This window comes from Ochlerotatus camptorhynchus, unplaced genomic scaffold (genome assembly GCF_037179485.1).
Source record: "Ochlerotatus camptorhynchus isolate MF236.1 unplaced genomic scaffold, CSIRO-AGI_Acam_v1.1 ptg000022l, whole genome shotgun sequence".
In the NCBI taxonomy this organism is placed as follows: domain Eukaryota; kingdom Metazoa; phylum Arthropoda; class Insecta; order Diptera; family Culicidae; genus Ochlerotatus; species Ochlerotatus camptorhynchus.
This window is the reverse complement of record NW_027040514.1, coordinates 615547-819257: the sequence shown is the minus strand read 5'-3', so window position 1 is coordinate 819257 and position 203711 is coordinate 615547. Positions and strand designations below refer to the sequence as shown.

Here is a 203711-nt window from a genome sequence, read left to right as displayed (position 1 = left end):
ACCCTTTGAAAGGCTTCTCTCGAGGTTGTCCTGACCGTGGAAATATTGAATTCCTCATTTTCCCTTTCCTTCCTTCAGCCACAGCCCGATTTCAATTTCCAAACACTCAACCGCAGCCGCACTGAAATGCAGTTAACATTTTGTGTGTGTAATGCGTACGAAATCAGCGCTGAACGTCGTCAACAAAACGGTTTTGCCATGCCCCTGCTAGTATACCTAACGGTGCTCTGCTGTTGTTACATTGCAGTATACCTAGTAAGAGCTATTAGTAAACTAGTAGTAGGTACGTCACTGGAACCAACTGGGCTGAATACCACCACTACCACCACCAATGCGCGATATGATACTTGAAATCGGCAGCAATTCTCTTTCTTCTGCAGCAAAACGATGAGTGTGTTTGATGCACCAAAAAACCAGCAGCAGACCATCGCTAGCAGTCGTCCGTTTGTCGCTCTGCGACGAAGGCTCGGTGCCAAAAGCCATTATGGCCTTCTGCGGAGTTGTTGTGTGTGGCCTGGCCTGGGCTGGCGTGTGCCGTGCTGGCTGACTGGATCTGCTCCTGCTCCTGCACACATTGCCATACACACGCGGCACGGGGCTCTTTATTCTCTTTCTCTGCACATACATAATAGCGAATGGCTACATACAATGGAATTGCCTTTGCGAAAGGGCGCATTCTGATTAGCCACGAGGCTAGGCTGTTGGCCGCCTTGGATGACGACGAATTTGTCGTCGTCTCTGGGGCGGGTTTGCAGATTTTTTTCGCCACTGAATCCGCTTTTACGTTCTTCCTACTGGAGCTTATGTGTGTTCTCAACATTTGAACTCTTGCAAACTTGTTTGTTGAGAATTATTGCCTAGGGTACGATTGCATGAATTTGCAATTTGTCTTACCCCGAATAGCCCTATCTGCCACATAATAATTTGGCAGATACTATGTCCATGAATGTTGAGAAAATATCGAACCCGCAAAAAAAACGCCAATCATGGGAAGATGTCATAATCATCTCGTCACTTTCGCTTCTTTTGCATTTCATGATACCTAATCGATGATTTCGGCATTTGTCGAAATGGTTTCAGATTGTGGTTGAGTGGATCAGATTTTTCCTCTTCATCTTAGTCATTGCCAGAGCTGGCAAATATCTTGGCCATCATGTGAGATTGATAAAACAAGTCCTACCACTATCACGAATCACGAACTTCGAAACTATGACATGGAATTAAGTGGTTTAATGAGAAGCTCTCATGAGAATAGTTCTGATATTTTTAAGGCAAGAATACTACCAACAGATCTATACCAGGGTGTCGTTTCAATAAAATAAATCAAATTCAATGATTTCCCTGACTTTCCAGTTGTTAAAAAAATGCAGATCACATTTTATCTGAATTCACAAGTTTTGAAGCGCCAGAAAATCAGTTCAAGCAGTAACTACTAACCGGTGCTACTATAATTTATTCGCCATGAAAACAGTTCCATATCTGACCATTTTATAGCATCAGATGTATATATTTTGAGCATTAAAACTTTCACTGGCAGTGCAGCAATCTCCCTTTCATACCTGCGCTATTTTTTACTTTGGGAAAATTTCGATTAGAGCTATTTACCCTGAATCTGGGTAGATTCTACTTATCACAGCCAAACTAATTTACCCAGATTTTGATTTGACCTTTTCTTATAAAATGAAGCACCCTAATCAGTATCTAATTACTTTTTTTATTTTGTACTAGCTGAGTGTGCGCAGCCTTGCTCGGGATTCAATATTAGCTTAAGTTTATGCGCCGATTAAAAAAAGCATGCTATATTTTTCTGTTTCATTTGTATGGGTGCCCACACCGAGGGGGGAGGGGCCTTGAACCATCATAAGAACCTTTCCCGGCGCCAAAAACCCCTGCATACAAATTTTCACGCCGATCGGTTCCGTAGTTTCCGAGCCTATAAGGGTTAGACAGACAGACATACATACATTCATTTTTAACTATATATATATAGATAGATTGCCTGTCGTTGGATACAACTAGATACAAATGAAACCTTCAAGATTGTTTAGTGTTTGTCATCTAGTTTCAGATCCACGTGGTTCAATCTGCCACCGTCTGCCGCCCTTCGAGTAGATTGCGCTCAAAAAAAAAGGTTATTTTTGGATCAAAAATCGATATAATTTTGAAATAAAGACTGTACTCGAAAAAATTGAGACACACAAAACTGGTCGTGAAAAATTAATTGTATGTCGGATTTTCTTCAAACTTTCAGGGAATAAAGTACAACATTATGGTTTGGTTTCTATTGCATTACTATATTAGATCTCCGCTCCATAACCGAATGCCAGCACTTTTCCCTTGATACCACTAATAAGGTTTTGGGCAATGGTAGGGGTCGAACAGTGTTTCTTCAAAGCTAGCTCGTTTTCCAACACCTTAGGTGTTTTACGAAGTATGGCGGTGAGTTCGGTGGCTTGCCGTCTTTTGGTACAAAAACAACATTGTTGTCCCCTGCGCTTTGGTCAGAGAGCGTATAGGGCGTCGTTGTGCCAATTTGGTCGTGGCACATTTCGAGTATGAGAGAGTGATTGCAGTTCGATCAAAAGTGACTGAGAAAAATGCATGCACTTTCGCGGATTACCCGGAGTTGCGATAGTGAAGGTATGATCACAGACAAGCAGACATAACATGCTTAAGGTGTTCATCGAAATTGCTTTTAACGGTCCATTTAAATGTTTCTTAGTTGATAGTACCAACAATCAATACGAAACTAACGATTTTAAATTGGCTCACTACTTGACTAGCCTATTGGTCCCAAGCAAACGATTAACGTACCCCATTCTAGTCGAAATTCTACTGCTTCACAATGTTTGTTTTGATTAGCTATGAAAGTTTGACAGATAAAATGAGGGGTTAGTGGATTTTCTGAGCACGTTATTTCGGGACCTTCTAGTCTTAGAGTTACCTCTATGGTTTTACGTTGCCACATCACGGTTGGCCGTTGCCGAGGAGGTAAAGAAACAGAAGGCGGACAAATTCGCGAAAAAGTTCTAGGTTTGGCAGCCCATCTGTGGGTGCAGCAAAATGAACCAACCGTACATCACAACGGGTACCATCAACGGGCAAATCTACCGGGACGAGTGCCTCCTACTTTCATAGCGAATCAAAACAAACATTGCGTAGTACTACAATTTCGACTAGAATGGGCTACGTTAATCGTTTGCTTGGGACCAATAGGCTAGTCAAGTAGTGAGCCAATTTAAAATCGTTAGTTTCGTATTGATTGTTGGTAAAACTCCTGCCTCAGCAATTGCTTTGTATCCGTCTTGATGTAAGTCTCGTCGTCCATCACGACGCACTTCGGTTTCGTCAGCCACTCCCGATACAGCTTCCTGGTGCGGATTTTCGCCACCGTGTTTCGTTTGTCGTTCCGGTTCGGTGCCTTCAGGACTTTATAGACGTGGGTGCCGGCACGTTTAATCGTTTTTTGGACAAACCAGATGGAAACATACGCTTTCTTCGCCACATCACGAATCGAAAGATTCGACCGACGCTTGAACAGACTCAACACCTTCCTGGCCTTGACCGGGTCAGCTGTTTAACGCAATAGGATTTTCCACGACGGCGCACAAGAGTTTTTTGGCGGATCTGCTCTTTCTCCGCACGCTATTGATGAATCTACGTTACGGTCGGCCAGCAGATGGAAATGATGTGAAAAAGATAATGACGTTTTACTAGCTGTCAAATCGTATGGAATATTTTTTAGTACATCATCACTTTTGTGGTTTTGGATTTCAAACCTACACGCAAACCAAAAATCTATTACAATGAATGTTAGTTCCGTTTCCTATCATCCTCTGTTCATGAACATCGCAACGAATGTTAGAAATTGACCATGCAGGCGATGTAATGGTTTTTTGTCTTTTTTTATTTCGTGTTCCATCTACCCTTTTGACTATACCAGTAAGCTTGTAGAACGACGCACATTGTAGAACATTGTAGAACGACGCACACACTTATCTCGAATCTCTCCAGCAGAAAAAACATACGAAGTCGAGTTTGCTTTTAGGCTAAGCATATTCAGAAGCATGGAGAGAGCAGTGGAGAAAGCACAGGTCTGATAGTCGCAACGTCCGTGGTTCGTGTCCTGTCGGCAACCTCTTTCTATTTTTTTCGACATAATTAATTTCACTCACTAATACACTCCACATTTTTCGGTCTCCAATTTTCTTACATCGGACCGCAGCTAGGTATATCGCATTCTCAGTTCATGCGGTCTCCACTTACATCCTCTGATGATGAATCCCACTTAATTGTAAGCGAATATTACATCCACCGGTTGGGTGTAGGTATCGCATGCACTGGTGCAGTTTCACGTAGATTCATCAATTCTGAATCTACCCTTGCTTCTAAATGTATGTACCTTAGATCAGTGGCGTCACGTAACCTCACTTTTTACCTGTTCAACAACTTTGAAAACGTTATTTAGGGTCTTGTTTACGCTCAAATCAGTTTCAAAGGGCGTAGGTTCTTCTAGTTTCACTGATTCGTATGCATTGGACTAATATTGTGTTGTTTGTGTACGTTTTGAGAGTTGTTGAACAGGTAGATTGAGGTTAGGACGACGCCACTGTCTTAGATAAAGAGTAACAAATTGTTGAAATATTGATAAAAATCTAACATCCCTTCCTAACCGTCACTGACAGCATTGTCACTGGCAATTGTTTGCTCAAATGAGTGACCAAAGCAGAATTTTGAATATCGCCGTGTATTGTCAAGATTTTGCAGCACTGCAGTCCTGTTACAGTGACATCGTTTGAACGCAGCTTCTGCTAGATCAAAACTATAAAAAAGTTATCTACATGTTCTGCATGCAACACCTTTTACTCTCGTTTCTCTTATCCTTCACCAACGTTTCTATCACTCGAAATAATTCCCAACAACACCAACATTCCATTATTTATTGATACATTCAAAAACACCACATAAGAAATGTTTATAAAATCTGATGAGAAACACAAACAATCCTGGTTATTGACGAGGAGGCGACACATCTAAATCTCAATTCTAGATGCTAAACAAATCTCACACTCGCGAATCAATCTTCGAAACATCTTCTTTCATTTATCGCATCTACTTGCATCGCGCATAATATTTTTGCAGGAAATCTTCAGAATCGTCATCAATCTTCCTTCTATTTGCTCAGCGTGTGCGCAGCAAAGCACAACAAAACACAATTTTCCCTGCATCATAGATAGAGTCGCCCCCCTCGGTTATCGAGACGACGAGCATGAGGATACAACATGTTTTCTTCGCAGAGGAACTGCCGGAGAACTGCCAATGTGGTCAATGATCCGTTTGAAGTTTAATGAATGCCTATTCATGAAAAACCATGAAGAATGAGCTGTCGCACGGCATGTTTTGGTGTAAAAATGCAATTGTCCTCTGCTCCAGGTTCCCCCGGGGGCATACCGGAGGTCCCAAAGAGCGGCCAATGTGGTCACTAATCCATTTAAAGTCTATCAAAAGCCTATTCATGAAAAAAGCTTGCAGAAAAAGCTGTCGCACGGCATGTATTGGTGTAAAAACGCAATTGACCCCTGCTACATGATCCCTCGGGGGTATCCCGTGATTCCAAGAGCGGCCAATGTGGTCAATGATTCATTTGAAGTTTATGGAAAGCCTATTCATGAAAAACCATGAAGAATGAGCTGTCGTATGGCATGTTTTGGTGTAAAAATGCAATTGTCCCCTGCTCCAGGTTCCCCCGGGGGCATACTGGATGTTTCGAGTGTGGCCAATGTGGTCAATGATGCATTCAAAGTTTATCGAAAGTCTATTGGCGAGAAACCATGAAGAATGAGCTGTCGCACGGCCTATTTTGAGTGATTAAATGATCTGCCCGCATTCAGAACCCTCCACCAGAACCGATTCCAGGGAAATGGCCATATATCGGTTGATTATAGGCCAATTTTAGTTCTTGCCATATGATTCGCTTAAGAAATGGTTCTTCTTTTGTTGTATTTACTAAAAATATATATATATATATTTAACCAGCATCATACATAAAATTTCACCAAAAATTTAGCAAGTTAGACAAGCCCTCCGGAAACCCGGAATATCTCCGGTATCCGGTGACCAGGATTATTTTCGTGGCTACACCGTAGAACAATATTAGTTTTCCAGTCAAATGCTCTTGGAAGATTCAAAATCGGATCATATTACATTGAAGAAGTTACAACACTCCAAAGTTGACCAAAAATTTGCCTATCCTAGTAATCGCGCACGATAGGACCCTACTGCGTTGTGATCAGTATAAGATTAAATTAAAAGACGACCATATATTCTACCGACCAGCCGATGGCGAACCAGCCAATGGCTGAAAGCCTTGTAAATAAAGGAAAAAAAAAAAAAAAAAAAAAAAAAATACCGACCAGCCGGTGGTGGTTTCGAGAACGATTGAATATATTTCACACACGATACAATAAACGTACAAACACAATACGGTATAGCAGGCATTACAATGTTAACAATAGTACGAATGGGGAAGTGGCGCGTTGCCCAAACACCTAGTTATTTTGAGTAACCCCTGTATGTTAAGAATCAACTTAAAGCTATGCCGGTGGTGTAGTGGTAGGCGTGATTACCTCTCATCCCAGCAGGCCTGGGTTCAATCCTAGTCGGCGCCGCCGGGATGTTCTGAGGCATAACCAGTGCTGTAAATTTTCATATCATTCGATTGAAGATGAACCACTACAACCATTCAATCAATTCTGTGTAAACGAATTCTCACATGACCATAATTTGAAGAGCCCCTTTCTCATTCGAAGCTCATTGTCACTGTCAATTGAGTCACTCAGTATCATTTGATATACGACAGTGGAGTATGGAAGAAATCCAGGAAAATGGTCCCGAACAGACAAGTCGACCCGATGTCGGATCAATGTAAGGCTAATTTAAGGTCGATGTCGACCCAATGTCGTGTTAATGTCGGGTCAATTTTGGGTTTATGTCGGGTCAATGTCGGGTCAACATCGGGTTGGGGTTTGATAGAAGTCAGGTTGGTGTCGGCTTGGCTTAGCTTTTTCGCAGGAATGTCGACCAGAGCTCCGTTTGTGTGTAGGTTACACTCAATCGAATGATATATAGCGTTTCTCAAATGAGAATGATCCATGCCTTCGTCAAATGACTAAGCAACTGATATCACCCATTCGGAGGAGGTCCCCTTTGATAGCGAATAGCTACTTTTCTCATTTTCATCAAAAATGTTCAAATGATTTTGAGAATTTACAGCACTGGGCATAACATCTCTGATCACGCCTTCCTTCGGATGGGAAGTAAAGCCGTTGGTCCCCGGTTCATGAGTTGATGGGTCGATAGGTAGGGTTCAGGTGTGGGAGCTGCCTCCCTGGCGTCGGAAGCATTGGTGCTCAGAACGGAAAACAAGATCGACGGAAAACAAATCAAGGAAAAAAAAAATCAACTTAGACCTCATTTGTTTTCGGCAGATTTCAATTGACTCGCATAAGTGATGAATAATTAGGTATAGGGTATACGTCCCTAACCTCAATTAATTTACCTGCAAACGATATTCTACTGCTAAATGGTATGCTTGGATATACTTATCATGTCGTTTGCTATCAGGAACCACGAAAAGTTGAAAAACTTAATTTTTTAAGACGAAACCTCTCCAGGGACATGGATTGGGTCTATTCATGGATGCAACTTCGTCCCATCCTGTTTGATCCTCAAAAGAACGCTCTTGGTAACGTTTTCTTATGTATTTTTTTAGTCACTATCACTGCTAACTTAATGCTCTTCATTCTACAAAACATTTCACAGAGAAAATTTTACGAAAACTACATTAAATCACTCAAATTTAAACATTAAAAATTTCGCTTATCGTCATGCGATCGCAGAATATCGAAATCAAAACATTGTGATGTTCATTATACAGGTTTGGCAGGCAAAATCTCACTTACTGTTCGTTCCTTATCATTCAAATGCAAACCACATTGTTGACGTCACTCTTATTGCTTGCGTAAGAGCTAATTTAAGAAAGAGATTTTCTGTCAAACCAATTATCATTGATTCAAATCAAAATGGAAGCAAACGAATCATCTCAAGATCACACTTGCAGTAAACCGTCAACTTGATTTATTTTTTCAAAGGGCCTAGTACAAATTTATTTTTTTTTATCGAAACACACTTATCAATTCTTAACTGAAATTTCGTGGGAAACCCCTTAAAAACAACATTTCATTAAAATGTTATAAATAAGGTGATTCATTAGACGTTCCGCAGTTGACCGCCCAACAAACAATTAAAAGTCAGAAATAAGCGTACACATTGAATAAATGCTGTATAACAGTGTACAATGCTGAATAAAACACGATGTCGAATTATGTGCTAAAAAAAGCTCATTGAGATCGATAGATGCGCCTCTATTCCGCCGTTTGCTCTGATATGATAAATATCCTTATTAAAAGCTTTATTAACGTTGACTGTCTTCCTTATTCAGAACCAGAAGTTTGATCTAATAACAAACTGAATAAGTGTAGTTTGCACATACATTGTCGCTTTAATTCGACTGTTTTCAATAGATTGAATAAAATGTTTTATTAAACGTCTTATAAATGTTTCCTAGCTCCTTTATAAGATTTCATTGCATTGCTTTACAATATTGCTTTATAAAGGTGAATACACTCAGCAAAATAGCTCTTATACCACCCAACAAACAATTCAGAGTCACAAATAAGCATATATATATTGAATAAATGCTGTTTAATAGTGTACAATGCTGAATAAAAAGAGTTGTCGAATTATGTGCTGAAAAAGCTCATTGAGATCGATAGATGCACATTTATTCCCCTGTTTGCTCTGATCTAATTAATTTACTTATTAAAAACTGTAAAACTTGTAAATGTCTTCTATGAATAAGTGTAATTTGAACATACATTTACACTTTAATTCGACTGTTTTTAATTGATTTGATAACATCCTTTATTAGACGTCTAATAAATGTTCTCCAGCTCCTTTACTAGATTTCATTGCATTACTTTACAATATTGCTGAATAAAGGTGAATACAGTCAGCATAATAGCTCTTATACTACTATATGCGTCCATGTTGTAATCACATGATTTGTAAATGCTTTATAAACGACGTATTAAAGGGTGATACGGTCAAAATTTGGTCTAGGGAAAACGCGTGTAAATCGGTGAAATCGTTTATTTAAAAAATCAAATTAAATTTCTTTTTCAAGTTCAATTAGTATAAAAATCAGGAAAAATATTCAGTTAGGCGTCCGCTTTTCCAAATCCGAATTGCCGGGCCTTACGTTTGACCCCTGCCATCAGATTTTGTACAGCCACCTTGTCCACCTTCTTCGCCGCAAAAAGCCAGTTTGCCTTGAACTGCTGCTCGCCCTTAGCAGTTTTTTTGGTCTTCTTTAGGTTCCGCTTGACAATAGCCCAGTATTTCTCAATTGGGCGGAGCTCTGGCGTGTTGGGAGGGTTCTTGTCCTTGGGAACCACCTGCACGTTGTTGGCGACGTACCACTCCATGGCCTTTTTACCGTAATGGCAAGATGCCAAATCCGGCCAAAACAGTACGGAACAACCGTGTTTCTTCAGGAAAGGCAGCAGACGTTTATTCAAACACTCTTTCACGTAAATTTCTTGGTCGACAGTCCAGGAAGCTATGAAAATGCTGCTTTTCAAGCCACAGGTACAGATGGCTTGCCAAACCAGATATTTCTTTGCGAACTTTGACAGTTTCATGTGCTTGAAAACATCTGCTACCTTTCCCCTTCCTTTTGCCGTATAAAACTCCTGTCCCGGAAGCTGCTTGTAGTCGGCTTTGACGTAGGTTTCGTCGTCCATTACCACGCAGTCAAACTTCGTCAGCATCGTCGTGTACAGCCTCCGGGATCGCGCTTTGGCCGTCGTATTTTGTTTATCATCGCGATTTGGAGTCACTACCTTCTTGTAAGTCGATAGTCCAGCTCGTTTTTTGGCTCGATGCACGGTTGTAGACGATACACCCAGCTTATTTGCGGCATCTCGGAGAGAGAGGTTAAGCTGGGTTTAGACAAGGCAAGTCAAATGATCAATTCAGTTGAATTCAATTGGCTTGAAAAGTTGAGCCTGGTTCAACTTTTTTCAATTCAAGTGAGTTGATCAAGTCAGTTGAATGGTATGGTTTACACGTTCAATTCGCGTTCAAGTCAGTTGAATTCAACAGACTTGATCAATTGACTTGCTTTATCTAAACCCAGCTTTAGGGTTTCGCTTGAAACTACCGGCAACTCTCTTTGTCGTCTCAGCGGCTTCCGGTTTTCGATTTCCCCCCGATCCAGACTGTCGACAAACGTTCCCCAAACACTTTAATTACATTTGTAACGGTTGATTTGGCAACTTTTAGCGATTTTGCCAACTTTGCGTGCGAGTAGCTCGGATTTTCGCGATGCGCGAGCAAAATTTTGATACGCTGCTCTTCTTGCTTGGACGGCATTTTGACAACTGAAGAGTGAATTCCAAAATCAAAATAGGAGCAACATTCTACACACACACACCTTCAAAATGAGGGGTGTTCAGGTTTTTTAAATGCAAAATTGAAAGAAATACGTCAAGTTGATATTGACCAAATTTTGACCGTATCACCCTTTAGATTCATTATTCGACAACACTGATTCAGTCTTACAACAAGGCGAAATCAGTAGAGTAGTGGTTATCGTTTCTGCTTTCCAATTAGAATGTCGTGAGTTCAATCCCAAGCTCAACCCTTTTTTTTTATTTGTGTAGAACATAATTTATTTAAATAGTAATCATCGATCACATGACTCACGATAATGAATGCATTGATCTAGTTTAAAATATAACCGAGCATCCTTTCTTTCGACTTGGAGATGTGAAGAGGCAACATTGGTCTAATTTAAAACAACGATGAATGAATTAATCATTCCCACAGGGCCTTGAAGGAGCTAGAGTTGCGATCGGGAGTGCTGATAGGTATTTACTTTCAGGCAAGTTTTTATTGATTATTGAGTTGCCCATATGATGAATTCTAGGATAGCTCAAATGACAAGGCAAGCGGCTGGTGATCGGAAGGTACATGGTTCGAATCCCATACAACGACATGTATAAGTATATAATAAGTTTTCAAATATCTGTGTGGTGCGAGCCACGTCAGAAATAATGAAATACAATACACTTAAGAAACACACACACCCTTCTCTGTCTCGGGTTTATTTTCCCACAGTTGAATAATCGTTTAATAAATGTATAATAATGTCTAATTAAACGTTACTTCACTTGAGAATTAAGCGTATACAGAGCATCACTGTTTTAAGGAAGCAGTGATATCTAATAAACGCTGAATAATCAAAAACTTTATCGTTTAAACTCTGTTACAACTCATATCAGTCGAATAAAAGCTTCTCGACATACCTTATACAACACCAGTAGTTTAATGTTGTGGTTGAAGAAATTCTCCAGATTTGTGTGAACAAAGCCTGAACAGAAGTTATTATTAAAAATAGAACAAGTACTATTAAGCATGCAGTTGAATAAAATGGCCAACAAGTCGTTTCTTCAATAGACGATTGTTTGTTGGGCTTACAGCTAATAATCATGATCAAATGTGAAATGTCAAAAGTTCTCCGTAAATAAAAATATCAGCTAACTGCAGCTGTCTCATGGAATGCTTCATTGGGTTTTAGTGGAATACTCATGATATATTTCCAGTGGAAGTGACACTGATGAGGACTGCATGTTTTAGTCAAAAAACGCATTTGTCTTCATCTGTCAGAATCCTACACGCAGAGAAATCTATCGACGAAACAAAAATATTTTAGGTGAATTTAAACGTAAGCACAGTTTGTTCTGGACCCACAAAAATAAACTAGATTTAATTCAAACGTATTCCATGTCTAAAGTCTAAATTAAAAATAAGGTTACGCTTATTTTAAAAATATTCCTGTTGAATATAAACGGGAATATTTTTGTTCGGTTTGACACCTATGCGAACAAAAATAAATGTGTTTATTTAAAAAATGCTTTGTTATAATGCGCACTGCTTCCGACACTGTATAACGTACGCAATAGATAAAATTTGATTTTTTTTTTCCTTCGGTTTGTTTTTTCCATCGATCTTGTTTTCCGTGCTGAGCACCAATGCTACCGACGTGCCAGGAAGGCAGCTCCCACACCTGGACCCTACCTATCGACCCATCAACTCATGAACCGGGGACCAACGGCTTTACTTCCCATCAGAAGGAAGGCGTGATCAGAGATGTTATGCCTCAGAACATCCCGGCGGCGCCGACTGGGTTTGAACCCAGGCCTGCTGGGGTGAGAGGTAATCACGCTTACCACTACACCACCGGCGCCGTTAAAATTTGATTTTAGCTAGTGGGATTTTCCTGCTTTCAATTCTAATGACAATATTAACTGTTCAGTTTTGATAGGTCTTTTTCGAAAAGAAATCGAACAAAATAATCAAAGGTTAGTGATTAGATTTTTGATTTGACGCCCTTAACAAAAACTCAAAATATTTTCAATTCAGATCTTTACCAATACTAACACAATGCTGTCAAACAAATTTCATGGGTCATAGCTAGGAACATAGAAAAGAAATGTGTCCCTAAAGTTGGGTCCATGATTTACTTGTGAAAACGTTGTTAAACAATTAAAGTAACTGTGAGTTTTACGTCTAGTGTGTATTATCAGGTGAGTCCATTCAATAAATGCCATAATCAGGCCATTTGATGATCGTCAGTGCAACCTTCCCATCTTAACCTGAGAAGTCATGGCGGCTAAAAACTCTGAACAGAGTGATATTCTCAACCAATTTTATTACTTACAAGAGCTGAAAATGTACTGAAGTGTTCTGATATAAATTGATTTGTTTGTGGTACACATTTATCAATCATCAGTTATCAAAATTTTCCTTATTTTTTGTGTACTATTCCTTGATTAATTATTGATTTGCGTGATAGGCCTAATGTAAGAACTAGACCCACATTACATCCCGTAACCGTAACACATAAATATACATTTAAATACATATACAAAAGGGAAGGGAGGGTCCAACAGGGCATCCGATTAAAGCGATTTGGATAGGGAGAGTGGGATTGCCAACTTCTTGTCGCTAACATTTCGTGGATAAAGGGCGGGATTCTTCACACTCATGGGGCATCCTTCAGGACGAGGGCTTGTTCCATAGCGAATAATATGAGTTTGCTTGCTGGAATAAGATTCTTCTTCTGTTTCCGGTTGGTTTCACGTGAGCGTTTCTGCTGACGGGTTCAGCCCTCAGTTGTTGGCCCTTCATAGAGCGCCAAGCTGAATATGATTTGTCAGTGGGACTTGATAAAGTCGTCCTGATTGGATTGCCCATTGCTATGTGCAGGTGCCTTGCTACATGAGTGGTAGTATAATCTTCATATTATACTGATAAAAATAATCCAGTTATCACAGCGATCATTCACTTCCGGTAGTAGTTTGACATAAGCTAAAAAAATTTAAATTTCTCAAAACTTCAAGAATTTGAAATCCAACTAATTCCAAACACAAGTCCCTCATGCAAGGTTCCCAACTTTCTATTACAGAACTTTGGTGAGTTTTCAGTCTATTCGTAGCTAAATCGATTTTGTTTTTGGAAGAGAGTTCAAAACGAACTTTTGCCCCACCGGTCCAATTACCCACCATAGTTGCTTCCACTCACTTGCTATAAAACAATTTTTTTTTCGGAATTATGAAATCATCAGATGATATAATGATATGTAGTACAACATATACAGTACAGAGTACACGTAAGCAGGCTTGCTTCCACTCACTTGCTATAAAAAAATGATTTTCGGAATTTCAGAATCATTAGATGTTATAATGATATTTTGTACTAGCTAGATTCAAGAAGAGGTTGATAAGCAAATGTTTGACACTTAAAACCTGTCAAGTTTGGTTTCAGATAGCCACAATCAGCAATTTTGCGACTCGCGAGCGCTCACTCTGAGTGAACGCTCACGAATCATAAAATCGCTGATTGTGACACTCTGAAAGCGAAATAAACAGGTTTCATGTGTCAAACACATACTTTGCAACGTCTTCTTTTAACTTACAAGCACAAACTATCATCATAACATCTAACGACTTTATAATTCCGAAAAACATTTTTTATAGCAAGTGAGTGGAAGCAACCCTGCTCGTAAGTAACAAAAAGGTGTAAAGTATGTGTTTGACTCATAAAACCTGTCAATTTCGCTTTCAGGGCGTCACAATCAGTGTTCTTATGATTCGCGAGCGTTCACGAATCGTTAAATCGCTGATTGTGACGCACTGAAAGCAATATTGACAGGTTTTATGTGCCAAACACATACTACACGACCTCTTATTGTAACTTACTAGTTTTTTTTTTATCTTTATTAAAGAGATTTACAGCCTTCGGCTAGTTTGTCTCTAACTTACTAGTACTAATTATCATTAAAACATCTAATGTTTTCATAATTCGGAAAAACATTTTTTTATAGCAAGTGAGTGGAAGTACACTACCGATGATAAGTTTAAGGACACCGCAAAAAAACATGCCAATATGTTTTATTCAATTTTCGATCTCCAAAGGTTATTTGAATGGTATGAATGGTATAGCATAAGGGAAGGTTCATTAATTATGTCAGTCAAATTTGGTCCATTTTCAACCCCCCCCCCCTCCCCCCTTTGTCACATTTTTTATATGGACCTTAATTGTTTTTTGTAAGGCTCGTCACAGTTTCCAAAACCCTCCTCCCCTTTAAATGTGTGACATAATTAATGGACAATCCCTAAGTATTCTACTACTACTTTTATTTCAAAATTTGGCCAACCCAATTCTGCGAAAATCAGTCACGATTCTTCAGAGTAAATTTTGAAAAAAATTGTAACTTTAGGTGAACTTTTAGCACACAAAATTTGAAAATTATATTGTTCAATTTGCCTACGGGGAAAGTTACATTCAATACCTTTCAAATGATCTAAAAAGAACGAAAATTGGACGTAACATGACAGAGATATGAACATAACACCACAGACAAACAGACGTAACTCTTTGATAAACTTGTTATCGAAAACATAGTATCTCAAAACATATAACCTCAGTAACGACATCTCTCTGGCTTCTCGCGGAAAACAAGCTTGCTCGCTAACTCGTAAACAATATTGCATAAAAGTTCTATAGAATGTATAGAAACGTCAAAGTGATCTGATGCCAGCGCTGTGGCGAGTAGTTCGCGGAACTGATAATATTCAAATCAACCGTTAAATGCATGAACGAAGATACACAATGAAGAGTTACGTCTGTTTGTCTGTGATAACACATTTGTCATGTTTTTTTAGGGGTGTCCTTAAACTTATGCTCGGGAGTGTAACCCTGCTACCCACTCACCCTGTAGTGTTCAAAATTCGGATTTCTGCAAGAATAAAAACATTTGAAATTGCGGACTTCAAAATTATGGAATATAATTTGATAATATAATGAGATTTTGGAGAATACATCATTTTTCACATTCTGAATTAAATAAAAAAAAATACGTAGCTTCTCAGCGATATTTATTTCTGAAATCAATCATGCTTTATCAAATTTTGCTGTTTATATAAAACAGAAAAAAAATATGATGGGCACCCGGGAAAAATCGAATCAATTTGAATTGCTTCATGTTACCAGGCTTTAGCGATCGTTAGTCATAATTATTTGTTGTGATGAAAGGAGCTCGGTGGCTTAGCAGCGACTGATTTGGCTTACTGAGCATAATATTGTGGATCATTTTTTGGATCATTACTATATTTTTTTAGTGCACAAACTTGATTTTTTGTGGTTCAATTTCAAAGTTTATGGTTCATTGTTGAACATTCAATGGATCATTCACAATATTTTTATGGGTAATTAGTACAATTTCAATGTTGAACTTTCATTTCATTCACACGTTTTTAAGGATTTTCACCGGAGTTTAATGGATCACTTGGGTGTTTTTTTTTTATGGGGCGTTTATCATTTTTTTAAGGATCATTTATTAATTTATACATGCAAAACCATCCCGAAACACACTATAATTCTTCGAAAGCACCACCAATTTTTGTGATATTTTGGGTTAAGTCTGGCCCTAAAAGACCTTTCAAACAAGTACAATCGGTTTTATTTTGAACAGGCGGCGAAAACTTCAACATGAACTTTAATAAAAAGAAGTCAATATTATTCTATTCTTTTATTCGTCACAGAACATACTTTGAAGCTCAACCAACCAAAATCAAAAAATGTGAACAAATCTAGTTTGTCATCTTACTTTTGAGCTCTATTGTATATTTATGTGAAGTCTATACTGAAATATTGCAGCATGGATTTACAACTTTGCCCTCAAGGTTTTTGAGCTTACCCTATTTACATGCTGGAGTTTTCTTTAAAATGACCTGAAAATGACAGCTTCATCGAGTTGCATCAAATTAACGAGAGTTCCTGATGAGATAATGACATTTGTATCCCTAAGAACGCGCTATAGTCTTATCTCACAAAATTAACTCCTGCATTGAACGATAACGTTCAAACGACCATCGACTTTAAAGCCATAGGTTGACCAAAACCTCACCCCGAAAGCGGAAAACTGGGTCAGAAAAATTTACATCCCCGGAATATAAAGTTCTCTCCCGCTAGCTGGTACCTGCGCTCGTACGGGTTAAAAAGTTCATCGCTTTATTGCACTTCCTGCCACTGACAATTTGACCCCGGGGTGCAGTTTACTTTCCAATCTGCAGCCACGTGACTTGCGTGATGAGGACCCACCCGTGTTAACGGCAACAGCAATCCATCGCGTCATCAGCATCGCCACCTTGTATACCTAGAAATCTGTTTTGGAAAGTGTGGGAAAAATAACTCATATTTATTTACGAAGGATTTTTTTTCTACCCTCTAACGTCAAAACCAGAAAGTCACAAGATCCATCAAACACCGAAACGGCGTTTTTTTTTTAAATGGAAAGCTATTCTAAAAATTTACGTTTTCCGCTGATTTCAACCTGTTCTTTGTTTTCATGCATGTCCCCTTTGTTTACATCTCTCGAGTGCGATTTACGTGTTTTTGTTTTCCCTTCGCTCGGTAGGTGCTCGAATCGGCCTCATCTGCAGCCCCCAGATGATGACGATAGTCGCGCATCTTCGTAGCAGTCCGCAAAGGGGGTTACCCTGGAATTTCTGCCCGTATCGAGGTTATCGAGTCATCATCAGCATCATCGTCGCAGTTGGCCATGATGATTTTTGCATGAATTTTGCTTCCTATGATGGTTGCTGCGATCATCCCGGTCCGAGAGTGGTATTGGTGCTTTCCTTCGTCGTTTTTCGCAAACCCCGGTCATGTCGTAGTGCGACGAAATCGACCTGTTGCGGAGTTTCCTTCGCACATGTTCCCCACGCCTTGCGGACCACGACGGCAACGACTGCTGCTGCAGTTCCACCAGTTTTTTTTCCCCTGAAGATAGGGAGCAACGCGGGTACAATAATTGAAACCGTACTTTATTGACTAATTGGCGATTGTTGAATAATCGTTATCACCACCGCTGCTGCCAGCTCGAGCACTTATTGACGTCCGCCTATCACTGATCAGGTGTTCAAACACCTTCTAAAGTGGGTCTTCCCGCGGCGAATTGCCAGAAGGGTGGTGGAAAAAGCCGCACCATCGAGTGCACCAAAGGAAAATAAAAACGCTAATCAAATAAGAGATAGCATCTCCTTCGGAACCAAGTATTGTTTACTACTGATGAAGGTTGCTCAATAGCTGCTGCTTGACTCAGAATCGCCCGAGCAAACCGGCGAACCGCGCAACACATGTACACTGCCAAGTAAAGTAACTACTTTACCATCCAACTTCCTCACCCCACGCCCATCCATGGCCGCAAGGCCCCAAGCACCGACCTTCCCAGAAGTTACCTCGCCCGGTTAACTGTATTGGTGTCGATTTTTCGCATTGCAGGTGCGTATCAGCCAATGAGAAACCGGGATTCGGTCCCACCACTACAGTCCCCAAGCCGGGATCCGGCTGTCCGTACACGGCCAAATCCCCTCGAACAGACGCACACTGACAAGCCTGCTGAGACCGACCCAACTAAGACACCAAGTTAGTAGTAAGCAGCAGCCCCCCTTCGACGACGACGACGGCACATGGCATGCTGTGTTAAACTAGTGCCGATGTTTTCTGCTGACGGACGACGAAGCCGACTACGACGACTACTGGCGACGAGTCATGCGGTGGCCCCAAAATGATGCTCCGAAATGATGATGTGTCCGCTTCTGACATCCAGGCAAGGCATGCCGCGATTTAGAGAGTTGAAAGCGCATAATGTTCGAACGGTTGGTGGTGTGGTGTTGGTTGGGGAGCATGCACCACCAATACCAACCTGCCGAAGAGGCATTTGGGGAGAGCTGGCTGGATCCAAATTTCGAGAGTGAGAGACAGTGCTAAATACAAAACGGAGGAGAGCTGTCATGAAGACGACGACGACGGCGATGGATTCGAACGAAGCGAACGGTGGTAACCCCAAACCGGCAACAATGTAATTATTTACATTATTATTCTCGTATTCGCACAACGAACACGGTCGGTGGTCGGTGTACGGTTAGGTATTTTGTCCCCCATGTTTTCTCCTAGCTGTGGAGTATAGAAGAAGCTAGCGAGCGTCTGCTTGCTTGCTTGAGGTTTCCTCGGGAATGCGACGACAATGATTGCCAGGTGGGGGAGGCACGGGGGGGGGGTGGTTTTGTAGCAGCAAAAAAAAAATAAGATGAAGAAGCAGCAGGAGAATAATATAGTATTGTGATATTCATTTTTAGATATTATGGGCGTTGAAGCGATCATGCGGATAGTGTTTGGTAACAAGAGAGTCTTAGTAGAGCGCTCTTCTGGCTATACAACGTCTTGCCGTTGAATATGTGCACGGCTGTACTGTACATCGATGTCTTGGCGGAATGTTTTCACTTTGTACCTAGCGATTTGCTTGATCCGAGGATGTTGATTACTTATTGGGTGATGTTTGAAGATTAATTAGTCGATAACGTGCATGGTGGCAGTTGTTTGTTTAATTCGCTTATTCAATATGCATCTAAATATAGCTGCTGAAATGGTACTATACCTTGCCGGAGATTAACAGAAGACAAACTATTATGTAACCCTTGGCTTAGAATAATGATGACTCCGAAATTCAATCAATTCTTCCCAATGTCCTGTGAAGGTAATCCAACAGCCTTTGTTATGTTACTTATCTTTCAAATGCTGAAAAATTGCGTGTACAAGGTCTGTGAACGTCCAGAGCAGGGGAGACAAATGTCCGACTACAACTGCTATAACAATTATCTACAAACTTTGACTCTGACCTAAAATTGTTATAGGATATTGTTTGATTATTTTCTCTAAATTAGGGTTTATACACTTAGATGTTTTGCCGGGATGGGCACCACCGAGCAGCTCGAAATTTTATTTTGCTGGTTCTCAGTGAAATTTTTTCCGAGATCCAGCTAACAAACAGGGATTTTGCCGAGACCTCAGCTAACCAACATAAGATTGTTGGATCTCGGCAAGTTTTTAACTGAGATCTAGCAAAATAAAATGCGGGGCTGCTCGGTAGCTCCCATGTTGGCAAACAAATCTAACTGTGTAGATCTTATTGTGCAGGGCTGGTAGCAGGTCACTTTTTAGTGACTTGGTCACTTTTTTCTAGTCAGTCACTAAAAAGTCACTTTTTTCATCAAAAGGTCACTAAAGTCACTATTCCTTAAAAATTTAGTCACTAAAGTCACTTTTTACTACCAATGTTGAGAGTAAAAAATATACTTTAAAAACTTACCTCAAATCACAGATTTATTTGTTAAAAAATGTGTGTTAGAAAGATTAATTAAAAATCCGTGTGAATTCTGACGGACAAGAAAAGTTACGAACAGACGGAAATGTTAACTGTAAAATGGATGTTGACGAATGCACTAATATTTTGATTTGTTTGATCTCGAATTGGTTTTAGAACTATCACAAATTGTCAGAGGTTCCTTCTATGTCTAGAGGCTATTTTTCTTCGAGATCTTGCATGTTTTCCAAGCCTTAAATGTCAAACAATAGTCTAGGAAAGTGTTCAAGCTCTCGACATTTTTTCAAAGGTCAGAAATTTTAATAATCTCTGAAACTCGGTAGCTTTAGCAATTGTCCAAACACCGAGAAAAAATCATGTCACAGAATCAGGAGTTCCTTTTTAAGTCCATTAAATTGTATTGCATTTTTTTTCGTACTAATAATCCGGTACTACGAAAACAAATTTCCAGGTCTAGGTTTTAGAAAAACAAAATATGTCCATGATAATAACATATTATTTTATATGAAGCATTTACATGGTTCAAGGACTGTTAACTTACATTATATATGTAAAAAAATATATATAAAATAATGTCAGGCATTGCAATTTTCTCAATTTGGTTGTCTTGGAGATTTCGAATTTTTAAGCCAAAAAAAAATGGTCCAAAACCAAGAGGTAGGTCACTCCGCACACCAATATTGGGTCATCTTTTTTGTCAGTGTGTCACAGGTGTGCCGATTGTGCCGGTCATAGAGCAAGCTGTGATTGTTTGTAAAATACCCATCCCGGCAACCCGGTATTTCTGTCACCTTGAATTTTTTTTTGGTTTGAAATCGCAGGGATAAATCGGATTGAGGATGACGCGGGAAGTGGCGGGTGTGTGAAATTATGTTGTTTTGTGTTCATAGGATAATAAAAGTCCTGTGTTTTAGGGTTTTATAATGCCCTCAAAGGCAGATCAGAAACCTAGCCTTTCGTGATGTAAAAAGCAACGGTCTATTAGCGGCCGGAAAGATTAGGAACCGGTGGGGAACATAATTCAAGATCGACTATAGATGATGATGAATAGACTTCTGTAGTTTGTTTGGTGTGAGTTGCAGCATTATTCGAATTAAGGGTATAAATGGGGTCTGCCTAACTGCCTCTGTCTCTTGAGCCCACCCTAGAACCTTCATTTCGTATTTAGATCTATAAGTTAACTGCTGGTCTGAGTTCCTCTGGTATATTCAATTAGAGGATGTTACTGAATATGGGGGCCTCCCTTAGCTCAGTCGGTAAAGGCGCAGCTACAAAGCAAGACCATGCTGGAGGTAGATGGATTCAATTCCCGGTCCGGTCTAGGAATTTTTTGGGTTGGAAAATTTCTCGACTTCCCTGGGCATAGAAGTATGATTGGACTTGCCACACAATTATACCAATGCAAAAATGGTACAGGCATCGAAAGCTCTCAATTAATAACTGTGGAAGTGCATAGAACACTAAGTTGAGAGCACGCAATAAGCTAATTTGCGATATGCAATAAGCTTGAAATGTAAAGAATATGAAGAAGAAGAAGACGTTACTGAATATACAGTCAAACAGCACGTAATGACAGTTGTCCAGCAGTGCTCCCATTTTATTTAAAATGTACCAATAGCTACGAAATTGTGCCGAAGATGTGCCGATGGATGTGCCCAAGTTGTGCCGAATTTAATTTCGGCACAATGTGTTGAGTGACTTACCCCTTGTCCAAAACCCTAAAATGCATCCCTAAATCCCTAATTTTTTACCAACGAGATTTTTAGTCCTAGACGCATTCAAATTTTGTTTTATGTCCGTGATCTTTCAATCTGGGATAATTTTCTTCGTACCATACTAATGAGATGTTTTTTTTTAAACTTCGATCTAGAAAAATTGCCAAGTCTAGGTCCCACAGTTATGAATTTGTTTCTATGTGTTACAGAAGATTCTCTTCTTGGAAGGAATAGAGACGACCAGTGCGCTATAGCGGATACAAAGAGGGGAACGATTTTTTTTTAAATAAATACTACTTGCTTCTTCTTTATCCTAGATATTTGAAATTGACTGTCCTAAAATTGTCAAAATCTGTCTAAATCTTGTCTGTGCCTCAATTTTGCGATCTAATCATCAATGTGTAATTTGGATCTAATATCAACTTAGTAGATAGTTTGTATGAAAAAAATAGCTTATTCAATTTTTTACTAACTTTTTGATGACAATGGGATCCTTAAACTGTTAGTTTTATTTTTTATAAACATGAAAAATGCGCATGATGGGTTTGTGAGTTTATAAAATTTAAAACCAACGAAAGATTGAAACCATATTTTTCCGATCAATAAATGTCACTATTTGTCACTTTTTTATCGTTTAAAAGTCACTATTTGGTCACTATTTTTGTCATTTTAGTCACTAAAGTCACTACTATTAAATCACATACTCACTACCAGCCCTGTATTGTGGGCCTATTAAGTACAATCAGTACTTCACTGACTGACTGACTGACTGACTGACTGACTGACTGACTGACTGACTGACTGACTGACTGACTGACTGACTGACTGACTGACTGACTGACTGACTGACTGACTGACTGACTGACTGACTGACTGACTGACTGACTGACTGACTGACTGACTGACTGACTGACTGACTGACTGACTGACTGACTGACTGACTGACTGACTGACTGACTGACTGACTGACTGACTGACTGACTGACTGACTGACTGACTGACTGACTGACTGACTGACTGACTGACTGACTGACTGACTGACTGACTGACTGACTGACTGACTGACTGACTGACTGACTGACTGACTGACTGACTGACTGACTGACTGACTGACTGACTGACCCTTATAGACTCGGAAACTTTTTTATGCAAAAATTATTGGGGCAGGGAAAGGTTCTTATGATGGTTTGAGACCCCTACCCTCTCTGTAAAGGGGGGCTCCCATACAAATGAATCAGAAATTTCTGCATAACTCGAGAACTAATTAAGCAAATGGAACCAAATTTGGCATGTGGAGGTCAAAGGGGGTAGCCCCTTAAATAAGGGAGGGGGGGGGGGCTACGTACAATATAACATGCTTTTTTATTGGCACATAAACTCAAGCTAATATTGAATCCTGAGCAAGGCCGGGCACACTCAGCTAGTGTAAAATAAAAAAGTATCCTAAAAGTAGTATACCTTGAAAAAGCGATCAAAAGAGCTACAGCCGAAAAATAGAATGCTTCATATGTCAATGAAAATGACATGCTAGCAAATTTGTTTATGGAAATGATGAGTTCTACAGAACATTTCAATAGCAAAAATCGTCAGTCAAAAATGTTATAATTTCAAAGTGGCATACCAAAGTGTATAGTCTATGGACGACCCCTTAATCAGAAACGTCTTCTTTCATGAGAATTAGCATGAGCATGAGCCAGATCAGTTGTAATTACAGAGAGAACCAATAGACGTTGCTTGGGACTAGCAATCATCCTCAATGTGTAAATACTGGTGATCTAGGCAGTACCAGCGACAGCCACGTCCGAATGCTGATCAAGAAAGGAATGGGTAAGAATATGTTGACGTAATACTCGCTTTAATGAAAGCCGAAAACACCTCTGCACTTTCACGAGAAATAACTGAGATGTTGGATAAAAGGGTTGGGATAATGATTCAATAGCGCGAAGGAGCTTGGGTTTGAACTCACGGTCTTCTGCTCAGTAAGCAAAATTGATCACCACTAGGCCACCGAGCTCCTTATATCACAAAATAATTACGATCAAGTTTCCATTCAATTTGTTGTATTCAGGGTTGCTTCCACTCACTTGCTATAAAAACATATTTTTCGGAATTATGCAATCATTAGATGATATAATGATATGCTGTGCTTGTAAGTAATGATAAAAGGGTTTAAAGTATGTGATTGACTCATAAAACCTGTCAATTTTGCTTTCAGAGCGTCACAATAAGCGATCTTATGATTCGTGAGCGTTCACTCAGAGTGAGCACTCACGAGTCGTAAAATTGCTGATTGTGACGCGCTGAAAGCAATATTGACAGATTTTATGTGTCAAACACATACTTCACGTCCTCATCTTGTAACTTACAAGTACTAATTATCACTATACCATCTCATGATTTCATAATTCTGAAAAATATTTTTTTATAGCAAGTGAGTGGAAGTAACCCTGGTTGTATTACCTAGTATCGATCCCGGCGGCAACCTCACAAAACAATTATGACCATGTTCCTGTTCAACTTGCTGTTACTAGATTTTGATCTTGTAGGAGACCTCACCGACGACGATAAAAAGTACTCTTGAGAAGGATTTGTTATAGATTTCTGATCAACACGTCTTTCCTAAAACTTGGATATTATTTTAATACGCTTCATCTCATATTATTAATAAATCAGATTTACCCTAAAGCTTTACAACGTGAAGTAGCCTGAGATTGAACCCATAATTTTCTGCTCACTACGCAAAATCAGTCGCCACTAGGCCACCGAGCTCCATATATCACAAAACAGCTGCGATCAAGTTCCTGTTCAACTAGCTGTTACTAGATCTCAGTACCGGCGGTAACCTCACCGACGACGCCAACAACTGCTCTTAAGAAGGATTTGATATGGACTTTCGATCAACACGTCTTAAAACGAAGATTTTTTTTTCCTCTGTTTGGGACCTAATACCACTGCGACCAGTAATTTGATCTATTGTAGTATATCCCGTGTCCTTAGTTTAGTGTATGTCATATTACTCCATTAAATAAATTGTTCGTCACATAGTCACTGACAGACTTGATCCTCAAAAAAACCTTCGTCAAAATCTCATTCATTTTTTCGTCAATGACAAAGATTCACCTGGTAACAAAAAGTGTAATTTAGTACATTCTGTGTCACATTATTGTTATCCAAGTAGCTCAGGACGTAGATACTTATTCACTAAAATGGATCCATGTTATTGTTTTGCTCAAGTCTTTTAATTTCGTTACAAATTTAGCTAATAAATAAATCTGCACATGTTCGTCACTGACAACATTGTCATTGACAATTGACATGGTTTGCCTTGACTATGACTGCTGGCTCCAATGAGTGACCAAAGCAGAATTGTCAATATCACCGTGTACTGTCGAGATTTTGCAGCACTGATTGTCACTATCAACAAGGCATAAAAACTAAGATGTGTTCCTTGGATTACTGAAAAATCCTGTTCCCCTAGTTTGAAGTAGTCAGGACTAGGAATCGGTGCTAGATCTTACATCCGGTAACGTACCACGAAAAAGTGATCTGCCCACGTTACGGGGCACGAAGATATTCTATTCAGTAAGCAAGAGCGGCAACCATAAAGCTAGCCAAGCTCCTCAATTAATTTTTAGACGTTATTTGGTAAAGATTGAATACAATTTAAACAAATAAATGGAAACGATCTCATCCGAATGTCCTCATCAGATGCGCCTTCTTTCCAATAAAAACTTCTCTGAAGACCAAATTCATTAAGTTTCATTGATCTTTTATTTTTCCGGATATTCACCCTGCTATACCACTGTGATTGGACTGGAGTAAAATTTGAATGGAAAAAATGGATTCGTTTGGAGTTCTTCTTTTGATTTTAAGAAGGAAAATAGTGTACATCCCAAGTAACCAAAAAGTTACATATGAAGATATTTGGAACATGACATAAATTTTGGAGTACACAAATGAAGATATTTGTGGAGTTCCGACTGTGCCTCCAATCGAGAATCACCCAGGACACGGACACGAAGCTGCTGCACGCCTTGTCTCTGCAATGGTCTACGATGGAAAAAGGACAAGTGCCGTACTTGCTTTTTGATGTCTTGCTCCGCCGCGTGAGGATGAATGTGTTCATCCATCTGACACATCACCGAGGAGTTCGACCATGTATATTACGAATGGTAATACATTAATTCATTCATACACCACACAATATTGACTTCAGATTTTAAGCAGCTTCTGCTGGTAATGATGAACAGGGGCGTAGCCAGGATTCAAAATAGAGGGGACAAAATCTCGAATGAAGTGATCATACATATTTCAAAGGAAGGGAAGTCTGTTGTGAAAAATCATTACCAGAATCTTGAAAAAAAAAATCAGCAGATTTGCAGTTTTAAATGTTTACTGAATTCAAAACACGGAAATTGTTTTAAATCTCAAATCTATTTCTAGTCCTTGTGCTAGGTTTCCTATTTCTAGTCCTTGTGCTAGAGTTTCGAAAATTGTTCCAGTTCATAATTTTTAAATAAATTCAAAGTTCCTGATTCCTAAAATTCTAAGAGAATTAATCTCAGATATTTGATTTATTTTAATATAGCTATACATAAAAAAAATCCAGCCTGTCGAAAATTTCTGTTTATCATCCACTTTCAGGATATTAAATTAAGATCTTTAATTTTTAAGTCAATTAAAAATTAAACTATTGGAAGTCTTAGAATCTACTTTTTTCCAAGTTAGAATCTCTATATTCTTTTGTGTCTAGAATCTTGAAAATGTATCTATGTCTGACTTATCTTGGATCGCTTCACAGAACTTCTTTAAAATCATCTTAAAAATCCAACTTGGGACGCCAACTCTCTATGGTAAATAAAACTGACATAATTTACTTCAAAACTCTCTAGAAATTTTCTACAGGTAACTCTAGAAATTCACTCTGCAATTCACTTTGAATTTCTAATAATTCTAGCAGAATTACCTTGCAATTCTCCTTAGAATGCTTCTGATTCTTTTGAATTATCCTCTATCTCTTCCTCATTTTCTAAGTATTCCTCCAAAACATCAATGGTAATATTCCTTAAATTACATTTGAATTCTGCTCAGGAATTCTTCAAAACATTCGTCATGGAATCGAGTTTGAATTTCCTTGAAATTCTCGGACTTTTTTCCCCACTCATTGGGACATCCTCCTGTTGGATGGCCTGTTTTTTGACCGGTTGTATGACCCTGTTGTTGGAAGGAGATTCTCATTTATCCCGTGAATGCACGTGGGCGATGTTGCCCACTAATTCACCCACACCGTTTCTGGCCCTACATACAATGGCAGGTTAAGTACAATTATAGGTTATTCAGGAGGATAGTTCATAGTCTACCGACAGTTGTAATGCTGCAGTGAGTGGTAGTTCCATATCAGCATCATCATCATCATATAATATCTTGAAATTCTTATAGGAATTGCATTGAAATACTCAATGGAATTCCTTTCAAGCTGTCCCAAGAATGCCTTTGGAAAATGGCTCGGAACTCCGGACTTCCATTCAATTTTCCTCATGATTCTCCTGAAATACTAGTCAGAACTCCCTTGGAATTCACTTCACAATTCTTTTAAGATTTCTCCTTAAAGCTCCTTGAAGCTCTCGTATCAACTTCTACTCCATATTTCTTGGCATTATAATTAAGTAGTCTTTTGAATTGTTTAAAAAAAAATCTTCTCACCATGGAATTCGGCATATAATTAAAGTGAAGCTCTCCTCGTTCGAATTCTCCTCAGTACTTCCTAGGAATTATTCCCGTGACTGCCTTGATATTTTCCTGAGCATTTATCAAGAATCGAAAGTGTTCAAAATTACCATGGAAGCATTCCAAAAATTTCGCTATAAGTTCTGCTCTCAACTACTTTGAATTCTTCTCAAAACAATCATGGAAATCCAGTCCAAATTCTCTTAAAATACTCCTCAGAATTGCTTTGGAATTATCCTTAGAAATCCCTTTATTACTACTAAAGAAGAGTGAAATTATTATCCGAACTAATAACTCTGCAAAAACATTCCATGCTGCATCTGACGTTCGGAGCGAATCTTCTTCTATCAAACCGTGTTACGAAAATAGGACGAAATGTGTTTACATAGCCGTGGTTATCAAAAGAGAATGTCGATGAAGAGGACAAAAAGACACTTCACACCATTAGGTGAATTACTCACGAAGAGTATGGTAGACCATTTTACAAGACGTTTCTGATCATCTTTTTTACAATTCATAAATGAATTTTGCCTGGAGGCACCGAACCACTCCGATAAGCAATATCACTAAATACCAATGGACAGTTACCCATTTCAAAGAAACATGATTTTACTCATTATGTGGGTAATATTAGATTGGCCATTATTAGGCATTCCGTTTTTAACCACCACATAGCAAACAGTACACGTTTTCCCCCAAATCCTGCTGGTATCTGAGCAGGGCCCCGAGGAGGGGAACGTTCATTAGCAAAATTTGAATATTTATCACCGTTTCATTTTCTCACCCCGATAGTGGGCATTTGAACATTTGATGTCGCGGGAAGAAATTGTTTTGCTGGGGAAGTCTCCATCTCCTCCCCTTTTTGCCATTTTGTTTGGTTATTGTAGTGGATTGAATTTCGCTTGCTCCCCTTTCGCTATTTGAAAATGCAAATTTCAAATTAACACCAATAACCATCCGGACTTTTGAACTACATAGGTAAATTTAACAAAAATTAACCCTTCCGGGGATGAAACTTTTCAACCGCTGGAAGGGGGAAAACTCATCTTGGAAAATTCAAAGTAACTTAAAATGGGTGAATATCAGTAGAAGCTGAGATACACGCGCTCCTACTTATTGCCAATTACATATTAGACAGACGGGTTAAGAGAACACTGTCGTCGCTGCGGTATTGGCATTTTTTGGCGACAACGATTATATGTGTGTCTCTGTGCTCTGTCGCCAACCGAATGGAAGATTGTGTAGTAGATAGAAATGGAAAAAAAAACCTTCTTATGACGAGCAAGCTTGAGGGTGACTTTGACTTTCATTATTAATATTCGCCATACAAGTTCAAAGGTTTTGACATTCCCTTATATCTCCATCCATAACACTCTAGAAATGCTCTACAGCACAGTAATTATCTCCGAAAATCTCTTAAAATTAAATCTAAAATCTTGTTCCATTTTAACAATGCTCGCAGAACTAAATTCCTTGGAATGCACCTCAGAATTCTGTTCGAAATTTACTTTAAATTCTGCTCTCAGGAATACTTTAAAATATTCCTCACGATTTCCTCTCCTTTGAGTTCCCTTGAAATACTCGTGAGAATTTCCATGGAACTCTGCTAAGAATGTCTTAGGAATTCTCCTTCGAATTTCTTCGCCGATTGATTTTTGATACCCTTGGTATCCTCCTTGGAAACTCCTTGAAAATCTTCTCTGAATTTCTATTAAGTGACCCTCAAAATTCCTATGGAATTATTCTCAGACTTTCCTTTGAAACATGAGAATTCCTTACATTTTATGCTCCTAATTCTCTTAGAGATCAACTATGGAATTCCAAATAAAATTCCCTTGAAGCTCTTCTCACAGTACCCCTTGTAAAATCCTCTAAATTACATTGGAGCTCTTCCCAGAGCTTCCTTGAAATTATCCACAAAATTGCTTAGTGCTTCTTTAATCAAGTATACCTACTCCTAAAAATTCCCATGCTAACATGATTTGGATTCCTTCTAAATTTATTTGGAATTATCATCGGAATTTTCTTTAAGCTTACCACAAACATTTCTTACGAATCAGCTTCCGAAATTTGTTCTCAGTACTACCTTAAAACTGTGTCCATAATTCCTTGGCAATTCTTCTCAGAATTATCCATAGAATTTCGTTTGACCTCGCATCAAAATTGATTAAGATTTCTCAACTAAATTCTCTTGAAATTTCTACAAATTTTCCAAAGCACGACAGCTGAAAAAAAATGATTTCTTAAAATCCTTTGGCATCACTTCAGGATATTACTCAGATCTCATTGGAATTCTCCTCAAAGTGCCCTCAGAATCATTCCAACAATTTCATTTAAATTATCATCAAAATTGCTTAGGAATTCTCATCTGAATCGAGTTTTCTTGATAGTTCTACAAACTGCCTGGTATTTTATAAAGCAAGATCCTTGAGTTTTTTTTTTCAAGTCTGTGAAATTTCTTAATTTGGCTAAGTTTGACATCCTGAATACATATCTCCGATGAAGAATTTTGAAAATTTGAATTTTACTTTTCAACGTCCAAGATTTTTAAAATATGAGCATTTCCAGGCCAAATAGCAAAAAAATAATAATTCCAGACTCGACCTTCTCCGATTTGGATGAAACTTTTGTTTGTTATGATTATCATTAACATGCTGAAATTCGACCATTTTGAATCTCGCAAAAATCTTCTAGATTTTTCAACTAATCAAAACTCAAAACCGTCACTCCCAATCGAAATGGCGCGTAGAATAGAGGACAAAAATCATGACTACTATGTCATACTGCAGAATACAGTGTGGGATAACGGCGCCGGTAGTGTAGTGGTAAGCGTGATTACCTCTCACCTCAGCAGGCCTGGGTTCAATCCCAGTCGGCGCCGCCGGGATGTTCTGAGGCATAACATCTCTGATCACGCCTTCCTTCGGATGGGAAGTAAAGCCGTTGGTCCCCGGTTCATGAGTTGATGGGTCGATAGGTAGGGTCCAGGTGTGGGAGCTGCCTTCCTGGCACGTCGGTAGCATTGGTGCTCAGCACGGAAAACAAGATCGACGGAAAAAACAAACCAAAGGGAAAAAAAAAAAAAAAAAGAATACAGTGTTGCCCACAATACAGTTGCTTAATCTTGCCATAAGATTGTCAATCTCTTAAACAATTAATAACTATTTAATTTGACGTTTGGCTGAAAAACAGTTTTGTGCAAAGTTGTAACTGATAAAAATTCCCATAAGAATAGCAATAGAATTGGTAAACAGTACAATATGTAAAAAGGCTAAAAGACAATAAACAAAAAGTTTTGTTTTCCCATAGTAATTTCCATATAAATGGTTTGTGCCAAGTCAGTTTCTTATCAAATGAGTTTAAACTTTCGGAGGCTAATTAGGACCCGATTTGAAACCGTTTGAACACTGTGGAGCGAAAATTTAAAATGTTGCATCAGTCTAATGGCCACCTTTTGGGAATATTTAGCATTCGGAAGTCACAAGTCTGGTCCTCCTGAAGTCCAGAACATCCGTAAAAATGATCAATTCATGAAGCTGATCCGCAGTCTTTTCGAAACCACTCATAGACATCTTACATATTAGAATTAATTCGGAGTTGTGACCGGAATATGACCCTGGGTACCACGATATGGTCCACCAGAAGATCCGGAACATCGGTAAAAGTGGTGAATTCATGAAACTGATCCTAGAGCTGGGTTTTTTTTCGAAACCGCTCATAGACGCCTTATCAGAATGAATTCGGAGTTGTGACCGGAATTTGGACTCTGGAGACTACGGGACAGCGTTGCCAGATATCTTGATACCGATATACATATAAGGTTTCTCAGAATACCGATTTTTGAGTTTTAATACCGATTTATACCGTTTTTTTTTATTTATAATCAAAATGATTACTGTCTGCCCGCACTGAATTGTCAAAGGAAACTTTTATGATAGACTTTTATATTCTTGAAAATTAAAATTTTTGAGCCTGCTCTAAACAAATTTCATCTTCAAAAATGTCTTATGCTTGATACTCTTTCGACTAAGACTTCCATTTCCTCGAGTTTTTGGTAACCAAGGAGCCGAGAAACAGCTGATGGTTCATCCCAATAATTTCTGGAAATCGAGAAATACTGTTATTCGGTGGAAAAATAGGTCCATACAAACGTAAATTTTTGAACTTCCTGGAATTTCTTTAATCTTTCGTTTGAAGTTTCTTCCAACTTTCCCTAGGAATTTCCGTCCACCTTACCCTGCCCTGTAAGTTATTTTCCGATTCCTTCCGGAAAGCTATTTCGACTTCCCTTGGAAGCTTCTTCTGGCTTCGCTCGAAAGGTTTTTCCGTCCTCTCTTGTCAGTTTTTTTTTTCAACTACCCCGGAAGTTCAGAAATGCTTCCAGAGCTTCTATGGCGGTTCCATTAGTTTCAGGAAAACTTTAGGAACTTTTCAGAAGTTCTAAAACTGCAGAATAGTTCGGACAGTTTCGTTAACTTCTGTTCAAATTCGAGAACTCGGGAATCTCAGGAAAGTCCAGAGAACTTCAATGAACTTAAGGAAACTGAAATATTTTGGAAACTTCACAAGCTTAAAAGAACTTCAAAGAAATTTAATGGTTTTCAGGATAGCTCCATTTGTTTCAGGAGAATTGAGATAACTTTAGGGAAGCTCTAAGAACATCATGACATATAAATTCAAGGAAATTTCTGAATCTTTAAATGAGTTCCGAGAAACTCAGGGAATTTCCGAAAACTTCAGTTAAGTTAAGAGGTTCATGAAAATGTTGGAAACGTAAGGGAAGTTACATGAACATTAGAAAATTGTGAGAACATTTTAAGGGAAGCTCAGTGTTTTTATTGGCAGTTTCGAGAACTTTAAAAAAAATTAAGAAATCGGGAAGATCAGAGAACTTTAATGTTGGTGCTCATTAATTAAAAAAAAAAATGAAAGCGCTAAAGAAGATCCAGGGACTTTTAAAGAAGATAAGAGATTTTCTGGTAGTTCCATAATAATCAGGGAAGTTCCGATTACTTCGCGGATGATCAGAGAACTTCAAAACAGCCCCATTAACTTTAGGAAAATTGCAAGAACTTTCAAGGAGTTTCGAGGAATTATGGTCTATTCCGAAGTGCAATTTAAGTTATGATCCGAAAACCTCAGAGACATTGTTGGATTTTCAGGGATGTTTTGTCAATCTCAGGAAAAATGCTGGATCAATAGAGCATGTTAGGAACTTCAGGGAAGATTGTGCTAACATCCACCAGAAATCTATTTCGTCCAGATATTTTCTTCCCATCTTCTCCTTGAAGTATCTTTTGACTGTTCCGTAAGCCCTCTGGCGTCCGGCTTTTTCCAGAAGTTTCTTCCAATCTACCTTAGGAAGTTTCTTCCGTCTTCTCCAGGAAGTTCAATTAAAGTTTTACCGGATGTATCTATCGAGTTCTCCCAGAAGTTTCTTTCGTATTCCTCTGGAAGATACTCCATAAGTCACTCTCCGTAGGATTTTTTTCCGACTTATTGGAAGGTTTTTCTTAGCTTCTCCTAACTTCCCCTGGAAATGACACTTCCGGGATTGGCTTGCGATTTCCAAACCTGGTTGACTGCTGGATTTTTTTTCGAAAGCTTCTACAAAAATTTGCCAGAAGTTTCTCGACATCTTTTAGAACTTCATTCAAACTTCCTCCACGACATCTTCTTTATTTTTCCTCTGGAAGTTTTGTCTATACCATTAAGAGACTAATTCAAATTCGACTAACATGGAAAGTACAACTTTCGATTTCAGTCCAAAAGTTTGAAAAAATTTAAAATTAATTGAAATAGTGAATACCTATAAATCCCGATTTTTAAATCATTTGATACCGATAATCATGAAAACAATCTGGCAACGCTGCTACGGGATGCTCATGAAATTGATCCTAGAGCTCCGTGGTTTTTTTCGAAACCACTCATAGACGTCTTATCAGAATGAATTTGGAGTTGTGACCCGAATATGCACCCAGGGTACCACGTAATGGTCCACCGGAAGATCCGAAACATCCGTAAAATTACTAAATTCATGAAATTGATCCTAGAGCCCCGTGGATTTTTGGAAACCACTCATAGACGTCTTATCAGAATGAATTCGGAGCTGTGACCGGAATATGAATCAAGAACATCCACGAATTTCTTGTCAAAATACACACGCTAAAAAAGAGGTTCCCGTTTTTTTTTTAACTCTTTATTTGTTTCAAATTCAAAATAAATTACATTTTATTTTAACCTAGGTGCTCCAGTTACTACAGTAACTTACCAGCCTTAATTGTGATGATATATAACTAAGTGTTTTTACATTATTCCTGTCTTGGAAATTCAGTATTTTAAACAGGTTTTTTTAAACCTGCATGTTAGTATAACAATTGATATCTTAAAACTAAATCTTATCTAAGTATAAAGGGAATTAATCGTTGCAATTGAGGATTGCAACGATTTTTGCCTGAAATTATTAATTATTTTGTTGGACATTTGTTCTAAAGTCTCAACATTCGATATTCTATGTACCTCAGTAGTACTGTACCAGGGAGGCAACTTCAAAATCATCTTCAGAACTTTGTTCTGAATCCTTTGAAGTGCTTTTTTCCTGGTAGTGCAACAACTAGACCATATTGGCACAGCGTAAAGCATGGCCGGTCTAAAAACTTGTTTAAATATTAGAAGTTTATTCGTGAGGCAAAGTTTGGACTTCCTGTTTATAAGAGGATACAAACATTTTATATATTTGTTACATTTGGCTTGAATGCCCTCAATGTGATCTTTAAAAGTTAATTTTTGGTCAAGTATTAATCCAAGATATTTCACTTGGTTTGACCAGGAAATTGGAACTCCGTTCATAGTTACTATGTGACTACTACTAGGTTTCAAAAACGAAGCTCTAGGCTTATGTGGAAATATTATAAGTTGAGTTCTGGAAGCGTTGGGAGAAATCTTCCATTTTTGTAAATAAGAAGAGACAATATCTAAACTTTTCTGCAGTCTGCTGCAAATAACACGAAGACTTCTTCCTTTAGCGGAAATGCCTGTGTCATCAGCGAACAAAGATTTGTGGCAACCCTGAGGCAAATCAGGGAGGTCCGAAGTGAAAATGTTATACAATATAGGCCCAAGAATGCTACCCTGAGGAACTCCTGCTCTAACAGGTAGTCGATTAGATTTGGAATTTTGATAATTTACTTGCAGAGTTCTGTCAGTTAAATAATTTTGAACTAATTTCATAATATAAAGTGGAAAATTAAACTTTTTCAATTTAGCAATCAAACCTTCATGCCAAACACTGTTGAATGCTTTTTCTATGTCTAGAAGAGCAACTCAGCTGAGTGGCCTTCAGATTTTTTTGAACGAATTAAATTGGTAACTCTTAAGAGTTGATGAGTAGTTGAATGCCCATGGCGAAATCCAAACTGCTCATCTGCAAAAATTGAGTTCGTATTGATGTGAAGCATCTTTCTATTTAAAATTATCTTTTCAAAAAGTTTACTTATTGAAGAAAGCAAACTTATTGGACGGTAGCTAGAAGCTTCAGCTGGATTATTATCCGGCTTCAAAATTGGAACAACTTTTGCATTTTTCCATTTATCAGGAAAGTATGCCAAATGGAAACATCTGTTAAATAATTTTACCAAGAAAGACAAGGTACTCTCTGGGAGTTTTTTGATGAGGATATAGAAAATTCCATCATCACCTGGAGCTTTCATATTTTGAAACTTTTTAGTTATAGACCTTACTTCGTCCAAATCAGTCCCCCAGGAATCATCAAAAAATATTTTCCCGAGAGAAAATATTCAGATAATCCCGAGCAACCTGATTCTCAATAGGACTAGTAAGACCCAAACTGAAATAATGGGAACTCTCGAATTGCTTAGCAAGTTTCTGAGATTTTTCCAAATTTGTGATCAAAATTTTACCACCTTCTTTAAGCGCTGGAATAGGCTTTTGAGGTTTTTTCAAAATTTTTTGTGAGTTTCCAAAAGGGTTTGGAACTCGGGTCTAATTTAGAAACATTATATTCAAAAGTTTTGTTCCTCAGGGCAGAGAATCGTTTTTTAATTTGTTTTTGTAAATCCCGCCAGATAACTTTAATGGCAGGATCACGTGTTCTTTGATATTGTCTCCTACGGACATTTTTAAGACGGATCAAGAGCTGAAGATCGTCGTCTATTATAATTGAATCGAATTTAACCTCGTATTTTGGTACTGAGGCAGCTCTTGCTTCAACTATAGAAGTAGTCAGAGATTCAAGAGCATAATTAATTTCATCTTTGGTTTGCAAAGGAATGTTTGGATCGAAGTTATATTCCATAAATGTTCGATACTGCTCCCAATCAGCTCTATGGTAATTGAAAGTAGAGCTGTTGGGATTACAAATTATTTCTTGGGATATTTCAAATGTTACTGGAAGGTGATCAGAACCGAAGTCAGCATGGGTAACCAATTGGCTACAAAGTTGACATGAATCAGTTAAGACCAAATCAATAGTTGAGGGATTTCTTGCAGAAGAAAAGCATGTTGGGCTGTTTGGATATTGAATAGTGTAATAACCTGCAGAACAATCATCAAACAGAATATTACCATTGGAATTGCTTTGAGCATTATTCCATGAGCGGTGTTTTGCATTAAAAACACCAATAATGAAGAATTTAGACCTATGACGGGTAAGTTGCTGGAGGTCACCCTTGAGAAAATTCTTTTGTTGGCCTACGCATTGGAATGGCAAATAGGCAGCTATAAACGTAAGTTGTCCAAATTTTGTTTCAACAGAAACTCCCAAAGTTTCAAAAACTTGGTTTCAAATGAAGAAAGAATTTTATGTTTGATTCGTCTATGAACAATGATGGCAACGCCACCACAGGGTCCATCAAGACGATCATTTCTATAAATCAAGTAATTTGCGTCCTTCTTAACCTTATGGTCAGGTTTAAGGAACGTTTCAGTTATAACGGCAATGTGCACGTTATGAACTCTCAAAAAGTTAAATAGCTCGCCTTCATTATCTTTAAGAGATCGAGCATTCCAATTAACAATATTTAATGCTTTAAAATCCATTACTGAATTTTAAAGTCATGACAATATTATTAGCAAATTTTACTCCAGTTTGAATAGCATCAAACATGGAGTTAGATTTAAGCATATCAGAAATCATGTCAATTAATGAATTCTGTAAAAATTCCATTTTAGGGGCAGTAATGCTTCCTAAGTCAAAATTGTCAAAATTTCCGTTAGAACGTTGGTTAGTATTTTGATTTCTACCCGCTGCAATAGCAGCATAGGTAGCTCCATTAACTCGCTGAACATTGTTAGCAGCGAGGGGAGTAGGTACAGATGAAACATTTGAAGCAGGGGTGATATTTGTACCTACGGGTACGAATGTAGAATTTGTTCCTCGCTGACCGTTGTTAACAGCAGAGGAATTTGTACCTGGTCGGAAACGTGAAGCGTTTCCTTCCTGACGGTTAGAACGAGATTGTAGGATCGCTTTGCGAATCTTACATTCCCAAAAATTGGATTTGTGGTTTTCACCACAATTTGAACATTTAAATTTCTTAGGATCTTCCTTCACAGGACAGTCGACCTTTGCGTGAGAGGAATCACCACAATTCATGCATTTAGCTGGCATGTAGCAATTTTTAGTTCCGTGACCCCATCCCTGGCACTTACGGCACTGAGTGAGGTTTTGGAAATTTCCTCCAGTCTTCCTGAAGTGTTCCCACTTCACTCGGACATGGAGCATAAGGCTAGCTTTTTCTAAGGCCTTAAGGTTGTTTAGTTCACTAGGCTTGAAGTGAACTAAATAAAAATCATTAGAAATCCCGTTGCGCGAATCGCCAGGACGGGATTTCATTTTCATTTTGATTACTTGGAGTGGCACAACTCCAAGTAATTTTGCCAGTTCATCTTTGATCTGATCCAGGGATTCACCACTGGGCAGTCCTTTCATGACAATCTTGAACACACGTTCAGTTTTGGTGTCGTAAGTAAAAAAAGCAAATAGATCCGCACGGCAAGAGAGCACGATGCGGACTGACCCCCCGTTTTTTCTTGTTTTCTTGCTCAACAAAGTGCATATTATGGCTTATATTTGTAACGTATAAATGAGTAAATGTATACCTGAAATAGTTACTTCGACAGAGATCATGCATAAGGGCGTAAACGCGATGATCGATTCTCTTCGTCGATTTTCTCTTTTGTTAAGAGGGGAAGTACAATTAGAATTTTATTTTCGAAAACTTTTTTGTTGGCTTAATTTACTCTATATGTATCTGGGAATGAGCCTTTAAAAGCATAAAGCCGTCCGGAACTTATTTAAAAAGTTATACGCAATTCAGTGAGTGCATGTCAAATGGCTGAACATGTCTAAGTTGAACTTTAAATGCTTCTACTGAAAAGTAGTGTTTTCAAAATCGCCGTGCAATGTACAAGTCAGAGTTTTCATTCAAATTGATTCCGGTTTTCTGTTTTATGTTCATAATTAAATTCTCCACAACATGAATAGAAAGATTTTTTAGATTTGTTTGTTATAACATGTTTTTGTTATAAACAAAGTCGAAAAAATAGGGTTTTTTAATAAAAAAAATTTTCAACTTCAAATGTTTTTGTGAAAAAAACATTATTTTTAGATACGAATTAATTCATGTTGTGCGCTGTACCTTCAAATTTAATGCTCTGTTTTTTTTTGTTTCAGACGTGATCATGGACGTAGGGACTGCACGGCGCGAAGTGCTGCTTTAAAAAATTGACTTCACATTATTTATAATAATTGGGCTAAATTGCAAAATTTTAAAAAAATGTCACTTATAATTAATCTTCATTAAATCCTTAATAACATACATAAAGAATCGCTAACATTCATTTATTTCCCTACTCGCAATCCACTCTTAAAGATAGGCCTCATTTTAGGCCTTCTAATTGTACTTCCCCCCTTAATAACTCTCAAGATTTAACATTTCTCAGTGCGTTTGCTGTTGCTTTTGATAGCCAATACAGCTTGTTACAACTCTGCATTGAAAAAATTCTAGAAAATTGTTTCGCTTAGCTGTAGCAATGCAAAGAGAAAACCGATGAAGACAATCGGTCATCGCGTATACGCCCTTATGCATGCTCACTGTCGACTTATTTGAGGGATAAAACTTAGCCATTTGAAGGAATAAAAATTTAAACCAAAACGCTAAAATTCTAAATCACTCCAAAAAATACACGTACTCAATGGATGGGTAAAGGGTTTTACCAACAATCAATACGAAACTAACGATTTTAAATTGGCTCACCACTTGACTAGCCTATTGGTCCCAAGCAAACGATAAACGTACCCCATTCGAGTCGAAATTCTAGTACTACGCAATTTTTGTTTTGATTCGCTATGAAAGTTTGACAGATAAAATGAGGGGTTATTGGTTTTTCCTATGTTTCGAGGGGTGAATCGATTAGCTTGGGACCGAAGAGAGTAACAGAGCTGAGCCAAAAAGTTGAGCACGTTATTTCGGGACCTTCTAGTCTTAGAGTTACCTCTATGGTTTTACGGCACAAATGAGCAACTGTTTTTCACAAACACAAAGATATTCGTGTGCCCATTGGATTTTTAAAACTTCGTGAAAAAGGTGGACTGGTTTCAGTGAGACTTACTCCTATCCAATTTCCCAAGCGTTGAAAGACGTGAGCGCAAATAATAAACAATAATCTGATCGCTCAAATTTCGAATCTAGTCTGCTTCATTTTATAATACTTTTTTTTAAAGTTTGATATGCTGAATTATGAATTTCTTTGTTTTGACTAATGAATTATGTTTCATAGGTCAAACTTATGATTTCTATAATAAATCCTTTTGGCGAGAAATCGTAAGTAATTCTTATGGAATTCATAACTTTATTTGCCTCAGTGTGCAATATGTCAGTCCATTGGTTCACTGACTGCACAATGTCACAAGCAGTTTCTACGAGGAATAATTCAGTGCCAACATTTCAAAGGGGCGTAATTGCATTTGTAAACAATGGCTTTAGTTGTCGATTTCTCGCGAATGAAAGCTCACTCATGAAAATGAATGACACCAGCACGCGGAGGAATGTTTCCTGTATCAGCTAGCATTTTTAATTTGGAGGGGTGGGTTTTCATTTGCGAGAAATCGACGTATAAAGCCATTGTTTACAAAAGCAATTACGCCCCTTTGAAATGTTGGCACTGAATTGTTGTTTTTTAGGTTAAAATTTAAGTTAAGTTATTTTAATAACCATTGATTTTAGGTTCATATGTAGTGTCTTTGAGAAAGTTTATCAATTTGTGAGCGAAATAAGGGTGATCCCAACGGTTAAGGCCCAAAAGCAATGAAAGCGGAAACTGAACGGCAGCAGCAGCCAAAAAGACCGATCTGAATAAGCCCAACTTTTGGATAGAAAACTAGCATAGAGGTAACTCTAAGACCAGAAGGTCCCGAATCAACGCTCAACTTTTTGGCTCAGCTCTGGTACTCTTTGCAATCCCAAGCTAATCGATGCACCCCTCGAAACATAGAAAAATCCACGAACCCCTCATTTTATCTGTCAATTTTTCATAGCGAATCAAAACAAACATAGTGTAGTACTGGAATTTTGACTAGAATGGGGTACGTTATTCAATTTGCTTGGGACCAATAGGCTAGTCAAGAAGTGAGCCAATTTAAAATCGTTAGTTGCCACCGGTTCGATCCAAATAGTGTAAGTTGTGTCAATTGTCAAGTATTCCACTGCCGTTCTACTACCGCTCAAATTACGTTAAATAATACGAGATAAATTGGCTCAATGTTCCACAAACTTTCAACTATTTAAAAAAAATGTTTATTTAACTTTCTAAACCTTGCACAGTGGGCCAGGAATTTAATCTAAAGGCCTGTATAGAGATCGAAGCGAAGCGAAAATCTCATACAAAATACTAAATTTTTCACCAGCGTGAAAAACGCAATTTGCAAATTTTTCACTTCGCTTTGAACTGTAAACAGATACTATCCAGCGAAATCTAATCGCATCTTTTTCGCTTACTTTTATTTTTTTCGCGCATGCAGCGCTCGCGAAAAGAGCAGCAGTTCAGCGAAAATTTGACGTTTCGGGAGAGCTTATCTGTCGGATTTTCACTTCACCGGAGGTGTAAACTGATCGATTTCGTTTCACATGAACTGTAAGCTGGAAAATGTTCCACACTCATTTTTTCACAATCTTTTTCGCTAGCGAAATTTCTTGATTTTTCGCGTGCTTCAAATTTCGTTTTGCTTCGATCTGTATACTAGGCTTAACAGGAAAAAAAAAATAATAAAGCTCTGGGATTGCATCCAATTAAGTTGACGTTTTCAGCAAAGTTTTTTGACTTAGTGAGGACTATGGATTGGTGGATAAAATTAGATCAACTATTTGCCACAAAGATGGCACAGCAATACCATTTTATTTTCGCACGCTAGAGGTTTTTTATTTCGGGAAAATTTGGAGAACGTAAAGTTTTATGAAAAGTTGCTTAAGACATAAAAGCTGTACATCTTCAAACAACAGAGATATACCAACCGGTGGAAACTAACGATTTTAAATTGGCTCACTACTTGACTAGCCTATTGGTCCCAAGCAAATCGATTGACGCACCCCATTTTAGTCGAAATTCTAGTACTACACTATGTTTGTTTTGATTCGCTATGAAAGTTTGGCAGATAAAATGAGGGGTTCGTGGATTTTCCTATGTTTCGAGGGGTGCATCGATTAGCTTGGAACCGAAGATAGTACCAGAGCTGAGCCAAAAAGTTGTGCACGTTTCTTCGGGACCTTCTGGTATTAGAGTTACCTCTATGGATATACGATGTTTTGTAAAATTCGTTTGAAATTAACGTTTTGGTCCAGTCAATCGTTTCCTACTTTTATTTTTAGAGAACTGGAAAATATATATCACGTGAAATTTGAAAAAAGTAGGTACATGATTTTCTGAATGATTTTTCTCAAAAAAGTATAAGAGAACGTAAAATTATATAAGTTATTCAAAATGAACATCCCACTATCATTCCTCAAAATATCTCAGCGGTATATTGAGATATACATATTTGCGATATTTGGGTTTGAGTGGAACAAAACGTTTCAAACCTGGAACACTTATTACTTTTGAAAAGGGCGTAGCTTTTACGAAATTTTGGCCCGATACAAATATTATTATTTCCATTTATGTCTGACGAGCCTTATTTCAGAATGAAACTTCACGCGCCAGTAAAATCCAAAAAACTCCATCCCAAAATTCTTCTCGACCGTAATGTACTCAAACATGAAGCTCAACCATAGTTGCCTAATATTTGAAATTCGTGTTATCAATCTACATTGCGAATTAAAGCTGCCATCCGGCCCGATGAGCATGACGTGCTTTAAATTTCATTCCCATTCACCATGGACCCTGGATGGATAGATGCATGCCGGTCGGTCGGTGATGAATGGAAACCGAGTCAGACGAGAGACAGGGGAATTGATTCATAGAGGAGGACCCGTCGAGAGTTCACATCATCAGCCTTCGTGTGATCACATCTTCCACACCGTCCGTCCGTCCGTCATCCGCATCCGCATCCCCTACAATACAATACAATACAGCAGCAGAAGCAGTGGCGACAAAGCCTTCAACTCAGAACAATCAACCGCACCCAACTTTGAGTGAGAATATATCGCTAAATACACTTACTCACTCGCTCGTGGCTTGTTTGCCAGCTTGCTATGGCAGTGTTGTTGGGTGGTTGGAAGCGACATCACCATGACACGATGTTGGATCGAAAAGAGGGGTCGGCGGGATGATCACAGATGGGGAGCGGTAAAATTTGCATCCATAAAAATGCTACTTGCAAACGAATGCGAGAACGACGACGATGATGATGACGACTATGAGAGAAGCGCACTGAGAACTACTTCTAGGCCTCCACACCGGAGGAGAGCTTCTCGGATTACGTCCACGATATAAGTAGGCCGATCATGGTGTTCGTAGCCTGGTCTACTATGATGATGATGCCCGCAGTCAGTTTAGAAGTATCAGATGGAGCCGCACCGCCATGTTTGATACTCAAATTCGCTCTCCCCAACCAATGATCTAAAGGTGGAACAGGAGGAAGAAGATGGACGGCATTCGAGCAGTATTGCTTTTCCAAACAGGAAGAGACTCCACCAACTAGGTGCAGGATTCGGTTCGGAGCGATAGATACGGATAGAAACATGGAACGGGAAAAGTTTTGTGTGCATTGCGACATTTCTGCGCAGTAATAGCGGTACGCACACCCGAGCACGCACACCACTAACGGATGTATGCTTGGCGCTCCCGCTCCGTGGAGTTGTGCCGGGAGAGCTTTTCTCTTCTAGAGCTCATGCTTGAATGGATGGTGGTGACCGAGGGCACAGTGGGATATTTGAGATCGTGGGGATCAGATTATTCCGGTGGGTATGCTAGTTGAATTGTAATTATTTTCTTTCTTTTTTTTTGCTGTGAGGCGGATGCGATGTAATCTGTTGCGTGTTAGTCCTTTCAGTGGGAGACTGTGCTGGATTTATAAATTAGAATATTGAGATTTATAAATACGAAAATGAAGTTAGAAAACATTTTAGTGCATCAACATTTCAAGCGTAACTATTCAAATCGGTGTTTGTTTGCGTGGGTGAGTTAGCAGTTAAGACAAATCGTCGATTGAAGTAATTGTTTACAAAAGCAGATACGTCGATTTGAATAATTACACTTGAATTTAATCAACTAGATATGTACACACTTAGAAATTATTACCGACTTCGGTAATGTTTAACCGAACTTTCAACAATAGCGGTGCCGGTGGTGTAGTGGTAAGCGTGATTGCATCTCATACCAGCAGGCCTGGGTTCAATCCCAGTCGGCGCCGCCGGGATGTTCTGAGGCATAACATCTCTGATCACACCTTCCTTCGGAAGGGAAGTAAAGCCGTTGGTCCCCGGTTTATGGGTTGATGGGTCGATAGATAGGGTCCAGGTGTGGGAGCTGCCTTCCTGGCGTCGGTAGCATTGGTGCTCAGCACGGAAAACAAATCAAGGAAAAAAAAAACTTTCAACAGATGAACGTTTGGTAAAACTTTGACCCTCATTTCAATAGCTGTTTCACTTAATGTTAATAAAAAAAACAGTCTCAGTCTTGTTGAAATAATCGAGTCTCGCCATTATGGTGAAGTTTTCCTTGTTTTGACGCTTAAAAATAAGTTCAATTGCATTTGTATCGAACAGATTACTGTTGAAATTTCGGTTAAAAATATCGAAGACGGTACTGATTTCTAAGAGTGTATGTAGGTAGAACGAAAGAACGCCTGACGCTTTGTATCAGAATCATCAACTGTTTCGAAACGTATCAAGTGTTGTAACAACCGACAGAGTAGCTAAAAACTTAATTATTTAATGGCATTTTACATTTTAGTATCAATTTGGCTTCCCCTGTTATAATTCATTATACTGAAATTGCCATGTTAACCGTGGAGTTTGCGATTTCCATTCCATAGGAATGGAGATTTATTGTGCGTGTCAAAAATATTCTAACACATAAATTTCATAAATAGACAGCTCAAGTTCTTCATTAACAGCTGTTTTAGAAATACGTAAGTAGACTGATAACACCCACACGATTAGACGAATATGTTACCTTTTATCAGACAGTGTGCACTTTTGAGTAGTCCACACTAAGCTTAAATCAACAATATTTCCTTTGGTGAAAATATTGTACCAACATTTCGCTAATACACACACCTAGAAATTCCTAACTTTACACGTGACAGAATCCATCATTGACATAAAGAAAGAGACGTAAACAAACATGTCATGTAAAATTAAGTGCTCTGACGCAGAGCTTAAAATTATTGACTGCCTAGGCTGAGTGTGAAAGCACTGCACTAAAGAGCCTGAATTTATAAAGAGACGACATCTTATCCATTTGACAGGTCTTCTGCTCGATTGGAATGACTTCTCCTATAACTTTGACAGGCAATCGATTGTTCCAATTTACAAATTTAGGCTCTTTACACTGCACTATTCAATCCATTGCTCTGTGCAGACCGTTTGTACCAAATTATAAAGGACGAGGCAATGAAAGAGCCAACAAAACATTCAGTCACTCACGAGCAGGCGACGCACGCCGCTTGTCTTCGCTAACACAGCATGTAATTGAGTCATTTTTCCATAGAAAATGTACGCTCAGTCATTCAAAACAAATAATATTGGGTACCATCACGGCAGAATAAACGTGTTGACTGAGCTACTTACTGAGTGCTCGGCTGTCAGTGACTCGTTTACCTCTGAATCATTCAGACTCTCACGAGGCAGTGAATGATGAGGCAGATGGCAGTTCATATTCATATAAAAATGACTCACTGAACCTGACTGTTTTGCGCACTGGCTGAGACTGAAAAGCTCGATACTCGACGAAAAGTACGTTTGATTGAGCTGAATTTCGCGTCTATTATGAGTAGGGAATCAAAAAAATGCTATCTTCCGATGCTTACCGACGATAAAAATACTATTTAACGGAATCATGATCAGTGTACAGTAAGATCATGGATTATCATTTGTGTTTCGGAAAAAAAATGTTGGTTTCGGAAAAAAAAATGTCAAATACCCTACAATATAGGTATTTCTGGAACTGGAATAATGTGTAGATGTTGAAAATCGATGTCAACCGCCATTTTAGAATCCAATATGGCGGTCTTTGGTTTTAAATAGAACTGAAAAATACACTAGTCAACATGGCGGCCGACATCAATTTTAGACACCTACACGTAATCCCGGTTTCAAAAATGCCCACATTGTAGGGAAAAGTTGTTTCTAAAATCAATAGCCGCCATCTTGGATTCCCAAATAGCGACAGATATTAATTTTCTGCATCTGCATGCTATCCCTGTTCCGAAAATACCCAAATTGCAGGGTAATCTTGCATTTCCAAATGGTGGCGGACATCAATTTTCGACAGTTTTTCTTAAATTGATGGCCACCATCTTGGATTTCATAATGGCGGCAAACATCGATTTTCAATCTCTATACGTCATCCTCATTCCGAAAATTCACATATTATAGGTAATGTGATTAGCCTTGCCTTAAATAGGGAATTTTCAGTGACGAGAGCTGATGATGATGATCTGAGATTATCGTTATTTCATATGATCAAGATCTGTTACACAAATGATAATCGCATTATCGTTTCCATAACTGTCCATTGTGATTTATGGATTTGTACTAATCATGCGTGTAACCAAAATGAGAATGCCATTATCTTTATCTGAATCGTTCATTTTGATTCCCTGGAGGCAATTTTATGTCAAAATTGACGCTCGTATATGTCAGGTTCAGAGCACCTAAATTTACATTAATTTTTCTAAGTGTGTAAGTCTGGAATCGAGAAATAGTCCGATTTACCAAATTAATTTTCTTTAATTCTGGAATCTCGAAGCATTGCACATGTCTTGTCAAATACGAGCCACGCCAACTGTCGAATCGATTTTGTTTTTCCCTCTCCGACTTCCATGAAACTTCGCATAATTAAAGCGTAACTATTCAAATTGACTTATCTGCTTTTGTGATCAATTACTTAAATCGACGATTTGTCTTAACTGCTAACTCACTTAACTCGTAGAGAAACAAGATTTGGAAATAAATTTAAAGCTACTAAATTGAGGAATTTTGAACTGAAATGTTGTATTTTAACGCAATAGATATTGCTCTCATGAAATACAGTTGCTCAGTATCTAATATATCCACGATATCTTGTTATTAATAACAAATATCACGTGATGATGATGAAGATGACTACCACTTATTGTAGCAAGGCGCCTGCACATAGCAATGGACTGTTCCTACTACATGACTCAATCAAGATTTGATTTCTTATCATACTCATCATACTCCTGTATGAAGGGCCAAAAACGGTGGGACAGACCCGTAAGCAGAGTCACTTAGGCCGATGACATAGTTACGCGGAGCGTCGAGCAACGCGTGTTGTTCGCGTTTGCTGAATATCAATAAAGCGTCGAGTGATGCGTGATGCTATGACATACTCAACGCGTTTTTGAAAGCGCAGCTCGCATTGTTGTCAGTCAAAATAGCTGGTCTTCACGCTAATTCTAAACTACCCAATTTTCAGTAAAGTAGATTGAGTAGAGATGTTAAATGTTTAATGTTAGATCTTAAATGCTATGTGTATGTCAAATGCTAAATGCTGAATATAAAATGATACATGTTAAATGTAAATTGTTAATTGTTACATGTTACATGTTCATTTGTCATCTTGTTAGTACCGTAAAACGGGGTATCTTTGATAATGCGGGTAACTTTGATAGTATAATGAAAAGATTAAATTTACTCGCTGCCCTTTTTCCAAATTTGAAACAATGGTTCCATATTATAGCTTAGGGTTTTTCCGTTGATACCGTATATAGTTTTTATATAGTATGTACTACATATGTTATAAACATATTAAAAAACAATTTTCATGTTTTAGTCTGTTTGAAAAAGTACTGAAAAGTACTTATGAAATGTATTTCCGATATAGCCATCACAAATTCAATGTTGTATTCTTATTGCTTATGATGTTTTCTGATTATATACTCATTCAAAGTTTCATATTTAAAGAAATAAATTGTTTGTGTTTCACCCATTTTCTTCTCTACATTCATCGAGCATTATCAAAGTAACCCGCAATCAAAAAACTGAAGTTCGGTCACAAAACTAAAAACAAATAGTGCAAATGCTTTAATTTCCGTTTAAAAATATAAAATTACCCCGTTTTACGGTACCAACTTTTAGCACTCAATTTTGAGTAGACCTAGTTTCGATCTACTCAAATTCCGTCAAAACTAGGGCTTCTCAAAATTGAGTGCTAAAAATTGGTACTAACAAGATGACAAATGAACATGTAACATGTAACAATTAACAATTTACATTTAACATTTGACATACACATTCAGCATTTAATATCTAAAATTAAACATTTAACACCTGCAATTAACATTTAACATGCACATTTAACATTTAACAAATAACATCTAACATTTTTACAATTACCATCTAACATTTAGCATTTAACATTTAACATTTAACATTCATCATTTCACATTCAACATTTAACATTTTGCATTTAAAATTATCTTTTTTAATATTTAACACTTAACATTTTTAAGCATTTAAAGGGTTACATGTAAAATGTAACAATTAACATTTTGCATTTAACATTTAACATTGACAATTTACATTTAACATCTAACATATTACATTTAGCATTTAACCTTTAGCATTTAGCATTCAAAATTAAGCATTTAACAATGAACAAATAATATTTAAAATTTTATATTTTACATTTAGCAATTAACATTTAACATTAAACAATAAACATTTAACGTGTTACATTTAACATTTAAAATATACCATGTAACATTTAACATTTAACATGTAACATTCTGGACTTAGCATTCATCATTTAGCAATTAACATTAAGCATTTTTAATTTTACATTTGAAATTTAGAATTTATTATGTAGCATTTAACATCACTAATAATCAAATACCCGGATGGGTAAACTATCCCACAATTTATTTTTATTAGGAATAGAACAATTAACATTTAACGATTACCATTTAACATTTAATATTTAACATTTAACATCTAACATTTAACATTTAACATTTAACATTTAACATTAAACATTTAAAATTTCTTATTAACAGTTTGTTTAACATTTAACATGTAACATATAACAAAATAAAAATGCCGGCTATATTTAAAACGTCTGATTTACCTATGCTATTTATAACGTAATTATTCAATTTCATTTTATAGAATACGACCAAACTCCCAACAAACAATTCACAGTCACAAATAAGCATACACATTGAATAAATGCTGTATAACAGTGTACAATGCTGAATAAAACAGGATGTCGAATTATGTTCTGAAAAAAGCTCATTGAGATCGATAGATGTGCCTTTATTCCGCCACTTGCTCTGATATGATTAGTTTACTTATTAAAAGCTTTATAAACGTTGACTGCCTTCCTGATTCAGAACCAGAAGTTTAATCTAATAACAAACCGAATAAGTGTAATTTGCACATACATTGTCGCTTTAATTCGACTGTTTTCAATTGCTTTAATAAAATGCTTTATTAGACGTCTTATAAATGTTTTCTAGCTCCATTATTAGATTTCATTGCATCGCTTTACAATATTGCTGTATAAAGGTGAATACAGTCAGCAATATAGCTCTTATACAACTATGCGTCCATGTTTCAATTGAATGCTTTGTAAATGCTTCATAAACGACATATTAGATTCATTATTCCAGAACACTGTCCAACAAACAATTCAGAGTCACAAATAAGCATATAGATTGAATAAATGCTTTATAACAGTTTACAATGCTGAATAAAACGGGTTGTCAAATTATGTGCTCAGAAAACCTCACTGAGATCAGCCTTTATTCCACTGATTGCTCTGATTTGATTAATATACTTATTAAAATCTATACAAACGATGACTGTCTTCCTGATTCAACACCAGATGTTTGATCTAATAACATACTGAATAAGTGTAATTTGCGCATGCAGTGACGATTTAATTCAACTGTTTTAAATTGATTTAATAACATGCTTTATTATACGTCTAATAATTGTTTTCCAGCTCCATTATTAGATTTTATTGCATTGCTTTACAATATAGCTGTATAAAGGTGAATACAGTCAGCAGAGTAGCTCTTATACCACTATGCGTCTATGTTTTAATTTCATGCTTTGTAAATGCTTTACAAACGGTGTATTCATTCATTATTGCACAACACTGCTTCAGGCTAACAACAAAATTAAATTGATAGCATAGTGGTTACCGTTTCCGCTTTCCAAGTACAAGGTCGCGAGTTCAATCCCAGCCTCGACCCTTTTTTTATTTATTTTCTACGCCTAATTTATTTAAATCGTAATCATAGATCGTATCACTCACGACATCCAATTCATAGATCTATCGAAAAGAATAACATCCTTTTCATCGAAATTAGAAATATGGAGAGGTAACGTTGGTCTCATGTTAAACAACTGTGAAGGAATTAATCATTCTCAGTCTCACATCTCCTTGAATTAGCTAGAGTTACGGCTGGGAGTGCTGATAGGTTTTCAGATTCAAGCTTTTATTACTTATTTGGCTCAGATGGCAAGGCACGCGGCTGGTGATCGGAAGGTCATGGTTCGAATCCCATCTAACGAAATGTTGTGTATGTATGTAATAAATTTTCTAGGATCTATGTGTGTGTGTGTGTAGGTGCGTGCTTCGACAAAAATAATGACAACAACAATCACTAACGAGAACAACCATGCTCTGTCCCATTCTTATTTTCGGATTAATTATTTCGTAGTTGAATAATCGTTTAGTAGTAAATGTGATAGTGTCTAATTAAACATTATTTCACATGAGAATCAAGCGCTTATATTTACACCTTTATACCATCGCTGTTTAAGGAAGTAATGATGTATAGTTAAACGCTGAATAATCAAAAATTTGATCGAATAAGCTCTGTTACTACTTTTGTAAGTCGAATAAAAGCTTCTCGACATACCTTATTTCAACACCAAATATTTCGATGTTGTGGTTGAATAAATTCTCAAAATTTGTGTGAACAAAGCCTGAAGTTATTATTAAAAATAGTACAAGTATTATTAAGCATGAAGTGGAATAAAATCGTCAAGAAGTCGTTTCTTCAATAGGCAATTGTTTGTTGGGTAGTCGATCACCATTTAATTTCAATGGCACTACAACAGTCTTTTGCGTGCACGCGCGTGAAAACGCTTCAAGGAGTGCTTTGACGCTATTGCTGACGCCTCGCAACGCGTTTACTATGACAGGTGTAAGCGTTTAACCAAGCATTTTGCATGGACGCTCATCAAAGCAGTTCAGACGCACACGCACACGCGCACGCTTCGCTAAACGCGTTACTATGCCATCGGCCTTACGCGAAACCCGCGGGAGTGATAGAGTATCGCCTTTATACAACCAGAAACCAAATCAAGCCATCGTGTGGCAGAAGGTCCCAATAGATGGGGAGAAGGGCCCTATCCACGAAATGTTAGCAACAGGATTAATTACAAATATCACGTGCGCCTAAAACTGGAGCCAGTTCCAAAACTGGCTCACCTACCTTAATACAAAAAAGTGTATTCATTCCATTACATAAATACAACATTAATATTTTCCCCTTCCTGATAGTGATGTTGGTTTGCGTAGATGAGCATCGGTTCGGGTGAAAAGTGCATTACAAGTTTTGTTTACAAAAGCTGATAGACCCTTTCCAAGTGTTGGTTCCTTACTTTCATTGCCAATCAAAGTATGAACTTCGATTTTAACATTTAAAAAAATCTACGCATTTTTTTTTAAAGAAGTCAATATAATAATATAATAAAATCAATAGGGGAAATGGATGTAATGTCGACCTAAATGCCCCTAATTGGGCCCGTACACAAATTCAGCAATCGACTAAATTTTAAATAGCGACCAAAACTATTCATTAGTACCGTCCCAATGACGTGTTCATCTAGATAAAATCGATAAATACTGCTATTTATCAATTTTATCTAGATGAACGCGTCTTTGGGGCCAATCATAGATCCAAATGGCTCTAATTTCCCCTATTACATTATAAAACGATTTAATATAATATGCAGAAATGGAATTACTCATAGTAGTTCCACTTCTCAAATCATATAAAAGTTGATGTATACAATCAGCATAAACGTTATGCACATATCGCAAAATTATTATTCATACCATCGCGTAAATAAGCTAAATCATATTATTCACCAATGACCCAATTACCACGAAGACGCTCATCAAGCCCACTATGCGTCAACCGGAGAGCGATCGAACAGCATAAACTGCCGTAGCAACATCACTGTGAAGAGGCCTCGCTTTCTCACCAGCACACTCCTTCCTTCTCTCACTTGCTCTCTCGTACCACCTCCCCACAGCCCACCCCACACACCTAACAACATTAATTTTCGGCCACGACACTATGAACCAACCACCCAAGCCCAGCATAAAATACTCTGGAAAGCTCTCACAGCTCAGCTCCCATCCGCCGCACTGCTGCTGATGATGGCCGCGAACGCGTTGCACAAAAATCCATGCTCCAGCCGAGTCGAGCCAACTGCGTGTGTTGGTGGGTGCGGAGAGAAAAGTCCGTTATCCGACCGAATGCACGCACACACGCTCACCCGAACGCACACCAGCGAAGCACCTCGACCGCGTACGGACACGGTTCGCAGAAGGCGATAGAGAAGCTCAAGTTCGTGGCTCGTCTCATCGCTGGCCAGAAGGCAGTTGAATTTGAACCGTCGTGGAATACAGACTTGTAAAGTCAAACCTTCCTTGCCGTGTCGCTGAAGAGTGTCAGTCTATCTGATTGAGAAAAAAAAAGCAGCCATTAGTCACAGTTGTTTCAATCATCAGTGGTGTGAGGTGGTCCCGGATCAGTGTGCTCTCTGTCTATCTGTGCGGCTCCTCCGGCTCGGTGTGTAAATCGTAGCAAAGAAAACGGATTGAATCCCCTCGCGGAACCCATAGAAGAAGATTGTTGAAAAAAAAAAATCGCGTTTCGGAACAAACGGCACAGCGCGGGTCGCCAAAAAGCAAGTGATTTTTGCTAGCGGGTGTGAATTTCGGTTCTGTGTGATCCGTTGAGAAGCGGCGAAAGCAGCAGCAGATCTTGATTCGCACAAGTTCCGGAAGCAGCGGAAGCTTGGTGACACATTTTTCTCTCGTTACCGGAAAGGTTACAAACTAGTTAAAACACAAAAATGGTAAGCATTATCCACGGAACAAGAGGAAGGCGGTCGGATTCTCGGATTTGGCAAAGTTCGCACACGGTGTGGATGGTTCCGGAATTTCGCTGACGGGGCGAGCACGGGAATCTTTTCGGTGAAAATCGACCTTTTCTGGTTCCTCTCACTGCCTCGCTGTGGTGTGCATAGAGACGAAGACGTCGACGACGATGATGATGATGATGATGATGGCCGACATGGATGTGTAATCTCCGTCCTCGATGAAACGCACACATCGATGAAGGAGGGATCCGTTCGTTGGACCGTGCCGCGCCGCGGAGCTTTCCGGGGAGAAGCTGGAAGAATTCGCTGTTGTTCCTTTGGGGCAAAATCGATGCCTGGCAATGAGCGTTTTGTTTTTATAAATAGCCCCTGCATGGCTTTAAACGTTTTTTGGAACCACCGATCCCGTGATGGCGGTGACGAATACCATTTGTCCCGCGTTCCGTCATATTTTACAGTCGGTCAGAGTCTGGCATTTGTTTTCGTCACCTGTGGGGGTTTTTCGCGTTCTCTCGCGTAACGTGAACTAATCCTCTCGCAGCTACAGGAATCGACGGAAAGCTTGAAACACGGTTGCACTGTGTCCGTGCCGCTTGTACCGCTTGTGATCACACTCATACAATGCCAGGGCCACGACGACGACGGTGACCCAGCGGGACACGATTACAGATTTTGCCGCATTGCGGGATTTTTTCCTCTACGACCATTGTGTCCCGCACACACCATCTTTTTATTGCTCGACAATTGCCTCAAAATGGGTCTTTCCCAATTTATACCACGATCGCCCAGAAGGGAAACCTTCATCCCGCGGGAATGTGTCGCTTTACGTTTTACGGTGCTTCCAGGCGAGTGGATCGATGAAATCATCGGATTCAGCGGAGCTCTCTTTCCGAAACCGCGGTGATGACGAGCGAAGCTCTCGGAACCTACAAAAATCGATACCTGGCACCCCGCTCCGGTTCGATTGCGGGGGGGGGGGGGGAGAACGTCGGTTACCCCCAGGCTTTTAGCCAACAATTGGCCCGAGAAATCGCACCCAACTTGTGGTTGTGTAAATTTACCCAATGATCTCGATGGTTGTACGTTTTTTTTTTGCTGTTCGCAAACATGCCCTAAAGCGCGATTAACCAACTGTTTCTTTTTTTTACTTTTCGGTACCCGTTTCGCTGAGTTTGAAGCTCTTGTTGCACGAGACAAAACTCGGTTGAATTTAATGGGGGAAATTTCCCGCTATCTTCAACATACTGATGTGTGAAGTAGGTACCTACGATATCGGAACGAAGAAATTGATTTTTGAAGGGTCCTTCCGGCGATGGGGCCAGAGTGCTTGAAGGTGTTTAGTGTTCAGCACAAGTTTATGCTTGAAGTCTAAAAATCCAGAGAAAAAACATTTGACCGTTCAAAGAAAATTGAATCTAAACTTTGACCGTTCAAGATTAAATGTGGATCAAATTTGGTAGATTTTTTCAAGAAATTTAATTTTAATGGAAGTGATTAAAAAGTTTTTCTAAAGAAACGAGAACATAAGCTCATTCAATACAATGTGAAAAACTTGCCGAGATTCAGCTAAATTTATGTTTGTTAGCTGAGATCTCGGCAAAATCCCCGTTTGTTAGCTGGATCTCGGCAAGTTTGTCACTGAGATACAGCAAAATAAAATGCCGAGCTGCTCGGTGGAGAATATCTCGTCAAAAAATCTAAGTGTGTAGGCTCAAACATCTTGAAACACTATGCGGAGCCGAAATCTCAATATAGCTATGCACTGTTATTTTTAATTAGCAATTTGTTGATTGATCTCTGAGGTAAAAAATATTTACTTACTCTGCATCATTTGAAGTTGAACGAAATGCATTTTTTTTAAATATCGAATTCATGGTGGGCCACTCAACCGCCTTATTTGGGAATTGATATGAACCGGAAATTTGATTGCTATCTTAAAATATGATTGTATTTTTTATTTACTTTGCTCAAATTGTGTATACACAATTATTTGTATTTTTCAGAGGGGAAACACTTAACAACTTAATTTTACTTAGTTACGAATTGAAAATCCTTCAAGTGTTTTCGGAGCCTCAAACATTTTCAAAGTCCTGAGGTTATGATACCGCTCATATTTATAATGGTATTCGACTCGTGTCAAGCGAGTCAGACTTGCCACTTTGAAGAGTTTTCCAAGATCGGGATATCAAATCTTTTTTCATAAGTATAAAACCTTTAAAACTGTTCAGAGTTTTAAGAGTTGTACCACAGCGTGACCTGAATCTTGAATGTCTGTGCCCGGGACCTTAGAATATTGGCAATGTTTGAATTAACTAGATAATAGATTTCTGAAAGATAATTCTTCACAGGACATTCTGAGAATTTTCTCAAAAATTTGGAAATCGTTAGCGTCTGCAATGCAAATTAACAATTATCGACGGTTATCGATTAACAAACCCTACATCGCCTCCAGGAAACTCTAAACATTTACTATACACTTACCTTAGTATTTTCCATAATTCTCACGAGAATTCGTTTAAAATTTTCTCCATTTACGCTGTAAATATTCTTAAAAATCCACATGGAGTTGATCTTGGAAATTTATACAAATTAATCATGACATTTTCATCAGGATTTTTAGGGCTTAGCATTTCCAAAGCATCCAACCAACATTCATTTGAAATTCTCCTTGAGATTGTTCTCCAAATATGTAAATGATTCTTCTAAGATTTACTTTAGCAATTCAATTATGAATTATCTTAAAAACTACGTATTTTGATCTCACAACTACACTGCCGGTAATCGCAAGTCAGTCCCATCTGCATTTTTATAAATTTTGAGTTAGCATCATTATTCAGTTTATCTTTCTATTATTGAAAAAAGGTGGTTTGTTCATGAAAACATGAAAAACAATACCAAGTCAAATTGTTCCACAGCGAAAAGTAATCGCAAGTCAGTCCCATTGGTAAAAAATATGTTAGAAATGTTAGACAACACATTGCAGCATGAGATTTGTCTCAAGACAGATTTTGTCCACTTCCCCTAGGGTATCTGGAACATATTCGGATGTGGCCAATATAGTTCTTACGATACTCAGTTTGACCGCCAATGGATATGGCTTTGAATTCTCATGCGATCTGATGTATCGCTTGATGAATTTTCATTTAAAAAGGATTTACCTCTTCCCCGGGGATACCCGATACATGTCCGGATGTGGCCAAACATGGTGCTGGTCACTCATCATGACTCTTATTGATCTTATTTTTGAATTCTCATCTGAACTGATTTATCGCATGGTGGGTTTGGTACGGCTATGAAAAGCTCTGGTCTGATGAAGACCCATACTCACCGGAATATGTTCCGGCCATTGCTCTGAGACCAGCGGAACAAATCCAGAAACATTCAATAACGTTCTATGGCTTGCGATTATTTTTCTCATTGACCTTAAATGTAATCGCAAGTCGATCCCACTCAGATTTTGGCCATAAAATAAAAATTTCACGATGTTTTTCCAATATTTTTGGCAGTGGCGTCGCGTAACCTCACTTTTTACCTGTGCACCAACTTTCAAAAACAGATTTAATGCCGTATTCATACTCGAATCGGTCGAAAAACACACTTAACCTTCTAGTTAACTCGATAGCTATCCATTGCAGGCAATATTTTGATAATTGTTTGTGTTTTGAGAGTTGGTGCACAGGTAGATTGAGGTTAAGGCGATGCCACTGATTTTTGGGTAAAAATAGATGCATTCCATCACATTGTACATTTATTTTTAAATTTATCTCTCCACAATAAGTGTCAATTCAGAAAACTTGTAAACTCTTTGAACGCCTTTTTCTCATTTCCAGTTTTTTACAGATGGGACCGACTTGCGATTATGGGCAGTGCAGACCGCATATCTAGGGGTTTTATTTGTATTTTTTTTATCGTATAACAATTAACCGATAATTTAAATCCAGTGGCCACCCTGTGAGTTATACAGTTTTTTAAGCTGACAGATTATAACAATTTTTAACATATGGTAAAGACTTATTTAAGCTTTAAATAGTGTTTGGCAGCACTGGTGATCAGTAATGCCAGGTCTACGAATTTATCCGTACAGTTGTGGATTTTCCAAATTTCTAGGATTTTTTTAAGCGCAGTTCGAATCCTATGGATTTTTTGTGAATGACGGTTTTTGGAAAGCAAAAAATTAATATAGCAATGATTACGGCAGTGGAATCAAATTTTAGTATCTACAGATCCTATTCCATGAAAAACTGCCAACACTAGTGAAAATCATTTGCATGCCGCTTTACATGGCAAGGTGATGGAATGCAAATGTTGTTACTGTTGATAAACGCTTGAGCTTTTAAACATTCGAATTCAGGGACAACATTTCAAAAGCAGTGCGATTCTGAACCCCGAATGAGACTCTGCCTTCGATTGAATGCTGCTTGTTCTTTTCACATTCGGGCAATGGAATTTCCTTAAAGCTTTCCTTAAGATTAGCTTTTTAAATTCTCCTTCAATTTGTTTTTAGAATAATCCTAAGAAATCCTTTGATATTTGTTTTTCGGAATTCCCTTGAATTTCTTGTCTGAAGTTTCCTCAGTAAATTAAAAATCTCTTGAAATTCCTGCTCAGAATTTAATCTACTTAAAATTTTCCTCTGATTCACCTAGGAATTCATTTCACAGGGTGGCCAGCAAACCGAAAATATCCTGGAATTTGAAAAATAACCGGGAAAAATAAATAAACCATACCATAGGAACAAATGTTTACACGAGAATTTCAGAATAAATCATTAAAATTGAGTGATCCTTTACCAAATGAATGTCTTGTTCTATTTGCTGCATAATTTTCTTCAGTTTCCCGTCTTCTTGTTTTCAGAATGTAATCACTCAGCAATATTGCAAATTGATTTTCGTCGTTTCAATTTCAGATGTAAAGTGCATGGTCCTTGAAAGAAAATATTGACTTTGGAAACAAATATTTGTCAAAACCGAAACTGAATTATTCTTTTCCTGGGTTTCAATTTTTCGTTGTTCAAAATTCTCATGATATAAATTCCAGAATTAACTTAGAATTCTGCTCTAAATTATCATGGAATTCTTCGGAAATTAACCAGAAAACACTCCGCGTAATAATTACCGTTGAATTCTGTTTGGAATTTCCTTGAAACCAACTTCTAAAAATTTCATTGGAATCGTTCTTAGAATTCCCTTGAACCTATTCGGAGATTTTGATTCCTTTGGAAATCTTTTCAAAAATTTCGTTTAACTCTATTCAAAACAGCAGAAATATTTCGAAATTTTATTTATAAACCATTTGGAGTAGTTTAAAGAATTTGTTTCTAATTTTCAGCTAATTATTGCTCTGTTTCTTGTTGAATCATAATTTTCTTGGAATTATTCTCAAAATTCATCTGTCATTTTGCTCACGATTCCCATAGAAGTCTCCTCGGAATTCCGAGGAATTTTCCTTAAAATTTTGTTTTTCATATCTCCTTTTGAAATCTTCTAAAATTACCTTCAATTTAATTTAGAACTTGCATTCTTCTCCACAGAAATCGCTCCAAATTCATCTAAGAATTTCTAAGGACTTCATGTCAGAATAATTCCGGAGTGATTTGAGATTTGGTCGTAATTGTATTTGTAAACAAACAGATCAATCGTCGATTTCTCGGGAATAAAAGCTCAATCTTCTAACTATACCAAATGATAGAGGAATCATACCTGTACCTCATAGTGTTATTAGTTTTCGAAATCGAACTTTCATTCGCAAGATATCGGCGATTGACGTGTTTGTTTACAAATATAATTACGCCTTAATCTCAAATCACTCCGGAATTTTGGAATTCTGCTCAGAACTTCCCCATTCGGAAACTGTGTGGGAATCCTTCTCAATGTTTGTTTGAAATCAACACTTTGAATTCCTTTAAATTATACTAAAAATTCCAGGGTTTGTCCGCAAGATTCTATCGATTGTTCTGTAATTTGTTAAAACCCTTAAAATGCTTCCAAGTCTCAGAGCGTGACAATTATGACTCCACGAGTCATAAGTATGATTTTTTTTTTAAAGCTGTGATCTTGAATTTTTTCAAAATCTCACATTTTAATTATGTTTTCTCCAAACCCTGCATAACAAAGATTGCTGTCACTTTTTTTTATCCTTTCAGTAAACTCCTTTCAGCACGTTTTTTTAAAATACGTTCAATTTCGTTTTTTGTTGAAAATTAATAATCGGGAAATTTTTTGAGGTTTGAACCGGGAATTTCAAAATGAAATTTCAGAACTTCGTTTTTTCTCCACAGAAATCCCTTAAAATTCATCTCAGGATTTCTTTCTCTAAATTATCTTGGAATGTCAATCCCAGAGCTCCCGGGCGAATGCTTCACTTTTTTTTGAGAAATCCTCAGCATTTCTTTTAAATCTTCCCCCAAAATTCCATGGTTATTATCGGTAGAGTTCTATAGTAAAAATCCTAAAAATTTAGAATCCTGAAAATTCTTCTGAGTCCCAAAACCTTTATTTTTTTTAGGGCAAAATCTGGAACATGTGAAATATTTCAAAATCTCACATTTTGAAATTTTCTTTCCAAGTCGCAGATGTCTGTTATTGTTTTCTCTAAACCTATGATCACGAAAATACCGAAAAATGTCATGGACTCTACACGAGGCCTGCCCAATATTTCCAAACTAGCTTTTTTAAATGGCTGTATCTCTGAAATCGTTTCATCGTTTGTTTATTTCTCATTCATTCTGGGCTATAATTCATAATGATGAATAAAATTGGACTAGAATGATATCATTGCTGAGATCCAGAGTCCATGTCCGGCCAGCATGTTGGGCAGCGCTGCTCTATACAAATGTCAAAGCCTCACAATTTTGGAAATGTTCTGAAGTTCCAAAATATTCTCCAAGCGCGCATGTTGAATCTATTGAACCCTTTAACGCAAATCATTCAAAATGATGATGCAAATAATTCAATCGTACATCATTTGCTGATCTGAGCTGGTGCACGAGGTGAAAACATAACCATCGCTATCACAGCCGGTACAGACATAAGTAAAGGGTGCAAAACAGAAGGAGCCAATGCCTTGGTATACGAGGGAAGTTTCCCCTCTATCAACGGAAGTCGTCCGACGAGTTCCTGTGAGGGGTAAGTTTATTGCCATTGATACCCACACCCAACTCTTGATTCGCCTGAGAAATGTTCGTAGACGCCAGTTCCAAAGAATCGGAGATCTAGCGAGGAAACATGAAATGGTCGATCTGAACAAGGAGATTGCTTCCAGAATGGTCTCACTCCGGAACGAAAGTTTCGGGCGGCTCGTCCAGAATCTGGACTTCTTGCTTCTTCTTCTTCTTCGCATTTCAAGCTTATTGCATATCGTTTATTAGCTTATTCCGTGCTCTCAACTTAGTGTTCCACAGTTATTAATTGAGAGCTTTCGATGCCTGTACCATTTTTGCATTGGTATAATTGTGTGGCAAGTCCAATCATACTTCTATGCCCAGGGAAGTCGAGAAATTTTCCAACCCGAAAAATTCCTAGACCGGACCGGGAATTGAACCCATCCACCTCCAGCATGGCCTTGCTGCGCCTTTACCGACTGAGCTTAGCTCCATCATCCAAAGTCCGTTCGAAGTTCAGGTTGAGCAATGCGTACTCAACCTTGATTCCTCCCCTTGTGCTATCCCTCCGGAGGATAGAATCACAGTGGAACAGATTTGCTCAGCGCTGAAATGCACAAAAAACATAAAGGTTCGACGGAATATTCAACCGAGTGTTGAAAAATCTCAACATGAAGGTTCACTCTCTGCTGGTTGCTATCTTCCACAGATGCTTGAAACGGCACTACGTTCCAAATATCTGGAAGACAACGAAAATCATACCTATCCACAAACCCAGGAAGGACCCAACGCTAGCTTCAAGCTACAGACCGATCAGCCTCCTTTCAGCGCTGAGCAAATTGTTAGAGAAACTTATTCTCAATCGTCTGCTTAAGTTTGTCGAGGAACACAACATTATCCTACCGGAGCAGTTCAGATTCAGGAAGGGGCTAGTACGGGTGATGAATAACATCCGAAGTAACAAGGCTGTATCCAAGTCCACAGCCATGACATTGTTAGACGTTGAGAAAGCGTTTGACAATGGGCTTGTATACAAGCTTTGTAACTTCAACTTTCATTTGCATCTTGTTAAAATCACCCGTAACTACCTTCAGCAAAGGTCGTTCAGGGTATCGTTGAATGGCTGCCTTTCAAAAACGTTCTCCATCCCAGCAGGTGTTCCGCAAGGAACTCTGTTGAGACCTTTGCTTTACAGCATCTACACTTCTGACATTCCTCCCCTCGCAGATGATACCGCAATAACAAACAAGCTCCAACGATGCCTTGACGCCTTTGCTGACTGCATCTTGTACTGTAATCATGGATGACGCAAGGGTTGAGTGATCTGTCGAAGTAACCTATGTCGGGATGTTGTTCGATGAAAAGCTCCTCTTCCGTTCGCATGTGGAGAAAATCGTAGTCATAGTCGCCTTGGATAGGTGTCTGTATCCGCTGATTTGCTGCAGATCCCGCCTCTCAAGGGTGAACAAACTGGCTGTTTACAAACAAATCATAACACCTGCGATCCTCTACGCAGCTCCGGAGTGGGAATCATGTGCATAGGCTCACAGGAACAAAATCCAGGTCGCTCAGAACAGAGTTCTGTGGATGCTACTTGATCGTCCTTTCGACACTTGCATAACAAATTTACACGAAGAGGCAGGCATTCCCAAAATAGAATCCAGAATTAACGAAATTTAGACTAAATTTGCACAAAACTGTAATATATCAGAACATGCTTTGATAAGCAATTCGTGTATAGTAGATTTGGTGTATATAGTAGTTGTAGGTTAGTTGTAGTTGTAAATAGTAGTCTCCTTTTTTCAAATTTAAAACAAACCAATCCCACCAAAGTGGTAATTCTTAAAACAGGTCTAATAGGACTAGGAACTGTAATTAATAATAATTGAAATTTCAAAAGAACTAAAGTTGAAAAGACTCATCTGTGTCACTTGATAAGTAATACATGTAAACCACACAAATACAAGAAATAAAGGTCATTTAAAGTCAAGGAACCAATGCCTTGATATAAGAAGGAAGTTTCCCCTCTATCAATGGAAGATTTTTGAATCCATGATAGAATGGCTTTTGATGGCTATTTATGATAGAATTAAACCCCGAGGTAAGACGTGTTCCGCAGAGCTCCGGCGCTGGGTGATTCCTGGGAGTTAATAATAGATTCTCACAAAATCAACCATAAGACCATAAGAAGATTTTCTTATGGTTGAATTTGTTATCAGATATGACTAGAATTCGATAGCTTATTGTTAAAGGGCTCAAGCGAATCAGTTTTCATTCTTTGATAGGAGGATGTTTTGATTCAGCGTACACAGTAAAAAATATTTTGTACTATCGCATCGAAATAGATGCACTTCACCCATGTCCAGAAAGTCACGTAATTGTACATCATTGAGCAGGTTACGTAATCATTTTCAATTGAAAATCATGGTTCGATAACCTTTATTCATTACATGAGCTTTGATGTCTGTGCTAGGGAAGTTTATTTTCATGACCGACGTATCCCCTCCTATATCTAAAGTGACACGTTTGGAATTTACGTTACGTGACACGTTAGTCAATTTAGGTACTTGAAATCGGAGTAGCTCGGTAGTTTCTGTTTACTGAGTAGAAGGTCGGGAGTTCAATCCCAGACCCGTTCCTTTCCTTGCCATTTTTCACTATGCCTTATCCCCATTGTTATTAAAAATAAACCTCCAAACTCCTGTGACACTAATGAGAGGTCGTAGAGTTCTCTGCATCTCTCTTATGTAAGTGTCTAACTACCAATCCCCATTCCGTCTCGCACGCTGAGCCGATCAAGTCGCATCGGTCTCGTTGTACGACACTAGTTTTTGAGTTTTTGAGTTTTTCCCCACGCGAGGGTTTTTTCTCGCCAAAGTTAGTTGGCATAGTGTTAAGACAACTAGTGCGCGAGTGAGGAAGCCGTTAATCATACGCCGAGCGCTTTGATTACGGTCCAGCTTTAACATCAACATCTGTAAAATCATCACCACTATCGGCCCATTGATAGCAACAACGAAAGCACGTTAAATTGCCTACCGAGGCGAAAGAGGCATACCAGCTGCAAGGCTATCGACCCAACAGCCGTTGGGGAATACAATAGCATCGCACCAGTCATCTGCCGCCTCAGTGCAATAGGTATACCGTGTCGCTTTGTTTTCACCAGTATCGCATCTCCCCGCATGGTCCAGTATTAGATTAGGCTGGGTCATAATTAGGGTGATCCAAAATCTTGTAAATAGTATATATCTATAATTATTTTTTTTCTTGATTTTTTTTTCTCGTACTATTTTTAAGTAGAGTATAGTTAGGGTGATCCAATTTTTTTTTTTTTTTCAGTATATATATATATTTTTTTTTCTATTTTTTTTTCTTGGTTTTTTTTTTGTTGTTTCTTTCATATTACTCTTTAGTAGAGTAAAACTATATCAATTTTTTTTTTTGTTTATTTTTGCATTTTTGTTTTTCTATTTTTGATATTATTTGAAATTACTGTAATTATTTGTAAAATATTTACCAAAAACACCATTGCGGCGATATTTCACCGCAATGGATGAAAATGATAAAGGCGGGGGATGGTCGCTTTCCATCTCAGACGACGAAACTCTTGATTCCACCTCACACGAAAGTCTCGAGGAAGTTGTGGAAATGGAAACCCTTGACGTTCCAGTTGACTCGCTCTCCAGCAAAAATACTGGAGCATATCCCAAGAAAAGATATCGCCCACAACCCTCTCCTCCACCATCTCCTCCTCGTCCACCTGCACCCCCCACACCATTGCCCCCGAAAACCTCTGCGCTCCCCCGCCTAAAGGCTTACCCAGAAGCCTCGAAAGGCCCATGGGTTGTTTTTTTCCGGCCCAAACAAAAACCTTTGAACATTCCGAGGATCTCTAAGGATCTAACAACACATTTTTCGGCCGTTACCGATATTTTCAAGGTAACACCAATAAAACTGCGCGTTACCGTTGATGACCGGAAGCAGGCTAACCAAATTGTTGCGTGCGAGCTTTTTTCATTGGAATACCGAGTCTACATACCCAGTAGTGAGGTAGAAATTGAAGGAGTGGTCACCGAAGCGAGTTTGACTAGTGATGATTTCTTGGATCCCGATTCCTTCGGAATCTTTAAAAACCGTGCCCTGCCGAAGGTGAAGATATTGGACTGCCTTCAAATGCAGTCAGTATCCGTAGTAGGCTCCAAAAAAACGTATTCCTTGTCAAACTCGTTTCGTGTGACCTTTTCGGGTTCAGCGTTACCTCACTACGTCGCTATTGGCAAGGTTCGGCTGCCTGTACGTCTGTTTGTACCTCGGGTAATGAACTGCTCGAAATGTAAACAACTTGGTCATACATCGGACTACTGCTCGAACAAACCACGCTGCGATCAGTGTGGCGAGCAACATCAAGAGGGCCCTTGCGGTGCTCCTCCAAAATGCGTGTACTGCAAGGAAAGCCTGCATACCCTGACTGACTGCCCGAGGTACAAACAGCAGGGAGAAAAACTTAAGCGGTCTCTGCAAGCTCGCTCCAAGAGAACACTAGCAGAACTCTTGAAGAATACCGCTTCATCTTCCCAGACCACACCAAAAAACAGTAACACGTTTTCCATTTTGCCAGTTGATGCTCTAGACTCTGACTCAGAGGGCAGTGAGGGTAGTCCGTTTGTCTTTAAAGGCAATACGAGAAAACGAGCAAAAAAACACACCACCGAAAAGCCCCATTCCACCGGGTTTTCAACCTTGTAATTATGACAAGAACTTTCCGTCACTTCCAGGATCATCTAAAACCCCAGATGTCCCAGTTTTTCGGCCAGAAAAGCAGCTGAATAATCAGCAAGAACATGCCCCCATGTTCACGTTTTCTGGTATTGTGGATAGCTTCTTCAGTATATTCAATGTCTCTGACTCAACGAGGAGCATTATTAATTTAGTGCTGCCAATGGTGAAAAATCTTTTGAAGCAACTAGCTTCTAGGTGGTCCTTCCTTGCATCGATCATATCCTTTGATGGATAATTCTCCGAATGAGGTCGGGGATATGATCTCTGTTCTTCAGTGGAACTGTAGAAGTCTTATGCCAAAACTTGACACATTTAAATTTTTAGTTAACAACTCACTTTCTGATGCATTTGCCCTTTGTGAAACATGGCTCTCTTCAGACAACGATCTTGCTTTCCACGATTTCAACATTATACGCCTTGACCGCGCAGATTCGTATGGAGGGGTGCTTCTGGGGATCAACAAGCTCCATTCCTTCTATAGAATCGATCTGCCTTCAGTGACAGGCATTGAAGCAGTTGCATGTCAGGTTAATATTCGAGGTAAATGCCTCAGTATTGCCTCAGTATATCTTCCACCGAAAACCGCGATCTCTCGTCAAAGTTTCGCGGATATCTGCACGGCTATGCCGGAGCCACGGTTGATCTTGGGAGATTTTAACTCTCACGGTACAGGCTGGGGGGAACTGTACGACGACAACCGCTCAACCTTGATATACGACATGTGCGACTTCTTCAAAATGACAATTCTGAACACCGGGGAAGCAACACGAGTAGCCAAACCTCCAGCAAAAATAAGCAGATTAGACCTCTCACTTTGTTCGAGTTCACTATCGTTGGATTGCTCGTGGAAAGTAATTCAAGATCCCTACGGTAGTGACCATTTGCCAATCAAAATTTCTATTACCAATGGTTCATCTTCTACTCGCTCGGTCGACATCGCGTACGATCCGCGATGCTTTCAACTGAAATTCAACTGGCCTATGCGCAAAAACAGCAAATGGGTTCAGTTTTCTTGGACATTAAGGGGGCTTTTGATTCTGTTTGTATCGATGTCCTTTCGGATAAACTCCACGATAGTGGGCTTTCACCAATTATGAACAACTATTTGAGCAACTTGTTGTCTGAGAAATATATGAGCTTTTCTCATGGAAACTCGACAACTTCACGAATTAGTTACATGGGTCTCCCCCAGGGCTCATGTTTAAGCCCCCTTCTTTATAATTTTTATGTAAAAGACATTGATGGTTGTCTTGATGAAAATTGCTCGCTTAGGCAGCTTGCAGATGACGGGGTTGTGTCCGTTATAGGGCCAAGTGCACCGGACCTGCAAGGACCATTGCAAGATACCTTAGACAATTTGTCTACTTGGGCAATGAAGCTGGGTATCGAATTCTCTCCGGAGAAAACTGAGTTGGTTGTTTTTTCTAGGAAGCATCATCCTGCACAGTTACAGCTTCAACTAAAGGGTAGAACAATCACTCAAAGTATATCTTTCAAGTATTTAGGTGTCTGGTTCGATTCCAAAAGCACGTGGGGAAAACATATTGCGTATGTGAAACAAAAATGCCAACAAAGAATCAATTTTCTTCGTACAATTACCGGAACTTGGTGGGGAGCACACCCGGAAGATCTGATCAGGTTGTATCGAACAACCATCTTGTCGGTTCTAGAGTACGGTAGCTTCTGTTTTCAATCCGCGGCGAAAACACATATCCTGAAGCTGCAACGGGTTCAATACCGTTGCCTCCGAATCGCGCTTGGCTGTATGCACTCGACGCATACGATGAGCCTCGAAGTACTCGCGGGTGTTCTCCCACTGACAGATCGTTTCGCGGAACTGTCCTTCCGGTTTCTTATCCGTTGTGAAGTAATGAACCCATTGGTAATAGAAAATTTTGAGAAGCTGCTCGACAGAAATCCTCAAACAAGATTCATGAGTCTCTATTACGAGTACATGACGCTGGAGATTGGCCCTTCTTCATTCAATTCCTCTCGTGTTTGCCTCCAAGACTTTTATAGTTCCTCTGTAAATTTTGATCTGACCATGTTGCAAGAAATCCGTGGAGCAAGAAATCCGTGGAATCCACTGGATTTGGAGTATTCAACGAATTTCATAGCGCCTCATATCAACTGCAAAAACCCTGTTCCGTATACGTTGCGGAACTAGCAGCCATATTTTACGCAGTAGAGCAAATTGCCTCACTACCATCTGATCACTATTTTATTTTTACTGATAGCCTTAGCTCGTTGGAGGCTATTCGATCAATGAGGCCGATGAAGCACTCCTCGTATTTCCTGACCGAAATCCGAGCTAAATTGAGTACTTTATCTAACTGCTCCTATACTATCACCTTAGTTTGGGTCCCATCTCATTGCTCAATTCCGGGTAATGAGAAAGCGGACTCGCTAGCTAAGGTGGGCGCTATGGAAGGCGATATTTTTGATCGACAAATCGCCTTTGCGGAATTTTTTTCAATTACCCGTCAGCACGTCCTCACCAACTGGCAACAAAAATGGAATGAGAGTGATCTGGGAAGATGGTTACATTCTATTCTCCCACAGGTGTCGAACAAGCCATGGTTCAAAGGATTGGACATGAGCCGTGACTTTATACGTGTCATGTCAAGGCTCATGTCCAATCACTACTCGTTAGACTCGCATTTCTTCCGAATCGGGCTCGCAGGCAGCAATTTGTGCGCTTGTGGTAGTGGCTATCACGATATCGACTACGTACTTTGGTCATGCACCCTACATTGTGTTGCTAGATCCGAGTTATCCGCATCCCTCAGGGCCCGAGGAAAACAACCTATGCGGCCCGTTAGAGACATCTTGGCGAGCCGAGATCTCGATTATTTTAATTTAATTTATGTGTTTTTAAAACGGATCGATCTGAGGATTTAGTAGTTAGTGTCATCTTGTGTTCTCTCAAGTTGCTAGGTCTCCATCGGTGTACCCCCATGTTTGTCTTTTTCTCCAGTATGTCGCTTAGTTCTAGATCAAGAGCACATTGCTCTAAAAAACCTTGTGTTCTCAATCCCTACCCTGCCACCCGTTTGTTACAATTTGTTACCCCTAACCTCGAGAAAGCCGCGAGTAATCGGCCCCCGCTTTACTAACGTTAGTTTTAAGTAATTTTGTACCCAAACGATGAATATCGGCTCCGCAAAGCTACGGCAAATGAGCCTGGAAAAATAAACGCATTATAAAAAAAAAAAAAAAAAACTACCAATCCAGCCCATCCCCAGCAGATGCAAGGACGTGGCGAAGACAGTTCTCGATTGTTAGAGATAGTGCTACTTCCATCCAAGAGGCCGAGATCAATCAAGAATATCTTATGAGTAGTAGACACAAGAAATGAATGTGATTTGCGATGATTTTCAATGCTGCTTTAACATGCCTTTTTGAATGTCCAATGTTTGATACTTGCAGCTGCACTTTCTGCTATTTTTCATCAGAAATTATCAATACTTAAGAAATAACTGAGCAGCATTTAAAACAAGACCTTTCGTCGATTGATCAGCCGATATATCCTTAACCAATCATTATGGTTCAGTACAGAACGGAGATTCTGGAACGACTCATGAATCACGATTCTATTGCCGTTCAAAACTACAGTCACTGCACTGTCAGTTAAGGATTGAAGCTTGAGTTAAGCTTTATAGCTTGCTGCGAGTTATGTATATTGTGCAACAAAAGTTACTCAGAGTTACTCAAAATTAACTCGAAAAGCATCCGAGAGCAAGAGCTGACTTGTCTCTGCTTGGAACTATTCTCATAATTACCCTGGAATTCTTTTGAAACTCTTCTAAACATTTCCTTTCAATCCTGCTTAGAATTTCTTTGGAACTATCCTGAATTCACAGTTGAAAATGCTAATTTCAAATAACAGACTAAAGTGGTAGATGATGAGATGAAAGTATAGAAATGATAGTTAGAGTAGATGGAGTACGGCAGTGTGAAAATTGTATATAGAGAGTAGAAAGCGAGCAAGGACAACTTTGAGGAGATACAAATCGGGTTGATCATCACTCTTTACCAAACTCCCCCGTTGGAGAGGGATTGTGAGGGGTGCTGAAGAAATTATATGGTTATCTGTGAGCGTTGATTTTTGATAGCTGTAGGGCCGGGGTCATAATATGACTCACATATTATGTGAGTTCCATTATGTGAAAAACTGGTCTAGCTCATAATCTAAATAATTCGACTAGCGTAGATGAACCAGCGTCTGGCTGAAAATCTCCTTAAGAAAAATAACCTAATCCAACCTGAAAACAACCCTGCCAATGAAAACCTCATGCAAGCAGCAACCCAAGATGAAGTTCTAGCTGTCATTATTAAAGGAAACGGTGGTTTCATCACTCAAGGAAGCTGAATCTGATTCAAAACGTAATTCTAGTATATGGTTTCAAACACACCACTCACGCAAGGATTTGCCACAAAAGCAAATACGGAGGTGGCCAAACCTAGCAAAGAAAAGCTTTTGCAAATGTAATTCTTTCAAAATCTAGAGGATGGCTAAATCTACACTGTCCAGCGAAAAAAACGAAAGCACTTCTCCTTAATCGGATGATAACCCTGGCGCATCAACTTCCATTCTTGAGCAGCCTCCGGTGAATCCAAACATTCCAATATCAGCGATGTTCAACCATATAACTCTACTGAAAACAGAATTGCCTCACTTACCGGCTCAATTGGTCAACACACCATCGTCCCAAGAATTTTATTTTCACATTTTGACCCTGAAACCGGATCCCCTGAATTTGTATCGGCTGATCAATGCGACTGGAAAACACCCTTCAAACATCACATCAAAATTCCAGCATCTCCACGCAGTGATCAAACTGGTTTGTGGTAAAGCTCAACATGATAAGGCATAGAGCGTTGCTAACGCCTATTGTGGAACATGTCCGGGAGAGCTAGAAAGCACGATACCTAAGCTGTTTCGTTGTCAAACGCGTTAGAGACATCTGGAGATTCCAACGAAGACAACTATTAAACCACGAGTCCAGACTAGCCAGATTAGAACCAGAAGAGTTTGTTTATCCTAACTTCAGAGACACCAGTCAAACAGCTAAAAACTATTGCTAAATGATAAGGCCATGTCTTTAGCTGTCAAATCGTAACCATTCCATCTAAGAAATCGGACAACGAGAAATCATCTCGGAAGAAGGTTGTCTTACTCGCATGCTTGCTAAATGCTTAGTAGCTAAAATGTGCCTTAATCCAAGTCGTTCAGCAAGAATTGCACCTCCTGTTATTAGCTCAAGTTTGATGACTGTGTTAGAGAAGTAGGTGACGACGCCCGACATAGGCTTGTATGACTAAGATTAAAGTTTAACAGTCTCGGTTGAAAACTAGCTTCGATTGATATGACAATCATTCGCTTTATGGCTATCAATTGCATCGGTTCCATTGGTTTGATTGAAGAGCCGATTCCATCCAACGAACCAATTACGGTGCGATCATCATTACCGCGATAAGATAGCATTTTCGAACTATCGTCCGAAATTAAAGTGCAATTCGCTGTTGGTAATTTTCGATCGATCTTCCTTCCCTCGCGCGGCACATCACATAGATAAGAGACACACACACACACCCGTCAAAGCTCTACTTCCCTTCCGCCCAAGTGTCATCATCACAATCGCCGAAAACGGAAAAGCGAACGACCTATCGTAGCAAATTATTCGCTGGTCTAGTCTTGAGCAAAAATAATCATGTTTTTCCCCCGAATATTCTTCGCCCAAGCAGCCAAAGCCAAAGCAGCTGCTTACTTCGCAACCGCGAGTCACCGTTTCTCGCATGGTGGTGACTCAAAAAGAAGCTCCTCCAAATTGTAATCGCCCGCGTGTGTGAGTGTATACGCGGGCGCGCAATGGTATTGGTGCAATACCGCGTGAAATTTTCGCGCAACGATCCGCATTCGCTCTCTGTTTTCTCGCGAGAGCTCACTCATTGATGGTGGTGTGCTCATTGACCAAAAAAAGCACCAGCGCGCAATGATTCGAGCAACGGTACTGAGACTATCGAGCTGCTCGAATTTGAGGACACACTACCACATGGGTAAGCGGATGGGTGTGTGTTCGTGTACCGTTGCGGTTGCGATGGTTCATCATGCTGGTGGGGGTGGTGGTATTGGTGAATCGATTAAACATGACTTACCTTTCGTGTGCGCGCCGAGCCCTCGTTGCTTCCCACCGGTTCCACACCACCACCACGAAACGCCCACCTCCTCCAATCCACCTAGTCAACCCATTTATGGAACGCTCGGTGTGTGGAATGATAATTTCTACTTATATGGGAAAATAGCTTGCCAGAAGACTGACTGGTGGAACGCTGTAAACGTGTTCGTTACTTCGGTTGTATCTGATTTCTTTTCGCTGTCATTTTTCGCGATGACAACTCTCTGTTCTGTCAGTACCTTAGATGCATCGAATTTCTCCCACACGCGGTCTACGTTCCATCCGGCTATAGGAATAAGGAAGCCATTCTCGTGGGTTGCCGGTGTTTCTTCCTACATTTTTGACGTTTTCGCTCCTGCATCGGGTGAGAAAATTGGATTACAGAACGCTGTCATCGATGGATTCTACGGCTGCAAATAGCTAACTGCTCGTCAAGTTGTTTTGCAATAATCCAATTACTTTGGGTTACCGCAATGTTTCGTGTTTTACCTGAAACCCCTGCCACACTATTGGCCACCTGGGACGACTGACGTAAAGCCCTAACGAGCTGTCTGTGTGTTTTGGAGGCATATGTCGATCGATTGATGACCGGGTTGGGTTGATCCTGTTGCTGTAAACTCACCTTTTTTATAAGCATAACATACGAATTCTGTGCAATTTTGCAGGTCAAGTGCGATGTCATCGAAAATCTCAGAAACGACAGCTTCTTTTCCAATTGGACTTCCAACCCGGTTTGATGCAGAAGCTAATCAGAGATTTCTGTGACATTCTCACATGACTTTCAAGCCGAGCGAGAAACCAGGTGAAAGGAGATCGACCATAAAATTGATAATAGTTGGATTCGCTGCTACGAACGGAGAAGTTAACAACCCAGCCTATCTCAAGTGGTAATTACATCGAGAAGAACCATGCCGAGAAGGTTGTGTAAGTCTACGCTAATACGAATCAAAAAAGGAAGATATGAGCTTATGAAAACGTAGGGTATTAAACGTACAATGACGAAACAACGACCAGATGAACAAATGTAGCGAGTAACGTAACTATTTTCGATTGCCCCATTTGGACAGGAAGTTTACAATCGTATTTGGAAACTTTTGATGTTGATGTCTGTTTTAGGGAAACTTGCACCTAAAACTCCAACATGGTACAATAGGCAAATAAATAATCTCAAAAATAGAAAACAAAAGGCTCATAAAGCCTATAAAAAAGAACAAGATAATAGTAACCTCTCAATTTATTTGAACATATGTGATCATTTGAACTGTGAAATAAAAAACGCATACGAACGGTATAAAACTCAGGTTGAAGACAACATTAAATCAGACCCAAAATCATTTTTTTTTTACTTTGTTAGAGACAAACAGAAGTCAAATAATTATCCTTCGAAAATTTTCCTAGACAACAAAACAGGAAAAACGACTAGCGAGATCAGTAACTTATTTGCTGAGTTTTTTCAGGATATTTACACAAGTCATGATGACCAAGACCGGGATTACCAGTATTTCCAGCCAATGAGAGATATTGTAGTTAATAAACGAAATCTTACATTCTCTAAATACATTGGATGCATCCAAGGGTGCAGGACCAGATGGATTGCCACCAGTATTCTTGAAATCAGTATCGCAGGAGATAGTAAAGCCATTGTTCTGGCTGTTCAACTCTTCTCTCGAATCCGGTTTTCTACCGTCAATTTGGAAGGAATCATATTTGATTCCAATTTTCAAAATCAGACGCACAAAATTACCGTGGAGTTGCTATATTGTCCTGCATTCCTAAACTCTTTGAATCTTTAATAAATCATAAATATAAATAATTACAAGTTAAACATTTAATTACAGGCAAACAGCATGGTTTTGTTAAAGGGCGTTCAATTACTAATAATCTGTTGAATGTTGTAACATTTTCTATTAACGCAATGGATAAGGGACATTATGTTGAGGCATTATATACTGACTTCAGTAAAGCGTTTGATAGAGTTGATATCCCTCTTTCGCTATTCAAATTATCTAAGTTAGGTTTTAGTCAACATTTATTAAAGTGGATTCAGTCATACTTGACCGGTAGGACACAAAGAGTTAGATTTGAAGGAGATTTGTCGTCAGTAGTCAATGTAACATCTGGTGTGCCACAAGGTTCCCATCTTGGACCATTACTGTTTATTCTATTTGTTAATGATGTAGAGCACATATTGAATATTCTGATCAATAGACGACATGAGACTTTTCCTGGCAATTCGTGAAACGTCTGATCTTGTAGTATTTCAACAAGAAATTGATATCTTTTACACTTGGTGCTCAAAATGTTTATTAAAGCTTAATGTGAAGAAATGTAATTCCATTTCATTTACAAAAAAGAAAATTATTAGACAAGAACATGTAACAATAGGACAAAACAGAGTTGAAAGTTAGAGATTTAGGTGTTATACTAGATTCAAAATTAAGCTTTGTTGAACATTATAATAACATTATCTACAAGGCAAGCAACATGCTAGGGTCTATTAAAAGGTTTAGCTTTCATTTCAATGATCCATACACAATCAAAACATTATATGTTGCTTATGTTAGGCCCCTTCTTGAGTACTGTAGTATAGTCTGGGCTCCATATCAAGATACTCATATAAACCGCATTGAATCAGTTCACAAACAGTTTCTATTATTTGCTCTAAGAAAGTTAGGCTGGACGAGTTCCATCTTATGAGCCTCGATGTATGTTGATCAATTTGGATGCACTTGAAAAGCGAAGGCAGTTTGCAATGATAGCTTTTATAAACGATCTTGTAGCACAAAGAGTGAATGCCACAGAGATTTTAGAAAATCTAAATTTTTATGCTCCCACTCGTTCCTTAAGAAACAGAAATATGTTTTATATTCACAACCAAAGAACAAACTATGCCGGGAACGCGCCTTTAAATAGAATGATGTCTTGTTATAATAAACATTATGAAACAATTTATTTGACAATGAACAAAAATGCTCTTAAAAAACGTTTCTTTTTGAGGTTAGTCAGAGATTGAAAATTAAAATAGATGTTAGGTGTTTTTGTAAATTAACCTAGTCTACATTTGATTGACGACGAATCAATATAAAAATAAAAAAGCGACATGATCTTGAGCGTCAGTTTAGGTGAAGTTGATGTCTTTGTTAGGGAAATCATCGCGTGGCTGCCATACTCCCGTACAGCTTGGGTCTCGCTTCGATAATTTTTCGAACTCGTTTCGGTTCAATCTTACAAAATGTGCGCATTTTAAGATCCATCTGAGTGTATCAATTTAAATGCCACAGTTCGAGTAGCATTTTTATGCAAATTAAATTGACTGAAAAGACCGAAGAAATTTAGGAAAAGGATGTTTTCCGAGGAATATTGAACTCAGTTCGGAGTCACTAAGATGTCATTTTAAGGTTCAATTTACTTTGATGCTTTTTGGAAAATTTTAAAAGCAGTTTTTTCCGACGCATTATTTCAGATTGCAAAAAGCTCGCACTATTCGATTCCTTTTGATATTTTACACAAAATGACGCAAGCTTTTTGCAATCTGCGTTGCAATGCGTTGAAAAAACTGCTTTTGTTATTTAAAAAAATGCATCAAAGTAAATTGAACCTTAAAGTAGTACGCAAGCAAACCAAGGTCGTTGTTAACCTCTTTTCAGATGCAATTTTGTTTTTTTTTCCTTTGACCTGGGTGATGTCAACTAACCACTTCATTCGAGCAGTTAAAATGACGTTTACTACCACTTGAACTTTGAAATATTTTGAGATTTGAAAGTCACACCAAAACTGCTTGACAAAGTGGTCAATTGGATTACCATTCAAATTACGTTAATAGATTGTATTTTAATTCAAGAGTTCCATGAATTGCTTTATGAATGGAGCATTATTTGGTTATTTTGATGGATTTTGTATGTGGAATAATGTTTTGCGATTACTTTCTTCTTCTACTTCTTCGCTTTTGAAGCTTATTGCTTATAGCATATTAGCTTATTGGGCTAGATGCACTTCCACAGTTATTATTTGAGAGCTTTCGATGCCTGTCAATTTTTGCATTAGTATAATTGTGTGGCAAGTACAATCATACTATATGCCCAGGGAAGTCGAGAAATTTTCCAACCCAAAAAAATCCTAGACTGGACCGGGAATCGAACCCAGAGATTAATTTTTCGGACTAGAATAAAGATTGAAAAATGTAACCTGCCAAATCGTTTTGAATCTGTTGATCTGGAACCATATGATCCAAGTAACAAACATGCTCGCTAATACAAAGCTTTTTGGTCGTACTTCAGCTCTATACATCCAAAAAGCCATGTTAGTGGATTAAATGTACTTCCATCCTAACGAACCTTGAATCAATGAAATGTTTAAAACAGTGCTTATTTAATCACAAAAAGGTTTATCCAGCTTTTTATCAATTTTGGGTAAACGTTTTAGTCACAATCTAAAAATTCCACCAGATTTTGATGCACGTGATAAACAAATCAGCTGACTTTGTTTCTGTCGCCTACTTAAAATCAATTCTAGTAAATACTAGAGTGTGAATCAGAATCAAAAATATTTTAAACAACCAATAACAACAGTGAAAACGACAACCGATGCCAAATACACACTCTCGCCAACGGTTGGTGATAAGATAAGATGCCTTTGAACCTACGTCAGCAGTCCTCATGCTCATAGACACACGCGATGGTCACACTTATTTGCACCGTTTTTTTTTTTTGTCCCTTGTATACGACACACCGTTCGCCTTGGTATTGACTGGCTAGACATAAGGAAACGGAAAGTTTTCTCCTTTTTGTTTTCTTTATTCGACTCCAAAAGTTGATCTCTATGATCCATATCAATTTGTCAAATTCGAGTGTTTTGTTATCGATGATATGGATGTCGCTCTGGCTCTATCTACACTCAGTAGTGCAGCGAGCTACGATTCATTGGTACTACCCAGATTATCGCAAGGTGATAAACGGTGACTTTTCGTTGAAACTCGTGTTCTAAGAAGCTGCGGTAGCGATCGTTGCTAATGACTCAAGATAATTGTTCAGCATTTTTACACGTCGATGATTGATTGCGAACACTTGTGTGTACGTGAGTGGAATGTCCACGAGATGGTGTTTAGTTCGATAAGATACAACTGGATATCGGGGGCCTCGGATAGCCTAGCCGGTAAAGGCACGGTATTACTAGGCGAGGTCGATTTCTGGTCCGAGATTTTTCTCGACTTCCCTGGGCATATACAAATTTATGCGTTGTTTGGCATATAAAGCTCTCAATTAATAACTGCGAAAGTGCATCTAGAACACCAAGTTGAGAGCTAAAGAAGCCTAGAAAAAGAAGAGAACTGTGTGGAGACGGGTTGTTTTACATCCTGTAATTGACGCACATTTTTTCCAATAATCGTTTGATTGTTATTGTAATACTGGAACTGTTCAATATGCTGTATTGATTACAACACAGTGGGACGTTGAGTGCCATTTTGTGTTTCCCTTGGTTACATTTCTAGCATTATGTTACCAGCTTCAGAATCAGAATGCTGGATAATGCACACTTCAAATGCAATTTCCTAAAAAAAAATAGCCAAATCTACGGAAGTAGTTTAAAAACAATGGTTTCGAACGTCAATTTGTTAAAACTGCTAGATAGGCAACGCAACCTTACACCACCAACAATCAGAAAGGTGACATTTTACACTTTCCTGGTGGTGGTGTTAGATGGGCGTTGGCGAACCATCATTTTCGACAAATTGACGCTTGAAGCCACTGTTTACAAAAGTACTTACGTTGCTTTGATTAGTTGCCCCAGAATTGCTAGTTTCTCAAAATTTAAACAGAATTCTCGGACTGATAAATTGATGAAAGTTGCAAACTTCTGATGAAACTTGATCAATCCTTATCATATGTACTGATTGCTCTGAATGTTCAAACACTCAAGCGTTCATCACTGTCTGATCTGGTATTCGATATGTTTGGACGGATGTATGTATCCTAAAAGAAGCTTGTATGCACCTGGTAATCCTATGTAAGACTAAAGGCAGGATGTCAAATATTGTTTTGAATGACATATTCAATGCGATTCTTACCAGCCACCATAAGCTTGAAGATGCCGAAAATGACCTTAAACCCGCCATAAGATCCATATGTATATTCATTTGAAAATTAATCATTAACTACACCAATTTAACTTGAACTGCAGCCAACCGAAGATTGAACGATTTTCATTTAATTTTGTATAAAAAAAATGAGCGAAATCTGTGAGAATTCCTAAATGATATAAACTAAATTTGGTCAGAAGAAAAAACCATTTCCGCCAATTGATGAATCGACCATGAAACCAAATATCAAAAAAATAATCTTACGAAGGTTTTGTACGAAAGGGTTGACCCTGGTAAAAGAAACTTGTTCTCATAGGACTAGAAAATATCTATAGAGGACTCGCAGCTTTAAACGTCACAGTAAGATAATCTCGTTTAATTTATTTATTTTTTTATTCTGTGTTGAACGAATTGGCCTTTTGGCCCAATTGCAGGGCTGGTAGCGAGTCACTTTTTAGTGACTTGGTCACTTTTTTCAAGTCAGTCACTAAAAAGTCTAAGACCAAGTCACTAAAGTCACTTTTTCTTGTAATAAGTCACTATTTTCAAAAATTTTAGCGTCAATTTATTTCAAGATTGATTATTCTTTGCATTGTCTACTCATTTTTCTGGATAAAATTACCTGAGTTTTCCAAGTAAGTAAGTATTCAATGTCTTGAAGTTTCGAAAAACTCAGTGAATTTCCGAAAACTTCAGCAAAGCTCCGAGAGAATTCCTGCAAATTTTATGATCATCCGGAAAACGTGAGAATATGTTATGGGTATATCATGGTGATTTCAAGAACTTAAAAAATTCGGAAAATTTAGCTAAGTTGATTAGAGAACATCCACGAAGTTCCATTAATAAAAAAAAAGCGAGAACTTTTAGCAAGCAGCGATATCTTCAAGAAATTCAAGACAACTAAATTTAGATATTTTTAGATAGTTTAATGATATTCATCGAAGTTCCGAGTACTTCGAGGACGATCAGATAGCTTCAGAATAATCCCACTAACTTAAGCAAATTTGCAGCGACTTACAAGGAGTTCCGTGGAATTATAGGGTATTCCAAGAATTCTATGATTGATCCTAAAACGTCAGAAGCGTCAGGGAACTATAAATATATATCAGAAAATTTGCTGGATTATAGAACAAATTTAGAGAACTTCAGGTAAGCATAAATACGTTCAGGGAAATGCGAGTGTTAATAATGGTTATAATAATTAAGGAACATTTTCGAAACTTCAAGAAAAATTAATTAATTTCAGTAAAGCTGCGGGTTCTTCAAACATACTGATAAATGCAGGGCAGTCTAGAGAACTTTAAAGAAATTCAGTAATTGTTTAGGCACCAGGAAGGTCTAGACTATTGAAGAAGTTTTAAATTAGTGTCGATAATTTAAGGGAAGTTTTATGAACTTCAGAAAAATCTTGAGAACTTCACTGAAAATCATAGAACTATATTAATTATTTCTTTCTAACTCCATGAAAATTGCAAGAACAGTTCCATAAATTTAGAAAAACTTCGGAAACTTCACAGAAGGACAGTGGTCTTCATAAACAAAAAAAATATATATTTTTTCTTACTGAAGATTAATCTACTGTGAATCTTTACAGTTCAAAGTGTGAATGAACATAACGAGAAAAATTAAATGGTTGTATTTTAAAATTCATTATTTTCTTTAAAACATCCTTGGTAAGAAATTTTTTAAATTCTTCGAGACTTCCAGGTATTTTAAGGAAATAAAAATTTCCTGAGGATTCCCGGTTTTTCAGATTTTTGAAGTTAGTAGACGCAGTGACTAATACCGTGGGGGGTTTGGTTATAAACTTTCTATTGAATCTTTCGCTTTGAAGCTTCATATCGTACATTTATTTGATGCACCTTCTCTTAGGTCACTTTTTAGTCACTATTTTTACAGCTATAAGTCACTATTTGGTCACTTAATTATTCAACATGGTCACTAGAATCACTATTTCTGACAGCAGTGATCGCTACAAGCCCTGTAATTGTGAAAAGCGAGAGATTGATCACAGATCTTATTTTAATAATCTGAAATTCTATTCTATTGATCAAATTTTGTTCGCGACCTCACACAAAACAAAAATTACTGACCATCAAAATCCTTCAAGATTTGGGGATTAAAGGATGTTCCACATCAAATTGCATCACGGAAAAAACGCTGTAGAAAATTACCCATTGGATACTTTCTCTTGAAAATTTGGGTAGAAGTAGTTTAGAGTGTATTTTTATGTGTATCCTATGACTTACCTTCCCTACTAACATAATTCCTAAATTCCCGAGACATTTATTAGGGGTCGTAGAGTTCTCTGCATCTCTCTTAAGTAAATGTTGGACTAACATACCTTTCCTATCCCTACCAGTTGTAAGGACGTGGCCAGGACAATCCTTAACTGTTGGAGCGGGATATGTCTTTATCTGGGAGATAGTAATTATTTCCTACTTACTATCTGTCCAGTTATAGACAGAATTGCTCTTAATAGTTTTGAATTCGTACCACCTACGATATTGTGCAACTTGTTCGATGCTAATGCTAAGTAGTTTAGAGTATATTTTTATCGCTGCCAGTTTTTCGAAAGTTGGAAAAAAGTGGCGTCACCCGGAAAGCAACGTCGCGAATTGATTTTGCGCAAGCACCTGGAAAATCCTCAACTCTCTCATCGGGACATCGGAAAACAACTCGGAATCGTGCAGTCAACGGTGAGTCGTGTGATTAAACGCTACTAAGAAACTCTGAGCATCGAACGGAAGGAGAAATGCGGTCAGAATGGATGTTTTATTAGTGATCAGGATCGAACGCGTTTAAGCGGAATACCAATGCTTCGGTCAGCGATGGGGCCAAAAAGTTGAATCTGTCCAAATATTTCGTTCAGAGAGCCAAGGACCGAGAGGGACTGCATACGTACAAAGTGCAGAGGGCATCAAATCGTGACGAACGGATCATGGATGTTAAGTGATGGACTTATGGATGTTAAGTGATGGACTTATGTCAAGGCGGACTTCCGACGGCTACTGTTCTTCACCGCCCAGCACGAGTTTGATGTTCCGGAGGCAAGGTTGCAAATACTCATTTCAGCTAAAATAATGTTTTTCGCAATAATAAAACCAAAAGATGGTATGATGGCATGTTTTGCTTGTAAGTTACAAGAAGAGGTTACAAAGTATGCGTTTGAAACATAAAACCTGTAAATTTTGCTTTCTATGAGTCACAATCAGCGATTTTCTGATCGCTGAGTGAGTGAGTGAGTGAGTTTGTGAAAAATCGCTGATTGTGACTCTCATTAAGTGAAATAAACAGGTTTAATATGTCAAACACATTCTTTGCAACCTCTTCTTGTATCCTACCAATTCAAAATATGATCATGGCAGCTAATTATTTCATAATTTAAAAAAACATTGTTTTAGCTAAAATGAGTATTTGCAACCTTGTCCGGAGGAAGTAAGGAAGCAGAAACTTTTTAAAGTTTGCCAACAAATACATGATTTGGCAAGCGATCTGCTCATGTGGCAAACGGAGTGCGCCGTTCGTGACTACCGGGATGGTAAACGGAGAGATCAGCCCCAAGAAGTTTCTACAGAAGTGTCTGCTTTCTCTGTTGAAGCAACACGAGGGTCCTACGATCTTCTGGGCGGATCTAGCCACTATTCAAATGTTGTCCTGGAATGGTACGAAGCCTTCTTTCGTACGCAAAGACATGAAACCCCCCAACGCACTGGGCTATTACGAAGCAGGCACTACGGAAGCATCCCAAATCTGAAGAAGACATGAAGAAACAGTGGGTTTCCGTACAGAAAAAGCTGCAGCCAGATGTTGTACAGAACGTAATGAGTGAAGTTAAGCGTAAGGTGCGAGCGTACGGTTATGGTATTGAAGTTGAGTGGAATATATATGCCAAAGGTTTACTAATGGGTTACATTTTATAATCTAAAAGTTTAAAAAGAATCGGTCAACTAGGTAATTTTCTACAGCGTTTTTTTCCGTGATGCAATTCGATGTGGGACAGCCTTTACTTAAACTTATTTGGATAGACATAAATTTTGATGAAATTATCAAGAATCTTCGACTAAGAGTCTAAAGATGTTGGTTTTTATGAAAATAAGATTTTCAGATTTTTCAAGAGATTCTAGATATTCATGTTTTCAGATTTGAAAACAAAGCTCAATGTTGGGTGGGGCCTTGAAGAATGTTTCAGTATTCAGGATCTGGTTAATAAATTTTCAAGATTATTTCTTTTAAATTCTAGTGATAATTTCTTAATAATTCTGTGGAGGATTTTTAGAGAGAAAATAAGAAAGATCAAATCTGAGACCTCAAATAAATAGCAATGTTCCAGAGGTTCAACAATGTGTCAAGTCCAAGATTGTGATAATTTTCCTTAATGATCTCAGTGAGAATCCTAAGTAATGTCTAAAATTGTTCTCAAAATGCCTTTATATGGATCTCTTGAAATTTTCTTGAAACCCTCCATAGAATTTCCATGGAAATTTCTTCGGAAATATGCTCAAATTTTTTGGAATTCCCTTTAAAATACTATTAATTTTCTTATATATTTTTTCAACTATATGTAGTATTATACTCCAATGGAATTATTATCGATATTCCCTTGGAGTTCTTGATTGATTGATTGCTTGATTCACATTTAATAGAATTTCAGACGTAAGTGATTTTCGACGGTAGTATCAGGATTGTAACCATATTATCATTAAGTTTGTCTTAGACTTAATCCAGATTTAAATATCCTTTGTATTCCCTCAGAACGCTCCTTGAAATTACTCCAAGTCGGACTGCCTTTGAATCGCAGTCCACCATTTCTGTCCTGAAGCGTGTAGATTTTGTGTTTTGGACAGAGCTTGACCTTTAATGAAAATAAGTCGCCACAGTGCATTCGCTCCGGTAGAAAGACGGTTTCCGATCAATTCCCATTCGTTTGGAGTTAGTATCTTGTTAGAATTTCAAGCTCTTACGTCTACTAGCTCGTTCCAATCTTTTGCAATAACCTGAACTCGTCCTGGGGTTTGAGTTTTCCGGGCATTCAAGAGCGACAATTGGTCCTCTGTCGAAGGTAGGCTTAAGCCATTTGTTTAGAAACCAATCTACGGAACGCCCTAGTAGACCGATTTTGGCTAGCCGACTTTTTCTTCTTTCCTTTATTTAACGTCGGTCTCTGTTCCGCAATCTGGTGCCAATCACCGACGGACATCGATTGCCATCCATTGACGGCAATCGAATGTGCAGGAAGGCAGCTTCCACACCTGCGTAGGATATCGCACCCATTCAACATACATGGGCCGGGACCAACGGCTTTACTTCCCTTCCGAAGGAAGACGTGACCAGAGATTTTTATGCCTCAGAAAAATCCCACCGACCTCGGCTGGGATTGAACCCAGACCCATCGGGGTGTTAGAAAGCAGTCACGCTTACCGCTACACCACCGGCGCCTAGTCGACTTTTGGCGGCTATATTTCGCCTGGAATTCTTCTCATAGTCCTTACAATTTTCTTTAAAAACTTTTCAACATTACCTGGAACTTCTAGTCAAATTCAGTTGGAGTTTGCCTCAGATTTTTTTAAAAGAATTATCCCTATAATTCCTGTAAAATTATGTTCAAAATTTATTTGGCATTCTCATAAACATTCTTTAGACATTTCTTGAAAGAATCAGAATTCTAAAATTTTGCCAGAGAGTCATGATTTTTTTTTTAAATCTTCAAAATAACGTTATATTTAAAATTAAAAAACCGGGAATTTAATTTCATACATCCAGTGGCCATTCTGTAGAAAGTGCTGGGCAATATCCAATTGGAATCTTTAATATTCAGAGGAATAGTTAAATAATTCAGAGTAATTCTTTATGGGACATTGGAATTCAGAAAATATTTTCAAGGTAATTAATTCCATGGGAATCAAATTCTGGGGAGAGTCCCAAAGGAATTCAGAGAAGAGTTCCAACTAAATGCTAAAGAGAACTTTATGAATTTTCTGGAAGTTTTCCAAGTAGGGTTTTTTGAAGACAAATTTCAAGAGAATCTCAATATTGAGAGATGGTTAAGTAAGGTAATTCTGAAGAGTATACCAAGGGACTTCTTTAGAATTTTAAAAGAGAATTTTAAGAAAGATAACTGAGCAAACTTGTGACAAATATTGAGTGCATATTTAATTTGAGGAAGTTACACTAATGTAATACCAGAAGGTCCCGAAGAAACGTGGTCAAACGTGGTCTCTTCGGTCCCAAGCAAATCGATGCACCCCTCGAAACGTAGGAAAATCCCCGAACCCCTCATTTTATCTGTCAAACTTTCACAGCGAATCAAAACAAACATAGTGTAGTACTAGAATGGGGTACGTTAATCGTTTGCTTGGGACCAATAGGCTAGTCAAGTAGTGAGCCAATTTTAAATCGTTAGTTGTCAACCGGTGCTAATACTGCCTATAATTGCATATCACTTCCATATGGAAAAAGTAGGCATTGAGAAGACGGCGGTGGTAATTACGAAGTGAAATTCCCATGTTAATATTTTAAAAATCATAGTAAATTCACTAATACAGTGAACTCTCTACAACTCGATATTGACCATCGAGTTACAGAATAACAATCCCATACAAAATCGCTATCACAGTACACACTTAGAAATAACTAATTTTACACGTGACGGAATCCATCTTTGACATAAAGGATCAGACGTAAACAAATATTTCATGTAAAATTAAATGCTTCAAGACTGAAAAGACCGTTACTCGACGAAAAGTACGTTTGATTGAGTTGAATTTTGCGTCTGCTATGACTCTATTTTATGTCAAAATTGACGCTCGTATATGTCAGTCTCAGAGCACCTAAATTTACATGATTTTTTCTAAGTGTGTAGCCATGAAATTGATTTTTACTATGCTTCAATAACTCGATATCGAGTTGTGAAGAGTTTACTGTATTTTGACGTAGAATTACGTCATTCGGCAAAATATTGGGGGTGCAATTTAAAATATCCAAAATCGACCACGTTACGAAAAGTGGTCAGGTTTTGACCACTTATATCTCTGTCAATAGCGGATCGATGTTAATTCTTAACAAGCCAATCGATTATAAATTTTTCTACGAATCTGCTTAAATGAACACCTAATAAATTTTCAATAGGTCACTAATGAAAATTACACAAATGTCCAACACAGATTTCAAAATCGAATTTCATCCGGTCTTGCCGAACGGTGCTTACGCAATCACCGTGTGTGGTGGTGTCCGGTCGGTCATCATCAGCAGCAGCAGCAGCAGTAGTAGTGCTTTCGGCGCGTGGCGTTGAACATTGTTCTCCAGTACACAACGAAAGGCTTCCGGTAAGCAGAGAGCGTCCATTCACCGAAGAAGGAGGAAGAAGCCGCACCGCTACTGATCGGATTCAGTAGCTCTTCGTGAGTCGCTGTAAGACATCTATGCCAAGCGCGTCACCTTCGTTCCAAACAACATACAGCTGCCAGCCTCATCCGTGTTGAACACCCTGATAGCTCAGCATTACTCAACCATCACAACAAAACGGTCCTTTTCACATTTGTCAAGGTCATCGAACGGATGTCAGTTCCCATAAGTTTAAATCTAACCACAACTTAATCCACATGGGACTGATATGCAATTATAGGCAGTACACCTCAAAACATTAGATAGCAAAATTTATTAAATACTTGAGATTTCTGTATCTTTCTAACATGCTGCATTTGAAACTTTCTACAATAAGAACATCGTAAAATCAATGTTTTGCATTGGGTTCTAACTTTTTTGAATAAAAGTAGTTGAATATTAAAAACCGGGATTCTCAAAATGCAAATTGAGTAGCCCGTAGTAGAAACGAAAAAAATAGCTTGGCCTTAGAATCACCAAGATGACATAGAATCAACAATATGGCCCAACGTTAAAAAGGCCGGAAAATGGCGTAGAACCTCCAAAATATCCAAGAATTCCCGCGTCATTTTTCAAATAGACAAATCTTAACTTAGCTGCATTCATAGTTTGGGCCAATTAGTCTACATAGCCTGTTAAAAGAAAGTATTATTAAGCGTATTGGACGATAAGAACAGCTGAACATGTTTGTGGAGCCGAGTTATTAACGAAAGAGAGAGTCGACGAAGAGAATCGATCAATGTAGATTGGTCTATTTTAAAAGTGACGCGAGAATTGACAAAACAGCTTCATATAAAACGCCAAAGATGGCCTTAAAAACATCAAACTGAAAATAGCCTTGGAAACACGAAAATGGTCTAGAACTCTTTGAAAAACGAATGGTGACTTCTAACATCTGCCGACGAAAAACAACATCTCGAGGGAACAGTTTGGTTTTCGACAAGGTCCGTCGACTATTCACCAACTGACTGAAATAACTAATATGGAGGTGGTACGAAGTCTCTGTTTGCAGATGACATATCCATCGGAGCTCTTGCTGTCTCGTGTCATCATTATTCCACATTCCCCATTATCCAGACTTGTTCATAATCTGCTAAACGGCTCAGTGGTGGAATGGTCCTAAAGAGGTGGTCTACCTCGGATTGACAACAAGCGGATCTTCAGAGAGCACATCTACAAAACTGACACCTTGATAAGATCACTATATCCGCTTATCAACAGGACGTCCTAACACCTTTCAAAAACTGTCTATGCAGGACCGGGTGCAAACCGGTGCAAAATGTTCCGCTATTTTCCACACCTGCAAGCCGTTGCTTTGGTTGATGCACAGTTTTGAGCAAGCCGCCGAGATTGATGCCGATGCTCTGCCGGTCGGAAACCCATCCCAAGATGCATTAATTGGTGATCAACCTCCCCTCTGGAGTGCGATTTAGCAGCAGCCCCTTGTGCACCTGGCCGCCGATGGTCAAATCCGTTAGCCCATCATACCAAGTAACGCGTTGCAGCACCTTGGTTGACGCGGGGCCCAGCTAATGTAGCGGAAGGTATGCGAGAGAGTGTGGTTTGGGAAACCGACCGAAACCGGCTGGCTCTGGCAAGCCAATGTGACTTCATTCACTTTTGCGGTATCGTCGCGTCTTCTTTTGCCCAAGAGACAAGCAGACAGAGCCCCTACGACGACGATGATGCGAAGGAAGCCGGATGATGGGAAACTCTTGTCGATGATGATGATGATGCTGACGACGCACCTACCCTCTGCGAGAAGGAACCTGATGATATGATGACGATGCTTGCGAGTGGCCAAACTAGACGGCACCAGGCCCGGCGCGCGACAGTCGCGCGGGTGCACGAGATTGATCTATTCAAAACATGCTCAAGCTGGGTCGAGGAAGGCGAGACAGAGACAAACCGATTGGACACGGTTCGTTCCGCGGCGGTGGTGGGGGTGGGGTGGTTGACAGCTGGGAGGAAAAACATGTGGAAAAATAGCTGAAATATTTTCGGCTTTCTTGGCAGGTAGGTTGCTCTTTCAGCGGTTCGAGACTGTGATATGATCTAGTGTTGCCGCGGTCGAGGTTGGAATTTCCATGCTCCGGTGAACATCAATCACTTTTTTCTTCTACCAATGCTCACCCGTGGCTAGCGAGATTAGGATGTTTAAGAATCTCATACTCATGAGCAATGGAATCCGGCACTAGCGTCGAAGTGCACTTATAGTCATGCTATTTGATGGGTTTTCCCGCTCATGACTCATCATCTGACAGAAGTTGTGCTTCGTAATAACGCGCCCTAATGACTACTTGGAAAATTCTACCCTTGTGTACACCTGCAACAGCACACAGCAATCATACTCAAGTAGGTACCATGCATAACAATAGGCACTTCTTTGGAATGAATGTCGGAAGGTATTATGTCTCTCCTCGTCCTTGCGGCGTGTGAGGAACCTAACTCGTGCAAGGATATTATAATGCGTACCATAAGCGGCACGTACATCGGACTGCAGCAATCAACAATGCAGTAGCAGAACCTACAAGGCGATAACAAGCTCCCCCCATCCTTCTTGGTTCATGTTCCCATGTCCATACCGAGAGGAAAAACAACTTCCCACGCATTTTCTCTAATGACTGCAGCATTTCTCGGCGTCTCCATCAACATCGTCTGATGGCTGTGTTCTCTTATTCATGATAGATCATGCGCGTGCGGACCAAGCTCTTCAAAGGAGTTTTCCTCATTCTTACGCAATCTCCACGGGAAAATGCATACAACACCAACTGACTACTGGTGGCCATAAGTTCATTACTCTCTTGCTGCTGCGGTGGGGTTCAAACTGCAATGCTTCGCAACCAAGTCAAGTCAGTCAGGGTGCGAACACAGAAGGTGACCCAAAAATAAAACACAAATCTCGACTGTTTTTATTTGTCGCTCATAAACAGTCCACACACACACACACACACTAGAGGCCAAAGAGAGTGCAAACGGTGCATGATGAAGGTAAGCCGCTCGCCTCGGTCGGCACATGATGTGGTGTTGTTTTTCTGTCGAGGTGCGTTTGAATCACTGAGGTGAAGAGTCGAGTCGTCAGCTCGGTTTTGCTGGATCGGGCCGGTTGGTCGGTGGAGTAGAGAAAGCATAAACAAGGAAGAGCTATGTGCTAAACGAACGCTGGTGCGAAAGTCACAATAATTGTCTAAAAATGGATGAGGTGTTTTTTAGAAAACAAGTGTGAAGCAGCAGCAACACATGAGATATTGAGCGCATATGGGATTTATCTGACACTGGTCGGTTGAAATCGGTTTCGAGGGGAAGAAAAAGCTCGTTACGGGTTGATACGGCACGATCATCATATTTGCTAAGCATGAATAGATTTAGCTGTGTACATTGATAACAAGACTCTTAATCCTATCACAATTTAGAAATGACTACAAGACATCAATGGTGATTACTTGAAATAGTATATTACCAACTCATGTTTTACTAATGAGTAGCTGATTCGCCTTTATGCCTTATACACCTATGATAGGTATTTATAATAATTCTTCTTTTGATTTGGAGAAATTAATTTTTCGATGACAATTGCTCCGAAAAGTTTTGGAATGCAAGAAATAATGGCTATTCAGATTTCCGTACAGATTTAAAGATAGACACTAGGAATGAGCTTTTCCATTTTTTGGGAAGTTTCCGAATTCTAGAACAATGGAGTGCTAGACTTTTAATAAATACTGGGGTAATTACGTCAGGCCCAGGACTTTTTAAGAAGGGGAAATTTACTTTCCAGGAGACGTCGGAAGAAATTTCCGGCAAATGTTTGAATTATCTTCTGAAGGATGCGGAAAAAACTTCCAAAGAAAGAATAAAGCAGTTCTTCTGGAGGAAGTTTGAAGAAAGTTCTGAAAAAAGTCGTGAAACATTCAGGGATCTACGAATAGCACATCCAGAGAGGAAGCCAGAAAAGGTTCACAAATCGGTAGCAAATTCCAAGAGTAGCCATTTCCAATGGGAAGCCAGAAGAAGCTAGGAAAAAACTCACGGAGAATGGCTTTTGGAGAAACTTCCAGAAATAAGCTTCTGGGAGAATTCGATAGATACATCCGATAGTAGTATAATGGAACTTCGTGGAGACGCTGGAAGATACTTCGTAAGGAAGAAATTTCTGGAGAAAATTGGAAGCCAAAGGGCTTACGGAACAGTCGAAAGAAACTTCAAGGAGAAGTTAGCATATTATTCCCAGAAGTTTCTCAAATGTTCGCATAATTCAGCAACTTTCCTGATACCGTGGACCCCCGCTAATCTCAACGCTATTTCATTCATATTAACGGGGTTCATTTTTTATTTAAACTAGTAGTAACCCTATGAGCATTAGTAAAGCGTGTTTCTGGTAAGCCCTATTTGCTGTTTTGCTTTGATTCTGCGTTCCGTTTCACAATGTTGTTCACTTTACTCCACTCCTTGAGCTAAATCAAGCGTAACTGTTCAAATCGACGTATCTGATTTTGTAAACAATCATTTCAATCGACGATTTTTGGGAACTGCTAGCTCACTCACAGAAACTAGCAACACCAGCTAGTAGGGGAAAGATTCCCCTACCTGATGATGGCATTTCGGCCATTTTTTGTATGCACGGTGTACAGATAAGCGGGGTTCAAATTAAAAAGTGTTCAGATTAAAAACAGTCAGATTACTAGGGGTCAATGATATTCTTATATAGGAAGGGTCTCAGATATATTTTACGCAAGCATGAATAAGGCATATACAGACCATTCCGAGATTCGAGGAACAATCTTACAAATTATAGGTGCAACTTTTATTTTTTACGGATGTACAAGTTATGAATAATTTAGTTTTTTTTCTACTCAAACTTACTATAAACTTTACGAAATCTAAACTTGATAATTCGTCATGATTTGTGAGCGATGTTGATTTCAAATTTATTATCTTATTTATTCTTTTCCTAAACCGAATGGACTACTAACCAATTCCAGATCAAACATTTACAATTATTTAAAAATTGTTAAATCTGACGTTAGATTAATTTATGTGATTCTAACGCCATGCTCAAATTAGGCAGACCATTTTTATACATTGCTCTTGTATGATAAAAACACCTCTCTAGTCTAAACAAGTAATAACTTTAATCCAATTTTCATAGATTATTTGAACGTGTATTAGTGTTGTATTATTTAACATTTCGAAGGAATATCAATGAAATATAGATACATATATCACATTAAAAATTTCATGGAATTCTCCTTAAACTTACCAGGAAATTCTCCTGGAGCTTTTATCATAGTTACCATTGAATTCTCGTTGGAGTTCCGTTGGCACCCTCCTAATGATTTCTTTGCAATCCTGCCTAAACACTCTAATTAGAATTTATTTGGAATCCTTCTTAAAATTCCTTTGCAACCATTTTAAAAATAAGATTCATCACATGAAATTCATATCAAAAAAATATTTGAACTCAATTTTCTTCTCATCAACCCTTTGGAATTCAAAGATGAATTTCAAAATAGAATTCCTTTGTAAACAACGATTCAATCGTCAATTTGTCGAAACTCTAAGCTCTCGCCCACACAAACGATCATCACTATAGGGTGTCCCAGAAAGTATACGCACACTTTCAACTCGCCGCCATTTCTACCCCGATGAAGTTTATCAGCTGTTCATCGATGTGTGTTGTTGTTTACTAATTGCTCAACATGTTTGTGTGCTCAAAGTGCATTTTTTTTTAATAAATCATGGTCATCAAATGGTGCACTATTCCCAATCTATCAGTAAGGAAGTTGGCGAAAATGAAGGGAGTAAGTATCGGAGCAGTCCGAACCGCCATCCGGAAGTTCGGTAGGGTTTTCACCGGGACCGGTGGACCGAAAATTAAACCGGAAGATCACCCAAGCTTTCGTCAATAAGAGTAGTGCCTCTGTTCAAGATTTGGCTAAAAAACTGAGAACATCGAAGAGTAACGTCCAACGTGCCACGGCAAGAAACGGAATGAAGACGCTCAAGAAGCAGAAGAAGCCGAAACGGAGTCAAAATGTACTACTCAAAAGGCACGGTAGCTTGGTACAAACCAAAAAATGTGCAATACGTGCCAAAAGAGATGAATCCTCCGGATTGTCCGGAGGTCCGGTCAATCGAAACTGTTTGGGTCCTTTCCAAGGGATATCTACGGAAACACTTAAAGGCAGCGAATTCAATCGACTAAAAAGACTGGACAAAAGTGGCCAGCATTATCGCCAAGGAATCTGTGCTGAAGCTCATGGGCAGCGTCAGATCAAAAGTTCGCTCCTTGGCATACTATTAAAGCAATTGCGGAATATTTTCATCCAATTTAAGCAGAGATGAACTAGCCGATGGCTGAAAGTCTCTTTAATAAAGACAGATAAGATAAGATAACATCCAATTGAAAGAGAATACTATAGAGAACATATATATGAAATAAAAATCTGAGTTCATTATTATAACATTGTTTTATTTCAATAATAAACTTTCTGGGACGTCCTATATCATGTTGGGAAAATATGTCCCTACCTCAGACATTCCATGGAATTTTATTCTACTTCTCTCTTCTTCCATGGAATTCTTTTCTTTTCGTAAGAATTAATTTAAATTTTTCTAATTTTTCATAGTACAGGGTACTAAACATTAAGTCTGAGATTTAAAATAAAATAACCATTTCCCAGAGTCTAACATGTTGAATATTTTTGTTAATTTTAGAACGTTGGCTACTTTTCACTAACAGAATCCGGAACATGTCTCTATTTCTGGGAATACACGCATGAGATCACAAATTTCTTAAAGTTCTTCGAGTCCGATAATCTTGAACAGTTTTTTAAGACCTAGATCTTGTTTTATTTTCATAATCATAAAGTCTCTGAATCTTGAGAATTTTATATCTTATCTTATATTTCTGTGTACGGAATCTGCTCCTATTTCTTAAATTTATTTATTTTTTCTTTTGAATTTGTCTTTGGAAATGTCTTAAGAATTTCCTTAAAATTACGTTTACTTTCAGTATTACTCTCATTAGTCTTATAATACTTTCCGGTTTTCCTTAGAAATTTGCTCCACAACAGTCCCGGAATTCAGTGTTGAACACATGAGGCATTCCCTCCAAAATTCTCTCGAAATTAACTCTACATTTGCCTTGATATTCGTAATAATTCTCGCGATAATTTTCTTAATTTCTCAATAATGTTCTTCAAAATTCGCTTGGAATATTCCTTTTGGGATGCCAGCAATAATTTAAAACAGTTTTCTCCAAACATTTCCTTGGATTTCACCTCAAAATTCCTCGAGAATTACATCTGCATTTCCTTGATTTTTTTTCTCAAAATGCTCTTGAGAATTATCTTGAAACTCTCCTTTCAGTTCCCTTGAAAGATTTCATCAGAAATTCCTGGAACACTACTCAGAAAAACTTGCTCAAAATTTCCTGCCAAACCCTCCCGGCAACTCGTTAGAAATCCCTCCAAATTCTTACAGGGTGTCGACAACCTGGAAAATCAAGGAATATCAGGGAATTCCTGTTTGGATCTGGAAAATCAGGGAATTTCATTCAAACTCAGGGAAATATTTCTTAGTCACAGAATCATATTAAAAAGTATAACTGCCTTCACTAGTTTCGAACAACTTAATTACTCCGTTTGAGGATGGTTTTTCATTAAACATTTTAAATAGAGTTGCAAATATGTGGTTGCTCAATGCTTGATGTTGCATTTTTGCAAGTTAAGCAAAATTTATTCAAATAAAAGGATATTTCGGTGATCTTGGGTTTAATGTAAATTCAGCTCCCATTCGATGTTGGCACATTCCTGCCTGAAGGTTGATAACAATCCATTTCCGTAGAGTTAGACGTTGTTAGTTGTTGTAAACAACAAAACCACCAAATGGGTATGTGCATCTCTTAATAGATGTTACACCTAATTGTGCTTGACAAAATTTATCCTTCGAGTAGTTTTGGTGCGTCTGTTCGATCCAGCTGTGTCCAACAAAAATCAATTCTTTGATCGGCTTTGAGTACTTGCAAGAATAGTAAAATTTCAGTATTCTAGGTCTTCATTGTAAACCTGGTTAGCTCGGAAAATCAGCTTCTCAGTGATGTTTCAACATTGCGATGTTGCTGCTATTGCAATTAAGATGAAATCAACTTAAATAATGTTGAAGGTGAAAGCTCTGTTTTTTACGATTTTCCACCGGAGGAATACAGCCACGAATTCGCGTTTGGTTAAGTATATTATCCGGGATAATTTTCTTGCTAAGCTGGGACTCAAAATGTGCTCAAGGGAGAAACAATATAATGGGATTAAAGACAAATGTTTCATATGTAAGATGCACAACTGGGTGAATTTCTGCTTCTAGCGTTAAGCTCGAAAACTGTCAAAAGGATCTTCTAAGTGTGAGAAAATTGCCATGCCCAGGACTTCTTCTCGTATCATGGAGCAAATCGAGGTAAGATTGTAAGAAAAGGAACATGAATTTGCTGAAAACATTAAGCGATTAAGCGAGCGTTTTAGTATATTTCTATCGAGATGGTTGCAGTTTCCTTCACACATCAGTTATATGTATTAACATCCCGGTTACTGCTTGAACTGGCTTACCTGGTGCTAACCACGTTTAAAACTTGTGAATTTTGACAAATGCGGTGCCGTGCCGTTTTCGTAAGTAAGTAAGACGTTGTATTCAAGACACGACCGTAGGTTTGACGTAGGATATTCGGCGACTGTGTTACGGAAACCAATTTCTTCCATCACGGAAACGCCTCGTTTTCTGATGACAAATTTACGCTTTTTCGTGCACAAAACGCACGTACCTTAATTCGAAGTGTTTCTGGTTAATTGACAAAGTCATGTGGTATTCGGTCATTGCGAGAATTTGTATGTACCACTTCAATGCTGTTACGCATTTGACCACAAACGTTTGGCTGCTGGGTACATTATCAGAGAGCTTTGAGGCTGACGTGGCTGGCACCAAGGCGAGCGAACGTTCAACTAAAATTAACTCTTAGGCAACAAGAATTTATGGTGGTTCTGAAAAGAACCGTTTTTTCGTGATGGTTGAGTAATGTTGAACTATTAGGGCGAGCTGTATGTTGTTTGGAACGAGGGTGACGCACTTGGCATAGATGGTCCACAGCGGCTCACGACGAGCAACTGAATCCGATCAGTAGCTGTGCGGCTTCTTCCTCCTTCTTCGGGAATCGAGGGCTCTTGTGGGCAGCCTTGATAGCTAGCTGCATGCGTGGAGCATTTCGTTGTATACTGGAGAAACATTTACAACGCCACGCGCCGAAAGCACTGCTACTGATGATGATGACGACCGACCGGACACCACCAGTCACGGTAATCGAGACCGGATGGGATTCGATTTTGAAATCTGTGTTAGGGAATGCACTTTTTGCAGGCAATCGGTGATAATTTTGATCACCATTGCAACAGTTTGACATTTGTGTAATTTTCAATGATGACCTATTGATAATTGAAAATGTGTTCATTTTAGCAGATTCGTAGAAAAATTTCCAGTCGATTGGTTTGCTTAGAATTAAAGTCCACCTGCTATTGACAGTGTTTTTTTTATAATTACTTTATTTGTACAGGCTCAATTGACAGTGTTATAAGTGGTTAAAACCTGACCGCTTTTCGTAACGTGGTCGATTTTGATTTATTGAAATTGCGCCCCAATATGTTGCCGAAAGATGTAATCCTACGTCAATAACCACAAATCACTAGTTCATAAATGAGGAAAGTAATAGTTGATGAGGTCATGTTGCCGAAAACGGGTAGGAACTGTAAAAAATATTCGAAAATCAGGCAGTTTGGTTTTCATCACTTGTCTTATGAATTCTCTGAGAAATTCTTTTAAAACTTGCTTGAAATTCTGCTTCCCCGTGGAACTACTATCCATATTTGCTTGCAGCGCTACTCAGAATTTTTCTTTGATTTATTGATTGATCAACATTTAAGAGATTTGAGCCGTTTCAGGATTCATATCATCATCATTAATTTTGTAGTAAGGTTAATTCTGATTGAATCCTTCTCTGAATTGCCTTAGAATGCTCCATGAAATTTCTTCTGATTTCCTTGAGAGCTCCATGGAATTCTACTCACAATCCCCGTAGTATTCACTTAAGAACTAGCTTACGATTTACCTTTAGATTTCCTTAAAATTTTCTGAAATACTTATCAAAATTACCAGAAATTGATAGTCAGATTCCATTCTCTTCCGAATTTCTTTCCTATGATTCCTCAACAATTTTTGTCAATTTATTTTGCATTATTATCATAAGTGTCAGAGTTCTAAAATGTTAAAGTCCTGGAGGTTTGATTTTTTTTCAATCTGTGTTCTTTTAAAACATTGTATTTAAGTCAGAAATCTCGCTAAGTTCAAAAATGTAAAATAAACTGGTTTAACCATAACATTTCGGTTATTTGCACATGTAATATGCATAACATTTCTTGGTCCGACACTTCAAATGTAGATCTTATTATTTTTTTAAAAGAATTTCTATGTTCAATCTATTAATTCAGTCTAGTGCACTTCGAATAATTTGCATGTAACTTAAATAAATTTCAAAATTCTGAAACTTTTTAAAACATTTTAAATTTATTTAAACTTGAAGTAATTATCTAAATTATGAAACATAATTTTAGAATTTATTGCGATCGTGGAACCTAATAAATTTTCATAATTCTCGTGTAACTTTTTAAAAGGACCATATCTGATATCTAATATCCGCCATTTTGAGAAAATCGAAGTTGAAGCTGAATAGATTACGATTTTAACTCTCTTAAGTTGTTAGCTGCCCATCGGTGTACCCCCATGTTTGTCTTGTTCATCAGAGTGTCGCCTAGTTCGAGATCAAGAGCACATTGCTCTCCAAACCTTGTGTTCACAATCCCTACCCTGCCATCCATTTGTTACAATTTGTTACCCCTAACCTAGGGGCACGCAATAACCTTTAACTCCAACGCAGGCAACGGCTGTAATTAAATTAATTCCAGTAGCCACTGCTTTAATTACATAAATTACACAAAGTAGAACATTAACTACTTTTTAATACCATTAATTACAGTCGAAATTTCGTAATTAAAGTACGTTAATTACATTTTCAATACTTTTAATTACATTAAGTACGGATAGTAAAATTTAATTACCGTCAGTACTACTTCAACACGCATTAATTATGTAATTACTTTTGATTGCATTTTAACTTCAACGCACCGGTTCTTTGTATTTCGTGCCCCTCGCCCCTAACCTCGAGATAGCCGCGAGTAATCGGCCCCCGCTTTACTAACGTTAGTTTTAAGTAATTTTGTTATCTAAACAATGAATATCGGCTCCGCAAAGCTACAGCAAATGAGCCTGTTGCATTGGACGATTTTTCTCAATGACATAATCAATGAGTGTTACATTGGACATTTTGTTCTACATGATACTAGATTCCCTTTCACAGATTTCAGAATAGAGTACCTAACCTTAGAGTGGTTTTCCATGCCCCGCCTTTAGAAAATGAGCAATAATCATGTCCGAAATGTAAAAATCACGTACCCATCATATAAAACTGTACATTGGACAATTTTTGACCTATGATTATCTTAATCAATAGAGTATAGATTAACTTGATTTGTTACTTAGGACCTTTTGAAAAGTGACGCGAGTAAAATGCCCTAACTTTTCTTTCAGTGACATAAATTGTTGAAATCTCAAGTAACATTTGAAATGGGCCTATGTGCAAAACGTAAACAAATCGGGTTTTGATATCATTATTTAGCACCGCTTGATAGATATTAATCGTGTAGGAAAGTTCCGCATAATCGAGAAAAATCATTAAAAATATCTCGATTTTCCAAACGGCCGATCAAAGAAATTTATCAATTCATTAATAGGCCCGCATGCTAAAACGGCCAATCATTCATTTATTTCATTTCATTGATAGGTCTAGTGACGTAGAAGGGCCGATGATTGAAAATTTTACTGCTTGAGGCAGGGCCAATGATTTGTTTTGAATTTATTTGACGTTGCGAAAAGGCTTAGCAAAGGGCGTACAATTTCTGATGACAAGCACAACGGCTTAACAAAAAGGGCTATCCATTGAAAGATTCACAAAAAGACTTATTAATTTATGAAATTAAATTGTTATCGATTTTCATATATTTTTGAAAGGTTTTCACATATTTTGGATGTTGTTTACTGAGATACAGTTACTATTGTTATTGTGAACAATATTAATGCCTAAAATAGGGGAATTTACGTATTATCGGCAACCTAAGCAGCGACCTTCTTTCTATAGCCTTTTTCTCTATGGAACGCACACATATGCAGTATTGGTTTGTTTACAATCTTTTGCTGCCAGCTGCTCTAACAATTTCACTCGAAAGAATTGTCAAAAACTGTTTTCAAACGCTTTTACAAAGCTCTAATCTTCTCTAGTGAGAGCGAGTTTTGTCGGCAACCAGTTTTTCTTCGGCAACCGTTCCATTTGAACTGCATGTAAATCTGCTGTTCTATTATCAGCACCTCGAAATCAGCTACAATTTGTAGTGCGTGTGTTTCATTTCAAGAAAACCTTGCTAGATTGCTTTTTCTCAGTGGTAAAAATATAGTCAAATTGAAGCTGAAAGCATAAAGAATCGTTTGCATGCATTCAGCGAAGTGTTTTCGTAAGAAAATCCAGTGAAAATAGTGTTTCAATTTGGGTTGCCGAAAATAGTCTGGCATGCCGAAGCCGTCATTTCCCCTACTTCAATTTTCTTTAACACTCCGAATACGATGCCTCCGAAAAACGTGTAACGGCAAGTTTGTAATGTCATAACTTAGCCATTTCTTAATGAATTTCAAAAATTGTGGTACCTTTAGAATTCCGTGGGTTTGTAAATGATTTTGATTGCAAAAAGATTGAAAATAGAGTCGTCTACTTTTTTAAAACCGAAAAGAGTTGTTACACGTTTTTTTGAAAAGTGTATTTGTAGGGTTTTGCAAGTGGCACAAGATCTGTAATTTAGATTAATGGGCACAAATGTTCACAATTAGCCAGAAAACAGTCATGGTTCCTATATACGGATCCTGGAGACAACGGAACGGTCCTCAAAAAATCCGGAACATCCGTAAAAGTGGTCAATCCATGAACCTGATCCTAGAGCTCTGCGGTTTTTTTTTTTAAACATTAGGAACCGTGATATAAAAAAATATTTGGGGTCGTGACATAAACATGTACCTGGATGGCCATGGGACCGTCCTCCGGAAGATCCGGAACATCCGTAAAAGTGGACAATCCATGAAAATGAGCCTAGAGCTCCGTGTTTTTTTAACATTAGGATCTGTGATATAAGAATGAATTTGGGACATGGACCCAGATGGCCATCGGACCGTCCTCCGGAAGATCCGAAAAATCCGTAAAAGTGGTCAATGTATGGAACTGATCCTAGAGCTCCACGGTTTTTGCGAAAACACTTGGAACTGTCATATATAAATTAATTTGCGGTCGCAAGATCTAGAACATCTTTAAAAATGGTCAATCAATGAAACTACGCTCCCCTTGGCTAGTTTTTAACCTGGACGTTGGTGGGTGGGCCTAATCTTATGCTTCATAGTGGAGCGTTGGAGACGGTTGGTTTAGGTCCGGCATCGTTGGCTCATGCCGTGACAGAATAGCGTCATGAGCATTGCCATGAGGATTACTGAGCTTCCCCTCTCTGATGAACCATTGCATGAGAGAACCAAAGTTCTAGCCTGAAGTGATAGTATCACACTTGTTACTCCTTTGTTTGAAAGCCGCGTTGTAGTACGCTTACGTATAGACACTGACGTTGGGTGCGATACTGGCGGGTTTTTCCGCAAATCACTCTTATTTTGAAGATGCTAATTTCAAATAACAGACTGTAGTGGTAATTTTTATACGATAGATGGAGTAGATGAAAGCATAGAGTTGATAGTTTCGTTAGAGTACGGCAGTGTGAAGATTGCATTTAGATATTAGAATAGCGAGCTAGGACAACTTTTAAGGAAGGTACAAAGCGGTTTTTTTTTATCTCTCTTTACCAAACTCCCCCTTTGGAGAGGGATGGTGAGGGGTGTCCCCCTCCCGCCACCACTGACCAGATCACTTTTACGGATTTTCCGTATCTTCATATGGCCATTAAGGTCCATGTTTTTGTCACGACCACAAATATCACAGTTCCTAATGTTTTTATAAAAAAAACTGCGGAGCTATATGATCAGTTCATTGATTGACCTCTTTTACGGATGTTCTGGACTTACCAGAGGATGGCCCCATGGCCATTTGGGTCCATGTTTATGTCATGACTCATCTGAGTCCTTGATTATGTCACGATCCCAAATTCATTCTTATATCACAGTTCCTAACGTTTTCAAGAAAACCACGGAGCTCTAGGATCGGTTTCGTGAATTTTCCACTTTCACGGATGTTTCGGATCTTCCAGCGGACGGTCTCATGGCCATCAAGGTTCATGTTTATGCCACGATCCCAAATTCATTCTATCATCACATTCTTAGTGTTTGTAAAAAACTGCGGAGCTCTAGGATCAGGATCGTGGATTTACTACTTTCACGGATGTTCCGGATCTTCTGCTGGATGGTCCGATGGTCATCTGGGTCCATGGCCCAAATTCATTCTTATATCACAGATCCTAATGTTAAAAAAACACGGAGCTCTAGGATCAGTTTCATGGATTGTCCACTTTTACGGATGTTCCGGATCTTCCGGAGGACGGTCCCATAGCCATCCAGGTACATGTTTATGTTACGACCCCAAATATTTTTTTATATCACAGTTCCTAATGTTTTCAAAAAAAAAAAACCGCAGGGCTCTAGGATTCGGTTCATGGATTGTCCACTTTTACGGATGTTCCGGATTTTTTGAGGACCGTTCCGTTGTCTCCAGGATCCATATATAGGAACCATGACTGTTTTCTGACTAATTGTGAATATTTGTGCCCATTAATCTAAATTACAGATCTTGCGCCACTTGCAAAACCCTACAAATACACTTTTCAAAAAAACGTGTAACAACTCTTTTCGGTTTTTAAAAAAGTAGACGACTCTATTTTCAATCTTTTTGCAATCAAAATCATCTACAAGCCCTAGGAATTCTAAAGGTACCACAATTTTTGAAATTCATTAAGAAATGGCTAAGCTATGACATTGCAAACTTGCCGTTACACGTTTTTCGGAGGCTTCGTGGTCGGCGTAAAGTTTTTTACCCACCGTATTCGGAGTGTTAATATGAATTGAATAGTGACGGAAAAATTTTAAATTCTGGCTTGTTTACGTTTTGGACATAGGCTCATTTCAAATGTTACTCTAGAAATCAATCATGTCGGAAGAAGAACTAAAACATGCAGATTTGTTTGTTATTTTTTATGTGTCAATTTTAGATCGTCGGCTTATTAAGGCGATTACGATTAAACGCGAATTAATCTGAAAACTTTTGGGACCCAGAGCGGCATCCAATTTTTTCGAGATGTTGGCATACAATATGCTTGAAACAAGAACATGAAGTTTCAAATGGAGCAGGAAGCACTGCAGCATTCTACGGATTAGTCGACTGCTTTAGAACCTGAAATGCTTCCTAACTGATCCTCTTCGTACCCTGTCACATAGTCGTACACCATCAACTGCGGACAGACTGAGTGCTCAATCACTTCCTTTGACGGATTCAAACGACTGAACATACCTACTTAAATGGTCCTCGCTACGCCTCCGCTCAAATGCCCCCTTTTTTTCCATCAAGAAGAAAACAAAAGTACGAAAACAGACAAACTCTTCCACCTACCATGCGGCGCAAAAGGGAACAAGTGAAACCAGTTTCGGTGCCAAGCGCCGGTTGAACAGGCTCTCCGGCGTGAAAGTAATTGCCGCCGCCGTGCCACCACATGGTCAAGCATCGCGAAAAATGGGAGGAAATTACATGTCTGCTCGATCTATTGAAGAAAAAAAAAACGCAAATCCGGAATACAAACAAGTTTCGATGCAATTTATCGCCGTTTTCCTCCCGCCTTCAGTTCGGCCGGCCGGTGGCGGTGCTAAATTGGAAAATTACCTCTCTCGATTTCCGAAATTAGTGACCCCCCAAACTCCTCACTTTTTTGTGTGGGGGGGGGGGGCTTATTGGCAATGGTCGTCGCGAATGATCACATTTGATGTCTCAATCTCAGCTGGTCCAAATTGGATCATTGACGCGCTGTCGGACGGGAAGGGGGGGCGGCAGGTTGGACGGACGCGCGGCAAGCAAACGGAAATTTTGATTGATGACGGAGGAGCAGGAAAGCGCTCGGCCGTTCTGTGTTCTACAAGCAAAATAAAAACGGGATAAATTTGCATTGAAGCACGTTTGTTGGAGAAGATGGCAGAGTAAACCATCTGTTAATATTTTGGCAGCGGGATTTCATTTTTTTATTTTTCCTCTGGGCCAGGGTGGGAAATTGGCTTACCCCGCAGGGGGAGCAAAAATTTTGATTTTTGCGCGAATCGCATCAATCACAATTCGGTTCGGGTGCTTTCTTGTTGGCTTCAAATCCTATGAAGATTGATTTACGGTGCGAAGGCGGAGGGGGAAACGTGCAAATGATTATCTTTACGCTTATTAGGATAGCATCTGGGTTCCAGGGCGAAAAGCTGAGAGCTGGCAGGTGTACGATGATGATAAGTTATGAGGAAACGTTTTTTTTTTCGTTGCTTGATTGATTGGGTACTGGAATGTTTCGGATTCTTTGAGAAATTCAAGTGGAAGGCTATTTGTCATCTTGTTTCAGGAAAATCGACTTTCATGCTCCAGTCCATATATGCCATCGGTAACCACAATCACCGTGCCGTGCGAACCAACTCCGAGAAACCGCCAATCCACCTCAATAATCGACACACATGACTAACAATTTTATTTCCATCTCCAGGCCGATCAACTTACAGAGGAACAGATCGCCGAGTTCAAAGAAGCGTTCTCGCTGTTCGACAAAGACGGTGACGGCACAATCACAACCAAGGAACTGGGAACCGTGATGCGATCGTTAGGCCAGAACCCCACAGAAGCAGAACTGCAAGACATGATAAACGAAGTCGACGCGGACGGTAAGTACCTACCGACCTACCTACAGAAGCCTTATCTTCCTGTCGTGCAAGAAAGTGCAAATCGATTGGGTTGAGGTTTGCGACGGACGGCCAAATCAGTTGCGCAAATATGTATATAGAAATACTTACATCCGAATGTGGAGGTATGTACGTGAAAGCAGCGACGTAAAACGAAGGGGTTTGTTTACACCGACCTCGAACCGGTGATGTGCACCCGGACAAAAACTCTGGCCGTGATTCGTGAGAAACGGAACAGTTGGCTGTATAGTTTTTGTGTGCGAGATTGTTGGCATTGATTTATCGATGCCATTCACTAATTGAAGTTAACGTTTTTTTTTTTGTGTGGCGTTAAAATGTAGTGCAGGAAATGTTTTAATATTTTATGACGTCCTCTAATGCATCTAGGGATGAGGGTCGCTGTCATCGACTAACGGCCAACAAGATTAACGATAATGCCTCGATGGTTGACAATCGTCGAGATAGAGACGAAAAGTGTTGACAAACTGTCATTATCTTCCCCCCCCCCTCTCGATCTATGTCGGTAATTTTACCCACTTGTAAAGACTACTATTAAAGAGACGGACGTGCTCCTCCGTGGGAAGGCTTGTGTACTCGGCTCTACATAGTTTTCCACTCCGAGGGACCTGTCGACCTGGATGGAATGGAAAATGTAGGTCAGCGCAGGGCGTCGGCGCTGTGCCTGTTTGTTTTCACTGGGAGCTACTGGGAACGTCATTCGTGGTAAATTGAAATGGTTCGGCTATTCCTGGTTAGATTCATCAATGTGTGAAGGAAACTAAAAATTGAAGTTCAAAAATTGTGATTCAAGTATTGAAATTTTTTGACTCAAACTGACACTATTATACTTTAGTTCCGTCTAAATTTACACGTTAATTCATGGATCTAATGCGCAACATCACAGTTCACTAAATTCTGTTTTTACGCGATTTTGATTTTCTCCGATTTTGCTCTCATGCAGGATAGGTACAGCATTTTCAATACCACTTGATTTTTCTGATATGATTGCATATTCGTAATCTGCATTTCAAATGCATTGCATATCAAAAATTTCATCAAATTTGGAGCACTGCAACTATTTTAAATAAGTGTGATAACATTAGCAAAAAATACAAGGGACAGCCCTATGGAGTTGTATGCAATGGAGACGTAGGACTTCGTGGTCTTATATAATAAATCTTATTTGTTAATTGCAGCAGGAGCTTGTGTTTTATGTAGGAATAGAAATTTGAGCGTGGTTCTCTCTGCTTGCACTATTTAGTATGACGCGCTTGACATAGATGGCCCACAGCAACTCACGAAGAGCTACTGATCCCGATCAATAACGGTGCGGCTTCAGCCTCCTTCTATGGATGCTCATATGGGCTGTAGCTCGCTGCTTGCAGGGAGCCTTTCGTTGTATACTGGAGAACACCACCACTCACCACGCGGTGATTGAATAAACACCTTTTGGTGAGACCAGATGGAATTCAATTTTGAAATCTGTGTTAGGGAAATTGCTTTTCGCAGGATATCGGTGATAATTTTAACTATCAATGCAAAAGTTGCACATTCGTGCAATTTTCAATAGTTACATTTTGAAAAAATGATAAAATCTTAAAGTTATCAGATGCGTAGAAATATATCTGATCGATTGGTGATAAAATTATTGAAATTGGTCCAGGGGCAGCTGAGTTATTAACGTTTAAAATCTATCATAATTTTGTTACATGTTCAATTTTCTGTTTTAACAAAGTGTACTCCCATATAGAAATCACAGACGTAGTCCTACGTCAAAATCATCATCATAGCGCCCCTCGGTGGTACTCTTTGTGTGGGAGTGAGCCTTCAATTTGTTAGTTTTCTGTCAAAAAGTGAAGTGATTATTTTGCTTCAAAATTATCAAAATTTTAAAATTCAAAATTATCTCGATTTAAAAATCGATATGGAAGTCTATGGGATCGGAAAAAATATCTTAGTGCTCATAAAACAAAGATGATTTATAGTAATCCATATATTTAAAAAAATTAACCTTCCTAATGTATCAGGGGGCCTCCCTTAGCTCAGTCGGTAAAGGCGCAGCTACAAAGCAATACCATGCTGGAGGTGGCTGGGTTCAATTCCCGGTCCGGTCTAGGAATTTTTCGGGTTGGAAAATTTCTCGACTTCCCTGGGCATAGAAGTATGATTGGACTTGCCACACAATTATACCAATGCAAAAATGGTACAGGCATCGAAAGCTCTCAATTAATAACTGTGGAAGTGCATCTAGAACACTAAATTGAGAGCACGCAATAAGCTAATATGCGATATGCAATAAGCTTTAAATGCGAAGAAGAAGAAGAATGTATCAGGAAAAAAAGACACCAATGCACTAGGAAGAACCCGATTGAGGAGATCCACATGATCCTCCCTTGTACATAAATTCGTATATGCCGTAAGCGGACCAAAATTTCCAACCTTGGCCATTTTGATGATTACATACCTGATGATCAAGGGGAGGCGAACAATCCACAGGCTGAAAGTCTCTTTAATAAATAAAACTAACTAACTAATGATCAAGGCAAGTTGTTATTCAAGGCAGATTGTTGATCATGACAAGATGTCGATCATGACAAGATGTCGATCATGGAAAGGTGTTGATCATGGCAAGTTGTTGATCAAGGCAGATTATAATTTAGAAACGTCGTTGGGTTAGGCGAAATTTGATCAACGCAAATAGTTGATCATGGGAAAACGTTTACCGAAGTCTCTTGTTGATCAATGCAGATCAATGACCAAGATAGCGTTGATCAAATCCGATTGTTAAATAATAACAATTGTTGATCAAGTATAGATTTTGGACATTATAAATTGACAGTTCTCCAACTGATTGTTGCTCATAAAGACAGGCAGTGCTGGCAGTTCTAATACTGCACTGCAAATGTTGCATGCAAGTTTTGTAGATGAAATGTTTCCAACACAGTAGGTTAAATAGACAATGTAAAGGAATAAAAATTAGTTAGTAAAGTTCCAACAGCCAAGAAATAAAGATCGTTTTTCCAATTAAATAAAGTTTTGGTGATCTTCAAGTGCCTACTCCGCCGATTTTGCTGTTCCGTTTTTTTTTTGTGTCTAGTGTCCGTATGTGATCCCGAATACCCCGCCGGAAAACCACGATCCTGCCCTAACATAGATATTTGATCAAAACTGAATGTAATCTAGTAAAATCGTTAATCAAGACTAAATTTGATCGAGTAATATTGTTGATCGAGGAAAACGGTTAATCAAGAACATGTTTTGATCATGGTACATAGTTTATGATCAAAGCTGTTGATCATGCCAAATTATTGATCAAGGTAGACTGCTATTTAAGGCGAGGGTGCGACACATCTAAATCTCGATTTTAAATGGTCGAAAAATCTCACACTAGCGAATCAATCTATGAAAAATCTTTTTTCATCTCTCGCATCTAAACCCATCTACTCGCATCGCTTTCCACCTTTTTGCAGGAAATCTTCAAAATCATAATCAATCGTGTATCTATCTATTAAGCGCGAGTACATCTCACAACAGCAAAGCAATAAATTTCCTGCATCTTAGATAGAGTCGATTTAAGGGGATTATTACCCGGAAAAAATAAGCCTTGATTTTTTTTAAATATTGGAAAAAGATATCGAAAATCAAATCAATTATATCATTATGGTACAACATTGGAATAAAGAAACCGCAAAAACTGACAAATAGAATTTTTTTTAGGATCCGTTTTTTTTTATGATAAGATATAATCAATATTTTTACACGTAAATTGTTTCAGAAAACTAAGGAGAAAACTTATTTTCTTGGATTTTTTAAGCTTCCCCTTAAAGGGTAGCTTACCGGCCCGAAAATAAAAAAATATTTTCGGTACATTTTTATTTCTTTAAAAATATTGGGAAAAATATCAAAAATCAAAGAAAATCAGTTTGTTCCTTAGATTTTTGTCAAAAATTACATGTAAATTTTTTTTTCTATCTCATCCAGGGCTGGCAAATGTCATTTTCAATGAAAGATCTCATGCGATATTTACAGAGATACTTCTGTCACTATCATTGGATGAGAAAACGATGATAGAGATTTTCGTCAAAATCTCATCGAATTTTTTGGCATGACAGAACGTGACAGTGTTGTAATCATCGCAATTACTAGCTCATTTAATGTTATTATAGTTACTTGTACCGAGCAAATCTTAATAATGTATTCACTCTACCGATTACATACGGTTGTTAGCTTAAATTCATCTAAATCAGTTAGAAATGCTGACGTCAAAACCACATAAGAATTATTCTCATGAGTGCTTGATCATTGAAAAATGAGAAGAAAACTAATGATATGTAGTTTCGTCTTGTGATAGTGAGAGGGCCTGTTTTCTCATCGTCACATGACGGCCGTGATATTGACCAGCTCTGATCTCATCATGAAAAAAAAATTGGACTCTCAGCAAAACCGAAAAGTCGATGTTTTGTGGTTTTTTGAGTCCAATTTTATGCCATAATGACTTATAAAAAATGTTTTTGAACGTGAATTTTCTTTGAAAAATTAAAAAATATGTGATTTTCTTAAAATTTTTATATCTTTTTCCAATATTTTTAGAAAAATCAAAACGTAATTATTTTTTCGGAGCGGTGAGCTTCCCCTTAAATAATACGTTAAGGTAACATTTTATGATCGTAAATTGTTAATCAAAGGTAACCATTGAAGAAAGTCAATTGTTGATTAAGAAAAATTGTTGATCAATATAGATAGTTGATCACAAGGCAAGTTGTTCATCATGGCAAATAGTTGAATAAGGACAAATGATGATCAACGAAAATTGTTCATCAAAGCAAGTTATTTATCAGAGCAAATTGTTGATCTAGGCAGACTTTCGATTATGCCAGATTGTTGATCAAGACAAATTGATGATGGAAACGATAGATCATAAATAAACCTTGATGAAGGAACATTTTCGAACGATTTTCATACTTGATCAAGGCGAGAATTTGAAATCACCGGGAAAAGCCCGTGAATTTCGATGACAAATCGGCAAAAAATAAGATTCTGAACCATAAAACAATTTCACGACCCTTGAACTGGACAAGATTTTCAGAATACATTCGAAGAGATGAACTAGCCTATGGCTAAAGATCTCTCAAATAAAGAATTAAAAAAAAAATACATTCACTTTGATGAATTGAATATTAGGAGAATTTTAAGAAGATGTTAGAATTAATTCTGGAGGCAACAACAATGTATTTCAGAGAAAAAAACAATAGAATTTTTGGAAGTACTCTAAGACTATAACCATAGACAAACAGACATAACTCTCGCAAATAGTTCATCGAACAAGCATTTAACGGACAATATAAAAGTATCGTAGTTGGTAGTACCGCCACCTGTGGCGCGCATAGGCAATTTCCTTGCGTTTGACGTTTACACACTACCGCCATCTGTTCAGCGAAGTGCCCACCACAGTGTACTCAACAGATGGCGGTAATGTTTTAGCGACTTTACAGTGAGAAATATTCAATGTGTTATGTCTGTTTGTCTGTGCTATAATTTCGAGTCATTTGTGTGGGTTCAGAGTAGAATCTTTAGCTTGTTCTTTTGGACCATCAATGACGATTGTGAAGAGGATTCCAGGTTAATTTTTAATTAATATTAAAAAAAGTTCTGTATAGGATTTTAAAAGAGTTGTGATGTTAATTCCAACGAAATTCTGAGGGTATTGAATTTATAGAAAATTTAAAGACAATTTCAAGTGAATGCTAAGGAGAGTTACGTAGAAATATCGTGATAAATCAAAAGGGGATCGAATTTTGAGGGACAATTCCAAAGGAATTCTCAGAAGACTTTTATGAGAATTCCGAGAATAAGTCCAAGGGCAAATCGAGAAGAATGTCTAGATAATTCTAAGGATAATTCCAACGGAATTTTTAGAAGAACTTAGAGAATAGCTTCAAGATATGGTGAATTGCATAGAAATTCTATGGAGCATTCAGGCAAGTTTTAATTAGAACTATGGAAGAAAGTTTCAGTGATTTCTTTCGCAGCGAATGAATTGCTCGAATTTTTTGGAGTGTTCTGGAATCAAGGGACTTTCAGAGAGAATCTTAAATGATTTTATTTAGCAATTCTGAAAAGAACTATGTTAAGGGAAATGATTCTAAAGGAAATTTGGGAACATTTAATAAAAATCCTATGTGTTTTCAAGACAAATCTTGAAGACTTCGAACACAGAAACAAACGATTGTTTTTGGAAATTGTGGTAATCTCCCGGTTATGCGATACAGTATTACACATTTAAATTAAGCATATAACATACTTTCTTAACCGAATGTGATTGAGTCGAAGAGATCACTTGGTTAAATGGGTTATAATTTAGACAGCAGAGCTATTCGTGCCTCAAAGCAATCGAGAAAATTCCCAAAATTCCGGGAAAAAAGCCGGAGAGTGCAAATTGGCATTTGCTGGTCACCGTATCGAACCAGAATTGTTGATCAATGCAAGGTTGAAACATGATCAAAGGAAATGGTTGATCAAAGCGGATCACAAGACACGGCAGGTTATTGACCAAAACAGCGAAGATTACGATAATTTTTGAATCAAAGTAAATTGTTTATCAAAACCGATTGTTGATCAAAGAGAATTGTTAATAACGAATAATATAAGAGTAATAAGAAGCTATTGATCAAACTGATTTGTTGATCTCGGGACACTGTTGATCAAGGAAAATTGTGGATCAACGCAGACTATCGATCGCGACAGATTGTTGATCAAAGCAAATTGTTGATCAAGATAAATATAAATTTACTATCAAGGTAAGAATGTTCATCAACGATAATTGTGGATCAATGCAAAATTATTGCTTGTAGCCAATTTTTGATCAAGGCAAATGGATAGCTGAGATCGTTCCCCTAGGCAGGTTTTAGGTCATGGTAGGATGTCGTTCAAGATACTTCTTTAATCTAGGCAAATTGTTGATCAAACCAGTTTGTTGAATCCAAGTTGATCCAAGGATAATTCTTGATCAAAGCAGACTGTTGTTCAATGAGAACAGTTGATCACGTCAGACTGACCAGGATAATAAGTGAATCAACATTGTTGATCAAAGATCATTTTTGAACGAGGAATGTTGATCAAAGCAGATGGTGGCCAAGGCAGAATAATAATCAAGAAAAATTGTTGATCAATGCAAGATTGTGAATCAAGGCACATCTGTCACAAAAAGTTGCAGCAACTTGATTGTGAATTAAATGGGTCGCATAGAAGTAACCTCAACCGGTCTGGCACAAGTGATTTTTTACAACGGCAAATTGTGTATCAAGGCTAAGGAAGATATTTGACCAAGGAAATATTCCAAGTTATTTTCTTAATCAACTCAATTGTTGATCAAGGCAGATTGTTGACTAAGACCAATTGTTGATCTTGGCGAACTGTTTACCGGTGCTGATTATTGATCATGGCATATTGTTGTTCAACACAATATGTAAATCAATCGGTATTGTTGATTTGAATTGAGGGGGTTAGAAGGAAAGGGGTGTCAGTGTAAGTGATCGATTCTCTTCATCGACTTTTCTTTTAATCAGTGCTGCAAAATTTCGACAATACACGGTGATACTCAAAATTCTGCTTTGGTCACTCGTTTGAGCTAACAGTCATCGTCAAGGCAAACCATGTCAATTGTCAGTAGCATTTTTTTCAGTGACGAACATGTGCTGATTTGTTTATTAGCTACATTTGAAATAAAATTAAATGGCTTGAGCAAAACAATTACATGGAGCCATTAAAGTGAATAAGCATCTACGTCCTGAACCGCTTGGATAACAATAATGTGTCTCAGAATGCAAGAAATTACACTTTCTGTTACCAGGTGAATCTTTGTTATTGAAGAAAAAATGAATGAGATTTTGACCAAGATTTTTTTGAGGATCAAGTCTATCATTGACTATATGAAAAACAATTTTGTCAATATCGCGCAAAAGTCTGTCAATGACAATGACCAATCTCAGCACTGCTTTTAATAGCAACAGCTTTATAAACAGATTTTGCGCTATTTCTGCCACATAGTTTGATAAAGGAGATTATCATCTAGCATCCAGAATGGCACACGAATCAAGGAATGTGTTTGCAGCTGATAGAGAAAGTCGATGAAGAGAATCGATCAAAGTCACTTACACCCCTTAAGAGATGAACTAGCCTATGGCTAAAAATTACTCAAATAAAGGATAAAAAAAAAACTTACACCCCTTTCCTTCTAACCCCCTCAATTGATTGACATATTTTTGAACGGGGCAGACTGTTGATTATAAGGAGAATGTTGATCAAAGTAGATGGTTATCAAGCCAGTAAGCAAGGTAAATGTTGTGATCAAAGTAAGATTTTTTTAAATTTATTTGAAAGGCTCAATCGTGTTAGCTTTACGTAGCCGATTATTCATTGTTTTGTAGCACAAATTACTGAATTCTAGTAGGAGTATCGCCCAGGATGTCACAATATCAGCTTCAATCGACAAAATCGATGTGACGAAGATACTGTTAGCTTTCTTTTTCTGTTGAAGTCGAAACAAACAAATTGTCAATCTCTTGTCTTTCTCTCCCGTCGCTTCATCGGTCTTTCATTGAAGTTTCGGTGAAGCGAACGAGTGAAATAGTGCTTGAATTTGATAGTTTCGTCTTTCATGAAACACATCAACAAAGGTTTCATGACGTATAGGACGGAAAATGAAAATATATATTTAAAGCATTTCTCACGTGAAAACACTTGAAGATCACAGGTAATACGTTTAACTTATGTTCCATCCACATATTTATCTTAAATAAAGTAACGAAAACGGGACATAACGCATGACAAACAAATTGAAAAAGCGATGAAAGAGGGTCGGTGAAAGGGATTGAAAGCCATAATGAGGTTTCGTTTCAACTCGATAATCACCGTTACTTTCAATGAATGTGATGAGCAAAGGACCAAAGAGAAAATCCACAGCCAGTCTTTCGTTCTACGCGTGCTTCTTTTTCATTTTCGTTTCGTGCTGATAGTCTAGCAAGGTGTTATAGAAATGATACATTGGACACGTTGTATGAAAAAAAAAAAAAACAAAACTCGTGTTCTTTTTAGAGCTTCGAAAATGTATAGCTATGGTTGGGCCAAATACATCAAAGTAAGATTGATTATCAATGCAACGGTAAAGCAAGCTTGTTGACCAACACCAAATGTTCATGAAGGTAGATTGTTCAGCAAATAGATGTTTTCTTCATTCTTTTATTTAACGTCGGTCTCTGTTCCGCAATCTAGTGCCAATCACCGACGGACATCGATTGCCATCCATTGACGGCAATGGAATGTGCAAGGAAGGCAGCTTCCACACCTGCCTAGGATATCGCATTCATCCAACACACATGGGTCGGGACCAAAATAGATGTTTTCAACGACGAAAAATGCTGATCAATGGGTTTATCAGGACAATGTGATGATCACGTCCGATTATTCATGACAGATTGCTCAACAAGTAAAAATTGTTTATGAGTGATTGATTAAATCAGATGGTTGTGATTGTGGTGTGATTCAGTAATTTAAATGATCATTTGCTTTCGAATCTGAATAAGTGTTTTGACCATTGAGTTTGGGGTTTGCTCAGGTTGATGACTTTTTAAGCTCAATACCTAAAGAACATTTCTTCAGCAGTTTCAAAATCCATAAAATTAATTCAAAGCATTCTATCCCAAATTAGCCTTTTAAATCTGAAATTTCCGCAAGTTGTCAAGTTCGTAGCTTATAAAATTCGGGCTTTACGAAGATCTCAAAGTATTAGTTGGAAAATCTTTTCCCTTTTCCTTATCATGCTTTGATTGAAGGCGTGTAATGGAGTTCTTCTTCATGTTTTGATTTATGTATAAGAATGTTTGTGAAATTCTGTTCGATTTCTTTATTAAATTCATATTTCATTTCTCGGAATTGTTTTGAAATATCGAAGTCCATCGAAATTCCCCGTTTAACAAACATGTATCGTGGGGTTATTGTTGAATGCTTAGGCCATATATCAAAAAATTCTACTGGAATGAATTCCTGTCCCTTCGACATAGTTTCAACGTCTACATTTTGTTAAGTGTAGGAAGTGAAATTTAGTCTAATTCCGCTGAGAAAAATGCATAACAGATTTTCTAACATTCACGTATCGTTCCAGACATTTAGGTGAAATCGAAATCTGTAATAGAATGCTTCTGGAACAAACAGTTACATATTGAACCAACCCACACAAATGGTACCAAGCACTAACAAACCAAACCCAATCCAGCATTATAGAAAGGGGGCGATAAGACGGAATGGAAGTCCATCACCAGCCACAGTGTTTGACATTATTCCGGAAAATCCGTCCGTCGTTCGTTCGTCTCTGCCGAGAAAGAGCACGAGGACATCACGGATGAAACCCTTTCCTTTCTGTGACCATGTCCTCACAGCACATCGGAGCCTGTTTTCAACAGCATGACGTGTGCATCAGGGACAGAACAAAAAGACTCTTCTGATCCCGTGCTGGTTGAAGTCCTTGTCCCAATTTTTGACGCAGTACCTGAAAAAATAAATAAAAAGGGTCGCTCGGTCACGGGAATCATCACAAAACTAGTTTTAATTTTTACTCGTAGGTGCTGTTTCCTGTTTCATGCGGTTCTCTCCAGAAAAAAAGGACGACTGTTTGATGTGGGTTTGGACAAGATGGAAGACGCCCCATTTCAAGGGACATTTTTATTTATCGAAATGACTCAACGCATTTCTTCGCCAATTGCTGTCGAGATAAATCAAGGATTGATAGACCGAATCGCTGTGCGTATTTTCTTTTTCCAGTTTGGTAACAAGCTTCGTTGGGATGAAGGATTGGTTATCCTTTTTATTGGTTAATAAATTATTCTCCGTAAACGAATGCCAATCTCAACTCCGTCATCGCCATCGAGCGATACAAATGCGACCGCACAATTTGTCAGCACTCCCACGCGTAACTATTCCGGAAAAGGATAAAGACCAGTGCATTTGCATTTTTGCACTTCTTTCGTCATATTCTGGTGCTTAGCTTAACCGAACGCTACGCTGCGAAGGATTTAGGTCATCCGGAATAATTCTTGCATCTAATTTTCTCCCTGGCTATTCTTGGCAACGAGCAAACTTTAGTGTTAAGTCCACGCCCAACAGCGGAGGAATTATGGCCATTCCAGTGAACGGATACCGACCGAAAACGGGGAAACGACTTATTCCCATCATAAATTATACATGCTGTGCTTTGGTGGTACCACAGCAAGTTTATCATTATAGTTTTTTTTTTTTGTTAATAAAATATATACGATTTAAATCCGCCCCCTGCCTTCACGCCGTGTTCGGGGAGAACCTTGCCAGCAGCAACTTCCGAAATTCGTTAACTTTGTTGAAATATTGTTATTATAATAAGTGCTATAGCGATTCATGTACATGTCAGCGGAAGTCAGCTCAGAGCTGTTGGGTGGATGGAGGTCCGGAACTTCCTCCCCCCAGCACTAGTAGAACGTTCACAACAATACATGAAAGCCGCAACACAAAAAGCCTCTTGCCCTGCTGTGAGACCGAGAGGTGCTTCGAAGGTCAACCGGTCCATTCTTCTTGCCCAATGACAAAAGAAACAAATTACCTTCTAAACGCTATGGTAAAAACATCACTGTGATGGCGTCCTTGGTGTTGAAAGGTGTAATAAGTGCTATAGGCGGGTCTTAGGATTAGGGAAAATCGATTTCTTCCTAGAGAGCCAGTGCTTGCTGCGATATTTGCTAGAGGAGAGGCACACTTAGCAGCTACCTTTATTTTTTTTTTACTGATGGTGGACGGTAAGGTGGTGATACAATTTCGAGCTGCCAAGCGATGAAAATCGAGAAAAAGCGAAAACCTTCCTGCACACCGGTAAACAGTTAAAAATAGTCCAGCTATCACTCAAATTGTTTATTTATCAATTTGGTGTTTCTATACGAGCTTCGCTTCGGCTACTCCGCAACCCCCTCGCAACTGTGGGCCGGTTTGGTGTCTATATTGCCGGTGTTCGATGGAAACGGCGCGGCGCTTACAGAAACTTGTAGCTTTTTATGTTGTGGCAAATTTGGGAGTGATTCACACAGCAGGGGGTGGAGCTCGAAAGTTTGAAGTATCTATTACTTCGGATTTCAGTTGGAATGTTCTGCGATTCCCGTTGGGAATCCCTGGAAACAGTTGGAAACCTCTGTCGAAATGCTTTGGAATTTTTGAAATTCCAGTCGAGAATCCAAGATGAGATTGTCCTCGGTGAGAATCTTTGTCAGTAACCTTAGGAATTCCCGGAATGGGTCCAAGAATCAATGTGATCTTAGTAGGGTAACTCACAAGCTCCAATAGGTCATAAATCTCTGTCGGGATTATCTAAATACAAAATCAAATTGTTCCCGGTATTTATCGCATAAATCCAAGCAGGGAATCTTTGGAATCCCCACCAAGAATGTCTTGCATTTCGGTCGAATATCGCTGGAATCACCGATGGCAAAAATTTGGAATCTCCGGAATCCCAGTCGGGATTATATGAATCCAAGATAAGATTGTCTATTGCTTCAAATGTCAGTTCGATTTCTCTGCAACCTTACTTGGGATTTCAGGAATCCTTTGGAGCTCCTGCAGAGAATCAATGGACTGCCAGTCGACTATCTCTGACATCTCCGTCAAGAACCATTGGAATCTCTGTCCAAAATGTCTAAAACCCTCGGCGAGAGTATTTAGACTCTCAGTTGTGAATATGCTGAAATCTCAGTTAGGATTATTTAAGTCTAAGATGAGATTATCTGCAATTACTTCTGATTTTAGTTGGGCTTCTCTGCAATTTGGGAATCTTTAAAATCCCAGTTGGGAATCCCTGAAAATCCCAATGGGTATCGTTGAAATCTAAGTCTGGATTTTCTGAAATCTAGGTCAGGAATCTCTGAAAACTCCATCAGAAACCTCCGAAATATTCGTCGTAAATCACTGGTGTCTCCGGCATGCATATTGGAAACTGTGGAATTCCTATGGGCAATCATCAGAATCTCAGTTGGGATTATATAAATCCAAGATGAGATTGTCTATTGCTTCAAATTGCAGTTCAATTTATCTGCAACCGTAATTGGGATTTCAGGAATCCTTTGAAGCTCCTGCAGATAATCGATGGACTGCCAGTGGACTATATCTGACATCTCCGTAAAGAACCATTGGATTCTCTGTCCCAAATATCTTAAAAAAACCTCGGCGATAGTATTTATACTCTCAGTTATGAATATTTGAAATCCCAGTTGGCATTATTTAAGTCTAAGATGAGATTATCTGCAATTACTTCTGATTTCAGTTGGGCTTCTCTGCAATTTGGGAATCTTTAAAATCCCAGTTGGGAATCCCTGGAAATCCCAATGGGTATCGTTGAAATCTAAGTCAGGATTGGTCAGGAATCTATGAAAACTCCAACAGGAACCTCCGAAATCTTCGTCGTAAATCACTGGAGTCTCCGGCATGCATATTTGAAACTGTGGAATCCCTATGGGCAATCATAAGAATCTCAGTCTGGATTATCTGAATCCAAAATGAAATTGTTTGTTGTTTCAGATTTCATTAGGATTTTTCTGCAATCTCGATTGGGATTTAAGGAATCCGGAATTCCCGTCAAAAATCTCTGAAATCCATAGAGAGAATGTTTGAACCATCCAGAATTCCTGCCGAGAATCAATGCCGGGATTATCTGAATCAAGATGAGATTCGGCATTCTCCGAATTAATGTTGGCTATTCCTGACATCTCCGTCAAGAACCTTTGGAACCTCTGTCGAAAATCTCTAGAAACCCAGGCGGACGTTTTAGAATCTCAATTGGGAATATCGGGAATCTGAGTTGGAATTATTTGAGTCTAAGATTAGATTATCTGCAACTACTTCTAATTTCAGTTGGGATTCCCGTCAATTTGGGAATCTTTGAAATCAGGCAGAAGTCTCCTCCGGATCGGGATCCTCCGTCATTGGAATCTCTTGCAGGGATAAAAAAAAAAACGTCTGCAAACTTTGGGATCCCTATCAAGAATCTATAGAATCTCAGTCCGTTTTATCTTACTTCAAAATTAGATTGACTATTACTTTGAGTTTTAGTTGGCATGCGCCGCAATCTCCGTCGGAAATCTCTGAAATTCCTGCTGGTAATCTCTGGAAACTCCGTCGGGACTATCTGAATCTAAAATAAGAGTGTCCCCATTGAGAATTCTTGAAATCCTAGCTATGAATCTATAGAATCCCCATTGGCAATCTATGAAACCCAAGTCGAGAATCTGTGAAATCTTCATCGGGAACCACCACATTATATTACATAATACAACCTACTCTATCTTCCTCTTTCTATCCTCTGAATGAAATAATGCTGAAGTGGATTTATCTTCAGTAACAACATAAATTCATTGGCTTGAATGTGTGTTTTTATAAGATTATGTATAATTTCTTCAAATTTTAAACTATTTTTTGAAATCATGAACCTAATGACATCGAACTTGGAGAAATTTTCAAGATTCTGGGACGAAAAAAAATGTTCAAGGACCAACTTTGGGATTTCAAATAAATGAATGGCCTTGCAAAAGATTCAAAACTTATGAACTTTAATGAATGAATTTGATGAGAATTTTCAAGGATCTGCAGGAATAATTTCAAGGGAATTCAGAGGAAGATTTTGTAGGAATCTGAAATCTGAGGATTCCTTTCAAAATAGTCAGTAGGATTCAAAGGAAATTTACATGAGAAGTCGGTGGAGCAATTCCAAAGATAGGATTTTTAAAGAGATCTGTACGTAAATTCATTGAACCGGGAAACCTGGGAAATAGCTGGGAATTTGATTTGAACCTTCAAATATATTTGTCAATGTTACAGAGTTTGTCATAATTTGTTGCGAGAATCCTGAAAAAATATAACTTCGATATCTCAAAAGTTGTTTGATGCCCTATGTCCGGCAGTTTGTATAACTTTTAAGATTTAAGAACCTTCAGAACTGTTCATGTCACCGAATCTAGAAAACTTCTCCATTACTTACCTCAGAATTCCGCAAACGTTTACCTCAGAATGTTCTAGAAATTCGTATCATAATCATCTAGGAAATATTCTCAGGATTCTCCTGCTCTTGGAATTCACCCGAGGTTTCCCAAAGTACTGTTTCAAAATTATGTTGAAATTCACATCAGAATGCCATGGGATTATTTATCAGACAACTTAAAATCCTTTGAGAGAATTTCTTAGAATTTCCTTTCAACTATTCTGAGAATTTGATTCCCTTAAAATTCTACTCGAAATTCTCTTGGATCATTCTTATGAATCTTCCCGGAATTATACTCAGAATTCTTTGGAAATGTGCTCAAAAATCTTGTTGAATTGCTCCAAATTTCCCTGGAATTTTTCTCACAATCCCCAATCTCCAATAGTCTCTTCAGAACTATCTTGGAATTTAACTTTAATGCTCCTTACAATTTTCTTGACTTCCTAAAATTACCTGGAACTTTTTCTCCGAATTTTAAAATTATCTCTAAAGTATCTTAAAATTTTGCCAAGTGATGATTTGTTTTTGAATCTGAAATTTTGACAATTATTGTTGTTTATTAATTTATTTGATAAGGCTCAAACGAATTAACTTTACAGAACCGAGGATTCTAAGTCACTATACAATACATCTTAAAACTATAGTCAAAAGGTACAACACAATAAACACTTTATCTTCCGCTATCCAAAAAGCCTCGTCCATCAGAACTGGAGCCGATTCCAGTGGTTTCATTGTATGGCAGTTACGCCAACGGGGGTCAGAGCGCTTCCATTGCAGCAATGGACGCAAAACGTGGCCAGCACTCACACACTCATCACTGAACGGTTGCTTTCCAAAGTCGACGACGCATCGACCGAAAGAACTGCTGATGAAGAACAATGAGGAGGACCACACAATGTTTGCTGCGGAGAAAACAGACGATCGCGTAGGACCCATCCCATGCAGCCGAGTGAACACTCATTTTGACAATTATGCCATATTTGATATTTTATACTTTTCGGTCTCTAAAACTGTCCTAGTCTCAAAATCTCGAAATTTTCTCAAGAGAACGCAACGAAGAGACCCTAGGGAATTTTGAGGACCAATTTTCCTTTGAAATCCTGGAAACACCTGGAAAACTCAGTGAATTTTTTTAAGCAAAATGAGTCCGTCGGTAGTTTCTAGAAACGTCATAGGAATTCTCTGAATCTCTGACCAAATTATCAATATGAATTTCAGATTTCAGAAGAGATTGTCGGGACTCCTTACCGAACTTCTCCTGATCAGATTCTTCTGATTTCCTGTTGGCAGAGCTGGAAAGCACCTCAGAGCGTTTGCACTCGACAAAGAGAGTGTAGTTCTCCCATTTGCTTCGCACACTCTTTTCCAGCTTATCTATGAGAAAGCGATCCACACAATGAGCGGTGCACTCGGTGCGGCGCAGGGCGCATGTGTCTTCTTTGAGTTATTTGCAGTCTTTGCTTACCACGATAGCATGCATAGGAGATGAAGAAGTGCACAACAACTGCCACTCGTTGCGTCGGAGCGGTGGTCAAACTTTGCGTTTTCGTTATTCTGAGTGTGTGTCTTTCTTCTCTTCTGCGCTGCTTTACACTTACGCAGGATGAACGGCTAGCAAACTTTGTGTTAGCTTGATTCTAGCTTTGTGAATTTCAGATAATCAGCACACTGTACGCATTGAGCGATCAGATAACAGCCCTGCCTGTTGCTGGACTTCCTGAGAATCTCTAAAATCTCAATTGAAATTCTCCGAAATCGAAGGCAATCTCTCAGATGGCAGTTGGGATTCTCACAAATCAACCCCCCGGCTGGAATTTTAGGAATCCCACACGGGAATGTACATAATTCCTGTTGAAATTGTCTGCCATTTTCGTCGGAATCTTTGGAATCTGATTTCAGAATCTCTTATATCCAATACGAGGACTTACGTTGGGAATCTTTGGAACTTCTGTCGAGAAAGTCCTAAATCACTTATTTCAAATTTCAGAAGCGATTCTTTGAAGTTCCTTTTAGACTTCTCTCAACTACGAATCCTAGATGAATCATCTTGGAATTCAAGGTATCTTCTTTGATGGGAATCTTTAAAATCCCAGTCAGTTACCCTGGATAGTAATTCTGCTTAAAAAAAAAATTCCAAATGTGATTACAATACTACTCTACTCTCTTCCAGACAAACAGTAAGCGAACTTTCCGACGATCCTTGCAACCAATCGACACGGTTATTGGTGCTGGTGGCGGTGGGGCTTGACGGTGTTCTGGTGCCTAGGCAACAATGTGGGCCGTCGACAACGTCGCTGCTTCTGCCAACAACCATCACCACCACCTTGATTTCAATAAATCGATTCCGCCACACCGCTCGGGCTCGAATCACGGATGATTGCCTATTTACTCTATCCGCGATTCGCAGCACATGTGAGGTTTGCGAGTTTCTTCCAAGAAAAGCTGAACGCTGAGCTGTAATAGAAAACAACGTGGGTGTAGCAATTTTCAAATCGTACAAACAATGTGATGGGCCGCGAAGCGCGGACCGAGCAAATACGAGATGTCAATGCAAACACGTACACATACACACACACGTGCCCGGGCCATTGTCCTGTTGCCCTGACCTGAGGTTGTGGACGAAAGGGAGGGGCGGACGGGCGGAAGCAATCTTGTTATCGCAAGCTTAAAAATTGGTCATTTGCCAGGATCCGGAAGCGACAGCGCGGCATATCTCCGGCAGGACCGTGTCACGTGTGGGTTGTGTGGAGGGTGATGGTCATTCGTTGTTATGAGCTTCCAGTTTTCGCCGGAGCATCGTCTTTGTGTGTTGGGAACGAGCTTCTGTTTTTTTTTTTTTTATTTGTGTTCACATCAGTTTGCGTCATTCAATGGGTCCATATTTTTTCTCCTTTGTGAAATAACAATCATAACGCGAATGGATGTTCCAATAAAAAAAACAAAAGCGAGAAAGATAAGGAAAAAGTCATTAAACCGAAATTGCTTTCCATTGGAAAGTTTTCCATTTTTTTCCGGGGATATCGAAGGGATGCGCGTTCCAAGAGGGTTTCGGTCCCGGCGATCATCAATTTTGGAAGGACAAATCCATTTGTGGTGTCTCCTTCCTTTTCCCAACTGAAAGTCGAATCTCATTCTTTGCAGGGACATGAAAAAGGAGTGAACATTTATCGGCAGCCGCTGGACCGTCGTCAACAGGTGATGACGGTTTTTGGAGTGACATTATGCAAGTTCGTCAAGATTATTAAGAAGTCAAAAACAGATTGAAGCCGTAATTTGAACGGAACGGACTTCTTATGTCCGTGTTTAAATCTTACCTTGAAGAAGTTTTCACGGCAAAGATCGATTAAGGAACGCTGCGCCAACTTATTAACAACAATTTCTCCGGGAAATCCAACCACCTGAGACCGTCTAGGATGTTTTGATTATCTTCTGGCTCATCGTAAATTTATAACCAAATTTACCGAAAGCATTATCAAGCTTTGCCTAATTTTAGCATTTCCCCGAATGGCTCTAATATGGATTCTTACGAAACCCAGCAAGCAAATTTGGCGCATCATTTTCATCCAGAGAAAATTCCTGGAAAATGGTCGCATTTTTGCAGCACACGTGCACGTCACGGACCCGAGCACACAGCACAAAAGAGCAAGTTATTCGCTCATATTTCCTGCGATTATCAGCGAAAGGAAAAAGCCTCCGCTCTCTGCCCTCCACCTGCCGATACCTCTTAGTGCTTTTATCAGATTTTACGACATTCTAATTGCTTAAGAATGCCACCCGACGACGATGGTGGGACGAGGAGGGGTTCTTTGTTTGAACGACGATGAACGAAGCAAGAATGGAAACCAACAAAGCTCCTGAAAATATGTACCTACACAAAGTTCACAATCAAGATAGGAACCAACCCTCGTCAGCGAACTCTCCTCCGCCAGTAGCCATCAAACAATGCCCCCTGGGTCCCCGGGTGTAACGCATGCCCGAAACACACGTTCTGATTTTCAACCACCCAATGCTCCCGTTTGCTGGCTTCTGTTTTGAACAAATTTGCCCCAACCGAGCAAATTTATGACGTCCTATTCCACCTGCTTTCGAAACGGTGGCTCTATCCCACCTCTTGTTTGCTCCGGAGGCAGAAGGAACATTCTAGCTGCGGAAAGCTCGTTAATAGCAGGAAGTAGTGGGATGGGGGTGCGCAACAACCGACCCACCCCATCATCATCGTCATCATCGTCATCGTGGTTGTGTGTTGCCACGTTGTAGCAACGTGCTTTCCTAACTCCAAGCGCAACAGCTTTTCTCTTGTCGTCGTTGTCGGTTTTCCGCTTCGGCGGCCGGATTACACAACTACATGGACGCAAAATTCGCTTCTCGACGCGGACCTGGGAAAATTTGGGGAGTTGGACACAGTTGTTACACACACCCACACCCACAACGATGGTGGCAAGAAAATAGGACGCTAGCCGGGAAAGCAGAGATCCAAGGATAATCGCGTAGTGTGCGGGTTGGGAATGTATTTGTGAAAGCGGTTTGGTTGGACGTGCTCTGCAACCAGTGGAATTCGGGTTCTCCAAGCACAAGGCGGCACTACCCGATGCGCAATAGTCGATACTCGTAGCATACCGCGGTATTTTCGGAGTGAAACGAGAGCACTTGCTCTACAATGTGGCAACTTGTTCGCGCTTCCAGGAGAAACTTGCATCGGAAGTCGGATGGGTCGGATGGGATGGAAAAATGCAATCAGTAATCTTTTCGGGCGGTCATGGGCGTATGTATGCGAGTTGGTTAGAGTTTTAAAACTTCGAACGACTACCGTACTTTCGTTGATCGTGACCCATTTTGTGAAATTCCTTCGTCCAAAAACAGTCTCAAATAATGTGCCGGAATAACAGCCAAGATTACCTTAAAAACTTCAAATCCCAAGTAATATTGCAGGTTTTATCGAGGTTTTATAGCATTCTACAAGTCCAAATCATGATCTACAGAACCCTCGTAAAACCAAAATTGTTACTTGGGATGGCCTTAAATCCGCCATAGTAGTCTTAAACCCGTGAAAATGGTCTCGACGTTGAAGACGGCCTTTGAATTTGAAAATGTTCTAAGAACATGAAAACAACCATTTAAAACGATGAAACGAGCAAAAATCACCGAAATAGCTCAATAATATCTGAACTCCCCAGAGAAGTCCAAGAAAACTTCAGTGAAGTTCAGGGAAACTGAATGACTTCAGCAAAGCTAAATGGAAAATTAGAACTCAAAATAATTTGGGGAACTTCTCTAAATTTAAATAAGGATAAGCGAATTCCTAAAAGAGTTCCTAAGTTTGGGGAAATTTTGGAGTATTTTCAAAGAGGATTTTTGAATCGTTCAAAGAATCTTCAGAAAAGTTCAGGACGCCTTAGGCAAGTTTTGAAAAATGAAATCAGGGCATCCTCAATAAGTCCAAGAAAACTTCGGTGAAGTTCATGGAAACTAAAGGACTTCAGAAAACGCTAAATTAGATCTCAACAAGTGAATTTCAAAGAAAATCTATGAAATTTAACTCAAAGAACTTCATTATAGTCTGGGGAAGCTCGGAAAGACTCAGGAATCTGAGAGACGTTTTATAGGATTTCAGTAAGACTCTTCAGAGACGTTCAAGGACACCTCAGAACCTTGGAGAAGTTTCGGGTAACTTCAGAAAGTGTCTAGAACTATCCAAACGGCTGTTCATAAGCAACGTAGACACTTGCTTTGGGAGGGGAGGTTGGCGAGAAATATATAGACGATTGTCTACGTAGGAGGAGGGATGATTAAAACCTGTTAAATACTGGCTTCGTAGTATATTAATAGCCCTCAAGCGAATCTCAGAGCAGCTCAAGCGCTCTTTAGAACTTCGGTAAATTTCCCTGAATTTTCAAGCAGATAACCGAATTACAGAGAAATTCAGACTAGCTCAGGAACCTTGACTGTGGTCTATGCGAGCTCAAAACGACTCGGGAACCTAGGAGATGATTTAGAGAATTTCACAGAAGACATCTTAGCGAACCTCGAAGATTTTCGGAACAGTTTAGTGAGCATCAGAAAAGCTCAGATAGTGCTCTGAGTTCTACTTAAAATTGGGCGAATTTCAGAGAAATTCTGCTAAATTCTGAGAAGCTTATGGAACATATGTGTGCTCTAGGGAAACTCAAAAAGAGCCGGGAACCTCAAAGAAGAAGTTTCAGAGAGTGTCAGAGACGTTCCCAGAAAATTTCAGAGAAATTCAGGGCAACATTGGAGAAGCTCAGTCAGACTACGTAGAAGAAGTTCACAAATGCCAAGAAATGATTTGGAAACCTTACACAAGATCAGGAATCCTCAGAGAGGTTCGAAGTTGGAAGATCAAGAAATTCAGATAACCACAATTCATGATACTTCAGAGTAGTTGAGCCAGTTCCACGCCAACTAACGAATCGGAAAAACTCGATCATCTCCGATTTGTATAAAGACTGGAACGCGCAAAAAATGGTCGACAAAAAAAAAATCCTTTCTTTCAGTCAAAATTCGTATCACAAAAATCTTCTTATTTTTCTTTTTGTAGTTCAATTCATATATTTAAAGGAAAACATATTCATTTATTCTTTTGGTTTGCCAAATCCGAACTGCCGTGCTTTTCGCTTAACCCATTCCATTAAATTTTGCACAGTGGTCTCATCGACCTTATTCGCCGCCGAACGCCAGTTAGATTTAAACTGCTGCTCGTTTTCCATGGATTTATTAGTTTTTTTGAGATTCCGTTTGACCAAGGCCCAATATCGTTCGATAGGGCGGAGTTCTGGGCTATTGGGAGGGTTGTGGATTTTTGGGTACCACAACCACATTGTTCGCATTGTACCACTCGATTGCCTTTTTCTCTTGATTGATGGTTCCCGTAGTAATGAAAATGCCGCTTTTTAGACCACACGTGCATATGGCGTGCCAGACTTCCATAGTTTGATGGTTTTGAAAATTTAAACTCCTGTCCCGGAAGCTGCTTGAGATCCACCTTCACATAAGTTTCGTCGTCCATGACGAACTTCGTGAGCAGATTCGTACACAGTTTTCGGGACCGCTGCTTTGCCGACTTGTTTTGTTTGTAATCTCGGTGCGCCACCTTCACCTTCTTAAACGTCGACAACCCTGTTCTCGTCCCGCATGGAGAGGTTAGGATTCTGCTTATATTTCACCGCCACCTTCTTCGTCGTCGCTGCCTCGTCCGGATTACTATTGCCGCCGCTTCCAGGCTCCCTGGCGGTCAACAGACGTTCCCCGAACACTTTTAAAACGTTTGTCACGATCGATTTGGCCACATCCAGCAATTTTGCCAACTTGGCGTGTGAGAACATCGGATTCTCTTGCGCGAGCAAAATTTTGACACGTTGCTCCTCTTGCTTGGACGTCATTTTGAAAACTGGAGAGTAAACGGTGAAAACTCATCAAGGCAACCATTGTATATACACTCAACTTCCAAATGCAGCATTTCAGGTTTTTTTTTATGCATTTTAACAGAAATACACCAATTTGAAGTTGACCAATTTTTGCGCGTTCCAGACTTTAGTTGTTTGTTATGGGCAATGATTACTATTTTTGCAAAAATTCAGCCATTTTGAAGATTGTAAAATTTTCAAAATTCTTCTTCCTCGCATTTCAAGATTATTGCTTTTTTATAATCCGTTTATTTGTCAAGGCTCAAATGCGGTAGCTTTGCGGAGCCAAATTAGGCTTTTAGCTCATCGCATATTAGCTTATTGCGTGCTCTCAACGTGGTGTTCTAGATGCACTTCCACAGTTATTAATTGAGAGTTTTCAACGATATCTGTACAATTTTTGCATTAGTATAATTTTCTGGCAAGTACAATCATACTCTATGCCCAGGGAAGTCGAGAAATTTTCCAACCCGAAAAATTGCTAGACCGGGAATCGAACCCAGCCACCTCCAGCATAGTCTGCTTTGTAGCTGCTCCTTTACCGACTAAGCTAAATGGAGTGTTTGAATTGAAAAAAAAAGTACGCATAAACGGCATTTGTGGTCGAAATTACGTCTGAGACAAAGATGTAGAGACAAATATACAACATATCTTTTAGTGGTTTCAAGTAAAAATTCTAAAAACATGTTGAAAACCTACATATTTCAAAATTGTCTTGTCCGATCTATGATTTTTTTTTTTAAATAAAGCTCATGAAAACTGCAAGGTTTTGAAATGTTTCAAATGATGGACACTTAAAAATTTATAAGAATCGTAGAGCAAGAGCTATTGGTCAACTTTTTAAAATTTTTGATAATAGTTTTTTATGTAATTTATAGTCAACAAACTAAATTTGGGACATTTTATAAAAAAAAAACACAAAAAGCATACTAACAAAACGTTCAAACTTTGGATCAAACGTTCTTGTTGCCATCAGGGAACCCAATTGAAGCAATTTGGATGGGGATAGTGAAGATGTCAACTCCCTGTTGCTAACATTTCGTGGATAAAGGGCGGGTTCTTCTCCCCGTTCATTGGGGACATCTTCCTGTTGAATGGCTCGTTTTCTGACCAATTGGCTGTTCAAGTTGTTGGAATGAGTTCTCAACTGTCCCAAGGCAATGAATAGAGCGATTTGCTGATGACAATCAGAGGTTATTAAGCTTGATCATCAAATTCAACAGTGAGAAGAGTTAGCAGCTATCGGACTAGTTTCCGTGCTACAATGAGTGGTAGACGACTATCATCATCATCACTAACAAAAAGGTTAAACTTGATCAAAAGTTGTCTCAGAAGTTATTTTTATCAGAAATGCAGTTTTCGGGCTGCAATTTGTTGACAAATTTGAAGGACGCCATTTTGAAAAAAATTTCGACGTTCAAAATAGCCGAATTGTAGAAACGTGGAATAGCTCAATTTCAGAAAGGCATCCGAGATTTTCTGAACAGTTTAGGGAGCATCAGAGAAGTCCAACGATCTTTAGGTAAAACCCTGAATTTTATTGAAAATAAGGCGAATATCAAAGAAATTCTGCTAACTTCGGAGAAGTTTATGGAACATCATTGTGGTCTAGGGAATCTAAAAAAAACCGGGAACCCTCAAAGAAGTTTTACAGAGTTTCAGGAAGGTTCTTCAGAGACGTTCAATTCCACAAGCAATTGGCAATATTGGAGAAGTCAGACTACTATATAGAAGAAGTTCACAAATGCCCAGAAAAGCTTTGGAAACTTTACACAAAATCAGGAATCCTCAGAAGTTCGAGGATCTTCCGATACATTAAGATAACCACAATTCATGATACTTCAGCGTTGTTTAGAAAACTTCAAATAAGTTCTAGGATCCTCAGAAAAGCAGGGAAGATCAATGACATTTTGATAATCTTAGCGAGACCTCAAAGAAGGGTTGGTGGATTTAAGAGAGATTTCACAGAAACCGGCAATGGGAAGTAAACAAAGTTCAACGGATCATTAGAGTTGTTCAGAGAATTTTCGGAAATAAAAACTGCAAAAAATTCCAAAAAAGCTTAGGAAATTTCAGAAATTTGTGAGAATTTCATTGAACCACAAATAAGTGCATGGTACTTCTAAGATTTCCAAAAAACTTATCAAAATTTCAAGCTTTTGAAACATTAAAAAAGTTCAGTAAAACTTAGTGAAGTTCTGGAACTCTCAAGAAAAATTAGGAAATCTCAAAGAAATTCAGAGAAACTCATATAAATTCTGGTGGTTTGATCCGTTAACGCCCAAGTCATTTTAAGCTTCGGACAATGCGTGATTTTTCCAGGAGTAACCCAAGGATTATTCTCGCACTATTTGATAACAAGATGTTGAGGATATTCCAATGATCATTCTAGTGATATTGAAATTATAATTTACGTTATAACATTTATGTTAAGACATGACAAAAGACATCAAAATGCTGATCTATAAATAGAGCACTAGGTGTTAATGGGTTAAAGAAAAGTTCTGAACTTTGAGTAATTTCAAGAATGGACCAAGGCAGACTTACCGAATGCCATAAATGAATTGAATGGAATTTTCTGAAAACTATTTATATATTTCTCCTCGAAATTCCTGGCGTTGTTCAGGAATAGAGGGGGCACAATCTGGATTTAATCAATGAGATTTTAAAGCTTTACCACGTTCTGAATGTCAAACATTATTTTAAGTCTCATATTTTAAAAATGTCGATGTCCTAGACCTTAGAATTTTGAAAATTTGAAATTTTTCAAAGCATCAGAAGCTTTGAAAAATTTCGAACACCTAATTAAACTTAAGTTCGCAGTCTTTAAAAAATGTCGAATCCTAGCATTTCCCATACAGCTGCTAGTTTTGAATCTTTTGTTTCAGAATCGTGATTTTTTTCTTTGATATACGAGATATTAATGAAGATCTCAGAGTCAAAACGTTGAACAAAATTTTGACATTTTTTGTCTTAGATCTGTAAATTATTTCCAAGCTTGAGCGATCAAAATAATGCGCAGAATCAGAGGTGATAAATGTCATGAAAATGTTATAAGAAAATGTTATGACATTAGTTTCCCCATACAATGTTGTACAAAATCCATACATCTCTGCAGTAAAACTGTATATTTATCACCTCTGCGCTGAATACCCTTAGAGCTCTGCTTTAAATTCCTTTGTAATTTTGCTCGATAATATTTAGGGAATTGTTCTGACATTACAATTTTCAATAGACAAGTGCAAAAGCGCAAAGATGCTAACCTCACTTTTTTCCGTATGGAATTTGACAGCAAACCACCCAATCTGTTAAATCCCCAAGAAAACAAGTAAGGATTATTGAACGAATCGGTTTAACCTCACTTTTTTACTGTTCCGAGAGCTTGTTTCCAAGATGTTAGGAGCTGAAACGAATGAACGAATTTTGCATTGTGTACCTTACTGCAACCGTCATCTTCGCTGCATACGCCTATGTTTACCTACTTTCAGTACAAAACTCCAGTCAAGATCCTTGTTCTGCTGTTATTATGCATGGATACAATGTGCTCAAAGGACCAACCTGAATGTAGGCAAATCGATTAAACTGGGGAAAAAGTTCCTTCTGCAAGAAACCATCTGCACCTGCAGCCAAGATTGTGACGTCGACGAGTCCCGATGACGGCGACGAAGCTCCCAGATGCTGCATTGCAACAAACCAGCCCGACGACCCCCCTAGGGTAGAAAGAAGATAGTGCTCCCCAAACTTGGTTGGATGGAGACGCATCGTCCTTCTCTCGGTTACGGGGAAAATTCTCACTGTCTCTCCCTGGCTCTCAGCTGGCAAACATAAAATGCGCAAGTTTTTGCGCACTCAAGTAAAATGTCATGATGGCGAATGATCATCATCATCATCATCATCATCATCATCATCATCATGGCAATGATGATGATAATGGCTACTGCTGCTGCTTTCCCACGTGTGCACTAACAAGCCGAGTGCTCCCGAGAGCAGTGAAGATGAAGACATTATTTTCAATCGTGGCACTGCTGCTGCTGCTGCTGGTAGTCTCAGGTTGATAATGATGATGATGCCAATTTTCGCGCGGCAGAGGAAAATCGATACGTCAGAGAAACTTTGTGACCGACACACAAGAAGATCGAATATAAATCATTTTTCGCTCGACGACGCCTGAATATAGATAGCGGGAAGACAAGATTTGCAAGTATGTGACAATTTTGACGGGAATTTCTTTTTTTTTTCCGCACTGGAAGGAAAAATTGCGATGACAATCGAGCACGGGTTGTTCACTCGCTCGTCCGATGTCAAATCGCGTCATTCAGGCACTAGGGAGGATTGATTTCCTGTTATCCGATCGAAGACTGACGAAGACAATTTCGTCGAAAATGGAGAGGAGAAATTGAATTGCCGGAGGCGGCGGGTGGATGTATCGTTTGGAGATTTGGGTGGAAATTGGAACACATCCCGAAGACACAACCATGTGGGGCCCGTGCCTATTTATGCGAAATGTAGCTATACTGGAAAGATGATACCGATGGTTGATCTTGCCTCTTTTTTTTTCTTCTGTCGTTTCGGTTTCCGGAGCGTGGGGTTTTTGTCAAGCTGGGGAAAAATATTGATGTCTCGGCGGGTTTTGATTGTGAGTTGTTTTTTTTTTGTAAGTTGATTCTCCTTGTTATTTTCGTTTTAGCTGTGATCCTAGCGTAGAAATAGAGCAACCGTTCGATTGAGGGAGTGGGCGTTGAAGCTTGTCAACAGTGGTAGCATTTTAGGATTGCTTTCTTTTCGAGGTGTCTTTGTGTGTAAATTGGTGATTTTTTCTTCTTTAGAATGATTGATTCCATATTGATTTGTGACTCGGAGCTTACTTTCCACTAAAATTTACTTTGAAATGGTTGTAATGAGAAACAGAATTCATTTTCGATTTCCCTTTAAGGTATTTCGCTGTGGAATCCATATTCTCGTAGCCACTTCGAAACTTTAAGAGCACAAATATCAGCTTCTAGGATACGTACCACAATGAAACTGTTACTCCACGTTTTCTGTACTGCAGCATACATGAAGTAGCAATTTCAGATGAAATGGAGCATTAATTTCCGAGATGTATGTAATTGAAAATTCGAAGTGGAAGTGCATGTATAGCCTACGTGGTGGCCATTTGTGGATTCTACAAGGAATCACCTTAAGAGCACGTAAGCCCCAGCTTATAACCAATCCACTGAATACCCACTTCAAACATCGATAAGGCATCCCACAGTTCGATAACGCCCTCTCAAGTATGGGTAATTGAATTTCTTCATCCATGCAGTGCACGTTGATGATTACGACGATTATATCATCCAGCCGGAATTTATTTACCCCCGATAATGATGTTATACAACCACTCCCGGTTGTAAATTACTCTGTCTCTCGCTCGAAGAAAATCCCTCCCGTTGTCAAAATCAATGGGACTTCATTAGCCGTCGGTCGTGGCGATAAGATATTACTTATTGAATCCGTCTAGAAGTGGTCATTCACTGGTGCAGTTCGCCACCTCGGCTTATGCAGCAATTCCACCCCGGCAACTGGCCGGAAATGTCGAATGAAGTGGAAATTTTCACCCCCACACAGACGTTAACTCGATTCTGGCTGCACACGCCCTGCTAATACCCCGAAAAGGGCAAACTACTTTTCGACGTTGAAATTGATGCAATCAAGTCCATTGCATACATACAGGGGCGGCTCCGGCGCTATTTTCGGATGTTGTGCATGTGGGAAGGAACGCTCTTCCGATATTGAATTTATATTCAAATTCAATTTTCTAGTGTCATTCAGTGTTTCTTCTTAACGACGTTGGCGGCGTGAAAGGAAAGAAAGAATAAAAAGAGGATGCTTTACGTTTCAAGAGATCGTGAAAAGATAAGATGAAAGAAGGACAAGTGGGACAGTGGCGTTCAGCAAATGCCGTAACATTACTAGCGACTTTTGGTTAGGGGCGTTTCTTGGGAACAATTTTTTCGGATTGGAAAAAAAAAAGTCGAAAGAATTTGATGAAGTGAGGAGAATTTGATTTTATAGCTAAATTATAGCACTGAATATGTGAGGCTTTATTTGAGATTTGGCGTTCAAAGTTCTTCAGAAATGTTTGATTAAACATTCGCTACAACCCACCGAACATCAATGACAATGGGGTACAAAGCAGTGTTGCCATAAAACCTTCTAGAATAGATTATTTTTAACATCTGTTTTCTATATATATCAGAGTGGCATATCTATCAGGAAATCCTTACAAATCGGAAAAGGGTTGGGATTTTATTTTCACCATAAAAAAACTGAAAATCTGTCAAAAAAAATACCGAAAAAACACCTAGCAACACAGAGACATTCGGATGCAGTCTATGACTAAAAGTATCGTTAATAAATAAATAAAATTCAACCAATACAAATGTCATCACAAAACAATATTCGAAATTTAGATTGTTGGGATGGGCGTTTATTTTCAAACAAACCCAGCTTTCTAGTTTGCGTTTTCGAAATGTAGTAAGTCAAAATTACTCAATTACTATACATACATGGTGGCCAGCAAACCGGGAATACCGGGAAATATCCGGGAATTTGAAAAGTAACCGGGCAAACCGGGAAAAATCCGGGAATTCGACAAGAGAACCGGTAAAACAAATTAACCATATATATCCGGAGACTTTGATTCCTTTGAACAATTTTTCAAAAATTTCATTTAACTCTATTCAAAACAGCAGAAATCTTTCGAAATTTTATGTAGAAACTCCTTGGATTATTTTAAAGAATTTCTTTCTAATTATCAGCAATTTTTTGCAATCAATTTTGTTTGAGTTCTGTGATGAATCTTTCGCACTAGGGTTGACATTATTGCCAGAACATTCTAAGAACTCTGTTTCTTGTTGAATTCTGATCATAATTCTCTTGTTATTCTTCTTAAAATTCATCTTTCATTTTCCTCACGATCCCCATAAAAATCTCATCAGAATCACGTAGCAATTTTCCTCAAAGTTTTGTTTTTCACAACTCCTTTTTAAATCTTCTAAAATTACCTAACAATTTAATTGAGAACTTGCATTCTTCTCCACAGAAATCTTTTCCAATTCATCTAACAATTTCTAAGGATTTCATGTCAGAATAATTCTGGAATTCTGCTCAGAACTTCTCCTTCGAAAACTGTGTGGGAATCCTTCTCAATATTTGTTTGAAATCAACACTTTGAATTATTTTAAATTTTTCTAAAAAATCCAGGATTTGTCCGCTAGATTCTATAGATTGTTCTGTAATTTGTTATAACCCTTAAAATGCTTCCAAGTCTCAGAGCGTGACATTTATGATTCCACGATTCATAAGTATGGTAATTTTGTTTTTTTTTTTTAATCTTTGATCTTTAATTTTTTTTAATATCTCACATTTTAATTATTTTTTCCTAGTCTTTCATCACAAATTTTGAAAAAGAGTTCTAGTTTCAGACTCTACACAAATTTCAAAGCCCCAGAATCTTGGGAATCTTCTTAAATCACTTTTTTTTTATACTTTCAGTAAATTCCTCTCAGAACGTTCTTAAAAATGCGCTCAATTTCGTTTTTTTGTTGTTGAATATTAACAACCGGGAATTTCAAAATGAATATTCACCGGCCACCCTTTCTAGACCATTACCATATTCTAGTATTTGTTCAATCAAATTTGTTGTGAGATGCTAACACCCCTTTGAAACGAGATTTTAATAAATGATTCAAGTAGTGATGCACCAAACATTCGGTCGCCATAGTATTCGGCCGAATATCAGCCTTGCCCTGTCGAAATCACACTCAAATGCCACTTGTTAGCTGATATATCAGATAACAGTTTGGTCTAACCGCTTGAATACCTGACCGAACAGCAGAAACTTGTCATCCATCGACAGCCGATCGAACGCGTGAAAGCAAGCAACTTCCCTTATCCTATCGTACAACTAAATGGTAGCCCTTCTAAGGTCGAGTAAACCTTTAGTATTCGATCCCAAACTCCATTAGAAGTAGATTGAAGTAAACATTGCAAATTATCACACACAAAACTTGCTCCGTGAAGCTCCCGCGATTGAGCCTATCAAATTTACAGATGAATAATGTAAATAAGGAAATACAACTATTGACGAGAATCTAAAGTACGGCGATACAATTCGCGTTTTGATCTTTTTTAATTTTGAAAAATAATATCGAAAATCGAAACAGATTCGTCGGATTCTACAGATAATTTGTTTATCATAAAATTCAATGTTTTTTTCATAGGCAGCTAAGCCGAATTTATTGAAAACTATTGAACCCGCCATTATGCCATTTTTTCGTTAAATTTAAAATGGCCGAAATTAAGCTCAAATCAGGGTGACCAGTGAACTTGTTTATTACATACCAAGTGGAAACTTAAACATATGTTGTCGTGGAGTGCTGTGGTTTTGAGATGCTTGATTACCCTGAAGGGGTCGTTTTTGTTTACTGAGAAGAACATCATGGGTAGTATTATTTTCTTATATTGTACATATTTTCATATAAACATAAATTCATTGGGTAGGGAGGGAGCCATCCTGCCTTATTTGAAGCGATTTGGATGGGGAGAGTGGAATTGCCAACTCCCTGTTGCCAACATTTCGTGAATTGAAGGTGGGCTCTTCTCCTCACTCATTAGGACATCCCCTCGTATGATGGCTTGTTGTGTATCGGATTGGAACATTTTTTATCATTGGTAGGAGATTCTTCTTGCTCCCGTGGATCACGCTTAAGTGTCTCTGCATACGGATCCAGCCTCCGTTTTTGGCCCCTTTTTTGGTAAATTGAATACCACCAGGTATGCTACTTGATCAAGTCAAACGAGGTGGACAGTCCACTGTCTAATGGTTGTACCCTTGTAACAATGAGTGGTACATACGAACATACAAACCAAGGTTACCAGTGAACCGAAAAATCGTGAAAGCCGGCAATTCGAAGTCACCGGAAGAAACGTGAATTCATAAGACAAATCGGGAACAATATGCTTCGTCCACTCTTCGAAAGAAACAAGATTTTGGACACTGAAACAATTGTAAAGGCCTTTGGACTGGACTAGATTTTCAGAATACAGTCACTTCGCAGAACTAAGAGAAGTTTAAAAATAAAATTACAAAACAATTCTGATTTTAGAATGAATTCTAGCTGTATCACCAAGGTACTTTCGAGAAAATTTCTCAGGGATTTAAGGAAGAACTCTACACTGAGGCAAATATAATTTCATAAGGTTCGACTTATGGGCGACACCTATGAATTTCATAAGCGACAATTGAGACAATGATCACCCAATGTCCCTAGAACAGGTTCTGGATGCCCCGGGGGATGTGGCCAATCTATGATTTCAACAAAACCAGGCGTGCGGCATATCAAAATTTTCAGAATTTAATGGACATGGCATTAGAGACCATGTCAATTAACTGGATTTATAACGGCCACCCAATGTCTCTGAAGCAGCCCAGTAGGCTGTGGCCAACCTCTAATTTCAACAAAAACAAGTCATTCGGCATATCAAAATTTCTATAAATTCATGGATAATTCATTAGAGACTATGCTAATTTAATAGAGTAACAATGGTCAATCTATGTTCCTGAAACAGGATCCGGATGCTCCAGGGAAGTTTTTTTAAATCCTTATCAGCGAGATTTTTAGCTATTTTAAGCTAGTTCATTCCATAAAAACCCCCAGGGAAGTTCATAGATTCTGCTTGTCGATAGTCGTGAGGCGTATCAAAACATTTAGAATTCTGTCGACGTTGGAGGCCATGGCTGATGTACAGGGGACAATGGTAATCCTGCGGCAGCATAAACATTTGATAGTGTTGAAAGTATCCATGGTTGAACCTTTATTAGTTTTTACTTTGTCACTCTTGTTAGTTGACATGGTATCTAATGACATGTCCATGACATTCTCAACATATTGAAATGTCTCATTATTAGTTTATGTTGCAATCAGAAATTGGCCACTTCCCCGGGGGCTCCTGGAGCCTGTTCCGGGGTAATCGCGTGGTCATTATAAATCTACTTAGTTGGTATGTTCTCTATAGCATAGTCCATGAAATTCTGACTGTTTTCTGTTGCATTGAGAGACTGGTCACTTCCCCGGGGCTTCCGGAATCTGTAACAGGGTCATCGGGTAGCCTTTGTCACTCTTGTCAGTTGGCAGGGTCTCTTATGAGATGTCCATGAAATTCTGAAAATTTGGATATGCCACATGACTAGATTTTGTTAAAATTAGATTGACCACTCCCCCGGGACTTCCGGAATCTGTTTCAGGGCCATCGGATGGCCTTTGTCACTCTTGTGCACATGGTCTCTAATAACATGTCCATGAAATTCTGAAAATTTTGAAATGTCGCATAACTAGTTTTTGTTAAAATCAGAGTTTGACCACTCGCCGGGGCTTCCGGACCCTGTTCTGGGAACAATGAGCGGTCCATTACAAAAGGTCATATTTTAGTTCTTATCTAAACCTAACCTATCTTATCTGAGCTTCGCAATAAACCCCGAGTACCCCGTCATCCTTGTATGGATGGAAAAATCATCACGCATATAAAAGTTAACACGTGAAAGACCATTCGTGACCTGCCCGGGGATGATATTTGAACTCACGACCTTCAGCATTAGCCCGTCCCCTTTTATTTAATGTTTTAGAATTTTTTAACGTGTTTATGGTTGTTTTGGTTTTTGTTTAGTAAACCAAAATAGCATTTTCAGTACAATTTTGGCGCTATAAGGCTCTATACAAGTTTTGGATTTTCAAAGTTGTTTTGGCGCTTTGAAAGCCATTTTGAAATCAGCCCTTTTTTTGCGCTTCGAAAGCGATTTAAACATTTTAAAACCTTTGTCGTTGTTTGAGCTGTTCACAGCATTGCGGTTTGATTTTGGAGGTAATTTTGACGTGTAGGCATACCAGTTCTGACTATACCTTCTTAATATGGTATGTTTCAATTATAGTCTATGGGAATTCCAGTGCTGTGTGACGATCATTTTGCACTGTCCATCACTGTACTTGAAAGGTTCGTAGTAGCTAAAGGAGCTCTCCAACCAAGACAAAGAAAACCGACATCCGGTGGCGTGTGGTGCCCTGGCGCCAAGCCACAATCAAGAAGCCCACCACCAGCAGCCTTGCTGTCAACTTGAAGCTTGCTACAAAAGCACTTTCTCTGTACTTCTTCCAAAAAGGACATTCTGGAATCTGGACTAGAATGTGGTGGCACGGGGGTTGGGGCTTTTATCTGCGATTTCAAAGATGGTGTCCTTGTATGTGGGTGATGTATGGTAAAAGCTTTTCCAGTTTGCTCTTGACAAGCACGCTGCTGAAGGTCAGAAATAATGCGTCTCCTTTTATTTTCTGCGGTTGTTTGAACCTGGCTCGCAGCCTTGATGCGAAGGAGGGTGGCTCGTTTCGATTCAACGAAAAGGATCAGACGGTTTCTGACACACCCTTCTGTATGCTCAGGAAAGGTGTGTCAATCCACATGGGGGGAATGTGATTGTAGTCATTTAATTGAAAGTGCTTCGTGTTCTTTCAGAACCTAAGTACATTTCGTTGGCAATTTTCGGGAGAAATACATTTCTCAATTTCATGCACAAACATTTTGCTAAAAGAAATGAATCGTGTCCAATGAACTTCGATTGCAGAGTTTCGCCACTCGACCGAAAGACGTCATTTCAAGCGCTCGTGCACACAATTGTGTCACCCAGTGCAACACCACACCTTCTCTGACTGTGAACGTGATTCGGCAAAGTTTTTGTATTCTACTTTTCCATCCTTCAGCATTCGGAGAAACGAAACGATAATTGAATAACTTTTCGTCCTTACCTGAAGGTGCCGGCGTTCCTCAAGGACTCGATTACCAAAAACCTCTCTGAGAAAAAACAATTTCCCGCAACGTTCGCAGCCCAACAATAGCCCGAGAGGTTTGCTCTACCCCCCTGTGATTCGATTTCCAAGCGGCGGGAGGGTTTTAAATTGGTAATTTTTAGGGGAAAGGCGTTGAAATTTTCGGGGTTAATTAATTTCAAACAAGGACGATGACAACAAGGCCGATGATCGTCATAATTGAAATTTGCTCCGTCCAACATGAGAAGATGCGTGTGCACCGGTCTACCGACCGACGGGGAGGAAAGGAAGGAAGGAAGGAGCTCTAACGAACCAAAGGACCAAAATCAATTACCTCCATTCCGACCGACCGACAAGGACGACGGAGACGACGACGGCGACGCCGTAATGGCTGTCAATTAGTAACCACGTGTACACGACGCGGGCTTCTTTCACCGGAAAGGGGAGATTGACAGGTCGGCGTCATTTTCGGAGCTTATTTATCACGTGGTGACGGTTCATTAGTTAGTCGATTTTTTCCCAATCACATTTCGCTTTATTCGCTCTAACAATTGACGATGTTACAGGAGGCGCATTGATTGGCGAACTTAACTTTGTAGCAACTTGATGGCGGTCCGGTTGGAATTATTCCTGGCAAATGACGACCATAATTGAGTTTGAAAGTTGGGAAAATTCGGGCCTCGGATCCAGGATAATTTATTCCATTGCCGCTAGGGAGGGAAACGTTGGTATCTCTCGTTCTAGGCATGAAACGTGACATTGCACGACTTGGAAAGTTTCGGAATACCCGTGCCGATTCCGGTGAAATCCATGGCCCCACGCTTCATTTGCTGTTTCGCAGAACTTGGGAGACTTGACGTGGGAGCATGGGTAAACATCCGGGCCGGGTTAAACGTTTCACCAGTTTGGTCCTTTTTCCGCTAAACAACGAAGCTATAGCACATGGATGGCTTTCAATTGATGGTTCGAGGAATTGTCGTTTTTAAGAAATTTCCTACTTGAGTTCGAGTATCGGGGACACTCTCGAGTCCCTTTGAATCTCGAAGGGGGTTACGGCAGGGTGATGGACTTTCGTGTCTGCTGTTCAACATCGCGTTAGAAGGTGTGATCAGAAGAGCTGGGATAGACACGAGTGGCACGATATTCAGGAAGTCCATCCAGCTCCTTGGTTTCGCCGATGACATTGACATAATGGCACGGAACTTTGAGATGATGGCGGAAACGTACATCAGACTGAAGGCTGAAGCTAGACGGATTGGACTTGCCATCAACGCATCAAAGACAAAATATATGAAAGCAAGAGGTTCTAGGGAAGACAATGTTAGCCTCCCACCCCGAATTCAGATTGACGGTGACGAAATCGAGGTGGTCGATGAGTTCGTGTATTTGGGCTCACTGGTGACCGCCGAAAATGATACCAGCAGAGAAATTCAAAGACGCATTATGGCAGGGAATCGTGCCTACTTTGGACTCCGGAGGACGCTCCGGTCGAATAAAATTCGCCGCCGCACGAAGTTGACTGTCTACAAGACGCTGATTAGACCGGTGGTCCTTTACGGCCACGAGACCTGGACTATGCTCGTGGAGGACCAACGCGCCCTTGGTGTTTTCGAACGGAAGGTGTTGCGTACCATCTACGGTGGAGTGCAGATGGATGACGGAACGTGGAGGAGGCGAATGAACCACGAATTGCACCAGCTGCTGGGAGAACCATCCATCGTCCACATTGCAAAAATTGGGCGACTACGGTGGGCTGGGCACGTCGTAAGAATGCCGCACGACGACCCAGTGAAAATGGTTCTAGAAAGCGACCCAACAGGAACAAGAAGAAGAGGCGCGCAGCGGGCAAGGTGGATCGACCAAGTAGAAGGTGACCTGCGGACCCTTCGCAGACTACGAGGCTGGCGAACTGTGGCCATGGATCGAGTAGAGTGGAGACGACTTCTTCGGACAGCAGAGGACAACAAGGCCTTAGCCTGATTGGTAAGGTAAGGTACTTGAGTAGGATTTTATTTGGTGAAAAATGGTTCAGTTGGAAAGGGAAGTCCAAAATAAAACTTTGAATTTTCTGACAGTTATTTCTACTCAAGGGATAAGATGGTCAGTCCTATGGGGCAACATCAATTGTAGCCATTAGTTAGTTGTTGCAAAGTACATCCAAATTAGACAATGCTTATATGTATAAGTTTCAGGAGATTTTACTTTAAATACAACTTTTTTCCTATATTTTTTTGATCAACTGACATTTTGATCAGAATAATTTTGGGATTCTCCTTCAATTCGCAAGAAAATACCCTTACTTCTAGTACCTTGAAATTCTCTTCGGAATTGCCTTGAAACTCCTCTTAGAAATTCATCGGAATACTCCATAGAATTCCTTTAATATTATAATGATCATTTAATTCTTTCTAAGTCTGTGAAAAGAAAATCACAAATCGAGTGCCATCAAAATACATGGCATGTTGAGAGAATGAGTTCGTGAGAGAGAATAGTGAGAGACAAAGTAGCTTTTTCTCTTGGTAGTTAAAGTGTATCTGAATGAGCTTTTTTTTTATTGATTTTACAGTTAATTAACAAGTACATTTTAAAGTAAAAGTTCCAAACAAGGTTCATATTTACTATCTCTATGGCACTTGGCCACGTGAATTCTTGTTCGTTTGTAATTATTGAAAATAATTGATTTTATCTCTCCCATACTGAATTGCCTACCAAGGAAACAGTGCCAACAACTCTGGAAATATTCTCTGTGGAAATCACTTAATTCTCCTGAAACTCTCCTTAGAATTTGCTTGGAAATGACATCCGAATCTTCAGGAAGTCTACTCTGAGTTTGTCTTGAAAAATGCTTAAAATTTCCTGCTCTCTCGGAAACTCCTTGAAATTCCCTTAAATTTCGTAGGAATTCTGTTGAAACTATCTGCAAACTAGCTGCAAAGAATTGTTTGAGCTATATTAAGTATTAGATTTCCGTGGAACCAAGGCTGGAAAGCGCATCAGAGCGTTAGCAAAGCAACTTTGTGCATGCATCTCACAACACTTGACAAAGAGTGTGTGGCTCTCCCATTTACTTCGCACAATCTTTTTCGATCTGTGATAAAGCGATCCACACAATGAGCGATCCACACAGGGAGCGAATGTAATACAACAAGCGCTATTGTCTTCTCTGAGTTCTTTGCAGACTTTGCTTACCATCGTACTAGCATGCATAGGAGATGAAGAAGGGCATACCGAAGATGAATTTTGTCATTTTGCTGGCTACACTGAGTGGCGCTCTTTGCGCCGGAGCCGTCGAAGCGATGGCTACACATGGAGTTTTCGTTATTTCTGGGTGTGTGTGTGTCTCTCTTCTCTTCTTCGCTGTTTAAAACTTACGCAGGGTGATTCGCTAACTAGGCTGAAAGCGCAGCCCAGTTAGCAAATTCCACTCCCTAACTGGGCTGGCTTGACAACCGTCAGAAAACACTGAGGGGAATTTCAATAGATTGTTTGATCGACGTTAAAAAATTTCACTTGCATTGAAAATTGAAGCAGTGGCCTCACCAATTATAACAACGAAATGTCAATCTAAATGTGACGTCTATTTTTGACCTATAACTGTTTTTTAACGGGGCTACAGCCCAGTTATCGAACGCCCAGTTAAAAAGCAGCCCAGTTAGCGAACAAGTACTGTACATAAATAGCTTCTGAACTTCACATGGCATAAGTTTTAACAAAACGAATCATCGACTTGATTCAAAACTTATCATTACATTCAAGATGAACCTTCCACACAACTAATAATTTGTAGCAAGATGAATAAAATGTACCTATAAAGTTAAGTAATCAATTGGATTCGGCGACGATAGCTTAGAGCTTCGTTGATCGCAGAATCGAGCAAAAATTTACAGCTGAGCATACCGTGGCTAATTACTGAATCATTATCAAGTAACTTTATTTGTTCCATTCCATTCCTTGCATTAAACTATTTTAATTCTGTTTTAAGCCAATACAATTTATCCAAAGGGGGAGAATCTAAGCCAAAATGATTTTCGTTAATTTTATAGCTTCAGTCAGAAACTTCAGTTCAATTCAGCCCATAATAAAGAATTTTCAAATTTGCACTCGGTGAGAACGTTTCTCATATTCTTTCAGTTTCTCGCCTGATTCGTTCTACTGCTGTCAGTTCTGAGGAGTATATGTGCAATACGCATCTGCTTGGTAGAATTAAAAATTGTTCAACATTTTTTTAACTTTGAATCAGTTTTCTGCTCGTTTGAATGAATAAATTTTCCCAAAATTGATTGTAGATAATTTAAAAAAAATTCAATCAAATTGATTCTTTCTAGCTTACTGCTTATCGCATATTAGCTTATGGCGTGCTCTCAACTTAGTGTTCTAGATGCACTTCCACAGTTATTAATTGAAAGCTTTCGATGCCTGTACTATTTTTGCATTAGTATAATTGTGTGGCAAGTACAATCATACTCTATGCCCAGGGAGGACGAGAAATTTTCCAAACCGAACAAAATCTAGACCGGACGGGGAATCGAACCCACCCACCTTCAGCATGGTCTTGCTTTGTAGCTACGCCTTTACCGACTGAGCCCTGACTGAGGGGGAATAGTGAAGTGAGACAAGACATTTGATTTGCACAGATTGTCACGTCATCACAACGTGACCTTTTCTCACTCCACTAGTGACAAAAGTCACTTCCAGTGTTCACTCGGCTGTCGACAGAAGTAGGCCACTTTCGATGTGTGTCACGCGATCGTCTGTTTACTCTTCAGCAACCATTGTGTGGTCCTCCTCATTGTTCTTCATCAGCAGTTCTTTCGGTCGATGCGTCGTCGACTTTGGAAAGCAACCGTTTAGTGATGAGTGTGTGAGTACTGACCACGTTTTGCGTCCATTGCTGCAATGGGAGCGTTCTGCCCTCCGTTGGCGATACTGCCATACAATGAAACCACTGGAAGTAGATCCCGTTCTTATGGAGGAGGCTTATTGGCTTAGCGGAAGATAAAGTGTCTATTGTGTTGTACCTTTTGACTATAGTTTTACGATGTTTTGTATAGTGAACAAGGCTCTGTAAAGTTATTTCGATTGAGCCTTATCAAATAAATTCATGAACAAAAAAAAGTCACTTCGACTCAAGGAATAACCGCTATTTGCTTAATCTTTTTTGCTTGCAAAAAATAATATTTCGGCCCTTTTAAAATTCTTAAGATTCTTGGACTAGACTAGGTTTTTTTTTTCGAAGGAATTTTGGGAAGATATTAGAATGAATGTCAGGGATAACTTCAAGTTGTTTTAGAGAAAATTAAAGGGAGATTTGTGAAGAGCTCTTAATAATTTTAGACTTTAACTATGTCACTTGTGTGAGTTCAGAGTAAAATTGTTTAAGTAGCTCAGTGGAGAATCTCATATCAATTGTGAAGAGGATCCCTGAAAAATATCAAGTAAATTGAATTATGAGCGTACAATTCCAAAGAAATTCTGAGGATAATTTATAGAGAATTTTAAGGAAATTTCTAAGGAAAATTGCAGAAGAATTTAAAGGAGAAGTCGAAAATAATTCTGAACAAATTCAAGGCAATTCTGGAAATTCTAAAAAGAATTGAAGCAAATTTCAAATAGAATTATGGCAGCAATCTTCTGCGAATTCATAGAAAAATCTTGAAAATTCGAGGACAATCTAAGGATGAATTTAATTAAGAGCTTTGAGTGTGTTGATTTATTTCCTTTTAATTCCGTTATAATTGCGTATCTGTCAAAAGACAAGCAATTATAACGGAATTAAAAGGAAATAATCAACACACTCAAAGCTCTTCATGAAGGGATTCCGTTAAGAGGTTCGACAACCATAAAAGATGATTTTAATTTTTGTTTATTGAATCGGTTCTGGTTCTGAAATGTTTGAGAATATCTTAATAACATCCTGTGAACAAATTTGAATTCATTTTCAGGGTAGTTATAATGCTGTCTTAGTAATGACCCATTTAACCTAGTGATCCTTTCGGCTTTCGGGTTTATGCTTAATTTTAATGTACATCACACAACCGGGAAAATTTTCAAAATTATGGGAAAACATTGGGAAATTGCTAATCGGAATGCACTGGTCACCGTAAGATTGAGAAACTTTTCAAAGTTCCAAAATCTCAGAATTAAAAGAATGTAGCCTCAGCCATTTGATGAGATAGAGCTGGAATTAGGGCTTAACAGTTTTTGTAAACAATGACTTCTAGAAATTCAAGGCTCGCCCACGCAAACTAACATCTTCATCCGATAGCTATGTTGGTCTGCGTGGGCGTGCCTTGAGTTCCTAGAAATCATCCATAGAAATCATTGTTAACAAAAGCTGTTACGCCCTAATTCCAGCTCTATCTAGAATTTCAAGTTCGCAACCTTGCAAATTTCGGCGTTTCAAATATTTTAGCTAGTTTTGGAACTTCAAAACTTCTCACCTTCCCTAATCTTCTTCCCATGGGGCCAATTCAGGAATACACATTTAATTTTAAATAAAACACCCTCAACCTTGAAGGTTTTTTTTTCTAAATCCAGGATCATATAATTTTCTAAACATGAAATCTAAGCCTCAGTATTTCAAACCTTGAATCTTGTCCTTTTTCTGGGTCCAATTGTGGAAACATTGATTTCTCTTATAATTTCCTCCACAATACTCTTGAAAATCTTCTTCTGCAGAACACTCTCTGAATTCAATCTGCGATGCTCTTCATATTATTCATAATTCTAGCAATTCCCTGAAAAATACTCCTGAAAAAAAAGTCACTTGAAGTTCTGCTCAGCATGCACTTAGTATTCTCCTGAAATTACCATAGGAATTTCATTTTAGTTCTGCTCAGAATTCCCATTAATTCTTAGAAATGTTCCTCATAATTTCCTTGGAACTCTCTTTTGAATTTTCCAAAACATTTCCCCGAAATATCCTTAAAATAGGGTAGAGAACTACTTCGGCCTAATCGCCCATTTTGGGCCTATCGGGCAGAAAACATCAAATAAATTCAAGATTTCAGAGTTAACAAGTCAATTAAGGCGTTAGGTACGATACTTTAGTTCAAAAGCACCCATTATTCTCAAAAACAAGCGCTCCGATAGAATCAATTTTTATCTTCATCCGATAGGCCGAAGTGAATTCTATGGCGTTTTGAATGGCGTTTCAATACGTTAGGCCGAATTCAGAATTCGTAGGCCGAGTGTTGTAAGGTTAAGTAGCAGTGTTAGATTTTAAACAATATCTCAACAATGTGTTTCTCTTTATCAAATCATACGGTACGGTCAAATTCACTCGAAAAATAGAGTCAAGGGCGGGTTGTGTTTAGCAGACCCAACATTAGATCTAAGTCCTACTCATCAGAATTCCTTATAAATTTTCCTCATAGCTTTATTGGAATCATCCTCGGAATTCAAAGTTCATTTTCTAGTTCTATGCACCATATTATTTTTATTGGGATTTGGATGTTTCATTTTCAAGTTAATTTGCATTTCAAATTAAAATTCATAAATGTCTTAAAATAATATTTCACAAAAGCTAGGCCGCTTTTATTCATTAGAATCTCATAATGTGTTTTATAATGTTCACTAAATACTCAGAATTTATACTATCAAGAACATAAATAACTGAAGACGATACATAGTTATTTTTTTTTTTCAAATGGCACAAACGATACTCCCTTAGCTTAGTCGGTAAAGGTGCAGCTACGAAGCAAGTCCTTGCTGGGTTCCAATCCCGTCCAATCTATTATTTTTTTTTTTAGTGGAAAGTTTCTCGACCATATTAGGCATAGGATGGTAACCCAAGTAACAATTCTGCAATCATATGGCATCCACTCTGATTAATGATGGTTTTATAATGGTAATGAATAATCCATTTAGTTTAAATACAGCATTTCACAGTTTAAAATGCTCCTGCTTAGTAATTCATCTTTTCGCTGTGTTAAAAACCTTCTACAGTCTGACGAGAAGTCAAAAACCGTCTTGTTTTAAAATTAAATTTAAAGTAGTTCTCAATCCCACCATAAAACTGTTCTAAAAATCAATCATAAACTTCATTTGCATTTTTTGATTAATGTCTTGATAAAATACTCTATAAACCTGTTCTATCATTATAAAAGCAATCATTAAACCGTTTGGTTTTTAATGAGAGTAAAATGCATATATTGTTGCCTTTTAGGCTTTTAAAAGTGTATCATAAAATCTCCTCTGTTTACAAATTGAACTTTAAGGATGGGTCCTCATAGTGACGACCGAAGGGAAGTCGATTTCAGTAAAATTTAGTTCTTAAGTAGAACCAGCACGTCCGGCGGAACGGGTATCATCAACGACTGAGCATCTGGTGGAGAAGAGTGAAGTGAGCGTGGTCCTCAAATTCATAAAACATTGTCAAAACAGGCTGAAAACAGACCAGCCTTCTCCAGACCTTGCGAATAGATGAGGTCGGAATAACTTGCGTCAGTACCGACAGAAAACCACTGAAACTGTCAGTTAGCGGACACTAGTTGGTTTCCGATCCATAGCTACGATTTTATTCGGTGAAAGGGTTATCACTTGGAAAAAAAATCATTCAACCGTACATTGCTGCATCGTTTGATGGTGCACTTCCAGAACCATCCGGAAGAAGGGGATCTTTCCGGGAATGATCGAGGTTACAGCTGTGCGAAATGCGAAATGTTGTGAACACTTTCTGAGTAACTGCTTCCAAGCCATCGGCAGATAATCGCCTGGAAGAACGCTGAATCGCACAGCACAACTATCGAAAGATAAACAATCTTTGACGTTTAACATTTTGTAGACAACATTGCCGCCATAAATGCTGTCATAAATCTGAACGGGTTAGGATCAAGCAAAATGGCTTGAGATAAATACAATTCAGTCTAAAAGTTTTCTTCATAAAAGCCATTTTAAAACTTTATGAATTTGTTAAGGATTTCTTGAAAGCAAAATAACTTTTTCACAAATGGCCCATGAAAATCAACTCTTATGCCTCCGCCATATTACAATTATTTTGTTTGTTTTTTACAATCTTCGATTTCCAATCTATATTTCCCTAACTTTATTTCAGTTAATTTAGCAATGAGAAAATATTTAGAATGCAAAAATCACGAGAAATAAAAATCTCGGCTAAGCTTAATGATCGATCTGAAGAACTTATATTTATTGCTTAATGTTAAATAATTAGTAAAATCGATGTTTTCCGTGAGCGGACTCAAGTTTTTCGATGTTTTCAAATACATTTCACATCAAATTTTATATGGCACCTAAAACTAGGCCACTTCATGAGAACTATTTTATAATTTTTAAAATTCGGCAGGATTTTTATACGATCAGTTTTTATTTTAATTATTTTGATAAGATCGGATGGTATTTATGAATCCTTTTATATCTTGGGTGTTGTTTTTCTAGTGAACTTAGCAAGCAGCTAGGACAAATGGCTCGGATAATGGTTTTAATTCTTGCCAAATAGCTTTTATTGTAGCTTAAATACGATTTTGAAATGGATCTCATTTATCGTACAACCATTTTGCAGTAAATCAATCTTGAAGAGCTTAGAAAATATACCCTTCAGAACCTTTTCCAGAGTGGGCCAACTAGACATATTCTAGCATCAATGAGGTTTTGGTGGATGCATCAATGGCAAAGCAGTCTTGACCAGGGTTTTATGAATGTTGTTTTATAGCAGCTTTGTAGTATTTCATAAAACTTAAAATGTTACTTGGAAAAGGCATAGAAAGCTCTACATTAAAATGTGAAAGTGTTTCAAAGAAGTTGAGAGCAATGTACAATGGCATTTCATTGGCAACATGTACAGAAAAGGTAATTTATGTCAGTGTTTTTAAAGCAATTGTAGTATCAAATGGGTTAATCACAGACATGTTTGCATATTTTTCTTTTAGAGTGTGTTCAAATATCAACACGGCATGCAAATTTGTTTTACATTTTCATTCGTTTGATACTCGTGATAATCATGGACGCGAAAAGGGAACTCATGATAAGCCTGTTTTTGAAGCATCATAGACCGTGTTCTATTTTGAAGACGCGGAAACCACTCGGAAATAAACGAAAGATTCATCTTTCGCGCCATTAAACGGTACAAGGAAACCGGTTCGTGGAAAATCCCTCCCAGACCAGGTCGAAAACGCAGTGTCAGGATCAAACGAGTGAGAGAGCGAATTCGGCGGAATCCTTGTAAGTCTGGGCGTAAGCTGGCCAAAGAACTCGGAATGTCGCAGCCAACGATCAGGAGTATTTTGGAAGATGATCTAGGATTGAATGCTTACAAAAAACAGCGGGTGCATGATTTGACCGGAAAGCAAAAGATAGCTAGAGTCGAAAGATGTCGGAAACTGCTGATTGCGAAATTCTGTTTTCGAATGAGAAAATGTTCCTGCTACAGGATCACCACAACCAGCAAAATGATCGGGTATATGTTGCATATCTTGCTGATATTCCTCGTGACAAACTTGCTGTTCAAAGCTTCCAAAATGTTTCCAAGGTGATGGTTTGGGGATGTTTCTCCAAGACATTGAAAGTTCCATTGCTGTTCATTGAGCCTGGTGTTAAAATTAACAGTAAATATTACATCGATAATGTTTTGAAGCACCACTTGCTTCCCTTCGTCCAAAAACATTATAAGAATGCACCATACTGCTTCCAACAAGACCGGCGCATCAGGCAAAGTTACACAGGCTTGGTGTGAGGCCAATTTCCCGGATTTCATTTCGTCGAAAAAGTGGCCTGCCTCCTCACCCGATTTGAATCGGAAAGGGAGAAATATTTGAATTGGACTAAGTTAAGACAAATTCAATTCAGAACATTCTTTCTGTTCTCCATAACTTTTTCGGTATTCATGTCAGAATTTTCTAGGACCATTATCTCAAAATTTTCTTGAAATCCTAGTCAGAACTCCCTTAGCATGTTTACCAGAATTTTGTAATTTTCTCCGCATTTCTTCTTTTTTAACTTGCTGCAGCCCTGAACTTTCTTCCAAGTTACAGTGCCTTGAAAAATTTCCAGGACCAAAATAATGTTTTCATTTTGAGATTTTTGCGATTTTCGCGGATTTGTTATCAGACTTTTTATGGTGCGGATTTGGTGTCGGTTTGCTCATCATATTTGTTCAGGCGCGATTTGGCGTAGATTTGCTTATCTTTCTTCGCATTTCAAGCTTATCTTTCTTCGCATTTCAAGCTTATTGCATATCGCATATTAGCTTATTGCGTGCTCTCAACTTAGTGTTCTAGATTCACTTCCACAGTTATTAATTGAGAGCTTTCGATGCCTGTACCATTTTTGCATTGGTATAATCGTGTGGCAAGTCCAATCATACTTCTATGCCCAGGGAAGTCGAGAAATTTTCCAACCCGAAAAATTCCTAGACCGGACCGGGAATTGAACCCAGCCACCTCCAGTATGGTCTTGCTTTGTAGCTGCGCCTTTACCGACTGAGCTAAGGGAGGCCTTATGCCAGGCCTTGCATATCGGAACCCTGGAATTCTAGTCATAACTCTCTTAGGATGTTCACCAGAATTTTACAGTTTTTCTTCTTAGCATTTCTCTTAAATTAACACTTTAATGCCTTTTAAATTCTACTAAAAAAATCCATAGGCAAGGTTTTTGATCTAATTTCCGCTATACTAATCACAACCCGCACTTTACTCAGGGTGGCCAGCAAACCGGGAAAACCTGGAATTTGAAAAGTTGCCGGGAGAAACGGAAAAAAAAAAATCAATAAACTTTAACTTACGGTCACATTTTTACGATGTCCTGATTTATTATCCCAATCCGTAGAGCTTCGTGGGACGGGGTCTCATCAACTAATGTGTAACATAAATATCTTAAGTTCTCCAAAAAACAGCCTGGAGTTCCTGACTCCTTCGGTATTGAGCTAGGGAAAGAATCGAGTAAGAGGATATCGCCTAAGCGATAGCTAAACTGTGTAGTTTGTCTCCCCAAGGGATCATTCTCCGGATGATCGTCGTGACTGGATGAGCAGCATAGCTCATTACAACTTGCATTTGCCGCAGTTGGATGTATCTGTTGAAGAGGTGATGAAAGTTCTTTCATTTGTAGATCCTTCTAACATCTGGCCCTGGTCCAGACTGTTTGCCGCCATCGTTCATTAAGAAATTTTCTGCATCTCTCGCTTCACCTGTGTGCTAGTTAGTGGTGTTTTCCCCACAATGTGGAAGGTTGCGTCCATCACACCTATTCACAAAGCTGGAAACATCCACAACGTTGAAAATTATCGCGGAATTTCGATTCTAAGCTGCCTCCCAAAAGCTCTGGAGAAGATCGTATATGAGGTCGTATATCAAGCGGTTAGGCCAATAATTACCGAACATCAGCACGGCTTCGTGAGAAAACGCTCTACAACAACCAACTTAATGATGTTTGTCAACTCGCTGATCAACTTCATTGAAAAACGACGACAAGTTGATGCGATCTACGTGGACTTCAGTAAGGCGTTCGATAGGGTTCCACATGTGCTTGCAGTGGACAGTCTTACTTAACTGACCGCTCAGCCTATGTGAGCATTAACGGTGTTAATTCGCCTAGTTTCGAGATACCCTCTGGTGTTCCCCAAGGTAGTCATTTGGGGCCTTTAATTTTCATCCTGTTACGTGAACGATCTGCGTAGTCGACTGTGTTCTTCGAAACTTATGTTCGCCGATGACTTAAAGATCTTTCGTACAATGAAGTCAAGACTTGACTGTTGCGCACTCCAGAAGGATATTGATTCCCTTTTGCGCTGGTGTACATTGAACGGTATGCAGGTTAATGTCACAAAATGCTGCGCAATATCTTTCAGCCGTTCACGCGAGTCCTTACGACATGACTATAGGATAGGACTCAGTAGTTTGCTCTTCGTTTCTTCAGTTAAGGATTTGGGTGTTATCATCGACTCTAAAGTCAGATTAATGAGCACATCTCCATGATAACTGCTAAAGTATTCGCCAAATTAGGTCTCTTGAAACGAAACACAAACGCATTCCAGGACATCTACGCGCTGAAATCACTATACTGTGCTCTCGTCCGCAGTCTTCTAGAGTATGCTGTTGTTGTGTTGGCACCCTTTTACGCTATTCAAGCTAACAGAATCGAAGCCATTCAGCGAAACTTCGTAAGATACGCTTTACGTGTTCTGCCTTGGAACGATTCGGTAAATTTGCCGCCTTACGAAGAACGGAGGAGGAAACTACTTCAGCGACTCTTCGTGTTTGGATTGCTTAACGGTGACGTGGATTGCAACTCTCTTGTGAGCCAAATCTACATCAATGCTCCTCAAAGAGTTATACGTAGTTACACGCTTCTGTGGCAACCTACCCATCGGACCAACTATGGATTCAACGAACCGTGGACTTTGTGCTGTCGTGTGTTTAATGAAACGTTTGATGTATATGATTTTAACATTAGTAAGTCTACTTACAGACATAGAATTCGACACTTAGCCTAGAAAATATCTGTACAACATTATGTTGAAGATTTAATTAAATAAAAACGCTTCTCAAATTCAGTTTCGTTTCTACAGATTGTGCTTTTTGTATGAAATATACGTTGCAATTATTTAGTGCTCACTTCAAATAAAAGGGTACAATTTTTGCTGAGCATCGTGAATCGAAAAAAAAGGTCGGAAACTGCTTCCACACGACAGACAAACAGTGTTATCAATTCAACGCTTCAAAAATGTCAATCCCCCTTTTTCCACGTAGTCGACACCTCACGTGGCGGGGTGCCTCTTAGCAAGCTCAACTGGAAACATGTTTTATTGACAATCATTATTTTTATGGAATCAACAAATCACACAAATTGCGTGTGAAATTATACTCCATTTTAAATATCAACCACGGAAACCCAACGACATACACATTTCGCTTGTACTACTACTAGAAAGTCAATCAATTTTCCATTGATCACAGCTATAAACGCGATTCATAATCGCCCCGAGAAACTGCGCATTTCCATATCTCAATTTCCCAGGCCTCCCTTCATAAAAATAAATCCCCTCTTGCACTCGGAATATACACCTGTTAGAGTAGTCAGCAAAAAATAACACACCAAAATCCAAACAAAGAAAACTTTGGCAAAGCAATGTACGATTGTTATAGTTCTTCCTGCACTCCAAACCCCCCCCCCCAAACCAACACTTCCAAAGTTTCTCTCTCGAAACAACACAAAAGATTCTACGTTTTTGTTAACGGCCTCCCCCGCCCCCTCAGCGAACAATCAATAATCAAGTATTCATAAACAATTCTTTCGTTCTCCGATGGCAAACCCGCCCGCCGCTTGCGTCCGTCCTCATTTCTGCACCACTGCATTCGGGTACCTAAAAAGCATAGAAAATCCACGGCGAAGAAACTATTGAATATTTTATTCCTAAAATATGCCTCCTGTATATTTCATGTCCCGGGCGCGCGCTACCCTACCAATCACCCCCCGTCCTCGTCCTCGTGGAAATATATGGCACCTCCCTTTCAACAGCGCAAGAAACGGGAACACCAAGGAGCTATAGAGCATCATCCTCGTTCGGTTGGGGTCGGTGTGTTTGTTCGAGCCACCAAGGCTTTAACCTGCTCAATATTTCATGCGCCCAAACACCTTTGACACATACCCAACCACCGTTGTCGAGTAGTCTCCGAACCGACCGGGCTTTGCAACAACAACCCATTGTTGAACATCCTCCCTCTCTGTCTTTCTCACACTTACTTTCTATATGTTCGGTGCGGTGTGCTGTGTTGGAATGGATTCCAATCAAGCCACTCGGAAGGGGGTGGATCAATATTTTTTATGATTTCTTCGCTTTCGATTTCAACGTTTACCGGGTCCTGTGGAGACACCCACATACCTCTGAAGTATTAATGTGCGGTGTGGCAATGTACAGGGCGTATTCCCCTTGATAATGGTCGGCGTGTAGCGGAATGATATCCACATTTTTCATCCCCCACCCAGCGTAATTTAGATGGCGATACTGGCGGAGAACAACGCCAATAACGAAGACTTTGTCAGATTCGAGTAAATTAATACCGGATCATCTAATTGGGTTCGCTGGAAGCCGGATCGATCCGGCCCCCACCACCACCATGGATTGAGGCAAACTTTGTCTTTCGTTTCGCCCGAATTTCGTTGCCTCCGTCCGGAAGTTCACTCAAATTTACGATAACTTTTTTCCGGGCTTCCATTAATGGCATCAATTTCTTCCGGGGATCGAACAACAAAGATTGTAATCAGTTTTGGGTGGTAGATCCTTTTTGCTCGGTTGGATCATCCAGATTACCGGGGGATAATGGTCTTGCAAAATGGTATGCATTAATTATCGAAACAAAGCCTATGGACGTCAAAGCCCAATCTACGTGCGAAACCGCACGGAATGGAATTCCATTGAACTCCGACCGCACAATCAGCCACCACAAGGGGTTCTATTTTGGGAAGGCACCGTTTGCTGCGGCCCGACCCGGCTAGTTGAATTTATTGAATTTTATAGTCCTTTTTTGTTGTTGGAAAACTAGCGTGTCGAGTCGAGACTATCTCTCCTCCGTCTGGTCGTAAAATTATGGCTGCCGAATCGATGTAACATTTGCTCCTTCAACAGAACCGCGTTGAAAGGATATCAAGATGGGACAAAAAATGTCTCTCGTGTTGCTGGAAATAAATAGCAAAAAAATCTATTTATGATCGGAATGTAAATGCTCGACTCTGCTTTTATTCTGCCATCATCATCATCGTCGTCGTCGTCGTTGAAAGTCGTAGTTTATGAAAAGCTGAAAGCACCCACAAACAACAACCAGCAGTAGCAGTTTTCTGCTATTCATGTCCCCATAACTCATGCAGTCACGTAAAAAGATCGTTGTTTATTATGGAAGAAACATAAAAACAACTCGGCAAGGACGAGACTGGAATGCTTTTATCCCATACCTCAACCACATCGCCCGTGGTCGGGGTGGTCCAACTGCGTGCTAATATTGTCACGGGGTCATGTACAAACACAATACAGCTATCTCAGATCCTTTTTCTGTCCCAATCACTGTCCACCGTTATTGGCGGGAGAAAGTGTTATAAATTATGGCTTTGTTCTGGTTTTCCTTTACCCGGTGTCAGCTAGAAATAGTCAAAGAAAATAGCCACCGGACGGTTCTGGAAAGAAACCAGAGACCGGGAAAAAGGAGATGATTAAAATCCCCTGCAGGAATGGGCTTCGAAACCCATTTCTCGATTTGGGGTTCGTGCACATATGGCAGTATTTTTTTTCCGGAACGACGCAGTACCGGAAACAGTGATGACATTTTTATTGGTGTCCTCGAGGTTTTAGTGGCATTTCACCAGAGCGTAGTGGTTCATGCCATCATGGGATAACGTGGTGGGAGTTGAGAAGGGTAATAACATTTATCGTACATTTGTAAAAGGCCAGGCAAGGCTTTTTCCGTTAAGTAGCATTAGGTGAGTGGTATGGAATAAAACAGCCAATTTTGCGATTTGAAATAATGATCCATCCATCAATAGAATAACGGCCCCGATAATGGATGTTTCGTTGTTGCGACCAATAGATTGAGAAATGCTGTCTCAGCTAGATGTCTAATGGATCGTCAGAGGATTTCGTCGAATTGCATCTTCTATCAATTGAAGCACATCAAGCAATTGATAACTGGCTGTAGACTCTACACTTAAACCATGAAAAGGGTTCCGTTTAGACATGTAAACCCGACGTCGGATAGATATTTAGCTGATATCGACCCACTGTCGGGTTCGAAGTTTGGCTCGGGTCGGGTAGAAGCGAATACAACATATCAACGCCAGCAAAGTTGCCAGCCTTCTTGATTTGAAGTCTTTGGTAGAAGTCTAGTTAGTTTGACGAAGAGCTTCGTTTGCCTGGATGTTAGACTCGATGAATCTGAGAATTAGCAGCACTGCTATGCTTTCTATGGACTCCGGATGAATCCAGCTCCAAGCGGTTCGATAAGCAACCGGAAGAAGAAAAAAGGCAGGACAAATAAAAGCAAGACTAGGGGCCACATTATGCAACCAAGTCGAAACGACTTCTTCATACAAGCGATCATACGAAAAATGCTTCGTTTCGACTTCCGTAAAAGGAGGCCCCAGGAAAATGAACAGAGCGAAGTCAGCTCGCGGATAACAGTACGTACGCTAGTGTAGCGGCTGGAGGTTCATTGTTGGACAGCAACAACCAGGAAACAGAGGAAGTAATAGAAGTGCTTCATGAGGAGATGGTAAATATGAACGTGGTGACCCCAGATATCGAAAACGAAGCTAAATAACCTAAACTCCAACTGACCAGGTGCCAGCAACGGCAGAGCTGGCCGCATACAAATTGAAGCAAAAAATCAAGATTATAAAATTAAAAAAAAAAACAAATCGTTCCTCGGCTCCGCTTAGCTCCAAGAACATTAAGCCTACCAAATAAATAATATGGTAAAAGAAATAGAAAATTGACTTTTAAGGGGAAGTTCACCGCTCCGAAAAAAATAATTACGTTTTGATTTTTCTAAAAATATTGAAAAAAGGTATCAAAAATCTAAAAAAATCACATTTTTTCTAATTTTTCAAAGAAAATTCACGTGCAAAAACATTTTTTCTAAGTCATTATGGCATAAAAAACCACGAACAATCGACTTTTCGGTTTTTCTGAGAGTCCATTTTTTTTTCATGATAAGATAGAACAAATATTTTTACATGTAATTTTTGACAAAAATCTAAGGAAGAAACTGATTTTCTTGGATTTTGGATAATGTTTCCCAATATTTTTAGAAAAATAAAAACGTACAGAAAATATTTTTTTTTTTTTTTTGGGCAGGACACCTCTATTTTCTTTACAAATGGATTTGTTTTTAAATACTCCAAATTAGCTCCAAATAACTTTTAAAATTCCACAATTAGTCTAGAATCGTCAGAATAGTCTTAAAACCACCAAAGCCGGTTGAAGATCCTCTAAATGATCTTTGAAAACACGCCAAAAATGGCCTTCGACCCGCCAAAATGACTCAAAAAACGACAAATTGTCCTAGAATAACCAAATTGGCGTTGAAAATGCCACACAAGGTTTCAACGGATCAGAAAGCACCAAATTATCAATTTGACCCTAAATACTACAGGGATCCTCAACATGACTTTATACATCCTAAAAAAATGGCCCTCAAATTGCCAGAAATGGCCCTGCACAAATGGCTAAGGCTATACATATAAGATAATGCTTTTTTGTATTGTTTTAATTTTATTAAAATCACATCAATTTGGCATAAAATTTTACAAACTTGCTGGGTGATTCAGAATAACTGTCACCGATTTCACAAATATGCTCGAGTATTTTTGTTTTAAAGTGTGTACAAATATCAACTTGTATTGATAGTAGGATTTGAAATTACATTCGCTTTCGATTTCAACCAGCCACGGACGTGAAAATGGAGCATGCCATAAATCTGTATAAATTCGCGTGTTATCTTTTAGAAACTGAAATCTATTTGAAGGAATGAAACATTCATTTTTCGGATCATTATAGAGGTAAAAAGGAACCATGCGTGGAAAATCCTTTCAATATCAGAGCTTAGACGTATCGCCAGTACTCCAAAAATACTGGAACTGAAACTTGCGTGCGAGCTGTGGTTTATTTTCGTGATGGCAGATAGATTTAAATTAAACTATGCTAAGTTGAAGATTATCCTGAATATACTGATATCAAAAAATCATGCAAGCGTTCAATCGTTATGACCTTTTTTAAAAGTGACGGTTATTCCGAATCACCCTGTAGAATAAAGTTGTCTGGATTCCTACCGATTTTGAGCTAGCGCGACGCATCAAGAACGATTTTCGACTTCTGCAGTTTATGATAATCGAACTTCGGCTTCTGAAACTTTTTAAATAGAATTTCGACTACTGCAACGTATTGGGAACGATTTTCGGTTTCTGCAACTTAATATAAATAACTTTCGTTGCTGCTTCTTATTAGAAACGATTTTCGACTTCTGAAACTTATTGGGAACAGGTATCGGCTTCTGCAACTTATAAGAAGCTATTTCTGGCTTTTGCAACTTTGCAGAAACGAGTTTTGACTTTCGCAACTTATAAGCAACAATTTGCGCCTTCTGCAATTTCTTAGCAATTTTCGGCTTCTGCAACTTTTAACAGACGATTTTCGGCCTTTGAAACTTAAAAGGAACGATTTTCGCAATTTATTAGATAGGGGAAATGCAGGTAATGTCGGCCTAAGTGTCCCTAATTTGGGCCCATACATAAATTCAGCAGTCGACTAAATTTTCATTAGCAACCTAAAATATCCATTAGTAACGTCCCAATAACGCGTTCATCTAGATAAAATTGATAAATAGCTTAGCGATGGGCCCAATCTTAGATCCATAGGCCAACATTAGATACATTTCCCATATTTTTGCCTCTTATAAAAAACGGTTTTCGACTACTGAGACTAACTGGTATCGATTTTCGACATCTTAAGCTTATTGGGAATGGTTGTAGCCTGTTGAGCATCTGCAACAAGCTATTTTCGGCTTCTGTACTTTTAAGAAACAATTTTCGGTTTCGCAACTTATAAGCAACAGATTTCGGTTTCTGCCCAATTAGCACACATCTGTCACACAAAGTTGCAGCGACTTGTTTTTGACAAAAATGAGTTCTATACCAGTTACCTCAAGCGGTTTGAGACAAGTGTGCTACTAGGGTGAAAACTGAAAAGCAATTTTCGGCTTCTGAAACTTCTACCAAACAATGTTTGGCTTTTGAAACTTATTGGGAACAATTTTTGCATCTTAGAAGAAACCGTTTTTGGGCAACATAAAAGAAGCCATTTTCGACTTCTAAGACTTATTGAGATCGGTTTCCGACTTCTGAAACTTATAAGAAGCTAGTTCCGGCTTCTGCAACTTTCAAGAAACGATTTTCGGGTTTCGCAACTTATAAGCAACAATTTTCGGCTTCTGCTACTCAAAAGCCATTTTCGGCTTCTGCAACTTCTAACAAACGGGTTTTTTTTACTTTTGAATCTTATTTGCAACTTAGTAAAAACCTTTTCTTTTTGCATTTTATAACAAACGATTTACGACTTCTGAAACTTAGTTGAAACGAGTTTCGGCTTCTGCAACTTATAAACAAGAAATGATTTTCGGCTTCCGCAACTTATTATAAACAACAATTTTCGACTTCTGCAAACTTAAAAGCAATTTTCGGCCTCAACAACAAACGATTTTTGAACTTTTTAGGAAAGATTTTTTGCAACTTATAAGAAAACATTTTTTGCATCTTATCAGAAACGATTTTGAACTTCTGTAACTTATTGGGATCGGTTTCCGAATTCTGAAACATATAAGAAGCTTTTTCCGGCTTTTGCAACTTTTCAGAAGCAATTTTTGGCATTCGTGGCATAAGCGATTTTTGGCTTCTAGAACGTCTAACGAACAATTTTCGACTTTTGAAACTTAATAGGAACGATTTTCGCATCTTATAAGAAACCATTTTTTGCAACTTATAAGAAACCATTTTATTTTCTGTTACTTATAAGAAACAATTTTCGTTTTCTGCAACTTATAGTAAAGCATTGCCGGCTGCTGCAACTCATAAGAAACAAACGTATCTGTCATGGATACCAAAATTAATTTAGTGGAATTAAATGGAAGGTAACCTTTTTTGCTGTTTTATTTAGCATTCCGCTAACAACCCAATTTCATTACTTCATCATAAGAAACGATTTTCGTCTTCTGAAACTACGATTTACGCAGTTATAAGAAACGATTTTCAATTTTTGCAACTTTAAGAAACGATTTTCAGAAGTCGAAATTTATTGGAAACGATTTTCGGCTTCTTAAATTTATTAGACTCAATTTTCGATTGTTGCAACTTACTATACGAAACCAATTCGGTTTTGCGACTTATAAGAAACGATTTTCGACTTGTGCCGCTTACAAGAAACGATTTTTAATGTTGCAACTTATAAGAAACTCTTTTAACTTCTACAACATAAAAGAAACGATTTTCGGTTTCTTTGTTTTTTATTAATTTACTAGCTTTTTTTTTTTTTTTTTTCTTTATTTTAGAGATTTTTAGCCTGAGGCTAGTTCATCTCTTAAAATTTACTAGCTGAGTGTGCCCGGTCTTTGTCGGGATTCAATATTAGCTTGAGTTTATGCGCCGATTTAAAAAAAAAAAACATGCTATATTGTACGTAGCCCCCCCCCCTATTATCTAAGGGGCTACCCCCTATGATTATCTCCTTATACCCCCACACTCGCCCCCACATGCCTAATTTGGTTCCATTTGCTTGATTAGTTCTCGAGTTATGCAGAAATTTCTGTTTCATTTGTATGGGAGCCCCCCCTTACAGAAGGGGGAGGGGTCTCGAACCATCATAAGAACCTTCCACGGCCCCAAAAACCCCTGTATACAAATTTTCACGCCAATCGGTTCAGTAGTTTCCGAGTCTATAAGGGTCAGACAGACAGACAGAAATTCATTTATATATATATAGAAGATAGAAGATAGATTTGATCAGGCTCAAACGAATTAACTTTACAGAGCCGAGGATTCTTGGTCACTATACAATACATCTTAAAACTATAGTCAAAAGGTACAACACAATAAACAATTTATCTTCCGCTATCCAATAAGTCCTCTACCAGAACGGGAGCCGCTTCCAGTGGTTTACTTGTATAACAGATTCGCCAACGAGCGAATCTATTGTAGCAATGGACGCAAAACGTGGTCAGCACTCACACACTCATCACGAAACGGTTGCTTTCCAAAGTCGACGACTCATCGACCGAAAGAACTGCTGATGAAGAACACTGAGGAGGACCACACAATGGTTACTGCCGAGAAAACAGACGATTGCGTGGCACCCATCGAGAGTGGCCTGCTTTTGTCGACAGCGGAGTGAACAATGCTTTTCGGTCTCTACAATAAGAAACTTTTAAGACACGATTTTCGGCATCTGCAACTTCTGACAAACGATTTTCGACGTTTGAAACTTGTTAAAATTGATTTTCGCATCAAAAACAAATGTTTGCACCTTATAAGAAGCGTTTTTCTATTTCTAAAACTTATTGGAATCGGTTTCCGATGTCTGAAACTTATTAAGACCGGATTTAGACTTTTTTTAAAGCTTTATTAGTAAGATTTTTAGCTCATCGGCTAGTTTATCTCGTAGAAACGGGTATCGGCGTGTGCTACTTATATGAAGCTATTTCTAGATTCTGCAACTTTAGAGAAGCGATTTGCGACTTTCGCAACTTATAAGCTACGATTTTCGGCTTCTGCAACTTCTAACTAACGATTTTCGACTTTTGAAACTTGCTAGGAGCGATTTTCGTATCTAATAAGAAATCATGATTTGCAACTTTTTGGAAACCATTTCCTGATGCTGAAACCTATAAGAAATGATTTTCGACATCTGAATCTTTTTGGGAACGATTTTCGACTTCTGCAGTTATAAGAAACGATTTTCGATTTTTGCAACTTATAAGAAACGAAATCTGAAATTCTTCGGGAACGATTTTCAGCTTCTGTTTTCATATGAACCGATTTTCGGCTTCTGCAACTTATAAGAAGTGATTTTCGACTTTTGGAAGTTATTGGGAACGATTTTGGTATTTAAAACTTGAAAGCAACCATTTTCGGCTTCTGCAACTTATAAGAAGTGATTTTCGATTTCTGCAACTTATAAGAAACGATTTTCGGCTTTCGCAACTTATAAGAAACGATTTATCATTTTGCGACTTATAAGAAACCATTTTCGCTTCTGCAAAATAAAAGAAACGATTTTCGGCATCTGCACCTTATAAGAAACGATTTTCGGTTTCTACAATGATAAACTTTTAAGAAACGATTTTCGATGTTTGAAACTTGTTAAGAACAATTTTCGCATCACAAACCATGTTTTGCATCTCATAAGAAATGATTTTCGACTTCTGAAACATATTGGGATCGGTTTCCGATTTATGAAACTTTTTGGGAACGGGTTTCAGCGTATGCAACTTATAAGAAGCTATTTCCGGCTTCTGCAACTTTACAGAAACGATTTTCGGCTTTTATAAGCTACAATTTGTGACTTCTGCGACTTCTAACTAACGATTTTCGACTTTTGAAACTTGCCAGGAGCGATTTTAGTACCTAATAAGAAACCATGTTTTGCTGATTGGAAACCATTTCCGGCTTCTGCAACTTATAAGAAACAATTTTCGACATCCCCGAGTCTTATTGGGGGCAATTTTCGACTTCTGCAGTTATAAGAAACGATTTTCGATTTTTGCAACTTATAAGAAACGAAATCTGAAATTCATTGGGAACGATTTTCAGCTCCTGTTTTTATATGAATCGATTTTCGACTCCGGCAAGTTATAAAATACGATTTTTGGCATTCGAAACATGAGTAAAAGAAACACTTTTCGGCTTCTGAAACTTATAAGTGATTTTCGGTTTCTGAAACTTATAAGAAGTGATTTTCGGCTTCTGCAACTTATAAGAAGTGATTTTCGGTTTCTGCAACTTATAAGAAACGGCTTTCGATTTCTGTAACTTTTAACAACCGATTTTCGAAAACACGCCCTTCTCAGATTTGCATGCAATTTTGCATAATTGTTTGTTATGGATGGGCAATGATTCACATTTTTGCTAAAATAAGGTCATTTAGGATCTTACAATTATAGATTTTAAAAAGCGTCCTTAACTTTAAAAAAAATAAAATATTAAAGACGTAGTCCTGCGTCAAAATTGATCAAAAGTTTTTGTTCTACGATTTCCAAAATCGGATAAGGACATTTTGAGATAATTGGGTTTATAACAGTTTTTTTTTTAATTTTTACTTAAAATTAAATTAAAAAAAGAATGCCATTATTTTTCGACAGAAAAAAGCTGTTTCAGTGCTAATTTTTTTCAAGCCATGAAACTGAAGTGAGAAATTAGCATCTGCACTGCAAATACAATTCACGTAATATTCACCTGAAAAGGTGCGTAGATATTTTCCATCGTACTTTTCAGGTGAATATTACGTGTTTTGGGAATGAAATGCTGTTTCAAGTGATTCATATGAAAATCAAGTGATTTTCACGTAAATTTCATCGGCCGTTCCGATGATCGTCAAATTAGCTTCCTTAAAAGTTACGTGAATTGTTTAGTAATCGTCACTAGTAATATGTATGTGAATTTGTGGTATGTTTCATGTGTTTTAAAACAGTGGTATTGCATTATTTTATCCGCATTTTTTAAATAAAATTTAACTTATTTGTTCAATTTTTACTTTATTATAATAAATGCTTTTTAGTAACTATCATGTGTATTAAACTTATTCTTAATTCTATACCCTGTTGCACTGGTTGTTGTTCAGTTGATTGTTTTGCATTTGTTTGCTCCACAATGCTCTATAAAAATTGCTGCTTCTGAATAAACCTAAAGTTGGTTATTGGTTTATTTAAAACATTAAGTTTGATCCTTACATTTATTTTCCTCCAACAACTGATGACTTCGAAAAGGACATCATGTCTCCAATAGACGTCTTTTTTGTTGTAAGCACTCCTGTAGTTCGGCCATTAAGCTTGTGAGGACTGCTCAATCCGATTTTACACTCTTCAATTTATTTTGAGTATTGAAAATCAGGATTCATATAGTGATATTAATCAAACTTACGCTCATAAATATTAAAAATCCCCAATCTCCTAGTAACAAAAATCGCATATTTTCATCTGCCGCCATTTTGAACTAACAAATACGCAGACAGTTTTCACATCATGAGGTCACTTAAAATTTACGTGAACTTCACTTAACATTTATCTGTATAACACTTGAACTCCATCAGTCAATCTAGTGGAATTCATTACCATGCCATTGATATTTATGTGCAGCATGTAATTCTGATTGGATTTCTATTTTAGAAAGGTTACCTGATTTTTCAGGTGAAATTTACGTTTCTCGTTAGTTCAGTGTGCAACTGATTAGGGGCTGTTCATAAACTACGTATACAATTTTTTGGGATTAAATTTGTATGGGCCGGGGATAATTGTCAACCCCCCCCCCCCCCCTAAACTGTCTACGTAGTTTATGAACAGCCCCTTAGGAGTGTGTTTTGGCTCCTGAAATATGTAAGTAACCACTCCGGTCTGATTGGAGATCATGGCGCAATTGCTTTTGTAAAAAATGACTTGAATCCCCGATTTGTCGTGAATAAAAGCTCACTCTCACAAACTAGAGGAACCAATCCCCTAGCTGCTTGTGTTGTTTGAGATTTTATTCGCGAGAAATCGATGATTGATGTAAATTGTTTACAAAACCAATTGCGCTCTGATCTCCAATCAGTCCGTAATTTTCAGTTTCTGTAACTTCAAAGAATCGGTTTTCAGCTTCTGAATCTACTGAATTTCGACTACTGCAACACATATCAAACGATTTTCAGCCGATTAGCATACGACTGCTTAGCAGGAATATGCTAAGCTCTACTCTTAATTCTTAAGAACGTGAAACAAGCCTTTATTTAGCCCCTCCCTAATTCAAGTTTTCCAGTAATGTAGATACAGATATACATCAAAGCTTACTTTTTCCCGGCAAATTCCGAATTAATTCTGCAAATCTGGCAGCACTTACCGCCACATCCATCGATCCCGAGACCTGTTCTAACCCGTCGATTGAAACGTGTCAAATTATGGTCGTCCGCTACCTTGGTTCGATTCGCTCACACATGTACGGAACTCGAACCGCCGGGGGTTGGTCGGTTCTCAGCCGGCGCTTGCCAGAAGGTGCGTGCGGCAACAACGGCGGAGGTCGTCTAAAAATATCAAGTGGTTAAATCAGTTAATAAACACGCGAAAAATCTACCTCTCGCTCGCTCGCGGGCTGTGTCTGCGAATTCTTAAGAAAGAGCATGCGGTCGGTCGCGGGGAAACATGTAAACACAACGGTCAACTACCAGAGCAGCAGGACTAACAATAACTGCCCGGACGGACTCGAGCGGTGTGATTTTTCCCACCAGACCACCGGTTGGCAAATAATCATCAAGGGGGTGGGTGGCACATGGTGGTGATGATGGAAAAGAGTTCTCCGAATGGATGTTTTGATCCAATTCTTAGACGATGTTATCCCATTCAACTAAAAAGAAAGCGACACGTGTCCACAGTTCAAATGGAAACATGACTAGTTGGGAATCATTTATCGCTTGAACCAAAAATTGCTGTCTTCTTCAGATGGGTTCAAATTGTCCATCGCGTGACTACGGCAACTCCACGATGGCATTGAAACAACGATGAAATCAATCAGATAAGCAAAACATGATCTTATTTGCATTCCATCCGACTGTCCTTCGTCTGCAAATTTAAATTCAATCCAACTGAAGCACGAGAGGTCGCGTAGGGCAAATGGCTCAAAAAACGAAAAATCAAACATCCAAAGTTGTCATATTTGACCGGTTGTATCAATTCCCAATCAGTACCTTATTATCGATTTCCGTTTTTTTGTTTTGCTCTGTGGCAGACGGCAGTTGACGACAGGCACCCAAAATTGAGCATTCTTGTGGTTTTGCTTCGAATTGCAAAAATTGGCGACGAGCACACAACCATCATGGAGGCGGCGTTCAAGTCTTTTGTCAATGTCGTTGGTGTGGGAACCGACAGGGCGATGTAGACAACAAGAACATCATGGAAACTGATGAAATTCATTTGATTATGTCTATCAGCGGCTGAAATTGCAATCTCGTGACGCCGCCGAGGACAAGCGAAGCAATTGCCATTAGAGAGTAGTGTGGAACAAGTTTGACATTTAGAGGAGTAGGTCGATAGAAATAGCATTTGTGGCGTCCGACCGTCCGCCGCCGTCGTCGTCGCCTTCAAGTACTGACTGGAGAAAATGTGATGGAATTTTAGTCCGTAATTTTGTTTTTCGTGGAAAAAGAAAATTATACGGAAAGTCTATTATCGCGTTTCTGCTTTGCCAAGTCAAGCACTTAGGTGAGGTGAAAAACTTATCCGTTTAGCGCACTGAGGATTAATTTGACCTTTTTTGCCGTAGTGCTGAGAAGTAGCCTTGAAAATTTATACCTACCGTTAATGAATTCCCCGGCGATCTGAACGGTGCACGCGAGTATTTAATTAAAAGTTTTTCCAGTTGGCTTCCAGTGTTGGATGAAACGTGGACTGTATGGGAAGTAGTGGGTGCACGTTCAGGCCCACGTTTTCCTAAATACAGGTTGACATGCCTCTGTTGTCTCTTCCAACTAAAATATAAATGGTTGCATAAGGAATTTAATGTTTTAAAACTAAGTCAATCTGGCAACACTGCTGTGGACCATCAAATTTCCCATCATCAACGCGTGTCGTGCAAATAAATCCCGTGTAGATGAATGAGTTCACCGAAGAAAACCGCATTCGGCGCGATGGAAATAACCACAATAATGCCGCCCAGTGGCGGCCAGCGGCAATTTCATCGTTGATGTGAAACAGAAGAGTCGTAAAACAATCTCGAATGGAGGAAATTTTACGATCAGAAATTAATATTCCCCGGTTCGTTTTTGTCACGTTTATTTAGTTATACCTCCCCCGCCTACAGCCAAGCCAGCTGCGGCAAACCACAGAACCCAATCGATTTGATTCCCTTCTTCCTTGCGCCATGTGTTGTACTGAAACTCCTTTAAAAAAGCAACAACTAAATACTGATCAATTTCTCTCATTATTCCACCCGCAGGCAACGGCACGATCGATTTCCCCGAGTTTCTGACCATGATGGCTCGCAAAATGAAGGATACCGATAGCGAAGAGGAAATCCGGGAGGCGTTCCGAGTCTTCGACAAGGACGGCAACGGTTTCATCTCGGCAGCTGAGCTGCGTCATGTCATGACCAATCTCGGCGAGAAGCTAACGGACGAGGAAGTGGATGAGATGATCCGTGAAGCCGACATAGATGGCGATGGCCAAGTTAATTATGAAGGTAGGTGTTCCTTCTTTCCGATTGGTTTACTTGCGATGATATGCCACCCAGACAGCGCCCAGACAGTAGGTAGTGGTCCGAAAAACGAAAAAAAGAACCGCCAATTAGGTAATCCGATTCCTTCGCATATTTATTATAGTTTGCATCGGCGCATGATGCATCACCCCCGCATAATTAGCGATAACCATAAAAAGTCTAACCGATATGACATTGATGAGTCACCGGCGGCGGGGGGAACTCGCAATCGCTGATCGCAGAAGCTTGGGAAGCTAAAAATATCCCTTCGTCATGACACAGCCGCAACAACGCCGCCGCGCATTTCGATTGAGCCGTATTTCATTCTCAAGAGTTGTGGGTAGGGTACGGTGGGGCGAAATGGGGGTCAGCTAGAACATTTATTAATGCATAGGTTTGTCAAAATCAACAGGTTCAGTGCAACCCCAATGAAGGTTTGCTTTTTCAAACCAGCATTGGACCTATATTGAGTCTGTTGATGTTTACAATCAAACAAATAAATAAATCATGCCCCACCTTACCCTACCTGCCTAGTCAGATGAGAAAAATTCCTGGCATTTTCGTTCATTTGTCGTTTGAAAGAATTAAGAAAAAAAGAAGACTGCATTTTTCCCTTTAATAGCCGCGTTCAAGCCAAACGCCGGTTCCGGTGTCTCATCTTTCGGTTTGTCACCGCAGCTCAGTTTCGTATGTGGCTGAACTCGCGGGGCGCAATTCTTACCCCGGGGACAGGCGATCGTAGGTGGGAAGATACTTAGACTGGTTGCAATGGAAAATGATGTTGGGAATGAATTTTAACTAAACTACCCAGAACATCCTTGAATTTTTAAATTGATCTCGTTCCTCTTCCATTTTAGTTAAACGGTGATATGCTGAGCCGCTGAGCACTTTATTGTAACTTCAATAGTCATCAGTTTTCGGATTAACGGTTTTTTTTTACCAAAGTCAGAGCTGATTGAATCCAAAATCAATTCAGGATTGTCAACCTTCTTACGACTAGTACGCTTTCCATTGCCAAAGCGCGTTCCATCTCGGACACGGAACTGGAAACTACTTCGATACATTGAACCAGGTGTGGGATGCGAAAAACGCTGACCAGCTTGTAGCATGGTGCCAAGGCATATATCCGGGCCTGGACGCCCTGAAGAAACTGGGGGTCATTGCCGTCACTTCTGGTAACCACTTCTGGAAGCATCATGTCCTTGAAAAAGTCCAGTCGCTTTCTGAACTACGCTTGGATCGATAACTCACTTTCGGCGAAACAGTTTCTAGCAAGGTGAAGACCTTACTTACCAATCAGGCTCCTCTGCTTTCCGAATAAGTTCATGGTCGCCTCTTCTTCTTGTTCCTGTTGGGTCGCTTTCGAGAACAATTTTCACTGGGCCGTCCTCCGGCATTCGATGAATGGTTCTCCCAGCAGCTGGTGCAATTCATGGCTCATTCGCCTCCTCCACGTTCAGTCATCCATCTGCACTCCACCGTAGATGGTACGCAAAACCTTCCGTTTGAATACACCAAGAGCGCCGCGTTGGTCTGATCAGCGTCTTGTAGATAGTCAACTTCGTGCGGCGGCGAATTTTATTCGACCGGAGCGTCCCACAGAGGAGTAACTGGAACAAAAACCTGGCCAAAATTATATTCACTGGTTTTGAGCAATTTTCTGCGAATATATATTAAAATATTTAATAATAATAGGTTTTTAGACTTCTGTTAGCTTTAAATTTTATAATCCATCTACTTAGCAGTGCATATCTGGCCTTTCATCTTCCATACGAATAAAAAAGTAATGGGTTTTGAAAGCAGGATTTTTTTATTCTTCTGCTTAATATAAGGATTATTTAACAAAAAAATAAAGAATTTATCCAAGAATCATTGCCCTGAAATAAAAAAATAATAATAAATAACGAAAGTTTTAATAGCATAAATTGCGATTTATTACGTTCGATTAGTTAGAATCTTCGTCTGAGTCGCTGCGAGCTTCGTCCTCTGCAGTATTTTGTCCACCTACGATGGCATCCACTTTGAGCATTTCCTGGGTTTCAATGCTGAACGGCTTGCTTTTTCTGATAGGATTCTTACGACTTGAACTCGAAAAGGGATCCGAACTTATAGCGAATTCGTTTATTATCGGGGTTGGAACCAGTTCCAACCCAGTGCGAAACCGAACTTTTTGTCAGTGCGAACCTCAACCTGAGCTGGGTTTTAAAAACAAACGATCAAACTGACGTTTGTCAGAAAACAAGCAGACCCAATCTTGATACCCGATCCAGGTTGGAACTGAATAATAAACGAATTCGCTATTAGTAACAACCTATTCAGAATGTCTCGGTTGCATGTTGTTCTCGAGAACTTTATTGAGAAGTGTTGTCGGCAGGCTATACATTTTCGAGGGAAACTTTACAAATTTTACCCATTTTTGATTAATTATGAAGATCAAAGATCAAGCAAACGTTTCAGCAAAATAATGCAGCTGAATTTTTCAGTAATTCCAACTTCTGTCAAAATGACAACCTTTTACTGAAAATCAGCAATATTTCTTTACTGATCTTTCAGCAATTCAAAATTCTGACATTTGGCAGCATTGTGCTGATTAAACTATTAAATTCAGTAAATTTAATTTTTTTTTTCACTATATGAGCTTCCAGCTTCTGTAAAAGATCGTTGATACAAATATACGAATAATAAAAATAAAATCGCCAGACTCTTTTCCAAGTATCATTTATTAAATATAACCCGTGTCCGAGCCAGTGCCCTTACCTACATAATTTTATTTATTTGTAGTTTTTTTTTTTACCTCTTCCTCCTCCTGCGGTTTGAACGGTGGTGTACGAATGCAAAAATACTTGCGACTGTGATACTTACAGTTTGACAGCTCTTTGACTAGCTGTTAGTTTATGTTAGCTGATTTTATCGGTAAAAATATCGTTTGCTGTTTTTCAGTAAAGCATTGGATTGCTGATCATGATCCAGTAATTCGTTTTACTGATAATAAAAACTTAAATTTGGTGTGTATGTGTATGTAAAATGGAATGGGTAAATGTGTGTGCGTGTATGAGAGAGTATTACAACCAAATGGCACTCGTTAATTTTCAAAATTTACAGTATCTACCTGAAAAGTGAAATACTTTATGGGGTAAACGGTCATTGAATTACAAGGCAAAGAAACCTTACTCTTGCTACACACACAAATTATAAAAATAAACTAATGACACATGGTTTTTCTAGCGTTACACTCCTTTATGCTAGTACATCAATTGAGGTACTAGATTTAAACAACTTAGCAACATTAGTAAAATGATGCTGGCCATGAGTATCAAACCGGGAGTAGTTTACTGAAGTGTAATTTTAATCTAGTACCACAATTGATGTAATAGATTAAAGAAGGACAGAAGTAGTACTCGGTAGGTTTGTTATAGGTATCTGCAGAAAACCGTTGTGTTACGGAAGTTTTCTGGAAGTATGACCTTATAAAGGGATAAAATTTTGCTACGAAATGATGCAAAACATGCCATTTTCAAATGGCTCGCAATCGCCAATCCGGACGACTCCGGACGAGATTCCAATGCCAATGTGTTCATAATAACGTGAACTTTCATTCGGCCATAGATTATATGATCTGATCGCGCAAGATTCTACATCTTTTTCAAGTCTGAAACAACACAAAAAAACATTTTTTTTACATTTTTTTCATATTGTTGAAAAAATATGACACTATTTAAATTTAAAGGTTTTTATCTCATAACTTGTTAGAAAAGAGTCCAAAGTACCCATTTTATTATAACACTTGTCTCTTGATCAAATTGTTTATATCTGGTAGGCGTAATTATTTCATGGCTACTTTTTGGAAAACAAGAAGCTTCGAATTTCTTCAGTTTTTGAACACGTCTCAAAATTTGTAAACAAAATGTAACGTTTTTATTCCGTTGCCACTTTATGCTGCATATATTGAAATATATAAAAAAAATATAGAAGCATGAAAAATCAAGAAAATCTTGTTTTCTTATTTTGGCCAGGTTTTTGTACCAGTTACTCCTCTGTGCGTCCTCCAGAGTCCAAAGTAGGCACGATTTCCAGCCATAATACGTCTTTGAATTTCTCTGTTGGTATCATTTTCGGTGGTCACCAGTCACCGGCGGTCGTCATCGTCAATCTGAACTCGGAGTGGGAGGCTAACATTGTGTTCCCTAGAACCTCTTCCTCATCATGTATTTCATCTTCAATGCGTTGCTGACAAGTCCAATCCGCCTAGCTTCAGTCTTCAGTCTGATGTACGTTTCCGCCATCGTCTCAAAGTTTCGTGCCATGATGTCGATGTCATCAACGAAGCCAAGAAGCTGGATGGACGTACTGATAATCGTGCCACTCTTGTCTATCACTAGTCTTCTGATCACACCTTCTAACGCGATGTTAAATAGCAGACACGAAAGTCCATCACCTTGTCGTAGCCGAGGCCGTAACCTTCGAGATTCAATACTCGAACAACGCACATCACTCGATCCATCGTCACCTTGTAAAGAAGAACTTCCGAATAAGAATCGGGCTCACCCAGCGAGCATGCCATCCATCCGGATGTGTATGTTTCCTAAGCAACGATGGAATCAAAGATAAAATTAAATAAATGAACCGAGAAAAAAACCAGGAATTCGAAATCACCAGGAAAAACCGGAAAAAGCCGGGAATTTCAATGCCAAATCGGGAAAAATATGCTTCGTCCGTCCTCTCTTCGAAACAAAAATAAGATTTTGAACTTTGAACAAAATTCGTTCACCTTAAAGAGAAATTTAGACTAGACTAGATTTTCAACATACAGTCACTTCGCAGAATCATTAGGAGAATTTTAGGTTTTTTTTTTCAAAGAAATTTTGAGCAGATGTTGGAATGAATCCACCTTGGTGTATTTCAGAGAAATTGTTCTAGGAAATTTTGGATGAGGTCTACACACTTAGATTTTTTTTGCCGAGATTGGCACCACCCCGAGCAGGCTCGACATTTATTTGTACTGAGATCTCTGCAAAATTTATGTTTGTTGGCCGAGATCTCGGAAAATTTTTCACTGAGATCCAGAAAAATTGATTGCCAGCTGCTCGGTGGTGCCCATCTCGGCAAAAAAATCTAAGTGTGTAAGACTAGAAAGTTTTGACTCTAAGACTAAAGTTTTGTCTAGAATTTCAAGTCAATTGTGTGAGTTTAGCTCTGTGGAAAATTCCATGGTGATTGCAAAGAGGATTCCAGGAGCCGGGGAGAATTCCGCGAAGAGTCTTAAGGAAATTCCGAGGATAATTTCAAGGGTATCTCGAAAAGAATTTCTAGATAATTTTATGGAAAACTCCAATTCACACATTCGACAACTTCAAGATAATCCTTAGTAAAATTGTAAGACAATTCTAAGGTGGAATTGCATGCTAATTGTGAGGAGAATTCAAATGTATTAAAATCAAATTGGAAGGAAGCTTTAGTGACTTTTTTAGAAAAAGTTCAAAATTCAAAGAGAATCAAAGCACGAATTTCATGAATTTTTTGGAGTGTTCTGCAGAGAATGCCTGGACTGTTATAAGAAATTTTTAAGGGTCTCTCAGAAAGGATCTGAAGTTTTCTTTAGAAGAATTCCGAAATGAACTCTGTGAAGGAAATGTTTGAAAACAATCAAATAAAATCCTGTTAAATTTTGAGCTAATTTTCATATACAAATTTTGAATACTTCAACGCAGAACCAAATTCAAGATCCAGAAAAATATGCTGCTATCTCAACCCATCTTGACCTAGTGATCTATTCTGCTCATTCGCATTCGCTGTTAAGTTTAATTTAAATGTAAATCACACAATCGGGAAAGTTACCAAAATTCCGGGGAAGAAACCGGGAAATTCATAATCGGGATTTTGCTGGTCACCATGAACTAGTTTCAGGCTTATTGACTGGCATCAAGCCTTAATCCCTTCTCCCCCAGGTTCACTGTGGAGCTGTTGGCTTTGCGGAACAACTACAGGATCAAAAGGCTGAGTGTCCCTACTAGTAGAGGGAACAGACTATTGTTGTGCGTGCCGACCAGGAGCTCTCCTCGATAACTAAGGTCCACTGCGCCTACAGAGACTGTAAGTCAGGGATCTCGTCCGAAATTTCAATCGCCTTGGTGAGAAATAATAGCAATCTCCTCAAACTGGTGAGCAACAAAGGCCAGTGTTGGGAAAACTCAAGAGCAGGTTGCAAGTCAATCTCTAAAACCGGGAAACAGACGGGATTTTATTTTCACCAGGAAAAATCGGGAAAAAGTCAGTAATTTTAGTAACCCACCAGGAAAATAATCTTGTTTCAATGATTTCAACGTTATTTTCGTGATTTTTATTCGAATCAACTGGATTGACGATAGCGACGTGCAGGGGTTTAAAACTATTGACGTTTTTTACGACACTCGCTTCGTTGTCGTGCGCGACAGTCTGTTCTTATTCGTACTCTCATGCTCTACCGTCGTCTCTCTTACACAACACAAACGGTAGAACAACATTCGAGCAAAAATAAAATATTCAAATAACTATCATATGACATTTGTGATTTCGTTCTAATTCCTCAGAAATGTTATTACTAGAACATCGTTGCTTGCTATTTTCAGAATTCACACAAGCACAACATTAGCAGCTCTTATTATGTGGAAAACTAAAATACATACATTCGTGACGGTCTTCGGCGACAGTGTCGTATGACAGAGCCTGTCATACGACATTTTAGTTTGGTACTGTACTATGATAGCTTGTTGCGCAAGTGTCGGAAGCAAAGGCAGTCGATTATCACAGAAAATATGTCAACTACGGTGACCACTTACCAGACTGGCGACGTGATTCGTTGATTTCAATGATTTCAATGAAAGTAACGTCGGTTTTTGAAATGAACGTTCGTTATGGTTTTGAATCCCTTTCACCGACACTGTCACTATAGTCGCTTATATTCATAGTCGGATTGAATCTCGGAAACCAATTGAGCTGTCAAACAGCGGAACCAATCGAGCAAATCACGACCAACAACAGAAAAGAGCACATCAGCTATTGTGAACAAAACTTCGGAAACGCTTTTCTCGTGACTCAAAGCCGGCCTACGTAAAGTAACACCATCTTTGGGTTGGGAAAGTTTCCCCTATCCGATGATGCTAGTAATTTGCGTTCGATTGGCGAGGACAGAATAATCAACGTTTTGTTTATAAAAGTTGATTGTACCTTTTCAATTATTGGTCTACAGAGTTGATCAATTGACTTGCCTTGTCTAAACCTAGCTTTAAGAGAAGATAATGATTTTTCTGAATACTTCTAGTTCTTGCTCCTTATTGTGTTCTTAACAGCTTGATTAGCTCAGAGAACTAACTAAATGAGAATTTAGGATAATAGGATTTGAATAATGAACGCAAGCTTTGCGTTTACAGCATAGAGTGGCTGTATTAAGTATTCTTGGTCTTCATTGTAAACCTGGTTAGGTCGTAAAATTAGCTTCACAGTAAAGTTTTAGTATGGTAATGTTGCTGCTATTGCAATTTAGATGGAATTAACTTACGGAATTTTGGAGAAGGAAGCGTTGTTTTTACTATTTCCCATCAGAGGAATCTGCCCGCGTATTCGCTTTTGGTTAAGCATATTATCCGGAATAATTTTCTTACGGAGCTGCGTCTCAAAATGTGCACAAGGCAAAACAAATATAATGGGATTAAAAACAAATGTTTCATGTGTGAAATGCAGAGTGACCAATGAACCGGGAAAACCGGAAAAAGCTGGAATTTGAAATCACCGGGAAAATCCCATCCCATTGACAAATCTGAAAAAATATACCTTGTATTCTCTTCGAAAACAATAAGATTTCAAGACCCTTGAACTGTTCTAGATTTTTATGTTTCACTTTAACGAACATTTAAGAGAATTTTAGATTTATTTTTCCAAAGCAAATTTGAGCAGATTTTTGAATAAATTGGCAGGAAAGGGGGATTACATGTTTTGCTCTCAGAAGTCAATAGGCCCTTTTCAATTGTTGGTCTGAGGTGAATTCTACGGAGAATTTCAAGGGATTTCCAGAGAGAATTTCAAATTAATTTTAGAAGAATTATGGAGAGATCTCTGTTAAATGGAAATTAATCTAAAAGAAGGCTTGAGAACAATCCAATAAAAGCCTGTTAAGTTTTGAGCGACATTTTCATACACAAATTGTGAAGGCTTCGAACCTGTCGCAGATCCAAATTCAAGATCCAGCAAAGGTGCTGCCGTCTTAGAAATTATCCATTTAACCTTCGGCTTCATCGCTTTCAGTTTTGTGCTTAATTAAAATACCTGAACCGCGATAATTTCCAAAATTCTGGGAGAAAAACAGGAAAATTATGAAAGATTTTGAACGTTAATAACTCAGCTGTCCCTGGACCAATTTCAATAATTTTATCACAAATTTGTCAGAAATATTCCTAAGCATCTGCCACTATTGAAAATTGCACGAATGTCCAACTGTTGCTATGATAATTAAAAAATTGTCTGGAAAAGCGATTTCCCTAACACAGATTTCAAAGTTGAATTCCGTCCGGTCTCATCAAACGGTGTTTATTCAATCACCGCGTGGTGAGTGGTGGTGTTCTCCAATACAGAACGAAAGGCTGCCTGCAAGCAGCAAACTGCAGCCCACATGACCATCCATAGAAGAAGGAAGAAGCCGCACAGCTATTGATCGGGATCAGTAGCTCTTCGTGAGTCGCTGTGGGCCATCTATGTCAAGCGCGTCATACTAATAAGTATAAACAGAGAGAATTCTGCTCAAATTCCTATTCCTACTCAAAACACAAGCTCCTAATGTATTATATCCGGAGTGATTTGAGATTTGGGCGTAATTACATTTGTAAACAAACACGTCAATCGACGATTTCTCGAAAATTAAACCTCAATCTCGAAAACTAATAACACTATCAGGTAGAGGATTGATTTCTCTATCATTTGGTATAGTTTGCACATTTTTTGCGTTAGCATCGAATGACTTGATTCAAAAGTGAAAAATGTCATGTCGGCGACGAAGCTTCTGGGAGATAAGAACATCTCTCGCGACTCTGATTTAGTTGTAGAAAAGTGCACGATATTTTAACCTCACTGTTTTACATAAGAACTCGACAGTTTTCGAAAAAAGTAGAATCCAATAAATCTGTCAAATTTCTATGGAGAACAGTAAAGTAAAATATCGTGAATTTTTCTCTAAACGATGAAAATCCATGAGCAATCTTCACTCTACATACACTGAAGAAAGTCTTCATGTCAATACTGTGTGCATCGCACATTTCATGTGAGAATTTTCTTAATTTGTATGTTGATTGCTCCGATCCACGCTGAAGCCTCGCCACATGAAATTCCTCTTCAATAGCTATCAATTGGTTGTTGTTTTCTATTTCCCAGAATTTCGATAATTTTAAAAGAAATAGTTTGCCCTGTTCATAAATTAGGTAGACAGTTCCTGAGAGGTTTTAGAAAGAAAACCTGTGACAACCGCTAGCCAAAAAAAGACCATTGATCATTAACGGAAACCCGGAACAATTATCTAGTCCGTAGAACTCAACACGCTCCTTGAAATTAGAAGTTATAGTTGGAAAACAAGTCGAATCGAAAACGCGTTCAAGATTGTAATGAGCCACCACCCAAATGTGCTGACTTCACTCCCCGCGTTTCCGCTTTCGGTCCAAAAAAAACCATTAAGCTTTAATAACCCATCATCGCCGAAAATCACAATCCAAATCAAAATTTACTGCTCAAACCTAGTCGAGTTACCGTCTCGATTACCTACCGGGGTGTGTACGCTCTACCGGACATAAAAAATCAGCAAATTCGAAATTCCGATCCGGTCCTTTCCCGGGCCCCACACTGACAGTTCTGGTGGACGGAAATGGATCCCCCAAATGGCACCCGCACACATCTCTCGCCCCAACCGTGCTGTTGATTTATGACTCAATTTTAAGCAAAATGCTAATTTCACATCCTTCCACAGACCAGCGGCGACGAGCGCATCGCAGTTATATAAGGGACGATGAACGAGCAATAAATGGGCCGCGCGCGCTTTAGCCCCGGTCCGGTCGGTCTTCCTCCTGCTCCGTATAGGCCACCCTTATCGGGAAGCAATTCTGCGCCGCGTTCGCTCGTTTGCTCTCTGTGTGGAAAACTCATTTGGCTAATGAAATGGACTCGATAATGGAGCAATGCGGGCAGTATATTAGCATAACAGCCCATTTCGCCGGGTCGTCGCCGATTCTCCGTACCAGTACTGCCACATAGGTACTATACATGCATGTGATGAAACGGGCACCATGAATAATAAAACGCGGAAAGCGTGTGGAGAAGCTGTGCAACCAGCAGTGCAGATGACACATATGCGCATGGGATGCATAGACTGACTGCACCATTGCTGCTTTCTCACTGATTCACTGTGAAGTCGTCGGGGTCGTCTTGGCTGCAAGCGAAAGCCGGTCCCATTACAGCATTCCATCCGGTTTTTATTACATTTAAAAGTTGGCCATTCAGTTTCCCCGAGTCTCTCATGGCAGTTGGCTGGCAGCAGAGCACTTTTAGATATTTCACTTCTCGTTCCCTAATTGGATTAGGCTCTTCTTCAAACAACGACGACGACGACGACGACGACGACGGCGACCAACGCCCCTACAAAGTTGCTAAAGAGGAAATGGAATTAGATCGATTGAGCTGAAGAAGGAAATGCACGAACTCGTCTGATTGTTTTTGTCCCGCTAATGATTTAGGGAATTGATTAAGGCGTGGGCAAAGTACGCTCAGTCCACGTTCTCTTGCGTCACTGCAGAAATCCGGTATTTGATTTGTACGAACTACACTCAAGCATCAACCCCCCCACTACAGCTCTAGCGTCGTCATGCGGAATTATGATTACACTACTTTTTGCTTTCCACCTCGCTAAACCGAGAAAAAGTGGAAATAGATAAGAGTCGGTATATATATATACATGCAGAGGGACCGCAATGAGATGGGGATGACCCTGAGAACACGAGTGCCGCAGTTTTATCTTTATGGATGATTCTGCATTCCCGCGGTATGTCGTCCTTCCCCGAGACACTTTGTGTCACATCTTGCACATCCTCCTCCGACGACGACGAGAAGGTAAATAACAACCAAAATAGCATCATATATACTAAACAACTGCAATAGTGCAGGCTCGTATATCTGCAATCAGGGCAAAATTAAGCTTCAAGAAGAACCCCCCCTGAACGATGCTCCCGGGTACTATAAAAAAAAACGGCAGTTGAATTGGCTGCTCTGAAGGCTGAAAGAGGCTTTAGCAGCTCGGGCTCAACACGGCTGCCCTGGATATTACGTGAACTGTATGGCTTTGGTGGACGACGGACGACGGACGATGAGTCGAGAGGGGTTCCGAATTAAAATAGAGCCAAGGTCGCCGCAAAAGGCATAGCTAGTTAGCATAGTCGCAAAACCGACGAAAAGAATCAGTGCAGAGGAGAGCGTTGTTTTTGCTAATCCAGGAATTTATCACACAAAGCAAACGTCGGTACTCATTAGCTGTACAAATTCCTCATCAGGCGCAGGTTTGCAGTTTTGGCCGGCCATGGCAGCTGCTGATGCGGTCATACATCATTTCGATGGGTTCACATGTGAGCGATAAAGCGCGACACACTCTGTGCTGATGTACAGCAAAAACCTTTGGTTGGTTGGTTGGTTGGTGGTTTTTGCCACATTTAGACAAAGTTTCGGACTTTGGCAATTGCATTTCAGCTTAGGCTGGTCTGCAAACATTAGACGGATCGCCGGTGGAGACCTTCGTCTAATGCCAAGGCTGCAGGAACTTGTCGGATAACATGCAGAGCAGAGTAGCAAAATGAACGGCGTGAAGTGTTTAATCCTGAACTGGATTGAAGAATAAGCGCTTGCTGTGCAACGCCAAGGGACATGCCTGAGGGACCTAAAACTCAAGCGAGTGGTTGTATGTCAGGCACTCCATTCTCTGGGGGAAAATGGGCTGTCAAATAACATGATAATCATACGAGAAGGGCGAAACCGGGTTTGTTCCTATCTGTCCATGGTGTATTATTTTTCTACCTCAAGATCCTGGGCACTTTTGAGCACCACGTTCGATCGTCGAAAGCAACGCTACATAAAAAATCAAATTGATCTGATGCTTCTTGTCGTTAGACCGCCTTCAATGCTCTTTGCCAACTATAATCCGCTCGTTTTCCAGGGTGGCCAACGAACCGGGAAAACTGAGATAAACTCGGGATTTCATCCCCACGGTACTGATGTATCACGTATACAAATGAAAGTACAACGTGCAAAATCGAAACCTACCTTAACATATGTGCATTTGCAAAAAGGGTCAGCTGGTAAAGGCGCAGCTACAAAGCAAGACGATGCTAGATTCCCGGTCCGGTCTTGGAATTTTTCGGGTTGGAAAATCTTTTTGACTTCCCTGGGCGTAGAGTATGGTTGTACTTGCCACACAATTAGACTAATACAAAAAATAGTATAGGCATCGAAAGCTCTCAATTAATAACTGCGGAAGTGCATCTAGAACACTAAGTTGAGAGCACGCAACAAGCTACTATGCGAAAGGCAATAAGCTTGAAATGCGAAGAAGACGACTTGCAAAGAGAAATTGATCTTTTGACATAGAGGAAATGGCTCTAATGTTGGCCTATGGATTGGGCCCATCGCAAAAAATCTGCTATTTATCAATTTTATCTAGATGATGCGACGGTACTAATGGATATTTTTGGTCGGTATTGAAAATTTAGTCGATTGCTGAAGTTATGTATGGGCCCAAATTATGTTCATTCAGGCCGACATTACATCCATTTCCCCTATCTTCTAAGATTCTTTTAAGATAATCAGACAATGATTAATTTGATATTTTATTTTTCTACGAATTCGATTGAAATACGTTTCTGAATCTTTCTCAGTCCATTGAAATTGTCATCAGAATAAGCTTACAATTCTTTGAATTAACATCAGAATTTTCTTGAATTCTTCTTAAAACTCTCTTGCTATTTTCCTCAGAATGACTTAGGAAACCAATTTTGAACTTTCTTCATTCCAGAATTTCTCAGGACTATCTCAAAATTAAGTTGGAATCCTCAGCATTTATTTATTTTAACACTTAATTTATTCCCAAATTCTATAAAAAAAAATCTTTAAATTGTTAGAAGTCCAAAAGTTGAGAGGTAAACTTTAGGGCCTCTTGCATTCTTTCAGAAATGATAACGTTACTAAAGTCACTTTTTCTTGTAATAAGTCACTATTTTCAACTTTTTAGCGTGACTTTATTTCAAGATTGATCATTCTTTGCTTTGTGGCGTTTAATCGTCTTTCTCTATCTACAGGGTGTCTACTCATTTTACTAAATAGACTTACCTGAGTTTTTCCAGTACTTTACCGGATAAAATCCATGATTATAATATGAAAGCTATTCTTTAAATGCGTTAAAAATATGCTTTTTTTGTAGATCAAAAATAACAGCAATTTACATTAACTTTTTTAAGACATGGCAATCAGTTTTAAAGAAACAGCTTTACAATCAAATCCATTGAATGTTTAAGTTTAACACTTACTTAATTTATCACTTAATAAAGTTAAAAAAAACTTACTGAATTTGAGTAAGTCTAAGATCTAAAATTTTTCAATATCTTAAAGTTTCGTATTCCATGTTCAAGATAATAAAAATTTTCAAACCTCCAGAACCAAGAAAAAAAAATGATTTTTTTTAAAGTTCGTAAGTGTAGGAACTTTGGAGAAGTTCTATGTAATAAAAAGAAATGCTGAGAATTTCAGTAAAGCTCCACAAACAAACTGCAGGAACATAAGAGAAGCTAATACGCTGAAAATATGGGGAACTTACTGGAAGCTTCAAGAACCTCAAAGCAGTTCTTTAAGCATCCGAAAATTTTCGGGAACTTTTATGAAGTTCCTAGAATTTCAGAGAACTTCACAGGTGTCAAGCGAACTTGAGAAATATAGAAAACATTAGGGGTGTTGTGCAATTTTTAAAGAAGTTCTAAGTACCTCAGAAAAGCTAGAGATTATTGGGGAATTTCAGATCTTAAGAGCAGTTTCCGAAGCTTTAGCCCAGACTTTTGGAGCAGGAATAAAAAAGTGGAAATCAGGATAGTTCCATGATGTGCTGAAAAAAAATCGGAACCCCCAAGATGTTCCGAGAATTTCTGAGAATTTATGAAAACTTCAGAAATTTTCCAGATACTTCACTCAGGGCTGGTAGCAGGTCACTTTTTAGTGACTTGGTCACTATTTTCAAGCCAGTCACTAAAAAGTCTCTTTTTTCATCAAAAGGTCACTAAAGTCACTATTCCTTAAAATTTAGTCACTAAAGTCACTTTTTTACTACCAATGTTGAGAGTAAAAAAAAAATACTTCAAAAACTCACATCAAATCACAGATTGATTTAGTAAAACATGTGTGTTGATTTAGTAAAAAATGTGTGTCATTAAAAATGCGTGTAAATTCTGACGGACAAGAAAAGTTGCGAACAAACGGAAATGTTAACTGTAAAATTGATGTTGACGAAATCACTAATATTTTTATTTGTTTGATCTCGAATTGGTTATAGACCTATCACAAATTGTAAGAGGTTTCGCAGATTGTAATTTTCTCAATTTGGTTGTGTTAGAGATCTCGAATTTTTAGGCCAAAAAAATGGTCCAAAACCAAGGGGTAGGTCACTCCGCACACCAATCCTGGGTCATCTTTTTTGTCAGTGTGCCGCAGGTGTGCCAGTTGTGCCGGTCATAGAGCAAGCTGCGATTGTTTGTAAAATACCCATCCCGGCAACCCGGTATTTCTGACACCTTGAATGTTTTGTTTGAAATCGCAGGGATAAATCGGATTGAGGATGACGCGGGAAGTGGCGGGTGTGCGAAATTTTGGTGTTTTGTGTTCATAGGATAATAAAAGTTCTGTGTTTTAGGGTTTTATAATGCCCTCAAAGGTAGAACAGAACCCTAGCCTTTCATGATGTGAAAAGCAACGGTCTATTAGCGGCCGGAAAGAGTTGGAACCGGTGGGGAACATGGTTCAAGATCGACTATAGAGGATGATGAATAGACTTCTGTAGTTTGTTTGGTGTGAGTTGCAGCATTATTTGAATTAAGGGTATTAATGAGGTCTAATTAACTGCCTCTGTCTCTTGAGCCCACCCTAAAACCTACATTTCGTATTTAGATCTATATTTGAACTGCTGGTCTGAGTTCTTCTGGTATATTCAATTAGAGGATGTTACTGAATATACAGTTAAGGGGGTAGTACACTTTGAACGTCCAAAAAGTAATGCATTTTCGTTAATTTTTTAAGCAATAACACACTCAGGGAGGGCAAATATGTTATAACCCATTTATTAGTCATCCTTCGAACTAAAATTTGTATTTTTTTTTGAACTCGATTGGCGTCTCCCCGTGGCCGGTGCACCAGGTCGCGCGGGCGTCCTCGCGCGGAAGTCGGAAAACGGCGTGGGAAAATACTCCTTTCCATGTGATCCTGGAACATAAATCGAACAAAAATCCTGATAGTAATGAAATTTGGGTTAGACATACGTATTCCGATTTTTTTTTTTAAATAATTTTTTTCAAAAGTTGTGGCCTTAGGAAAAAAAAGTCCATTTTTTCACCCTAAAAATGCTTACAAAATCGTGGATTAAAAATCCATTTTTGACAAAATCGAAAATGTGGATACGTATTTCTAAGCAGAATTTAATTCTGAACAAGAAAACCTAGGCGATATCCAAATTTTAAGATAACTGGTTAGAGTTATTTCCCACGCCAGTTTGAAAAACCCCGTTTCGAGATAAACGTGTTTAAAGATAAAATTGCTCTCTCAGTGCGCCGGTACATGTTTTAGGAAATCGCTTCGTAAAGCGGTAAGGAATATTCTGGCGGACTTGGAGTCTTTTCTAAATTAAAATATACATCCCAAGGAACATTAAGCCAAAAAAATGCATTTTTTTTAAAAATCAAAGTGTATTTCCCCCTTAAACATCAAATAATGTTGTGAACAACTTCAATGACAGCTGTCTAGCAGTGCTTCCATTTTATTTAAAATGATCCAATGCCTACGAAATTGTGCCGAAGATGTGCCAATGGATGTGCCCAAGCTGTGCCGAATCTAGTTTCGGCACAATGTGCTGAGTGACTTACCCCTTTGTCCAAAACTCTAAAATGCATCCCTAAATCCCTAATTTTTCACGATCGAGATTTTTAGACCTAGACGCATTCAAATGTTGTTTTATGTCCGTGATCTTTCCATCTGGGATAATTTTCTTCGATCCACAGTAACGAGAGGTTTTTGAAAACTGCGATCTAGAAAAGTTGTCTATGTCCCACAGTTATGAATTTGTTTCCTTGTGTTACAGAAGATTCTCTTCTTGGAAGGAATGGAGACGACCAGTGCGTTATAGCGACTACAAATAGGAGAACGATTTTTCTAATTAAAATACTAATCGCTTATCGCATCGCTTCATCAATATTCTAGATATTTAAAATTGACTGTCTTAATAAAATTGTCAAAATTTGTCTACATCTTTGAATTTGAACATTTTTCTCTGTGCCTCAATTTTGCGATCTAATCATCAATGTGTGCTTTCAATGCTAATATCAACTTAGTAAATAGTTTGTTTAAAAAAAAGCTTATTTAATTCATATTATTTTTTTGAGGATAATGGGATCCATAAACCGTTTGTTTTATTTTTTAGAAACATGAAAAATGCGAGTTTGTGAGTTTATAAAATTTCTCGAAGTGGCAATCGAAATCAATGGAAGATTGAAACCATATATTTCTGACCAATAAATGTCACTATTGGTCACTTTTCTATTGTTTAAAAGTCACTATTTGGTCACTTTTTTCGTTATTTTAGTCACTAAAGTCACTACTATTAAATCACATCCTCACTACCAGCCCTGTTCACAGAAGTCCAGAGAATTTCAGGGAAATTTAAAGGTGTTAACGGGAATTCCATTTATTTCCGAGCAGAATCGAGATCTTCAATAGAATTGAGAGCTTTAGGTAAGGATCGAGAACATTAGATTAGAGAATCGATTAGAGAATCGAAGGGCAGTTTAAATAATTTCAAGGAAATTGTAGAAACCTTAAAGAAGTTGCGAAAAACTCAGGGAATATCCGGAAACTTCAGCAAAGCTCTGAAATAATTTCTTGAACGTGATAAAAATTATATGAACATCTGGAAACCGTGAGAGTATTTTAAGCTTGTTATTCTATGGAGATTTCAAGAATTTTTAAAAAATGCGAAAATTTAGTTAAATTTATTAGAGAAAATCAACGAAGTTCCATTAATTAAAAAAATGCGAGAACTTTTAGCAAGCAGTGATTCAAGAAGTTCCAGAGAACTTCTTATAAATTTAGATAGTTTCATGATATTCAGCGAAGTTCCGAGTTCTTCAAGGACGATCAGATAGCCTCAGAATAATCCAATTAACTGCAGCAAATTTGCAGAGACCTACAAGGAGTTCCGTGGAATTATGGGGTATTCCATGAATTCTATGATTGATCTGAAAACGTCAAAAGCGTCAGGGAGTTATGAATATTTATCAGAAAATTTGGCGGATTATTAAACAAATTTAGAGAACTTCAGGAAACCATAGATAAGTTCAGGGAAAATAAGTGAGCGTTTATAACGCTTATAATACTTAAGGAAAGTTGTCGAAACTTCAAGGCAACGATAGAAACATTGAGGAAACTTTAGAAGTCCTATAAAGTTCAGGGAAGTTTAAGAATTTGATGAGAAGTATTGTGAGCGTCCGGCTAGTTTCTCAAACTACAAAAGAACTTCAAGGCAGTTTCATTAACTTCAGGAAAAATTTGGGAACTTTCAAGTAGGTCTTAAGACCTCAGAATAATCCATTCTGATTTCCATTGAAATATTCCTCAACATTTCAATAAAGCTATCCTCCTTATTCAATTTTCTTTTAGTTTTCCTCGGAATTACTTTGAAATTCTCCTTTTGAATCTCACTCCTTGGAATTCTGCTCACAGTGAAAGTCTCCTAAGAATTCAGTGGCATTTCTCCTCACAAATTCCTTAGATTTATTCTCATAATTTGTATGGCAAACCCATAATTTGTATGGCAAATATTCCATCCACACCTGCAGATTTATAGGGTTGAAAAGATCTCACCGCATTACCTACTGTGGCCTCAGTGAAGATTTCATCAGCTATATCTGGTGTGGTGTCTCCTGTTTTTCGAGACTCCTAAGAGGTCTCCGTAGAACCGTAGAACATCTTTCATCAACAGAATCACACAAGACTGATCCTGTAAAATGCGTTTCCATCATTAGATCTAAAGTTTCAGAAGGAGATTTGGTAAAACCTCCATCAAGACATTTAAGATTACCAAGTTCTGTCGTATGATCTTTCGAAAGAGTTTTTTTTTTGTTAACTTGCCACTTCCGGAATACTGGTTATGCTTTCACACATTCGAATCCAAGACCGCCTCTTAGATTTCCTTATTTCGTTACTATATTCAGATAAAGATTTCTTGTACTGTGTCCAATCAGAAGTGATTTTCGCCTTATTGAACACGGCGGCGAAGGCGTTCCGAATTAGAATTCCACCACGGTACATCCCTGCTAGAGGAGGACCGTTTGATAGAACAACTATTGTTGAAAGAGCTGATAATCCTTTCGTTTAACTTTTGGTAAAATGATTCGAACTGTTGAATGTTTTTACCGAATTAACTTTACAGAGCCGAGAATTCTTGTTCACTATACAATACATGTAACAACACAATAAACACTTTATCTTCCGCTATCCAAAAAGCCTTCTCCATCAGATCGAGAGCCGCTTTCATTGTATGGCAGTATTGCCATCGGGGGTCAGAGCGCTTCCATTGCAGCAATGGACGCAAAACGTGGTCAGCACTCACACATTCATCACGAAACGGTTGCTTTCCAAAGTCGACAACGTATCGACTGAAAGAACTGCTGATGAAGAACAATGAGGAGGACCATAGTAAACAGACGATCGCGTGACACACATTGAGAGTGGTCTGCTTCTGTCGACAGCCGAGTGAACACTACCAACTGTTGAATGTGTGAAAGTATGATTGTACTTGCCATATAATTATACTAATACAAAAATGGTACAGGCATCGAAAGTTCTCAATTAATAACTGTAGAAGTGCATCTAGAACACTAAGTTCAGCACGCAATAAGCTAATACAGTGCTTTCCCAATTTTAGCAGCCTGAAGATTTTGCTGAACTTTTTGGTTTTTAAGCATGAATTCTCAAGCATTTCGCTCAAAATGACACTACATTGTTTTGTCACAACAATAACAGAGGTAACTCAAATAAACCTCAAGTATTGCGACACTGCACAACTGTATCGAGTCCCTCCCGATGAAGGTAACTAGGTAGCGGATAGAGCTGGGATGGTTGCAATACAAGTCGTGATCGCCAAAATTAACGGAATATTCATATACAAGTACTACCCGAGCAAAGCTAGAGATCAAATTGAAATCAGAATTTGCTGTTATGATGTAACTTATTTTGAATACTCCATTTGATCTTATTTTGGTTGACTTAACGGTTAACACAACAAAAATGAGAGCAACATTTTACACTATTGAATCAAACGGAAAACTAATCCTGCTCTCAATGAAATCAATGTGATTACTGATTTTGCTTTCATAATGTTTAACTGAATACGGGCCTGGCGTAAATGGTTAGCATCCATGCTTCTCACGCTGAAAGACTTAAGCTCAAATCTCACCTCGGGCTAGTCACGAATGACCTAAAATGTGTTAAACAAAACAAATAAACAATAATCGTTAGTTCAACGACCGATGAACTTAAATCAAATTTTAAACAAGAAATTAACAGCAGAACTTCAAGTTAAGTTACTTTGATTAAAAAAGTCTTGACTGCATAATGAAAGCAGAATATGATATCAGACTTCTGTCGCGACAATTGAAATCAAAATGAGTTTTCATTATGATAGAAACTTCAAACTTTAATATCGATTTGCTTTCATTTTGTTAACCGACTTTGCTCGGGTACGCACCCGATGGAGGATGGAGCAGTTCCACGAGACGCTGGGTGGACTTACCGAAGAGCTGATCGGACGAAGACCGGTAGTCGTCGGAGGAGACTTCAATGCTTATCAACGCAAGTGGGCACATTCTACTGGAAGCTCTGGCGAAGCTGGAAATTAAGCTGTTCAATAAAGGCACGACCAGCCCTTTTCGCAGAGAGGGGGAATCGCGGACTGCAGTCCGTCGCTGGTGGAAAACATGAATTGGAGAATGTGTGAATACCCATAGTGACCATCAGGCAATTTGATATGGCATCGGCCAACGGAATCCTGTGGCAGTACAGTGGACGAGAACTTGCGACCTGAAGTGGAAGACGAGTTGACAGAATCGTTAGGGAGAGCATGTGACACGACCATGCCGAGGAAACTGGAGCTAAATAACAGACGGCCTTCAGTTGTCTCAGAGCCAGAAGACGTGTTCAGAGAGCAAGAACAGAAGCAGACAGAGAGGAATGTTCCGAGCACATAAACGAGAGATAAAGCAGAGCAAATCAAACTGTCAACTGGAGCTCGGTCGAGACGCTGCTGCCAACGACGCACACCGTGTCGTGATGACGAAGATCAGATGTCAAGTCATCCCCGCTGAAATATGCTTAGAAAACCTGAAAGGCATCGTGGAAGGACTTTTCTCGAAGCACGATCCAACGACCTGGCCACCTACATCGTACGGAGACGGAGAGGAGATAACGACGAAGTCACCAACGAGCTGGATACACTCGGGAAACTCTTGGAGAGGATCATCCTAAACAGGTTGACGAAATGCACGGAGAGTGAGCAAGGATTGTCGGAGAGGCAGTTCGGATTTCGAAAAGGAAGAGCAAAAGTGGATGCAATTCGGACAGTAGTTGTCGAGAGAGCCAAGAAGGCGTCGAAACAGAAGTGGAGAGGAGGTCGATATTACGCCGTGATAACGATCGACGTTCAACAGCTCCAGCGCTACTTCCAGAACCGGGTTCTAATCTACGAGCCAAATATGGGACAGAGATCGATTAGGATCACGGTGGGAATTCCACAAGACTCCATCCTTGGTCCAACGCTCTGGAACGTGATTTAAAACGGCGGCCTAACGCTGAAGCTACTCAAACGAGTTGAGATCGTTGGCTTTCCGGACGACGTTGTCTTACGGTAACAGGCAAGACGCTGGAATAGATGGAAAAGTTGGCGACATGCTTGAAGCGAAGTTGCAGATAGCTAACATCAAAAGCGAAGTGATATTGATCAGACACTTTAAAGAGCTGCAGCGGTCAGAGATTACCGTTGAGGAGCACGCAATAACCTAAAAGTGCGTGTTGAAATGCCTGAGAGTGATGGTCGACGACCGTTTGGCTTCAATAGCCACGTAGAATACGCCTACGAGTAGGGAGCGAAGGTCATCAACGCGGTAGCCAGAATCATACCGAACATCTCGGGACCAAGCAGTAGCAAGAGACGGTCTTCTGGCTAGTATATTTACTTTGACACTGAGATATGGAGGTTCAGCCTTGGTTGCAGCGCTGAAAAACAAGCGGAATTTAAGGAAACCGAACAGTATGTACCGGCTCAACAAACCGTACGCAAACTTTTCGGGACGTTTGCTGTACCCTTTGTTGTAAGAATGGTAAACAGATATCAGTAATTCCATTAATAGTGGATAACAAATGGTTAAACTTGATTTCAAAATCATTTTGATGGTTAAAGTATTGAAAAAGAAAATTTCCCGATTTTGTCAGCTTCCCGTTTTTGTCAGCCTAAAATTTCAGATGGGGCTGACAAAAACGGGACAGTACTGTATGCGATAAGCAATAAGCTTTAAATGCGAATAAAAGAAGAAGAAGAAGTTAGTAAAGTTCTCTTCATTCTGGATTAAGAAAAATCTTCCAGATTAGGAGCAGACTTCAGGTTGATCAAATATTATTCTAAAGATCTTTAACTAGCTTAGCATAGCATAGCATAATGTCGTAGGTAGTACGAGCTCCAAACTGTTGTTAAGAAGGAGACCCACCTTCATCCGTTACTGTTAGATAGTAATTTGTGATTAATTACTACCTCTTAGATAAAGGATGTGTCTCCCTCCAACAGACCAGAGCTGTCCTGGCCACGTCCTTGCATCTAGTGGGGAAAAGGGGAGGAATGTTAGTCCGACACTTACTTAAGAGAGATGCACAGAACTCTACGACCCCTCATAAGTGTCACGGGAAGGGTGGATTTTTAGTAGGGAGGGTACCCGAGCAAAGCTGAAGATCAAATTAAAATCAAAATGTGCTGTTATGATGTAACTTATTTTGAATACTCCAGTTGATCTCATTTTGGTTGACTTAACGGTTAACACAGCAAAAATGAGAGCAACATTTTACACTGTTGAAGCAAACGGAAAACTAATCCTGCTTTCAATGAAATGAATTTGATTACTGATTTTGCATTCATAATGTTTAACTGAATACGGGCCTGGAGTAAATGGTTACCATTCATGTCTCTCAAGCTGAAAGACTTGGGCTCCAATCTCACCCCGGGCAAGTCACGAATGACCTAAAATGTGTTAAACAAATCAAATAAACAAAAATCATTAGTTCAACGACAAATGAATTTCAATTAAATTTGAAACAAGACGTAAACAGCAGAACTTCAAGTTAAGTTGCTTTCATTTAAAAAATCTTGACTGCATAATGAAAGCACAATATGATATCGCAACATTTGAAACCAAAATGAGTTTTCATTATGATAGGAACTGCACATTTTAATATCGATTTGCTTTCATTTTGTTAAACGACTTTGCTCGGGTAAGCCATAGGATACGCCCAGCCGACGTTGCTGGCAATCGTTATATCAAGCATTTAATAAATAAAAGCTGTAAGTAGTTTATCTGTCCGTTGTTGCTGCCCATTACCTAAACATATTTTTCTAAACAGTCTTCAGATTTTGGAATTAAGAAACGTTATCAGCTCGATCCTTTGCGCCTGAAAATGTTTGTTGATCCTAAACATATGCACAATTATTTCTGATGTGTAAAAGGTTATTAATAGTATGTGGAATCGTAGATTAGAATGAAGATTCGTCCTTGGCCTAACTCCCGCTGTCTGACAGTGCACAGTGGTACAGAATGCAGATTTAGGTGGAATGATATGTTTTGAGCCTGAAATTGAAACTTTAGACTAAAAGTCTCTTCTACAAAGTTGTTCCTTATAGGTAGGCCCTCATTTTTATGACAATGAATTCTAGGGTGATTCCTATTATCATTAAAATAAAAAATCTAACTTTTTTGTTTGAATAAATTAAGGTATACATTCTTCGGCAAAGGGTGTTCCTGGAAAAAATAGTTTTTTAGCAATAACTTTTTTATTTGAAATTTATCATGAAAGTCATCTTCTAGAGACTTTTATAACTCTTTAAGACGAATGTTTTATAGCTAGATTTGTTGCCTGTATCTCTTCTAATAAAAAAGATATACTCAAATATAGTAAAAAATATGAATAAATTCAAATTGATTTTATACGAGTTTAAAAAATAACATACCTCCAATTTTTTCATATTATTGAGAATAACATACGCCCTTTCAAATGCTGCAAAAAAAAACTTTTTTTTTTGTTTGCCCCAACCAGAGATATTAACATTTGAAAAGTGCATATTTTTAGTATAAAAACGTCAATAACTCTTGATCGGCGAAAGATATTGACAAGCTTTGTGCAGCAAAAATTTGCGCCTTCTTAAGAACTAAAAGTTATCTGAAGACACCTTTGCTGAGAAATTCGAAATAAGAAAAATAGAGCAAAAAAAAACTGTTTTTTTAAGAGTCACCCTAACTCAATTCAAGAAAATAGCTCTAAATCGGCCAATTTAAGAGATACAAAAAAGTTAATTCCAACAAAGTTGCTTGAAATTAGCTTAGCTATAACTTTGCCGAAGAATGTATACCCTAATTTATTCAAACAAAAAAGTTAGATTTTTTATTTTAATGATAATAGGAACCACCCTAGAATTCATTGTCATAAAAATGAGGGCCTAACTATAAGGAACAACTTTGTAGAAGAGACTTTTAGTCTAAAGTTTCAATTTCAGGCTCAAAACATATCATTCCACCTAAATCTGCATTCTGGACCACTGTGCAGTGGCATTATGGATAAAATCTGCCTGCAATCATTTCTAATGAATGCAAGAAGCTTGAACCCGGGAGTTAGAAGGTGACAGCTCTAACGCAGCTACAATAGCCAATTTCAAGAACGCAAGCATTCCGAAGCTATTTTCACACAGGATAAGCCCCGCTCTAATACATTATCGATGCAAATATACACCATTGATAATGTACTGCCCTCCCCTTGGCTAGTTTTTGCACCTTGCTGTTGGTGGGCGGGCTTAATTTCATGCTAGTGGAGTGTTGGAGACGGTGGGTTTGTGGCCGACGTTGCTGGCTCATGCCGCGATAGAATGGCGCCATGGGCAGGCAATGAGGATTACTGAGCTTCCCCTCTCTGATAAACCACTGCATGAGAGAACAAAAGATCTAGTCCAGCAGTGATAGTATCACACTTGTTACTCCTTTTATTGAGAGCCGCGTCGTGGTACGCTTACGTATAGGCACTGACGTTGGGTGTGATACTGGCGGGTTTTGCCGCAAATCACTCTTATTTTATTTATTTTTACGCAGATAGATTTATTTGGGTTTGCAAGGGAATTATACTATTGAAATATTTCAGAAAGTGCCCAACGGTACTCCTTCTACTTGCGTGACAAGCTTTCATTGTTGTTTTCATTGAAGTATTACTCAGGGAACAATTTTAAACATCATTTTTGTACATGGTATTGTAACTAATCTTATATGTGCTTCATTTTGATTTGGGATAAATGTTTGAACTATGGCTCGGGATTTCCACTGTTGCGTGCTTCTATTGTGATATATCCATACGTAATTTTGTGGGACGACATAGTGGAAACGTGTGAGCGTAGTTGGAGCATATACCCTATATAATTTAAAATCAGCTAGGAAACTAACTTCAAAATGAAGCATTTTAGTCACTTGAGGGTGTCACCTGGGTCGAACTAAGATATAATAAATAGGTATAGGTCAAAATCAAAAGTACTTGAAACACGTTTAATTTTAGATTACAAGCACAAGTGCAGGTACTTAATAAAGCATGGGTTATGATTGATTAGGTGACTTAGAGCTTTTAATAATTTATTAATTTAGACTAATGAGATATCATAACCATCAAATGAATTTAAATAATAAACTTCAGAAAGTTTAATGACATTAAGTAGATTAACAAAAGAATTAGGATGCGGGTGGTCCGCTTAGGGAGGCAACTAACCTTTATAGTTGTAGAATAAATCTTCTTATTTAGTATTGAATTTAAAAAAAAAGAAAACGCAGGCAGACCAATAGCATTTAGCAGATTAACAAGGAAAGGAATAGTTTAGGAAAAAAGTAAAGGTAGAGTTATGTGACAGTTATTAGCTTTTAAACTTTTGGAGGTATTGTATTCCCCTGAGTTTGTTGTACTCGATTACTATATAATTCTCTCAATACGCGAAATCTCTTATATATGCGATTAAAGCATTTGAGTTAACTTATTTCTTAGTGTTCAAGTACTTACATTTGTAAACAGCAATCAATGTTAATCTATGAACTAAACCATACGTAAAATCGATCTTTCCTTATGTGTTATTGATGCATGTTTAACTTTTCGCGGCTTTCGGAATCAACGCGCCTACGTCTACGGAGCTTACGCAGAAGTGATTTGCAATGCGGTAGAGCTCACCAAAAAGTTTTTTTTTTTTTTTTTGAGCTTCTGTAGTATAGAATTTGTTCGGTACGGTCGCGAAATCTTGAAATGATTGATACGTGCGGTAAAATAACTAAATTGAAACAAAGCTCAACAGTAAAATAAGTAGAATATTTAGGGAGGAAACCAAAATTAATCAACTTGCCAACATAGGCTATCACATTTATTTTGGTGGCACTCTTTAAGTGATAATAAGTTGTTTTTTTTCTCTACGGTTGTTTCGCGTGGCGTTCACAATTTGCGCGATTTTCGTATCTTACGTAATTTAGATGTTTAGCTATAAACGGTTTCACTGACTCGAGGTCGTTCCTTAAGCGGTGTTGGTACAGGTTAAACCTTTGCCGACTGTCGGATTCAACGCGCCTACGTCTACGGAGCTTACGCAGAAGTGATACGCAATTCGGTAGAGCTTGTCAAACGCTTTTGAGCTTATAGAATTTGTTCGGTGCGGTCGCGAAATCTTGAAATGATTGATACGTTCTTTAAATTAACTAATTTGATACAAAGCTCAGTAGTAAATAAGTAGAATATCTAAGGAGGAAACCAAAATTAATCAACTTGCCAACATAGGCTATCACATTTATTTTGGTGGCACTCTTTAAATGATAATAAGCCTTTTTTTTCTCGCTTCGGTTGTCTCGCACGGCTTTCGGAATTCGCGCGGTTTTCGTAACTTACATAATTTAGATATTTCGTTCGAAACGGATTTACTTATTCAATCGGTTTACTACGCGGATGTATCTACGCGCACACGTCACAGCATTTTTTCTATAACTATCTTGAAACAATACATACGGAATCCAGTGTTCAAGCGGCCAACATAGGATAGTCCTTCTGCTGTATTGTCAAAGATAGAAGCAAAATTTATTCAAATGGGTCAAGTCTTGAAAATTAAGCTGTCACGCAGCTCCAGCTTGATACCAATAAAAAAAAAAAAAAAAAAAATAAAAAAAAAAAAAATAAAAAAAAATATATATACACCATTGATAATGTACTGAAACTTTCAATCAAGCAGTAGTGCAATACTTAGTTGACGCGTATTTAGTAAGTTTTGAAATGATCGTTTTTAATTAGATGGATATTTCCTATCGCGGACAGAGGAACGAAAAGGTAAATAAACTTAGCTGAGCGTAACTACGCGTAGGTTAGAACAGTCGGCACCACATGCAACGGATAAGAATTTGAAAATGTTCACCTAATGCACTTTCAAACATCACTTCTGTACTTTCAAATTAACACTTTTTAAAAATGGAATTGTAAATTTATAACATTTTCACTAGAACGAAAACGATGCAGCAAAACAAAAACACGTTATTTTCGCAGCGCGGCCTACTTCGATCGGGCTATTGTTGATAATCATTATTCTAAAGATCTTCAACTCATCAAAAATTCAAACAACGTCTTTTAGATATTCTGCTTGGACGGCAAGTTGATCAGATACTATTCAACAGATCTCCAGCTAATCTAAATTGTCAGTAAAGCCCTGTGGATTTGTATTAAGGTTGAATGTTTTTCGAAAAAAAAAATCTTTAGAAAAAAGAACTACAGATTTGGATTACATGATCCATAATCAACTATTTAAAAAAAAAGAACTTAAAATATTAGGTCAAAAATTTGTAAAGCAAAAATTAAAAATTAAACGAAAGCCTTCATTTTAAATTATCTTCAAATCTGGCATCCCTGATTAGAATGTCCTTATTTTCGAACTACGTGGAGGAAATTCACTGAGGAGAGAAGATCAAAGGACATTATCGCTACTCTCACATACACGCCCAAACTTTTGCGCAGCAGACTGAAAGAGTTCTCAAGATGAGGGGGGGGGGGGGGGGGTGTTGGTGTGGAACAACTATTTCGCAATCATCCTTCGTCATCCCATCTTGCACCGGCGCCATCGTCGTAGTAGCTTCTGGAAGTGAAGAACGGAACGGACCATGCAAAATTATTATCTCGGATGGTGGGAACGAAAGGTATTTCAATCATTTTCAGCTTTTGAAGTGTAAGGTAACTATGTTGGGTCGGTATATTTCTAGAGCCAGTACTTGCACTTGGGCTCTTTGATAGTCGGTAGCGGAGAAGGTTTCAAGTTTCACTCGTTCTGGTCTGCTAGCTTCTTTTCTTTTGCGGAGGCGTGTGAAATTGGTAGCGCGGCCTTGTAATTTTCCATCGTTAACACTGAAATTGGCAGGCTGGAAGTGGATCAAATTTATGCGCCTTCTGGAATTTCCCTTTCCCCGTGGATTCGATTCATCCTTCGTTTGATATTGATCAGATACCACTGCTGCACGTGATTATTATTTTTACATACAATTAATCCCGAACACGCCCTCCTCCTCCTACTTCTCATTGATCGACCCACAGTCACATGGGTGGGTTCGACGTCGTTGCAACAACGTTCTCGTTACCTTATTGATAGAGGCAAGCTTGTTAAGGAGAGCAAAAATCGCTTCGGGAAAAATAAATATTGATTAGAGCTAAAATTGTACGGTTTATTTATGTATGTCCATCGCACACCGTCTTCGTCGTAGTCGTCGTCGATCTCGAAGTTCATCTCAGCTCTCACCAGGCAGTCAGCGAGCGTAGCCAGCAGCACATCTGTGTAGAAGGTACATTCGCACTCGATTGCAGCAACAGGGGGGGGGGAAGAGGTGGTGGGATCGTGTACTGACTGTTTGTTGGAAATAGATTATCCACGGCACTCCTCCTTCGAGCTATTTATTTGTGCAATTAATAAATCCCGCGCGCGAATCGGAGATGAACCGGTCAGCTGGGTGTAGTAGATAGGCTTAGCTACTTGGGATATCGCACTCGATCGCACTTGAAATGCGTCATCGCAAATAAAGTATCTTCGGATGGTTGATCGTCGTCTCGCCCCCCTTCCTGGCGGTTCGCCCATCACATGGATGGACAGTTTGGGTAATGTTTTCACTGCAGCGAAATCACGTGCCCTGCCGATCTAGACCAAAACAACCCGCGACGCGACGCTAGAGTTGTGAGTGGTAATGGTCGATGGATGTGGCGTGGCATCGTTGGCTCCTCGTAGTAGTCATCGTTTGCGAGTTCGTATTTTTAATTTCTTGTAATTAACTCACATGCTTGATTCCCCCCGAGTCGCAACGGCTCTGCTGTTAGTTGGTGTGTGATGACGACGACGAGGTGTCACACCGATGAATGTTTGGCAGAGAGAGAGAGAGAGTGAATCATTTCACTTTTATGCGCGGATTCCGATTCTGACTGAGGTCAGTGACATTGCTATTTCATGACAGCCGGCACGAAATTCGCTCGTACCCTTTCCTGTCCAATGAACCGTTTGTCAGTCAAGGTTCTTAGTCTGATTAACTTTTCCTTCCAGTTGGATTACCTTGAAGCTTTCCCTCCGTTTGGCCAGGTGAAAAGGCTTTGCTCCTAAGACGCCATAAATCAATGTCGGCACCAGCGAGGTCCATCTCTGCTATTCCGAAACGAAAGCAGACCCATTTCGATGTTAGATTAGATTCCAACCATGCCACCCACCCCCCGGAACTTGATTAAATTGACTCAAACGCTGCTACCGCAGCAGCAGCAGCACCACATACCTTCACCGTAGAACAAAGCGTTACAATGTACCGGGGTGTGCCATGCCGTCTGCACCGGACATGGCAAAAAGTGCTCAAGGAAAGCGCTGGTATTAATTTTGACGGACAGGTTGATTGTAACCTTGTTCACCGTGAGACGTCTTGTGACGAGAGGAATAAGAAAACATAGTGCCGAGAGCACGTGATAGGAGTGAAATTTGGCTCAACACCCACCCCCGCGGCCGTTGGTCGTGTGATCAATATGACGACGACCACCACCACCGGTTCGTCTAGTGCAGAAAATTGCTGTGGTATCAACAACCCGAAGAATTTGTAAACAAACGAGATTTGCATAGCCAACATCACTTAACTCTGCCGCTCGTATAGGGCGTACTATTATTGCGGTGCACAGCTGCATTGAAGAGTGCCATCTGCAGAAAGTGGGAGCTCATCACTTTTGCTTCTACGAGTCCATTTAATGATATTCATATCAATATTATACCATCCTGGTTGCTGCCTTTCTCTAGACCCTAAGCAGTAGAAGGGGGACCGGGACTGTTGATAATGATGTATGCAAGCAAATTCAACTCCCACCGGTCAAGTTGATTTCCTTTGGCTGGTGATGATGTTCCAGCTTTATATGGACGAACATAAAAACTACTACTATCTACGAGTTTTCAGTTCTTTTGGTAGGGAATTCCTTTGGCAAAACCATGTTGTCCTTAAGGTGAAAAGGGACGTCATACATTTTTGGAAATTCAAAAGCAATTTTTTTTTTTCGATCAAAACCAAAATAACGTTCGCGAAAATATGTCAATTACATTCTACTTGCCTACCGGAACACTAAACAATACCTAATTTTACACGTGACGGAATCCATCTTTGACATAAAGGATGAGGCGTAAGTGCTCTACTCGACGAAAAGTACGTTTGATTGAGTTGAATTTCGCGTCTATTATGACTCAATTTTATGTCAAAATTGACGCTCGTAAATGTCAGTCTCAGGGAACTTAAATTTACATGATTTTTTCTAAGTGTGTAGGTTCATTTTCACTTAGAAGCTAGGTAAACTTAAATCACAGACAAACAGACATAACTCTCACAATCACATACTTCGCAAATAAGATTTTAGTAGGGAATGTGCTCGCATTTGTCTTGGTGGCGCCACTGAAGCGTAAAGCAAGCTACACGGTAAGAAAAAAGTACCCAACGGCCAGTTCACTTTTACCTACACACTTAGTTTTTTCTACCGAGCTCGGCTGTGCAAATCTCGGCAAAAAAAGTTCAACTGAGATCTCAGCAAAAGTGACATTTGATTGCTGAGTCTCGAATAATGTTTAGCTGAATCTCAGCAAACATATGAATTGTTTGCTGAGATCTCAGTAAAACTTTTTTTGCCGAGATATGCACAGCCGAGCTCGGTAGAAAAAAACTAAGTGTGTACTTTTGACTAGTTTGTCTCATTTTCTCCTTCTAATGTTGTCAAAAAAGAAGGAGCAAAACCAGCCAACAGGGGTAGTAAAGTGTGGGAACCCAACGTTGGGTATAATCATATTTACCTACTGTTGGGTACAACTAACTTACTTTTGGTTAAAAAGCTAGTGGAAAATTCCATACGAACTGTACACAAGTAAATGAAAATTACATTGACCCGCTTTACCTACTTTTGGGTTCCTGCACTATAGTGCCGAGATGAGTGAAAAGAACTTAATTTTGGGTACTTTTTTTCTAACCGTGTACCTTATTTCAAACATGTCAGTGATGCCAGTTCTTTTCAGGTCAATTTAGCAGATATCAGCTCTTGAAAATGATAAGATAGTCAACACACTTAGAAATTATCGCCGACTTCGGTAATTTTTATCGAAATCTGAACAGCTGAACTGTTCGGTAAAATTTATGCAATTCAATTCTATTGCCTTTCAGCTACTTTGAAACTAAATCTCCACTAAAATGACAAGATTTGATCATTTAAACAAGGTTGAAAATGTTTTAAAATTATTTTCAAATTCAATAGCCTTTAAAATGAAGGTCAAAGTTTTACCGAACATTCAGCTGTTCTGATTTCGGTCAAATTTACCGAACACGGAACCAAAATCTTAGTGTGAAGGGATCCCACTGGAGACACATACCACTTACTAATCGGACGAATACAGAGTTGATGAATATTACATCCAAACATCTTGCAAATTGGTTATTCCACTTGTAGTGTAATTATTACAAGTCTATTTTGATGATGTTTTACTTGTTGATAATTATCATAACACCCTTGTAACATGTTATAACACTGTAGTCTGGACAATACATGTTCCAGTTACAATACATCATTATGAGAAGTACAAGGAGTAGTATTGATTGATACATATTATATTTTCAAAGTGTTTTCTATGTTACTTCATACGCGAAGTTAGCGATTTTCAGAGTTGGTTAGAAATGCTAACATGAAGCTTTAGTGTGATAACTTATAAGCTAGAGTATGATCTTTAGAAGAGGGTAGGTGGATAGTTCCGTTAGAGTACGGCAGTATGAAAATTGAATAGAAGTTGAAAATGAGCGAAGGGCCATTAATGCGACAGTTTTTAAAGCTAGACGCACATCTTTTGCCTAACCCGTACGATGTACGCGGAGACTTTAAGTGAGCCAGTAGACTTGGAGACATACTTCAAGACTCCGCGTACATCGTACGGGCTAGGCAAAAGATGTGCGTCTGTCTTTAAAAACTGTCGCATTAATGGCCTTTCGCTCACTTTCAACTTCTATTCCATTTTCATACTGCCGTACTCTAACGGAACTATCCACCTACCCTCTTCTAAAGATCATTCTCTAGCTAATAAATTATCACACTAAAGCTTCATGTTAGCATTTCCAACCAACTCCGGATATTATATTTGTTTGCTGTGTACACATTAAAGTGATGGTAATGGTAATGAATCCTCGTTTAGAAACTTTTTCCAAAAAGTGACACTAAACAAAAAAAAAATCCCCAAAAAATACTGCGTTTCCTGGAAATCTCCTACGGATACGTGTTTCTGCCAAATTTAATCAATTCTATAGATCTACGTAAAATTTGGTAGAACCGACGTCACTGACTTGCAATCTGTTTTGTTTTTGTTCAACACAATTGACGTGTTGTCAGGACGAGGGAAAAAAAGCAACTGGTGAAAAAATTGCATGAACGAAGGATGCTCCGGTCGCACATTAATGCTTGGGAATGTGGATGATAGAGGGTGATAGTGTGCATGCAAACTACGCTTGACGATATTGTTTGAAGAATTTTCTTTTAAGAGCTATGTCTGTTTGTCTGTGCGTAAATCTAATCTCATGTAGAAACAGGTACTCAACCGGTACGGCAAATATTATAAATTAACAATATGGTTCACTCTTCTATTATCCCCAAGACACGATTTTTCCCTAAACTAGCGGCTCTAGTGACGCGAAAGGTGACTAGTACACTGTAAATTGAGCGTAACAAGGCTATCAAAAACAACTCACTGTTGAGTAAAATTTAATCACACGGTAAGAAAAAAATAGCCTCTGATCACGAAGGGTGGGTGTGGAAGCTGCTTCTCGGGCGTCGGTAGCATTGGTATTCAGTACGGAAAACAAATCAAGGAAAAAAAAGTTTATTTCACCCAACTAGGTACTATGTGGGAAGCCAAAAGTAAATAAAGTCCCATGTACTCAATTAACCATGTTTTGTTGTTTTTGACATCATCCACATCCAAAGGGCCAGTCACTTTCGAATATATGGGAATGGTAGGAAACCATTTGCATTTGCATGAAAATTTTCAGTTTTTATTCATTATCGTCTTTATGAGCACTGAGCAGTTTGGCAGTTGTCACAAATGACATCAAGATGCCTAAACGGAGTAAATTTTGTTCTGATAGTTTTCAATCCGACAAGTAGGCTTACTTAGAATAATTATCAGTTCGCGATACATTGCACGTAAAGTTGAGCGATAATACAAAACGATTAATGGACCTTACTGACTACCATAACCATAATCATTAATGTTCTTAAACCATAAGTAAAAACGTTCTAATATAGTTCTCTTTCCGAAAATGTATGGAGAAAACAAGAATTTGGAATGGTAATGGTTCTTAACGACCCATTATTTGTAAGGTCCGCTTCCTTAAAACCATAATACATAAGGTTAAAACTTTATCACACAAACGTTCATGTAAGGTTCCAAAACCATTTCAGTTAAAGTTTAGGAGGGATTATAAACAATTTATAACCATTATCGGTAAGGTCAAGTGATGGTTTGCGTTTATGCGGGATGCACTCAATTATTATTTTGCACGTAAATCGAATCAAAAGTAAAAGTCATGTGAAATGCTAGCTTCTAGCAAGGGTTGCAAGATTATTTAGGTACAAATCCCTGCTGCCGAATTGTATTTTGTTTTCTCCGCCCATCTCTCCCTCTGAGTATTTCTAATTCTGCAATTCTGGAACAACCGACGTTTAAATGCATTGCTTATTTGGCTTGTATGCCTTTGCACATGTTACTGCATGGAGAACGAGGTACCCAACACGCTAACTTGAAAGCACCCATTTATAAGTAAAAAAAAGGTCAATTCTGAAGAAAAGTGACTAAACTAGTATAAGTAGTTTATTATCCATTAATTAGTAACTGTTACCAGTGCTGAGATTTGTCATTGTCATTGACAGACTTTCGCGCGATATTGACAAAATTGTTCGTCACATAGTCACTGACAGACTTGATCCTCAAAAAAACCTTCGTCAAAATCTCATTCATTTTTTCGTCAATGACAAAGATTCACCTGGAAACAAAAAGTGTAATTTAGTACATTCTGTGTCACATTATTGTTATCCAAGTAGCTCAGGACGTAGATACTTGTTCACTAAAATGGATCCATGTAATTGTTTTGCTCAAGTCATTTAATTTCGTTGCAAATTTAGCTAATAAACAAGGTTGCACATGTTCGTCACTGACAGCATTGTCATTGACAATTGACATGGTTTGTCTTGACTGTGACTGTTAGCTCAAATGAGTGACCAAAGCAGAATCGTCAATAATCACCGTGTACTGTCGAGATTTTGCAGCACTGACTGTTACCCATTAATGGGTAACAGATACTCATTAATGGATAAAAAAAATGCTAATTTGAAGGTAAGTCACTTATCTTTAAAATTTGTATTTTTTACCCAATAATGGGTACTTTAAAGTTAGATAAAAATTGAGTTCACTTTCACTCATCGTGTGGCTTCCATGAGGCTAGATAAAATTAAATAAATAATGAAAACTAAATTTTGAGAAATCCTCATCAATAATCCATTGAGTGAAAATTACCTAACGATCAATTGGATGCAATTGACATTGACGGTGACTCTGTAGTTCATTACTCCTATGTTAAAATCCATAAGTAAACTTCAGACTGTGCGTGAAACATGGCAGACTTCGTACTATCAACCGGTGGAAACTAACGATTTTAAATATATTCACTACTTGAATAGCCTATTGGCACAAACGAAGTGACAGACGGAGCGGCTCGAAAACTTTGGTGACGCACCTGCTATTGCAATTTTTCAGTGTACCACATGGCAACACTACTACTGGATTGCACCACATGGCAACACTAAATGTACTAGAATGTTTTGGTTCTATCTCTTTCACTCTACTCTAAACTGAAATGCATAAAAAAAAATGACAAAATGATACACTCTTTGCACACTGTCAAAGATCATATTGCACACAAAATCAACTATGTTCAAATCAAAACAAAAATTCTAGCCCATCTGGTGGCTGATGGCACAAGCTTCTAAGAAAATTCTATTACAGCGAACCACATTATTTTAATTGATTTCTTCGCCAGTTAGTCGTCTGTCACTTCGTTTGTGCTATTGGTCCTAAGCAAATCGATTAACGTACCCTATTCTAGTCGAAATTCTAGTACTACGCAATGTTTGTTTTGATTCGCTATGAAAGTTTGACAGATAAAATGAGGGGTTAGTGGATTTTCCTATGTTTCGAGGGGTGATTCGACAAGCTTGGGACCGAAGATAGTACCAGAGGTGAGCCAAAAAGTTGAGCACGTTTCTTCGGGACCTACTAGTCTTAGAGTTACCTCTATGGTATTACTTATCCGTCTTTTCAGAAATATATGGGAATTCTGAAAGTGAACCATATTGTTAATTTATAATATTTGCTTTTACGTTAACATCCTACACACTTAATCTAGCTCGGTAAAATCTCCAACAGCCGATTACTTCGGCATTCACTTTTGCTGATATCTCTGCAAAATATCTGTTTGTTAGCTGATATCTCAGCAAAATGTTATTTGTTAGCTGAGACTCAGCAATTGTTTGACTGAATCTCAGCAAAATAAATTGCAGAATGACTCGGCTGTTGGAATCTCGGCGAAAAAATTTAAGTGTGTATGTATAATAAAAAGAGTGATCCATCACTGTCCACTTGGAATGCTTCTTGAAATTCATTCTGATTTGCTTTTGGATTCCCAGCAGGGCTGGTAGCAGGTCACTTTTTAGTGACTTGGTCACTATTTTCAAGTCAGTCACTAAAAAGTCACTTTTTTCATCAAAAAGTCACTAAAGTCACTATTTCCTAAAATTTAGTCACTAAAGTCACTTTTTTACGACCAATGTTGAGAGTAAATAATTTGACTTTAAAAACTCAGAGTAAAGTCTGGCAATAAGAGTTGCAAACGTTTACTGTTCACGAAATATAATATTTTATTTATTTTTATCTTGAAATTGTCATAGACCTATCATAAATTTTCAGAGATTTCTAAAAAAAGCTCTAGACCCAATATTCTGGCTGTTTTACATTGAGATCTTGAAAGTTATCCAAACCTACACTGCAACAAAAAGTTTCGTAAAATTCACCTGCATAGGCGCGTACACATTTTCCATCATACTTTTCAGGTAAATTTTACGTGTTTTGGGGGAGAGATTACATTTGAGTGATTCACATGGAATTCAATTGATTTTCACGAAAATTTTATCGGATTTTCAGATAATCTTCAAATTGGCATCACTTCAAAGTTACGGGAATTAACATGTAGATGTTAATGGATTTTGTAGTATTGATAAAGTGAATTGGTGATAGACTATAGATATATATATTTCGATTAATTTGAGTTTTTTGATTGCATTCTAGAAAAATTGAAATTTACTCATATTCTGCAATTTTGTTTTTAATTTATAAATGAGTGTTGATCTATAAAAATTATAAAACTTACGCTTGAAAACATGAAGAAGCCTGGGAATTCCAACTCTTTCAATAACGATGAATGCGCACTTTCTTCTATCGCCATTTTTGAATTACAAATACGACGAGAAAATTTTCATAAACTGAAGTGAATTTCACTTAACTTTTTCAGCATGACATGTGGACTGTACCAGTGAATCCAGTGTAATTCATTACCATGTCATTGAAGTCCTATTTTGAAGAGAGGACCTGAATATTCATGTAAAAGTTACCTTTCTCGTTGGTTTAATGTATAATGTCAAAAAATTATCTAGGAAAATTTTCAAGCTCTCAACATTTCCGGGGAACTTTGAGATTTGTGCGCCAACTTTCAAAACCAGATTTAATGCCATATTCATACTCGAATCAGTTGAAAAATACATTTAATCTTCTAGTTTACTCGATATCTATTCATTGAAAGTAATATTTTGATAATAGTTTATGTTTTGAGAGTTGGTGCACAGGTGGATTGAGGTTAAAGAAACGCCACTGGATATGGGCGTGGTTGCTTTTGTAAACAGACAAGTCAAACGCCGATTTCTCACGAATAAACGCTCAATCTCGCGAACAAACTATCCCAAACGATAGACAAATCATTCCTCTAGCTGTTTGTGTGGTTAATTTTCGAGATTGAACTTTGATTCGCGAGAAGTCGGCGATTGACGTGTTTGTTTACAAAATCAATTACGCCCAAATCTCAAAGTTCTCCGGATTTGTTCAAAGGCCAGAAATTTGAATAATTTTTGACCCCCGGTAGCTTTAGTATCCGTCCAAACATCGAAAAAAAAATCATGTCACAGATCTTTGAGTTCCTTTTCGTTATAACGACTACAAAAAAGAGAAGGATCTTTAATTAATATACTCATGGATAACTTAGATCTATGTACATTTAATTCTAGACTGTTGCTAAATGCATCGCTTCATATATATCCAATATCTTCAAAAAATGCTATCTAAAATCGGTACTTTGAACATTTTTCTATGTGCCTCTAAAAGTTACAAAATGGAGGTTAGAATTGGAACGTGCTTGCTTATTCAATTCATCCTTAATTTTCGATAACAAATTTATGTGATCCTTAAATCATTTGTTTTATTTTTAAAAAGCATAAAAAATACCGGAATAACGGATGATTGGGACCATATCTTTCCGATCAATAAATGTCACTAATAATGGTTACTTTATTATTGTTTAAAAGTCACTATTTGGTCACTATTTTCGTAATTTATTCACTAAAGTCACTACTATTACATCACATAACCACTACCAGCCCTGTTCCCATGAATACTATTCACAATATCTTTAGAACTACCTTAGAATTCACCCGTAATTCTTCCTGCAATTTTCTTGAAATACTTCTCAAAATTACCTTGAAATTCTCCTCAGAATTCGTTTTTAATCATCCCTAGAATCTCCTCAAAACTTATTTGGAATTGTCATCATAATTTTCTAGTCAGTGTTTCGGAATGTCCGAATCTCTAAATGTTGTCCATGTCCAAGAACCATGATTTTTTTTTTAATCTGACATCTTTAAAATACGCCATATTTGAAGCTAGAAATATCACCAAGTTCAAGAATGTAAAAAACTGACTTAGCCTAACATTAATAAAAACAAATTCACACATATGCTCAATCTATCACTACGGCCTAGTGCCTAGTTCGAATAATTTACATGTAACTTAGATAAATTTTGGGATCCAGAGTCATTTTTTGGAGACCCTTGAAGAGACAATTTTGAAATTCTGAGGAGAATTTCATTCAAATTCAAATTCTATTTTCAAAATAATTCTGTCGAGGTTTCCCTGAGAAATTCGTGGAAAATTCATAGATGAATTCCTATGAAATTATAGGCAAATCAAATAATATTATTAGTTTCGACAATCCCCCATCACATCGCTGGAGTTGGACCACTTTGACGTTTCTATACATTCTATCGAACTTGTATGCAACATTGTTTGAAACTTGGCAAGCAAGCTTTTTTTCGCGAATGCTCACAAACGTGATGTTATTTTTAGGCGAAAAAAATATTTAAATGGCTACGTCTGATTGTCTGTGATTGGACGTTAAATTGTTGAGTAGAAAAAATAACTCCGTCTGTTTGCTTACCCTAATACTGTGCCTTTACCGACTAGCCTATCTGAGCTTTCCATAATTCCCCTAAATTACCATCTACCATAAAGTGGGTCCACTAAACCTCGCCCTGTTCCTTATGGGAAACCTTACCATTCCCATCGTTCATTCCAATTCCATCAACGAAAATGAAATGCTTGCATGTTGAAACCAATGGTTGGCACTCCTTCCTAATCTCCATAAAAAGAAAAGTATTTCACTTGCCCTATTTCTCCAACGCGTTTTACTATACTTACTAACTAATAGCACACCAGAGAGGTAGCCATTGTCGGTCGCACGTGGGTGGCAGAATGAGCCGTTCGCTTCTAATTGCTTTCTCCCAGCCTTGCCTCCCGGTTGCCGTCGTTGCTTATCTTACTCAATTTATCTAAATAAGTGTCCCGGGTCGTCCAAATCAGGATCACGATAAACACGAACTTAATTTGTTACGATCATGAACCCAGCCCGCCCGGTGTGTCCGTGTATTCGCGTGAACTGCTGTCTGGCGTGCAGTGGAAGTACCTACATAAATCACACCACAATCACATCAAATTGCAAAATGACACCAATCGTGCTTTACTAATTGATTTTCCTCCCCCTCTTTTCTCATTCCAGAATTCGTAACAATGATGACATCGAAGTGAGCTACAGGTCGAAAAATTATTGCGCCTTTCTATTATTATTTGTTTATAAAGAAGACTGTAGCCACGCGCAACACCAGCTGCGCAACGCTATTGCTATGGATTTAAAAAGAGTAACAAAAAAAAGAGTAAAAAGAGAAAAAAGTAAAAGTAAAAATTAACATTAAATTAAATTTAAACAGAAGAAAAAAAACCGGAGGAAGCAAACACAGAAGTGAAAAAGGACAAAAAATAATGCAAAAAAAAACAAACACACACACAGTAAGGAGAAAATAACTTAAATTAATTGTAACAACACAATTTTAAATAAGATAAATAAAAAAGGAAGAAAGAAAAGAAAATACATTAATTAAAGTTAATCACTATCCTTAATCTATTTGTGTAAATTTTTGTAAAAATAAAATATAAATATAAATTTAAAAAAAGGAACCGGAGAAAGGCAAACACGAGAGCGCGAGAGAGGAGGAGGACACAGGAGACAAGGAAAAGGAAAGAGTTAGGACGAACCGACCGTACGGGACGGGACGACGAACAGGAGACGAAGACGGGACAAAGGGACACGAAATGTTGTTTGGTTAGGTTGGCAGGGGAAAGGAAAGGGTTTGTGCGCAGACAGCGGGACAGGAGGGGGGGATAGAAGAGGAACTGTGGAGGGGGGGAAGGGGGAAGCGAGTGCACGAGTGTCAGGCTGTTATTCCACGACGTCATCAAATTGTGTGACACTGCTTGCATGTGGCGGCGCGCGGCACAGAAACGACGAAACGACCAGCACGACGGGAGAAAACGAATACGGTTAGGTTGAGGGACGGACAGAGCGAGACGACGAGACGCGGACGGAACGAAACCGGTCACAAATTCCCAAGAGCAGAGCAACAACAAAAATCCACGACCACCACACCACCACAGTACTTTTTTTCGAACTAAATAAAGCAGAACAATTGGAAAGAACTTTGTGTCCGGTTCCCGGGGCACGGGAACCGAAAGTGAGGTTAGGGATTTTTTCTTGCAGCGCGAAAGGGAAGGATTTAGATTTTGAGAAAGCAGCAAAACAAACATGATGAAACATTTCCCACTTTTTAAAATAATAAAACTGAACTTACGTTACTTCGTTCGAAAATGAACCATAACAAATGAAATGAAAAACAAACAAAAAAAAATATCAAGCTTGGCATGCGTAGTTTTCAGCAAACAAACAAAAAACCAGAATTCAAAAATACAGTAGCGAAAAAGAAGCAAAACACACACACACACATTATTGTAATGGTTATACTTAACAGGAAGTGAATTACTATTTATTAAAATCGTAATTTATAGTCGTTCGAGATCTAAGAAAAACCATCAAAAAACCAAACAAATGTCGTGTTTTCTTATTTCTT

At 38.7% G+C, this 203711-nt stretch overlaps 1 protein-coding gene across 1 annotated transcript; it reads left to right on the top strand.

The window, feature by feature from the left end:
- Window positions 1–51627: 51627 nt before the first annotated feature.
- LOC135706099 (calmodulin) lies at window positions 51628–203471 on the top strand. Its single transcript, XM_065227766.1, has 4 exons — window positions 51628–52100; window positions 100545–100719; window positions 162720–162962; window positions 202310–203471. Exons 1-4 carry the CDS (start codon window positions 52098–52100, stop codon window positions 202336–202338), a joined length of 450 nt encoding a protein of 149 aa, XP_065083838.1. The 5' UTR covers window positions 51628–52097; the 3' UTR covers window positions 202339–203471.
- Window positions 203472–203711: the final 240 nt, after the last annotated feature.

Coding starts and splice junctions, on each gene's coding strand:
- LOC135706099 (XM_065227766.1), top strand. Junction 100,720..162,719: donor AAACGAAGTCGACGCGGACG/GTAAGTACCTAC, acceptor TTCCACCCGCAG/GCAACGGCACGATCGATTTC. Junction 162,963..202,309: donor TGGCCAAGTTAATTATGAAG/GTAGGTGTTCCT, acceptor TTCTCATTCCAG/AATTCGTAACAATGATGACA.